The 232,257-nt window shown below is 41.7% G+C and overlaps 5 protein-coding genes across 8 annotated transcripts; 4 read left to right on the top strand and 1 right to left on the bottom strand.

Moving 5' to 3' along the window:
* Positions 1–2,325: 2,325 nt before the first annotated feature.
* On the top strand, positions 2,326–12,169 carry LOC125886766 (high choriolytic enzyme 1-like). Its single transcript, XM_049573074.1, has 8 exons — positions 2,326–2,449; positions 5,849–5,894; positions 6,293–6,445; positions 6,933–7,050; positions 8,954–9,132; positions 9,881–9,962; positions 11,828–11,957; positions 12,070–12,169. Exons 1-7 carry the CDS (start codon positions 2,375–2,377, stop codon positions 11,952–11,954), a joined length of 780 nt encoding a protein of 259 aa, XP_049429031.1. The 5' UTR covers positions 2,326–2,374; the 3' UTR covers positions 11,955–11,957; positions 12,070–12,169.
* A 4,650-nt stretch (positions 12,170–16,819) lies between these two features.
* On the top strand, positions 16,820–24,053 carry LOC125886767 (high choriolytic enzyme 1-like). Its single transcript, XM_049573075.1, has 9 exons — positions 16,820–16,838; positions 17,010–17,088; positions 17,888–17,933; positions 18,557–18,709; positions 20,542–20,659; positions 21,025–21,203; positions 23,003–23,084; positions 23,323–23,460; positions 23,924–24,053. Exons 2-8 carry the CDS (start codon positions 17,023–17,025, stop codon positions 23,447–23,449), a joined length of 771 nt encoding a protein of 256 aa, XP_049429032.1. The 5' UTR covers positions 16,820–16,838; positions 17,010–17,022; the 3' UTR covers positions 23,450–23,460; positions 23,924–24,053.
* Positions 24,054–24,910: 857 nt separating this feature from the next.
* LOC125886764 (high choriolytic enzyme 1-like) lies at positions 24,911–36,822 on the top strand. Its single transcript, XM_049573072.1, has 9 exons — positions 24,911–24,928; positions 27,056–27,132; positions 28,094–28,139; positions 28,398–28,550; positions 29,092–29,209; positions 30,918–31,096; positions 32,756–32,837; positions 32,966–33,104; positions 36,609–36,822. Exons 2-8 carry the CDS (start codon positions 27,061–27,063, stop codon positions 33,093–33,095), a joined length of 780 nt encoding a protein of 259 aa, XP_049429029.1. The 5' UTR covers positions 24,911–24,928; positions 27,056–27,060; the 3' UTR covers positions 33,096–33,104; positions 36,609–36,822.
* Positions 36,823–37,540: 718 nt separating this feature from the next.
* Positions 37,541–45,125, bottom strand: LOC125886758 (high choriolytic enzyme 1-like). 4 transcript variants are annotated; one of them, XM_049573064.1, is made up of 8 exons: positions 45,072–45,125; positions 44,902–44,990; positions 42,304–42,388; positions 41,997–42,152; positions 39,480–39,597; positions 39,175–39,353; positions 38,211–38,292; positions 37,542–37,953 (listed from the first exon to the last, which is right to left on the bottom strand). In XM_049573064.1, the coding sequence occupies exons 2-8, from the start codon at positions 44,968–44,970 to the stop codon at positions 37,821–37,823; spliced, it is 822 nt and encodes a 273-aa protein (XP_049429021.1). In that variant the 5' UTR covers positions 44,971–44,990; positions 45,072–45,125; the 3' UTR covers positions 37,542–37,820. The 4 variants fall into 4 exon arrangements, with proteins under 4 accessions (XP_049429020.1, XP_049429021.1, XP_049429023.1 ...); XM_049573063.1 differs by lacking the exons at positions 44,902–44,990; positions 45,072–45,125 and adding an exon at positions 43,875–44,072 and having other exon boundaries at positions 37,541–37,953; XM_049573066.1 differs by lacking the exons at positions 44,902–44,990; positions 45,072–45,125 and adding an exon at positions 43,478–43,968 and having other exon boundaries at positions 37,543–37,953.
* A 19,349-nt stretch (positions 45,126–64,474) lies between these two features.
* Positions 64,475–230,914, top strand: cttnbp2 (cortactin binding protein 2). The gene is made up of 23 exons (XM_049573026.1): positions 64,475–64,838; positions 76,150–76,257; positions 141,268–141,498; positions 153,553–154,981; positions 162,313–162,645; positions 173,686–173,785; positions 179,523–179,673; positions 183,127–183,327; positions 184,849–184,966; positions 186,335–186,625; positions 196,801–196,896; positions 203,376–203,455; positions 206,052–206,138; positions 208,801–208,900; positions 217,108–217,284; positions 218,731–218,903; positions 219,818–219,996; positions 222,084–222,331; positions 222,449–222,643; positions 224,087–224,138; positions 224,252–224,351; positions 227,779–227,886; positions 229,346–230,914. The coding sequence occupies exons 1-23, from the start codon at positions 64,710–64,712 to the stop codon at positions 229,709–229,711; spliced, it is 5,052 nt and encodes a 1,683-aa protein (XP_049428983.1). The 5' UTR covers positions 64,475–64,709; the 3' UTR covers positions 229,712–230,914.
* The last annotated feature ends 1,343 nt before the right edge of the window (positions 230,915–232,257 follow it).

The raw sequence follows: 232,257 nt of genomic DNA, 5'->3' as shown, positions 1-232,257 counted from the left end.
ACACTCATGAACATGATGCCCATGTCTCACGGTCTCACGCAAGCGCACACACGTGAGCGCTGTGTACACAGAGAGGCAGTCAGAGCTACAGGCTACAATGAGGCTAAAAACAGAGTTCAAATGACATTTTTCCAAACAACTTTTTATGTCGGGGCTTCAGGACACTTGGATCACTATGGACGAGCAGTATGGAGATATTTTGTGGTTTCAATTACGTGTTTTTGGATGTTTAAATCTGGGGCACCGTAAGCCTGAATTAGGTGGAGTTGTGTTGCTACCCCCTCTCCCCTTGGATCTCTGGAAGTGTTGCGAGGACTTTAAGGCCCCGTTTATACGACAACGATTTCAACTGAAAACGGTAAACTTTAGTTGCGTTTTGGCCGATCATTTACACAACAGCGGTGTTTTGGGTGCCTGAAAACGCAACGATTTGAAAACGGGTTCCAGAGTGCAACATTTTGGAAACGGCAGCGTCTCCGTTGGCATGTAAATGTGCAATATGCAGTTCCTCTGAAAACGGACTTTTCGCACATGTGCATACGGTTCCAGTCACTAGGCATGCTGACCGTCATAACAACAATGCCGAGCTCTGTTTGTGCTGCTCACCCTGTTGATCTGAAGTGAAGCGTAGATCTGTTACTGTAGCAACTCCACCTCATCGTCCATCCAGACAAAGTTATCTGTGCCTGCTTTCACCGTTGTGTCTTCTTTGTTTTCGTTTGTAATCACGGCGTTGTAGAGGAAGGTGCTTCAGAGCAGGTGCATGGCGTCATGCCATGGTGTTGCTTTGCAAATTTACACTGCCACCCATTGACCTGGCGTGCAACCTACAGCATTTCCAGTAGATTTTGTGGCTCCGTGTGAACAGGGATGGTTTTAATAACGTCGTCATATAAACGCAGAAGTTTTTTAAAACGCAAAGGACAGACTTTTCTGTGTTTTACTGAAATCGTTGTCGTATAAATGGCCCCTAAAACTTCACCTGAGCCTCCCTCGGCATATGGGTGAGTAGATAATGGCTGAATTTTCATTTTTGGGTGCACTATCCCTTTAAGTTAGCCATTAAAAGTCCAGTGTGTAAAATTAAGGGGCATTAGTCATATATAGAGGCCCCATGAATGAGTCCTAAAACCTGGAAATGAGTTAGCATTTTCTCCAGCTCCCTCGTCTCAAAGTCAGTGGGATTTTGGTTAGATGCCTGAAATAAGGTCAGTGGTTGACACAAACTGAAGAGACTTTCATGTTTTGTTCTATGATATAAATACATCAAATACCCAACTGTGAATTTCGAAGCTTCTATGTGTCTTTTAAAAAGGCAGTGGCTATCAAGTGGCTAAATGAGACTACAGAACGTCATCACGCCGAGCAGCGCCAAACACAGCTTGACAGTCTTGTTATGGTGGTGACAGCAGGTCATTCAACCGTAGTGTAGTTCGTCTATAAGTTAACGTTAGCTTTTTACTTCTGGCGATTGCATGTAGGCCTTAAAAATCCTAAAAGCGTTGTTCATGTGTGAAGATTATCTTGCTGAACAAAACATCTAAGTATCATAAACTTCTGTTTGCCCCAGAGCTTATTTTCTGCAATAAATCAAAAGCCAATGGAAAAGTCCCACGAGAACTGTCCTTGACCTGACTGTGATTGAACTGGTGATGACTCTCGACTGTGCATCTGTAAAAGTTGCCGAGGATGTTGGTTGGCATGCCAGATTTCCTCAGCTTCCTTAAGAAGTACAGTCGTTGCTGGGGTTTCTTAATGATCTGTTGTGTGTTGTGAGACCAGGTGAGCCACAGACAGACGACAGCATGACAGCTCGTTGGCAGATGTCAGAAGCCACAGTGACGGAGGACGACACATTCAAGTGACTGCGACCAATTTATGTCATTTTATATATTTAATTCTCTTCTAAGCTTTTCCATAATCAGTCATGTGTGGGCGGTAAAATGTTGATAAATTAGGAAAATGTGAACATTAATATAAAAATTCTAAAAAATCTGTCACGTTTTCATTTGTTTAGGAAATGTGCTTTTTTAGTTTGGTAACAGTTTATGGAGATTAAAAACAAAAGGAAACCCCTCAGACTGATGTGGTTTATCGATCCTGCAACAGGAGGCCCAGGATCATAAACATGAAGCAGGTGTCCTCAGGGTCGACCGTCTCACACGGTCGATTCAAGTTTTTTCCAAAACAATTTTTGCTTCCACAGGCAGATTTTATTTGGCTTAGTTAAGGTGGGAAGTGGCAGCATGTTTTCAAGGCAGTGTGCATCTTATCACTGATCGCAGCGGTGAGTTAACAGATACACTGACGGCTATAAACAGCAGCTGCAGCAGGATCCAGGTGTGTTAACACTGTTCACCTGCAGGCTGCTAACATGACTTTCTTCAAGTGCATGCTCGGTCTCCTCGTCCTGCTCGTGGCCTCTGACTGCTCCTGGGCTGAGGACAAGGTGAGCTCCTTTGTTATATCTGTGGGGAGAGATTTTATAGATAACACGACTCAACATGTAAGAAGGGTATTAAATATGGGGTTTACTGGTGAATGTGCTGTGTGACAGCTGGGTCATTTAAAGGAATACTTCACCCCCCACCTGACCTTTTGTATATCAAGTATTCATCTTGTGTTATAGTGAATTTGTGAAGAAAACATATTTTTTCTCGTACCCCTCCACAGTGACAAAAGAATCCAGAGTCTGAGAAAAATTCTTGATTAGTTGAAGTCATAGATGGCCACAACTAACAACAGCAAAATGACATCCATTTACAAACACTCACACAACTTGTGCTGTGTAATCCAAGTCTCATTCATCCAGTCGTATGTTTAGTACTTCCGAAACAGACAGACCTCTCCAGCGGGGAACTGAACTAAAGTGAAACTTAACTCTGCTCTCTTTAAAGACAGACTCTATTGACAAACAACAAAACAATGATTTTACCTCGCTGAACACAGAAGCTGCTGCTGGTCTACCACTGCCTCCATCAGTTAGTTATTTTGTGTTATTGTGTGATTTTGGTGTTTAAGGCAGAATTTATACTTCTGGGTCGAATCAACTCCGTAACCTACGTCTTAACCTGACGTGCACCTCCCCAGAAATATACCTATGCATTGTGGCGACACAGATCTCCTCTCTATGTTTTTAAGCTGAAACTATTTCCCTCAGTGGAAACAAAACTTTGATTTACTTTAATTTCACAGATAAGAAACAATAAAATGTGAAGACAATAAAGTCTTGATTTTATGTCTTGTGTGTGATTTATCCTGGCTTCATATGAGCAAAGAAAATCTCTGCTTGTCGCTAGGCTAATTTATACAATGTAAAATGCCATAGACTTGTGCTAATAACGTTAGCATGTTATATTTGTTTGGAAAATGTGTACATACATGATATGATTTAACACACCTGGTGTCAATTGGTATCAATCAGTTTAGAAAAATATTATGCAAATACATTTGAAAAATACATTTGAAAAATATTGCAAGGTACATTTGTGAAGTACATAGAAGGTACCTAAATATCAAAATATCGAGTGTGTGTGACACAGACACACCACTGCACAAGTATAAATCCCAGTTTACAAGATTAGTTTTGAGTCAACAAAGTCACAGTAACACAAAGAAACTACAGCTGGAGACCAGCAGCTCCCGTTTTATCAAGATAAAATGACTGTTGTTGTCAGTGGAGTCTGGCTTTAAAGAGAGCAGAGACAGGACATCAGACAGGTGTGTGTCTGTTTGGGCAGAACTGAGTCAGAACTGAGTGTATAGCTGGATAAATTAGACTTGGTTTACACTGCACGAGTTGTGTGAGAGCTTCTAAACAGAGGCTTTGATATAGTTTTGTGGTTGTTAATCTCGGACCCTTGTGATTTCAAATTATCTTCATATGTGTAAATAACTCGTGTCATACTTGCATGAAATCGCTGACTCGATGAATGAACGTCCACTGGCATGTCCTTGGCGTCATATGTCACTGGAGGATCTCAATGCTGATTGGCTATTGTGGCGCAAATTGGTGGCTGAAGTTCAGATTTTTCAGCTCTCACAAACAAGCGTATGACGCGACATCGCACTTTTCACTTCATTCGCACTGCTTAATTTGCATATTTCATGTTATCGAAGTTGCGTCCAGCAGGTATTCTAATGTTTATTCAACACACTCTCACGCCGACCTCGTCACATGTCCATGTTTGGTCATGGACTTTCCACGTCCACGGTACCCTGGGTGTGTTGGTTGTTGACGATCTGGGACGCCGTGTCAACTTCAGCCTGTTACATACACTTCTGTTTTCACAGGAAATGTACAGTTTGCATACAGTCTCTTTCAAAATAAAAGAACTACGTCAATAAAACACCACAAATTGATGTTTTTTTTTCCTTCAACAACAAACACACGTGGTTGGGTTTAGCGTTAAACAACAGGGTTTGGCTTTACAGTCTTACAGGACATGAACACTGCTCTCTCGGGTGAAAGTCGTTTATTGGACCCCTCCACCACCCTACTCAGACTTTCACCACGTTTTCCCCCGCCGCCGCCAAGCGCCATTAAAGTATAATGGCGACCGGCCGCGTATCATGCCGATGTTATAGGACGCCTTTTTTTGTTTGTGTCTGGTGTCACATGTCACCACCCAAGCATCAGATTGCGACAACTTCGGAGTGGGACCAGGTTGGTTTATTCACGGTTGAATTATGTTTTAATTTTGAAAGATGAATCAATGTTTCATAAACTGTAAACGTTGTTTCAAAATGGTTTCAACATTGAAGCAGACATTGAAATTTCAATGTTGATTTATGAGAATTTTTTTGACCTTTGAGTCAATGTTGGTTTAATGTTGACACAAGAACTGACATATTTTCAACCACATTTCAACGCTGACAGTCGGTCGTGCCAGCTGGGTTGCGTCTCTACATTGAATTTATAATTTATATGCTATACACTCACATGAATTGTTTTATCCGCGCTTGGTGTGAACACAACATAATACAGGATGAGTAACTGATACACAAATGATCATTTGGGGGTTGACATATTCCTTTAATCTCTCCTCTCAGTAGGATCAGTTTGAAAGACGCTGCAGCACATTTTAGATTATAAAGCTTTGGTATTTTATAAACTGTACGTTGACGACAGGTTTATATTTTGTTGTCCTGTGGAGTTTGTTTTGTAGTTTTCTGTTTGTGTTCCTTGTTTCATGTTTTTCATTAATGTTTAATCTGCTTCCTGTTTTAGTTTGTAGCTTCTCCTCTCATGTGTTGTGTCTGGTTTTACTTCCTGTCTTTGTGTGTTTTCAGCCTGTTTTCTGTCACACCTGTCTCGTTAGTCCGTCCCTGTTCCCGTAGTCTTCCCTTCACACCTGTTCTGTATTAGTCTTGTTTCCCTTCCACACCCTTGTTGTCAGCCAATCTCCATTTCCCTCCTTTTGCCTGTGTCCTCCTCCTCCAGCTGCGTCTTGTTCGTGCGATTAGTTTTCTGTGTATATACCTGTGTGTTTCACTTTGTTCCTCGTCAGTTCGTCCTGCGCTCGTCCCCGTGTTCTTGGTATCGTTCCCTGCTCTGTTTCCTGCCTGGTGTCTTGTGTTCTGTTTGGATTGTTTGCCTGAGTTCATCGTATCATCCCAGTTGGTTTTCAGTTACCTGCTTGTTCTGGATGTTTTTCATCAGCTGCATTAAAGTTCACAACCTGCCTGCTGCTCTGCATTTGGCTCCTCCCTGAACTGATTTCCCACAGTGTCAGAGAGTAAACTGTACAATCAGACAGCAGACGTGATTATTGCACCACTCTACATAAACACATATCACTTTTCAGTCGAGTCTTTCCTAATGAGTGATGTCATCTCTCTGATCCAGGAGCTGTCTGTCTCTGAGCTCCTGTGGAGGGCCAACAAGGATGTTGGTAAGACACCGTGCAAATGTATTCTTGTTTTTGCTAAATGCACCAAAATCCCTGGACAGATGTTACAAAGTCATCCTGAAAATGATCATAAGATTAACATACAAATATTTTGATTAAATTTAATTTAATTGAGGTTTCACTTGAGTCTTTCAGTTTATGTGACTGACACATCTCCACCATATGATTCAGAGCAAAACACTGTACTTGGGACTCAAATATATTTATTTGAGAGCTTTAGTTACTATTTTTAAAGAAATGTGTCAAATATGTAATATTAATCCCCAAAAATGCAGGACTTTTACTTTAGTGGAGCATTTTTTGCAGTACTTGTACTGAAATAAATGATCTGAATGATTCCTTCACCACTGGTTCAAGTCCTGATTGATCCTCTCCTACAGTGCACAGGGAGGACGAGCCCCTCGTCATAGATGACATCGCTTATGACAATGAAAATGAGAGAAACGCTGATCCCTGCACCTCCCATGGCTGCATGTGGGGAAAGTCCAGCGATGGGAAGGTCTACGTGCCGTACGTCATCGCATCACATTACTGTAAGGAGTTCAGTCATTCTTAACCTGCTATGGTACCTTGTTGCCTCGAGGTAACAGACGCTCACACAATACATCCTCAGTCAAGTTGCAAGTCGGGATGTTCGATAATCTCAGCATGTCATTGGTGTCGGATGGTATCGGCTTTAAAACGAACCTGCTTGTTCTTGTTTTGCACAATGAATGAATATTACATATGTTAGAAAGTGTCCAGCTCCCCTCCCACCCACCCAACTTGGAATTCTGACGCCTTAACTTTTGTTGGATGCTGTTAAACAATAACAGCGACCGGCCGTGTATCATGCCGACATGAATGGACGGCTTTTTTCAGTGGGGTCTGACGCCGGAAGTCACTGACCAAGCGCAGGTTTTCGACGACTTTGGAGTGAGACTGGGTCGTGGCATCATAAGTTTTATTAGAATAGTTGCACAAAAAGATTTGATGCAATGTGTGGACTGAACATTACAGTCTCCTCTTGTGTCTTCTCAGCCTCTCGTGAGCGCTCCATCATCGAACGCGGGCTGGTGTCCTTCCACGATGTCTCCTGCATTCGCTTCGTCAGACGCTCCAACCAGAGGGACTACCTGAACATCCAGTCAGACAGCGGGTAACAAAGTGTGTGTGTGTGTGTGCAGTGTGCATTATTGATTACAAGATGATGGGTATCAAACAATTGACCTATGGCTAAGCCACGCCCCCCTCCACTCACTCGGACAAACTATCAACATTCAGTGGCCGGCGCTATGGCAGGTGTCACAGTACACGACATTTCACAGGAGGCAATTGTTGATTTTTGGAGACATAACGATCAGATGTCATTGAGAAGTAACCAAAAGGGCCTAAACTACGCATTGGAGGGATATATTCATCATTTTATTGTTGAGAAGGTCGATGAAAAGCTTAAATTACAAGCCAAAATTTACAGGTCACAGTGTACGCTTGTGAACCGCATCTGGTTGCCGTCACCATCAAAGACAACAAGTTAAAGTGCCACTGAAGTTAAGGTTTTTGGCTCAGAATATGAGAAAAGGATAACGGCCTTTTTACCATCTTTACCAAGAGTGTCTCTCCGTTAGTTTGGTGCTACAGTATTTACACTGAATCATTCAGCATAACGTTTGCCAACCTTTGCTATCTCTGCCATTACAGATAAGTTAATGAAGCTAAGCTCCAGAAGTTAGCGTTGGCTTAACTAGAGCCCTTTGGACAACAGCTAACAATGATGTACCATCACCAAAGTACAAAACTAGAACAAAATAGGCTAATGAACTCCCAGCAAACAAGGTGACATGATGAACAACGCCGCTAGGAGCTAACGTTAGGCTAACTTTAGCTAACGTTAGCTAGAGATGTTAAAGATAACTTTATATTTCTTTCCAGCAAAGTGACAATATGTTGCCTCAAACACAATGTTGACTTACCTTAGAACAGATGTAGACATCATTGTTAATCTTATTCACGTTGAGTTGATGTTGTGGTCTAACGTTACCACACAACTTTATCCAAAGGAGACACTTTTCTCGGTTGAGATGTGGTTTAAAGTGTAAAAAATACACCTGGTCGCCCAGCCTCTCAGGATACCTTGTGTCAGAGTTGCATGTACCCCATGCACACCGTTTGACCATTTTTAAACTTCAAATCTCAGAAAAAGCTCATAAAACCGAACAAAACTGACTTTCTGTAATGCATTTCAATGGACGTCCAGGCAGAGAATGTCCCAGTGTATGGGAATGGCTATACGCACTGTGATTGGCTCATCGCGTCTGACGGCGGGGCTTAGCCATAGGTCAATATTGATAAAAATATATAATTAAAAGTGTCTTTAAACCTTCTTAGTTTTGCCTTTAAAGGGAAAGTAACGTTGCACAATGTATCACGTCACAGCGTGGGATTTTTTTTAAAGTCAGAATGTAAATATTCTGGATGTTTTGTGCATTGTTTTTCCTCCACATTCAGATTAATTTTGGATCTTTGAAAACTTGTCTGTCTTTTCTGTCTCAACAAGAATTTACAATGAAGTTTTGATTGATTGATTGTTTTAATTCCAGTCGTAGACCTGAAACTGAAGCTACAGTATTTAAACCTAAGACTGATTGTTAAGGGGCTGAATTCAGACCTAATTATTCATCACACAGAACTGTACATATCAGTCACATCTGTTTCACCCTCAAAACTATTTTGTAAGTGCAGATGTTGTTTCAGATATTTCCTTTATGAGTTTATGAGAATTGTCGGTATCATTTGAAATGATTGTGTGTCACACTTTACATTGAGATAAACACTCAGAACACTTCAGCTCACATTTTGTAAAATGTAAGATATTTCCTTAATATAATTGTCACTCATCATAAATACTAACATTCAACAATATCAGACATCATAAGAGGAGACTTGACACACTGAGATGAATAAAGTTTAAGACAAGGAAACCTTAAATTTTACAGTCCCTTAAAACTTAAATTAACTCCGCCATGATGGTTGTTATTTTATCTTTAATTGTATGAATGCAGCTGTTACTCCTACGTCGGCCGCCGTGGTTATTCCCAGACGCTGTCCCTGGACCGCCAAGGCTGCCTCTACCACAGCACCGTCCAGCACGAGCTGCTCCACGCCCTCGGCTTCAACCACGAACAGTGCCGCTCCGACAGGGATCAGCACATCCGCATCCTGTGGCAGAACATCCAGCGCGGTCTGTGCATTAACATCATCATAATTTCACACTAATACTCATTTTTGTTTCCCACAGCTGGAGGTGAGGTGTTCAAACACACTGCAACAGTCCAAAACCCAAAAATATTCAGTTTACTGTCACATGTGTGAAAGACATCATCAGATCCTGACGTCTGAGAGGCCTGAACTAATGTTTTAACATTTTATTAGAAAAATGAAAGTATCCAACTAAACAACTCATCGTTGCACTGATCCAGAGTTTGTTCCAAATCCTAAAGTCAAATCATAATCTGAATAATCTCTCTGAAAAAAAATTCACTCTCAATTATTTAAAATACGTTAAGCATGTTTTTATCCTGATGTGGAAGCATCTGTGTAAGAGCGAGATGTAATATCTCCTGAGACACTGGGCTCCAAACTTTGAATCAGTGTCACCACAACCTTAAAAAGACTAAACTTATGGATCACTAAGACACAAACCTGTGTTTATTGTTACATAACTGTGGTCATACGTCGTTAGACCAGAGGAACATCTTAACGAACTGGCTAACAACAATGCTAACTTTGTTCTCTGCTAGCTAACACCTGAAATAAAAGATATATATGACTGATATTTGATTTATTTCTAATAAAGAAACAAAATCAAAAAGGTTTATTATCTATCAACATTTCAATCATTGACCACTGAAACTTCTGTGTCCCTGAAAACAGAGAGAGAAATTAAATTAAACATTTTCTGACCCTTGCTGTGATGTTTGTCCTCTCAGGTTGGGAGTACGCCTTCGACAAGATCAACACTCTGAACCTGAACACCCCCTACGACTACAACTCTGTCATGCAGTACCACAGGTTGTCGAGGCTGTCAGCACTTTCATCTCACACCTGTTTCACTTTGTGCCTTAATTTCTCAAATAAGGGACTGTTTATTTATTGTTTTAAAATTATTGGAATAGGTCTCGATCACATAGAGAGCATTTTGGCAGCTAAAATGCTCTTTGAAAAGACTTAAAATGCTATTTCTGTGGAGGCTTTATTGTCTTCACAGTTTATTGTTTCTTATCTGAGAAATTAAAGTAAATCAAAGCTTTGTTTCCACTGAGGGAAATGGTTTCAGCTTACAGACATAGACAGGAGGTCTGCAACACAGCGACGTGTTGTTTCATTTCTGGGGAGGTGCACACTGTAGGTACGGTGTCAGTTCAACGCAGAAGTATGAATCCCACTTAACTCTTTATCTCGTTTCCGTCCCTCTCTCATGCACACTCGATGTCTCTCCTCTTGTTCTCCGCTATAGCACTCTGTTGCCTACAAGAGAGGGAGTTCAAATATCTCGGGGTCTTGTTGACAAGTGAGGGTAGAATGGAGCGTGAGATGGATCAGTGGTTTGGTGCGGCGTCCAGTGATGTGGGCGCTGCACCAATCCATCGTGGTGAAGAGGGAGCTGAGTGGGAAGGTGAAGCTGTAGAGAGTTTGAGGAGAGAAATAAAAATAATAAATCGAAAGTTTTCTCTTTAGCCGTATGCTGAATGAAGTATTAAAACATTAACCTGACGGGGCGTCGGTGGCTTAGTGGTAGAGCAGGCGCCCCATGTACAGGGCTGTTGCCGCAGCGGCTGGGGTTCGACTCCAGCCTGTTGCCCTTTGCTGCATGTCTCTCCCTCTCTCTCTCCCTTTCACACTTCACTATCCTATCAATAAAGGCAAAAAATGCCATAAAAATATCTTTAAAAACAAAACAAAAAACATTAACCTAACAAGCGGCAAACATTAACGAGATCTGCTCGGTTCGGATTAGCCTTCTTTTAAGTTAGCATTAAGCTAACGGCTAGCGGCTTATAATTAAACGGCTAAAAAGAAGAGAAATGCATAAGAAACATAAGAAATTACTGTTAGATCGGCTCGGGGTCGGAGGGCGTTTCACAAATCAATGTACAATGTTCCACAAATCCAGGGTTAGTGTATCATACACTATATGTATGTGTAGGCTATCTGTATACAGTATGAAAAATAAACATAACAGCATGTCATTGTAAGTTGGTGGTACATGTTATTTTCAATATAGTGTCTCAATTCAACATAGAAATTAAAATTTTCCTGATCTTTCTCCATCCTTTTCGACTCGTTCGCCATCCTGCCACTAACGTTGTTTTCCCTCTTGCATAACGCTGTTTCTCTCGCATTCAAATGCAGCCACTCAGCCAACGATAGCATGTCACGTCATCAGAAGTCACGGGACGCCGGACGAATCTGGCAGCCCGGACACAAGCCTGTTGAACTGGCAAGAACCCAGCTCGAGTCAAACACAGGGGAATAATGAAAAAATACAACCTGGGCTCAGGCAGAGAAATTAGAGTTCATCTTGTGCACGCAGTCAAAAATCAACACAAACTTAAACAATGAAATATTGTTAAAATAAATATCAAAAAGAAAAGAATAAGCTCTAAGAACTCTAAAAAGAAAATTCAGCAAAAAGAAAAAATACATAACCCTCCTCCTTCTCTGAGACGCTCTCCCCTTCTAGTAATACGCACAATAATAACAACATAATAACATCGATGCAGATTAACCGTCCACACATAACAAATGAAATCTATTCAGTCTGATTGTTTAGGAGTGAACCGACCCTTTAAAACATTTTCACAATAATTCTGAATCTTTTTTTCAAAACATACAAACCAATAATAATAACACGTATGTACTTTTTATAATCGCAGGTATGCCTTCTCTGGGAACAATCAGCCCACTATGGTTCCTATCCCCAACGCTAATGTTGAATTCGGCACGGCCACCCAGATGAGCAAGAACGACATCAGCAGGCTGAACAAGCTGTACAAATGTTAAACAGTAAGAAAACACACGTTAGGTTTGTACATACGCTCTGATCCTGCTGCTCCTGTGTGAATCTAATTCATGTGTCTGAGTTTGTCACCTTTAACGTGTTTCCTTTTTCCAACAGGTGATGAGAACAAACCTGACGACACAGTGCCAATCAGACGTCGACGCAGAGCTCTGTAACAAACTGAGACACTGAATCCACAATAAACCTTTAAACATGATCACTGGAGCTGTGTTTGTGGTCTGTGCACCTGGAGACACTTTTACCAAATGTTCCTGAACACACACTTTAATACTGAAGTTTGTATTTGTTGTTTAAAGCTGCAACATTTCCTGATATTAACAGAATGTAATCACCACATGTCAGTGTTTGTCACAGGTTAAAGATTCTGCAGTCAAATGTTTACTGGTACAAATGTAACAGCATCAAACTTTGTGTTGCAGCTGGTAAAAATGGAGCTCATTTTAACTGCTCAACGTCCTGCTGGGTGTCTTCATCTGTTATAATACACCATCATTCATTAGTTTACTAATATTTTCAATTAATCTGAATCTGCAAAGTAGCTAAAGCTGTCAGAACTAGAACCAGCACCTCGTGGTTGTATGTCTTGTGAGTCTTTTATTCCACTGAATTCCTTGGCATATTTTTTAAAGTTTTGATGTTCTGTTATCACACAGTCGTCATCAGGGCATGTAAGAACAAGTGGCAGCTCACAGATACACCGAGGCTGATGACAGGCCGTCAGAGTCGCACTAGATAACTGTCACAGGAGCAATCAGGGGCTTTTTTATCACAACCAATAATTTTACAGATATGGGACATAATCCAGCTGTCAGGCTCGTAGTGGCCCCCAACCAAAATGTTCCTCTTGTAACCATTTCCTGAGTTTATCTCCTCCCCTTTAGACATTTCTATTGTGAGCTGAAACCTGTGTGCGCTAAGCCCAAACATTAAAGGCTATTTAGGTTTTGCAAAGCAGTGTCCCTTGGAATATTTTGTGCTTATGACTTATTAACAAAGCAAAGACAGCGTTCAGTGTGTAGGATTTAGGGATACAACGACAGAAATGGATTGTAAAATTCATAACTCTGTTTTTATTAGTGTATGATCACCTGAAAATAAGAGTCATTATTTTAGATCTACATACGAGTCCCACATGTTGTTTCTACAGCCGCCCAGAACAAACAAACCAAACACTGGCTCAAAGGGCTCTTCATGTTTTGGAGTCTTAGGGCTCTAGTTTCGCAGACCGGGCGCAGCGGAGGCGCAGTGCACCTGCACTTCGCCAACTGGGTGTGGCCAGGCAGATTTTGTAAGTCTGGCACACCGTGCGCCTGGCGCAGCTACTCCTCTTTCCCACCTCCGTCCCTCCTACCTGCGCAAGTTGGAAAGAGGGAGGAGAGAAGGCGTGGAGTGGGTTTTACACACATCACACCAATCAAATGAGCCCCTCTCCTCGCCCTTAAATGCGCCGCGCGAAGGCGTAATGAGAGTTTACTCAATTCGCCATGGCAGAAGAGAGCAGCAGCATCAGACAGCCAAACTTCTCCCAGGAGGAAACTGATGTTTTGGTCCGGGAGGTCCAAGCTCGCAGTGTCCGAATATACGGAACTGTGAGCAGACCTCCACGGGCTGATGATGCAAAGGTAGCCTGGGAGGAGGTCACCACAATTGTAAATCAATGTTGCGTTTCTCTCGCGCGCTCTCTCTTTCTCTCTCGCAGTCTCACTCTGTTTCTTTTCTTTTGACTTTTCTAAGATGACAGATGCTGAATATATACTCCCTATCTGATGCTGTGGCTGTTTGTGGTTGGCTGAGAGGGATGTGAACTCATTAGTTTGCAGCTGTGTGTTGGGTTTCCATTACGCGTGCCACAAATGTCAGCGGTGCCAATCCCCTTTGATCTAACATCAGATGTGACAGGACAGTCGATATAGAGATACATTTATGTGCTGATTGCAGATAGTTGCATTGAATAGTGGTTTTGTGGGTATTTATTGCATCGTTAATGTGCCTGACATTCTGGAAACCTGCCTGTGAGGTTTTGGTGACGTGTGCGCACTGTCCGCTGGTCAGCCAAACTTCGGCTTACACCAGCTGTGCTCCCCCTGCGCTGACAGTAGACCTGGTTTCAGCTGGCGAGCTTTTAGCGCACCTTCGGCGAAGCCTTTTGGCACGAAACTGTCACTGCGCCAAGCTGGATCTGTCGACACCTCCCCCTGCTGCGCCGCCACACCCATCTCAACACACCTCGGTCTGCCAAATTACCAAACTGAGCGCGCCTTGGGTTGCACTGCCACAAAACTAGCTCTGTGCGGGGTTCGCCACCCTGTGCTGCGCCGGGAAACTAGAGCCCTTAGTGTTGGCCACTGTAGTTCTCCCATACACTTGCCCGCAGGAGAAGTTTCAGCTGGTTGCAAATCCTACACACTGGACATTTAATGGGACTAGTCCATACCCATTGGTAGCTTTGTCACCTTCTACCTATGCCAGTCCTCAATGCCTATGTGCAGTTTCACATAGATTGACCACGTCAGTGAGTAGAAAAACGTGGGACAGACAGAATGACTGACTGACAGAATGACACACTGACAGTTTCCATGATTATGTACAGCATACCATACCATGACTTAGTCATACCAAACATTAGAAACAACACCAACATTGGTCCACAGGGGGAGCCACAGCGATCGGTCGCATTTTAGCCATTTTGAAGCATTTTACTGTTGTTATAGCGCCACCCAGTTGCCAATTAGAGTTAAATTTCTCCAGTCACCTTGAGGTGTCCTGTTCTACATATCTACCAAGTTTAGTAAAAATCCATATGGCGGTTAGGCCTAGATAAGAAATGAGCTCTCTAGCGCCCCCATTTTGTTTGATGGGGTCAATAATGGAGGGGTCCCCTCAGATTATGTGTGGTCATATGCCTACAAAGTTGCGTGGTGATGGGTGAAACCCTTGAGATGTTATACACCTTTATGTGATGAGCCACGCCCTCCGCAATATTCATTGCCTTATAGAAGCTCAGTTTTAGGAAGTTTTCCAACTTTTGCCAAGAGGGAACTTTAGATATTGGTCCCTAGATTATGTTCACCCAGTTTCATGCAGATCGCTCAAACTTCCTAGGAAGAGATCCATTTGAAGTGTTTTTCAAACAATTCAAAATGGTGGAAAATCTATATAAGCGGAAGTTATGGGTTCTTGAGGCAAATGTGTTCCTCATGAGGAGAGGCATCTCTGTGCAAAGTTTCATGTCTCTACGACATACGGGGCATGAGATATGCCCATTCAAAGTTTGACATTTCAATGGGTTGCTATAGCGCCCCCCTTTGGCCAATTGATGTAATATTGCTTCATTGGCATCCTCCCATGACCCTCTACCACTGTGCCAAATTTCACATGGATTGACCAAGTCAGTGAGGAGAAAAACGTGGAACAGACACACACAGAGTTTTAATCATTATATAGTAAGATAAGATAAGATGATAATGTTGGATGTGTAACTTTGAGCTGTGACTCACAGCAGAACAACTTCTCTTAAGGCTGAAATCAATTAAAGCTGTTATTTGCTAAATTAAAGCACAGTGCAGAGTGTAAATAACACAACCATGGTAGTCAGAGGATTGGATGCAGTTTGGACTGAGCAGGTAGAGTCTGCACAGCTTTTGGCAGTTATCATAACATAAATTGTTAAAGTTCAGTGGCCAGAGCAGCACTGACATCCCCACGCCCCAACACCGACAGATCAAGAGAGACTGGTGGACAGAACTGATGAATGTCATTCACACTTACATAAATCATATTGTGAACATTACAGGTAACTCAGGCCGTTATTTGTCAATGACCTCAGTTACCAGTAATGTTCAGGCTCCCATGGCTTTTTCCCCGCAGGCCAACATCATTGTTTGTTTTCCCAGCTGAGAGTTGTGTGGCTGCTGCCACTGGCCGACAGATTACACACAGTTTTCCTGGCAGAGGCCATTACATGTTAAGCAGTGTGCACGGAGATGGAGTGGACCTGCTGTTTGTCCACCTCTATCATCATCATGAGCCAATCATGACTCGAGATTCTGGGGCTGTGTCTTGGCCAATCATATCTGCTGTGTTTCTCCCTGGCTGCCCCAAAATGTCTGATATCATGCCTCCCTGTGTGCCACGTGTTTTCAGTCCATTAGAGTTGTAAGCGTCCTCTAATCTCCCAACTTTAGTCTGTTTCATTGCAGCTTTAAACTTTCTTTGTCCATCGACGTCTTCAACATCTGCAGCCAATATAAAGACCCCAAATTATAATATTTATAAAAGAATACTTCTGACCTGCAGTTTTAACTCTCAGTATTATGCGTGTATTTGTTAGTTTACTCAACAGGAACATTCCTTCTCTGGTAAAGCTTTTTAATTTAGATTAAAACAGGTGAACTAAGACATGCATAAACAGATTCAGGATAAAGAGCTGATATAATAAGGCTGTGTGCTCGTTTATTTTCATGTGTTTTAATTGTCATTTAGATCACCTTAGTGAGATGATAAAATGTGCATTTAGGCTCATGTGCAGTGTGAGAAGTATATCAACAGTGATGAGCAGGTGTACAGTTAAATTCATAAAGTATTAAACTCTGTTATAACCTTCTGCCTCTGTTGAATGTGACAAACACACTCACTGCTGAGGCCAGGTATCTGCCCCAAATCAAACAAGACGAAAAAGGCTCTTATTATGGGAAAACACAACGTGGCGTCAAGGTGAAATATTCTTATCAGGCGCTGAATTCTGTTTCCATCCCACTTCTTCCCTCAGTGTCCAAAATATCCTTAAATGGAGAGCTCATCCGCTGCGGCTGATGCTTTATAATGAAGCTGCAGCGTCGCTCTGTGTTTGTCTCTCAGGGATCGCAGTAAGTATCATTTATACATTCATTATATTTATATTTTATATATTTATATTTATACCTTCTCATCAACCTGTTTTATGCTGCTTTATGACTGACCACAAGGACGTTAATTAGATTTTAGAATCACAGCAGATTAAATAATTACAGATGTTGGTTGTTTGTGTGTTGCTGCAGGTTATTTGTTGACATGGCAGTGAAGTGCATTCTGGGCCTTGTGGTCCTGGTGGCTGTCTCAGCTTGGGCTGAGGAGGAGGTGAGTTTTCTCCAAATATAAAACATCTACACTGTTTTCCAGTGGTAGAAGAAGTACTGAAATTTATTTTTTTTTCTTTGAAAGTACCAATGCATTCATATAAAAGTCCTATTTATTCATTTCTTTTATTTATCTGTTTATTTCATTTAATAGCGACGATGCAGTTTGACATAGTTCCAATGCAGAGTATGGGACTGATGTGTTTATAGCTATTGCTGATTTTCAGCTTTTGTCCCTCGTCTGGCTTTTACATGTGGAACTAAAATGTTATTATTATTATTTTATTATTATTTTTATTATTTTACGTGACATTACTGGCTGTGATTCAGACTGACACTGTGAGCAGCAGTATTTAATGTTGTAGCTGCTCGAGGTGAAGCTGTTAAATATATAGTTGGTTTATTCTGTAAGTTTAGTGAATCTGAATCTGAATCTGAATCTCACCCAGTGTCAGCTGGGATAGGCTCCAGTACCTGCGTGACCCCCAACAGGAAAAGTGGTTACGGAAAATGAATGAATGAATGAAATGAATAAAAGTCTTAAAAACAAGTACCTAAAAATACACGGTACAGAACTTGAATCTAAATTTGTTTCTCTGCCTCCTTTTTGTGTCTTTACATATATAATGGAAACCTCCTGATTCTGTAAGTGTGCTGTTTTTAAGTGTTATTAACTTATAATAAAATGCACTGCATGATTTTAAAGCTAAAAACACTGATTTAATTGTGAAGGTGGAATTCAGCTCAGTCACCAGATAATAAACTGAAGCCTAGCTCCATCTCTCACAGGTGTCTGTAAGGCTTTGACCACCTCAGAGCGGATCGAGAGAGCCAACAGGGATGTTGGTGAGCATTTTAATAAAGTCTTGTTTTTAGTTTTAGCTCTGCTTTCTCTTCCTCACCAGCCAAGGTCATTCCCCAAACGTAGCTCTCAAACGTTAAGTCTAAATTCTGATCCCAGGAATAAAAATCTGGTTGGAAAATATTAGTTGACCTGAACAGTCATAACTAATTACAATACAACACGACATGACCTCAGTGCTCTTAATCCTGCGACCAGCACGGACCCCAGACTCACTGAGTGAAGGATTATGAATTAATGAAAGAACATCATTATACTGATGCCAGAGGTGTAAATACAGACAGTGCAGGCAGTGTGATTGCACTGGGGCCCCTGGGGTGGAGGGGCCTGTAGAGAGTGTGGGCCCTTGCAAGTGATTCAGACTGCCACCTTGGATATAACCCTGTGTTCAAAGTTGCATGATAAAAAAAGAATATTATTAATTTAAAAACGGTGCCATTTGCTATATTTTCTTTTTATTGTTTTAAATATGCTTTTTCTGTATTCACTATAAAACCTATAAATATACTGTTCAGTTCAATGATTCATTTCTTACTTTCTTTGACATGTTTGTCAGATCTGCAGGGTCTCTATTTGTGTCACTGACTGATGCCCGTCTTTGCTGCAGTGCGTTCTCCTGATGAGCCGTATGTGGAGGACGATATTGCCTATGACTCTGAGGCCGAGAGGAACGCTGACCCCTGCGTGTCTTACGGCTGCATGTGGCCCAAGTCTGCTGATGGGAAGGTCTACGTGGCCTACACCATTTCCAGCGAGTTCTGTGAGTATAGCTCAAACTGTGGTTTGGCTCTTAAAAGGTCCAATCTCAAAAGTCAAAGTCAAAGTCAGCTTTATTGTCAATTCTACATTATGTACAGGACATACAGAGGATCGAAATTGCTTTTCTCTTCAGACCCTCGGTGCAGACAGTACACTTGACATAACATGCAAATATAAAATATAAGATATAAGATACAATAAGTAGAGGCATAAATAAGAATTGAGCTAAAAAGAGTTATACTCTAAAAAAGTAAAAAAGGCCCAGTGAGCGGGTGAGGCGGGTACAGTATGTGTCCTGAAGGGACGGGAGAGGGGCACCGACGATCTTCTCAGCTGCTCTCACGATGCACTGGAGGGTCTTACGGCAGGACGCGGGGCAGACACTGTACCACACCGTGATGGAGCTGGTCAGGATGCTCTCGACGGCGCCTCTGTAGAAGGTCTGCATGATGGGGACCGGGGCTCTGGCTCTTCTCAGCTTGCGGAGGAAGTAGAGGCGTTGGTGGGCTTTCTTGGCCAGTGATGTGACGTTGTTGGTCCAGGAGAGGTCCTCTGTGACGTGCACACCCAGGAACTTGGTGCTGTTCACCCTCTCCACAGCAGCCCCGTTGATGGTCAGAGGGGCATGTTGGGTGTGCACTCTCCTGAAGTCCACAACAATCTCCTTCGTCTTTTCGATGTTCAGAGAGAGGGATTGTTATGTCACCACAAGGCCAAACGGTTCACCTCACTTCTGTAATTTGTCTCATCATTGTTGCTGATGAGACCCACCACGGTCGTGTCATCCGCAAACTTGATGACAAGGTTTGAGCTGTGCGACGGTGTGCAGTCGTGGGTCAGCAGAGTGAAGAGGGGGGGGCTCAGCACACATCCTTGGGGGGCCCCCGTGTTCAGTATGATGGTGCTGGATGTGTTGTTGCCGACCCGTACCGCCTGTGGTCTCCCGGTCAGGAAGTCCAACAGCCAGTTGCACAGCGCGGTGTTCAGCCCCAGCCGGTCCAGTTTGGGAATGAGCTGTTGGGGGATGATGGTGTTGAACACTGAACTGCAATCAATGAACAGCATTCTGACATATGTGTTTTTTGAGTCCAGATGTGTGAGGGCTGTGTGGAGGGTAGTGGTAATCTGTGCTTTTATAAAAATATTTTGGGAATATCAATTATTTATTAATATTTATTTTATTTAACATATTATCACCATTTAGTTTACATCAATTATATGAACGAAGGTTACCACTCACTGCGACTCTGTGTTCTCATGTGAGGACGTAACATTATGGGTTTGCTGCACCTTAAACTTCATTCAGCTAAACTAAGACCTGTTGTGCTCTTTGTCGTCTTTGTGTAGCACTTCACATCGAGCACTTTGATTGGCTGTTAAACACTACAGGAAACAGTGATGTCAGCGCTAAATTAAGACAACAAACTACTCTCCCTGTCGCAGCTACACATAAAAATAAAACTCACACAGTAAAAACAGAATCAAAGTTTTTATGATAATCTGATTTTTGCAGTCCAGCCCTCGGCCATTCGAAATGATTTGGACACTCTTATGCTTTTATTGATATTCTAACATTTTTATTCTTTATATTTGCACGGCTGTGTCCTGCTGTGTTGAGCAGCAGCTGCAGTACAATTTCCCACGAGACAAATGAAGTTCTATCTTCTATTAAATCAACAAACTGTCGATCTGTTTAAAACCGATAGGAACTCCCAATCAGGTGTATTTAAACTTTATGTTTATTCATCACACTAAATATTTGCATGTCTATGTAATAACAGATCATCAGTTTTGTGTAGCGTCAGTTACAGTTACGTCATCTTTCTCCTCCAGCCCCTCGAGAGGTGTCCATCATCGAGCGTGGTCTTCAGTCCTTCCACGGCTTCTCTTGTCTCCGCTTTGTTAAACGCACCAACCACAGAGACTACCTGAACATCCAGTCCCTTAACGGGTGAGCGTCAGCGACAGAATGTAACAAAGTACCTTTACTTAAGTACTTTACTGAAGTACTTAATTGAGTATTTCAATCTCATGCCACATTATACTTCTACTCCACCTCTGGGGGAAATATTGTACTCTTAACTTCACTATTTGGAGCCTTAAGTTACTTAACAAATAAAGATTTTTGCACAGAAAACAGATGAAAATGAGCAAGTGCAACTTAAAAGATTTGTCGAGTGCTAAATGTGGCCTGTTTTCCAATAAAGGTAGCCTTTCGCTTTTGTCTTATTTATTTTATCTCTTGATGTATTCTCCTGTTTGCTAAAAAAACACAACAGCAGTAAATAATCTGAGGTCTGTCCTGAATCGTCCCAGGTGCTACTCCTACATCGGACGCCGTGGCAACGGGCAGAATCTGTCTCTGCAGCGTTCAGGCTGCGTTTACTATGACACCGTCCAGCACGAGGTGCTCCACGCGCTGGGCTTCCACCATGAGCAGAAACGCTCTGACCGTGACCAGTACATCCGCGTCGTGCTGGAGAACGTCATCCCTGGTTTGTACTTTATTTAACGGGTGTTGTAGGATGGAGTCACTTCCAGGGATAAACCTGTAAGATGTTAAAGGAGTAGTTCAACATGTTGGGAAATAAGCATATTCACTTTCTTGTTGCGAGTCAGTTAAGAATATTGATACTCTCATATCTGACCTTTAAAAATTAAGCTACAGCCAGCAGCTGTTAGTTGTTAGCTGTTAGCTTAGCACAAAGATTTTAACATTGAGAAACAGCTAGCTCACTTCTATGGAGGACAGATGCTGCCAAAATCAAAAAATAATCTACCAAAAATAGTATTAAAAATAAATGTAGGCATTGATTAATTGATAAAATGTGACATAAATATGTTTAGGGACATAAATTGGAGGAAAAATAAAACAAATTTGAAATAAATATGAAAATAATTGCAAATATAATTGAAAATTAATTTAAATATTATTATAAATAGATAAAAAAAAAAATGACTTAATAAATTAATTAATATACCGTTAAATGTACAAAACAATATGATTAAAAATAAACGCAGGCATTAATGAATCGATAAATTTGTCATGAGTAAGTTTGGGGCAATAAATCGGGGAAAAATGCATAAAATAATAGATACATACATAAATGCATATATACATTTCAAAATTAATTAATTTGCCATTAAATGTACAAAACATAATATTGAAATTAAATGTAGCCTTTAATCAAATGTTTAAAGTAGGAGAAATAAATTGGTAGGAAAATGCAAAGGTGAAATAACACATAAAGACCCAAAAAAATGAATGTAAATAAATAAAAAATAAATGTAAAAATAAAATCTGAAAAAAATAAATTTCACCCAATAAATAAATTAATATGCCATTGATTATACCAAAAAATATTTGAATTAGGTGTAAACAATGATTAACTGATAAAATGTGACACAGTGAATAAGACTAGTGGGAAAATACTACTTTTTTTTTTAATTTGATATAAATAAAAAACTAATAATTCATTAACTTAAAAAATCAATATAAATTTAAAAAGGGAAAATGATATAAAATATATATAATATAACATATCAGTTTATCCATTGAGTCATTTAATTATTAATTTATATTGGCAGTTTTCATCCTCCACATATTCCTGTCACAGTGTTCGCCTCAGTTGTGTGTGTTCCTGTCACATTCTGCCTCTACTTTCCATGCAGTCACATTCCTACAAATCTACTAGTGTTATTCTGAGTCACCTGTCCTCCAGGTGCCCTCAGACTTTTCTCCTTTAATCCCATCCTGCCCTGTAATCACCTCATGCTCCTCACCTGAGTGTCCCCACCTGCACCTCATTTCCTCGTCAGCCCTGCAGTACTCAGACCACTCCCTTTTCTCCAGTCAGCTGACAGATCACTGTAGTGCCTTTGTTTCTTTGCTTTCAAACCATCTGCCTCTACGCTCATTTGTATTTTTAACTGGTCGTTAAATCATTGAACTGTCGTTACCTCGACCATCTGCATTTGTGTCATTCTTCTGCTACCTGACTGCCTCAGACTGATGGTAACAAAATGTGTCTACAAGCACCTGTAAATCTCATAAACTAACATGTTACGTCTCACTTTAAATCCAAAGCTTTGAAGACTGTTTTATTGCTCCTATAAGAAGAAATAATGTGACACTTAACCTCCCTGTCAAACTGTCAAGAAAGCTTATAAGTATATTCTTCAAAATGTCAGATTATTCCTTTAACAATGTAACCACAGGTAGACATCTGCAGGATTTGGAAATACAGATGCTGCTGGATCTCTTGATAACTCTGTTTTCTTTTCAAATCTTCAGGAAAGGAGCACAACTTTGACAAAGTCAACACCCTGAACCAGGGAACCACCTACGACTACGGCTCTGTTATGCATTACAGCAAGTAGGTAAAACAAAAGCAGCTCAGTTACAACTGTGGCTGTCGTCTGGGTGATGGAGAATATGAACGGGCACTCAGACTGAAAACAGGCGGCTCAGATGATGAGGGAGTGTTGGTGTTTTAGGTACTGATGTCACAATGAAACATGATCCAGGAAGTCCTTCTCATCTTTCTTTTGCTTTGCCTTTCTTAAAAATCTCTCTGACAGCAGTGTGTTCAATAATGTTTGTTGTGTTTCCAGGTACGCTTTCTCTAAGAACAACCAGCCCACCTTGGTGGCCATCCCTGACGCCAACGTTCAGTTTGGCACGGCCACAGAGATGAGCCAGAAGGACATCATCAGGCTCAACAGGCTTTACAACTGCTGAACAGTCTGCAGGTAAAACACGTCATTTCAACACACAGTCATTCTGAAATATATATTCAGAAAGAAAAGTATGTTTATTCAACCTGGTCTCACCTCAACCCGTGGTTCTCACAGGACAGCCACGCTACAGACATATGATGATCTTCTAGACCATGATGCATTGCTGTAGATTAAACTCCCCAACAGGATATAAAGGAGTTCAAATGAGCTCAACCTGAAACATGTACAGCAGTAAAATGACACACACACATTAATGCAGCAGGAATATTAATCCAAAAACATCAGATAGAATAAAACACTGACAGCAGGGAACACTTTACTGCACTATCAGTACTTTTACTTTTCATACTTTAAGTACACTTGGCTGATAATACTTAACATACATTTACTTCAGTAAAGGATCTGAATGCTTCCGCCACTGTTTATAGTTGATTTAAAAAAAATTAATTTCCCTTTATGTTCTCTTGTTAAACAGGGGGATGATGCAGAAATACTTCAGGAAGAGAATCATCATCATCATCAGTGTCTTCATTTATTTCAATCACTGGCTCAACTATAAATTCTGTCTGCTCTAATCAACATCAATAAATCAGCATTTAAACACAGTTTCTTTGAGTTTGTTCATTTACTTGTGTTCTTACTGTCTTATTTTCTTGTACAGTTAACGCTGTAACTGTTCTGTATAATATGTGAATTATATAAAGGACCCTGTCTCTTAAGTTAAATATTAAAATGTGCTCAATTATTTTTATTTTTAAAGCTAGTAAAAATAAAATAAAGTAAACAAGCCCTTATTTTGTTTAACATGGTAAAATCAATTAAATCTTAAGAGAGAGAGCTGTGAATCTGACACCATTAAAGAAAAGAGGTTCTTGGTCATATCATCAATCAGCTGATAAAAATATTGTCTTGATCAATATCAATATCGTTCTGTTTCAAAATCTGATTATCTAAGTTCTGTGAATGTCAAAATTCCCTCCTCCTGCAAAGACTATCAAATATTGGATTTGATCCACAAGCCATTAGATGGTTCAATAATTACCTCCCGCAAGATTCAGTCTCAGGACCAGTGCTATTCACCATATATATATATAAATGATACAGCTTTGTCTTTGCACAACTGTAATGTCCACTTTTATGCAGATGACACTATCTTATATTGTTGGGCTGAATCTCAAACTTGTATCAAATGCTGACAAAACAAAATATATGCTGTTCTCCAGAGACAAAAGCATTAACCACAGTACTCTCCAAGTCTGCATCTGCAACACACACCGCCGCCGGCGCGGTGCTGTGGCCGTCAAGGGCCGCCCCCCAACACACACTGGCAGCGGCGCGCAGTGGCACCGTCAACATGTATTTCCCACCCCAGCCCTCTAGCTGGCTGTACCTACGCTAGTTGCCAACGGTTGCCAACTGCTAGTAACAGAAGAAGAAGAAGAGGAAAAACTTTGAGGCAGCAACAACTTGAATTTCACGGGTGAGTTTCTTATCAAAGTCGTCTTATTAAAAATTTGAAACAACCGGAGTTGATCCTACGAGACGAGACGTACATAAAAGGCTTTTCTCGCAGCGCCGCCATGAGCGCCGGCCGCGATGGAAATAGAGCAGTGGGCTGAAGCAGAGCGGCACGGTGCGTCGGCCGGCGCCAGTGTGGGTTGGTTCATAGAATATCATGGAGGCGGGCGTTTTGACGCGCGGCGTACGGCGGCGGTGTGTGTTGCACTTTAGATGGTACAATCACTGAATGAGTTCCACATTATAGATATTTAGGCATCTGGATTGATGACAAATTCACCTTCAAACCACACATCGATGCACTAACAAAACAATTAAGAATTAAGCTTGTTTCATATATATATATATATATATATATATACATATATATATGAAACAAGTCCTGTTTTCATTTATCTTGAAGAAGGAAGATTGTGGAAACAATCATTCTGTCAGTGCTAGACTATGGTGATGTAATCGTTGACCCTGCGGCAGCGTCCATTCTTAAGCCCCTAAATTCTGTCCACTGTTCAGTCCTTAGATTTTTTAAACTTGTTTTAACAGACCTGTTATTATATTATATTATATTATATTATATTATATTATAATTTTTATATTATTTTTTTAATATATCATTATTTATGTGCTCAGGTCTCTCTTGAAAATGAGATCTCAATCTCAACAAGACTTACCTGATTAAATAAAGGTTTATATGTGTATTTGTTTGTTATTTATCATGCATTCATTTTATTTGTGATTTTACGTATCACTTATCTTTATACATTCCGATTCATGCTGCTGCAATGACCAAATTTAGTCTTATTAATTGTTCCATTTTTAATTATTTCAGCTAAGGAAAATTTCCCATGTGATGCACAATCAGGAGAAACATCAGCTCAGACTACAATTTGAAATACAACAGATTAAAGAATATAAAGTTTGAGTCTGAGTTTAACATCAGCTAAAGTTTTACTAAAATAAGATTATGGTTTAACAACTTCTGCCAGAACACAAGAATCCATGTTAGATTGTTTTTATGGAAAATTATTGGTTCCAACAACAAGTTGTTGTGGGAATGTGCAAGGTGACGCCACGGTGAGTTTTCTTATCGAACTCTGTCAAAGATACACACAACTACACCACACTGGTTCTTTATCATTTGGGATTTATAAGCCAAGTAACTCAGGTTTGGTGTTAATGATTAGTTTATATGCAGCTCACCAACACCTTAAAAGCTCACAAACTAACATGTTATATCTCACTTTTTTAATCTTTACAAAACTGAACAATTTACCGTTTTACTGGGGTTATGTGCCGAGAATCTTTGTCCACTTGGAGTTTGTGGCAGGGTGGGTGGGGTTTAATCAGAAGTTGCTACTTTAAGCCTGAAATTTAACCCTAACACATTTTACTTGCGATACTTGCACTCATAAAAAGTACATTATCTGTACCAGTACTCCTTTCATCTGAGTATTCAGCTCAACACTACCAACAATGACATCATTAGCTTATGAAACTGTTACAGCTAACATGACACACAGCAGCTAATTTTCATTTAAATGACAAACACAACATTATGAAAACTGTGAAAGTGGAGAAAGAGATGAATGAGCTGAGGTAGGAGCAGCGAAAATAAGCAGATTCTGTGGTACTAAAAAAGTCTTTAAAGAAATTTTGCAATGTCTTTTAAAAATCTATTTAATAGTTCATAATCTGCAGACAGAATCAGATTACAGACTTGAATTTGAACATGTAGGATCATCAATAATCAAATGTATAAGCAGCAAGTATCAGAGTCTAAATGTAAATTCAATTAATTCATTTTTTAAAAAAGATTTATAATTATAAGCGAATAATAGTTAACTACAAAAAAACATCTAATTTCCACTGTGACATGCTCCAGACTCTTTCGGGAAACAGTGTTATGGGAATAAGCATCTGGTATCAAGGTGAAATATTCTTATCGGCTGCAACAGGTGTATTTATATCTCTAATCATTGTTTTTCCTGGTGTATATACAGAAGCAGCTCGTCTCCAAAGCTGCACTCAAACACTTTGTGTTGAGTATTTGTGGTGTGAGCATCTTTTAATACGTCTCTGTTGTCTTCAGGAGACATGAAAGGTCTGAGGTGCACTCTGGCTCTTCTGGCTCTGATGGTGGTTTCCATCAGAGCTGCTGAGAAGACGGTGAGTCTATTCAAAACATTTCACGTATCTGTTGGTATGGTTGTTGTTTTTTAAATTCAGTCATAAAAATACACCTATATTAAAAACTATAATCTCCTCCTTTATTAGATTTGATAACCAGGAAGTAATCAAGTCTTTTTCTTGGGGACCCGTCATGTCATAAAACTGCATGTGATAATAATTTTGGTGAATTAGTAATATGGTGAGTTTTAAACAAATCAAGGCAGAATAAAAGTTGGGAATTGCCTTAATTTTGCTATAACACACTGTTATTTTATTATGATTTATTTATTAGTAGTTTTTATTTCTGTTGTAATTTTTCATTTAAATACATTTTATAATTTAATATAATTCATTTATCCCCCCCCCCTTAATTTATTTTCTTCCACAGTTGATCGACTAAGGCTTAATAATAATTTACTGGGTTGCGGCTGGGGATGGGGGTGGGGCTTATTGTTGTGTATTATTGTGACTGTTGTTTGTTACCCATGTTAAAACAATGAAAGAGTTGCTAACTTTTTTTTGTCACATTATTTTACTAATTCTAATTTTGCAACTCTGGTCTGACTACTAGGCTAATTGGTCATATCATCTCTGGCACTGTAAAAAATTTTCTCACCTTTTTGATCATCTTCATTCTGTATATTTTGAGTGTTTGTGCTCTTTTACATTTTGTAGGTTTTATTTCAACATTGGGGGGGCACATATGAAACAAGGATGGTCTGGTTGATCTCCACCATAAAATTTTGACATTTAATTTCCTGCATTTTGTGAATTAAGCACCAGTTTATGTATTTTCTATTGATGGTGTGAATTGTTTTTTGTTTGTTTGTTTTTTTCAAGTTAAAATTCCTCTGCTACTCTCATGTTTTATTGCTCCAATTATTGAAGAGGATATTATTGTATATTGGCTCAATAATGACTTTATAACCTTAATGCTGTCCAACTCCTCTCATCACAGGCTAAATCTATGTCTGAGAGGATTGAGGAAGCCAACGTGAACATTGGTGAGATATTTAAAAAGTCTGTTAAGAACTTTAATTATTCAAACAGATGGATGCAGATTTATGTAAATAATAAATAAATAAAGTAAATAAGTAGATTCAAATATTTACAGCCAATAACAGCTTTATAACCAACAAGATCGTTAAGATCACAAAGTCATATTAACCTGATGCTGAGAAAACAACTTTTTAAAAACTACATATTGTGTCCTCTGTGGTTTTCTCTATCGCACTGACCTGTGCTCGATGTTGGGACACCAGTCAGAGCTCTTGATGGGCACTTTGTGGTGGATGACATGGTTTATGACTCTGAGAGCGAGAGGAATGCCGACCCCTGTACCTTCACCACGTGCAAGTGGGACCAGGCCAGTGATGGCATGGTCTACGTGCCCTACATCATCGCAGACCACTACAGTGAGTGTTCTACTTTTCAAGTATTCACATCCTTTCCTTGTCTGTCTTTCATCAGTAGTTGGGTTTTGCTTGCTGTAATCAGTCCTCTTGTTCATTTTGGTCATCAAGAGATGTTCTGATGACCTTCTTGTGTAAATGATATGGGAGTCCCCTTTCCATGCAAACATTTATTAATTCACTGAGCTTAAATGAGGCTTTAGCAGCCCGAATTAAACAAACCAAGTGTGTATCATTCAAATGTACTGTCTTTTTAGTGCAAAATGCCCACTGTGTGTTTCCGTGAATAGTGTTTACATGTTGTGCTACTTGTTTCAGTGTTCACATGGTCACCTAACTATTGTTTTAAGAGTTTAAACTGTTTATGCTAAGCTAAGCTAACTGGCTGCTAGCAGTAATGTCACATTAAGGGTAAACATGAGAGTGGTGTTGATCTTCTCATGTAACTCTTAACAAGAAAGAAAATAAGTGTAGGATTTGACTGGTGTCATTTTGTCTTGTTTTATCTTGTTATGTCTTTATTAACTGATTGTTTCACTTTCAGCCTCTAGAGAGCGTGCCATTATTGAACGTGGCCTTCAGTCCTTCCACAGTGTCTCTTGCATCCGATTCGTCCCTCGCACCAGTGAAAGAGACTTCATCCACATCCAGTCACTGGACGGGTTCGGCCTTATTTTATGTTTCAGTCACCAATAACAGAAACTGTAGACATAATTACACATAGTAGTTTTATGGTATTTGTTTTACCGCAGTTCTTCTACATGAGGTATTAATCTCGAAATATCAACATCCAGGAAAGCAGCTAAAACTTGTTTTGTGGCCTGGTATGTTATAGTTTAATCAAAATTAATCCCTATAACATATTTAAACTGGCTCACAATCATTTCCCACAGTAACATCAGTGAATTACTTTGCTAGACACAATGAATAATTAAAGCTCCATTTCGAAATACCGTAAATAAGTTTATTTAATTATAAACAATAGTGATTGAGTTACATTAAATAAAGGTATAAGAAATCGGCTCATCTTGAAAACTGATAATTTGATATCTTCAAACTGCTTAGCATGTAGTTCTTAAAACTGATATTAATTTGTCAGTGTACCACAGACTTTCTGTAGGGATAATCCACTTTAACTATAAGTGTAGTTTTATGACTCTCATAGTTTCCAGTGGTTCCAGATCAAGGGTTAAGATTGGCCTACTGTATGCAGAGGTGTCCCACAAGGGTCTATTCTTGGTCCTCTTTTACTTTCATCTTCATCCATAAACATAAACAATATTATATTACAAAATCCAAATGTACATTTCTATGCAGATGACACTCTGTTTGTCACATATCAGCACATGCTCAGTGAACTTTGGACATCTACATATGACACGCTAGGTAGCCTTGGTGTGTCTGTTGTTAACATTCTTGGATGATGTGTCAGTTTGTTCCTGTTGCACACATTGTGTCATTTCAAAATACACTTAACATGACAACGTTGGTAAAACACCTCATATTTCCGTTTATTTCCTTTGTGCAACACATGCACGTGGTGAGGGTTAGAAAAAAACATCATGGTTTGGCTCAACATTCATACAGGAAGCAAACACTGGGCTCCTGGGTGGAAATCCAGTGTTTGTTGGACCCATCCACCACTCTCCTGACCGCCCTATAAGGACTTTCCAGTTCACTTAAGTTACGTTTTTCTAGCGGTGTTTATAACTGATATTATCTGGAGGCATTATAAACTAACACTCCCTGGCGGCGAATCATACCACTGCAAAAGGATGTTTTTTTCTTGTCAGTGTCTGACACGGAAGTCACTGACCAAGCAGCGGTATTTGACAACTTCCGATTAAGAATTGGTTACTGTTGAAGAAGACTGATTATACACACAACACGTAGGTGCAAGGCTTTAAAAGAAACAGCATAATTAAAGAAAAGACAATGCCTGCACACTTACTCCATGTCACAAAGATTTATTAAACATTTGTGGCAAGTGTGCAGGTGTTGCTTCTTCCTCTCTTTATCTGGCCATTGTAAAATGAAAGTTATAAATAATAGATCTCTATGCTCTTTTGCTTATATCAATGTCACCGTAGAGGTTCTAGCCTATTGCCTCTATCCATACACCTCAGGGTTCTCAAATTGCAGCTGTTAAGTGTTATGAATACTTAGGAATCTGGTTAGACACAAGAGTCACTTCTAAGACCCATTTGGACACCTGACAAACAGACTTAAAGTCAAAATTTGATCTTTGAACATGAACAAATCAAGCTCCTTTTTATTGTCCGAGGATCATTGTACCTCTACAGTTGTGTCTGCTCTTGATTAAGTTTGAAATATGTACACACAATAATACACACTGTTTATCATCATCAGGTGCTTCTCCTCTGTGGGTCGGCGTTCCAATGAACAACGTCTGTCTCTGAAGCGTCAGGGCTGCCTGTACCACGACGTAGTGCAGCATGAGTTGCTGCACGCTCTGGGCTTTAACCACGAGCAGTGCCGCTCCGACCGAGACCAGCACCTCCTCATCCTGTGGGATAACATCATACCTCGTGAGTGACACTCTAAATGTTCCATCCCAGTATCCTAAAGTTTAAGTTCGTATTATAAAATGCTCCACTGCATGAATCATGTCCAGTGTTAGTGTGGGAGGTATTGTACCCTTTATGCAGTGAGAAGGAAAGTAAGGGTTTGGAGGTTGACTGACATTACAATTTCATGACAAGACATCTCATTTGTCTTTAAACTTTTTTAAATTTTCATAGTGCGTGACCACTGACCCTGATGAAGGCCACAAGTCAGACATTGTTTTGCTGGAGTTTTACCTCTTCTTATTTCTTCCCATCTCCACGCACCCTTGGAGGAAGGCAAAGTCGTGTCAGAAATCCTGACTCCACTGCCCACCAAAAGGATGAATCCATTGTTTTAGTGACCCCTTTATTTTTTGTGGTAGAAAAAGTCTCATATGAAACAAGCAGCAAGTCCTTAAACCCATACAACCACACAGGTCATATGTTCCTACTCTCTAATACAATCCACTGGGGCGTTTCCTAAATTAGCGCCCTCACCTGTGGTTAGGTTTAGGAATAGAGTGGTTGGGCATCGTCATGTTACATACTTAACGTGACACTGTGCACTAATGACCACATGACATGACAGCACAATGTGACGATAAGCACATCACGTGGTGTTTTGTTTTACGTGGGCCACCGTAACTTTCATCCTTGTCCCGCCGCGTTACCCCCTGACACCGCCGGTTGCCGTTAAACTGAAACGGCAATCAGCCAACGTGCCAACACATTATTTAGCGCCAGATTTCGATGACACTGGAGTGAGACTGAGCTCAATTAAGCCGTGAATAATGAAGCACGTAGCGAGATTTCATGTCATACACTTTTCCGTGAGAGTTGAAAAATTGGAACATCAACGACCGATTTGTGCTGCGATAGCCAATCAGCATTGAGATCCTCCGGGGAAGTATTAGGTTGAGTTATTCACATGTGTGAAGCAAGGCAAGACAAAATATTCCAGTGCTCAAACTTGCGCGAATACCACAGCGTAAAAAATTCGCATCTCATTTGGTGTGAACCCAACATTATGTTGAAGCATGCATTATTATAGATGCATCTATACATACGTCACTTTATTTAATACATACAATGATAACTTATGATACTGCATGGACTGTTATAACATACTATGACTCCTTACTACTGTTAATTGTTTAAATGTGTACAGGTGAGTACAGGCATTTATAATGCAGTATAAGCCTCATCAGTCAACCTCTAGTCAAGATCATTCATAAGACACTTATAATTTATTAGAAGTCACATCTATAATGTTTTATGACTGTTGATACAGTGCATCAGTAAGCACTATGTGAGTTTATGAGTGTAGTTATAGAGTATTATAAAGGCATTATAATTCACTATGAATGCCCTTATAATGCATTGCAGATGTGGTCTTCATAGAAAGTGTTACCCATTTTTTTTACTGTAAATTTGTCTATTCTATATTTAAGTTCTTCAGTGTTGCAGTACTTTGCCTCATTTTTATCCTTCTTAACAACTTTATTGTATGTTTTACATATGCAACAACAACCAGAGTAAATTACTTGTAAGTGAAAATCTACTTTGCAATAGCTCTTTTTCTGATTCTGATTCTGATTGTCACTACGAATATAATACTTAGCTGGACGGCTCTCTTCTCAGGCTGGCAGTACGCCTTCGACAGGATCAACACTCTGAACCAGGGAACACCCTACGACTACAACTCTGTCATGCAGTACAGCAAGTAAGCACTCAGACACCACCATGTCTTACCTTAACTGACTGACATTTCCTGTACACAAAGCACGACATAACTGCATCTTAAATTATCCAGCTACCCATCAGCTACTCTCTCAATGTCTTTAAATCCAGGTACTCCTTTTCCAAGAACGACCAGCCCACCATGGTGCCGATTCCTGACCGAAACGTTGAGTTCGGTACAGCCACTGAGATGAGCCAGAACGACATCACAAGGCTCAACCGGCTGTACAACTGCAGATAAACCACACCAGTAAATACACACAAACACACACATTAACACAATAATTGAGCTGCATGTAGAGCTGAGTGTCTGAATGTGTGTGTGGCTAAATCATCTTGAGGTGATCACCCAAGTAAAACCCCCTCATCATTATTTAAAGATATACTATGCAGCAGTGGTGTAGTCTAGTTTATTGTAGTGGGTGTACTGTGATGATTCCCTCCCAGCCTTGTAGGGAGGCCTGGCAGTGACCTATTCATGGGTACCAGTGACGTCACGTCGACGAGACCGCCGCCATATTTGTGTCCGATTTGACCGTACCCCTAAATTTCGCTATGGCAGTACACACCTCACACTTAAACGAGACAGAGAGACAACGATATTTGTTAAAAATTTCCATTATTGGTTGCGACCCATATTTAGTACTCTCAACAGTATTTTGTCCGCTAACCTCTGCAACACACTGTGTGTGTGTCTGTCCGTCCACCGGCCACTTCATTAGTACCACCCGTGCAATCTCCAAGAGCTCTGTCATATATTCTACTTTATGAAGCTTTTTACATTTTCAGTTTTTGTTGACATTGTCAGAAAGGTGATAATTAAACTTTATGTTTATTATTAAGGTTGTACTGGGTGGTGCTGGCGTACTGGAGTGTAATATATTAAAATGTTCCTAATATTTTCTCCCCCTCAATATATGTTAATGGATTGGGCAAAATTATGAGAACACCACACAAAATAATGCACTCCAGTACACCAGCACCATCCACTATGACCTCTATAATAAACATAATGTATAATTATCACCTTTTTGACAATGTCAACAAAAACCCAAAATGTATAAAGTTAAGCTTCGTAAAAATATTTATGATATAAGCATTGGATTGGATTGCATTAGACCGAACAAGTGTTACCTAATGAAGTGGCCGGTGAGTGTGTATTATATTTAAGGACCCACACCACGACAAGAGTAGGTAAGAATAATAGTTAATTAGTGACTGACATCAGCTCAAACCACAAGCTTTTGAGTGTACCGTAATCAGATAACGTTAGCTAACGTTAGCATAAGACAATGTGAATCTCCATTGAGGTAGCTAACATCACGTTAGGTAACGTAGTGTCGGGCTGTCGGCGTTAATCATATGGCATCTGAAGTTAATCATGTTTTGCGTGTTTTGTAAGGGGTTTTCAAAGACTAAAATAAAAATTAGACAGAGTTGAGGACTTACCGGACACGAAGTGTTAACGTTAGCTGTTGGCTGCCAGTGGTCTCTTCTTATCGCAGCCAACCATTTATTCCGCCGGTCTAATGTTACATCCTTTGGGATGGAATAAAACTGCAGTCCAAGGTTTCTTTGTCGACTGGTATCACAGCCAACAGCACAACATATTCCTGGCATCCTTCAAGTAACATACATTTTCAGTCTCTCGCTGATTTTCCTCCTACTCTGCTTGTTTTGGTAACGTGACAATGCTGTGACCTGTGACCTGACTGCTGTGAGCGGACACAAATATGGCAGCATGAAAACACTGTGACGTCATGTGGTCTTGATGGTCACTGCCAAACTCAAGCCACAGACAATAGATATAACAGTTATTTACCCGGTATTTGAGAAACAAAATAACTGAAGTTAAAGTTCTGTCACAAAAATATATTGTTACGGATCTTTACACATTTTTAAGTGGGTATACGGAAATCCTGGAGCTTTCTTAGTGGGTATACAGCGTATACCTACATATCACGTAGACTACACCACTGCTATGCAGGAATTTCTCCCAAAAAACAATGTATAGACTAGGACTCACTAACACAGTAAAAAACAACATAAAAATAGTCAGATGAAACATCAAACAAGATGGAATCTGGGGTTGGCTTTTACTTTCACTTTTGCCGGTGAGCGTGTTTGCAAACAGTAAGTGACAATCTTGCACAGAACACTTTTAATGAATAAGGCCTGGAAAACACTGAACTATTTGAGCCCATTTCTGATCCAGTTTTGGAGCTGCACAACTCATTTCAGAGTCGGACTAGATTTCAGCTTCATCTGGGGTTGTTTTCTGTGCAGTGTACAGGGGGAGTGAGGACCAATCATGGTCACAATCAACTGCTCCCATTGGACATTCGGATGAATTTCTGACATGTCAGAAACCTTGGTTCATCATTGTCATCACACTCGCACAATTATAGCAGAGCCACTCATTGATTCCACAAAGTGGTGCTGCTAACATGAGACAGAATCAAAACTCGTACTGACTCGGGGTGCCCAGTGGCTCACTTGGTAGAGCTGGTGTTCAAAGTACAAAGGCCAAGTCCTTGCCGCAGCAGCTGCACGTTCGATTCCAATCTGTGGCCCCTTGCTGCGTGTCATCCCCTCTCTATCCTCCTTTCACACCACCAGCTCTCCTATCAAGTAGGATGAAGTCACGTAATTTGGGACACTTTTTTATTGGATTATTTCCATAAAGAAAATATGTTGCCAAGCAAAACATTTCAGAAACTTTTGTCTTTCAGGCACATCAAGAAACTTTGCTTCACTTCGATGACATGCTCAGGTGAAATAGGACAACTGGCGAGGGACAGTTATGTTTGTTTGTTAAATGGTAAAATCAATTTGTCAGTTCAGTCATTGATTATTTCAGTCATTTATATACCTAAGTACTCATTAAAAAAATCATTCACCTTCTTTGCCATGTTGTCTCGGGTCCATGTCATTGGTCCAACAGCCCATTGGTCCGACATCCCATTAGTCCGAGAGTCCGTGGTGCTGAACGGCTCCCGGCGGGCGTATTTCTACTCTTTCTTTTTCATTTTAACCCACACCATGACCTTTTCCTGACCCTAACCAAGTGGTTTTTGTGCCTAAACCTAACCAGACCTTAACCACAGGGCATCATGATGATTTCGGAACAACGGGACTTCGGAACAATGGGTTTAATATGGTCGGAACAATGGGCTGTCGGACCAATGGGCAGTTCCCGTTGTCTCTGTTCTATTGTTGCCTGTTTCCTCGGTGCCATATTGTCTACAATGAACACGTATGTGTGTGTGTGTGTGTGTGTGTGTGTGTGTGAAAGTTCTGGACTTTTGTGGGTGACATGGACTCACTGCATCATCTTTAATATTATTTTTAAGTGACAAAAATATGATGTGACAGGGTGGCACACAACAGCATAACAACTCTGGTAAATTAAAAACATGCCTGTTCCACCTCAGAGAAATGTCCCATTACACCTGTATGGATTAAGTAATCACTCAAAACCTTATAACCTGATGTCCCAAATGACCTGACTTCATCCTAAAGCCAAAAATGCAAAAAAAACCACAAAAAAACATGGCCCATCAGAATCAGACAGACAGTGAAATAAAATGGCCTCTCAGTAAAATGATAATATATTTATGAAACATTGCAGATATCTGCTCTGAGGGTTCCAGGTGAGAGGTTTTTGATAAATACTAGTTTGAAATGTGTTTTCTTTTTCTTTGTAAAATTCAGGTGTGGATTTAAACTTGGTTTTATTTTTTTTCTGTCAAAGGCCCAACACAGAAGTTTGCTCCTCCTCCTGGGTTCAGCTACCAACAGACGTCCTTCTGTGAGAGTTCAAAAGCACGGAAGATACATATCTGTATGATGACTGAGCCTTCATTCAGTTTGGAATACAAATGGTTGAGATGGATTAAAAAAAATCAAATTATGCTCAAATTTCAGGTCAGCAGCTTCAATAAAATATCACATAAATCATGTTGCAATGGCCTCATTCAAAGGACTATTTTGTTTACTTACCTCACTCCAGTAAAGATATTATTATTCTTTTTTTGTTTGACTTGCTCGGTGACGCTTCTGCAGGGGACTCAAACTTACAACCACAGACTCTGGTTACAAGAAAAACTGACCACTAACCAGCATGTCAACTTGACTTAAAAGTTTATCCATAAACACCACTGAAGTTTAAATTTTTCACTGTTATGGCAGCATCAGGTATGGTTCAGCAGCGAGGTCCAGATTTCTCCTCAATCATTAGTTCAAGGTCCACACAGTTTAAAACACTCACCGTGTTTGTCCATGCCTTTGAGCTCGTTTGCCGTCTCTGTTAAGTAGCTGTCCAATATTCACTCACTCTACAGCAGGAAACAGCCCTTCAAAATAAAAGCTCTGTGTCAGAAATTCACTACACTTAAAATTAAAGTTTGTGGGGTTTTTTTATGTTTTGTTTTTTCCAAAGACACATTTGCAGGTCACCTGCGGTCCATTCAGAATGGATCCACGACCGACTTTTGGACCACGACCCACCAGTTGAGAACCACTGCACTGAATGACTAAAACCTAAATTAAAATTCTTTCATTGTTTCAATAAACGGTATAAATCATGAGCAAATAACCTTTTTAAATGATGAGAGAACAAACACAAATGTTTTACATTGATATTTATTGATTAGAGTAAATAAGAAAAAGTGATTCCCACCACCTTAAAGCAAACAGGAAAATCTTTCATTATAAATCCAGACTTTCTCTGTTCAGGAAGAAGACAGAATGTAATGGATACGAAAAAGACACCTGTCACAAGACTGCACTGACCTGACAATGAATAATTATCTGCCCCAGAGTCACGTTAGATGATTCATCCCAGTGTGATGGTGTGATGTCGACATTAGGAAATGATTTCACTGGGTTTGTGACTCAGAAGACAAATCAATTGATTGATTATCTGTCAGAGAGGCTGCAGGGTGACACATATTGGAGAGGAGGACTAGTTACTGCAGTACAGCAGGTTGATGCGGTTAATGTCGTTCTGGCTCATCTGCCTGGCTGTGCCAAAGACGGCGTTGGAGTTCGGGACAGCCACCATGGTGGGGTTGTAGTTGTCCTTAGAGAAGGCCAGCCTGAAAGGAGGAGACGAGTCATCACTTATCTTGAATCAACATTGTTTGCTCAAGTAGAGACCTTATAAACAATACAGAGTGTTGTTCCTGACAAATCTGGTGATATTCTATATTTTTCTTATTTTCATCAATTGATCTACTAACAAGCATCTTGTGTGTATCCAGAGCCTGATTTATCTTCTGTCTCTGTGCTATAGACCTTTATCATTGTCCAGTTAATCCATGATGGAATAACTGGATGTCAGAGTCAGACTGACCTGCCGTAGTGCATGACTGAACCGTAGTCGTACGGAGTCCCCTGGTTCAGAGTGTTGATCTTGTTGAAATTGTATTCCTGACCTGCAGTGATGGAAGAAGTATTAAGGCTCTCTACGTTTGGCAAAACAAAAGTTCTCTGCTACTGTCATGTTTTTGGGGGGAACAAATGCACGTGTTTTAAATACTGAGGGGGATGTGTCCCCTGTGACCCCCCTGAAATCAACACTCATGCTTCAAATAAGTAGAGCACTTCAGTACATGTATGTACCGTAAAGTTTAAATTATTAACTATATTTGGGACAGGTCTTTTATTCCTTTCACACAAAACTGTTGCTCAGCAAAGACAGGAAAGACAATCAAATTGTTGATTTAAACCAGTCTGAATATTACTTGTATAAAAATTTGGCTTTACATCAATACATCATTTATGAATCGCTCAGTTGGTCTAACTCCATCAGATGGCACCCGGCATACCGACACAACACCACTTTATCCTGTTAAAACAATCCTCACAACTTGGATTAATTTTTATGAGAAATCCTTTTAATCTCTTTGATGTGAGGACCCTTACGGATTAAAGGAATATGTATAATTTACAGAGTAATCGAGGAATGGACACATAATTTGAGACAGCCAACAACCTGGTTTTATACATCTGAATCAGCATTTCTGTTAAAAAAATAAACTGCTTGGCGACCAGACCAGGCCTCTAATTGAGACAGGCCTTCATTTGTCAAAAAGTACAGCCACACTGGGTTAGTAAAAGGGACTGGGCGTTTAATTGACGTTTTACAGTAGTTACTCTCCACTACCTTTGATCTGTTGCTGATTGGTCAGCAAACAAAAGTCACTTTTATATTTCATTATAGCACTGACAAACATCCTCATGTCTCCAAATCCGCTGTTCACTGTTGATGTTTTGAACGTTTGAACGCAGCACTGTGAGGAACCTGTTTCCTCTACCTTTGATGATGTTCTGCAGCAGGACCCGGATGTTCTGGTCCCTGTCAGAGCGGCACTGCTCGTGGTTGAAGCCCAGGGCGTGGAGCAGCTCGTGCTGCACCGTACCGTGGTAAATGCAGCCCCGACGGCTCAGAGACACGGTCTGGCTGTTGCCCTGGCGACCCACGAAGGAGTAGCATCTGCAGAGATGTTGGACAACACAGTCAGTGTGCTCAGTAAGACACTTCTTAACATGGCTGCTACCTTACTGTGTGTACACATGGAAATAAACCCCCTGATAAAGACTATGCTACATCTGTACACACCCCTCCAGAGACTGGATGTGGATGAAGTCCCTCTCATTCCTGCGGGGGTAGAAGCGGATGCAGGTGGAGTAGGAGAAAGAGTTGATGCCTCTCTTGATGACATCCAGCTCCGTAGAGGCTGCAGGGAAAATCACAAAGATGAAAAAAACCCACACTTTAAAAAATAAGCTTGTCTATATTTTTCTTACTCTCAATAAATCCCATGATCTGTAATGATGGTCATTAAGGCCTTCTTATTACTGTTTTTTCAAAACTTGTTCTTTTTGAAGTTTGGATTATTGTTTACGATATAAATTTGAAAAAAAATCTGACAGGATAAGGGCACAGTGACAATCCGGTCTCGCTCCGAAGTTGTTGAAACCCGGCACTTGGGCAGTAACTTGCAGTGTCAGACAGACAAACAGGTGGGCAGAATGGGTCCAACAAACACCGACTTTCACCCAGGAGAGCGGAGTTTGCATCCTGTAAGATTATAAAGCCAAACCCTCTTCTTTTTTCCTAAACCCAACCAGGGGAAAAAAATGTCAATTTGTGGTGTTGTACCGACGTAGTGCTTTTATTTTGAAAGAGACTGTAGAAACTGTACATTTCCTGTGAAAACAGAAGTGTATTTTGAAAACAGACAATGCATGTAACAAGCTGAAGTTGACACGGCGTCCCAGAACGTCAACAACCAACACACCCAGGTTACCTTGGACGACATATCTGTGATGAGGTCATTGACTGTGACGACCTGAGGTCTCACTTATAAAACAATGCGCAGGATTAATACTAAAAATGTATGTACAGAAAGAAGCCAAAAATATCATGGGTCAAAGTTTCTCCCATCAAGTCTGTTTTTATACATCACAACTTTTCCATGGGAGGTGGCGTACGCCTCTTTCAGGCCTTGTTTTGTATTTTGTATTTGTTTTCGATTTGTGTATGCCGCTATCTTGACATGTGTCAGTCATCAGTCTTCAATTCATGATGCTGTCATTGTGAACTGACTCTCTACAGTGACAGCATCATGAATAGCTGGATTGATGATGTTAGACAGTGGCCTCTGGTAACTGATGAAGGTATCTTAAATGAGTACCGATATTAATATAGAAATTAATCATTTGTTTGAGCGATAAGCAGGAAAGATTATAATAATAGGGAGATAACAGACTGTATCATTAAACACTGTGTAATATAACATTAGCATACGTTACGTGTGCTGACGTTAGCAAGCTAGCAGCGTGACATTTAATCATTATGGACAGGCTACGTGACCATCACGTCATATTGAAGGTGATCAATATTGATCGCTTTCAATATGATGTGATGGTCGTCTAAAAGGTGGTGTAAAATTTGCCCGACCCATCCGGAGCTCAGGTAATTTTGACTCTCAATCAGAGACCTGTAATTGCCATTTTTCTGGTCATCAGAGGCCAGGCGATCAATAAAATATTCTTGAATACCTAAAACAAAACACAAACATGTGTTGTTGCTGTTTTTAGTCACGTAGCCTGTCCATAATGATTAAATGTCACGCTGCTAGCTTGCTAACGTCAGTACACATAACGTATGCTAACGTTATATTACACAGTGTTTAATGATACAGTCTGTTATCTCCCTATTACTCTTATCTTTCCTGCTTATGGCTCAAACAAATGATTAATTTCTATATTAATATTGGTACTTATTTAAGATACCTTCATCAGTTACTGGAGGCCACTGTCTAACATCATCAATCCAGCTATACATAATGCTGTCATTGTAGAGAGTCAGTTCACAATGACAGCATCATGAATTGATGACTGACACATGTCACCGCAGCAATGGTGCCGCTGCAAGATGGCGGCATACACAAATCGCCAAATTCGTCTATATTCACAGAGCCAACAGTTTCATCCTGCAGCAGAGAAGTATAAAAAAAAAGCTGATAGAACAACAGCCAAGCAAGAGTCAAGAAGAAGAAACCTGAATTTGTTGAAAAAGAAGCTTAAAAAAAGTATTAAAATGTCTCTGAAAAAAATCAGATGCGATATTCACAAGAAATAATCTGCTCAAAATTCATCTTAAATTATTACGTTCTTGATTTGGGTTCATTGTACTGAGTATCAGTTGTTCTGTACAGTTGTTGTTGTGCATTGAATATAATGTGAAATATACATAAAATATGTGACTTAGTCAGGGCGGTCAGAGTATGCGTGTCAGTAGGATGGTGAACGTGGGATTGAGTCAAAGTAAACTACAGTGTGTGTTTATGGTGATGAAGAAGCGTCACCCAGTTGCAACACTGAGACTCACTGATGTGTGTTTTAAGATTCTGAACAACAGTGGAGCTCTAAGGCACCGAGGAGGAAGAGCTTTTACACAATATACTTGTGAGCAGGATCCATTCCTGTTGGTTTTTGCCTTCTTGTGGGATTTGTTGACAAAAGAAAATTATAGAATATCACCCGCCTGATCCTTTAAAGGACACTAAACCTTTTCAGTTATTTCTAAAGAACGTATCCGTGCAGCAGGGGAGCGTAGGGAGGCACTTACAGTAGTGGTTAGCGATGACGTAAGGAATGTAGACCTTGCCGTCGGTGGCTTTAGGCCACATGCAACCACGCAGGACGCAGGGGTCGGCGTTCCTCAGGGAGGGCAGACGGGACACAGCGATGTCACCGTGTACCTCGATGCCGTCACGCTCATTTCCTGCAGAGGATGTGAGGAGAAGTCAAGTCAAAACATCTGCTGTGAAAAATCTTCATCGTTAGTACATGGAACCAGAAATAAACAATGATCACGCTGAATTTTAATTTCTATTTATGTATCTACAGTGGATGTGACGGTCACTGCGTCTTACCAAAGTCTTTGTTGGCATTCTCCAGCTGCTCGGAGACGGTCAGGTCATCCTCATCGTTACTGTCCTCACTCGCTTTCATCACAACCTGCAGACAGGAAGTGTTACCAAGGTAGAAAATGTTACCAGGACATGTGATGGAAATGTGATGGAATATCAGAAATAAATGATCGAGGCTCATTTATAACCCAAACGAGTTTTCTTTTGGATCTGACTGTGTTATCTCAAGAGATGATTATTTCAGACAAACTACTGCAGTGAGAGAGGAAACAGAGCATTTTAAGATATGAAATTAGGATCAGGCCGAGACGAGAGGAAGGCTGCTTCTCCATTTCTCCTAATTTCAAAACTCATCGTGTACGACTATGCGTACAACCAGAAAAAGTTTTTGTATTTCAATATGTGGGGTGAAGTTATGGAACAGTTTGAATGTGGAGATTAAGCAATGTCAGACACACACTGATTTAAAATAAGGTGCAAAGACATGATATTCAGGAAGTGCAGGGTTGGAGAAGGGGTTTGACATTCACCAGCGATAACTTATATTTCTCTACTTTATATGTTTATCTATATGAGGAGGCTGTTCGTTTCATTTCACCTGCTGACTGATGGAGAAGAGGTGGGGTTTAATAAGTTTATACTTCCTCACACTTCTTTTGGACGTGTAAATCGAAGTAACCAGACACTAACAGTTGTTTTTCATTATTTGTAAATATTACTTTCTGTCTGCTTGTTTCCACGCATGAAATGACTATCAAATAATAATCAATATCAAGAGCTGAATTTTACAAATATGAGGAATTGACCTATGGCTAAGCCCCGCCCTCAGATGCAATGAGCCAATCACAGTGCGTATAGCCATTCCCATACACTCGGACATTCTCTCCCTGGATGTCCATTGAAATGCATTACAGAAAGTCAGTTTTGTTCATCTCAACCGAGAAAAGTGTCTCCTTTGGATAAAGTTGTGTGGTAACGTTAGACCACAACATCAACTCAACGTGAATAAGATTAACAATGATGTCTACATCTGTTCTAAGGTAAGTCAACATTGTGTTTGAGGCAACATATTGTCACTTTGCTGGAAAGAAATATAAAGTTATCTTTAACATCTCTAGCTAACGTTAGCTAAAGTTAGCCTAACGTTAGCTCCTAGCTGCGTTGTTCATCATGTCACCTTGTTTGCTGGGAGTTCATTAGCCTATTTTGTTCTAGTTTTGTACTTTGGTGATGGTACATCATTGTTAGCTGTTGTCCAAAGGGCTCTAGTTAAGCTAACGTTAACTTCTGGAGCTTAGCTTCATTAACTTATCTGTAATGGCAGAGATAACAAAGGTTGGCAAACGTTATGCTGAATGATTCAGTGTAAATACTGTAGCACCAAACTAACGGAGAGACACTCTTGGTAAAGATGGTAAAAAGGCCGTTATCCTTTTCTCATATTCTGAGCCAAAAACCTTAACTTCAGTGGCACTTTAACTTGTTGTCTTTGATGGCGACGGCAACCAGATGCGGTTCACAAGCGTACACTGTGACCTGTAAATTTTGGCTTGTAATTTAAGCTTTTCATCGACCTTCTCAACAATAAAATGATGAATATATCCCTCCAATGCGTAGTTTAGGCCCTTTTGGTTACTTCTCAATGACATCTGATCGTTATGTCTCCAAAAATCATCAGTTGCCTCCTGTGAAATGCCGTGTACTGTGACACCTGCCATAGCGCCGGGCACTGAATGTTGATAGTTTGTCCGAGTGAGTGGAGGGGGCGTGGCTTAGCCATAGGTCAATTGATTAAAATCTCATATTGATGTTATATTGAGCTCAGTTACGTCTTAATAAGAAATAGGAGAAGTTTTACCAAACTGACAGACATTTACTGTGTATTTTAATATATTATTTTTATTTTAGTTTCTTTACTAAGTACACATTTTTTCTGAAATCTAGATTTTATTTTTTTATTTCAGTACCTATTTTTTTCACACATAGTTTTATTTACTTACTGTCTTTTTTTAAATTTAGATTATTTAACTATGACAACCTTGGTAACCTACACGTGTAGATTTTTTTGGCTTTACTGTCCTAAATTAGAGTATTTTCTTGTTAATATTTGTTTGTTTGTTTGTTTGTTTGGGTTTTTTTGGCATCACAATGGCTGAATCTGTATTTTGTCTACAACATACAAAAAATTCACCTATGAGGGGGAGATTGGTTTGCCAACTGTCATTAAGAATAAAATTATCAGCTCAACTTTGAAGCTGACATGATGGACAAACGCCCCTAAACTGGTTATAAATAAGAAAAACTACAATCCCGGCACAGCGGAGCAAACTCCATCTGTGGAAGACCGTGTGGTACGATTGAAACCTTGAGAACTTTTTGCTCCGGCTGCAGATGTGTCTGCAGTCAAAAGATGCATGATAACATCAGTACATCATCGGTATCGGCCGATGCTGTTAATTCCACTACAGAAGAGACTTGATGATCACTAAAATTAGGTAGAATAAAGTGGATATATCGATATCAGTCAATATCATGCATTCCTACATTCAGAGACCTGAAGACCAGCTTCATGTCACAGAGCTCCAGCTGTGCAGGACTTACCCCGGCCTCGGTCCAGACTGAGACTGCAATCAGGGCCAGGAGGCTTAAGATGCACTTCATCGCTGCCATGATACCGAACAACCTGCAGGCTGAAACAAACCAGCGGTCAGACCAAAACACAGCAGCATCAGTATCAGAGGCATCAGGAGCACGAAGCATCTTTCACTTACCTTTACCTCTTTACTTCAGGGAGGAAAGTAAGAACTGTGATACTCTGTGGAGGCACAGCTCATCCTCTTATATAGCAAAACATGCCGTGTTCCACCTTCAGCAGAACGTACGCAGGGCATTACCCTCTTTATCCTGCTAATACAGGTTAATATTTACCTTGTTAAACCTCCATAAACGTGGACTTGATTTTTCCCACCCTTCGCAGACATACGGCCACCGCCACACTAATCCAGAAGACAAAGAAGGTGTTAGAGTGTTAGATGCTGATATTGATCTTGACTAAGCGTCCCATAACTGCTTTGAGATTAAGCGGTCACTCTGCAGGGAGTGTGTAGGAGTCATCTACAGATGGTTTGTGAGGCGGTCACAGAGGGTGACGGCAGGTCACTGAAACGCTGCCAGATCAATCCTGGGGGTTTAAATGTGTCCGTTCTGTGTGTTTGTCCTTAATGAACTTAATGAATGAACAATGGTGGCTTTATACAGAGCTGACCCTGACGGTGGAGGACGACCGGGCCGTTTAGTCGCACTACTCTAAAGACAAGGAGCATTTACCACAAATACTATTTATACCACTGTGTTTATATCTCTTGCTATTAAATTTTTACCAGTGTTAATACCACCACTACTTCTTCTCCCCGTAGTACCTCAAATGCCTAAAAATACTAGCTACTGCAATCCCTACAACGACTATTGTTACTACTGTTCTCTCACCAGCAAGGACCACACCATCAAAAAGATGCTATTAATGGTTTTATTGAAGAGAAACATGACCGATGTGCGAGGCTTGGACTGCTTGTCGCTCACCCGCTGAGCCAAATACATTGTGGGAAAGCTTCAACAGGGCATGACGAACCTCCTGTGTGGAGAAAGAGGCAGGAAGAGAGGAACAGGATGGGAAGAGGTTCGGTGGGTATTTATGCAGAGAGGGACACAGTTGAGGTATGGTCCTGCTCCTAATATTGCGTCAGTTGGTGGGGGAAGGTGGCCGTTGGGAAGTATTGTTGACATGAGGGGGGGTACTTGGTCTGCAGCAGTGTTTGAGTGGGTGGAACATGTCAGGTGGTATCCACATGAATGCCAGAACCAAAGGTCTCCCAGCAGAACAATGCATTGGAACAAAATAATCAAAGTTATTCACTTCACCTGTCAGTGGTTTGAATGTTCTGGCTGATCGGTGTAACACACTCATTTTCCTTTTAGAGCAGCATCAAATTATTCAGAATTTTCCCCTTTTTTTAGTGGGCCTTGATATGTGCAGGTTAATATGTCAGTTTATGCATTTGTTAAACCAAACTGTGTCTACGTTTGTTCGTCAAGACAAAATGAATAATCCGTTGAACTGAAATTGTAGACTTAATTGTGTTTCACCACCTTAGGTTTTGTCACTTCTGTAGATCGGCAGGGATCCCTTTTGCCCATTTTAGTTTCAACTGGAATTGCACAATTAACGCCACGTCCAAATAAAACCCACCTGGATCCTGTGCAAATGTCAAAATGTGACAAATTAACAGCTTATACGTTCTCGAGGCTTCGGCGCCTTGGCTCACGTCCAGCAGGATGTACCATGAACCCATAAGACAGACCCAATATTTGATCATCCTGTATTTACGTAGCGATCTTTTCTTTATGTTGAATAAACTGTGTTTACTCAGTGAGGTCATCTGTCAAACTGCTGAAGGAAGTTTTATTCACACGTTAAACAATTTAATGTGTTGTTTATTGGCTCCCTAAAAAATATCCACCCATCCATCCATCCATCCATCCATCCATTTTCATCCTCGTATCCAGGTCCAGGTCTCGGGGGCAGCAGGGATCATCATGATCAGGTTTTTCTGTGTGCAGCCTGTTGTCTTGTGGACTTTGTTTTGGGGAGTTTTCTGTTTGTGTTTTTCTTTGTTGCCTGTTTTATTTTGTCGGTTCACTCTTTGTGTCATGTCTGATTTTACTTCCTGTCTTCGTGTGTTTTCCCACCTTTTTGATTGTCTGCCTGATTAGCTTCACCTGTCCCCCACTAGTCCTGCAGTCCACTCACCTGTTGTCTCTCCCCCAGTGAGTGTCTTCTTCAGTACCTGCCCAAAAACTTCTTTATTCTTTATTAGATCATCTGTTCATGTGGTTTGCCTGCTGCCTGTTTGTCTACCTGCTCATCTCACCGACCTGTAAGCTGGTTTTCTACAATTAAAGCATCTTTTCTGAATCCACCCTGCTGTGCTCTTTTCTTTCATTTTCTTAATAAACATATACTTACTTTAAACCATACTTTAGCTCACCAGGTGTTACACAGATTCATTGTTTTAAAGCTTTTCTATTTGTAGAAGAATTGATGTATTGTCAGATCATTTTCAGAAAATAAAAAGGAAGGTTTATGATTGGAAAATGTTGCTTTATGAGTGAGATCTTGCAGGTAACAATCAAACTGATGGTGTAGTATTGATTTGCTTTGGTAGAAGGGTAAGAAAAATAACATATGATACATTTTCACAACAAAGGGAAAATTTCAAACTTAATAGCCTGGGATACAAAGGAACAGACAATCTGTTGAATATATGTTGTATTTTTAATCTGAATCTGCAAAGTATCTAAAGTTATCAATTAAAGTAGTGGAATATGTACAATATTTCTCTCTACATTTTACGAGAAATATAAAGTAACACAAAATGGGAATATTAAAGTAAAGTACAGTACTTGAGTAAAAGTTGCTGCTCTGTACTTCCCGTATTCTCCACCAGGAGGCGACACGTCCTCACAGTTCTAAGGTACTGTGCACATGTAGAGAACAAACTGGTTCAACTGTTCATTAAAAAAGCCAGTGTGACATTATTGTTTTAATAGCTGACTAAAGCCAAAGGCTGGTTTGGTTTGGTTCTTTCTGAATATTTGATGGAAAATCTTTTGCAGCGGCGTGTGATCCCTGAGAGAATCAAACATAAACCCAAATACAAAAATGCAAAAACACGGAAATTATACAAATATGCAAAGAAAGTATTGTTTTCTCTCAGGTTTTATAGGTTGTGTGTGCACTGCAGCTGTAGTGAGGGAGGAGCTGCCATTCATGACTCATCATTTATCTGCTATTTGATAAAAGGCCGACACCAACCCTTCTATCAGAAAAACAATGCATCTCTAATATTTGTCTACACTAACCAGTCACCAGTCAGCCCGAGGTCGGGACAAGTTAACCCAGTGAACACCAACTGGGATTTCATCGTTGATTTCTAGCTGAGAACTGGTTGATATTTAATCTGAATGTCTGAGACCTCTTTTCAATCAGCTAGCCTGAAATGTGACTCAATGTCAACATGTCACAAAAACAGATTTGTTTAATTATATAAACTCGTCCATACTCATTGAGTGCACAGTTGCCCACGTACAGTTTCACATGGTGTGTGTTTGGGATACAGGTCATAGGAAACTGCAGATTAAATAGTCAACTGAACCCATTAAGAAGAGCAATGTATTCAGACAGAGTGTTTGTGAATTTGATAGTACGATTGTTTTATTGAAAGTACAGTAGTACTATTGCCAATAGTGGGATAGTTAGTGAGCTAAAACTGTACATTAGTAGTTGAGGTAGCACGTTGAAAGGCAGATAGTTAAAGTGTTTATGTTGCGTTGACTTAAAAGTGGGGCGCACTGGTAGTTCACATGGGAAAGGTGCAGCTAGCCCTTGTTGCAGCAGCATACCATACCATGACTTAGTCATACCAAACATTAGAAACAACACCAACATTGGTCCACAGGGGGAGCCACAGCGATCGGTCCCATTTTAGCCATTTTGAAGCATTTTTCTGGTGTTATAGCGCCACCCAGTTGGCAATTAGAGTTAAATTTCTCCAGTCACCTTGAGGCGTCCTGTTCTACATATCTACCAAGTTTAGTAAAAATCCATATGGCGGTTAGGCCTAGATAAGAAGTGAGCTCTCTAGTGCCCCCATTTTGTTTGATGGGGTCAATAATGGAGGGGTCCCCTCAGATTATGTGTGGTCATATGCCTACAAAGTTGCGTGGTGATGGGTGAAACCCTTGAGATGTTCTACACCTTTATGTGATGAGCCACGCCCTCCGCAATATTCATTGCCTTATAGAAGCTCAGTTTTAGGAAGTTTTCCAACTTTTGCCAAGAGGGAACTTTAGATATTGCTCCCTAGATTATGTTCACCCAGTTTCATGCAGATCGCTCAAACTTCCTAGGAAGAGATCCATTTGAAGTGTTTTTCAAAAAATTCAAAATGGCGGAAAATCTATACACGCGAAAGTTATGGGTTCTTGAGGCAGATGTGTTCCTCATGAGGAGAGGCGTCTCTGTGCAAAGTTTCATGTCTCTACGACATACGGGGCATGAGATATGCCCATTCAAAGTTTGACATTTCAATGGGTTGCTATAGCGCCCCCCTTTGGCCAATTGATGTAATATTGCTTCATTGGCATCCTCCCATGACCCTCTACCACTGTGCCAAATTTCACATGGATTGACCAAGTCAGTGAGGAGAGAAACGTGGAACAGACACACACACACAGTTTTCATCATCATATAGTAAGATAATTTGTTAAGTTGCACAAGTTGTCATTACACCTTCAACTTCAAAAAAAGAATTGAATTTTTAGGTTGTTTCACATGAAAAACACTCCACAGAAAGTGAGTAGGAGGGCACATACAGGTTGGACAGGAGGATGTGAATAATGATAAAGCAGAGTGATGTGAAAACGAGGACCAGAACTTTTTGGCATACAGCTTTATCCCTAGACGAACATTTCATACTGCATTTACACAAGTTACAGTTATGCTCAAAATATAAATCAAACCCTTGATGGACATTCACACTTTCCTCAGTGAAAATATATTTCTTTTTAATACTTATTTTATTTCCAGGTTTCAACAATAGCAAACGTCTTCCTCCAACCAGAGGGACAAACCAGAGGGACTCTGCATGAGTTATGTATTTCTCTTCTTCATTGTAATTGCATTTAAAGAGCATTTTCCATGTTACATTTAAATTGTTGTTTAATAAATACAAATGTATTGTAACATGTGTCACATGGTCTTCTGTAAATGTGTTGGTTAAAGCCTGAAACACTTTTACAGTTAAATATTACTGTGAGCATTTTGAGGTTTAAAACAGCTTTTAAAATCTGTGAAGGTGAAAAGACCCTCGGAAAAGGTTTAAAAGTTAAAGTTTTTCAATAAGTAAGATTTTATATGCAGGACTTTTGCTTATTTGATTAAGTAATTTTCTTAAGTTAAGATTTTCCTTTAAGTCTGAGATAAGGTTTACTTGGAATTTTTTTTTTTTTTAAATGCTTGCCCAAACCACCCTCAAGTCTTCTCCTTAAGGTTCTCTTAAAATGTTAACTTAAGGATTTGAGTTTCTCTCCTTATCTTGGTCTTACACTTAAGGAATCACTTAAAGTTTGTTAAACCATTGCACAAAAAAAACACAAAATACCTCTGACTGCATCTTAACTGCGACATGGCTGAGTTTATGGAGGTAAATGAGAAAAATGAAGGCATCCCAAAAAGAGTGTTCCATGACCAGGAGAACCTGATGGACACGGTTAATGATGAGCAACTGATTTTTCACTTTAAATTTTACCAGAATCATTGTATGATTGTGACCGTCTGGAGTTGGATCACTCAACTTTCAAAGCTGCTCTCTTCCAGCCTCTTTACAATTAATGATTGATCTGTGGTTTCATGCAACAGGATCTTTCCAGTCAGTTATTGGTGAGGTTTTTCATGTAAGTGTTAAGTGTCATTATTTGTGCGGCTGGCCCCACAGTACACTTCGTAAATCTGCTGCCATGTTGATGATGGTGGATGTGATGTGTTTTAAAATACTCTCATTTCATTTAGGAAAAGTCTTGAAACCGTCAGACTGCACTGAAACGTGAGATTATCTCAGTTGTTTAGTTTTTTAAATCTCTCGTTTGAATATTAAAGTCATGTGTCACTTTTCTAACCAGCAGCTGAAGTGAAAGTCTTCTGATGTCACCTGAAGTCAGCCGTCTTAAACTGGATCTCCCACATTCTCCTGTGACTGGAGCTGTGATTGACGGGCCGCCTTAAATCAATGGCAGTCTGTTATCGCAGCAGAGCTGACGCTGCCCTGAGGCAGGAAGTGACACGTCAGGTCTTTAACTCTCAGAGAGAGTGCAAATTATTTGCAGAAGGAAAAATGTAAACATGTCAGAATTGTTGGCATTGTTTACTGGAGGGCACGGTGCTGGGCTGTGAGCACAGGTCCCACCAGAGGACGTGGGGCCCTCATGCCACCCTCATGGAGTCTGTTTCTGACAGTGTGGTCAGAAACATGCACACTCAGAGCCCCTCCACAAAATGGGTCTTAAAGATTAGGTAAAAATGAAGGTGTTGCTTCAAGGCTATCAAGGGTATTTTCAGTTTTTAATGTTTCTAATTGCTATTAATTAAACTAACAGCTTTTGCCTCTGCAGGTTTCAGGCCCCGGGGCTCTGGTTTTAGCTCAGTAACAACGTAAACAAAAGCAGTAATTAATTAAATATAACTGGCTAAAACATCAAAATAGTGTCTCTATGTATGAAGAGTTCTGAAAAGTTTTTTTGGCACGTCATTTAAAACGTTGTTGGTGTTTTTAAATCAGGGTGACATTTTGGCACACGCACACACTGTAACATTTGGGAAAGAGAATGTGCTAGAGGGGATGACAGCTCCACGCAGCGCTGAAGTCTTCGAGTTTCTGGATGACTCATCTTGGCATCTGAAGTCGGGGCAGGTTCTGAACAAGGGTGTCACTCTCCCTGACGCCGGGTGCCAAGTTTCAGGGCTGTGACCTCGGGCCACGTGTTTGTTGGACCGGGACAGTGAATCAGAGAGGGGCGAGGGGGCAACTTCATGTTCCCAGACCCAAAGTGCAGAGATGAGATTTACTAAAGTGTTGGTCTGCTTGGAGACAGAAGCATCTTCTTCTTCTTTTTCTCTTTATCTCACTTCCTCTCATGCATGTTTACCATCCTCTCTTCAGGTAAATAAAATGTCGAGGTGAGTGTTTGAAGAACTGCGTTCTGACATTTCTTCTAAAATGTGCAGAGACCAGATTTCTCAGTGCACCGTGCATTGTGGTGGGTATGTGATACTAATGCTTAGTAGAGCAGAGAGGTTTGGTGTAGAATAAAAGATAAATATCAGAGGCATCAGGTCGAGAACTTTAAACGCAAAACGTTCAGTACAATGTAGCTTTTTCTTGCACATTGAGGTAGAAGAAATGTATTTATTAAGACCTAAAAAAAAATCCCTCAAAGTAGAAAAGAAAAAATACAAAGTGCAAAGTAGGACATCTACAAGCAGAGTGTAGTTTCACCAGAGGTGGAGGAAGTGTCGCATAATGTGCAAGTTACAAAATAAAAGTCCTGCATTGCTAATTCTATTCATTTTTATTTTCTATTTTTTTGACAGCAAAAATGAGCATGAAATGTTTTCAGAAATATAAATTAGCTTATTGTTTGACTGTAATCCGTGATTGTTTGTTTACCTGCCAGCCGCCATTGTTTCACACAGAACAATCCACATTACATCACCACCAGCTGGAGCTTGGTGCTTTCTCTTTTCTCTGGTCATGTAGCACCAGTGTAGCAAAGTATTTGCATCTTTCTATAGGCTATTTCTCCTAGTTGAACCCTTCTTTATGTCAATGAAATCTTTAACATAACCCCTCCTCTACTAAACAAAAATACACAGCACACAGCATCCGTGTCATTTCGTTCATCCACTGTGTGTCGAGTTTGCTCCATCCCACACACTCTCTGAGCTCTTAAAGTCTAATAAATACATGACTAAAAATCTCTGTTAAATGGAGAAACATCCCCCTGCAGAGCCACCATTTTAGACGTGTGCATGCGTGACTATCTATCTGCACAGACAGAGATTGCTAAATACATATTTTAGATCATTGTTGTAGAAATAACGTTAGCCTTGGGTTCACAACTGCTTGATTAAAGCAGAAAAAGAAAACTTTTCTACTACCTAGTACAGTAGCTCGTTACTAGCTCGTCTACTTCCACTTTAAAATGTTTATTAAAAATGTTGCCATCTGTTGATGCTTTGACTTAAATTAGTGCTAAAATGGATGGTCCGGAGGAATAAGACCATCCGTCTTGAGGACAGGGGCACGAAACCCCTGGGAAAAATATGACAAGTGGCCGGGCTCTAAGCCTCTAAGGAGCCGCCAGTGAACCATGCTGACCCAAGCTGCTCCTCCACTAGAAGAAGTGGAGGGAGAGCAGGACGTCGGCGAGTTCTGTCTGCCGCCACTGGCATATTTTTTGTGATGTGACACACTCATTACACATATTTATTTTTGCTTTACGCTGACTTTAAAGGTCATTCTCTGCAGTGGAGGTTTTTAAAGTTTTCACATCGCATTTCCAAAAAATGCTCATTCGTACATGTGTTAAGGTGAGCTCAGAGAAACGTTCCCTCTTCAGCAGCTGAATGTGAAAACAGTCTTCTAGCATCAAACTCTGCACGCACATTAGTCTGCTCAGTGGAGCTAAAAACACCCAACTAACTATAAGAAAAACATATCTTTGAGCAGAAGGGGTCTTCAAGGTTATTACTTGTACAATAGCAGTCTTCACCGCTGTCATATAAACATTCAAAACCAAACCAAAGCATTTATACTTTTCCCCTGTGGTTGGTTTCACTGCACGGATCTTTGACACCAGGACAAAACACTGTGACTGCAGCCTTTCAGTGTTTAGAAGAAGCACCTGCTCCGTCCACTCCACAGTCATCAGATAATAGTGAGACAGAGTGAGGGAGAAAGTGAAGAGAAGACATCGACATAAACTGAGAGAGGGAGAGAAGAAGAAGAGAGAGCAGCGCTGGCTTCAGATCAGCAGGGATGGTGACTGAACAGAGGTCTGGTTCAGCTACTGGCAGCCCCTCAGGGACAATCAGACCGAAACATGGCCCAGATCCCAGCTCTCCTCCTCCTCCTTCCCTCCATTTCCTCTCTGTCTCTGTCAGTAGAGTCACTATCTAGACCTTCCATGTCCTCCCATTTGAAGCTCTGGCCAGGATATGGGATCCGGGGCTCGCTCTTTTTATTTCTTTCCTGCCGGCCTGCTGGCCGACTCGGCCTCAGAGCCACAGCACACAGGACCCAGTGATGGCCGCCCGGCTGCCCTCTCAGTCCACTATGCCCTCGTCCATAGAAAGGGAGTCATTGTGCCTGCTGTGTGTCCTAACAATGAGCAAGTTAACATGAGCCAAGTATTCCCACTGGACTGAGGCGAGGGGGGGGGGGGCTCTGGCGGAGGGACCCTGCTGCTGCTCCCTGAATCCGGCCCCATCCATCAGTGTCTGTCCCCTCATCTCCGGGTGCACTGCTCTCACCCAATCCTCCTCTGGTGGTCATCATTTCAGCTGGGACTGCTGTCCTGTCCTCATGTCCCTGCTCGCCCTTCCTGCAGTGGACACTGTGGACAGGGTCACTTCCAACACATGCAGAAAACACTGCACAATTTACTATCCCCAGTGATGTAACATACATGCGTACATTTACTAGAGGACTGTGCTTCAGTGTGATTTTAAGGTACTTGTAAAATATTTTATATTTCAGTTTATCCTTCTACTTCATCTCAGGGGGAAATATTTTACCTTTTACTCCACTACTACTATTTATTTGACAGCTATAGTTATTGGTCAGGTTGTTTTACATAAAAACATAATGAGTTTATGAAAATGCCAGAAACAAAAACGGCAGAATTTGAATATACAGAGATAGATATTTGGTTGGTGAATGTGATGGCTCAAATTCAGCCAGCGTAAGCCCCCCAGCACCGGGTGTCACAGCGGGCTGGTGGCCTTTGGCAGCACCAGGTCTAACCTGTGTAATGGCAGCAACAGAAAGTTTGCCAAGCTTGTGGGGAGTCAGGGCTTTTGATTCTCTCTCTGAGCTGCAGCCGTGAACCCGGCTGATATTGAACCGTTTCACTTTATTTATTGTCACACTCTCTTTTAGACTCTTTGTTTGATAAGTCTGTCTTCCTTCTTTGGGTTGCTTTGCAGTGTAGGACGCTGTTGCTAATGCTAGCATAATAACTTCCTCTGCAGGATGCTCCACCATTGAATCAGACTTTCAACAGAGTATGATAACTCTGACAATGGAAGGACGCTGTCAAGATGTGCTCTATAATCAAACTAGTTTGGCAGTGGTGTGACAGAAAGCTAAGAGGCTCCGTGTTAAAGGGAAAGGCGCTATCCCACATTTTTTAAAAGACTACATGAAAAGACAACAATGTGTTTGTCTATCTCTCAGTACCTTCTGACTTCCACAGCCTGACTGTGACTCTCAGCACAAAACTTACTGGTTCATGCTGAAGCCTTAAGAATTTTAAAAGTTAGCCCCTTTACACTTACTGTTCAAGGTGGAAAAATTGTGCCGTTACGCTGCGTTGCCGCTTTGCTGTTGTATACAAAAGGTGTGCTTGTTGAATGGGGGAACAGAGTTGTCTCGCCTCTGAGCGCTGAAACAGTCTGTATAAACAGGACAGCTGGCAGGATGAGATCATGGGCGACACGGGTGTGACGTTTTGACAACGTGTTTTGCATGCCACAGAAGATTTAAAAAGTAGCTGATAGCAGTTAGCAGCTAACTCAAAGAAGAACAGTGCTCAGTAATGTCGAAATTTGGAGACCAGTCAGGTCCAGGAATCAGCCGACATATAACAAGGACGATAAATAATTATTATTGACATGTTATGCCAGTGTTATTCTTTATGAAATGCTGACGACATGTATGTTATCTGTCACACGTTAACGCTGCTGTGTTACATGTTACGCCTGTCATGCCTCTTTTCATTCAGCGATGCTGGCATGCTGTCTAAACTCACACACAGGAGTGGGATGATGCTGCCGTCATTTGTTCTAAGTAAAAATGCAAAGAAGGGACTTCGTAGAGGCTCTATAGTGACATCTCCGTGTGAAAAGGCCTTCAGTCTGTTGTTAATCAAACAGGAGGAAATAGTGCATTTGTTGGGGACTATTTTCAGTGGTGGATTAATCCACATTTGGTGCTGTAGTGAGTATTTTTGGCAGCAGGACGGTGTATGTGGGGCTGAGTCATAAGAAACTACAGTGTGTGTGTTCATGGTGATGAGGAAACACTCGTCAGTGCGGCTCACTGGTGTGTTTTTAATAGTTATTGGACAACAATGGAGCTTTCATTGGACAATGGACATTTCTCTGGGTTTCCCCCTGAATACTCTTTCAGTTTCCTCAGTTAGTGCAAAGACAAGTAAGGTGGATTAGAGACTACAGAGTTTATCTGTATCTGTGATTATGAGCAACTTGTCCTGATTGTCACAGTTGGCTCCAGCCCACTGGCTGTGTGAACAGGATCAGGCAGGCAGAGAAAATAAAAGTGTCAATCAAGTGTCACCTCGTACTGGAGAATGGCTCAGGTGAGATTAGTTCAGCCTGGCTCAACGTACAGTAACTCAGCCAAATGCGTATATTTGCAGCTCTGTGTTCATAATCTAATGAGCAGTCACTGAGCTAAAGATATTGATACACACTAGTTTCAAAATTTTAAAAATGACCGTCCCCTCCTCACAATGGCACCTTTAAATACAACTAAAACCCTCAGCGGACTCTTTTACCTGATCAGAATGCAGGAAGTAACACAGCTGACACTTCGCCTTACCTTACTACTTTACCTTATTATGTTTCAGGTGTGTGAGACAATCAAACAATAGACAGCTGGCATACCTGCTTGTGTTTCTGGCCCAACTGCTCATTTAAGTTTCATGCTCAGTGTAGGATCGACTTCAGCAGCTGCCAAGAACTGCAGACTGAGAGCGCTTCTGTGTTGCACAAGGATTGACGATACGCACAACAGGCAGTGTGACTTTGACAAAATGTGTACTGTGATGAGTTGACTGTGTTGAGCCAGTTTCATGTCAGTGCATGTTTATCATTCATACTGCCTTACTCCACATCTGACAGGCCAACACATTCTCCCTCTGACCTCGTCACATATCGATGTTTGGTTATGGACCTTCCACGTCCAGATACAGTGTTCGAGGTACCCGTATCAAGTTATGCCTGTTAAATGAATTATCTTTCACAATACAATTATGTTTTATATAAAATTTAAAAAAAAAATTAAAAAAAAAAAAAATCACGGGAAATATACAGTTTGGATACAGTCTCTTTCAAAATAAAAGCACTACGAAGGTATAACAACGCAAATACATGTTTTTATTTCTCCAACAACTAACGCACATTGTTGGGTTTAGGAAAAAAAAGTACACGGGACGCAAACATCACTGTCCTGGGTGAAAGTTGGTGTTTGTTGGACCCATCCACCACTACTCCCGCCCACTCAACCCCGACTCTCACCACCTTAAAGAGGCAACAGATAGGATTCAGTTTTTTTAACATGACGCCACCTAGCATCAGTGGTGTTGCGTTGCACTGTTGCAACGACCAAATTTACCGTCGGGATCAGAGATAATCAATAATGACTCTATTAGACTGTCTAAATTAAATCAAATGTGGGCTGTAAAAGCCACCAGTATACCTCTATGTATATGTAGAATGAGAAGGTGTGTGGACACTCCACTAAATAAATGAGTAAAGAGACCGAGCAACAATTATCAGATTTATCTGAAGAAAAAACAAATAGTAATGCAAATAATTATAGCAGAATGTACAGTACCAGTACAAACAGCTCACAGTGAATGACACCAATATGTACAGTACCAGTACAAACAGCTCACAGTAAATGACACCAATATGTACAGTACCAGTACAAACAGCTCACAGTGAATGACACCAATATGTACAGTACCAGTACAAACAGCTCACAGTGAATGACACCAATATGTACAGTATCAGTACAAACAGCTCACAGTAAATGACACCAATATGTACAGTACCAGTACAAACAGCTCACAGTAAATGACACCAATATGTACAGTACCAGTACAAACAGCTCACAGTAAATGACACCAATATGTACAGTACCAGTACAAACAGCTCACAGTAAATGACACCAATATGTACAGTACCAGTACAAACAGCTCACAGTAAATGATACCAATATGTACAGTACCAGTACAAACAGCTCACAGTAAATGACACCAATATGTACAGTACCAGTACAAACAGCTCACAGTAAATGACACCAATATGTACAGTACCAGTACAAACAGCTCACAGTAAATGACACCAATATGTACAGTACCAGTACAAACAGCTCACAGTAAATGACACCAATATGTACAGTACCAGTACAAACAGCTCACAGTAAATGATTCAAATATGTACAGTACCAGTACAAACATCTCACAGTAAATGATACCAATATGTACAGTACCAGTACAAACAGCTCACAGTAAATGACACCAATATGTACAGTACCAGTACAAACAGCTCACAGTTAATGACACCAATATGCACAGTACCAGTACAAACAGCTCACAGTAAATGACACCAATATGTACAGTATCAGTACAAACAGCTCACAGTAAATGACACCAATATGTACAGTACCAGTACAAACAGCTCACAGTAAATGACACCAATATGTACAGTACCAGTACAAACAGCTCACAGTAAATGACACCAATATGTACAGTACCAGTACAAACAGCTCACAGTAAATGACACCAATATGTACAGTACCAGTACAAACAGCTCACAGTAAATGATACCAATATGTACAGTACCAGTACAAACAGCTCACAGTGAATGATACCAATATGTACAGTACCAGTACAAACAGCTCACAGTGAATGATACCAATATGTACAGTACCAGTACAAACAGCTCACAGTAAATGACACCAATATGCACAGTACCAGTACAAACAGCTCACAGTGAATGACACCAATATGTACAGTACCAGTACAAACAGCTCACAGTAAATGATACCAATATGTACAGTACCAGTACAAACAGCTCACAGTAAATGACACCAATATGTACAGTACCAGTACAAACAGCAGTAGACACAGTGGAATTATACCAATATGCACATGTAAACAGTCCCCATTCTAGAATAAACGCTACCGTATGGAAACCATGCGGCCAGTTGGAGCTCAAATTGAATGGCAAACAAAGTCCAGTGTTCACTTAGCTGGGCGTAACTTAGCTGGGCGATGTCCGTGGATAGCTGCCTCCGTGAGAAGAGAGCAGAAGGAAGGGAGGGGGGTATCACTGTCCGAGGGCTGCCGTAGAATGGCAACCAGGACGTCAGCCGACCAACACTCGCTACCCGCTCCCTGGTTGCGGCGATTTGCGATGCTGGCCAGCTAGGAATGAACTAGCAGCCAGTACAGTACAGTCCTCTCTGGTCTAGCTAACATTTAGCCGTGTTACTTACTGATCCATTAGAAAGAAAGCTAGCTGGACATGGGTTTTGAAGCCTCTTTGGTCACGGAGCTCCCTCCATCTCTTGAACGCCTGACTGAGGTTTACTCTTGTTTTTCCTCTTCTTTTATCACTCTCCTTTTTGCTCTTCTTTGCCTCCTCACACAGAGGAGCTCCTTTTCTTTTGCTAGGCCGTTTTTCACTTGTCTCCAAACTTTGTCCGTCTGCCATTGTGCTCGTGACTCAACTATCTCATGCCCAACTCCTCATAAGGACCAGCTCCAGTCCCTGATTGGCTGACCGACCAGTTTCACAATACATGACGCGTTTTCTGCTGTAAAGAATTTTTTTCCTGCAAAATTTCGGCACCGGTGGCAGAAGCTTATTACAAAGCCACTAAGTAACCTATGAAACACTGATTTTACTGCGGCCACCACCCTGTGCAACCCACATTATTTTCATAATGATATATTTAGGAAAAGATGCTATCTGTTGCCTCTTTAACTTTCGTTCTTGTCCCACCGCGTGTCCCCCTTACCAACATGGCAAGAGAGCACTACATATTCCAACTTAGGGGTACAGCAACTTCCCTTCATTGTTAAGCACGAGGCACTCACTCTCTCTTGTGTATCACTCATACCTGTCCCCACAAAACAAGGGGCAGGTAGGAACCAGTAAGCTCATCAGCAAGGGAACACGATGACTCCACTTAAACACTGCACATAAAAATACAAATGAAACAAGATTCAAAGTACTATACATGACAATGAAATAATTCACCAGTAACTCAATAATGCTGAATCTGTTACTACTTAAATATAAATAATGTACCCATTAATAAAAAACCCTTAAGTCATAAAAATAACCCAAAGTTATAGTGTGTGCAGTCATTGTCATGTCTCGCTATCAGTGCCTACAGTGTCAAACAGTGAACAGTTTTTTTTTTGAGTTGCACTTTTTATTTTTCTGCCAGTGTTCAGCAGTCACAGTGAGAAATCAGCTGCAGACGAGACACAGTTAGAGTCTAATTTCTACGTTCACGGCAGCAGGAAAACAGACCAGAAAACAGTGCGGCCACAAGACATGTAGTGTTTTCACTAAAGCGGTACAACTCTCACTTTGTATATACGAGGAGAATGTGTTCATACATTACAACAGATAAACAGAAAAGTAAGACTTTCAGGGGGGAAACTTCATCTGAGTAGAGCAGTAGGTGGAGGAGAAGGTGGGGGTCGTTGTTTCCAAGCCACGTCTCTGGAGTCCCCCATAATCACTGGCTAATGACGAGCTTCCTTTCAGAGGGGAGATTATCTCCACATGACATCTCCATCTCTGTTGATCCGTCTCAAATTTAGACACGGGATTGGGATTTGACACATGACAAGACAGTAAGAAAAAAACAGAAGATCTCTGTGGGAAAGACGGGAATTAGTCTGAGTGGGTGGACGTTTGCTGCATAGATCAGCCTCTCATTGGGCGGAACGAGCCACCCGCTGAAGTCCCGCCCTCCCACCTCCGGTTGCAGTTTTCAACACGTCCTTCACTAACTTTTGCTGTGTTTGATCTTGCGGGGATGTAGCCATTTTTCTGCCATGGTTCGCGTCCTGTAGGCGATATTTTTGTTGGCGTGTTACACCAAAACCTGTTTCGTCCCAGCAATATTTTTGCTAGCGCACTGTTGCTGTGGCACCGCCCAGAACGATTGTGATTGGTTGAAAGAAATACAAGCAGCCGGGGCGTTTTTTTCTCCAATCTTAAAGTGAGAGTCGGCCCAGCCAGACCTTTCTTTTCTTGAGAAAGGTCTGGTGAGCGAGACTATACGGGAATTGACATCTGAAATTCCCCCTGTGGATGACAGGAAACTGGGTGACAACTTCCTCCTTCTTCTGCTGGTATGACGTTCAGCAGAACATATAACACCATAAAAAGACCTTTAAAAGCACTGTGGGGTGAAAAATATCTAATTGCTAATGGTCTGAGTTGCTGTCAAGGTTTCAGCATCACCAAGTCATTAGTGTGGCGTTCACACTTTAAACAGATGTATTTCACACATTCATGGGTCTAATTTTATTTTATTTTATTCACTGCTGCCACAGCACAGCTGCAGCAGATCATAGAGATGAATCAGGAACTTAGAAAATACTAGATTTTCCTTATTCAAACAAATATGGATTTCCAAGTTTGTCCAACATGGTTTGAATCATTTTCCTGGCAATGCCGTCATGGTCTGAACATAACAGAAAATAAGACACTGAACTTTTGAATGGCTCCTTTGACTTTACAAAAGTCCCCGTTGACAAGTCAAAAGTAATCTGCACCTTGTGTCAAATGTAATTAAAATAGAACTACAGTGCTTTAGTTTGAGCTAACACCTATGAACTGAGCACACAGGTGCGGCTAATCAGACTGATGTCAGAGGGCAACTACATCACCAAAGCTGGCAAAGCATTATTTTGAAGTGAGCGCATCACCACAGACCTTCACTACAGTTCACTACAGTGCTGATAATGTGTGGAAACTGACTGCAGACCTGCATTTTAAGTCGTGTGTGACTTATCCTGGCTTCATGTCAGTAGAGAAAAACTCCTCTAGCTGCTAATTTATACCACATAAAATACCATAGGCTTGTGCTAATAACTTTAGCATGTTGTGTTTGTGAGGAAAACGTGTCTTGTATGAGAGAATGAATTTGGCGGTGAACCCTGTGAGTTGTAGTTGAGCCAAATTTTGTAACATTAGCTTTGTTAAATGTTGCTGTTGTTCCTAGCTGTATATGATTGGAGGAAAACTCTGCTAGCCATTAGGCTAATTTATATAATGTAAAATGCTGTGATGTTAGCATGCTGTATTTGTGGGGAAAATGTGTCCAGCAAAAGACAAATGTTTCATCTGTGAATCCTGGGAGTCATAATATAGATGATTTGTGTACTTGTCTCTATTAAGCCATGTATACTGCAGAGTGACGCAGACACATCACCACACAAGTATAAATGTATTAAGAGGATGTCTTTAGGTTGGCATGGTGTAAACAACTGCACTTTCTCATCTGGAACAGTGTAATCCTTTAAAAAATCAAACAAATAAACACTGATTTCACAGAAGAAGAACTCTGAAGTCTTCTCTGATCTCTAAGTCATGTTTCTAAGACCTCACTGTTGTGGCAGTGCAGCAATGATTTGAAATAAATAAATCTTAATGTCAAGATCATAAAATAAACTTATTTGCATTCATTTGATTCCCACTTAAGACACTCCAGTAAGAATTGCTTCATCTTGTTAAAATGGACATCAAAACTGTTTTGAAATGCAAAATAATGGAATTTTAAATGTGCGATTAAAAATGTTATTAATCTTGATTTTATAAATGATCATTTGACTGCCCTACATGTTCTTTATTTAAGCTAAAAACACTATAATGTGGTTTATTATTTATTTTCAGGTGTTGTAAGTCACATGTGGGGAAAACAACACATCCCTGAAGTCACCACACGGTTATACGCTCTCATTGTAACCAGTGAATGTCGATCGTGCAACATTTGACCCAAATAGGGACTTAATAACCTCATTCTGGATGACCAGGCTGGATCAGCGTCCGTTAATCCTGAACGCCACATCTGGGAGCTGAGAGGGCCCCATATCCTCGCTCTGCTTTTCTGGGATAAACAGACCGAGAGCTGAGAGATTTGAACTCTGAGCATCGACTCTGTGTAAGATTAACACGGGGCTTGGGTTTGAGTCCTCTGCTGTTTGAGTCCTGTTATTAAACATGTAACGTCGTCAAATTAAATGACCTGAAATATGAGTGTGTATATTGTCAGAGATTTTCAGAGCACCTCCACTGTCAGACTGTGAGGGTTCATTTTGTGCAGAGAGCAGAATGTGTAGCTTTAATGGGTTTTGACAGGGGGTGCCAAACTCCTTCATTTGAAGGAGCTCGACCACGTTAGACCTCATCTGATGAGACTCCTGTCAGAGTAAGATTATGTGATAGGTTTGAGTTTCTGTAAAAGCACAGAGGAAGAAAGGCTGTTAGCTCTTTGAATAAGACACTTATTGTCTCAGTGTGATGACTTACTGAGCTGGAATCAGTGAAACTACTCAAATCATAAGAAAAAATATGACACTTGTGTACACTTAAAGAAAACTGTGCAGGATTTTACTGAAACATAACGTATATATTATGACCCTCTCTCGTTCGTGGTGTTTATGGGCGTGTTCCCCCACAGTGCTCAGGTGAGGTCACGGCTTTATAAAAAGGTAGTGACCAGACGACAGACCATGAGCAGCAGCAGGCATCCATGAGTCACAACGCCAAAGAAACAAATATAGATGTGGTACAGACTGTGGGTAATACATGCTCCACACTACAGCTACTGCACACCTGCAGTGTTCTCTCATACAGACGTGTTGGCAACGCTGCGGGATGAGTAGCGCTCCAAAAAATGTCCCTATCTAGAGCAAGTGTTTGGTTTGTCTCTTCTGGGCTACTGTAGAAGCATGACTGTGCAACATGGCGGCCTCTTTAGAGGAGGACCCGCTCCCTATGTAAATATGAACGTCTCATTCTGATTCTCATTATCAGGTGATCAAACACTAAAGAAAACATACTTATTATATCCTACATATCCTGATAAACACTGGAGCTTTAAAATAAAAACTGGGTGAGACAAGTGCCCTCCAAATGCAGCTAGAGGCTCACTGGTGTTAACTGTGGGACTTGTAGTTTATTTGGAGACAGGAGACAGATTATTTATGGACATTTCACTGAGACATGAGTTAATTTTCTGGGGTCATGAAATAATACATAGAATTAGTGAGATGAGGTGATTTCTAAACTTCAGTAAAATGATCCAAAATGTGTTTTAAACGAACTTTTATTTACTTATTTTAAATATCTTCATTCACCTTTGTCATTTTATCAGTGCACGGGTCCCTGGAGGTCCCCGAGCCCCAGTTTGGGAACCACCCACTGGCTTATTTTATAGCTTCAGAGCCCGACAAATGCTGTTGTCAATCAACTGTGTCAGGACGCACCTCCTTTCCAGTTGGGAGCGCACCGGGGCTTCGCATCTGGATTTTTACGCGTCGGTCGGTCGGTCCACGCCCACTAGACTGCCCGCTCCCCCCGCTGCGGCCCGCACACACTCGGCTCAGGGCTTCTGACGGAGGAGACCTGTCGTCCTCTCCCCCACCTTTCACAGCTCCTTCACTTTGTCAAACCTCTCTCTTTTCCTTTCAATGGCCGTGCGTGGCGTGATTTGCACTCAGCAGCGCAATAGTTAATGAGTGCCGGATGCGCCCTCACTCCAGCAGACCGCTACAGTACGAAGATGGCGTCGGAGGGAGCCAGCGGAGAGCAGCCTCCTCCGGTACAAACACTGGCAACCGCCGTGCTGGGAAGTGTCGACACGGTAAGACGTGAATGTTGAACCGGGGAAAGTGAAGCAGCGCGGGGCTGTTTTCAGCGGGGTGGTTGTTGGAGGAGTCGCGGCTGGAGAGACGGAGAAAATGCGGTGCGCATCTATTTCGCACAGGCTCGCGAAGCAACAGCGGTGGGCAGCGGGAGCCTCGCGACAATGTCTGGAGAAAAACAAGGAGATCGTGCTCGGTGTGAGGAGATAAATGAGCCTGACGTGTTTTACAACAGGCGCAATGTGGTGTTTTCTTTACTGTGAACGTTACAGTGAATTCTTTTGTTCGCCTGTGCCGCTGCTCCAACATTCATCCCGCTGCTGTAACGTTATCCTGCGGCTCTGTCTGCTCAGGTTGTTGCTCAGATATCTCTCAGTAAATGGGTTAACACGCAGAGACTTACAGAGAGCTGTTTCTCTCATGTTAAATCTGACATTAGAGGCTTTTTTATCTGGATTGGTTTCCTGAAAACATTTTATTCCACCTTCTTTATTCCCTGGAGGAGGTGATATATATATTCACCTGGCTGTGGGCTGATTGTGGCAAGGAAATGGTTATTTGCTGAAGTGGTCCTCTATAAATCAGTCCTACATGGAGCCTCACAGGCTTCCATAGCTTGTACCAGCTCACCTTACAGAGCTGTGAGTCCCTCTGCACTCATCCCCAGACCAGATGACTCAAGGCATTTCTTTTAAAGTAGTCCTTTTGTTGTTGACACACACATAGTTGTGATTTGTCACAGGTTGCAGCAGCAGCATGTGAGCCGGGGCAGCGGCTCGCCATCCCTCTGTGCGCACTGATCAATCTGTTGCCCCTGCTGCCGGGATGTCATGAAACCTTTCCCTCCCCTCAGCTGGATCCATGATGCAACCCGTCAGACTGCTGCTATCGACCTGACAGCGGATGCAAAATGGGCAGCGACGCTTCTGCCACTTGTTTGTGTTTAATGAACTCTGAGCAGCACGTCCAGAAAAGTGAAATAAGCACCTCTGTGGACGTGAGATTGAAGAGGTAGGCCGGTGGAGATGAGTGGCGGTGCTGGAATAGAAAGCAGCCACAGTCCCTGAGGTGGGTGGGTGGTAGCGTGGGTGTTGAGGTGGGGGTGGGCTTGAGCGGTGAGCTGAGGAGATGGTTGAAGAAGAGCTGCAGGGGGTGGATGGAAGGCAGAGGCAGCACGGTGGTGTTAGTGGAGGAGGAGGAGGAGGGGGGTGGAGGCCCTGTTCACCAGACACCTTTCTAAATTGGTCTTAATTTCAGTGACTCAGCTGGCATAGCTGGGAGTACCGTGTCAGCCAGCCCCCCCCCCTCTCCTGAGCGCGCTCAGAACTGCCTCGAGGCTGCTTTACATTTAGCGTTGAGGTGAACAGGTGCTTCAGAGACATGGGAGCTGGGCAGCCTCCTCAGCTCACCCATCGCTCTGCCAGCACACTCTTCCTTCTCCAGGCTGCAGCCAACGAAAGAGGGCTTCCGCCTTCGCGCCCTCCCACTGTCACCCCCCACCCCCACCCCCCACCGCCGCCACCATCATGCCTGCCGTGGTTAAATAAAGCACTTTGCTCTTTGCTCACCCCGTCAGACTCTGTGTTGTTGGCCCAAAGTGGGGGGAAGTTTCTTGTTTGTGAGGACTGTGAAGGACCGGCCCTTATGGTCCACAGAGGGGTCAAAGGTCAGCGAAAGGCACTCGGCTGGTCACCTCCCACTCGTTTACCTCAGGACATGTTAGTGTGGCGCACGCTGAAGTTAAAGGGACACATTCTGTAGATAATGAGATAATGAGAGTGGCAGATGTGGCACGAGTCCAAGAAACACGAGCGGTCAGATGATGAAGACGTTTATTTGGTTGAACGTTCAATGTTTGCAAATAACTAACGGCTAAAATAGCTCCTGTAACTCAAAGCCGTCTAATCACCTGTTGTTGGCCGAGAGAAGGCCCAAACAGTTTGAGCCTAATTAAAGGGGTTGTTGGATATATTACAGTGGGGTTGTTTGAGGTACTTCATATAAAGTCAGTGTGTGACATACGGTAGATGTGAGTCAGCACATCCCCAGTTTGGAGAAGCAGGCCTGAGTACTGTCACTGAATCTAAGTAGTGTACTGCTCTGGACGGGGGCAGCGGGAAAACGTATTTTTGCCACCTAAAAAAATCAGTATCCATTTGTTTGTGTGCTATATTTAGAACATTTTCACTGCTTTACCTTAATGTCTGACAGTGATTTCTGTCGGGGAACTGAAGCTGCTTTATCGCTCTCTTCAAAATAGAAATAATACATTTTATTTATAAGTGCCTCTCAGGAGACTCACGGTCACCTTACAGGCAAAGATAGAAAATAACAGCTGATTGAAAAAAGTCAACGAGATGAGGAATAAAGTAACATAACAAATAAATAATCAGCAAAACAAATTCACAGTGAACAAAATTTGGTGTAGATAGCGTGTGTGTCTGTGTGGGTAGATGGACGGGAGTCAAACTGAATAGGCTGTTTGAAAGAGATGAGTTTTGAGGCAGGATTTAAAAGTGGAGAGAGTTGATGTTACGAATGTCCAGTGGGAGGAAGTTCCAGAGGCGGGGGCAGGGCGGCTGAATGCAGTAGACCCCATGGAGGTCAGGCGGGCCGGTGAAGACCTGACAGTGCGGGTGAGGGTGTGGATGAGCAAGAGTTCGGAGAGGTACAGAGGTGCCATGTTGAGGATGGCCTTGAAGGTGAGGAGTAAGATCTTAAAGTCATCGCTGTGTTGAACAGGGAGCCAGTGAAGCTGCTGAAGGACAGGAGTGATGTGAATTGACCTATGGCTAAGCCACGCCCCCTCCACTCACTCGGACAAACTTTCAACATTCAGTGCCCGGCGCTATGGCAGGTGTCACAGTACACGGCATTTCGCAGGAGGCAACTGATGATTTCGCCATCAAAGACAACAAGTTTAAGTGCCACTGAAGTTAAGGTTTTTGGCTCAGAATATGAGAAAAGGATAACGGCCTTTTTACCATCTTTACCAAGAGTGTCTCTCCGTTAGTTTGGTGCTACAGTATTTACACTGAATCATTCAGCATAACGTTTGCCAACCTTTGTTATCTCTGCCATTACAGATAAGTTAATGAAGCTAAGCTCCAGAAGTTAACGTTAGCTTAACTAGAGCCCTTTGGACAACAGCTAACAATGATGTACCATCACCAAAGTACAAAACTAGAACAAAATAGGCTAATGAACTCCCAGCAAACAAGGTGACATGATGAACAACGCAGCTAGGAGCTAACGTTAGGCTAACTTTAGCTAACGTTAGCTAGAGATGTTAAAGATAACTTTATATTTCTTTGCAGCAAAGTGACAATATGTTGCCTCAAACACAATGTTGACTTACCTTAGAACAGATGTAGACATCATTGTTAATCTTATTCACGTTGAGTTGATGTTGTGGTCTAACGTTACCACACAACTTTATCCAAAGGAGACACTTTTCTCGCTTGAGATGTGGTTTAAAGTGTAAAAATACACCTGGTCGCCCAGCCTCTCAGGATACCTTGTGTCAGAGTTGCATGTACCCCATGCACACCGTTTGACCATTTTTAAACTTCAAATCTCAGAAAAAGCTCGTAAAACCGAACAAAGCTGACTTTCTGTAATGCATTTCAATGGACGTCCAGGCAGAGAATGTCCCAGTGTATGGGAATGGCTATACGCACTGTGATTGGCTCATCACGTTTGAGGGCGGGACTTAGCCATAGGTCAATTGTGGAGGGAGTTCTGGTGGTGATGCGAGCAGCAGGGTTCTGGACCAGCGTGGTGGCGGCAGCGGACTCCGGGGTTTTTTCAGACCTAATTGTATTGCAGAGTTTTGCATAGCGGCGAAGTTGTAGGAAGCCTCTGCAAGTAATTGGTTGCTGGCAGACACTCTGTGCTGCAATAAAATGGTTAATCAGCAGTGCCGTGCACTGTAGAGCCGATGTGCTGCTGGTTCTGCCGGCCTGAATACAATATAATGTCTATAGCCTTACTGTTGTGTGTACAGCCTTTATAGACTGAGCTGAGTAGTGATGCACGGGTCGACCCGTAACCCGCGGGACCCACAAATGGACCTGTGGGTCGGGCAGCAGTGATCGTCTGTTAAATCGGTCTGTAAATGATAGTTTGACATTATTGGCTATTACTGTCATGGCATCCGAAGGTACTGATGCGTTGAGCAGGTGACAGTCCGCGGCCGTTTTCAAAACACACTTGTGTCACGCACTCCAAAAGAAACTTGTTGAAACTTTAAACAGTAATTTATTGTACAAAATGGGGGGAACAAACGTTGACAAAAATGGTTCTATAATTCATATTAAATTCAAAAGATAACGAAAAAACAGCTACAAGTTAGAGGGAATAGTGATAAAGTGGTAAAACTTGGCATTGATCCACAGCCTCAGACGGATGCGCTCAAGCGTGCCGTGCGCACAAGCTCAGTTGGTAGGCTGTACTATATTTTCACATTCTTAACAATGCAATTTAAAAGTTTTGATTTCTATTGATAACCTACATTTACCAACAACAAAAAGACTACATTTAGCACCAAAAAATATGTAAATAAATAAATAAGTAAATAAAAAAATGAATATCGAATACCAAATTTTCATAACGAATACCTACCCATAGAAACGAATATTCGAATATCCGAATATTTGGGTACAGCCCTACGGCTGCCGCAGCTTTTCATTTCTGTATTGTACTCCGCCGGCTTCTTCAAACTTGGGGCTTGCCGACCGCCATCTTCTTCATGTAATGCACTGTCTATGGAGTACAAAGAAGTGAAGTGATCAGCTGATGATTATTGCAACTCTCGGTTTGTCCCGGCTGAACTACAGAAACAGTCCATTCACAGCTGTGCATTGATGTGACGCATCTTTTCACTCACTAACAGTCTTTGAACACAGACACCAGCTGCAGAGAGCACATTAACCAGAGAGCAGACAAACTTTTCATTTTCAGCCATTACTGAATTAATGTTAATTATCTACAGCTGATCTAATCTGCTGCTGCTGATGTCTGTCATCTTACCCAGCGACAGCTACAAAGGAGAAGAAGCGTGCTACCTATATGTGACGAGAGATAAGATAAAACTTCATGCATCCCGAGGGAGACTGCAGCGCCGCAGCTGCAATCAAATGTGTAAATGTAAAAGGTCTAATGTAACAATAAGGTACAAATCTAAATAACAGCAGATGCCAAAATCAGGTTTGATGACAGATTTGTAGCTTTGAAGCTCAGTGAATTCATGTATGTTAGAGACTGAGAGTGAGCCAGTTATTAAACCCATCCCCAGTGTAAACAAATACTCAGACATTTTTGGTGAAGCTGAATGTGAGCTCCAGAACTCTTGGTTTAACATCTCATTGCATAGACAACCAAAATAAGTTCTTCTTTAAATGTCACCCAGCTACTCGTTCAGCCTCATCTTCAGTCCTCTGGCAGGACTATTGTGAAAGTGAAGCCTGAGACCGGTCACCAGTGGTTATGTGGGACATGCTGCCATGTTGGAGGAGTGCCACTAGCATGAGTGGCTGTAATGTCATCGCTTCTTCTTCCTGACAACAAAATTTCTGTGCTCTGACACAGGAGGGGGGTGGGGGTGGGGCGGGGGTTCAAATTTCCCTGTAAACAAGTTAGAGAGGTCATCAGAGAGGATTAAATATAATTGTAGAATCTATTTAAGGGTCAGTTCACCCAAATTACAGAAAAATCTAACCATGCAAAACAATCTTTGGTTTCAGGTTTTGAGAGATCAGTCTCTCAGATTGATGCTGCTGCTCCAATACAAGGAGGTTTTGTTTGTGGTGCTTCCGACTATCTGCTGACCTGATGGCTGGGTATCAGCGCTGATACTAACCTGATTAGTCAATCGGTCAACATCCAACACATGACCACATCATGAGCTTTAACACTATTCATTCAGTCACTCTGGGGTTCAGTTTTAATTCAATCCCTGATCTCATGTTAGTCCACATAAAAATTAATCTATTGAGTTCCAAACAGTTAATTATAATATTTTGTACATGTTTTCTGCAGGTGGAAATCACCAGAGGATCCACGATCAATACTTAAGGCATGATATGATATTATTGCAATTTTAAATATGTTGTGATATGCTGAGTATTGAGATGACAAATGTTAGATTTTATTACCTTTTTTTACAATAAATAATTATGTCCCAAAAGGAAAACTTTGTCAACATCTGTTTTATCCAATAACATAAAGTTTTCAGTCTCTTCATCTCACCACAGCCACTGATTATATCATGCTATCATGCTAGTAGGCTACCTAATTATTTATTTTAGACTTGCACCGATTGCAGTTTTTTGGGCCGATACCAATTTCCGATTTGCAGAGTGTTTTTTCAAACCACTTTACAGCACACAAGATATTTTCTCTTTCCTTTATTAGAACATTTTAACCAAGATACAACCAGCTTTTCAATAATCATCTCAGACAAACAACAAAAACAGTGACACAGGTTAAGAAACATTTTCCTTTTTGCTCAAATATACAGTATTAAAATAAATAAGTAAAAAAGGCATACTTAAATAAAAACATAGATAAATAAAATAATAATTCTTGGTGTATAGCATTTGTGGGTAGTTTCTTAAATAGACAAAAAAAGTAAAAATATCTTGTGTGGAAAATTCACACAGGTCTTCAGGATGCGCCCGCCAGTAAACGCGCGGACACATGCATCTTCAGCACGCGGACATGCGCCTCATCAGTTTCAAGCGGCACAGTGCAGCAGTGAGAGCTCCGCAGTTCAGTTTAACACGGACGATTACCAACTTTCTTCTTCACTCTTTTGATGTGTGTGCGTGAATGATTGAGGTAGCCCATGTTTCACTTTCTCACATCGCCCAAGCCGTGAGCTGCGCATGTGCGTGCGCTGCTGATGTTACACGATGTCAATCATGTGGCGTGCCGGGAATTTGTCCAGTGTTTTAAATCAGCATATTTTAGACTGACCGGCGGGTGTCAGATCACGGCCAATCACGTGAAAACCGGCCCGATTCCGAGCACTGCCGATAAATCGGTGCAAGTCTAATTTATTTGTATTTGTATAATAAGAATTTATATAATTCGGATTTATATAATAAAAAATCAATACTTGGCACTGTGTGACGATACAATAATGTATAATGGTGCAAAATTCCTGCCTTGAACAGGCAGTGTAAAAGGGGCTATTAACTAAGGGGGGTGGGACTCAGGAGGGGTCAATTGAAAAGGTCAGATTCCATAAGATTTGTGCTGTTCACATTGTTAAGAGCAAAGACTGACCCCCTCTGCCTTCAGTGTGAATGCAGCCAGTGAACACTTTTCCTCTGACCTTTATTAGAAGTATATAAAAACTGTGTGAGACAGGTATCTCAAAACTTGGACAAACTGAATAAAAACGGTCTGCATTCTTCAATACCACAAGAGAATGTAAAAAATAATATATTTTAATTTAACCTTTTTAATTCGCTGTGATTCCCCCAGTTTGATGGCATTTTCCTGCATTATTACCCCCTCACAGACGTCTGTTTACAGGCTGTCATATCACACAGTTTCGTGCTCGCAGTAAGAGGACATGAGTCTGTGAGAAACTTACAGGCCTAGGCGAGCTTTTTGCTTAGCAGAACACGAGCACAAAGCGAGCAGTTCTCATCCCTCGTGGCTCAGACTGAAATGACACAGGCCTTAATAAGTGGACCGGGGCTAACAGCGAGCCTCTGAGTGCCGGCCAGGCTGCTCGTGCCCTTGGCGCTCAGCACACGGCTCATGGAACAAATTAGTGTTCGCTTCCCTCACCTGCTCACTGTGCAGAAATGCCAGAGAGAAGCAGCCCTCCACCCTCACCTCACCACCCGAGGCCCCGTGACAGCACGGGGTGGCTCAGGGTTGCCATCCATCAAGCCCTCTCTGAGTCGTCCAATTCTCTGAGTGGTGAACGCTGCCGGGAAAAAGGGGGCTCGGGGATCGATTGGAAGGCTCGATGTGAATGAATCAATCCCTTTGGAATCTCTCCTGCTTTTATTTCCAGCTCTTGCCGTGATGGCATCAGGATAAAAACGTGGTTTGACTAAACTGAAACATGTGATTGACGCAACACTTTCCAGCTCCTTGTTCTGAGAAGAAAAAAGGTCCACGTTAGAGTGAGTAGCCACAGACCTCTCTCTGTTAGAAACCGATTGCTGTGATATTTTTCAGCACCTGTCTTGAAGACATCTCTGGCTTTTAAAGGAGAGAGCGTTGGCCTGTTTATTCATATGTATTTATTACCTCTGTTCCCGTTGTCTGAGCATGAACTTTTCCCCCTTACGGTGAAATAAACAACGTCACCGGAGCGTTTAAAGGACACATAGAAGGCAGCAGCTTGTTGAAATGTTACACCGGCCTGTTCAAAGTCATATTCTGTGTGAGGGACCTCTGGAGACGTGTCGGACGCCTTGATGAAATGGAATAATCTTGGCCGAGGTTTCGATGTAGGCTTGTAAATCAGGCCTAAATGGCCGGCTGACAACTGAGCGTCACCAGAATGAGCAGGTAGCAATCCGCCTGATGTGCACCAGAGGCCGAGACGCTCCTCGCCTCCTCCATTTGCCTCTCCCGCCTCTGTTTTATTGAGGTTTTATTGAACAAATAGCCCGGTGAAAAGCTTCCAGATATTGAGAATGCAGCTGGATGTGGCTCTGAGCAGACGGCTGCAGTAGTCGCCAACACGGTAACTGGAAATTCTTCTGTCACCGGCCTCCAGTGTTATCTTCTGGCCTCTCTTTGTGAAGTGACATCATTTTTTGGGACTCTCCAGCCAAGAATTTGACTCATTTTCCTCACTTAGGTTTTGCTTAGGGTGAGCTCAATCCCTTCCAAGGTCCCTTAACACAACAATTTGATGCTGTGCTTTGGAATGTGGACTAACCAGATGCCGCTGTGATGTTCAGGGTTGTGAGCAGGAAAAAAAAGCTGTCTCCCTCTGAGGAGTCAGAGATGAACAGGACTCAAAGTATTGTCCCGAAATTCACAATGTCTTTAGAACAATTGTCTCTTGGTTGTTGTTGAATTTAACAGCTTAACTCTAGGCTGTGTGGCATTTTGAGTTAGTCACTAAATCCTCACTTAAAGACTTTTCTTGGACATAATTTCTGTACAAACCCGAATTTTATTTGCGAAATCAACATCAGAACAAATATAAAGCAACCTAGTGTCGGGAAAAGTGCTCAGATGCAGACTTTAGCTCTCTTTCTGGAACCACCGCAGACGTGCTTGTTGTTGCCATGGGTAACAGTATGACGTCAATATGTCAACAAGTCGAAATATCGCGAGTATCACAATATGAAATTGTTCATATGATATTAAAAATTATACCAGTGTTATCGTGAATGAGATGATACGGCACACCTCTACTGGGAAATTCAGAAAAAGGTTTTCACTCTACTGTAATGCCGTCCTTGAAACCAGGAAAACACTTACTATATTACAATATCTAAAATCTACGACAATATATATCGTCCCATATCACAAATTCAATATCAACATTTTACCCAGCCCCACTTCACATGTTTTGTTCTTTCCAAATGAGTCCAAACCCCGAAATTAACAATTCAGTTTACAGAGAGATAAAACAGAGAAAGCAGAATTTCAGAAGCTGACACCAGAGTTTGGTATTTTTTCATAACAAATTTAATCAATTATCGTTGTTCAACTGATTGTTTCAAGTCCAGGATACACAAGTTATTATTTTATTTGATTGTCATTATGATTATTAGGGCTGCCCCCAACTTAGAATTTTCCTAGCTGACCAACAGTCATCATCAGTGGACTAGTCTCTAGGGCTGTATCCAAATATTCGGGTATTCGAATATTTGTTTCTATGGGTAGGTATTCATTATGAAAATTTGGTATTCGATATTCGTTTTTTTATTTACTTTTTTTCATATTTTTTTGGTGCTAAATGTAGTCTTTTTGTTGTTGGTAAATGTAGGTTATCAATAAAAATCAAAACTTTTAAATTGCATTGTTAAAAATGTGAAAATATAGTATAGCTAGTATAGTATAGCTGAAGTTTTACCACTTTATCACTATTCCCTCTAACTTGTAGCTGTTTTTTCGTTATCTTTTGAATTTAATATGAATTATGGAACCGTTTTTGTCAACGTTTGTTCCCCCCATTTTGTACAATAAATTATTGTTTAAAGTTTCAACAAGTTTCTTTTGGAGTGCGTGACACAAGTGTGTTTTGAAAACGACTGTGGACTGTCACCTGCTCAACGCATCAGTACCTTTGGATGCCATGACAGTAATAGCCAATAATGTCAAAATATCATTTACAAACCGATTTAACAGACGATCACTGCTGCCCGACCCGCAGGTCCATTTGTGGGTCCCGCGGGTTACGGGTCGACCCGCGCATCACTACTCAGCTCAGTCTATAAAGGCTGTACACACAACAGTAAGGCTATAGACATTATATTGTATTCAGGCCGGCAGAACCAGCAGCACGTCGGCTCTACAGTGCACGGCACTGCTGATTAACCATTTTATTGCAGCACAGAGTGTCTGCCAGCAACCAATTACTTGCAGAGGCTTCCTACAACTTGTTTCAGCAGTTCCGATTTAATCAGAAGACACATTAAACAGGATGACTAGCCAATGTGAAAATCCAAAGAAAGCACAGAATAATGTACTGAAGGAGACTGTTGTGCCATCACATTTTTTTGTGGTTTGAGAGCAAAGATCCGGTCGCCACTGTGCAAAACTCCACAATACAATTAGGTCTGAAAAAACCCCGGTAGCGACCAATGAAATCTTGCCGACTAATGACCTTTCTGGTCGACTTACGTTTTGTCACCTATCAGGGGCCAGCCCTAATCATTACTTATTAATTAAAATTTACAACCTTGTCTGGTTTTGTAAAAACAACATTTACTGTATCTTTACAGCAAAGAGTAGAAACTGACTTTAACCTCAGACGAGTCATCCCTTCGTAGAGTAGACGGAGGCAGCACACACAGCCGATTTGCTTTTCATAAGTAGACCGGAAAAAGCTTTTAATTGACATGAGGGGAAGCATGAAGTGTTTCTGGTCACTCCCAATTACAGTCATCTCCACCCGTTAGCCCCGCGGTCGCTGCTGACCAAATAGGGGCTTAATGACCTAACTAAATGTAATTAGACCTTAATAGCTGGGGGGTAGGACGGGACATCTAGCCTAATTTGAGGGCTGCACTTAATGAGACCAGGTGGAGAGAGCGGAGGGACTAAGTGGTGCATTTGTCATGTATGATTGTGACATGTTGTTTCTGGTCTGTGTTGCAGAAATGTGAGTTCAACATGGATAACCTGAGCAAGCCAGAGCTGCTCACCCTGCTGAGTATCATGGAGGGAGAGCTGGAGGCCCGCGACCTGGTCATAGAAGCCCTGAGGGTGAGTCCAGATAACACACCAACACACTCCTGTACTCATCAGCTAAGCCTCTGTCATCTCCGCCGTCGCTGGGTTGAATTAAAACACAACCTGTTTGAAGCAGACTGCCTTTGTGAGAGACTTGAGATGAGACGATAAGCTGTAATTGTGACCCAGAATTGTGTTGGTATCACTCGGTTTAATGAGCGCTGAATGGTCGTGAACGCTGCTGAATGAATGCGATATCACAAAATCTGAGTCGGTGGCTTTTCCCCCAGAAATGTGCACAGCACTTGTGTGATCGCGATGAAAGACTCGGCCCCGCTGTTTCTTTCTTTGCTTTGTAATTACGTGCTGATAAGAGGTCTCTCTAATTGCCTTTGTTGAATGGGAGCTGGCTGAGCGACTGGTTAGCACTTCCTGCCAGAAAGGCCGGTGTGATCAAATCCTCGTGTCCACCCAGCACCACCTGCTTAACTATCAGGAAGAAACAGATGGATAAAGTCACTGGTTCTGGCTCCTGTTGTTCCTCAGTGACTAGTGAAAACCAATCAGGCAGGTGCTGCTTGAGTAAAAGGTGAGGTTGATTTTATTTGCATATACAGTAGAAATTTGAGCCTGAAATACAAGAACAGTTCTGTCTCTGTCTGAACAGTGCTAAACGATATGTTAAGAGAAATTTGAGGATGGTAAGTTAATATTTGTGTTTTTCTGACAATCCTGGTTTTTGTTCTGAAGAGTTTTGAGTGTTTTGAGCCGTCTCAGTGGTTTGAAGAGCCTTGTATGTCCTCTATATCCTAAACACTTTCAACTACAGCAGATAACATTGATGTCATGTCTTCACATTTGGCAGTTTTCTGCACAATCACAAAATCTCACCAAGTGAAATTAATTGACATGCAGGAACTAAAAAGGAGGGAACTTGGGAAGGACAGACAACTTTTCTTCTTTTGATTAGTTTAAGTTGCAGAAATGCCCCGAGGACTCTAGATCCTAATTAAATCACTTATTCCTTGTTCCAAAGCTGATCTCCAAACTTTAGAAACTTCTTTGATGGGACACCAATCAGTCATCTTAAAGCAAACCTGAAGGACAAATAAGAAATAGACACAGATGGTGTCACGAGAGCTTCCAGTGGTCGTGTATTTTTTTCATACCAGTGAGTTGGCTACGTTTTGAAAGTTCTCTTAGCTTTTGCAGTTTAATAAATAAACAATTCAAACACACAAAATGTAGAGGTGGCCTAATATTCTTATTTTCCTCATTATACAAAAAAATACACAAGGTAAATGGACTGCACTTGTGTAGTGCCTTTCTGGTCGTGTATGTCACATTCACACGCACATTCACACACTGGGGCCGAGGCTACCATACGTGGTGCCACCTCCTACTCGGTAACCAATCACATGCACTAACACACAAATAAAACAGCCTTCAGGAGCAATTTGGGGTTCAGTATCTTGCCCAAGGATACTTTGACATGCAGACTGGAGAAGCTGGGGATCAAACTGCTGATTTTCTGATTAGCGGATGACCCACTCTACCTCTGAGCCACAGCCGTACACCTTCGAAATTCATATCTCTATCTTTCACTGACTGAAAGCAGCTTAATGGCCTTGTTAATTCGACGTAAAACACACTTCAGTAGAACTCCCCAAAACCATCATGGCTAGTTTTATTAGGTAGTTCACTGTTCAAACAATCACCAGTTCTGGTTTGGTTGAAATAAACTTTAATTCACAGAGAAATGTGAAAATATGCTGCTTTCCTTGTGGTCTCTCTGCTGTTGCTGGATGGCTGTTTACAGTCCTGGAACGTTTTCCCCACCACTCTCAGTCTCCATGGCCTCATCGTTAAAGTCGTGAACAGCCAACCTCTAGTTCCCAAATTTTTTTCTCCAAGGGTGGCGAAGGCATGATCTGCCCTGCTCTCCCTCTGATTGGTTAGCACTTTAATCGACCAGTGGCTGGGGTGGTTAGTTTCAGGCAAGAGGATTGGTTAGGGTTTGAGTAAGAATGTCAGGTATGCCAATCAGAGGCAGAGTGAGGCAGCAAAGGGCGGACATGCTCTTGCAATTCAGGGAGAGAAAAACTCACCTCTGCCCCCCCTCCGCCTGTGTTGCCCCGGTGACTGTGAGCTAACCTCTGTTAGCTCTGTTAGCACTGTTGCCATTGTTAGCACTGCTCGATGCCTCCATTTTGGTACAGCCACCTCCATGTTTTCTTGTAACGTCGGAGGTAAGAGCCAGTCTCAGCCCAGACTATGAATGTTGTGTATTGCAAAGTGAAAAATAATTTCTTTATCCGCCCTGATTCAGATCCGTTTCAAAATTTAATGGGTTCTTCATCGCCCTGTGCTTCACCCTTCCATGAAATTTCATGAAAATCACCCCAGCAGTTTTTCCTCAGTCCTGCTGACGAACACATGCACAGACCAAGCCGTGTGCATGACCTCCTTGGTAGAGGTAATCAAACAAAAGCTGCTTTTAGAACTGTCAAACTGTTAAGTCATGAGACATGTCTGAACTTTTACTGTCCTTGGTGATTGAAGTGACTCGTGTGTGTGTGTGTGTGTGTATATATATTATACTGCCAACGTAATGGCAGAGCAGTGAAGGTTGGGATGAGTTTAAATGGATAATGTATTGATCTGTGGTTACTGAATACTGATGCTGCCCAGATGATGACTCAGTGGCGTCCTGAAGAACCCGTCTTGCCCTTACGTTAGAGGTCGCTGGTCAGCAGGGGCAGGAATGCCAAGTTATTTCCGAACAAACACTTACATGCCCCCCCCCCCCCCCTCTGCAGTTCTGTATTTAGGTCAGGAGCGGCGCCTCAGTTTGTCCACGCTCCACTTTAACGCTGTCCGCTCAGGCTTTTTTTAATAAGCTGTTAATGTGCACCTCATTCAGTGTTGAGACTCCAGGGAGACAGAGATGCTCTGATCAGACGCTCACTTTTAAGGTTTGTGGGTGAATCTCTGAAACAACAAGCAGGGTCTCTGCGTCACAATCTGCTGCACTACAAACACGATACACATGTTGCAGGGATCAAACCAGTGACCCTTTGGTTGTTTAGTTGCTGTTGTGTGTTTTCGTTCTTGGCGAGCTGCCTTGCAGAAGTTTTGTTCAGATTTCCTGATATTGAGCTTATTGTGTGGCTTTACAATCATCGACCTTGCTGATATTGAGCAGCTCTTAAAAAGACTCTCTTTGTCGCTCGACATGGCAGCATCGGCTTCAAACAGTAATTTAAATCTTTCTGCTTTTCTTCCTGCTTGTTTGCGGCCCTCTTCATCTGTCCTGCTTCATCTATCGTTCTCGCTGCCTCCCTTTCTTTAAATTCAGGACGGTCTGTGCCCCAATGTCACCTCATCTCCGTCTCATTGTGTTTCTGGTATTGGTTGCTTTTGTGTTCCGCCCTCACCGCCACTTCACCCATGTTTTCTGCTGGCATTAAGAGTCCCCGCAGGCCCCCATCTCCCCTGTGGATGGATATCCTACCCAGGTTTCAGTGAAATAAGCCTCCTCTCTGCAGGCCTGACGGGTCTCACAAAACACAATGAGCTTGTTTGTTCTGTCGCTGATAAGCCCCATCTGAGAGGGAGAGAGGCAGGCAGGGGGAGGAACAGGGGATGAAGAGGAGGGAGAGGAATCAAAAAGAGGCAGAGTTAAGAAAGATATATGGAGAGTGAGAAGTCCGGATCGTCAGTTCGAATCAGAGCCAAAGCGACAGAGGGCGGATGAGATGCAAAGAGAGAGTGAAAAATGGAGGCCTGATATCGTCTCTGACAAAGCGGGACAGTGTGACAGAGAGGATTAGGCCGACTCCCCCATTCACTCGCTTTCCAGTTCCCTATCCAACCCCCCCCCCCCAGAACAGCCAGAAGAAAAGCATCATCTGGCCACCAGCTGCAGGGCTATCAATGTCACTGCACAATCAAACCACGAATCAAAGCACAAATCAAGCTAACCAGCCTTATTAATCAGCATTTCCAAAGCACCTTGCAGTGGCACAGTTACACAGAGCTGAACAGAACCCTCAGCCCTGGTAGTTACAGTGCAGGTTTCTCTTATCTACCAATTCGCCCCACTTCACTGCTCCCACACCAAAAGCTTGGACCAAACTTCCACAGCTTGGCACAACTACAACGATTGTTTGTGGCGTTTGGGTATTATTAAGAGGCTTTGGTGCTGCAGATTAATTAGCGTGTGGCTAAAGCTGGCTGAACTGCCGTATCAGGTTTCATCCTGGAGAAAAAGAAAAGAGGCTGTGGGCAGATTAGCCAAACGACAGCAATATCACATGATTACCGTGGCCGGCAGCTACACAAGTCACCCATTCTTCTGCGCCAAGAGCTTTTCAGAGGGCATTTGGAGACTGCATCTCTGACCGAATCCTTAGAGCAGGAAGTAAACTGTTGTGTCTGTATCGACAAGTCCCAGGTGTAAAGTTCATTTCCAAAATGATGGAGCTGCTTTCACTGTTTTACAAACTGTAGATTTTGGTTGAGTAATGGCTGAGCAGCTGCCAGAGTCAAAGTGGATAAACTCACAAGCCAGAACCGAGACTGAGCTAAGCTGATGGCCAGAGATTTCTCACTCGCACAAAGAGGTAGTTTTACAAAGCCACAATTTGTAAAGAGGCCTCTTCAGTGCTGATGGAAGTAGTCCTTGATATTTCACTGACCCTGTACCATTTCCATACCACCAAGAAGCAAATATTTGTAAGTAGGGATGCACAATAATATTGGCGTGTGATCTGTATCAGCTGATATCGGCTTTAAAATGAACTATCAGAATCGCCCAACATGCTTTTTCTTGATTTGCACAATGAATGAATGTTACATACATTTAAAAGTATCGTATTTCATGTCTCCATCGGCTGGTGGGCCGTAGTCTCGCCACCAGACAATCAGAGATCTCCGCCTTCTGATAATCTGGGGACACTCCTTTCTAAAGCGTGTTTAACACACCGGAGAAAACGGCCGGCAACAAAGCAACGCCTCTTGCATTTTTGAAAAGGACACGCCCTCCCGTAAATGTGCGCTCCCCCTTTTCTCGTCTGCAAGGAAACAAACACACAGAGAGCTTGAAAATGGATGCCGAGAGATTTACCTCCGTTTTATCAAACATGTGCTCAGTCCACAAGATTGTGGAAATGAAGGACTTAGAGCAACTTTGTTTAAAACTTTTAATGCAGTGGGACTATGTTTACGAGCACGAGAGTTCAGCGAGCCACCGAAGGACCACCCTGCAGATTTACTATTGGTTCTGCAACGTAGGGAGTTTTTTTAAACTCTGAAATTGTATCCGCCCATCTAAACACAAAATCAGGGAGAAAGACATCAGTCTTTAGTTAAGCAAAGCGTCTAAAGACTGACTTGTGAGTCTAGGTGGGCTGTAACGATAAGAGTATGCATGTATAATATGATGTTAATTCACTACAGGAGGGACTTGATAATCGCTAAATTAGGTTGGGAAAAAAAGTGGGGATATCGATATTGGAGTTAGTTAACTGTCAAATGAGTTGATAAATATCTTGGAAAAAATGGCCATCAGTTAGTGAACAAGTGGTTTATGAGCAGTAGATGATGTAAGTGCTCTCCTTTTGGCTGTTGCTGGGTCTCCACCAACTCCTTAGAAAAACTCTCCAGCTGATTATGTTCACATTTCTTTACCAATATGTGATTTACTTCCTCTTCCTGTCTTATCCTTGCGTTGTCTGGCCTGGCATGCTTGACATGACTGCCTATAATTCTATAGAGGAGGGTTGAGAACTTTGAGATTTAACTACATCGCCTGCGAGCAGCTGGAGGACCAAAACAACGAGCTAATAGAAGATAGTAGAGTATAAAAGATACTGAGGCTGCTTTCACACCTGCCCTATTTGGTCCGGTTCAATCAGACTCACCTTCGTTTGCCCCCTAAGTGCGGTTCGTTTGGGCAGGTGTGAACACAGCAATCACACTCGAGTTCGCACCAAAAACACCAAACCAAGACCTTCTGAAGAGGTTGGTTTGTGGTGAGAAGGTGTTGCGACCTGGATGTGAAGCAACTGCAGTCACATGACACATTGTTTGGGTTAAACATGAGCATGTTACAGTCCTGGAGGATTATTAATGTGCACCTCCTCCTGTACTGCCTTAATATGCACATTCAGCACATCCAATGCATCAAAACATTGTTTTCTAGTTGGAGCCGCGTTTGCCTCGTTTTCAAACTGTATGCTTTGACTAAAATGAACAATGACAGCAATATAGTCCACGATGAGCAGCGCTAAAATCAACCTGCGTAGTTGTCCCTCCATTGTGACATTAGAAAGTGTCACATTTATCTTGCAAGTGTACTCTTCTTCAACGTTTGCTTTACTTCCTGGATTTTTCCCACATGGAAATTCTGACCAATCAAGAGCAGCTTTCTCACACAAGGCATTTGATCTGGTCCTCTTGTAAATGCTGCCGTGAGAACACCAACCAACTCTAGGCAATTATACAACTTTGGAACAACATGAGTCCCTGATTCAGACCAGAGGAGACCACTCTAGGGCTGAGAGCAGGCTTAAAGTTGCACAGGGCTGCAAAGCTTTGGTGTTTATTCCCATTGGAGTTTGCATTACAAATTATTTAAGTTATTTACTCTAAGACATTTTGGACAGTTGGACAGTTTGTCAGACAGTTTCTAACTGTTGGGCAGTTTTGTTCTGTGAGTCTCGGTCTTGGTGGGAGAGAGGGATCGTACAGATGGAGACGTCCAGATTGGACAGTCTGTGCTTTTGTGAAAATGAGCTGTTGGGACGAATTCACTGGCGGAGAGTGATCAGTGGAAGGCCAATGAAATGATACCAGCCAGTGAAACTGCTGCAGCTGTGGATGAGTATAACAGTGTGCTCACGTACAGATGCAAAGAGGCAGCTTCTTTCCTCCCATCAGCTTCAAGTTTTGTGTCAAGCACATTATTTGTATACTCACCAGGGTTTCCCACACATTCATTTCTTTGTGGCAGCCTGCCTCGATTAAAACCTCTGCTGCCACCTTTTGATTTTCTATGTTTGGAGCTGGACAGTACCATTGGAATATATATATACTGTTCCGTTATTCATTGCACCTCTCTCTCTGGGTACAGACGGAGCAGCAGAACAACAAGCGCAGTAAAATTTAAATTAAACTTACCTTAAAGTTGGCCTCTGCAGCAGCTGCTCCTCCTATCCATCGATCTGATCTCATCAGCTCTGATCAGATCAACTTATCAATTATCCATCCTGTGAGTCAAAACTCCACAAACTGCTGTTGAGGAAAAAAGATCTCATGAAGAGTTCGACACGCGCTGCATTCAAGGACCCACAAAAACCTCTGAATTCACATAGAATGATACACAGGCAAGAAAAAAAGGGAAGTTAGCGACCCCAGAGATTCAGACAAAGTTTGCTGTTGTTAAATGTTGTCGCTAAGGATATTAAGTTTCAGTTAAGATGCCTTTCCTATTAGTCAGGCACTCCACTGACTCAGTGAGCTTTAGCACCACATTTCAAGACACTATCCATTTAGAAGTGGTAACATTTTAATGTTTTGCTACATAAATGTCTTGCTTTTTAGCTGTCTACTGTAGTCACATTAACGTGAAAACACTGTGCACGCTGCCCACCCTCCGGTCTCCACTGGTTTGCTAATGTTAGCCTTAACTGCTCTGCATGTTGCATCGGTGAAGTCAGGTGGGCTAGCTAGCAGCGGGACGCCGTTGCTGCTAAAACATGGTGGCCACCCTCTTGTCTCCCCCAAGGTAGCCCCTGTGAGTAAGTGGCTTCCAACACCCTTTAGCATTGCCTTGTGTGTTAGTACCACTAGCCACACTGACACTGCTAACAATGCTAACAGAGCCAACAGTGATAACAATGCTAAAGGGGTGGTTGTGTCTCAAAATTGAGGCACTTACACACCAGGTTGACCTCGGGGTGACCAGAGGGTTGGCACGTTGTTCCCACAGCAACACTGTTGGGTCGGGACGGTGTTGCTAGTCGTAGTTACCAAATGAGTGGTGCTGCTAGCTAAAGCCGGCTCCCAGCAGACCTGGTTGGAGGGCAGCACAGTAAACCGAAGAGTATAGAATTGAACCTCTGGGCAAACATGTAACCTGTCAAAAATATTTTTGGTGCTTAACCAATTAACAGTCAACCGTTGGCGTCCCGAGCGGTCGCCTAGGGCTTCAATTAAAGGATTTTTTTTGTTTTCCCGTTATTTGTTCAACGGAAGAAAAACTTTCTTCACCAGTTCAACACGTGGGCAGTAACTGATATATAGATGGTCATTCTGGGGTTGAAGTATTCCTTTAACCTCCCTACATCTTTGAGTAACGATGTGCAGGGCCACCGTGTTTTTGGAGGTGTGATTCACAGTGACTTTCTGCATCTTTGTGCAACAGGAATTCACATTAGTCGTCCAACTCAGCTTGATAAGTAGCAATTTCACCAAACGCTGTATTCGCTGTGAGTGTATTATCTCAGTGAAAAGACGTATTGACACCACTGCCAGGGTTGGTGGTTCTGTTCCTGAAGCAGCTGCGTGCGTCAAACATTACAACCATTCAGCGTTTCACTCCTGAATAAACTTTAAAAAAAGAGTGCTGCTCTTGAGGTGGATCGGGGTAACATCCCCACAGATGGCCGTGTTTGGGAATCCAGGTGAGCGGTCGGCGTTCCTGCCTACCAGCGACCAGTCAGGCTTCCTTGGAGGGGGGTCATGTGATCGGCCTTATGACTAAGACAGCCTATGGAGCTGCTGTCAGCACTGCGCTCCTACATGCTTAGCACAACACAACACATGCCCCAAGCCATCAGGCTTTCTCCAGCGTCATGTTATCTCCGACCATCTAGCTATTTAAGGCATGCCCTGTTGCTGGGCTTTTTCCAGCTCTCCCTCCTCCACACACACACACACACACACACACGCTCAGCAATGTCTGTCTTCTATATCTCTGTTCATCTCCTTTTTGTTCCTGTAAATCTTTGTGTTTTTTGGACGCCCTGTCCTCTCTCAGCGTGGCTTCCCTGTCGCTTCTTTGTTTCTGTCTCTCTTCTTATCTCGTAGGACAGACAGCGTGGCAGCTCATTACTCACCATTACTGTCTTTCTCGCAGTCTCTCTCTTCTTCCACATAAATCTTTGAATTTCTGTCCTCCTCCTCCTGCTGCATCACTCCCTCTCTTTGGGCTCGCACGGCTAATCCGAAATATATTAAAAAATCACAGTGCACTCCCCGAGCCACGAGATAGAGAGGGATGCTTTAGAAAGCTTCCCCCGATGACTTCAATCATGTGCTGTGCGAAATTTGTGACCCTACAAATCAGGGGAAATAATCTTTTCATTTTATTCAAGCCGAACAAAATACTGAGCAATATTATCATCATCCCCACCTGACCCATCTTTTTTTTTCTGTGTGTGAAGATGTCGGAAATGAAAGGGGTGAGACAACCCTTCAACCAAGGAAAGTATTTTTCAGCAGCCTGGCAGGGTGTGTGTCGGCATGACTGCCAATCACACCACTATTTCCCAAACAAATTTTTACTTTGAGACTATTTGAAACAACATTCTGGTTTGAAAGCTCCCCACAGAGAGCACACAATCATCAATATCTGCGATGCCTGAAAATGCAAATGAAACGCAAAATGTTTTAAATTCAGTCAGAGCGTGAAAGGCACCCCGTCTTTGTCTGTCCTCCTCTCTTTCCTCTCCTCTCCACGGTCCAAAATCAGGTTCCTGGGTTAACCCTCTCTCCAGAAACACACACATAAGCCAATCAGCATCCGGCTCTGATAGCTTGGTTGCCTAGCAACCAGACCCCCCAGCCCGGACCCTTCTTCACAGGCTCCCAGGCTCGTGTTTCACTGACATGACACTTAGGAATGAGAGTAAAAAGACTCAGTCAGTCTCACCACCAGCCTCCCCGTTTCAGGGGAAGTGGTACGTTCCTGTTTGCGGACGTCTCTGGAGAGCCTGTTTCTTATGACAGTCTGATTTTTTTTTTTTTTTTTTGGTGGGGTGTTTTTTTAAGTGCTGTCAGTCAATACAGAAGACGGGACCACTCCCATGGGGGGGCGGACTGTCTCAGAGTTGAAAGAGCATGTCTGAGTGTGTGTGTGTGTTTGTATGCATGTATAATACATGTAGGCTGCAACTAGGGCTTATTTTCATATCGATGAAACTGTCGGTTATTTTTTCTTTTGTGAATCGACTGAAGCACTTAGTCTATGAATTGTCAGAGGATTATTTTAAAAAGCTCTTCACATTGCATGTTCCATTCATATTAGATTGATTTGGCATTTTTACACGAGTAAGGATTTAAATGATTCACCAATTATCAAAATAGTTATTGAAACATTTTTGGTCTGTGTTGTCTCCGCACTGAGGTCGTGGTCTGACAATTAAAAACTGCTTGACAAAATGGATCCATCTCATTCATTTGAACGGGATCATTGCTTTGATGCAGTGTGTGTTGATGCACAGGGTTCCAGCAACAAAGCTAACCCTTGATCGTTCCATCTGAAGATATGAAGTTTCAGTATTTTGGTGTGTGTAAGCCTTCAGGACTCATGGATCTGGATCTACCTCCACTGATGGAGGCAACACACCTCCATCAGTGGAGTCTCTTTGGTCTTAATGCTCAGGATGTGTCTGTGGTTACAGAGAAGAATGATTCTCCAGGCTCTCATCGGCAGAACTGGGAGAAAAAGTTGATTTTAAAAGTCTTTATTCAGTCGGTTTCAGAGGGATTTTCAAATCTGATGCCTCAGTATATCCAGGTTTGGATTAAGAAATTGACCGTAAACTTGATTATTTGTAATTATAAACAGCATTATTAGTTGCACATGCTTATGGGGTTGCATCAAACTGTCCTACAATCACCAGAGAAAATGTTGGCATTGTACGTTTCTGCAATATGTTATATTTCTTAGGGATGCGCCAAATATTCGCTAACCGAATATATCTGGCCGAATATTGCAAAAAAACACACATTCGGTATTCGGTGGAATAAGTTAAAAGCAAGGCCGAATAATAGCGGCGTGTTTTGATAAGGCAATCAAACAGTGTGCCGTGACGGACGGAGTAAAATGTCGGCAGTGTGGCGATCCGCCCGTCACGGCACTCGCATTTGCAACTAAAAATAGTTTTGAGTGAGCAAAATAGGCTTAAATCAGCCTACAGATTTCAGCCAGCAGCAGAAATGAAAGGCGAATCCCACCGATTGTGGGTTGAACGGGGGTCACAGACACAGACAGTAACATTAATGCATTCCTGTCAAATATGGCGGCCATCGGCTTACCGGCGGTAGTTCCAATAAGTCGGTTCCAATAATATCCTCTTCTTGGCGTCATGACTGCCCAGAAGTACCTAAACAGCCGAGCCAGCCGAACACAGGTATGAGACGTGTCAGAGGAGAAACGAGCCGTTCACATTTCTCTCTTTCTGGCAGTAACGGCCCACAAACCTCACCGCACTTTAGGGACTGTTCGTTACTTATGAAGGGACTTGTCAGGGGAGGAGGGTGGCTGGTTGATTTTTATTTTATTTATTTATTTTATTTTGATCCCCCCTATGTTAATCACTTATTGATGCTGTTTTTGAAGTATGAATAAGTCAGTAAGTAATTTATTCCATTGAAATATCATTGATGTATTATAGAAAAGTGATTTATCTTTTTATAAATGACAAAAGGCACATCTGCCTCATTTTCGCTGTGGTATTGTGATACTACTCAGAACCATGATACTTTCATTGGTATCACACAGTGGGTCCCAATTTTGGTGCTGTGACAACACTAATCTGGAGGGGGTTCATCTGCAAAAACTAATGAAAAACTAAACAATGATATTCGGTACAAATTTTCATTTCGGTGCATCCCTAGTATTTCTACATTTTTATGTAGTGGATATGTTGAAACTTTATGGGGTTTTTTTATGTTTCTGGGAGGAAACTCAGAGATGTCTCTGTTAAAAAACAACTTATGCCAAGAAAAAACACGCAGCAATGTCTCCATGAAAAACCACAGATTACCATGGCACTATGCACAGGAGATACAAGGATTTCTCGATTAAGATCAATCAATTTTCGTGGAACTATGCAGGGAGGAAATGAAGCAACGTCTTTGTAAAAACAACCGTTTATTGGGGGGGGGCTATGCAAAGAAAAAACGCAGCATTGCCATAAAAAACAACTGATTTTCATGGCACTATCGAAGCAGGAAATGCAGCGATGTCTATGTAAAAAACAACCAATTTTTGTTGCACTTTTCCACCAGGAAACACACCAGTGCCTCGATGAAAAAATTTGCTTTCCGTGGCACTGTCACTGCTGTAAATACAGCGATATGTTGCTAAAAAAATGTTTGTCTGCAGCTTTGCTGGCGTCCCTCCTCTGTGTCATAGGTGTCACGCCATCCTCCCTTCCCTCCACCTTGTGATGACAAAGTCAGCTCATGTTCTATGTCACTCCTTTGACTGAGCTGATACAGGATACAGCTGTTTTTTTTTTTTTTTTTTATTCCACTCATTGTATTAATATGTCTGTCATAACGTACCAGGTGTAATCCATCTGTTTTTATTAGAGGAGCCCGTGCGGTCCAAACTGGCCAATGTTTGAAACCATTAACCAGACTGAATAAAGGCTTTTACATAATTTACCCTTCCTCCTCGCTCTGTGTAAAAGTGCCTGAAGAACATTTATTTTCTCTGATTCATTTTTTCACCTTTAATATTTCCTTAAGGTTCTTCAGTGGCCTTCTTTAGTGCTTGTTGGACCACTAAATGTGTGTGTGTGCAGTGTGTCTCCATCATGTGTTTGTTCCTCCTATTTTTGTGTATCTGTATATGTGTTCACTGTGTGTGTGTGTGTGTGTGTGTGTGTGTGTGTGTGTCCTGTGCGTGCAAAAATCGTCACTGTGAAACGAAGCGATTGGTGAAGTGCTCAGGAAGTAGGTCATAGCAACCATCCTCTCTTTCTCTCTTAATCCTCCCTCCCTCTCTGACTGTAACCCCCCCCTCCCTTTATATAGGCCTATATTTCACTCCCCGGCCTCCCTTCTCTCCTTCTCTCTCATTCTTCACATAATTATATAACACATAACGCTGGGTGGAGGCTTTTATCTTAAGTGCCTCACGGTCCTGCGAGTGCGTGTAACACGGGTGGCCCCAGTGGGAATCGAACCCCCAACCCCAGTCTGTCTCCTCACACAGGGGATGCGGGATGTTCTTGTGAAGTCGGACACCTGACTGTATGTTTTTGTGTTTCTGGGTCAAAGATAAAATCAGACATGAGGGGAATGAAGTGTCGGATCGTTCTGTTACTCACGGTGCTGTTAGATATTCACTATATGGTCATTATTAATTATCTATTTTGCAATCAGTTGATTAATTGCTCAGTCTGAGAAGTTCAAGAAAATACTTATTTTTTCAAGAAATATTTGATCTATCACCGTGAGGCACCGCTGAAGCAGATATTTGAATAATTTGTCCGACAGCTGATAATGATAAAGAGGTTTTTTGTCTTTTGATTCTGTTTTTGTTTTTATTTATTCACTTTCTTGCACCAGGGAAACAAAAAAATCTTCATAATCAAAAGAAGTAACTGAAATTTTAAAGCTAGTCAGCTGTTGATTACACTGCCTTTGAATGAGCAAAAACTCACTGATACACGTTTATGAAACTTTGATAAAGACTTCTTTCGCATGAAAAATATATTTTTTTTAATAACTGCTTCAAAAGCCTTTTTGGACTTCTACTCAATGAGAAGAATTCCTCAGTACTTACACAGCACAGAACATAAATTAAATGTGAAAGTCATTAGAAAAGCAATAAAATATATATATAATAAAATAAATATGTCTGTGATTTCTTGTGTTTTTCATACAGAATACAACATTTGTGTTTCCATTAAGCACAAACTCACAGTAGGCTGAACATGGGCTTCTTTACAAATCAAAAATTATTCTATCATAGCCCCCTCTTCTGCATAGGTAATAAGGATAAGGAAAGTAATAAACTGCAATATATTGGAATTCATGTTAGTATCACAAAACATTTGAATCACAATAGTTTTGTATTGTGACTTTGTATTGTGCGGCCTCTGCTGATTCCCACCCCAGCAGTCACAGGTATTTATCTCTCCAGCTTCAGTCAGCAGTGATGGAAACACAACACCAGAGCTGACGTGTGAATTTTGGCCCCTTCGCCGAGATGCAGTGACTAAATCCTGTCTGTCTTCACCTGGATGGGACACAGCCGCAGCAAGACAGAGAAGCAGGACGCAGAGAATCATTTTATAACTCAGATAGTTCACTTTTGTCACATCAGATAGTAATATTCAGGTGGATGATGATGAAGAGGAGGAGGAAGACAGGGAGGAAGTGATGTCAGTCAGACAGGTGACTCCAGTGGAGAGAGGCAAAAGAGAAAACGTGTCTTTTCATTTTGTCACGTATTGAACAAATGCAACAATAAAACACATCGGCATCAGTGCGCAAGGTTTCTGTGCACAACAGTTTATATCGGATGACGGATTAAGAAAAACGCATCCGAAAAAAATAGGCTCAGTGTGCAGAGGCAAAGAACCGACACATTTAACATTTAGCCTGCGCAGAAATCATGTGATACAACAGATAAACATCGGCCGCTGCAGTCCGTGAATTTACCTTTATTTTCAGTGAATATCTGCCGATGCTGATGCTGAGACAATAAATCAGTGCATCTCTACTTTATAAGGATATAAAACAGAGAAAAGAAAATGCTGGACGTGGAGGAGCTGCAGCCAGTGAATGTTTGACATTTCTGTTTGGGGGGAAAACCCATTAATATCACCAGCAAATGAGCGGTTATTGATTAATCATCTCCTGTTGATTCATCAACTAATTGTTTCCTTACAGATGAAGTTATAAAGCCGGTCTCAGCAGATTCCCTGTTTTTTCCTGCTCCATGTGGAAGAGAGGTTAAAATCCTGCAGCTTTATCGACCCTGCTGATTTGTGATGCTTTTAAGGCCACAGAGGAGACTGAGGAGGAAAATACCTCATGTTGGCAGGTTTTCTTTGGACGGTTAGTTTTCAGATCTGTGGCGTCTTAATTAGTGACGAGATGTTTCAGCCTCAGTTTGTCAGTGAGGCTGATTGAATATCTGGACGATAACAGCTGGACATGAGCAGTTTGTTAGTTTGGGTTTAGTTGTGTCAGCCATATGTTTGTCTCCCTGTACACGCAGGTGTTGGTAAAATAACATCAGCAGGACAACATATTGCAGGACAGCAACAAGTGCAGCACAGACACAAGCCTCAAAGATGACAACAAAATTAAAACAACACACAGGCTGAACAGAAATGTAACCTGACAGCTTCTCCTACAGGTGGTATCGACTGTAGAGTCACTGAGTTGTACTGAATTGAACATGACCGTGGTATTTTGTTCCAAATTCACATCCAGTATATTAATAGGGCTCAAAAGGGTGACGTAGTAGAGGTGGAAAAACCGTGATGCATTGTGGGCTTTTGGAAAGTTGTTTACGTTTTGCGACGCTTGTGTTCTGTTGTTGTTTAGCATTTTAAAAGTAAATGGTGCAGACTTGCTGTGTCATTAACTGCCGAAATAGAACTAGAGACAAATCTAACACAGCTGTGCAGTCAGGACTTTTAATCCTGTTTTTAAAAAAAGAAAAAAAAAAGGACACATCTTGATGTCACTAAAAACATTGTTTCTCAGGAGTAAATGTGTCCTAAATTGTGGTTAAGAAGTGAAAGTTAAAAATAAAGATAAACTCCATGTTGTGCCCACCCATGTATGACGATGGAGAGTTAGAGATTTATGGTGTGAAAATGCCCTAATTCTGAAATAAATAACCAAGACGCCCATACATATTTACCACATAAATGCAGAGTGGGTTTCAGGCTTCAAAATATTTTTGTTTGAAATAAATTGGTCCAGCAGACACCAAGATATGTTAGTCAAAACCTGAGCGAGCAAACAGGCAGCACCACATGGAGGTGGGACACAGTGAGGCTTGTGAAGTTTACCTACCTCTGAAATGACGACGGTCTTCTCTTTAAGGCGTAAAATTCGGAGGTCCTGCACCCACCCAAAGTTTGCTCGCCCATGAGCCCTTAAAGATTTAGCATTCCTAAATTCGTCGCCGGTGTAATAACTTATACCGTTGACGAGATAGAGGACAAGCTCAGCTTCAGTCAATGGCGGAGTCCAGTCTCATATGGATCCACTCCACCTATTTTCTGGATTTTGTCAAGGTACCGAGCCTTTGGAACAGGGTCCAGCTTGTCTCGGTACCGTCCGACACACTTTTCCTTTGCCCGGTCCATTTAAATCTCTCGCTTCACGTCTCTCTCCCGGCGCAACGCAATGTAAACAAAACAATTTGCCTGTAAAAATGGCGCTGGTTACACACAATGCATTGCGAAGTCACGTGCCCTTTGGAGCCCTATTATGACTCGGAAGTAACAAGGTTCAACCTAAAGCTGTACACCTGGAAATCCAGTGAGAATGTTAATGCTCAGTTGTAGGGATGCACAGTAATATCGGCACATCATCGGAATCGGTCAACGCGCCGATTTCTGCCGAAATGACAAACTGATTATTTAAATGACAAAGTGAACACATCAGGTAAATGATGCAGCACAGGTAACAAATCAATATATGTAAGAGATACACAAGTATGCACGAAGAATATAAGTGACAAAACAGACGGATAAAATAGAATAAATACGTGTAACGCTCTCACAGTCGCCCCGTATTGTGTTCATTGCCACCAGAGCAACAGAGCAGAAACGATAACGCTGCCATGCTCATAAAAGATGATGAAAGGAGCGATAACATGTCTCGAGAGCTCGTGATTCGGCTACTTTTGGTGCAAAAGAACTTATAATGTGGTACGAAATGCTGATACAGCTGTGTGAAGATAAGTTCCACTTCACCATAAAGTAACCAGACACACAAATAAGTTTTCACTGTATTAACAAACTGTAAGGAATACAATTTACTGAACAATAAAACAGTTGGGCCCACAGATGTGTACAAAGTCTTCGTAGTCTATGTTGTATGTACGCTGGAGCTCAGAGGAGTGAATCCGTGCATTCAGAGTTTAAGAGTCTGCGGCCTAATAACTGAACCCACCAACAGCGACTTGCTTCTCTGACTGCCTGTTCTTCAGAGGTGACAGTTTGTGTATTATCGTATATTAATTGATGTGTTGTTATTATTTCTGTCGCTCTGCTCAGCTCCTCATCCTCAAGTTTGTTCCTTCTTTTCGAGGTTTTTATTTTTCCTGTTCTGTGTGAGTGTTTCATGAAGCAGTCCAAATTCTCCCCGCTCCGCTCTTCCTTCTCGCCCTCCACCTCCCTCTGTGACTCTCTCTCTCAGGGTCTCTCGGTCTGTTGATTTGATGACATGGCTGCTGTTTGATGTGGGCTGAGAGCGAACACACACACACACACACACACACACACACACACACGTCAGCTCCATGTGATGAGGTGGGGGATGAAAGGAGAGACGGTGATACAAACACAGAAATAGTTAACTTGCCTTACCTGATCCCTTGTCAAGGAGTTATTGGAGCAAAACCTCTGAACACAAAGTGTGTGTGTGTGTGTGTGTGCGTTTACTAAGGACTCTCACAGTCTTGTGAGAGGCATGAAGCTGAATTGGGGAGATCTGACCTGAGTTATTTCTGGTGGTCTGTTGGTCTGTCAGTAGCTGAAGCAGAACAGTCGGTGTTAGCTGTAACCTACACAACACACACAGAGAGAGGACCACGTAAACTCTGATGGACACAGCCGTTCTGGTTAAAGATCTCAACTTCCCTGTGATGTTGCTCAGTGTGCAGTGAAAGGCAGTTAATAAACATTAGACAGACGTTAGAGATGTGGATTCAAATCTTCTCTCTCTTGATATGAATGAAGTCATGATAGTGATATAAGTTTGATTTGTGTTTCGTTAGTTAATGCAGGACACGGAAGTCATACACCCCAGCTGTTATCAGCTGATTGGATCATTGCTCCCGTTCTCACAACAAGGCGGTCCATTTAAATATGGCCGCCTACTCACTGATCCCGGTTACACCAATGCTGCCACACAGCGCTGCTGGCAAAGCTTGGCCTCCTCCACTGCAGCCTCCACCTTCCTCATTCAGAGTCCTAACATGGCTCAAAGGTTGAGGAAGTATTTTACGTCTTGCCTTGGGCCCACTCCTGTATACTCCGGGGGGATTCTGCATTGTGCGTCCTGTTCTGGGTTAGCATGCTGCCTGTCTGATCCTGGGAGCATGTTAAAGGTGGAGCCGTCAGTGGCAGGTATCACTGTTTTTCCATTTGTTGCAATAAATGGTTAAAAACTATGACGAGAGTGTTTCTCACTGAACCAGGCAGGAATGTCTGATTTAAAGGGCCAGTGTGTAAAAATGGTGAGTAACGGTGACATCAGCGGTCAAATTCTAGATTGCAGGGCTCACTCGCTCACCCCTCCCGTCGGGTAAATGACGGCGGCCTCGTAGGACAAAAAGCCTTGCGCAGACACAAGTTTTTCAGGAGTAGGCCTATCTAGCGACGAGGTGAATATTTATTTAGGAATCTAAACCATGTTACGATATTGTAGCGACCCTGCAGTAAATGTTCTGTTATAATGTCAGTGTTCTGTGAGTTAATGGCATGTTTGGGATTGAATGAGTATAGGTAGGGGGGCGGGGTGCGAGTGTGACGGGGACGAGGGCAGTGTGAGTGCGCGTGCTGGTGTATGAGCGAGCTGGAGGAGAGAGCAGGAGTGCACAGTTGGAGTTACAGCTAAGTTCTTGTTTGTTGGTTGTTTTGGCGTGGTTACGGCCAACAGTAACCTGTACTGTTCAGTAATAAACGCTGGTTTGCGTCATCCTTTCCAAACGTGTTCTCTGGCTGGCTGGATTGTCCGCTCGGGCTGCCATACATACATGGCGGCGTAAGATGGCGACCTCTCTAAAGCAAGGCCCTTGCTATATATATATATCTATATATATATATATGTGTGTGTGTGTGTGTGTGTATATATATATGTATGTATATATATATATATATATATATATATATATATATACATATATACATATATACAGTATATATGTATATATATACATATAAGCATAATTATAAGGCTACGAAAACCAAACAAATTTTATTTTATAGCGATTATACACTTGTATAAACATACAGATTCAGATTCAGATTTGACAATAAACCATGCCAAATATTACACACTGGCCCTTTAAGTTGATCCAGTGAACATCATTTAGTCCTACTCATTGATCGCAGCAGAGGAACAAATATATTTGCTGTGATTTCTTTTCTGACTGAACGTTATTATTTACCTAAGGCAGAATTTATGGTTGAACTGTGTTGGATTGTGCTAGATTTTGCAGGTGTACCTAATAAAGTGGCCACTGAGTGTAGTATATCCTCACGTTGCTTCACCCCTGCAGATGCTATTTCAGTTAACTGCCATTTTGTTTAGCTACTGTATACATGTCTCTGCTGTCGACATCACACCAGCGACAGGCTGCCGTGCAGCTGACCAGTGACACGACGCACGCTGTGTTATATTCTGTTTAATATGTTTAATATGTGGTGCAGGAATACATTCAGACTCAGACACACATTCTGTAAATACACATCTCTCTCTGTCACTCTCTCACATCCATTTACACTCTCAAACACACTCATGCACACACACACACACACACACACACACACACACACACACCATGTAATAGTGTGGGTGTTCAGCTGGAGCAGAATGAGAGCAGCAGCTGTGAGTGGCCGACTTCAGGTTACCATAGAGAGACGCAGGCGAGCACTAAAAATACGAGAGACCCTGTTGTTTAATTTTTTCCTCTTTTCAGCCACCGTTTTCTCGTCCTCCTCTTTATCGCTCTACCTGAAACAATATTTGTGGGTTTATGTGTTCGGCCTGTTAACCTGCTTCTCTCCTGCTGCCGTAGCCGGAGGCAGCGGAGAGGAGTGTGGGAGTTTTCCAGCTGCAGCAGGAGGACGAGAAGCTCAGAGAAAGAACAGATAATAAAACTATGAGAAAAGATGCAATTTAAAACATGATCACACATTATCACCTGAGATGACACCTTGTGTGTGGCGGCGTCACTAATGCCACTAAAAAGCAGAACGACTGTGTCCAATGAAATCTTTTCATGATTAGTTTTAGCTGTTGGACAGCTCAGCATCACACCTTCCTAATACACGTTTTTATGAACACCTCATCACGAAGAATTTGAATAATAAACTTTAAACTAAACGAGTGCTTCACATGAAAATAGACATAATGGACATAAAACAGGCTAAAAATCATAGAATTATAAAACCATAAATCAAAAAATCCACCAAGAGTTGCAGCAGCGTGAAGCGTGAAGATGAAAGAGTTTCAGACTCATATGAGGAAAGTCAGAGCGAGATAAAGTCTAAAGTGAAGAGATGCGACTTTAACTTTCTTTTAACATTATTTATTGAGCAGCTTCTCTGATATCTACAGGTCGTGTGTTCCATAGCTTTGGGGCATCACTGATGACGGCTGCATCCCCGATCATCTTCCAATAAACCAGCAGCAGATGATCACAGTGTTCTTGGAGGCAAATAGTTAACAAGGGAGTTAGTGATGCAGCTCGGTCCCAGCCCATGTAGGGCTTTGTATACAAGGAGGAGGAGCTTAAAATCAATTGTACATGTAACAGGAAGTCAGTGCAGAGCGGCTCAGACTGGCCTGATGTGCTCACTCCTCTTGGTCCTGGTTCATAGTCGAGCTGCAGAGTTTCAATAAGCTGAAGTCTCTCAGTGGTGTTTTTGGGAGGCCAGTTAAAGTGCGTTACAGTAGTCAAGGCGTCTTGAAATAAAGACACGGATCAATTTCTCTGCACCTTTTCATATGGAAATAGTCGTACCATTGAATTTGAAGGGTTAATTCTAACGAGGCATGTGACCAGGAATTTAGTAGTCGATACTAAGGGACTGTTCTTTATTAATGAGGGGGGAGGGAGTGGTGCAAAAAGAGAGAGGCATGTTAAATACATTTTTGCCAGACTGTACATTTATTCTTTAATCCTGATGTATTAGATTATTGCGTGATATATAAGTGTCTTTATTACAAATATTTAATGATTAAATTAAAGGAATTCTCTCCTAAAATGTGTATTTATGATTTAAAAAATGGAATGGAGCGAAAAATCATCCAATGTATGGTTATCAACCCTTTTTTAAACCCCAAATATATTTTTGGTATCGGCCTTAAAAAATTCCGTAATGGTCTGGATGTAATTGCCATAAATCGCCAATTTTGATTTGAAGGGAATCTCAGGATTGCTTTACGGCCCCAAACAGGAAGAGAAGGTCTTTCTTTCAAAGTAAAGTTCAGCTAAAGAAGCTGTAGTTTTGAGACCAGAAAGTTAATAAAAATATTACATGCTTATATTTCTGCAGTGAAAGCAAATGAGGGTGAAACATCCTCTGACAGGACTCAGCAGGGTTTATGTGAAATGTGGTCTTAATTTTGAGACGTTCAGTGTCACTCACATTTATTCATACCAGGATACCACAATAATCTGGAAATGATTTTCTGATGAAAAAAAAAGCAATTAGCTAGAAAATAAAGCAGCTTTTTATGCCTTCAGTAATGGCCTTTCATTTTGGAAACCTTGAATCTTAGTCTTCAGATTCACCGTCTTTGTGCTCGGAAATATTCCTCTGTTAATGATTTATAAATGTTTCTGTTGGCGGAGCCTTAAAATAGACGGGAAGAGGAAGAGGGTCCTGGTGAAGGTGCACTTCAGGGTCTCTCAGCCTGCAGCTGTTACTGAACAGGTTAAAACGTTGAGGCTCTTCACTGCTGGAGTGCCCTTGAGCAAAAAGATCTGAACCACCCACTCGCTCTCGGTGCGGTCTAACACCTCGGCTGAATGTACTGTATGTGTGTCACGGAGGGGTTTGCCAAGAAGCAGATACGTGGAGCTCGTGTGACAGGAAGATGGCGACTGAGTCTCAACTTGTGTGAAATGATGGGAGGAGGTGTGTGAGCGGCTGCGAGTGGAAGAGACGCTCTCATCTAAATGTCAAAGAACGCCTCTGAGTCATTTCAAAATGGAGGCCGAGATGTCAGCGGTGTGGGTTTGTGGGCCGGAGCCAAGTGATCACAGGATGTTAGAGAGACCGAACCAGGGAGTATTTTAGCCGTGCTAATGGCGTCGCTGTGGGGACGGCAGAACCAAAGTCTTGTTTAACGGCAAATGCAGATGTTGAACCATCCTTTATGTCGGTTTCGGCTAAATTTTGGATCGCCTGACACCCACTTTTGAATTTGTAAGTGAAAATGATAGTTAATGTGAAATACAAGAGGTGCTTTCCTTTTAGTCCGTTACTCTATTAACTTCTCATTTGCTGGTTACGCCGCCCAGCCCATGGCAGCAGGACGCCATTGCTGCAGAAACATGATTGCCACCCTCCAGGTAGCCTTGGTGAGTAAGGGCTCATTTATGCTCAACTTTAAATACGGATACGGACGGAGCCTTCTGTCCGTGCTCTGCGTTCATTTCGTCCGTATTTCTGCACGTTTCCATAAAGCTTACGGATACGGGCCAAACGGAGCAGTACCACCGGGAACCGTGGGGGCAGTGTTGCTGTCACTACCTGATACGTAGCTCTAGTGAGACATGAAGAAGAAATAACAATTCAGTTTCTCTCATCGGCAGTACTAGAGAAAAGAATTCTTCGTCCTCCAGTCACGATGTATTTAACAGCCTCACCGACCACCGCCTCCTACAACGCTGCCTCTGTTTTTGTCTTTTATGCAAGAGGTACATTATCAATATCTCCTCCACAGTCGCCATGTTTGTTTTTGAGTTTGTTGTTGTCATAAACTTTTGACGCTGGGCTGCCTCCTGGTGGATATATTGGTTAACATCCATGCCAACGTAAAGGACACATGGAAGTATGTGGGCAGTGACGGTAACATCGTTTGAAACGGACGTATACATTTTCGTACGTAAAGGGAGCATAAATGAGCCCTTAGTGACTTCATTTTTAGCTGCAAAACACCTTTTGCATTCTTAACAATGTTAGCGCCGCTAGCTGTGCCGACGCAGCTAATGGCGCTAACAGAGCTAACAGTGATAGTTTACAGTCCTAAAAAGGGTTTCTGGCAGCTCACACACCACGGCGCCTAGATGGGAGAACGTTTCACAATGTTTCTACAGCAGTGCCGTCGGGTCAGGGTGGCGTTACCAGCAGTAATTGCTGAATGAATGACGCTGCTAGCCAGCTTCCATCCGAGCCAGGTGGTGCACAACAAGTAACACTAAGTTGAAGCAGAGCAAAATTAACCTGTAGACTGATAAGTGGAACCTGTCAGAAATATTCTTGAGTTAACGGTTAACATTGATGTCCCCACGTTGGCTATTTGTGCAGCCTTTATGGACATCCTAACATGTGGACGGAGAACTCCTTAATTCCTTTAACTTTTTTTCACTTAATATTAGGGATGGGCATCAGTTTTCGATTATCGATGATTGATTGTTAAGGCTTTTGATCGATCGCAAATAATTTTGATCGATAGTCGCAGTGTTTCCCCTACAATGCCGGGCATAGGTCTGGCGAGTTGCCGTGCCAACGAGACCCCCCGCCCGGCGAGTTGCCGTGCCAATGAGACCCTTCCGCCCAGTGAGCACGGTGGCTCGACGGGCCTACGAGACCCCTGCCGGACCTATGCCAGGCAAAAAATCATTAACAGACGGAGGCTCTCATCGCTCTCCAAAGCCTCGGCGGCTTCTCTTGAGGCCTCTGAAAACACTACACCATTGAAGGATGGAGGTTTTGCTGAAAACTGAAGTCTGTAACTCTGGCTGGCAACGGTTGTAAACGCCCGGGGGTGAACTGCGCATGCGCGCCATTCTTCCTCTTTGGCCTGGGGGGTTGAAACTCAAAACGGGGGCAGCTGCGCTCTCTTGCGGCGACAGTCTGCACTGCACTCTTTTGTTTTCTCTTTTGAAATACTCGCTTATCAATTAATCGACAATTGATCGTTCATTTTTTTGATGATTGAATAATGAATTTTGATCGTTTGCCCACCCCTACTTAATATTATTATATATCACTAATTTGTTCCATTCTGCCATTATTTAAATTTCTTCGTCGCCTCCTACAGTCTTATCTTGCTTGAACTACACTACACTGCCTCCACGATCTCCGGTAGTACTGCTCTGTTTCTCCATATCCATAAGATTTCGGAAAACATGCAAAGATACAGACAAAATGAACAGAGTACAAACAGAAGGCTCCGTCCATTGAGCATAAATGCGGCGATATGATCCACTTCCCAAATGAGTTATACCAACATCAAATTAACCAAGTTTGGTATTTGACTCCCAATATTTGTCATTCATAACCCCCTGCATTTGATGCTGGGTAAAGCAGCCCCAAACGCCACAATCAACTAATTGATGCTCCACAATTTGTCATCCAAAATGTATTTGCTTCAATCCCAGCATTTGTTATAGGGACACCAAATCCCAAATCTGGTGTATCACGCCTAAAATGTATTTGTGATGATGCTAAAATTTACATGAAAAAAGGTTGAGATTATCTTATCTGTATAAAGGGACCCAAACTGTGGTGCAGCTCTTTGGTTATAATCCATAGACATGTTAAAGCAGCCCTCACATCCCACCCTCTGTTCTCCATTTGGTACACTACCCCCCATAGATAGTTATTTGTTTTAGTACCAGACTTTGATAGAGCGCCCACAGATACCAAATGACTGTGTCACCTGATAGACATCTGGTTATGTGAATTAATGAATCTGCAACTCTCAGTCAGAGTGAAACGACCAAAAAAATGAATGTTGAAGTTTGTAGCATCTTCACGTTGTTTGAAGCATCAGATCGTGATGTTCCTGAGTGCTGGAGGATTTTAGTTGAGTCAGTGTGGGAATAAGGGGCTCTACCTCCTTTTCCGTTTCAGCCATTAATCGATTACACCTCCCTCCAGCACGACTCGCCCTCCCTGTTGGCTTCAGAGTAATGCATTGTAGCGAAAGCAATTAAATTTACAAGCATTCAGCAGCTACTACAGCACTCCATATTCGCCTTCCCCTCTCCAAGGCAACGGCCATAACAAACACCCTGCCGCCCTCCCCCTCCCCCCGGCACGGCGTGATCTCCATGCTCTTGTGTTCAGGGTGAAGCAGAGTGCTCGGCCCTGGGAGGAGGGTGGGGGGGCTGGAGGTGGTGAATGATGAGGGTGAAGAAAGTGCTGTCGAGGGGGTCGTGAGTTCTGCTTCAACACAACTACTGCTTTGTCTAGACGTCGCGTTCCTGAGAGACACTGGCTGCTCTGTTCTCGCCCCTGACAGTGATTCTGGTCAAATCGACAGAAAACAAGGTTACTGTGTGCAGGAAATGGACTCTTACATGTTGCTGCTTTTCATCCTGAGGCGCTTTGTGCCTGACATTTGTGATGGGGGACAGCGGGTCACACACCTGCTGGACGATACAGACCTGGGTTTTGTTTTAGTATCCAGAACAAATGAAGTGAAAGAGATGCAAATGAATAAAGTGCTTTTACTCTTTTCTCTGTAGAAACAGGCACTGTTGGCGTGTGCGGCATAAGTGAGAATCAGACGTTTAAATTTGGTACTTTAATGCTTTTCTTTAACCATTCATCCAACACGTTCGCAGCCTTCGTTCCTCTGGAAGTTAACGCGGTAAAGTTGACCTTGGTGCTATGATGAGTTTGGGAAATCAAGCCGTGCTTTCACACACATGCTGCTGCAGAGAGACGCTCTTCACACACTCAATCACAAATTAAAAGGTGCATATAAGAGGGGACATCAGTCTCTGATGTCTCGTTAGGTCTGACCAAAAGTCCAAACCTCAAAAATCCTCAGTCTGATGTAAAGAAAAATGGGAATCGATACAGGAGAGTATCACGGTATTTTGTGTGGTGATATGGTATCGATGTCCCTCCATTGTGACTTTAGAAAGTGCCAATCAAGAGCAGGCATTTGATCTGGTCCTCTTGTAAATGCTGCCGTGAGAACACAAACCAACTCTAGGCAATTATACAGCTCTGAAACAACATGAGTCCCTGATTCAGACCAAAGGAGACCACTCTAGGGCTGAAAGCGGCCTCAGAGGGCGTTAAATCGGCCCTCAGTTCAGTCTGTCAGGTGCATGCAGCATTTCTGACAGGTGTTATGACGGTGCTGGTCAGTCTGTCTGCTCTGTGTCACATTTTGCTGCAATGAAAATGATTAAAGTTGATGAACACACTGAAAACTTTATCTGATGAATGAAAACTGATGTTGACAAAGTTTTCATTTTGGGAAATAATTTGCAGTTGGAACAACAGGGAATTAATCACAACATATCGTGATAACATCGTATCGTGGATCCTCTGGCGATTCTCACCTGTAATATTTGAGAAGCTTGAATCAATAAATAATGGATTGATTCATGACTTTAAAAACGGTTAATCAGTCAGGAAGGTGATTGATATTCTGTTGATCAGTGATTCTATATTTGAAACACAGCCACAGTTAGATCCGAGGCTGTGTCCTGATTATTGATAATTCAAAGACGTTCCTCTAAAGCTCCATATTTTAGGTCATATATAACATATTTTTGCATTTTGCTGTGAGGCACTGATTCTCATCGTGGTGCCATCGAGGCCTGACTGTGCTGTACGCAGGCTTTTATTCCACCCAGCTCATTCCACTAATTAGTTTGTCCTCCCTGGATGAAGACTCGCTAATCAGCGGAGTCAGCCACTGTGGTGATTTGTTGGAATGAAATCCTGCAGACTCCGGGGCCTTAATGGCAACAGGGGCTCAGAATAACTGTTTCACAGAGTGCCAGCTCTTGTCTGTGCGACAGACATAGATTAGAGGCCGTACCTGCTGCTTCGGCCCTGCCGGTGTGCCAGTGACCCTCTGGTTTCACACCAGAGCTGCTTCTCGCCTCGCCATCCGGCGGCGTGGCAGGACTCAACCGCATGCCAGAGCTGGTTTGAACGCCCAGGTCCTGGCAGTGCAGCGAGTACAGCTCCGTCCTGCAGAGATGATGATGGTAATACACCATTATGAGCTGACGACGTCTGCCCATAAACACTTCTGGTCAAACTGGGAAATGAGACGCGTTATATCCTCTCAGCTGAAGCTGCACTTTAAAAAATTTCAACAGTTTGATCCCAAAATGAGATAAACACTGACAGAAAAATGTATAAACACACCTTAAGATGCTTGTTGGCAGAAAGATGGGCACATTAAGGATCGCTGTTAAGAATCAGAAGTCACCTCAGAAGCTTTTGCTTACGTTACTGAGGATAAATCATCCGTGTTTTGATAATTCTGCTGGAATAAAAGCTGTCATTTTTAATGGAGCCGTTGGCATTAGTGAGTGAAGCAGCGATAAGGAGACGTCTGTGAAAATATGCTGTAAATATATACCGTAAATCACCAGGAATTAAAGAATGAAAAGCACCAGTTTGGCACTGAGATGATAAAAAATACAAAATGTTTTCATCCTGTGAGGATTAGCTGGTTTTCTCAGCTGTAAATTGAATATCTTTGGATTTCTGACTTTAAGTTGGAAAGAATTAGTGATTAACAGACGTCACTTTGGGCTTTGGGAAAATTTAAAGGCCATTTCTGCCTTTTTGTTAACATTTAACCGTTTGAACTCGACAGTAGAAATGGTCCTCCAGTGCCTCGAGGGTAGTATTGCTTATTGTGATGTCATTTTTTGGAGCATCATTAAATGTTTCATATCCCAAAGATCTGTACAACCTGAGCCTAGAGGTTACATAAGTCAATAAACCATAATTGATAAAAGTATTGAAAGTTGCTTCGTAAAGAAATAATGCAAAAATGGGATGTTTTTTTATCTGAGTTAGAAAATAAATAAATAAAACATTTTGATTCAAAAGATTTTTAAATGTAGAAACATAAAAAAAGAGGTGGCGATACGCACATCCCAAAGAAAATTTCAATTGGGTGCTGGATCAAAAAACTCAAGTGAAGAAATAATTATGACGCGATACTACGTTTGCACCACGTTAGTCAGCGTTAATTTTGTTGACGAAAACTATTACAAATTTTTTTGTCACCAACCTTTTCTCCATGATAAAAACGAGACGATGATGAGCTAAAAATATATCTTGATAATAAAAATTAAGATGAACTCCAGTAAATAGTCTGCACCAGGATGTTTGGGTTGGTGCGAGTTGTGAGCTGTAATTCAGCAGTAAATAATCAGCCGTGTTTGTCTGACTGTGGATGGTGGAGCTGCTGAATGGATTTGTGGAGTTTGTTAGTTGCAGCGGTAGTCTCGCCACCAGACAATCAGAGATCTCCGCCTTCTGATAGTCTGGGGACACTCCTTTCTAAAGTGTGTTTAACACACCGGCGAAAATGGCCGACAACAAAGCAACGCCTCTTGCATTTTTGAAAAGGACACGCCTTCTTGGAAATGTGCGCTCCCCCTTTCTCGTCCGCAAGGAAACAAACACACAGAGAGCTTGAAAATGGATGCCGAGAGATTTAACTCCGTTTTATCAAACGTGTGCTCATCCGTGAAGAAAATATTTTTTCCAGCAGATGTCTTAGTTACAACATGATTGAGCTAACTGGAGTAGTTTCATGTCGTATCCGACAACGGGAGGCTTTTAACAGATGACGTGATGTTAGCTTTGCTGCTAGTGTTAGCTGTCCCTGTCAGCTGATGCTTTCTAGACATCGTGATTTCCCAAAACTGAATAAATACCACACATAGCAACACAAAACTGCTTTGCTAGCTCAATCATGTTGTAACTAAGATATCTGCTGGACAAGATATTTTTTTCACGGACCATTTAATGAGTTATTACAGACACCGCTAACGGTTAACAGGGCTAACAGCTAACGGTTAGCCCAGCTAAACGTGCACACAGAAATAGTAATGTTTGTTCAATCATTGTGTTTATAGACTTTACAAACATCGGATTAGTCTGAACGGTGATACAGTGATGTGAAAAATGTGATACGTGGGATATATATAGCTAAAAGCTCTGCTGGTTTTCTACCCGGAAGTATTTGTAAACAACAAGCGATTGCCTCTATAGTCCGGCCGGACGGATGAGTCATGGCCTTGTAAAAGATTATGTTTGTTTCTTTTAGTTGGCGAGAATGTGTCGCCGCAAACACGACAAACATCCACTAACTTTGACGGAGTTTTCTGCGAGCACGGCTGAGCCATTTTGTACCGCTACACGTGTTTCTAGTCGGACTATGTTTACAAGCATAAGAGTTCAGCGAGCCACTGAAGGACCGCCCTGCAGATTTACTACTAGTTCTGCAACGTAGGGAGTTTTTTTAAACTCTGAAATTGTATCCGCCCATCTAAACACAAAATCAGGGAGAAAGACATCAGTCTTTAGTTAAGCAAAGCGTCTAAAGACTGACTTGTGAGTCTAGTTGCAGCGGTGGCTGTTAGCAGCTAGCTCCGCTCGCAGCCTTCACAGCTTCACCCCGCAGGACTCCACTCAGTCCGGACTGGAGAAGGTTTGTGGGTTGATGGTGTTTGACAGGCAGGTAGGAGGCTCAGTTATCTGTGAGTGTAGCTGTGCTGTAAGTAAACAGTCTGAACTCAGATCAGTTTTCTCTGACAGAGATGAAAGTTTAGTTTGAATCACCAACTCTGTGAGAGGACACCAGTTTAAACCTCCAGACTAACATGTTGCACATGAAGAAACAAGTTATGTTTCTGCTTCTTAACAGTCACATGGATAAGTCAGAGTTTGCAATGAACCTGGGGACAAATCCTAGTTGGCTCACATTAGTTATTTGTTGAGAGCATAAATAGAGAGATGTTGAGCTTTTCAGATGATGATCAGTAAGTGTGTGCTCGTAAATCAGCCCTTAAACCTGTCACACACTGCTGGAGACATGACACACACATTGTTTTATACAACCTGTCACCTTGATTCTAATCTATGAGACATGAATTAGCCTCACTGGATTAGAGATTAAAAAACAAATAGAAAACATCAGGACTAAAACATTTTGAATTTTCGTCGACTAAAACTATGAAGGATAAAATGACTTAAATGTGATTAAAACTAATCAGTATTTTCGTCTTAAGACCGAGACTAAATCTGAAACAGCTGTCAAAATTAACACTGATGTTAGGTAAGGTAACTTAAGGTCATGACGTGATGACAGGAAAGACATAAGCCTCAGCTTTCTGCTGCTGAAACACGGAACGCTCGAGCTGTTATTGTTCATATTTTAGATCTATTTAAACAGGACAATTCAGACGACGATCTCCCTCAACTGTCTCTTGGATGTTTGTTTGTAATGGGTAAAGATTAATTGCCTACTTGAAGAATAATCAACAGATGAATCAACGAGCAAAGTTAACATTTCTCTCACACACACACACACACACACACACACACACACACATGATTCCACAAACCCAGATTTAATAAAATTGTTTCCATTGTTTTCCACTGAGCTTGAATGCTGGAGAAGACGTTAAAACCAGTTTATGGTCAAAGCCAACGCCTTTTCACCGCTCCGTTTACACCGCAGGCTCTCATCGCTGGGGTTGGTTTCCTCCTGCCCTTCCCAGCCTGTTTTAATTCGGCTCTGTGAGATGTTGTTTTTAACAGTGCCAGGAGGCACCGCGTCATTACAGCGTGGTCTCTTTATGGGAAGCCCTGGTATGTACATTAGAGGTTTTTTTGGGAAGGGAGGAGGCATTAGAAAGGGATGAGGGGTGCTTGGAGCTGATGTTGAAGGGTTGCCTTCTGCGTGTGTGTGTGTGTGTTCCAGTATTTCTGTCTTTGTGAGGACCAGTTTGGGCCTCGACCTGCAGAGTGAAGAGATGTTTTTACAAAGTGCTGAAGTTGTGGCCGATCCAGGAAGTTGCCAGAGAATGAGTCCTGAGATGTTTTGGGCTGTGTGTTACAGAATGAATGAGTTTCTGGATGATGACGACTGTAGTGTGGTGGCAAAGAACACATTCATACAGCGTTTGTGTTTAACACACTCCTTTCTTCCACTAAATATGACCTTCTGTACTGAAAGCACTTAACCCCTCTTTGACTCCTTTATATGAGACTTCTGTTGCAGGTCGTCACTTTTTAAAGTGACGTTAGACTGTTTCATTTCCAGGTTAATTTCATTCTCTTTACCCTGGCTGTGCAAATGCTCAAATATCTCTCATTCATTTTTTTGTCTTATTTCAATTCATTTAGTTTGAATTATTGTGTGTGTTTGGTGTTTAAAAGGGTTTGTTTGGATTCACCAAAGTCGCACAATAACATAACCTAACCACCCTACTGAAGCAGCAGTAGACCAGCAGCTACGGAGCTCAGCGAGCTAAAATTGACTCTTTTTCTCAGTGGAGTCTGGTGGCTTTGACGAGAGCAAACACAGGGAACTGGAGCTGTTAAATATCTTCCCCGTTAGAAATCGTTGTCTGACAGAAAGGTGAAGCGATGGAAAAAGTCTAAATACTGTGTATACTGAAACTGATTTTTCAAGTGGCTAAAATATATTTTGCAGCAGCTCCGTCCACACCTGTACATTGCTTAGCCATCTGACATCTACTGTAGGTAATACACTGACCTGTGTGGTCCAGCTTTGGTGCGGCAGGTTAAAAACTGGTATTAGAGACGCATAACACTGCAGCGTGGATAGATTTGGCACAGGAAAGTCTCTATGATAGAGTGACACCACCTGAGGCTGAAATAATGTTCCCTTGTCCGCACTCTTTATCTCCCCTGCTTCCTCTCTCCGGACTCTAATAAGCACCTATCTGAGAGTAAAGAATCCCTTCTCCCTTTCTGCTCTGCTGTTCCGTGTCCTTCTTTATCTTACATGATCATTCAGTATTTCAGGAAGCAACACCGTGACTCTGACTATTATTCTCTTGTCTGTAATGTAGCAACTGAAGCATGTTCTGCTGCGGCGCTCATTAGCAGGTATTTTAAATTAACACATCTGTTAATTAGCTAAAATGTAACGGCTGCTCTTTAATGGAAAACTGGGACGTTTTGACCTTTTAATCTTTTTCTTCATAGATTGTACATGTTGTTAGAAAGCCTCTCCCTCCCTGCTCAGTGCCCTTTATATGCATCCTCAGGCCAATCAATAGTATTGGATGAATATTCCCAGTGTGTGTGTGACATTTTCTGAGCAGCTGGAGGGGAAGTTGTGATCTAACGAGCATGCAGTGGTGTGTAGAAGTCACTGTGCAGTTTCTTTTTTCATGACACAAAGCCAGAGAGAAAGCTGGTTGAGCATTAACCTTTTTAAGTGCACACACGCATCGGGAGTTCACGAATGGTCAACCGCCAGTGTTTGCCTCTTTACTGAGCTGCACTCACCTGTAGCACCGTGTGGTTACTGACTTCCATGGCTTCACTTAAAAGCCATACATGGTTTACAGATTTACAGGAAACTGAGCCACGGTGAGGAACGGTGAGGTGGATTCCTGCAAACATTTTTGTGTGTGTGATTTAGAATTAAAAATGTTCCTCCACAGTGATATGTCATGTGAGTGCCCACTCTTAATTTGTCTAAGTGGGCAGGCGGCTCTGGAGACACTCAGTTCAAAGATTTCAGTCATTATCTTCAGCCCACGACACGCCGCTGCTCTTTTCCCTGACTTGTAACTCACTGACTGTGTTTAACAGGCGGCCTAATGATCTGTCTGTAAGACTGATTTCATTCCTTAAGAGCTAGAAACTTCCCTCAGACACTAACCTGAGTTTCTTCCTTCCTCTTCCTTTGTGAGTCACTTTATATGAAAGTAGTGAAATGGCTGAAATCTGAAAGGCTGGTACATAATCCTGTCAGTCCACATGAGAGCCGTTGTGCAGGCGCAGGGTCTGTGGAGTTGTTGTTCCAGACGTATCATGGCTGATAGCTGTGAGGGACCCAGACACTGTCTCTTCCTCTCTTCCTCTTACTAGACACACAGTTCCTGATTAAGTCTGAATCCTCTCTTTGATTCCTACATTGAGTTTTCCTCTCTTTCCTCTTGGCCTTCACATCCCTCTGTTTGCACCTTTTCGTCTCTTTTCAGGCTCAACACAAACTTTTAAAAGTGGTTGCCCGGCTGGCAAACAGGCGTCGGCTTTAGTTGCATAAACTAGTAATATGGTTGCCATATTTAGTCCTCTTGTATATTTTGAGAGCTCCAGGGATGTTTCTCTGTAGGCCGATGCAGAAGTTGGCGACACAGGGTTCCCTCGTCAAAAAGCCTTTGGGATTTTTCCATTCGATTTTATAATTGCAGAAACTCAGGAAAAAAAGCTGTGTGGCAAACAGAAGTTCATGATACTTTTTTAGCAAGATCATCTTTACAAGTGAACACAACTTTTATGATTTTTGAAGCCTAAATGCAATCGGCAGAGTTAAAAAGCTGACGTTAGACTAGAAACAAGCTACAGCACGGTCACATGACTTCACTGTTGCCACCACAACGACTCCACCTTCCATCTTTTCCTGCCGACCTTTACTTACTGTATTGTGTCAAGCAGCGACTTAGTAAGCTTGTGTGCCGTGTGCCGAATAGTAACTTCGTACTGACCTGTTTGGTAGAAAAGAAGCTCTTACTTTTCCTTCATATGTTAGACATTCTCTCCACGTTCATGAGCTTCAGCATAGATTTGTATTTGTCCACTTCTGCTGGTTACGATGAATTATATCAGGAAATATCACATCAAATAATCAGTAAACAAAGACTGAGAATTAGTTTTGACTTAAAGGTCCAGTGTGTAGGATTTTGTGCCATCTAGTGGCGAGGTTGCAGATTGCAACCAACTGAAAAGTCTCCTGTGTGACGAGCATGTAGGAGAGCTATGATGGCCGATGTAAAGACGAAAATATGAATGGCCCTATCTAGAGCCAGTGTCTGGTTTGTCCATTCTGGGCTACTGTAGAAACAGCATGGCAGACTCCCTGTAAATCTTACACACTGGACCTTAAAATTAAGCTGTTAAATTTGCATCATTTTTGAAGCCAAAGTGCCACAATTTTTCAGTTTCCAGCTTCTGATAGAAATGTTTCTCTGTTTTATATCAAGATAAACTGAATATTTATTTTAAGCAACTGTAAACTGTGCTCATCACAGACTGCCATTATTGCAAAATTTTCTGAGTTTCCAAGTTCAGGGTTTCTCCAGAAAATTGGTTAGTGGAGGTTTAGGCATATAAACAATCACCTCTTTTATTAAACACAGGACAGGATCTCTGCTGTGTGATGTTTTTCTGAAGCTTCATAAACGTATTATATTTCACAAAAACATAGTAATTTCTTCTGACATTGGCGACTCTCTTAACTCCAGACAGAGCAGAGCACCTTTACTATGAAACACTGCTGGAGACTCTTTTAATTTAAAGACTAAATGAATAATAAACAAAACATGTAATCTGCAGATGACTCACAAGAATCTAACCCAACACTCTGGTGTTAAAGACACATTCTGATCAGTGTGTTTGTTTCCTGCCGTCCTGCTGCAGCTCAGGAATCTGCACGGTGAAAACACACTCGCTCCTCCAGCTGCTCTAAACACACAGCAGTGTTTCCCAGGGTGACAAGCGACCACCAGCCACAACCAAAATGTCCTATAAAAAGAGTTTGGTTTGTGCGGTGGCATTTTGTCTCCCCGACCAGCCACTTTGGCAGGTAACCCCTCATTCATACAGACGCTTTTCTAAAAGTGTCATTTCTGGTAAAATGGTGAAAACTTCAGCGTCTGACTGGCTGCTGCGGCCTTTTGACAAACAATCTGATTTCCTGCCTGGAGGAGCGTCGTGGTGTTGTTTTACCGTCTATATTTGTCTTTGTGTTTATATGTGTGTGTGTGTGTGTGTGTGTGTGTGTGTGTGGTCAGGTGTCCAGGGGTTGCTGAGCTCTGTGATTTTTAACTGATGTGTGATATCAGAGGAGCTGTTGGATGTGAGCCCTTTGGCTTGTACCTTGCCCTTTTTCATCTCACCTCTCCTGCCAAGCCGGTGGTAAAACACACATTCAGGTTCAGTGTTTGAGTGTTTACATGTGCTGAGGTGTGTGTGTGTGTGTGTGTGTGTGTGTGGCCATGGAGCTCTGGACTAGTTTCTTTTAAAAGTTAGTAGGGGTGAACTGATACAGAAAAATTAAAAATATTACAAATTAAAAAAAGAAAATAACAATTTGGCCGACAGCTTTTACTGATGTTTTTTGTTGTTTATTTTCTCTTAACAAAGAAATCCTCAATATAAGAAAATATGTTGATACTCCAGATTATCAAGAATAACTCAGTGGAGACGGCTTTCTGCGAGCGCTTCCCTGGACAACAGGACGCCATAGTCTGGAGTCCTGCGTTTTACAGCGCTCCCACAGTCATGGAAAACCTGGAGAAGTCATGCAATTTCACAATCACATTTTCCAGGCCTGTTAAAGTCGTGGAATTAGTCAAAATCCTTGAAAGTTTTTGGAAAACTAATGTAATTTTGTTGTGTGTAATGCAATAGTCTAACCTTCACATAATGTCAGATAACAGCAAATTTATTTTCCGTAGCTGTCGACGTAACTCGGCTCCAACATGCGTAGATGTTTAACATTTTGCTTACTGTCACTTTCTTCGTTTCCTCGCCACGTTCAGTCTTTCTCTTCACATCTGCCAGCCACCTGAAATTATATTTGAGTCTGATATATTTGTTTGAAAAACGCTGGGCAAGTGGGGCAAGCATTTCTTTTTTTACAGCATGGGGTTAAATCAGCCGGATATAAAGAGCTGACACACATCTAATCAGAAAAATAGATATGCACGCACATGACTGCACCACAGACTCTGAGACACACACACACACACACACACACACACTGACAGAGTATAAGTAATAAACACACTTGCAGCCCTATCAGATGTTGGGGGGCTTTTTGTGCCTCTGCCCACAGGGACTATGGGGTTTAATCAAGCAGCAGGCCTGTGTTGGTTTACTGTGGCATTAAGGATAAAAATAGGCTGCAAGGAGCTGACTCTACTGGGCAGCACAGCCCCTCCACACAGCTGCAAGTCATGCTGTGTGTGTGTGTGTGTGTGTGTGTGTGTGTGTGTTTGCCTCAGTTTGTTTTCGTTTGAAGTGTTCTTTCCTGCATTATGTTTTTAAAAACAACATTTGCATATAGCTAAGGGACTGAGAAGTTTATGGGCTGTAATTGTGTGTGTGTGTGTGTGTGTGTGTGTGTGTGGTTGGGTTGTTGTGGAGCCTGAGCAGCAGATATGGATAAAGAGATTTATCGGCCTTATTTGACTGTTATTAGTTCTGATTGCAGGTCAGAAGTCGTGTGTTTCTGTTTTAATTGCACTTTAATTTCCAGCGATGCTGTTTGGATGTGTATTTAATAAGCAGATCTGAGTGTTGCCACTGTGATTTTTCATTTAACAAAAACGGCACAGTGCTTCAGTGTTAAAGGATTAGTTCACCAGTCTGAGAAATACTCTTATTGGCTTTTGAGAGTGAGATGAGAAGACAAATATAAATACATATTCACCCTCTTACCTGTAGAGCTGTTTATCAGTATAGATTGTTTGGTGTGAGTTGCAGAGTGTTGGAGATATCGACCATAAAGATGTCTGCCTAGGGTCAAATATATGACGGAATCAGAGTCCTGCACGGGTCCAGTTTTCAAGATCTGCCCCGACCCAACCTGGGGACGTACAAACCTGCACCTGAACCACAAACCCGCGCATCAGGCCAATTAGTACCGCAACCCGGTCCAACCCGTTGAAACAACCCGCAGCCCGGATTTAAAGTAATCATTTTGGGTCATATTGGCTGAATATTGAACAGCGTATCGCCACAGTTAAGGTGCCAGTAAGTAAACAACGACCTGAATGAAGCAGCTCTCACAATAAAAACTTCAGCTCCATCATCAACCCTCTGTGTTCTTCTCCCATACGAGTGTAAAAGCACTCGTTTGTTACGTTTAATGCTTTTAAACTTTTAATCCATGTAAAGGAACTTTACATGTATAGCCTAATAACAGACTTACTGTTTGTCCAGAGTGACGTTCAGCAGTTACGAGCCGTCACACGTTTTTAGAATCCATCGAGGAGAGAAGTAATCCATCAGGGAAACACTTCAGAAACATTATAAAATGATAGTTGTACGTTTTATCCACTTATTTCTCAAATACCTAAATAATTATTTACTGTTTTGGAAGCGGCGCTTGTTAGACGGTGGCAGCCATGTTGATTCTGTCGTCCAGTCACAAATTGTGTTATTAGGTGGTGAAACACGTGTAAACAGCTGAACCAATGACCGTTGCGAAATAGCGGAGGCGATCCTCAGAGAGTAAATAATGACCAAGATAGTTATCTGTAGTTTACCGAACTAATGACTGATGTGTTTATCTAAACCCGCATGTTATTTTTTCCACCCAGATCCGAACCCGGGAAAAAGTTTTTAAAAAAAACAAAAACAAAACACCCTCTAATCAGCTGTTTTCGACCCAGTGCAGGACTCTGGACGGAATATAATGGATCTCGAGGAGCAGCTGGGGGGAGGAAGGGGTCCGGTTTGGGTACCTCAGAATTTTGTCTCCGATTTATGCAGATGATGCCGTCCTGTTGGCTTCATCACACCGTGACCTCCAGCATGACCTGGGGCGGTTTGCAGCCAAGTGTGAAGCGGCTGGGATGAGAGTCAGCACCTCCAATTTTGAGGAGGATTTTCTGCCGTTAAATGGTGGATTGTTCCTTCTGGGTTAGGGGAGAGTTACTGCCTCAAGCGAAGGAAGTCAAGTATCTCGGGGTCTTGTTCATGAGTGAGGGTAGAATGGAGCGTGAAATGGATTGACAGGTTGAGGGAGCTGAGCCGGAAGGCAAAGCTTTTGATTTACTGGTCCATCTACGTCCCAACCCTCACCTGTGGTCAGGAGCTCTGGGTAGTGACTGAAAGAATGAGATTGTGGATACAAGCAGCCGAAATGAGTTTTCTCTGGTGTCACGGAGCTCAGAGTAGAGCCACTGCTACTTTGCATTCAAAGGGGTCAGTTGAGGTGGTTCGGGCATCTGATCAGGATCCTCCTGGGCGCGTCCTGTCAGAGGTGTTCCGGGCACGTCCAACTGGTAGGAGGCCGCGGGGCAGACCCAGAACACACTGGAGAGGTTATATATCTCACCTGGCCTGGGAACACCTCGAGGTCCCCCAGGAGGAGCTGGAAAGTGTCACTGGGGGTCAGCTCCTGGTGGTGAAGCTAGTCATTTCATGGGACTTGTGATGCTAAAAACTGTATTATACTGGCTACAGCTCAGCCGAGGAGGATGCCCTCGTGCTGTCACAAGCATGAGCCTCTTGTCCATTAGTAGATGCATGAAGCTGTTTAGCCTAGCTTAGCATGAAGCCGGGAAGCAGGGGTAAACTGGCAGCCTGGATCTTTGCAAAATCAGTAAATATCACATGCTAATATGTTGTACAGGCTAGCTGAGCTAAGCTAAGCTCCTCCTGGCATTAGCTCCATACTTAAGGACAAGATTTGTGTCAGTCTTCTCATCTCACTCTCTGGAAGGTGAAACATAAGCATATTTCCCATGATGTTGAACATTTGCTTTAAATATGACCCTTTAGCTGAGTGTTAAGCTAACTGTGGCACCCATGCTTGCCGACAATTAGTGTTTTTGCCCAAATCTGATTTCACTTAAGTGGAAATCCCCTGAAACATCCCTCAGACCATCATGGGACACCCGAGCTCTCTTAAAAATACAGACAAATTAAATTTTCTCAAGGCTGGAGCCGTTTAAGGACCAAGGCCGTCAGAAAGAGAAGCCCTCAGAAAGTTAAATTCATTACAGGTTTTAAATTCCTCTGAAGCTGTGGCGGAGGAGGAACGTCCATCTGAGTCAGTGCGTGATTGGCTGATATCCAGAGTCTCTCAGGAGCCCCAAACTGTTGGGATCCATTGTGGCTGCTGTACGTTGTGTGTTGCATTGTTGTGTGAAGGAGAGATTTAGGATAGGAAGGTTAGGAAGTCCTGGGAATGTAGAATCATGATTTCCATCGGTTACTGTGTGTAGGAGAGAGTTCACATCACATGACGGCATAAAGTGAGTCTCTGTGCTCGTTCACATGAGGATTATTTATCATTAGATCTGCAGCTAGTCTTTCACACAGCAGATAATTCAGCCGCAAGCTGTGAGAGTTTGGGTACATTGTGTGTGTGTGTGTGTGTGTGTGTGTGTGTGTTTTCTGTCCCCTATGTGTCTTTGTATGGTGTTGTTTGTGTGTGTGTGTGTGTGTGCATACAGTATCTGAGGCTTCATCAAACTTTCATTGAGGATATCAGCTGAGCTCATTAAACATGAGTGGAGAGAGCCGTCACCGTGTTGGATTATGGGTAAAAATATCACAACGTAAGGCCTCCCTCAGCCTCCAGTCTGCATAGTAACACATTAACAGTAGAGGTGTATGAGTTTGTGTGTTTGTACGTCTGTCTTACACAGACGTCCTCACTTTAAAAAGGAGTCATATTCTTTAGATTTATAGTTTCACGTCCTCCAAGTGACCCAGTGTATGAAACCAGTGTATCTCAAATGGGCTACATGTAAGGTTGGGTACCGAAACTCGGTACTTTTTGTACTTGGTACCGATTCACGTCGGTACTACCGAGTACCGATTCACTTAAAATGAAACGGTGCCTAATTTCGGTACCTGAGGTGGAGGCAGAGCGAGAGCGCAAGACTCGCACCTCAGACTCAGCAACAATGGCGACAAAAACAATGTGCAGACAAAAGTTAACGTGCAGCACTGTTCCTAAATGTTCTCAATAAAATGTTGAAACTGAGAAGTTTAGACTATGGGCCCGAACGATGCATAGCGCGTCCAAATTCACACCCATTCTTCTCTGTGGATTTTCTCCGCGACCGTGCGTCAGAGCGAGAAGCCACGCATATCAGCAGAAACAGCAGAATTGTAGCTTTCCGACAAGGCCAAGCACTTGTCGGTAATCCAATGTTTTCACAGCAAAAAATTACAATAAAATGATGTATAACAGAGCTTTCATACAGCTCTGCACACACATTACTGTTGGATGGATTACTCGCAAACGCAGGCTCGCACAGAAATGCTACGCATATCACATGAAAGCGCAGGACCTCACACATCACTGTGCTGTCATCCCATCACGCTATAAATACAGATCAATTGTCTACAAAATAAAAACCTGATGAATTTCTTTACAATCCATTATACAGATCTTGTTATCAGTCACTTCATATAGTGAGGAATATCGTATCTTACCACGTCTTAGGCTTGCGTGTGTTTCTCCCTGTCTATCCACATTTGTAGTCCGGCTTTCAAGATGCAAATATCTCCATATTGTCCAGTTGACACTCCATCAAACTTTGTATGACAAGACCAGCCACTTCACTTTTGCGCACTCAGACAACTGTAGCCTAATTATGCATGCTGACAGGGCCGTAGTCACCATATACATTGAGGGGGACACGTGCCAAAATGTCCCCCCAGTATATAACTGAAACTGAAAAACAAATTTTTTCTGTGATCTTAGATGTAAATATTGCATGTTTCTTTCAGATAAATCACATTTTTGACTTGTGAATGAGTCAATGGAATTTCTTGCAAGAATGAAAAAATACTGGCAATCATGTCCGCCTGGCACAAACCACATGTTTTGGACAGCTGTGAAGTGACAGAATGTCCCACCATCATGGTTCTTATATTGCCAGATTCCAGAGAGTCTCCCCTCTATATGACAGAATATGTCTTCTTCCAACTTGCTATGGTGAGATACATGTAAAAATGTAAGAATTTAGTCACACAGATTTGTTTTTTTCATTGATATAAAAATCAATATAAAATACAGGCACATAGAAGAACATGGAATGATGGCAAATCTGGTTAGCCCAGACTGTCCTGAAAATAACAAGATATAGCATGTGTATGTAGCCTTTATAATGACTGTGATATGAGCTTGAAAGTAAAGGCAGTAAAAATACCCCAAAAAGGCCTAGGGCTCATAGGGTTAAAAAGTACCGAAATAAGGTACCGAATTCCAGATACCGGTACCGGTACCGTATCAGTTCAATTATGAACGGTACCCAACCCTAGCTACATGTTAGAAAAAATGTTTAAAAAATGTTACTCATGCATAGATCCTAAGTTTAGTAAGAACTGTAAATGTGAGAACCACAGTTTATATTCAGTATTCCCATTTCAGTGCAACCGTTAGCTGACGTACCGCCAAACACGCACTGTGTATATTGCTAGAAATGTCTTGCCCTGGTCAGGCGGTTCGTTGTTGAAATAAATATTGGAAATTATTGAACAAAATTGAGAACCACTGGGGAATCTGTAAATCTCACTGACCTATCAGTGCACTCGTCATTACAAACTAAATCTTTGCAGCCAAACACTGTTCAAACTGGGGATGTCAGTTGTGGTTAATTTTGCTTTCAGTAGGCCGACACCCATTAACAGGTGACGACCTGTTTGATTTTCACATGGACATAAATAATCGATTCATGAGGTTCATCCTGGTTATGGTCATATTCGGGATATGGTGTTTACATGAACACAGGGAAATTTGGTTATTCATATCCGCATCTGCATATCAAAGTGTTCTCGCTAACATATTTGGGTTTCTCATAAATGGAATTTGGTGTTTACATGCCTAAACACATAAACCAGATACTACGAAACCTGATCATAAACGGTGTGCACTCATTCGGCAAAGGATTGAATAGTCGACCAAATGTTAGTCGATGAGAAAGGTCATTAGTTGCCAAGATTTCATTGGTCGCAGAAAAGAAACAAAAAACAAACAAACATGAAACTCTATCAGGAGCTGCGCCTTGTCAAAATAAATCCAAACCTATATGACTGGGCCATGTGTGACTTTACTTTGAAAGGACAGATACAGGAAGTGTCCACGCTCAGCAGTCAGACAGGAGTCAGGTTAATTTCCAGGGCTGGTACCTGCGGTTATTCCACAGGCTAGTTAATAACATGTCGGGCAGGAAATCCAAAGTGTGGGATCATTTTGAGAAGGTGAAGGACGAACCCAAGGTGATATGTAAACTCATCTTCATTGGTCGACTACAAACATGACGTATCATGTGAAACATGGAAGTAGCTACATGTCCATTAGCCCACAGCGTCATTAACAGGCGGCTCGCTCAGTGTGTGACGTGCACTTGGAGATAAAATATAGGCCTATATTAGTCCACTAGTGGACCCTGATGAGGACTGTTGGTTGATGAGGAACATTCATAGTCGGAGGCAGCCTTAAAATCGAGGAATTGTATGAGCTCTTACATCCTCCACATTAAGGAGATGTTGTATCTCACTTTGAATCAATTTACATTTAGATTGTCACATTTTTTAAGTGGCAGCTTATAAGTGGAAAGAAATATGTAAATATCACAAATGAAGCAACAGAGCAGCAGCCGTCTGATAAAATGCTTCTGTCTTTGGGTGTATGTTTTATTTAAATCTGCGTCTGGTGAAAGTTCACATGACAACAGATATTTTTTTGTCTGAGTTGATGTTCTGTCTTTGTTGGCCTCCACAGCTGAGTTTGAGCTTTCAAACACCAGGAGCTAAACATTCCTGTCCTGTTGTTGGCTGGGTTATATAAGAGTGGCCTGGTTCCTCACTGATGTCAGAGTGATGCCAGCTCTGTGCTTCTGTGCTGACAGCGTCGATGCCCCGAGGGCAACACAAAGACCAACACCCCCCCCCCCGACTCAACCAACCACAGAGGCAGAGAGAGATAAATGAGTGATGGATTTTGAAATCACTTCCACTAGTCCGGCCGATCAAGTTAAATAGTTTTCAGACATGATGCCACAAGCATCCACTGAGGTTTCAGTTTATACAGTATGACTGCAGATATGAAGCAGGTATTTTTACTGTATTTAATTTTTTTTCCTTTTGGCTCCACTCCTCAGATTTCTAATCCATCTGTATCTGTGTCTTGAAACTGAATTCCTAATCTAGCCAGGAGTGGAAATCTGTTTCCCAAAAGGTCACACACTCATTCAGGATCCATCAATACCACATTTCCACTGCCGCTGAGAGCATGCTGGGTTTTACTACACATCGGTCTGATCCACTACATTCACCACAGGAATAGTTTAGTGAATATTATTTCTATTATTAATATTAATATATTATTTCTTATCCTCTTTGATCTAAGGTCAGGATAAGTTGATTTTTTTTATGCCTCCATGCCAGCGATAGCCGTAGGGCGTTATTCTGTTTTTGGGTTGTCCGTCCATCGGCCCCATGGTTGCTGGACAGCGGCATGCTGGAGACTGATTTGTTTGCCCATGGGCGGCTGCCGTGGCAGGGCCGCGCCGCCACGTCCTTGATCTTCAGTTTTCCAGCGGACTGTTCGAGCAAGTCCGGCTTCTCTGCTGCTAACGCTGCTGCCGGGATACAGCTGAGGAGGAGCCGGCTGCTAATGCTATGTACTGGGACACTGCTAATGCTGCTTGCTGTGCTGCTGTAGCTCAGTTGTAACTGTAACTGATGCTGAGACTCTACTGACTGCGTGACTGGTAGATGGCGGTGGGTGGCGCAACAGGCCAAAACACAAATTCAAAACATAAACATGATTTGCGGACCGTAATTTTATTTTTTTAAATGCAAATATTCTGGCTGTACTATTGTTGTCGGTGAGATCAGTATGTTATATGAACATTATTCCTCAGTCTCTGTGACATATTAGGAGGATTTTACGACTATTTGCTTTAGATTTCTTACATATAGCTCCTTTAAATCTGGCACAAACATATACTTGGACTTATTGATGATCTGATCAGATCTGGTGGTCAAAGGTCACTGTGACCTTGTGTATGTGTCATTTTATAAATGGGATGTCTCAAAAACACTTTGAGGGAATTTTTCCAGATTTGGCATAGCGTTCACTTGGACTCACAAATTAACTGATTAGATTTTAGTTGTCAAAGGTCAAGGTCACTGTGATCATGTCTGTCTCATTCTTGTTTACTCTGTATCTTAAGAACACCTTAAGGGAATTTCCTCAAATTAGGCACAATGTCCACTTGGTGTCAAGGATGAACTGATTTTTGGTCAAAGGTCAAGGTCACTATGACCTTGTGTCTGTCTCACTTCGTGAGTGTGATATCTCAATACACTTTGAATTAGGATGACCATATTTTGATTTCCAAAAAAGAGGACACTCGGCCGGCCACGATATGGCCTACTTAAATGATACTCGCAGTTTACTCAAAGATGCCTTATAATTTTAATATATTTAAAGTTTATATGTATGGATAGAAATTTCAGTTATATTACAAAATAATATCTCTCAAATACAGAAATTCAGATAGGCTCCTATAGATAGGGGACACATACACACACTAGAGTGTGGCGATCCGAGCCCGACGGTACCCGGGTTGGGACGGGCCGGGTTTGGTCAAAAATGTAGCTATAAATTGTATTCGGGCTCGGGTCGGATTCGGTCAGCTTTCAGTGAAAATCTAGTGTAAAAATAAATAAAATCCTATTGTCTGTCCTGTTTATTGCTTGGGCACTGTTATTTACGTGACAACACCTGAACATAACACACACAGACACACATTGGCTGTTTGTTTCTACCTCTCTCCTCGCTGGAAGCCTCGGACCTCCAGCCGCCCGCCTCCGCCTTGATTAAACGCTGAAAATAAAATAAAAGAGGGAGACAAGTTTTTCCTATTTTATCTTATTTTGTTTTATTTCTCCCTCTCCTCTCGCTGGAAGCGTCGGACCTCCCGCCGCCCGCTCCCGTCTCAAACACGGAGGTCTCCCTCTCTGCAGCTGAGCACCCGGCGCATGCCCGGCCTGTTAAATACCCTGTAACCACTGTGTGACACAAACTCAGTGCTTTAGTAATTAAATAATGTCGGGCTCGGTTCGGGTTCGGACAGAAATATGCTGCCCGTGCCGCACTCTAACACACACACACACACACACACACACACACACAAACACAAACACATGGAAAACCGGACACTATCATCAGTTTATAAAAACGCCCCGGATGGGACGTGAAAAGTGGACATGTCCGGGCAAAAGAGGACGTTTGGTCAGCCTACTTTGAAGGAATTTCCTCAAATTTGGCAAAACGTTCACTTGGACTCAAGAATTAACTGATAAGTTTTTGGTGGTGTGAAGTCAAGGTCACCATGACCTTGCGTCTGTCTCATTCTTGTGAATGCGATATCTTAAGTACACTTTGAGGGAATTGCCTCAAATTTGGCACAAACGTCCACTTAGACTCACAACTGAACTGATAAGAAGTTGGTGGTTGCGATTTAAAGGTAACTTTGAAACTATGCTGATTGATCTATGGATCTTCTGTGCTTTAGGGGGTAAAATGTGTGTGAGGCATCCACGTTTTAGAATTTGTAGCTTCTTTGCAGCAGCATCCATATGTGAAGCACCGTCTACTGTCATGGCCTCATATGAGTCTGGACAGATATGAATGTAAACTGTGTCTGCAATGTGACTTGTTGGCAGAGGCATACAACTGTGTGTTGATAATTCTTGATTTTTAAATCAGCACATCAGTTTGATGAGAAGCAGCTCCAGTGTTTTTAGTCTGATGCACACTGATGCTTTACAGCTGCAGGCACTGATTGAGGTTTTAGTGAATTGCTAAACCTCCATAGTTGTTGCGCAACAGACACATCTTCATTATGTTTTGTTTTTTGTCATGTAGCTCTGAAGTTAAGCGTTCATTATAGCAAATAAAAAAGGGTACTGTTATTAAAACAGAAAGGTTGCTCAGTGTTTTACTGCTCACTACTACAGGGGCTGAAAATAAATTCAGAGTGTCAGCATTCATACAGCTTCTCAGTGACAACTTACTTTGAGGTTATATAGTTATATTTTTACACAGTTCAACCTCTATTAATGAGGGTGACATACCTTGCTCCAGGGCGGAGTTACATGATGAGAGTCATTTATCAAGTAAAACTGCCACACATCCTCTGATTACAGCTTCTCAAAACTCCAGTGTCACATTGTGCTGATGGAAATTGGGTTTGGTTTATTTTCACTTTTCTGACTCACAGAGTGACTTTATTATAAAATAATCAGAAAAAATAACCAACTTGTGAAAAGATATAAGAATGATTTTTGCAGCCCTGTGTTGGAGCTGAGATAATGTCTCCAGCCATGAATTCCCATCTTTACTGTCTAGACTGCTGCCTCTCCCACAAGACGAGATGAAACACGATCACCGTGTTGGACGAGTTTTGGGGTGATAAAAACATGATGGCGTTCAGGCTCAGTGACACCTTGAACCGTCAACACATTGCGTAACAGTGAGGGGGTCGTTGCTGCGTGTGAACGCAGCCTATCAGAGGAGGCTGTAAATCGTCTGTTCTGCTGGTTCTGGCTTTTTCCCTCTTTCCCTTTCATCCTTTCTCTCTCTCAGTCTCTCCCAAGCTTTTCTCTTGCTGTTCCCCTCTTTTTTCCCTCTGAACCTCTATTCTTCTCTTTTATCTCAGTCTAATTTATACTGTACCTCCTCCTCCTCCTCCTCCTCCTCCTCCTCCCGTCCACGCTCACGCTCTGTTATCCATTTCTCTTTGTCAAATCAAATCCTTTTGCTGGTATCGATCCCTCCAGTAAAGTGAAATCCCACGTGATTTCAGGTCAGCGGGTGTCAGATGCTCCCTCCCTCTCTGCTGGGATGGATATCTGACTCAGTAGCCACCAACTGTCATCACTCTGCATACTGATTGAGATTTATGTGATGTGCATGTGCGTGTTTTTAAATATAAAGGATGCCTCTCAAAGGGCTTTGCACCTACATACATACACCTACAGCTGTCATCATACATGAACCAGATGTTAAATAACACCTTTTATACACTTCTCAACAACAACCCTGTTGAAAGGCTCAGTACTCCAGCAGCATATTTCACCTGCACAAAAAAAGCCTCTTGGAGCAGTACCCTAAACCCAACAGGAAGTCAGACATTTTGAATTAACTGTGCATTTTTGGTCATTTCCAGCAGTCACACTTTAACAAACTCATCCTCCAGATTTAATCTGATTGACTTCAGATTTGGTCTTTACTGTCTAAAGACCTTCAACATGAAAAATTACTTAAAGTTTGAGTTTTCAGCGAACTGTGCGACCGTGACGAGGCATCGAATTTCTATGTTTCGTCACCAAACAGGAAGTGGTTTGTAACTCAAATGTACATGGTTCAGTCTGCCCCAAACTTCACGTATGATGAAGGTCCCGCCCTGAACACATCTACATATACTGGCAACAGGAAATGACATGTTTTATACTGTGGTAAAAATAGGAAATAGGTCTTTCCAGCAGCCACACTACACTATGAAGGATGCCTCTCAAAGGGCTTTGCACTTACGTACATACACCTACCGCTGTCATCATACATTAACCAAATGTTAAATAACATCTTTTTTACTTTAACATACTAACAAAATCTGTAAGAAGACTATTAGAATTTCTGTCAACAAATGTCAAGTGGTGTGTTTTAGTAAATTCAGTTTATGTTTGTGACAGTTTGTAGCTGAGGTGTCTCTGTAACAGCCTGGCTGCTCCTTCCAGGGCCGAGGTTTCAAACTGTGAGGAGGCAAAGACACCGTGTGAGGTCGAAGAGACAGGTGCATGCCTTTGTCTTAAAAACAGCTTCAGTTATTGTAGTTTGACCTGTTTATTTAATTATTTAACCAACACAGTCAACAGTCGGAGCTGCAGCAGAAGCTGCGACAGCACAGGAAGGCAATTAAGAAGCTTAAAAACCCTCAGGGCCTGGTTACCGCAATTTGCGCCAAAATTTGTGCACTTATTTGCCGTCATAATTCAGCCAGATCTGAACATACAGACATGATGCAAATATTTTTAGACTCAGTGTGCCCTGATCTTTCAGAGGAAATTATTCTCTCCAATGACCATTGAGATTATACGTCCAGAAATCTGCGCAGAAAAAACGCTTCTTGAAACTGCAGAACTTGCCTGAGAAATATCGAGTTTTTAAGTTTTCTTCAGTGTCAAAGTAATGCAGTGATAGTTATCTGTACTTCCATGGATACATTGCAAATGGGAACTGCTAATAGCTAATGCGGCATACTTTTGATGTGCCTTTGTGCCAAATTGCGAGGGGGATGGGGCTTTAAAAGCCCCTGTTCATGGGGATCGGTCTAATTGCTGATGTTGGTGCAAAGGCTTAGAAGTGAACTGCTGCAGGTAAGATGGTGCTGTGTAGTGCCACCAGGACCTCATATGAAAGGTCTTTGTGTGTGTGTGTGTGTGTGTGTGTGTGTGTGTGTGTGTGTGTGTGTGTGTGTTGTAGCTGATGATCTTGAGCTTCAGTTTTCACCGTACGAGCTGGAGGTGCGTTTGTTTTATGTTCCACGGTTTATTGGGTTTAAACGCCTGCTGCCGCATTATCAGCTCAATGACTGATAATGTGGGAGGATGCGTGTTGAAGCTACGACGGGTTAATTGATGTGTGTGTGCATGTGTGTGAATGACAGATGGGCCTCAGGATTGTTGCCATCATCCCCGGGGTCAGTGCATCCCGAGGGACGATCCACCCCCCGCTGACACACACTGACTGAGAGAGTCCTCCAGTGTTTTGGAGGCGTCCATATCTCCAGAGACCAGAAATGGATCCAAAAAGATCCCCCCCTTATACACACACACACACACTCAGCCTATCCCAGCCCCTGATTCGCTCCTCACTCGATGCTGTTTGTCAGCTCATCGCCACTCTGACCTAGAAAACCAAATCGAGATTGGAGTCAATGAGGAGGCACCTCAGGAGTGCAACATAAATCAGGTCGTTATCACGCAGAGAAGCTGATAGAAGACAAGTCGTTAATGCTCTGAGGTGTAATTTCTCACATTTGTACCCTGAAATTTTCTCGCGGCCGTGGTGGCACAGATTCGTGTTTGCCAGTATGTGAGAGAAGGCTCCAGGCAGTCAAAGTCTGTAAATTCAGCACAAAAATAAAAGATAAACTGAATTTAACTGGAGAGGTTCCACTGTGCAGAAGCCACTTTCTCTTTTGGTGACTTTCAACTGAAGGAAGTTTCCCAGAAACTTTTTATCAACTCAGGAACTTAATGACATTTGGACCAGAGAAATGTTGAGTGGAAGTAGATGCTGTCCAACAGACCAAACTCACTTATTGACCAAGTATTAGTCAGTTTTTTTAGTCAAATACTCCGGATGTTTCCAGTGAAATCAAACTGTATTTAGCTTCTAAAATAATTCTACAAATCTCTGCTGTTCAGAGTGATTACATTTTTTGTTTGCTTTTTGTTTGACGCATCAGAATTTGGTCCGATTTAATGCTTAACAGTGGAACACAATTCACTTTGATTTTTGCAAACATTCTGCCACATCATGATGTATATTATGGTTTTGGGGTTTTTTAGGGCCGGAGCACCAAACACTCTGAGGACCCTATTGAAATGCAAGGATGGAGTATTTTTCCTTGAAATTAATTTTAGTTTTTGGGGGGCTGAAGGTGCTAAAAACTCACGAAACTTTGCACACAGAACAAAACTGGTGCAAATACTTGATATTTCATGGGTCTCATGCTCAGGTGTGAAAAAATGGCTCAGTAGCTCCTCCTAGAAAACTCCTATGATGTACATTTCACCTACATGTACAAAGTTTTGTGTGCACATGTATCGTCCAGATGTAGAAAAGGTCTCCGGAGCCGCACCTTAAACCCAACAGGAAGTCAGCCATGTTGAATCAACTGTGCAATCTTTGGCCATTTACAGGGGTCGCACTGTAACAAACTCCTCCTACAAATTTAATTTGATTGACTTCAGATTTGGTCTGAACCATGTAAAGACCTTCGACATGAAAAGTTACGTAAAGCTTGAGTTTTAATCGCCCCGGCCCCCAGCATCCATTCTTGAGCCGTCTTTTATTCTCAGTATAAAACAATTTGATAACATGAATCCAGTCTCATTAAGGCCACTTTGTACCTTAGACTGCACATTCACAATGAAATAGATTTTAAGTGAAGCAAAAATTTAAAATTTTCTTTTATTTGTCAGGCTCTAAGCGAGTAATTTAAATTATTTTTGAGTGACTCTGTCTCTTTCTCACACATGATATTCATACTTCAAATATGTTTGAGTCAAGTATTTATACACTCGCTGAGTCAAAGGGCGCCACACGGCCACGTTAAACAAAAAAACAACACCAGAGTAAAAAATAAAAACTCTCACAGAGCAAATGACACAGAACAAAGTGAATAAAAGCACTCGACATCCAAATGCCAAGTGTCCTTGAGCGAGGCGCTGAGCTCTGCTGTCACACACCTCATCCGTCACAACACATGTCAAAAAATGACAAATGTGAGCGCCGCTTCAGCTTGAAGGTGGATGTTGGACCGGACAGGATGCGGTTGACGACCACGCTGCACCGACCCGACCCCGTGTGACTGAAACGAGAGCCCGCGGAGGGAAAGGTCGATGTATTGATGCGACTGTCCTCCCAGCAAGCCTCGGCACAGGCGTTACCGGCAGCAGAGCGAGCGACTGACAGGAAGTGTTGATTAAAGCCCCCGGCGGCAGGAAACCGGCACCACTTATGACTATTTGCACGATAAAATGCTTCAGCAGCTGTGATTGTGCTCCTCCAGGCTCTTTGTTTGTTCCATACATCTCCATCATATCCAGTGCAGGTGCTGTCTGCACGGCAGGGCTGCTGCCTGCGCGGCAGGGCTGCTGCCTGCGCTGGTGTGTGACTGCAGAAAGAATTTTTAATGTAAAAGCACATTTTCAGGTTGTTAAACAAAATAAAAACAGGGTCAAACTGTGTCTTATTAAATACATTGAAATATTTCCCAGAGGACATTTTCCCCACTTGCAATTACATTCTAATTGTTTGATTAGTTTCTATATTAAAACAGAACAGAGTTGTTGCATCCTTTTGTGCTTCATAGAGTTTTTGTCTCTTTTAATATCATCACAGAGAGTCTGACCTGCAGTCCAGCGTTATGACATCAGTCAGCATCCAAAGATGTGACTGAGCAAGCAACATTCTCACAGAGGTCTCGATGTCTTTCAGGCGTTTATATTGACTTTTTTCTTTTTGTTTTGAGGCTCAGTTTGACTCCAGCTAATGATTCTTTGCATTATCATTGATCTTAGTTATTACTTCTTAATTAAAGTGTCTTAAAATGTCCAGATATGTCCTCAGTCATAAGTTCAAGGTCCACACAGTGTCATACTTGTGTTTGGTCATGTCAGCGAGGTTTGCTGTCTTCTGCAGCAGGAAACAGCACTTCAAAATAAAAGCTCTGTACCAGAAATTCACTGCACTTTGAAATAACAATCTTGACACATATGTGAGTCACTGCTGGTCCATTTGTAATTGATGCAGGACCCACTTTTGGACTGCAACCCACCAGCTGGGCACCACTGCTCTATATTATTGTTTGTAATCAGTTAACCATTTCAGCAGTAGTTTTAACGTGGCCTTAAACCTAACTGTCTTAAATTGGAATCATGCAGAGACTGTTGAGTGTGAGTATTTCTAGACACATATCTGTATTCCGAGCACTTCCATGTCCGTATTTAGAAGCGAGTCAAGTTACAGTAAAGGCAACTGAACTTGCTTAAGATTAGTTTGTCACCTTTGACTGAGCACTTCTAGATATATCATAACTTGTGAGACGTACCTCTGCATACACAACACCACATAGGCCTACATTCTTCTGTATCTTTCTTAAAGGAATTCTAATATGCAAAATGACCATTTGAATATTAGTTACTCACCGTTTTACCTTTAATGCATGAAGAAAACTGTTTTTCTTGCATGCCTGGGGCCGTGTTTGACAACAGGAAAACTCTGTCAAATCATCCCTTTACTGACTTCTGCAGTATAATCCAAGTCTCATTTATCCAGTTGTTTGTTCAGTGCCCAAAGCATTTTCTCTGAAACATTACTCTTTAAAACGCATGATGAGTAATTGATGTACAAATGGTCATTTTGCAGGTGAAGTATTTTTACAAGCCTTTACAAACCAAGGACAGTTTATGTTTTCAAACTTTTGCTTTTGTCATGAGTACGTCCACACAGAATGTAAATGTTATGCAGGGAGAAGGCGACATAGGTCAGTGTTTCTACTGAGCTTTCTAATAAAGGCATCAGCCAATCATGTTGCACCTTATGAGGATTATAAAACAACAACACAGAGGCTCTGTTGTCTGAAACAAAACGGCGAACTTTATTACTCCTTTCAGCCCTGTCTCACTCTGAAGTCGTGGAATACTGGCGCTTGGTCAGTGACCTCTGGTGTCAGACACCGATAAAAAAAGCCGTCCTTTCACGTTGGCATGATACGTGGGTGGTTGCTGTAATTGTTAAACAGCGCCCGGCGGCATCGAGGGAAACACAGCAGGACAACAATGTAAGTTATGGGGGCAGATGTCCAAGCAGGGCAGGTGGAAGTGAGGCTGGATGGGTCCATCAACCACTGACTTTCAGTCGCGAGGCCGGTTCTGTTCTTTTTCCTAAACCCAACCATGTGCGAGACTGAATGCAAACTGTACATTTCCTGTGAAAACAGAAGTGTATTTTGAAAACAGACAACGCATGTAACAGGCTGAAGTTGACACGGCGTCCCCGGATGCATCGAGGGTACTTTGCACGTCATATTTCAACTTGGAAAGTCCATGACCAAACGTCAGTATGTGACAAGGTCGGAGTGAATGTGTTGCAGCACATACCAGATCCATTTCTTCTGTTCTTACCTTTCAAAATAAAAGCCCTTACATATACACTGTTTACCAGAGGGAACTCAGATTCACTCAGAACATTTTACTGAGGGAAACTCGATAAAATACCTCAGACAGACGGTAAATTCACATCGCTGCTGGCGAATGTATTTGCATCAAAATGTTTTGATGTTGCGACTGTTGCAAATCCACATCACTACCTATATGAAAAGCTTTGATTAAAAAAAAATAAATTTGGGAACTGTTTAGCATTTTCATGTTGTTTATTCATCACCGGCTGGTGTGTAAAGACTTTAGACTCAGACTTAATGAATATAAAACCACTGCTGTGATGAACAAAGCAGCTGCTGGCAGAGAGAAGAGGGAGCTGATGAAGAGTGTCCGTTTGGAACGAGACACCTATTAGACTGAGTGCGTATCACATTACGACTGTCTTTATGCTTCCTGCGGGACATCACCAGGGACGTTTGAAACACAACGTTGAGAGGAAGTTTCTTTTTCTCATCCCATTTTTTTAATTAGGTGTCGGGTCAGGAACAGCAGCTCCAGAGAGAGGACAGTCTTTTTACATTCTCTCAGCCTCTCCTGGGTGTTACCGTCCCTGGTTTCAAGGTTTCTCCCCCCAAACATTTCCATCTCTCTCTGAACCCCTCTGCTGTTGAACCCAAGCAGCATCTCGAGCGTCAGACACTTGAATGGAGCACCCTCGAGCACTTCCTCCTCTTGTGATCTAATGTTTGCTTGTGTATTTTCTCCGGACATGAACGGCTCCTCTGTTTGACCCGATGATTTCTGCATCAGAGCTGGAGATTGGCAGACGGCCACCGACTCGTTATTCACACAGTCCTGAATGGAGTTAAAATGAGACACTTGAATTCACGCTGCTCTTTTCTCCGCCGTGTAAAGTTTGGAGGACTTTCTGCCGAGGGCTTTCTGGGGCCCAGTTGCTAGGCTTCACTGCTCTCTCTGTCTCTCTATCTGATTTTGTTTGTTGCTCCTGTCGTTCCCTCGCAGCGTTTGTCATTTCTCCACCTCCCTCATCTGTCTTCCACTTTTCCTCCACCTCCTCACTCAGCCATCCATCTCTGCTTCTCTGCAAAGACAAACTCTTTGTTTCTGGCTGCGCTCCCTGAACCCTCTCACCCACTGAGTGCAGCATGCCTGTAAAGGTTGATGCTAATAATATTGAGGTCTCACTCGGGGCCCTCCACCACTGCTGCACTTGTAAATACTATAGTATCACTGTTGCTCCTCCTGTAAATACAATACCCCCCCTCCAAACCAGTAGGTAAACATCTTATTTAAACCTTATTAACTGGGATTGCTGGAGGTCTCAGTTGGCTGCGCTTCACACAGTGAAACCGAAACGTGGACACGTTGAGTTTAAATCCCCTCGCCTTCAAATCTGACCTCATCTGCTCTCTGCCGGGGGACATGATGCGGCGTCTTTTACCACCTGGAAAATGCCTGGTCGGGTGCTGGGCGCTTCTCCTGTGCCTAGTCTGTGCCAGCTTTTGAGAGCGGAGGCACCTGAAGCTGCTAGACGACCGTAACCTGCATCGTATCGTAGCCGACTCACCAGAAATCCAGAGTTTGGAGCTGATCTTTATCTAGCTTCAGGTTGTCTGTCTGTCCACCCCATTCTTGTGAATGTGATATCTTAAGAATGCCTTCAGGGAATTTTTTTCAAATGTGGCACAAACGTCCACTTGGACTCAGTGCTGAAATAATTACAATTTGGTGGTCAAAGGCCAAGGTTACTGTGACCTCGTCAATCTCATTCTTGTGAGCGTGACATCTCGAGAAGGCCTCAAGAAAATTTCCTCAAATTTGGCACAAACATCCACTTGGACTCAAAGATGGACAAAAAGAATTAGGTGGTCAAAGGTCAAGGTCACTGTGACGTAGCATACATCTCATTTCATGAACACAATATCTCAAAAATGCCTTAAGGGTTTTTTTTTTTCAAATTTGGCACAAACATCTGCTAGGACTCAACACTGAACTTACTACAATTTGGTTGTCGTCGTTCAAAGGTCAAGGTAACTGTGACCTCATTCGTCTCATTCTAGTGAATGTGCTATCTCAAGACCTATAGGGAATATCCTCAAATTTGGCACAAACATCCACTTGGACTCAAAGATGGACAGAAAGAATTAGGTGGTCAAAGGTCAAGGTTGGGGCATCGGTAGCGTTGTGGATAGTGCCGGCGCCCCATATACAGAGGTGTTGCCTCGCTGCAGCGGTCGCGGGTTCGACTCCGGCTCGCAACCATTTGCTGCATGTCATCCCCCCGCTGTCTCTCACTCCCCCATTTCACTCTCTCCTGTCAATTAAAGGCAAAAAAAGCCCCCAAAAAATAATCTTTACAAAAAAAAAAAGGTCAAGGTCACTGTGACATAGCATACATCTCATTTCATGAACACAATATCTCAAAAATGCCTTAAGGGATTTTTTTCAAATTTGGCACAAATGTCTGCTAGGACTCAACACTGAACTTACTACAATTTGGTTGTCGTAGTTCAAAGGTCAAGGTGACTGTGACCTTGTTCGTCTCATTCTAGTGAATGTGCTATCTCAAGACCTATAGGGAATATCCTCAAATTTGGCACATACATCCACTTGGACTCAAGAATGAACTGATTAGAATTTGACGGTAAAAGGTCAAGGTTACTGTGACCTCACAAAACATGTTTTTGGCCATGATGAAGTGATGACATCTTATATCCAAAAGGTCAAAGCTCAGCTTGACTGTGACATCATCATGTTTTAACGTCATATCTCAGGAACAGAAGGGGAGACATTTGGTCAGATACTGAATTGGTGACTCTAATCTTGAAATTGTGCTGATTGTATAGATCTTCTGTGTGTGAAGCATCCATGTTTTCACTGACATGGATGGAGACTGTCAGAGACACTGGACTGGTGGGCGGAGTCATGTAATTCTGGTTTAAGCCTCAGTGACATTCTTCAGTTCTCTAAGTTATCAGTCTCCCTTGACTTGTAGTCGTGGTGATGTAAATCAGCGGACCTGGTGTCTCTGCCGACTATGATAACTGTCAAATGGTGTGTAGACGCCGCCATTTTGGTGCATCATATGTCTACGCCTGTGTGCTACTGATGCGGACCCTTTCAGGTAGATATGCTGGTCTGTAGAGATTGGTCAGGGAAAATTGAATCCCCCTCCCAGAGTGAAGGCACTGTCAGACTGTGGATGGACGCGTGACAAGTTTTCTATTCTGTCTGATATCAGGCAGGAAAAAGCTCATTATTGGGTCTGTATTTTTGTCATTAATAAAGATAGTATAATGAATTATTATAGTTCCCTTAGATGAAGGAGTTTTTGTTCCCGTGCACGTGTCAAATTATTGCAACAATATACAAAAACAACATACAAAATAAAATGTTTGTCTTGTGGAAGCGGTTATCTGCTCAGACTCCTGTGTGTTGTAGCGTTCCTCTGAAGCCGACCGATGGATCTATAGGATCAATAGAGCCTCAGGGGAGCTCAGCGTTGGACAGCTGATGAGATCTCAAAGGATTTAGCTGGAACCCGGGCGTTGTAATAGGATGACCCATGACCCTGAGTCTCACAACCAGGAAATATCGACAGACCTTTCCATAGCTTCAAACAGGCTTCAGTAACAGATGAGGAGGAGTTTGTCGTCACTGACAGCAGAGTTTAACGCCTTGGGTATGTAGGCTCAGGGACTGTGTTGTGTTGTACAAATGTTTGTGTTTTTGTATATAGTGCTCCTTAGGGTGCACGTAGATCCCAGGGAAACGCTCTCATTCTGCTTTGCACAGAGATGTGCGGTGAAATGACAATAAACTGGACTGATTGAGTTGATTTAAAACAGTGAAACACTGAATTGATTCAATAAACAGATGAGCGATTGGAGTTAATAATCAGAGTGTCACTGACAGCAGGATTTAAATGATGATGGTGAAATGAAGTCTTTAAACTTTAAAGATGTTTCACCTCAGAAAGAAAGAAAACAGCAGCAGCACATCAGGATGAGTTCAGGCCTGTAGGATACTGCAGCACTTTAAATATCTTTTTCTTCTTGTGTGTGAGCACAGACCCAGAAATACACTTAAACATGCCCAAACCTTCGGTGTGATAAGTGATGATGGTAACGTTGATGTGAAGCGCAGCAGCCGGCTGACTGAGAGCTGTAATGGTCTCTGGATCTGTGTAAATATTTACAGGAAGATCCCGCGAGTCAGAGGGCAGTTTAAAGATGCCACCGCATCGCTCTCGACTGTTTACTCTGGAGCTTTCCAGAGGATTCCCCTCAGGTGGTGCCTCCACTGCTGCTGGGTATTTCAGCTTTATCTGCTCAGCTTAGAGCTCAGTCAGTGACAGGTATTATTTAGTATTTGTGTTTGTCATGATCACCATGAGGTGACGCAGCTACTCTTCCTGAGGTCCACACACAAACGTAACAAAATAAGAAAAGACACAAATTTACCACATTTATATTCATGTTACTGTACTTTGCTGTGTGATTAACTCCTACAACAGAGCGTACATATTCACAGCATTTTAGTGCACAGTCAAGGCTCAATATAGGTCACTGATGCACATCAATATCTAGTGCCAATATTCACCTTTGTGGTTCCAGCTTCTCCATTTGGAGGATTTGCTGTGGGTTTTTTTTGGGTCATAGAATTTCACAATCATATTTTCCAGGCGAGGAAAAACCCTGGAAATAGTAAAAATCATTGAAAGTTTTTTATTTTCTGTAGCTGCTAGACTTGCAACGATTACAATTTTTTGGGCCGATACCGATTTCCAATTTGCAGAGTGTTTGGACGGCTGATTATGATTTCATTTTTTTCAAACCACTTTACAGCTCACAAGATATTGCAATATTTTCCCTCTTTCTTTTATTAGAACATTTTAACCAAGATACAACCAGCTTTTCAATAATCATCTCAGACAAACAATAAAAACAGTGACGCAGGTTAAGAAACATTTTCCTTTTTGCTCAAATATAACTTCAGCTACAGCATTAAAATAAATAAGTCAAAAAGGCATACATATATAAAAACATAGATAAATAAAATAATAATTCTTGTTGTATAGCATTTGTAGGTAATTTCTTTAAAAGACAAAAAAGTAAAAATATCTCCTGTTGAAAATTCACACAGGGCTTCAGGATGTGCCCGCCAGTAAGCGTGCAGACACATGCATCTTGGGCACACGGACATGCGCCTCGTCAGTTTCAAGCGGCACAGTGCAGCAGTGAGAGCTCCGCAGTTCAGTTTAACACGGACGATTAACAACTTTCTTCTTCTCTCTTTTGATGTGTGTGCGTGAATAATTAAGGTAGCCCATGTTTCACTTTCTCACATCGCCCAAGCCTGAGCTGCGCATGTGCGTGTGTGTGCGCTGCTGATGTTACACGATGTCAATCATGGGGCGCACCGGGAATTTGACCGGCGTTTTAAATTGGCATATTTTAGACTGACCGGCTGGTCACAGATCATGGCCGATCATGTGAAAACCGGCCCGATTCCGAGAACTGCCGATAAATCGGTGCGAGTCAAGTAGCTGCTGTCGTAACGTGTGTGACGTTTTGTTTGACATCATTTAAGTTTCTGAATTTTGTCCCCACACTCTGTCTCATGTTTGCCAGCTGGCTGAAATTATGTGTGAATAGAGTGTGAATCTGATATGTTTAGAATAAATAAATAATTAAATAAATATATTATGGGTTCTTGAAAAGTCACAGAAAAGTTTTGAAATTTTGTCCATCAAAATGTGCACAAGTTAAAAAAAATCAGTGTTTTTCTGACGCTCTCGTCACAGAGGGGCTGCTAATTATGGTGGCTGATGTGAAAACGTGAATGTCCCTATCTATCCAGTGTTTGGTTTGTCTCTTCTGGGCTACTGTAGAGACATGGCGGTGCAACATGGCGATCTCTATAAACGAGGACCTGCTTCCTGTGTAGTCATAAACAGCTCATTCTAAGGTCACAAAAACACAATGATTCTTATTTTCAGGTGATTATACACCAAAGAAAACATAAATTTCTGCCAGTATATCCCTCTAAATCCTGCACACTGGACCTTTTAAAGGTTGAGTGTAAGCTGAGGCGAAGAGACGAGGCTGACGCGAACACACCACAGAGACACGTGCGTGTTTATTAGATATTAGGAAACGAAATTTCAGCTCACAATTTTATCCCCATAATCTGTTGAAATCATTTTTAATTTCCTTTTTTCGTGACTATCTTCTGCTCTTCTTTATTTTGTCTCTCTCTCCCTGTCTCTCACTCTCACACACACACACACACACACACACACACACACACACACACACACACACACACACACCTTTCCTCTGTTTACTTTGGCCTGCTCACAGTCAGCCATCAGCATCGAGAGCTGCCTCAGTCTTCTCAGGATTCACCATCAATCTTCACGCTCTGTGCTCTTCTGTGTGAGTGTGTGTGTGTGTGTGTGTGTGTGTGTGTATTGTTTGACTCTCCGAACTCCATCTCCTTGTTTGGCAAAGCGTCTCGCAACACCTTCCCGTCGTCCGTGCGCTCTCCTCTTTGTCTCTGCTGTCTGTTCTTCAGTCTCTCACACTCTGAGCTCTTTGTCTTTTTCCTCGTCGCCTCCACGTTTCATTTAAACGTCTCTCGCCCTGTTATTAAATATTCCTCCCGCACCAACCTGCTGCTGCTGTTTGATATGAATCATGACTGTGTTTAAAGAAAACCTCCGAAATCTGCAGTTGACATTATGAAAGAGAAAACTGCTTAAAGGCAAGACAAGTTTATTTATGAGGCACATTTCAGCAACAGGTCAGTTCAAAGTGCCTCACATACAAAGGACAGAAAAAGATTATTGAAGGACATTTAAATGCAATTTTAAAAGGTTATCAAAGAGTCAAGAGAATAGAAAATAAAAAAGAATATAAGTTACAGTGCAAAGTAAGAAATGAATAATTGTTTGATTTATTAAAAAGCAACACAAACAGAAAAGATTTCAGCATCGATTTAACAAAACTGAGGGTTAAAGTGTTTTCTGCTGTTATGTGCTTTTATTTAACAGATAAGAAACAATAAATGATGAAGACAATAAAGCCTCCACAAAGTGTCTTTTGTAGTCTTGTGTGTGATTTATCCTGGCTTCATATGAGCGGAGGAAATCTCCGCTAGTTGCTAGGCTAATTTATACAATGTAAAATGCCATAGGCTTGTGCTAAAAACATTAGCATGTTATAATTGTGGGGAAAATGTGTCCAAATTGTCCGCAGGTGTGAATGTGAGTGTGAATGGTTGTCTGTCTCTATGTGTCAGCCCTGTGATAGTCTGGTGACCTGTCCAGGATGTACCCTCACGCAGTGTCAGCTGGGATAGGCTCCAGCTCCCCATGACTCCGAACAGGATAAGGCCCCGATCACACAGAAAGCGTTTTAGCAGCTGGAGGTGCATTTTCATAATTGTTTTTAATGAGAATGAAGCTTTTGGACATTTTTTTTTTGTGTTGAGACGCACCTCACATTTCTGCGCTCCAGGTGCCTGCTGTTTTTGACGGAGCGCTCTGAACTCCTCAAGTTGAAAAACTTCAACTCAGAGTGGAAAACGCCCCACGTCATCTCTTTTTTGGTCATCTTTTTCCCCATTGTCCAATCAGATGATTTGAGAGGCGGGCCTTCTGTGGTGGTCACAACAACAAATTAACAGTTGGTAAACAATGGAGGAGAAACTGGTGGTAGTGGTTGCTGGATACCCAGAGCTATACATCCTAAAAGTCATCCTAAAATCTGCCTGTAAACGTCCATGATGGAGGAGAAGCTCCTGGACCAACTGGTGGTACTCCCCATGATCCAGCCTCTTTTTTAGGGTCTCATGTACCCACACAGATCTCTGTTTATCTGCTGACAGCCTCTCACCCTCAACCAGAGCTACAGACAGCACCCTCTGCCTCAACATGGCAGCAGCTACACACTGAGGATAAATTAAATAAATAAATAAACGGTAGATTGATTATATGGGAAGTATAGTTTAAGGATGCAAAGTTTTTTTTTTTACCAGTGGCATTCAGTTTTCTTTTAAAAAAAGGCGGTGCGGTGCGCCTTGTGCTTTGCACCCTGCAAATCGCCTTTTGTGTGATTGGGGCTTAAACAGTTATGGAAAATGGATGAATTAATGTTACAAAACTCAGTAATTTATGCACTAATTATGACTAAATTTCACACAAACAGGATAAAATAATGAAGTGATGACATTTAATATCCAAAAGGTCAAAGGTCAGCTTCATTGTGACATCATAATGTTTTGCATCAAACACTCAGCGTCATATCTCAGGAACAGAAGGGGAGACATTTGGTCAGATACTGAATTGGTGACTCTAATCTTGAAGCTGTGCTGATTGTATAGATCTTCTGTGTGTGAAGCATCCATGTTTTCACTGACATGGATGGAGACTTTAACCGCAACTTGGGTGTGCATAGGCGTACAGCCACGGAGCCGTAATTCTAGTTACTCATTTATCTTCATAATAATTCTTCATCTCCATGTTGAAGTGTTTCCTGCAGGTTCCTGATTTATGACTGCAACAGAAATGATCCTCATCGCTCTCTCATACTCTAAAATCTGCAGCTATGTTTGTGTGAAACAGTTTCTGGTTGTTTCTGAGTCATTCCCTCTGTCACCACCTCTTATGGTCACAGGGTTTGGTCTCTGTGCAGCCGCTGTACGGCAGCCAAGTGGGTTTTGGTGTGGTATTATTTGACCGTGGGATTACTGCGAGTGGTCATCTGGTTGTGGTCAGAATGATTGGGAGCAGGTCTGACAAGGCTAATGTTACAGAAGGGTTAACCGATGCCAGCAGCTTCTGCTTGGAGCAGCAGTTTGGGTAACAGTGGACTTTACAGCAGCTTTATCCCATTTACTAACCTGCAGGATCTGATGGAGCACCTCTGCGGCTGTTCGGGGGCCAGCACCTATCTACAGAAACCTGGCGGGGACGCTGGGAGAGTGGGAGGCTGGCAGGGAGTGAATGTGTTACTGTGGTGTCAAACAAGTGTACAGAATTAACTCTGTGGAGAGCCGTCCAACAGCAGGCCTGAATAATAAACATATTTTAACATCTTTCACCACAAACTTTTATCCTGTAAAAAAGACTTTTAGAAGCGAGCCAGACAGTGTTGTTAGGGACTGTTCCTTATTTATGAGGTAGGAGGCCTCCACACCTGCAGCATGTTCCCTTTCACAAAGTGAAACATCATGTGAGACATTTGGTCAGAATTGGTGACTCTAATCGTGAAACTGTGCTGATTGTGAAGCATCCATGTTTTCACTGACATGGATGGAGGCTGTCAGAGACACTTTACTGGCGCGTGGAGGCGTACGGCCATGAGGCGGTAATCCCTAGTTATTTGTGTGTGTCACCACATGGGAATAGCGTACACTTTCACCCAAATGCCAGCATCTGAGAATCAGGAGGAAAAGTTTGTAAGATCCTTTGTACACAAACAGTTTATATCTCAGACACCTCACTGCCTGCTCACAGATCTGTTTATTTCTGCTGTAACATCATGACTTCATGGTGAGCAGCGTGCAGCTCTGTGAATGTGTAAAATCAATAAATATTGCCCAGTGTGTCTGATACCACTCAGTTAACGTTCATTTGGACTTTTTATTTTCCTCATATGTAGATTTGTCCGCAGCTCTCTGCCAAACAAGGAGTTCACTTATTTGCTTTGTTTTTGTTGTTTGGCTGTCACGGCTATGCTGCGTTCGTGTGCAATTTGGAAAGCTCGCCATCTTGAGCTTCCGATTCATCTGCTGAGCGTCATTCTGTTTACATTCTCCTGGAAGTCAAAGCTAGAAGATGAATGATAAACATTAGAGGCTGCAGCTTTGCAGCTCAAGAATGTTTCAGACATGGTGGCGGTTTGCACTTCGAGTGGAGTCGAGGCTCATTGAGCTGAATTATCCACAAAAGGTAATTTGTCTGAGCGTGTGGCAGGTGCTCGGTTGAGTCCTGGTATGATACCTGGTCTGTGATACACACTTTTAACATTTTCCTCGTGCTCTCACCTCTGATCAGCTCAGAGGACTCCAGCTCCCACCTCCATCTGTCGGTGTAACCTGAGAGCAGCCGTGTCTGCCGCAGCGCTGAGTGGTTGTGGAGTCAGGCAGGCGGGCTCACAGCGGTCAGGCGCGAGTGGTGGGGGGGTTCAGGGTCCACAGCTACGCTCTGATGGACCGGACTTCCTCCTGAACCACAACAGGGCAGGGGAGGGAGCTGAGGCCTGGGGCTGAGGGCGAGGCTGGGCCCGCTTGCTGATGCTGCTTAGACTTAATGAAGAGTTGAAGCACCGTTTATTTATGGTTAACTTTATTATAACCATGAATATCTGCTTTCTCTCTGGTTATCTTTTTTTCTGATGTCAGCAGAGGATTTCCTGCAGCCGTTTAGGACATGAACTTTCCCTTGGCTTGTTAAAGTGCAGAAACTGAAATGTATTTTGACTTTTTTCTGTTGGTATTCCCCATATTTGTGTGTATAAGTGTATTTTGGGTCTAATTCAATTGGCCAGCATTTTTTGGCGACTTAACTGTCCTGAAAACACATTTTTTTAATCGCCTTCTTCCCACAGATTTGTTTTCACAGTCTGCACAAATAAACACTCACATCAGGGCCCTGCTTCAGAATGCGGGTTTTGTAAAAACTCTGAGATCGTTCACCCTGAGAACTGTCTCAGTTTCAGACAGAGAAGTAACGTAGGCTGCTGTCAGCCCTAGAGTGGTCTCCTCTGGTCTGAATCAGGGACTCATGTTGTTCCAAAGTTGTATAATTGCCTAGAGTTGGTTCGTGTTCTCACGGCAGCATTTACAAGAGGACCAGATCAAATGCCTTGTGTGAGAAAGCTGCTCTTGATTGGTCAGAATTTCCATGTGGGAAAAATCCAGGAAGTAAAGCAAACGTTGAAGAAGAGTACACTTGCAAGATAAATGTGACACTTTCTAATGTCACAATGGAGGGACAACTACGCAGGTTGATTTTAGCGCTGCTCATCGTGGACTATATTGCTGTCATTGTTCATTTTAGTCAAAGCATACAGTTTGAAAACGAGGCAAACGCGGCTCCAACTAGAAAACAATGTTTTGATGCATTGGATGTGCTGAATGTGCATATTAAGGCAGTACAGGAGGAGGTGCACATTAATAATCCTCCAGGACTGTAACATGCTCATGTTTAACCCAAACAATGTGTCATGTGACTGCAGTTGCTTCACATCCAGGTTGCAACACCTTCTCACCACAAACCAGCTGCACCAGAGTTCCTTTGGAACCGGACTGAGACCACCTCTTCAAGAAGGTCTTGGTCTGATTGTTTTGGTGCACACCTGAGTGTGATTGCTGTGTTCACACCTGCCCAAACGAACCGCACTGAGGGGGCAAATGAACTTGAGCTTGATTGAAGTGAACCAAACAGGGCAGGTGTGAAAGTTCCAGAGACTGAAGAAACAATCCCAAAATGAAAGCTCTCATTTTACCTGTGACTCACACAACCGAGCACCATGTACACACTGCAGGTGCAACTGAAAAAGTACTCTCTGCGGCACATCCGCTCCATGAACAGTCTGCATCCATGACATCTTCAATGTAGCTCTGCTGTGAGGATGTTTTCACCCTGATTTTAACTTTATTGTTGCTTATATAGTCATTAATATCTGAATGGAGAAAAACAAGTTTTCAGAAGCTTTAAAATGCAGCAGAGTCTCCTCGTCACACGTCATCACAATCTGTGTCTTAATTAGCTGTGAGCGGTTTTTCCCTCTTTGATTGTCTCATTTGAATGATTTAAGAGTCCTGGAGGGATTAAAACAGCGAGGAAATAAGTTCAGAAAATAACACGATTTCTAGGAACAGAAATATGTTTTGTTTTTTTTGTTCCTTTAATCTTCTCACACTTGTTAAGATAATCTTAGTGGGTTTTCCAAATTCAGTCATATGACTAAGATATGAGAATAAGTGCTGTTTAAAATCAGCTGTCACAGTGCTTCTTTAGTACTGGTTGTTAATGCTGTATTATACAATGCGGCATATCACACTGGTATGTGGAGCGTGTACAGCTTTCCAGTTCACTGTGATTTATGATCTGAACGGAGTCAAAATCGATGTGTCTGATTCACATATTAAACAAGTTAAATCATGTTTTCTCCTCTCCTCTCTTTGTCCGCAGGCTCAGAGGAAGGAGGTGTTTCTCCAAGAGCGATACGGTCACTACAGTCTGACCGACCCCTTCCTGGCACTTCAGAGGGACTTTGAATGTGGGGTCCCCGGAGGAGACAAGGAGCGGCGGCCCCTAGGCTCCAGCCCCATCTCCGTCCTGGAGGCCGTCATGGCCCACTGTAGGAAGATGCAGGAACGCATGTCGGCCCAGCTGGCCGCCGCCGAGAGCCGCCAGAAGAGGGTAAGACACCCAGGAGGAGGAGGAGGAGGGGGGTTTCTATTAGTGGGTGTTATTTGAGTCGGGAACAAAAGACAAGTTCACACATTGAAAGGGAACGGTCATTAGCCTGGTGATTACGCTGTGCTTGAAATGTCTTTTACTCTTTGTGTCAGTTGAAACTCCATCTCTGTCTCTGTGACAGCACTCACACTGCAGGTTCAGACGGGGGCACACAGCAGCCAGAGTTTGGCCCGCTCAGTCTGACTAGTTGTGATGCTCAGAGTCCGATACGGGCTGGGCCGGTCAGCATAAAAAAATCATGTTGTGTGTGGTGTTTCTAAATCTAAATGTTTGCTTTCTGATCCAGTTACTGCATCACTCTCATCATGATTATTACAAACATACATTTAATAATCCATCATTTATTCCTAGTTGACCAACAGTCCTCATCACAAAACTGTACTAATGAACCTTCATTAATATAGGCCTATATTTTATCTCCAAGTGCACGTCACACACTGAGCGAGCCGCCTGTTAATGACGCTGTGGGCTAATGGGCATGTAGCTACTTCCATGTTTCAGATGATACGTCATGTTTGTAGTCGACCAATGAAGATGAGTTTACATATCACCTTGGGTTCGTCCTTCACCTTCTCAAAATGATCCCACACTTTGGATTTCCTGCCCGACATGTTATTAACTAGCCTGTGGAATAACCGCAGGAAATTAACCTGACTCCTGTCTGACTGCTGAGCATGGACACTTCCTGTGTCTGTCCTTTCAAATTAAGGTTTGGATTTATTTTGACAAGGTGCAGTTCATAATTTCATCAGTTTCACGTTTTGTTTTTTTATGTTTCAGTGCAGAGCCACAGCTCAGCTGAAGTTTTATCCCCTCCAGCTCTCTCTGCAGGCTTTATCCTTGTTGCTTCTTGTACCTTCGTCCACATCTCATCCATATGTAGCATTTTTTTCCTTCTTTGCCTTTTTTATGCAAATTTCATCATAAATAAACAAGACAAGAACTTGTGTTCTCACAGGATTCGGGGGTTTGCCTACCAACATGTCTCTCACCATAGCTTACCATCCACCTGCTTGTCTTCGTCATGTCCTCAGAGGGACAAAAACAAGGCAGTGACTTGTGCTTTTGTAGCATTTTGGAGGTTAGCCATCTGCCTGTTAAACTCTTAATAAGTTACACCCAACCCTGTGGCTACATTAAAGATGTGAGAGATGCAGACTGTTAGCGTAGTGGCTGCTGCAGCACCACGCCTCCACTATAATCAGTAAAACTGGCCTCAGCAGGCATGAGAGCAGTGTGTAAGTGTTGCACATGCGACACGAAGATCTGCTATACAAATGTAAAAACAGGCCTTGTCTTCTATTTATATTTTTTATGTGTGGTGTACACGGCCCTCTCTCACAGCAATGGGTCCTTAAAGGAGCAATAAGCGAAATTCATCATTTCTAGATTGAAGGAATTAAAAAATCGCTATGTGAAGAACTAGAGGTGTAATTTCATCTGGAGTATAGCATGACCTCACACACCCTCTCTGTGTGTTGATCTCCAGCCCATTGTTTACAAGCCGGACCGGCTGTGCGTTCATGTATGTTCATGTGAACTCGATATCTCAAAAACATATCAAAGGAATTTCTTTAATTTGGCACAAATGTCCACCTGGACTCAACGATGAACTGGTTTTTATGGTCACTGTGACCTTGTCTGTCTTATTGTCATGAACGCGATATCTCAAGAACACTGTGAGGGATTTTCTTCAAAGGTTGCCTCTCACAGACATGTCTCTCACCAGAGCTTACCTGTCCTCCTGCTTGTCCTCTTTATGACTTCAGATGGTCGATATGTGCTCCTTTGTGACTGTCCAAACTTAAGATGCAAATGTGTGCTCAGTCTTTGTAGGTTTAACTCCAGGTCCAGCCTATGTGAGTGAGCATGGTTGGAGCATGTTTAACAGTAACAGTAGCCCTTTTTAGATAGGAATTGTGCAAATTTGCAGGAAAGCCCAATCAGTCTTTTTTCAGCATTGGCAGTGTAAAAACAAAATCGGGGAGTGCAGCAAAATGCCGCCTGCCTACTTTTGTTTATACAGAATGTGCCTTTTTCGGGGCAATGGGGGGCGTGAGCAAGTAACAAAACGTGTAGCTCAGCGTGTGACGTAAACAGTGACGTGGGAGGGAAGCCGCAGCTGGTCAGTCCTTCGGCGATTCTCTCGTAAGTCGGCCCGTTCTTCACCGTCCCCGTCATCTGACGGTTAATGGCCTCTTCGTTTGCGAGGACAAGGAGGGCGCGCAATTCCTTGTCTCCCCAGTTGCTCATCTTTACAGTGTCTGTCAGGTTTGTGTTTCCCTCTTGCTACTAGCTGCTCGCTAATTCCTGCTATCAGCTGTTTCCTGTTTATCCACCGCCAGTGGCTCGCACGTGCGGCGTCATCAACAGCCCCTCCTGTTGCAGAAGGCCGCCTCGGTCTGTTTAAACTAAAAGGGTTCCACCAATATGTCTACCCTACGAGGCGGAAAATTGGGCACCATTCCAGCTCTGTGTGTCTAAATGCTCGCAGCTGTAAAAGGGGCTAGAGAAAAACGTTCTACTTAAAAGTTTGGTTTTGATTTTGAAAATTTAGCATTTAAAAACAAACCGCAGTCTGATGTAGGAAAACAAAAAGGGTCTTTGAAATAGACTTACACAATATTAGTTTATTCGAGGCCATAAAGAAGCAAATTTTCTCTGACTACCTTCAGTTGGTACCTAATTTACTGGTGAACATTAATCCCATACTGGCCAGTACTCATTGATCTCTTGGTGCAGAGAGGGCTGGCAGCAGTTTTGCAAACTGTTTCCAGGGGGAGGTGGCTAAAACCTGCAGGAAATGTCGCTAAATGTTGCTGGATGTCACATGCTTATTTGCATATCTATGACCTCTTGACGTAATATCATATATACATACATACATTCTACAAGATTTTGAAAAATATGAATAAACCAAACTGATTGTAACTTGCTTTATCATTAGTTATTTTTTACAAGCTGCTTCTCAATGTGCGTCACAGTCTACCTCTAATATTAAAAAACTTTTACATGAGGTGATGCAGCAGTCGGCCTTGAGCCACTTGTTCTTTGATGTGTTTGATTGGTGTGTGTGGGCCTTTAAGGGCCACCAAATCTAGCAAGACAGTTGGCAACGCTGGCTGGCAGGAATCTAGTCATTAGTTTTTGAGGTATCACGTTATGAACTGGAGTTAAATTAAAAAAACAACAACTTTAAAATCACCATATTAATAGGAACGTGCAGACCAGTTTCAGTGGGAGTCCATTTAACAGCTGTTGGGATTCTTCTCTCTGTGTCGGACCAACGTCACCGTCCTCAGAGCCGCACAGCTACAGCACACTTACACTCTACCAAATGCATCATTTATGACCTTGTGTTTATATACGTGGAGTTTAATTGCTGTGAGTCAGATTGAATGAAGGTAAATAAAAGAAGTGTGTTTACATCAGCATATGTGGAGGAGAGACTTCTTCTGTTTGACCACAGATTGTGTTTATTTACACACGACTCAAATATCTGCAGCTGAAATCCTCCAGAGGAAGAAAACTGTACGCCTGTCTGTGGGTATTCATGTAGTCGTGTATATTTGAATTTGGGAGATACGAGGGAAAACAGTGTGCGTATGCTGTGTGTGAACTTAATTCCTATTTTCTGGTGTGTCATTTCTATTTGTGATGGTTGACTGTGTTTGTTTACGAGTGTGTGTGTCAGTCCCAGGTCTCTTTAGGATTATGTGGCCCTGATTAACTGGGCAGCCAGATGTCTGCTGTGGGCCTGTCCCACTTCTCTCTGTCCCCCGCTCTGTGGTGAGGAGTATGGATGTGTGAAAGTGTTTGGATGATACGCTGGCAGAATGAATGTGGGTGAGTAATAAAGAAAATACTGTGTGAATGTGTGTGTGTGTTTGTGTGTCCTGTCCCTGAACTGTGTTATAATAACAGAGATGATATAGTTTAAATGGAACCTTTAACCACACAAACACACACACAGATGAAGAGGAGGAGGAGGAGGAGGAGGAGGAGGTATGAAAGAAGGAAGGGAGAGGTAGGAAGTGGTATGTTTTGACAGGAAAGCTGGTTAAATAGATTTCAGGGCTGTGGTTCAGTGTGTGTTTGGTTTCATCCATCAAGTGTGAATGTAAAATATCTCCGTTTTTATTTCAGTGAGTTTTGGCCTGGTTGTGACCACGTGCTTTCACTTCTGCTGGGCACTGATAATAAAATGTTTTTGTTATCGTAGTTTGGGCAATAAAAATTCGTCTAGTTTCTCAGAAAGCTATTTCCGTTCGCACAGTGCCAGGGCCTAGGGGTGAGTCCGTGTACACGTTTACACATTTACACGTGTTTGAGATCATAAACGGTTATGAAAAATTAGTACACGAAAAACGTTTTGTTTTTTTTTTAGGGGTGGTGTGATACTAATTGTTGACTAACTGTGATAGACTGTGAATATGACAAGAAATGGTGTGAGACCGGGTTTGGCAACAGGTCAGTAGCCTATGTGCTCCGTTCTATTAAAATGGCGCGTTCGTTAAGGGGGTTGTTTGCCAGTGGGCTACAATGAGTACTGGGCCATCAAATCACAGCGTCCGCAGTGAGAGGACACGGAATTGTTTGCGCTTTTACGCAAGGGTTGGTGGTGAAGTGGCGCACATGACTCTACGGACAGACAGACGTATCTCGGTGCCGCTTAAAAACAGGTAATACATCTGGCTAGATCTTTCCCACATCAAATATCCGTGATTGCCTTCACCCTCGTGCATAAAAGCGCACACAATTCCGTGTACTCTCACCGCGGATGCTGTGATTTGATGGCCCAGTACTCATTGTAGCCCACTCATATAAGAACCAATAATAATAATAATAATAATAAGTTACTGTGGACCTATATGCCATGCCTTTGAATAAAATTACCAGAGGAGTTTGCTGAAAAACAGGTCATGTCAGCCTGAATTACTTGCATGAGTCCCCGGTGAAAAACGCTGACATGCATGGGAAATAAGGCTTCTACAGGCTCGCCACAGCTTACTGTCAGGACTCAGGGACCAGAATTCGGGATGGCGGACCGTCGGAATGGCGATATTTCGGTATGGCGGCCTGTAAGTGTTGGTTAAATGGCCCGTTTGGTTGGTATTTGGATATGGCGCTTTACTGGTATAATGCAATAGCACCACCCAGCGGTGAAACCCGTGTACACATATACACGAAAAAAATGACCCACTCTAAACGTTTGGAGATTGTTGTACACAAACACACCACTACCAGGGCCTGAATGCAGCTATCATCGTTATTATTCATACACGCTCTCAGTGGATATCGGCCTCCGCCGGGTTGTCCCTTGTCACCGATTTTACTTGTCATATTCATGGACAGGATCTCAAGGTGCAGTCAGAGGGAGGAAGGGTCTGATTTGGGGACCTCAGAATTATCTGTGCTTTTTGCAGATGATGTGGTTCTGTTGGCTTCATCACACAGTGACCTCCAGCACACACTGGGGTGGTTTGTAGCTGAGTGTGAAGCGGCTGGGATGACAGTCAGCACCTCCAAACCTGAGGCCATGGTTCTCTGCCGGAGAACAGTGGATTGGGAGAGAGTTACTGCCCCAAGCAAAGGAGTTTAAGTATCCTGGGGTCTTGTTCATCACTGAGGGTAGAACGGAGCGTGAGATGGATCAGCAATTTGTGATGAGTATAGCGGCACTGTGAGGTGTAAGTGACAGGCGAAGACGATTGATAACCGAATCCCTGTGGTTTGGAGTTTAGTTTCTCTCCTGCGTCCTGTTTGGACTTTAACTATTGGCTTTAATTTAATGTTTCATGTTCGCTATCAGCCGTATTACAAGTTGTGTGAAGTTGCTCCTCAAAAACTCAACATTTCCTTATTTTGCTGCTTCACAATAAAAGTTTTTACATAACAAAATAAGGTGGGACTTTTATTGTGAAGAATGTACAGGAAATGAAATGTGTTTATCACTGAATTAGTGGAACTTTGTTAGTGGCTTTTCTACAATAAAGACGAGTCTAATAATACGGCAGGGAGGAAGAGGAAAAGCAGAAACAGCCACAGTGAGATGTTGATGGAGAGCTGCAGACAACAGGCTCTTACTGCACCTCTGCAAACAGCTCACCTCCAACAGGTGAACTTCTTTTACCTGCCCTGCTGTGGAAAAACACATGCAGCCAAAATAACAGGGGACTTATTCAGCCATTCATCCTCAAAATAACAAGATACGAATTTGTGTCCCTAACGCCCAGCCCTAATTTATATTAACAAACTTTATGCACCGTTTACGGTATCTTATTGTACAAATTACAGTAAGATACTGCTCAAAAATGGGTTTGTGTGTGTGAGTTACAGCTATAGTCAGTTTGAGCTTGTTCATAATGATAATAATAATAATAATACATTTTATTTATAGAGCGCTTTTCAAAAACTCAAAGACACTTTACAGGCTGAAAAAAAAGTGCAGGGAAATACAATCAAGAGTGCAAAACATCAGACAAAAGAGGAAAAATTACAGACAGGAGTGCGTTAGTTATAGACAAAGCTGTAGACAAATAAGGGTGCTGACATTACAAAGTTAGATGGGTGTAAGGGAAGAGCAAGAAAAAAGTAGGATGGATTAAATTTGCAAGTTAAATGCAGAACGGAACAGGTATGTTGTTTAAAAAGGTCCAGACTTCACCTGAAAATCTTCTTTTCTAGTTCCACTTCTTCTCTAACCGCTGTCATCAGTGAACAGAAACACAGCCACGCCGGACGACTCTGACCTTTAGAGGTTTTGCCTCATTTGACCCTGAAGATTCGCAGAAAAGGAGAAGCAGCCACCACAAAACAACGGTTTACCCTCTTTAGCGCAGAATGGATCCCCATGTCACCACTGATTGCACAGTTGTACCTAACTTGTCAACCTCAGGTCATGAACCCGTCAGGCAGGGATAAATGGTTGTGGTGGAACCTTTAAAATGACCAGTGACACGACAACAAACCGACGCAGCTAAAGGACACATGCTCCGTGCTCTCAGAGGGATCCTCTGGTTGCTGGGTAGAATGAATCTCACCCGGATTGTCCGTGCTATCTTTATCCCCTCCATCCGTTTCCACTCTTGTCGTTCTCCTGTGAGTAAGCTGTTGAATTATCCATGAGGTCTTAGGCAAGCCGAAGGCAGGCAGGCAGTTATACGTAACACACTGTGAATGGGTTTATGGGCATAATGAAGACACCCCCCACTCCTTCTTCTCCTCTATGAATCAGTCATGAAGTTAGAAGAAGCCCCCCCCCTCATCAAACAACACTCCCAACAGTGACGGAGACACACTGTATTTGTTAGGTTTTGTGGGTAAACATGCTGCCAGAGTGTTGGGAGGCTGAATTTGGAAGCAAGGTCATGGCCGCCGGTGCTGAAATTCCTTTTTCTTAAAATAGTCCTCAGGCCTCCTCCTTCACTTCCTCCTTCTCTCATCCTCCATCTCTCCACAGTGAGCTGCTGTATTCTGCCGCCATGTGACCTCATACCTCGGCGCCGCAGCTCCTCAGGTGTACGGATAAACCTTTAAGGGAAACATTTTACTTTGTAAGCGCTTTTCATTAAAGCAGTGGGGGATCTCAGGTCCAGGAAGCACCGCTGCTACCTGAGGTTCCTACAAGGTATCGCCACAAAAATGAGTTTAATATCATTATTATTTCATTCTGTAGATGATGGCAGAATGAGCCTGTGCATATGGATGACACACTGCTGTGGTTGTAAGTGCACACATGCACAGTAAAGAAGGTCAGCCTCCTCATTATGCTGCATTAAATCATGTCAAACAAAGAAAACCGTCTCTCAAGAAGTTTGTCTGAATACAAAGCAGGATTCTAACTCTGCAATGACGCCTTGTTGCTGCAGGTTTGCCACAGTAAAGGAGGATTAGGTTAGAATACCTTGTAGTGTTGTGCTCAGTTAACTGCTTACCCTGCAGGAGTCGGGGTTGTAAAATCCTGCCTCAAAGAAAATAAACAGCAGGGTGATGTCGTGCTGGCGGTCTGGATCGGGCCTAATAGAGAGCCTTAAATTACGTGAAGTCTAAAGCTTTTAAGTTTGCTATTTCAGATCTGTGTCCTGGGTTTAACAGAGAAGAAACATCCAGCAGACTGCAGTTAAAGGACAGCTGCTACTGTTTGAGGACATCTTGTTGTACCTGGAAGCTCCAAGTGTGAATGTGTCGAATTGTATGTGACGCAGATGCTGGAAAAAAAAAAAGTCTTGTGTACTTTCCTGATTTAAAAACCAGGGCACCTTGGTGACTTAAAGTGAGGTTATGCTTTAAAAGAGCCAGAGCAGCAATGATTAATCCATTAGCTGGAACTCTAAAATTGATTTGATCGGTTTGAGTAATTTTTACAGACACAAAAAAGTCCAAATTTTCTGATTCCAGCTTCTTAAATATGAATATTTTCTGGTTTCTTTCCTCCTCTGTGACAGTAAACTGAGTATCTTTGGCTTTGGACAAAACAAAACATTTGAAGGTGACATCTTGGACTTTGGGAAACACTGATCAACATTTTCCCCCATGTTCTTACATTGTATAGACCAAACAAATAATTGATTGATAGGGGAAATAATCAACAGATTAATCGATAATAAAATAGTTGGTTGCAGCCTGATAAAGAGGTTAGTTTGTACGAGGTGTTGTCCGACCACGTCAGCAGGTAAACGTGTGAGTAGCTGTTCTGAACGTCCACGCTCGTGAAGACTCTCATCTTTCTATTAACCTCAAACTGGAGAGGCAGTAATGAGGATGCGTTGCATGTAGTGCACATCATGCACCACCAGAGGTCAGTGTGGCGTGACAGGCAGCTGAGTTGATTGCCAGTGGTGGGGATAACATACCTGAGCACCGACTGTAAACAGCCGGCCTGTGTAGTGTCTGCTGAGAGCAGAGAGACAGCAGCTTGTTTTTACATCCAACTAAGGGATTATTTCGACCACAGCAGATTCAGGTTTTTATGAGTTTTATTTTGTTACTGTCGAGTTTGAATGAAGTGTGTTTTATGTGAGTTAACAGGGCAGTTAAGCTGATCTTAGTTCGGTAAAGGAAAGAAACATAAATTATTAAAAGTGCATGGGTTTATTACTCTGTTTAATAAGGTGTAAGAATATTACCTTTGTTGTAGGGATACATGATATTGGATTTTTGCCTGTATCCAATATGATATATTACAACTCATTTGGCTGATAACCGATACAGATATCAATATATCCACTTTTTTTCTCCACCTGATTTTAGTGATCATCAGGTCCCTTACACATGCATACTTTTATCATGACGGCCCACCAGCAGATGGAGACATGTAATATTCATTCATCGTGCAAAATAAGAAAAAGCATGTTGGCCGATACTGATGACGTTCTGATATTATTTTGTTTATTTTTTAGACTGAAAATGCCACGAGCCATGTGATGTAGTGATATATCGTATACCCCAGTGAAATTTCAGGAGGGTATGAGTAAACAGATCCTAAGCCCAGTAGGAACTATTTTCTTTCTACCAAACTACACTCGCCAACTGCATCACCGTGCAGAGGGAGGCGTGCATCTACTGCTAGCTCATCTGGCACCACTGAGGTAGCTAACAGGAGGACGCCACGAGCTTCTCGTCCATGAGTAGATGCACTCTTCCTCCTGTACGGTGATCCTGTTGGCAGATGTAGTTCAGAAAAAGGAAAATCGTTCCTCCATGAACCTGCTCACAACAAGGACTGTGGATTATCTTCAGTAACTGGGCCATGATTTCTGGAGTAAGACATTGGTATTGAGTTTTTCAAATGTATTATTATTTTTGGCGCTTTGAGCACCACAAGCCGAGTCCCCACTATTTCCATTATACTGGAGAGAAGGCAGACCTCTCTATGTCTGATATCTCCAGCACTCTGCAGCTCACACAAAACTATCTAGGTTGATGAATAGCACTACAGGTAAGAGGAAGAATATGTATTTTTGATTTTGGGGTGAACTGTCCCTTTAAGAGCTTGAAAGCTCTTCCAGCAGTGCATTTGGGTCATGGTGTCATGCAGTGGTGGCGTTTGCTGAACTTAATGATCATACATATTTTAAACTCGTCTTAATCCTGCCTGGTTTCAGCCTGCGCTGCGAGGACGTGTCACCGCCTTTACTGCATCCCTAAATTTGCTCTTTGGAGGCATTAGGCTGACTTACAACAGACGTAATCCTCACCCAATTAGCAGCTAGTCGTAGCACCTCCTTTTGAGTAACGAGTGGCGCTCCCTCGGCACTTCCACTTGCTTATGAACCCCTCGCTCCTCCTCAGCATCAGCTGGTGGTGATATCTGCTCCCTGATGGATTGTGGAGGAGTGGAGGAGGAGGACATGGAATGGACAGAGGAGGGGGGCTCGTTTTGAGGACAGGGGTGGCGGGGTGTCGACTCTTTTGTTTGAGGCTTGTTAGAGTGATGGGCTCTTGGCAATTGGGTGAGGAGCCCCGGTTAAGCCTTGTTACCCTCTGTGAAGCCAGCTCTGAGCTAACAATAGCAGCCACGCTCCAGATATAGAGGCCTGGGCTTTGACAAGTCATCGAAATTCAAGCGTATGTGAGAGACGCTGTGTCCCTCTGAATAGATAAATTAGACTCTTTCCCCAAGCCACCCTGTGGATTTATCGTGTGCGTCTATTTGTGTAAATATCTGCTCATCCATTTATTCTGCCCGTCTGTTTTGTGTGGCTCATTTGATTAATCTGGATCATCTACGCGCTTCTAGAGAAAATCGTTTCCAGCTCAATTTAGCTTTGTGTTTAACGAATGACTTCAAATTTGGGCGGTTGCATTAACACAGAATGTACGCAGATGCATTTTAGATCTAATCCTCAATTACAGATGAAACTGAAACACTGATTTTGTACCGAAAAAATGTTGGGTGTTATTCAGGTGATGGATGATATCGTCAGGATACACGTGATGTCGACAGGCAGTATGTCACAGATGGGTTGTCGGTGAGACAGCTGACATGATATATGTGTAACGTGTCGGTGGGAGATATTGGATGTTTGACATGCGTGTGAGGCTCGTGCAGCGTGTACAGTATGTGCAGTCTGAGTGGGAGATGGTCTGTCACTCGATGATGTCAGTGTGTCACATGCACATCACATTCATTTGGTAACTCTAACTGAAGACACCTGATAACTGACTTACACACTCCTGTATCTGCTCACATGTGACACTGAAGCTCAGCTGCAGCTAACAGTTAGTTTTATTATAAAGTGATGTTGTTCTTGTTTAAGTTGTTTTTTTTTCCAGTTAATTGTTTAGCATATGAAATATTAGGTGATAGTGATAGAAGAATCAGATTGCAGTGATATAAAACAGAAAAATTGCAAGTCTTCAAGTTTAAGAAGCTCAAACAGACAAGTGTTTTTACCTGTGAATGATTTTAATAATGATAAGACATTTTATTTTATTTTATTTTGATTAATTTTAATTGTGGAGAAAGCTCTGAGGCAGGACGGTGACGGAGGAGGGGGTCAGGTTATGAAGGGCTTTGTGAGTAAGGAGAGGTACTTTGAACTGGAATCACTGGGAGCCAGTGAAGGTTCTGGAGGACAGAGGTGATGTGATTACAGGAGCTCTGGATGTATTCGACCGTATTTAGGACTTTGGATGTTTTACCATGAAGAATGCTGTTGCACTAGTTTAATTCTGGATGTGATGAAGGCGTGAATCAAAGTTTTAGCAGAGGAGGGTGATGGGTGGAGATGAGCTCTGCTTTTTAGGTGGAAAAAGACAGATCTCATTAATTCAGTGAAGAAAATTGTTGACCTTTGTGTTGACCTTTAGTTGATTAATTGACTAATCATTTTAGCATTAGATAAATGCTGTGTCTTTTGTGTAGAGCTGCCAAGCCCAACTCAGATATGTAATCCCATGTTATAATCTCTTGGTAACTGTTTTTCTACGTCTCTGTGAAATGTTGCATTGATTCACTGTTCCCTGACTTTGTGTTTTTTTTCCTTCCAGCTGGAGATGGAGAAGCTGCAGCTGCAGAGTCTGGAGCAGGAGCACCGCAAGCTGACGGCGCAGCTGAAGGACGAGCGAGAGAAGAACAAGCACATCGTCATGATGTTGGTGCGTGAGTGCAAGCAGCTCGCCACGCGGGTGGTGGAGGAGTCGCAGCGCTTTGACGAGCTCCAGTCTCGCCTGGACGAGGAGAGTCGCACCTCTGGCCGGCTGCAGGACGAGCTGAGCAGCGAGCGGCAGCGTAGCCAACAGATGGAGGCCAAGATGGAGAAGCAGCTGTCGGAGTTTGACACAGAGCGGGAACAGCTGCGTGCCAGGCTGGGCCGCGAGGAGGTCGAGAGCCACAGTCTGCGGCAGCAGGTGGAGCAGCTCAGGACTGAACAGGGCGATGGGAAGGATGGTGCCACTGTCGCCCAGCCTGCTGCTGCCGGAGCAGAACCTGCTGCTGCCACCAGCACACCACCCAAACCTAAAGCTCTGACGTCTGTTTCCGTAGCCACAGAGCCCATCAGCTCTCGAACAGCGTCTTGCCAAACGGACCTGCCCCCCACTGAGGTGGAGGGTCCTAAGAAGAACCCCCTCACTATACCCGTCAAACCAACGCCCTCCAACTACGTGGGCCTGAGTCTGCCAAAGACGAGTGGACGAGGGATTGTCCACAGCAGCTCAGGAGGACTGGCACAGACAGAGAATGGCTCAGAGGGCCAAGGCCCCCATGGCTTACCCAGCGGAGTCAGCCCCCGTGTCCAGGCGGCCCGCTACAAGTTCCAGGAACAGGACCAAAACGGCACGGCGTCCCAGAGTCCTCCGGCCCGTGACCTCTCCCCTACCAACCGTGACAACTTTGCCGCCAAGCAGCAAGCACGCCACACCGTCACACAGGTCCTTTCACGCTTCACCAGTCCTCCAGCAGGTGGTGGACCCCTGCGTCCAGGCCTGCCCCACTCCGCCTCAGAGGGAGGCCCTTTTCCCGGCCGCCTGAGCCATCCCATCGGCATCAAGTCGCCCACGGTGGCCAGGATCGACCGGGGAAACCCTCCCCCTATCCCTCCCAAAAAGCCAGGGCTTTCTCAGACCCCCTCTCCTCCTCACCCACCCATCAAGGTGGTGGGGGACAGCAGCCGCTCCCCTGGGGCCGGGCTGAAACCGGCCACGCCCCAGCTGCCGCCCAAACCCGCCCTGGACCTGGTCCCAGCCCTGACGGCCTCTCAGGTGGGTGCCTGCCCCCCCTCCCGCTCCCCGGGGCCTGGCCGGGGCCCTCAGCGTCAGCCGGCAGCAGCATGTGCAGAGTGCCCCCCCGTCATCAGCCCTGCCACCACTGTCAGTAGCCCCTCCTCCATAAACCCCCCCTCCACCTCCTCCTCCATTAGTGCCTCATCCTCCCGTAGCCCCCGAGCCTCAGCAGGCAGCCCCCTGGCAACAGCATCAGGTAACGGGGCTCCTTCATGCTCCATCTCCCTCCAGTTCTCCCCACTGCCTCTTCTCTTCAACTGTCCTTCCACGGCACTAGCCTAGCATAGCTTAGCCTAGCTTAGCATAGCATAGCGATCAGGTCACAGTTAAACTGGTTTAACCACAGGAATGCAGAATAGCACACGAGTCAATTCAGTCTATGTCACTGACTCTATCCCTCAACCCTAAATTACCTCTCTGCATCCTCTCTCCACTCATCCCTCCTTCTCTGCCCTTAATACATCCTCCCTCTGGGCACCTTTCATCTCCCGTGTTGTCACGTTAGCCCTGACCGTGTCAGTATCAGCAGCGACAACATGTTTGCTAACATGTGTCTGACTCTTGCTCAGAGACTCAGACGTTAGCCGTCCTGCAGCAGAAGGAGCGTGTCAGGGTGAATTGAGGCGAAGCAGACGTTTCCCCCTCTCCTGTATTCAGATTGGTCTTCCCACCAGTAACCCCTGTCCTCTCTGAAGCTGATGCCAGAGGCTGCTCTCTCCTCCCCTTCCCTTTTCCATCCTCCAGTAGCATGCCATCCTCTACTTCCTGCACCACTTCCTGTTTCAGCTTCCATTAACCCGCCCCACCGGCCTCCTGTCGCTGACGACTCTGTGTAATGTTGATATAAATGTCAGCTTTCATTTTAACTTTGTGATGTGCTTGATTGTTTTGTTTATTACAACTTATTTCCACAGTTTTGGCTGTCATTTCTGACGCGTTAAACCAAGTGTTTTAAACTGTTTAGAAATCGCTCAACAGGTGGTGCTGCCTGTTTCAAATAAGTGAACTGGCCTGGTGTAAACGTTGGCCATAAGTCAATGACGGTTTGTTCAAACATCCCCAGACTCAGTGGATACTCTTAATGAAGCTGGTGAGGAATGTCCCCAAAATGTTTCCTCGGTTGATCAATAAAGGCTGATGGCACAAATCTGATCGTAAGTTAAGGAGCGTCCACCGATTGTTGTGAAACTTGTCAGTTATCTTTAATGCAGGTGGCGGAAACTGTCCAAGGTCTTAGGTTGTTTTCACACATTTCAGCCCTCTAAGCAGACTCAGAGCAGCGACTCAGCTCGATCACGTTGTTGACCTGGGTTGCACTATGTCAATATATCTTATATATAGTGTGAACAGAAAGAGGACTGAGGCCCCGTCAAAGCTGAAGTTGACCAGACAGTCCCTTTTCTGTTGGTACACTTTTTGGTGCACTTTAAGAGGACTGAGTTCGATTTGTTTAAAAGAACTGTATGTGAAAACACATGTATGTGTCATTGACTTTCAAAGTAAAAGGAACTGCGGATTGATAATAGTGATTTAGATGTTAAAATATTACACAAACAGCAAATCTTTTTCCCTTTGTTTGATTTTGAAAAACAAGAAATATATGTTTGTTCTCACCTGCTACCCGTTACATTTTACGGGTTACCCATCTGGTACCTGACCCGGTGCAGAACTCTGCCTCAGTCACTAAAATATGTTTCTGAAAACATTTTAGGAGGGAAATAGACGACGCATTAACAGCATCTTGGTCATATTTGATCGGCGCTACCTAGTTTGACATTTTGATCGCAGTTCATGAACAGTGATCGACAGCCGTGTTAGCGTCTCCTCAGCTCTGATTGGTTGTCTGTGAGTCGCTGTGGATTCTAGCAAATGCTATTAAAAGCACAAGGACGTAGTGATACGACAAAAAGTTGTATTTGTGAAAGTTACTTTGAACTTTAACTGTCGGCTTGTTAAAAACCTCTCCGATCGTCCGGCTGCTGAGGGTCGTTGCTCAGTGGTCTTCTTGTCAGTAACGCTGCTGAGTTTGCAGGTATCATATGTAAAAGACATGATGACAAAACCAAAGAGAACAAAAAGTTGTAATAAACTGGAATTATCCTGAGATGTTCCTGTCAAATGCAAAATACATTTGCATTGTTGATGTTCCTGTTCTTCTGCATGCAGTTGTGTCTTGATTGAAAAATATGAAACTGCTCTTTCATCACATCACCAAGTGCTTAACAGAAAACAAAAGATCCGAATTCACTTAGAAAACAAATCATTAAGGACGTGTCACTCCATTAGAACTTAAAAAATACTTAACAGTTATATCTTGTTTTTGTAGAATGCTTATTAATCCTCTGAAAAAGATCAGCTGATGTGGCCGTCAATGAAAACATCGACTGCCTGAGAGGAGAGCTGCCCTCCAGGTGTTTTCCACTGATATCTAAAGTTTAGATTAAATCCTCTGTGAGACTAAAATAATAATATGTTGGTGACCACACACTGATCTCAAGTAAGAATATTGCTAACACCAGTGTTGCCAACCTTTCGGTTTCACCTGATTGCAACATCTTCCTCTTATAAACCTGATAAAGCTCTGAAGGAGTTCTGGAGAATTCTGCTTCTTCCCAGTCTAATTCATCACAGTTTCGGAGCAGGTCCGCCGTCTCACCTGTCAGCAGACTGATATGTTTTATCTTTTTTTTTTTCCCCACACCGCTGCCATCCACTGACAGACAGGAAGTGCAACCATAACAGCTGCCATTATCTGTGTCCTTGACAATCTCTGCTGCACTTTTTCTTCCGTCTCTTTTGTGTCTGTCTTTGGTCTGTGAGACGAATTTCTGCACTGAAATTGTCAATTTTTCTTTTATTCTAACTCATTTTTCACCCTCCCAGGTCAGAACAGACATATAAAACCATGGTTTAATGTAGCATCTTTAGCTTTTAGCATGTTTAGTTTGTAGTTTTAGCAAAGCTGTTTGGTTTAGTAATGATGTCTTTATTTCTGTTCTTCACCGCATCTGTTTGTCGTGTTTAATCATTTGAAATAATGCTGTTTAACTGCAACAGTCTCCAGCTAAATAATGTGTGTTTCTGTTCGTCCTGTGTGAACGCTGCGGGTGACTGACTGTACTGAAAGATGAATGCTATCCATCATGTCGCCGTTAATCTGATGCGATGACAGACTCTTCTGTCCAGGCTGCAGCGTGCATCACATGTTGATTAAATCAGACACTTTATTAGAGGGTTTCTGCGTCATGAGAAACGCCTGGAAACTCTGCATAATCCTAAGTTAACAAATATATAAATAACAAATATGATCTGTTATGACAGTACAGAATGTATATAAAGAATAATAAAATATAGGGATGCACCGTTTAAAATAACAAAATGGCTGATAGCCAATACAGATTTTTTTAGTTTTTATCTTGTGTTATGTTATTTACTCCCCCTTAAGTGACAGTAAACAAAGAACTCTTCAGTTTAACCCTTTGCATCCTGGAGTGGCATCACTTTCTTGTGCTGCTTTCAGATGCCTTTTTCAAGTATTTAAACCTCTGAACCCTGAGCTAGTTGGTGTGATTCCCTTCAGAAACATGGGGAAACAGGCAGTGAGCAACAAAACAAAATAAAACAGGGAAAAAAATTATTAAATTCATGTTACGATACTATGTATTATTATAATTTTTTAGCACCATTTGCGGGTCATTTTCTTGTTTGTTTTTAACCTGCTTTTTTAAACTAATTTTCTTGTTTTTAATTTTCTGTTTTTAACAATGTCTTGCTAAATTTTTTTAGGTAATTTCTTCTTTCTTTACTCATTGACATCCTCCCTCTTTCACATGGAAAAACATCTTTGAAAAAAACTGCTTCAGAAGTCTTTTTAATATGTATAATATATTATAATACTCTAATATTTTTTATATTGCAGCAAAAACATTAACATTCCTGATTAAAACTGGATGCTGGATTTATTCAAGTGTCTTAACAAAAATTACATTTTACAAGACTACATTTGAACACATCATGATGATGTTATAATGTACCTTCGCCCCATTACTCATTTTTACTGAATAAAGCTTGAACGCGTCATATTTTAACTCAGTGCGACCTCTGTGAGTTGTTAGTTCTGGCAAAGCGACAAAATGCAGGGCTGAAGTGCCAAAAACTGCAGTTCCGCTAATGTCCACTAGAGGCTGCCTCCAAGAGTGAGTCAGTCCCCATAGACCCCCCATGTTAAAACTTTACAGCAGAAATAAACATGTTTACAGCCTGGTGCAAAAACAGTTTGGTCTCTAGAGCTAAATTCAACATTCATGACAACTGTACAAGGGGTGAGCTTTTATACAACTCATCTGTTACATTTTATTAAGGCCAAAAGTTACGCAGAAATAAGGACAGGCCGCTTTGAGTAGCACGCTGTCTGTGAGGCGTGTGGGATCCACCCCTCGCTCTTCCTCAGCTCCACGGTCGTGCCCAAATATGGTCGCTTCAACAAACAAAATGGTGACAGCTGAACTCAAGGCTTCAAAACCGGAGCTCACAAACCAGTGGTTGATGTCATGGTAACTACGTCCATTGTTATAGACAGTCTGTGGTTCTGGCCACCCCCTGCTAACAGCTAACAGCTAACATTAACTAGTTCTCCTCCTGCTGATGTCGATGTTTTTTATTCACAATGAGGCACCTTAAAGGAAAGTGCGTCCCATGGCACATTGAGAGTGAGTTTGCTCTGAAGGCATTCCAGAGAAGATCTCTGACTTCTGTTGTCCCTGGGATGACGGGACACTGTTAGTCCTGAGCCCTGCTTTTTAGCCTGCTCAAAACAAATGTGACACCACAGACAGACATCGGCCACTGCCATCGGTGAATGTCATCTTATTTGCAGATAGGCCGATGGCAGTCACCAAGGAGAATATCGGCCGAATCCGATTGGTGCATCCCTAATAAAATAATCTAAAAATCCTGGCTTTTATGAAACGCAGCGTGACAGTGAACATCTTGCTTCTGTTTGGGATGTTTTGTTCTGTTCTAAAACTCCAGACCGTTCTTATTCACTTAAAGCAGATTTAACACTGTCGCAGTAAAGAGCAGTTAAGAGGAAATTACCATTAACATTTAAAATCTGTCAGACCCCCCAGTGGGTTAATTTTTGGAAGCTTTTGTTGTGCTGCAAAGAATTATTCAGACAGAGGTTTTTGATTTTTTTTTTTTTTATACCAGTGGTGATCCCAGAGTGTCCAACGATGCCAAATCTGTCAGGCTGCATTTCACGGAAATGTGTATAAAATAATAAACAAGATACATGAAATATTTCTGTTGAATAGTCGCCATAAAAACATGGCTCTACGAGTGTGAATCGTAAATGCAATATAAGTAGCATTTTTCTGTATGATTAAAAAAAGGTTAGTCTTTTGAATCCGTAAAAACTAAACATTTAAAAGATATTTAAGGAGGTTAAATAAAAAGGTAATGAGTTGTAGTTCAGGTATTTTTCCAGGCTTCACTTGACATTGTGCCAGAGTTTTGGTTAAAGAGGATATTTCCAGCAGCAGCAGATCTGAATGGAGAGATAATCTCCCCCCTGGCTGAATGAAGGGAGAGGAGCTTTAACCGCACACTGTTTGCTGGATGAGTTCCAGCTCAGGCTGAAACAACACCTCAGTATGTCACTTTACCTGTCTACCTGTTTTCCCCCATAATCCTCCCATAATCCTGCTGATGTGTTTATAACACAACTAACCACCACATGGGATTTAGCCCAGGATCGCTTTAGGCTGCAGCAGCAGAAACCAGCTGTGTGGCTTCTTTTAGAGGTCCAATATTTGATCTCTGGTGATGAGCTGAAATAAGTGTACCCACCTTTACAAACATAGCAGTTCACATGTTCTTGGATGTTTTGTCCGGTCAGTGTCCTGCTGAAAGTAAAGTACGTAAAGTTAGTCAGTTAGTTTAATCTTTGCTAGTTATCTTAGGGTGCTTTCACACCTTACCTGTTTGGGTCGGTAAAAACAAACTCAGGTCCGTTTGTTGGTACGGTTCGTTTGGACTGGTGTGAAAGCCATCAGTTGAACCCTGGTGCGGACCAAACAACCAAACGAAGGCCACTTGAAAAGTAGGTCTCAGGGTGCTTTCAGACCTAGAGTTGTCTCCTTTGGTCTGAATCAGGGACTCATTTTCAACACGTTCTCACCACAAACAAACAGCACCAGGGTTTGTTTGTAACCGGACTGAGACCACCTCTTCAAGGAGGTCTAGGTCCAGTTGTTTTGGTGCGCACCTGAGTGTGATTGCTGTGTTCACAGCTGCCCAAATGAACCACACTGAGGGGGCAAACGTACTTGAGTTTGATTGAACTGAACCAAACAGGGCAGGTGTGAAAGCATCCTCAGTCCGCTTCCAAACAGACTCTGGTGCGGTTCGCTTGTAGTGTGAAAAAAAACAAACCAACATAGGCCTGTTGATTTCAGCGAAATAATAGCCCGGGCTACTAATTGAAGTTTTACGCTAATAGTGTTTAATTTGTCACATATCTGATCCACCAACCACCAAGCACTTATTTTAAAGAGAAATCCTAATTTTTGAAACCTCCTTCTTGTCTCACTCCGCTGGTCTCCAACCTTTAAAATAGCACAGCTAACCAACAGAGGCTGGTGGTGTGTTGATGCATCAAAATCCAAAATGTAAATTTTGTACGCAAATACAGTTCATCTTCATGGATTATATTGATGCTGAATTGACATGACTACTGCCAACATATGACGGCTTTTGTCTTGTGTTACTAGAGTTATGTGTTTTTGCAGACATGTAAGGAATTCTTAAAATGTCATATTTCTTAAATGGAGTTTGGTGTAATATTTTCCACCTGGAGCAAGAGCAGTCTAGTTGTAGTCTTGCAGATATTGACCCTGCAAGATCCCCAAGTCTCTATAAAATTTTAGTGTGTAAATAAAAATGAACATTGTCTTTAGACAATTCGCAAACATTTTTGAGACTTTACTTCTTTTGTTTTTTTTTTCTTAATATATTATACTGTGTGTAGTAAATTCTGTATCATCTATTTCTAGCTCTTTATCACAGCTATATGCTGTTTAAGTTTAAGATCAAACCCAGAACTCATTCTTTTTTAGGGCTGCTCCATTCAGTCATGTGTAAATATTGTAGATATCCTTTGTCTCATTTTATAAAACACTCTCCCCAAATTCAGTGTCACATATCTGGTGTCTTTGGAACTGTGGGATCTCCACTAGAGTTTGACAAAAGATTTTGGCGTTTGAACAGTGTTTGGCTGCACAACATGAGCTTGTACTCACTGGGAGTGTTTAACTACGTCTCTTATCTCCTGCCTGCCGCTCAGACAAAAGAGACTGTACTACAGTATGTGTGGAACTGAAGTGTGCTCTCCCCCCCTCCCAAACCGTCCACCTTCTTACACCCTTGCTCTCCCACACTCAGCACTTCTAGAAGCTTCCTCTTCCTCCTGCTCTTCCTCCTCCTAGTTTAACCTGTGCTGCTCCTGCTCCTCCTTCCCCCCTGCAGGCTGGTGTCCCTCCGTAGTCTCCTCTCTAAGCGGCGGAGGGCCTGCTGCCCTGGACGGCGGGCGCCCCCTGCTCCCCCAAGCTGCTTCCCAGGGAAATGTCACTTTATTGTCAATGCTGCTTAACCAACCAGACCCGACCACCATCACCACCACCACCACCACTACTACCACCACTACCACCTCCACGTCCACCAAAACCACCTCTACCGCCAACTCCACCTCTACATCCGCCATGGAAGACAAGCCCAATCATCTTGACCAAGACCACCACCTCTACCACAACCACCACCAAACCTCTGCCTTGTTTGCTGCTGCTCAGAACGGACACACAGGTAACTGACGTTTGATTCATCAATACTGGTTTTACTGGTTTACATTTAAGTGATTAAATTAAAGGTTCTGCAGGTATTGATGAAGCAGGAGGAGGACAAAGGATTGCTGCCATCCCATTGTCTTATAGGGATAGTACAGATTTGTTGAAGTGGGGTTCTATGGAGTACTTATCCATAGTCAGTGTATTACATACAGTAGATGTCAGTCGGCACCATCCCAGTTTGGAGAAGCGGGCATGAGTCCAACATAGAAACTAAGCAATGTGCTGCTGTGGACGAGTCAGCAACAAAACATATTTAAGCCAGCTAAAAAAATTAATATCAGTGTATGCTGTATTAAGAATATTGTCACTGCTTTACCTTAATGGCACTCTGTTACGTCACTCCCTTCAAAGCCAGACTCCATTGAGAAAATCAGTGATTTAACTTTGCTGAACACAGGAGCTGCTGGTCTACTGCTGCCTCGACCAGTTATTGTGTTTGTGTTATTGTGTGGCTTTGGTGTTTAAAAGGGTTCGTTCGGATTCACCAAAGTCCCACAGTAACGCAAACTAACTAACTGATGGAAGCAGCAGTAGATCAGCAGCTCCTGTTTTCAGCAAGCTTAGATTATTGTTTTTCTCGTTGGGGTTTGGTGGCTATGAAAAGAACAAAGACAGGGAACTGTAGAAACAGGCTGTCTGATGGAATGGTAAGGCGGTGAAAATACTCCCAGTGTAGCGTACACTTAGGCTGTTATTGATTTTTTTTAGGTGTTGGGAGAAGTCTGCTGTCAGGGCTTTCTGCCAGAAAAACTTTTCTTGGTGAGGTTTAAGAAAAGAGATCATGGTTTGGGTTCAAATGAAAGGAGTATTTTAGACTGGCACCAATTACAATTTTTTGGGCTGATACCGATTTCCAATTTGCAGAGTGTTTGGATGGCCGAGGCCGATTTCATTTTTTTCAAACCACTTTACAGCTCACAAGATATTGCAATATTTTCTATCTTTGCTTTATTAGAAACATTTTAACCAAGATACAGCCAGCTTTTCAATAATCATCTCAGACAAACAAACAAAAACAGTGACACGTTTCTTTACCTGTTAAGAAACATTTTCCTTTTTGCTCAAATATAACTTCAGCTACAGTATTAAAATAAATAAGTAAAAAAGGCATACATAAATAAAAACATTGATAAATAAAATAATAATTCTTGGTGTATAGCATTTGTGGATAATTTCTTGAATAGACAAAAAGTAAAAATATCTCCTGTGGAAAATTCACACAGGTTTTTTAGGACGCGCCCGCCAGTAAGCGTGCGGACACATCTTCTGCACGCGAGCACGTGCCTCGTCAGTTTCTCCTTCTGTCTTTTGATGTGTGTGCGTGAATGATTAAGGTCAGAAGCCGCCCATGTTTCACTTCCTCACATCGCTCAAGTTGTGAGTTGCAGATGTGCGTGTGTGCGCTGCTGATGTTACACGATGTCAATCATGCGACGTGCCGGGAATTGGACCAGCGTTTTAAATCGGCATATTTTAGACTGACCAGCCGGTCGCAGGTCATGGCTGATCACGTGAAAACTGGCCCGATTCTGAGCACTGCCGATAAATCGGTGCAAGTCTAGAGTATTTCCTAGGAAATGCAGTTGTGGTTGAACTACTCTGATCTTTAACTTATATAAAGGTATCAATATCACAGTGTAGAACAGTGTTTCCCACATAATTTGAGTGTATGTGTTTTTGTTTTTTAAATGCATGTTTGTCCCTTTGTATCATTCTGTGTCTCGTTTCTAAATTCCGTAAATGCAGCCCAGGTGGAGCTTTCCATGAGTTCATTTTTTTCTCAGCAGCAGTTTCTGACTCACGGGGTGAATAATTGATCGATCTATACATTCAGATCAGATCGGGTCGATGGATCAGAGGAGCAGCTGCTGCAAGTGAATGCAAACTTTTAGACCCAGCAGAGTGAATGTTTAAATCTCACTTTCAATGCGCCTGACATTCTGCTGCTCTGTCTGTGCCCTGAGGGCCCTCTGTGCTCCGACAGTGAGGTGCTATAAATAACCAAACAGCTTATATGTGTTCCTATAGTGCTCCTAATAAGCACTCCGGCTCCTTCAATACAAAATCTATGTGGTGGCAGATGTTTTAATCGTGGCAGGCCGCAAGTCAATCAGTGTGTGAAGACACTCTGTGTCCTTAAGTGAAAATTCTCAGGTATCAGCATCAAAATAAACTTTAAGTACCAAAGTAAATGTAGGTTACTCATTATGGAGAACTTCACAGTATTATGTATTATTAGCTCATAATTGTTGATGCATCCATAGGGGAAATTAAAACCAATAACAAAAACATCATCATTTCTTTGTTGATTATATTTGGTATTATTAATCACAATCCACAAAGTGAATAAAGTTATCAAACAAATGTAGTGGATTAGAAGTATAGAGTAGCAAAAAATGGAAATTCTGACTCCAGGGATTTCTAGCAGATGATCTTGAAGGCAAACCTCTTCCATGTGCACGTACAGAAATATTAGCCGCTGCTTGTACTGCATGTACAGTACATTTTAAAATGTAGGTGAGCCCAGTGGGAACTGAAACCCTGTCTGTGGTTTTTTGGTCAGCGGTTGGCTGCATGATTGATTGATTGATTTCTAAAGAGTAGTCTTAAAGGAACACCCCGAGGCTTTTATTGATTCATATTGATTGATGGAGAGAGAGTGATACACCAGAACACAAACACAAAGGATTCACACAGGATTGATTGTTCTGTGAGCGTGGCAGATATAAATGAAATACTGTATATGATGCATTCCTTTAGAGAACCTGTGAGATTAAGATTATAAAGTCAGTCCATAAATAATAAATAAGATATGCAGCATGTTGTACACACAAACGATTGCATATGAGATGAAAACAGAGAAAGGAACAAATGTGCTCTGCAGAAGGGTTGTAACGGTGTAAGATCTTACAGCAGAATTATGATTATTATTATCATTCAGAATGATAGTTAAAGGATGAAGACAGAGAGGTTATTTTTGGTTGAACAAATGTGTTTTTACTATAATTAAAACTTAAAACAGTATGTGAAAAAGTTTCTCTTTTGAAAATTACTTAAGTCAAGGTAAGATTCTCCATCCAATTGTGTTTTATTTTACATAGATAACTGTCAATTTTCATACCACTCTATATCTTGAATCCGGCACTCCTCTGCAGCCCTCCTCTGCATTCAGTAAGTTTACTCTTGTTTGCCTTTGTCAAGCTTTACTGAAGGTACAGTGTGTAAAATTTACTGGGATTTTTTGGAATCGAGTGGTGAGGATTGCAGATTGCAACCAGCTAAACTTCTCCTGGTCAAAATTCTCTCAGTGTTTGTTGTTTGGGAGGTTTTTACCGGAAGCCGAATAGTCCACAGAGGCCTCTTTGCAATTAAAACCACTAAAAACACTGAATAAAGCAGTTTCAGGTTAAAAAAAGCGGTGCTTATCTGATGCTCTCGTCACAGAAGGTCTGCTAATTATGGTGGCTGATGTGAAAACTTGAATGTTCCTTTTGAGAGCCAGTGTTTGGTTTGTCTTTTCTGGGCTACTGTAGAAACACGGCGGTGCAACGGACCTGCTCCCTGTGTAGATATAGACGTCTCATTCTAAGACAACGAAAACACAATGATTCTTATTTTCAGGTGATTAAACACCAAAGGAAACATACTTATAGATTATATTGCATTTCTGCCAATATATCCCCCCTAAATCCTTCACACTGGACTGTCAGTGAATATCTGCTAGAGAAACTACTGTTGAATAAGAAGTTGTTTTCCTCTGTTAGATTCTAAAAAGTGATGAGTTTCCTTAAACAGTTATTTTTGCAATGTGAAGACGGCATCCATCTGCTTTACGTGTTCAACCTTTCTGGTGTCATTCGCTTAATTCAGTGCGATGTGTGTTTCCACAAACCCTCAGTTCTCTTAGGTGCTATATGAGATTAATGTTTACTTCTCTAAGCTGCACAAACAGTTTAAAGGCTCCAGAGTTTGAATTAGCAGCTGTAAACATACCTGAGATAATGCATTTCCCCTCAGCCATCAGAGTGGCTTTTGAAAAGGCCGTATAGATGGTTCTTTTCTCAGGTTTGACTTTATATAACTGTATAAATATAAAGCAGATCATTGCTGAGGAAGAGGAAGTTGCTCAGTTGACTTTAAATGAAGGTTTAGTTTGATAAGAGACTGGACACAATGTGCCTTTCAGTTCAGTTGTTGCCCTTTTTCACTCACAGTGAGTTACAGCGTCGATTATCCTGCAGAAGAAACCCTCAGAGGGAACATGACTTAAATGTTCCAGACATCAAACCTGTGACATTTTCTGCTTTTAAGAAAGATTCGAACCACAAAACCTCCCTGCCACCTGCTTTCTTACCGCAGCTCACAGCGTCTGCAGAAGCACGATGTGATTTCAGCTAAATGAAACACGACTTTGTGCTTTTGTTGGCCTTTAGCGAGAAGAAAATGAGATGCTAATGTTCAGTTTGTTGTCACTTTGAATAAAATATCTCCTGCGTGCAGCTTGACTGGTAGCACAGGCTTTGGCTTGGGTGAAGGGAATTCAAGATGAGGGTCTGTGAAGGTTCAGCATCAGATATAGTACATGCATTAAGTATGGAAAGTAGTATGGAAAAGTCACAACTTGGTTCAGTGGCAAGATATAATACAACAGATTATTACTAAAGATTTAGCATTCAGTAGCACTGCCAGTCAGTTACTTTGTAGGATTGATGCAGTAGTTGCTGTCACTGGTTTTAGGCAGTTTTTGAGACATTGATTATATTGTTTGCCCACCGCTGTTTTCCTTTTCTTATCAACACATATGAAAATGAGAAAGCACAGTGTGTAGTTCCAGCAACAGCATTAGAGCCAGTCAGGTGTGGGCGGTATCTAATTTTTCATACCTTCATATATTCCTGAAATGTCGCAGGGGTGTATGGTATATGACGGTATTAGTGTGATGTGTAAATATGCTGGTTTTTCCCTGCAGTCTCCACCTGTTGCTGCTGTTTACGTTATTCCCCCCCCACCACCACTTGGGACGGTATTGAAAATCAGTAGTAGGTTTGCATCAGCAGACCTGGGAGCGTGGGAGGGAGTGTGCCGGTGGAGGAGCTCAGACAGGTTGTGGAGAGCTTTGTAAGTGATGGTGAGGATTTTGAAGTGGATACGCTGAGGGACGGGGAGCTGGAGGTTATGAAGGACGGGGGTAATGTGGGCCCAATCCCAATACCCCTCCTTGTCCACTACCCCTTAGCCCTTGAAATGAAGCAACGAGGGGTAAGGGTTGAAATCTTTCCCTACGTCACTGCGTCAGTTACATTCACGCATACGGAACTATTTTAAACAGGAAGCCGCGAGCCATCTACATTTCTGGCATCTACAATGGAGTCTCCAGTTGAGTTCATCCTACCAATCATGTTTGCTGTATTCATTATGCTTCGTTTGATGAACGACAGACAGTGAAATGATACGTACGACAGGGGACTTCTGCTAGCTAGCTAACCAGCTAACATTACGAGGCAGCATAGTTATACTAGCTGGCGTGTTATCATAATGTGAAAAATCCGACAATTTTGCAGAACAGGACAGATGACAGATGCCACATAGTGCGAGCTAGCTAGCTAGCTAGCTAACAAGCAACCTGACAACAGTAACGTTAGCTAGCTGGCTAGCTTTCTGTCAGCTCCAATCTAGACATTGTGAAAAGCAATAAAAAATTGTTATACCATTCTCTACATGAATACACAGTTATTCAAAAACATTTTTACAAAAGTTCCATGTTTATTTGCGAAATTAATGTTATATGTACATGTATGAACTTTTTCCCCCGTCTCTTGCTCGGTGGTAGCCATGGCGACGTCTACCCCTCGCTGGCAAGTCAGCATCTGAAATCCCTCGCTCCGAAGGGCTAGTTTCATACCCACTACCCCTCGTTATGCCCCCTACCCCTACGCGCAAAAAGGAATTGGGACACCCAGTGGTCGAATTGAGGGGGATGCCATCTCCTTTGTTAGAAAATTGACCAAAAAGCATCCCCCTTGTTAATCTAGAATCTGTGTGTGCAGGCACGGACGTAATTTGAAGGGGGGACACAGGGGACATGTCCACCGCACTTCCCGTATCTGTGCCCTCCCTCCCCCGCACTTTTTACAGCCGTTACCACCGTCCGATTTGTTTTTAATGTGTGGTAACATGTTTTTCCGAACCGTCTTTAAACACACCATGAGAAGGCACATACACATGCTGTCATGTTGCGATCAGAGTCAATCCACACAGACAAGACGTGTGCTGCTGGGCAGTGCTGATGAGTGTTAACTATGTTCAGCAAACCAGCCAGCAAGAAGCAAAAAACCTTGCACAGTTTGTTCCAAACAACCCGTGTAAGTTGAGTAATGCTGTTGCATGTAGATAATGTTAGCTAAATGATGACTAATTAATAGATGCCAGTATATCAAGTTAAGCTAGTTAACAAGAACACTAATGTTATTGTTACCTATGTTAAATCACTTGCTAGCTAGTTTCATGCTAGGAATAAACCCACTCCTCCTTAAAAAGAACTTGTGCTCACTATTGCTTTGCACATATTTGTATAATCTTTATTGCCACAATAGAAAGAGCAGGGTCAGGGAGGAGACAGTGGACCAGAGGCCAGCAAGGATGATCATGCAGGGTCTTCACAGGTGAGGAGAGTTTATAACTGGCTGAGAGAAAATATCTATAGCATAAAAGTGACTGTGGGATTAATTTCTACAGCTATGTCATTCTTAATTCTATTTCTAAATTTTGCTTTGCACATTTATTATCTATATTATTGCAATAGATAGAAGAGGGACAGGGAGAAACCAGGCTGGTATCAGGACAGGGACCTGACAGCAGCACCGATTATCAGCCCAAGGCTTCACAGATTAGGAGAAATTATAACTGGTTTAGGAAATGTCTATAGGATAAGAGTGACTCTAAGATTAATTTTCACAGCTATTTCAGAGCTACTCTTATGAATACTCTAAAATGTTTTTTGTCTGTATTGCAATACTACTGCATTATTTGTGTTTTAAAGGCAGCAGGTATAGGTCATGCCATTTTTCTTTATCTTGATTAATTTTGCACATCTGTGGTGTCATATTTGATTATGTGTGCATGCAAAAAAAAAAATAAAAGCTACACTGCATCCCCCTTGTTAAAAATTAACAATTCGACCACTGGGGACACCCCTACCCCTCGCGCACATCTAGCGGTAGGGCCAAGGTGTAGGGCTAAGGGGGGGTATTGGGATGGGCCCGTGGCCACTGGTGTAGGAGTGTCACCCCCCAGTGTTGAAATGAAACCTAGGTCCTTGGTAATCATTTAGTATGTTTACATGCGTAGTTAAGTCTAGCTATGGTTATAGCTCGACTAGGCCATCTAACTGGACTGCTGTCCTTGTCCCAGTATACAAGCACGGGAGGGGAATCCATTTATTGAGCCAAGTATGTGCGACTCCTCTACGATAGGTGGAGATATGCCCCCTTTCAGCTTGTTAGTATTGGACCTTTTTCCTGTTGACCTATTACGTCACAGACCAAACAATGGACAAACAAGTTAGCTACGGTTAGTTACCATGGTGGACAACTTTACAGCTCTGTACATTTGGTCTGTCCAAAAAGTCACGGCTCTGGATGTAGATTTCTCCATGTTGTTACCGGCTTCTGTTACTTGGGGTGGACGCTGGAACATGCTCGGAGCGCCTCGGCCAGCTTGGGTCCCATTGACTGTATACATGCAGGAGGAATTCGACTCCCAATCACATTATCTGGGTGTGTTAGTCCGACTTTGAGCAATTTGATTTAGTACGATTTCAGTCAGACAAACATGTCGAAATGGATTTTAAAGGTCCAGTTTTAGTTGGACTGACACAATAAATCGATTTTCTCTGATGTCATGTAAACGTACTGACTGAGGTAGACCAACAGTATTAAGACTGCCAAAGTAACGTTTCCTCTGTGGTAGACGTAACGTGCTAGAATAATCCTGACATGCTGTGATCTAATGTTTTCAGCTAGCTACAGCCATTTTGTTAGCGTTTCAGCCCTTAGTTGCATATTGCGGTGCTGATCGTTTTCCCCTCTGGTGGGTGGGGTTTTCAGAGTATGACGCGCTGTCTCTTTGAAACAGTTTGCTAATCGATCCATCGATTTTCTCTGATGTCATGTAAACATACAGACTAACATCAGTGTTGTCACAAGCTGGAAAATCTCCTCACCGTGGCCTCCCTGTTACCTGGCCAGCTCAATGACGATGCAGTGAGAAGACAAAGACGCAATGCTGCTGATAAACACTCTCCACATGATGCTGTAAAGTCAGTAACTGTGCGAGCGGCGGCTGATCCCATTGTGTTGGCTGCCATTAGAGACGGACCGTCATGTCAGGGCTGTAACATCAGCATGAATGCAGACTACATGCTTCGTTCAGCTGACACACACCGGCGGTGCCGTACATAGAGGAGCACACACAGAATAATTCATGCATGTAGACCCGTTTACACACACACACACACACCGCAGGTCTATCAGGATCTTCCCTCCTGCTGAGATGTTTAGTAACAGTCTGTCAGCCGCGGAGCGTTGATCCATGAACACGACTAATGCAGCTGAAGGACAGCTGTGCTGAGGGATTATAGATGGACCTACACAGAGAGGACACGCACACACATACACACACAGACGTCTTCCTCCCATCAATATTTCATTGTCCTCTGCTTTTCCCAAGAGTTTTTCTTCTCCGCTGATCCCCTCTTTCTTCAGATTTGTCAGCGTTTAAACCACACACAGATGTTTGAGTGCCTGATGTGAGAATATGTGCAAAATGTTGACAGTAAAGCACCAACGAGAACACACACACATATATCGAGTAACATGCAGTAGATAAAGAAAGAAGTAAAGAAAGTACCAAGTTCACTCTGTATTAATTCTGTAGTGTTGATCCGGTGGCTCCTGCCGTGCCGTGCAGTGACACATGATGTGTATGAAACTATTTTTGTGTAGGCTGATGTCACGTTAACTACAGAGCGCTGACGTCCTCCTGCCCCACTTCTGTTTTGTTCCACTGGCTTTTAATGTTCAGTGTTATTCCTCACAATGTTTCTTTCATCAGTGTCTCTGAAAAACTGGAACATTTTTTCGGGGGAATTCTGTCTGTATTCTAAGATAAATGGATACTGTACTGTTGTAGTGGAGAGTAAAACGACAGCTTGTCATTTCAACAAAGATTAAAGACTGTGGCTAAAACGCATGGGAAATGTAGCAGTGGAAAGCCAAGACAATTATTGTTGATGTGTCTTTGTTGTTTTAAAAGGAGGAGGGGCTGAAATTCAGAACAATCAGTGAGAGGAACCTCTTAGTCTGGCTGAAGTCAGTGGAACAGAAGCGATCTTGATAATAAAGCTGCTGGACGGTGACTCTATAAAACTCTGAAGTTCATTAATGACAGCTTGCACCAAATGATTCATAAAAATCTCTCATACTGTCGTACTGTAAACTAACTGACTTTGAAGTAATTTTCCAACAGTACCATGCTTACTACACTAACTACAGTATCCATGGCAACAAGATGATCTGGTTGCTATGCTCTGCTCTGTACAGTGTAGGTCTGTGGTCATTTACTCTGAGATATTTTAGGAGTTTTTATGCCTCCTCACCGGCGACAGCTGTGGCCCGAGGTTTTTTGTTTTCAGGTTGTCCCTCTGTACGTCCCGTTCTTGTAAGTGCGATCTCTCAAGAAAACCGTGAGGGAATTCTCTTGAAATTTGGCACAAATGTCCACTTGGACTTAATGATGAAGTCATTAGATTTTTTTGGTCATAGCTTAAAGGTCAAAGCCAGTGCGACCTTGAATCTGTCTTATTCTTGTGAGCTTGATATCTTGAGAAACATCTTGAGAGGATTTTTGTGAATTTGGCACAAAAACATCCACTTTGAGTCAATGATGGATTGATAATATTTAGGTGGTCAAAGGACAAGGTCACTGTGACCTTGTCCGTAGCATTCTTCTGTGTCTCAAACATGAATTGATAGAATTTGGTGGTTGAAGGTCACTTTGACCTTGCCGACATCTCATTTAGTGAATGTGATATCTCAAGAATACCTTGAGGGTATTTTGCCAAATTTGGCACAAACATCCACTTGGACTCAAAGATACACTGAATTTGGTGGTCAAAGGTCAAGGTCACTGTGACCTGATATGTCTCATTCTCATATCTCAAGAACACCTTGAGGGATTTTTTTCCGAATTTAGCACAAACATTGACTTTGACATAACAATGAACTGAATAGAATTTGGCAACAAAGGTCAAGGTCACTGTGACCTGATATGTCTCGTTCTCGTAAACGTGATATCTCAAGAACACCTTGAGAGAACTTCTTCGATTTGGCACAAACTTTGACTTAGACTCAAAGATGGACTGATAGAATTTGGTGGTCAGAAGTCAAGGTCACTGCCAGTCAGGATCACACTCATTTTGTGAATGCGATGTCTTAAGGATGCCTTGGGGAATGTCATCCAAATTGACACAAACATTCACTTGGACTCAAAAATGACCAGATAAGAATTTGGTGGTCAAAGGTCAAGGTCACAGTGACACTAACAGTGGCATTCTGATTAACACGGTATCTCAAGAACACCTTCAGGGAATTTCTTAAAATTTGGCACAAACATCCACTCAAAAATAAGCTGAATTTGGTAGTTGAAGGTCAAAGTTACTGTGATCTCATGTACATCTCATTTTGTGAGTGTAATATCTCAACCATGCCTCGAGGGATTTTTTATTTAAATTTGGCACAAACATCCACTTTGACTCAAGGATGACCTGATTAGATTAAGTGGTCAAAGGTCAAGGTTACTTGGCAGAGGTCTGCGCTCTCCGAGTGCTCTAGTTATATTTGAATTCTTTCTGCTCACAGCTACTTCCTGTCTGTCACTGTGTACAACAGCACGCTATGACATCATCATGCTTCTTTCTCTGTCATTCTCTCTCTGTCAGAGTGTGTGAAGCTGCTGCTGTCATCCGGATCGCCTGCTGATGTCTCGGATGAAAATGGATTCACACCTTTACACTTTGCTGCCGCCCACGGCCACAGCAGGTCAGTTCATAAGGGTCTTCCTTTTGTACTGTAACTCCTCCGTCCCAGAGGCTCACGTAACTTTAACATTAACAACTGAAGGTTCGGTGATCAGGTCACTGGCCCCTGCAGTCTACATGTCAAAGTGTCCTTTGGCAAGATACTGAACTCCATATTGCTCCCGATGACTGTGTGTATGTGTTTTCCTGAAGAGCAGGTGGCAGCTTGCCTGTGCTGCTGTGTGTGTGTGTGTGTGTGTGTGTGTGTGTGTGTGTGTGTGTGTGTGTGTGTGTGTGTATGAATGGTGCTTGAGTTGTAAAGCGCTTTGAGTGTTTTAAGACTAGACAAGTGCTGTACGAATGCAGTGCATGCAAACTTAAATAAAAGCAGAATGCAATGATTTCTTTTTGACCTATATTCAACTGAATACAGTACAAAGACAAGATGTTTAATGTTCAAGCTGATGAACTGTTGCCACAATTGTTTCAATTTTTAAATATTATTTAACTGTTTATTCTAGAATGAATGATGAATTGTCAGAATAGCAAAAAAAATGCCAACCATAAGCTCCCAAAATGCCAGACTGAAACTGACATCTGCAGACTGCTTTTTTTTCTGACCAACAGTCCAAAACCCACAGAGATTTAATCCACAACGCTATAAAACAGAGAATATCATCACATCGCCACATTTGAGAAGCTTAAACTGCGAAGTGTTTGGTATTTTACCTCAATAAAAGTGGAGTCCTGCGGGGATCAACAGATGTGAAGTCCGGCGGCCGCTGGCGGCGAGCGGAGCTAGCTGCTAACAGCCACCGCTGCAACTATCAAACCCCACAAATCCATTCAGCAGCTCCACCACCCACAGTCAGACACACACGGCTGATGCTGCTCCGCTCTGACTGTTTCTGCTGGCTACTGAAACATCCTGGTGCAGACTATTTACTGGAGTTTACCAGCCTGTTGCTCATGCTACATTTGAAGACAGTTATCAGCACGGCTGTTCTCAGCTTTCAATGACCGATAGTCCACCACTAACATTTTCCTTACGTCTCATCAACGAAAATAACATTGATATTATTTTTGTTTTATCATCAAGATCTATTTTTAACTCATCATTGTCTCGTTTTTATCATGTTAAAAAGGTCATTGATGAAAAATATTTGGCAGCGAAACACTGCCTTGTGGGGACAAGTGTCAACTGTCATCTAATACTGTTCTTAACGCTCAGTTTGGGGACTTGACCTCTCTCCTCTCGTGTGTCATTGGCGCTTGAGATCACAGAACATGTTAGTGAGTCTGATATCATCTCAGTTTTTTATGTCTTTCTAATCAATGACTCATGACACATATTTCTGCTGCGAGACGAGCACAGCTGGAACCTCCCATGTGTGAAATTCGACCGTGAGCCCAGTGCCGGTAACCATGCTCAACGTGCCTGCTGTCTCTGTACTGTCACCGCACCGGGATCAGCTGGCATGTTTGTGACACACAGTATAGACTGTCAGGTTGAGATCAGCTCTGCATCACTGCTGAAGCTTTATGGGGTGATTTCCCACAGCTACAGTCACCTCACCTCAACTGGTCAGCTGTCACCACGGCCTCATTTCACTCTGCTGATTGGGAGTTTATCATTGAGCTCTCATCATTAATTATTAACGACATCTGCTCCAGCAGTCAGTTCTGATCACTCGTATTGATCCTGAGGCTTACAGCAGGAGAGGCTGTAAACTTTAGTGAAATGTGTGTGTGCGCATGTGTGAGTATGTGTGATTGTGCGGGAGCCAAAAACACGATGCCCGGGACCAGCTGGGGAATGTGCAGTGTTGTAATATCTGATCACAGTGTTATTTATAGAGCGGGAATATCCAAAAGGCATGCTCACACACACACACACACACACACACACACACACGTACACACACACGCACTGAGTTTATTTTATGGGGTTCACTGTTTTTTCGGTGGTCGTGACTCAGACTCGCGTCAGGAGACGGGCTCAGTTTTCCTCAGATGATCTGCTCTCTGGTTGGAGGGCTGATGTCTTCTCTTGTCTCTGAACAGGTGGTGCTCCCACTCACAACTGTAGTGTGTGCGTGAGTGTGTAGTTACTGTATTGTGTGATATCAGGTATTTGTTTTGGAACATGACCTTTTACTTATTTTTCTTTATAATGCTTAAAATGGGGGTCGGCAACCTGCGGCTCATCAGACCGTCTCCAGTGGCTCCCTGTGGCTTTGACATAAAATTAACTGGGAATAATAAGTTATTTTTTAATATTCAGATTTTAATTTGTCATTGTTGTAGGTCTAAAGTTGATTATTGCATTCTACAGCTGTAAAAATGTGTAGTCTATGCATCGGATTAAAAAATGTTCTAACATTTCATTCACTAAAATGTGCGTCATTCATCTGCGTCCTGGAGCCTTTTCCCCTAAATTCTGCCGAACTTCAGTAGCTGTGTCTGCCTGGTGTCTGCCTGGCAAGGTTAGCTCTGGATTTCAAATCCAAAAAAGTAAAAGTCTTGGAGGAAAATAGAGGATTTAATAATGTGTGGACAGATTCATTTGCTGCAAAGTACTAAATAATTATCAACAGCCCACTGCAGAGGAGCCACCTCGTCTTAAATCATATTAATGAATGTTCATTTAGACTTAACAGTAAAATCAGTGACATCAGATCCAGTCTTTTATCGCAACAGATTTTAACTGTCGACACACCTGGATCATTGCATTTACCAGAGGAAAACACTGGAGAGTTTTGCCCTGGTTGATGCGAGGACACTTGGTCGAGTTTTCTCCCAAGTAAAGCCCACAACCTGCCTTTTAGACCCAGTTCCCACACCATTTTTTAAAACATTTTATGGATTCTTTGAGGAACAGCTACTGTACATGCTGAATTGCTCTCTTCAGACAGGTGTCTTCCCGGCCTCCTTGAAAACGGCGGTGGTGAGGCCCCTTCTGAAGAAGAGCAATTTAGACCCCAACATTTTTAATAATTATCGACCTGTATCCAACTTACCATTTTTAAGCAAAATTTTAGAAAAACTGGTTTTTAACCAAGTAAATAATTTTTTAAATACATATAACACTTTAGAGAAGTATCAGTCTGGTTTTAGGATGAACCACAGTACTGAGACAGCCCTTTTAAAGATTTTAAACGACATCAGGTGTAATTTAGATAACCATAAACTCACAGTCTTGGTACTGCTGGATCTAACCGCCGCCTTCGATACAGTAGACCACACATTTTATTAAATAGACTGAGGCACCTGGTCGGCCTCTCTGGTACTGTTTTTAACTGGTTTGTCTCTTACCTTACTGATCGACACTTCTTTGTAAGTATGGATACGTGTTCCTCAGGAACCCATGAGATAAAGTGTGGGGTCCCCCAGGGGTCAATTTTAGGTCCAACTCTTTTTAATCTCTACATGCTTCCTCTGGGGGACGTCATCAGGAGGCACGGCATCAGCTTTCATAGTTATGCTGATGATACGCAACTGTACATCGCCGTGTCTCCTGATGACACAGGGCCAGTTGATGGCCTTTTTAACTGCGTTTTAGATTTCAAGTCATGGATGGCAGTGAATTTCCTGCAGCTCAACCAGGACAAAACAGAGGTTTTAGTCATTGGTCCTGAAGGCCAGAGAGAGAAACTTTTACCAAAACTACAGGATTTTAAACCAACACAATCTGTAAAAAATCTGGGTGTGATTTTTGACTCTGAGCTCTGTTTTATTCCACATATTAAAAACATAACAAAGGCAGGTTTCTCCCACCTTAAGAATATAGCCAGAGTCCGCCTGCTTTCTCTCTCCAGCACGGAGGTGCTGATGCATGCTTTTATGTCCTGTAGGTTAGATTATTGTAACGCCCTGCTCTCTGGTCTTCCCAAAAAGAGTATCTCAAATCTACAATTATTACAGAATTCAGCTGCACGAGTGCTGACGAGGACCAGAGGGCGGGAGCACATTACACCAGTTTTAAAATTGCTGCATTGGCTCCCCGTGCGCTTCAGGATCGATTTTAAGGTTCTTTTATTAGTTTTTAAATGTCTTAACGGTCTTGGGCCTTCTTATTTATCTGACCTGGTTTTACCATATCAACCCTCGCGGACCCTGAGGTCCTCTGGCACCGGCCTTTTAACCATACCACAAGTTAGGACGAAAACACACCATGAGGCGGCGTTTAATTATTATGGCCCCCGATTGTGGAACAGCCTGCTGGAGAACCTCAAAGCTGCAGAGACTGTTGATGTTTTTAAAAAGAGGCTCAAGACTCATCTTTTTAATCAGGCTTTTAACTGATCTCTTTATTTGTCTATTTTAAATTCCTCTTATAACCGATTTATCCATCTATTATCTATTTTTTATTTATTTTTTATATTCTTACCCTTCCTCTTTTTACGTTCTTATCTCATTTAACCTTTATCTTTTGTTATTTTAGTTAGCCTATAGGTTTTAGTTTTGATGCATTGTATGTCTCTGTTTTAGATCATTCCTACCTAGCTACTAACTCAATTTTATGAGCTAAATAGCTTTTTGTTGGGTGGGAGGGTTGGGTTTTCTCTTTTCTTTTTGTTTTCTGTTTGGATCTTTGTTGTTTTTAACCTCTGTGAGGCACTTTGTGTTACTGTTGTATGAAAAGTGCCATACAAATAAAGTTGATTTGGCTTGATTTGATTTGATTTAATAGGCTGTTACCTTTATTTAAATATTTATTACTGGCTCTGTTAATAGTCAAGGTTACCGACCCCTGACCCAAATCAATAACAATATTTAGGAAATATATTAACCTGGTAACATTACTGTGCATGAGCTGGTAAAACAAACATTTTTCGTAATATTCCTGGTTATGAAAGTATTGAACTAAAAAATGTGAACCGTATTATCAAAGATGACAGTTACAGTACATACAAGATGACTGCAAATACTGCAGTGTTAGATTTCACTGGAAATTAAAGGGGAACTAATGTTTTTTTCAACCTGGGCCCTATTTTCTGATCTACTTTTGTCTAAATGAGTGATAGGATGTTCAATATGTGACATTTCTCCAGTATGAAGCTAGGGCTGACCTGCCTGCAGCCCGTGAGTGCACGCTATATTAAATAATAGGGCACTCAGACAGCGTCAAACAACGTCAAAATACATCCACTTGAAGTGCATTGTTTTCACACAGATAGGCTCGGATTGTTAGTATAATTATCTGACAACATAACGGAAAGGAGGAATGAATGTCTGTGTTTACCTTTAGCTGGATTCAGACATGTTCCTCTGCCTGTTGCTGCTCCCTCTCTCTCCTCGACCGCTCTTCAGTTTCAATGAGCTCTGCGTCCGTGTACTCCGTGTTCAAATAAATACTGGTGATCATCAAATTCAAATGGCTCATCCAAATCCAGTTGGTCAAAATCGGGTAAAAATTCGGACATGTTTGTTGTGGCAAGTCAAAACACTCACTCAGAGAGTGAAAGTCTGGCTCTGAAATCTCACGTCTCGCAAGATTTGAGTTGTTGCAGGAAGTTACAGCTGAAGCTTACAGACGTGAGGAGTTACTTTGTCTGGAGTAGTCATGGCTGAATTTTTACCTGATGTTGACCAGCTGGATCTGGATGAGCCATTTGAATTTAATTATCGACCAGTAATAGATATATATTCTCCTCCTTCATATTTGAGCTAATGTAACATGTAACTGTATGTGTATAGTATGTATGTATTTATATGTATGTTGGTACACGTGTTTCTAACGTTGCTCCTCCCTCCAGCTGTGTGGAGGTGCTGCTGTCTGCAGGAGCTGCTGTGGACTCGGCGGCGGCGGGGGGACAGACTTCCCTCTTCCTGGCCTGTGAGGCTGGACAGCTGAACTGCGTCCGTGTCCTGCTGAGCGCCGGAGCCGATCGCTCGCGCACCACAACGGTAAGTCTGTGCTGCCAGGCTGGGCCATTGGCCGTGCATGTACCACATCAGGAAGTCAACTTTGAGGACTTGTAGGGGTGTAATGATCCATCAGTGTGGATTGATATATTGATTCAGTGATCAGCGATCCAGTATCATTGATGCAAAGCGAAAACACTGATCCATATCATCATCTTTATATTACGCCTTTATTTTGAAATTCTGTGTCACCATCACACAGCAGCAGGCGAGAGAAAACGTTACTTACTGGGGAATAAATCAGCAGTGTGGTACTAATTTTGATTTCGAGAGAGCTTTCTGACAGAAAGTCGTGAAGGTCAACTTATCCCATGTTCTGTTTCATGTTATTGGAGTCAATAATAATTTATATTATTTATGTGTTGTTTTATCATTTATGGCAAAGTTAAAAGAAGAACAAGGTGGCAGCTTCTTCTGTAACAGACTGTGATAAATGATCATGTGATATCGTCTCATATTGATCACAGGCCCCTGAATCGGATCGAATGGAAATCGTATCATCACAGACTTCGTGATATCGGCAAATATCGTATCATTGTCCAAAGAATCGCTATGATATTGTTTCATGATGAAACTGGTGATTTACACCCTGACTGACTTGGTACAGTAAGAAAACCCCATGAAGAAGGCAGCTCTACATTTTACCTGGATTCTTGTCTCTAGATTAGATTTATATTTTGAGGTATGGCACAAATGTGTTTAGTTAAGGTTTTACTGAAAAAAATAGTCCTAGGTGGGTTTATAGTTTTAAATTTTAACTTAAATTTCAGGTCCTTGATCTGACTAAAAACTGTGTCTGTAAATGGAAATTTTCCCTATTTTTTGTGTGTAACTTGTTCAGTTTAAATCCATTTGACACACTCAGAGCTCAGAGCAAATGTGAGGTCAAAATCCCTTCATATAAGCGAACAGACTCATCCCCTGGTTTCCTCACTCACGCTGGAATATCTCACACTTTCTCACTCGTTACTAACACTCCACATAGTTTCACACTCATCCTGCTTCACAAGTGCTCTCAGGGGGTTTGTTCATCCGATTGGTGCAAGCTAATTAATGTATGGGCTTCCTGGGTCTCCATGGTAACCATAGGGGTCTGTTGGTTGCCGTGGAAGCATGTGATGAGACCCTATATTTAGTTAGTGTACCTGCTTTTGTTCCACATTTAGCCTGGCTCCCCTGCTGAACCAGAGGAGCTGCCAAAAGTCTCTGTAGCATATCTGACCTCTTCAGCACAGATGTATTTTTAGACAGCAGAAAATGTTGGCCAGTGTGTGTCGGGTCAGACGTAATGATTTACCATGGAGGAGGAGCTCTGAGCAGGGTGAAGAGAAAACATGCAGTATTTTTTACCCTGGTGCTCATTTTGGATATTTAAAGCTGATTAAAATTATTTTAAACAACAATATAAAAATTAGGGTAAAAAGTGGGCTGCTCAGGTTTTTAATTACTCAGCTGCATAATTAGCAGCTGATTCGCATTTTCCCATTTTGTCTTTTCCACCTCTGTTACCAGAACCAGTTTTGGTGCTTTCTGACCACAAGAGGAACTTTTTTATCGTGAACAGCAGCAGAAAATACAACATTTGTAGGAGTGGAGGAATAAAACAGTCCGGGGTCGGCATTGTCGTATTTTGGGCGGCACGGTGGCGCAGTGGTTAGCACTGTCGCCTCACAGCAAGAGGGTTCCTGGTTCAAGCCCACGGTGGGGGAGTCCTTCTGTCTCCCTGTGTCAGTGTGGGTTTCCTCCAGGTGCTCCAGCTTCCTCCCACAATCCAAAGACATGCAGGTTAACTGGTGACTCTAAATTGTCCGTAGGTGTGAATGTGAGTGTGAATGGTTGTCTGTCTCTATGTGTCAGCCCTGTGATAGTCTGGTGACCTGTCCTGGGTGAACCCAGCCTCTCACCCAGTGTCAGCTGGGATAGGCTCCAGCCCCTGTGACCCCTAACAGGATAAGTGGTTAGAGAAAATGAATGAGTGAATTGTCAGACTCCTGTGATCAATAATGAAAATAAACGTAAGCTGCGGCCCTGATATGAACCTGTGTGTGACATGAGTGGACGTCTCCCAATGTTTCTTGACTTGTAATCAAATTATTGCGTGACGTTCCTCCCTGAAACGTAGCGTGAGAAGCAAATCACATTCGTTCTACTTGGTACAAACATTAAAGGGCCAGTGTGTAATATTTGGCATGGTTTATTGTCAATCTGAATCTGAATCTGAATCTTCTACCCATTAATATGTTTATACAAGTGTATAATCACTATAAAGTAAAATTCGTTTGGTTTTCGTAGCCTTATAATTATGCTTTTATATATATATAGCAAGGGCCTTGCTTTAGAGAGGTCGCCATCTTGCGCTGCCATGTATGTATGACAGCCCGAGCGGACAATCCAGCCAGCCAGAGAACACGTTTCGCGTGTATAAATAAACCAACGAAGACAGAGGAAGGAAGGAAGAAGGAGGAGGAAACAGCAGAGAGTGTTAGTAGTTCGTCGATAGAGAGTAGTGAAAAGTTTTTTTAGTTCTAAAGTTTGCGAATGCACCACACTTACCACGCAACAGGAGAGAATGAACCCGAACCGTCATCTGTGAGGAAAAGAAGACGCAACTTCACTCCTTGTGATGCACTCTCTGCGGCGCTTTTCCTCCTGGTGATATATCTCCCCAACGATGGCAGCAGTAGCACCGAATCCCATTCTGTGCATTCAGCCTCTCTTCTCGCCCGCTCAGCATCAAACACATGGAGTTCCTCATCTGTGTGCTCTGGCTCAAACAGGTATGGCTCTGGGTCTGTGTCCGCTACAAGAAACTCTTCAAAATCGCGTTCAAAGTCGTCCATTGCAGCTACTATAGTCCAGAGATATTGCCAGGCTAAATAAACAGCTGAGCTCTGTTTACAGGCTACGCTGTCAGTCAGTGTGCGGGCTGGAGATTGGTGGAGCAGAGAGGGGAGGGGGTACCTGCTTGGTATTGTAAACGAGTATGTGTGTATGGAGTGTGTGTGTTACGCTAGAAGAGTCAGAGTTACCCCCTGGAGTGTTACCGGAGTTTTTGGAGTGCTCAAATAAACGGGCCTTTTTCCCAAACGCTCCTCTGGTCTCCTGCTCGTGAGGGATTCATTACAATATCGTAACATGGTTTAGATTTCTAAATAAATATTCACCTCGTCGCTAGATAGACCTACTCCTGAAAAATTCGTGTCTGAGCAAGGCTTTTTGTCCCTACGAGGCCACTGTCATTTACCCGACGGGAGGGGTGAGCGAGTGAGCCCTGCAACCTAGAATTTGACCGCTGATGTCACTGTTTTCAAACCATTTTACACACTGGCCCTTTCATGATACTAAAGACTCTCTCATTTCATATGAATGAACGTCAGTCTGAGAGTTTTGTATTTACTGAGCAGTAACACATAAATCACCTTTACCTCTCTGCAGGACGGCTTCACGGCTCTCCACGCAGCGGTGCGCTCCGGACACGTGGACACGCTGCGTCTACTCCTCTGCCACCCAATTCAGGGTGACCCCACTGTGACCCCTGACCCCCCCGCCACCCTGGCGCTGCCTGCTGCCCTGCTGAACCACGCCAACAGTGACGGCTGGACGGCTGCACACATGGCTGCCGCCCTGGGCCTCAAGGTGAGAATGAGCCTCCACAAAATGTGATGATGAATCATCTGCCTGTGTGTGATGTAACATGGGTCGCTCACAGGGCCGTGACCTCAGTGACACACCGTCACAAACTGCAGAGCTTTTCAGCCTCTTTCAGCTCATTGTTTTGGCTTCATTTACTATGTAGGTTAAGATCTGATCATACCTAACAAGAGGCTGCCAGAATATTGGCTTCACATTCAGCAGATGGAGAATAACACGAGGCTGAAGCCCAGTTCAGATCAGAGACTCGTGACAAGAGGAGTTGAAACAACTGCTACAATGTTCCAAAAACCAGTGAGTTCACACTAATAGGACAAGACAAGACGGTGTATCGTCTCCAAAGCAACGACCCATTTACCTACATTCTAGCTTCAAACATTTCAGGCTGATTTTGTGGCTGAATATAATTTGTAGCTTCTTAAAATATGAATGAGGGTAGTGATAGTGAGATACTGGCTGCAGCTGCATTTGTAGTAGTGATACAATGGTGAAAACATATGAGCTGTGTTTATATAAATACACCATAATAAATCCCGTGACCCGACCTGCACCTGTGATCAAACCCCCCCGGGCTCCAGTCCCTCACATGAAGCTGGTTCTCCGTTCTTGAATTGGACGTCTCTTTGACTGGATGGTGAAAACATTCAGTCACTGCCAGGTTAGGAAACATGTTAGCATGCTCCTTCCACCACCATCAAACCTCGGCTTAATAATAGAGATTAGTTAAAATAAAAAATAGATTTTTGTTCTCACCCACTGCCCGCCCGTGTGTGGGCCAGTTACACAGCTTTTTGTGGGTTACCTGTTGGCTACCTGACCCGGGACCCAGGACTCTGTCACAGGCAGCACCATCAGCTGGCTTGAGATGGACCACTTCACACCACTGCAACTTTTCTCTGGAACGTTCTAAAACATTTTCATCTTGTCCCAAATCTTTGGTCTGAACTGGGCTTAAATGAATGCTAATGTAGCTTTGTGGCTGCTGGGTGTGTAAATAGGCAACTGCTCGCTAATATGTCAGCATTTACTTTGCAAACTGAGAACGTATCAGTGATGTGTGTCTTCTGTCTCCCACTGGCCAAAAAACTAATTCTCAGCGATGCCACATGGAGTCAACCTCCTGATCTGCTGCTGTTCTGCAGTCTGTAAGATAATGTTGAAATGTTTCCTCTCTCCTGTGTCCTCGTGTCCACTACGCTGACTCTGTCCAGTCCCTGCGCTTCCACTAATGTGCAGCCCTGCCATCAGTCTCCTCAGCAGCAGGGTAATGGGACAGCTGACCTTGCTGGCTGAAACGTCCAGGAGACAGAGACACCAGACTAGACTGCTCCACACTGAGTGTCTGACTTGAATATAAATGAAGACCACCACTCACTCATTGATCCGTGCTTTCATAAAACACAAGAGCCTGTGCTGCACAAATACTCGTGTATGTGGTCACACACCCTGAACTGTGCACATGCTCATTACTGATCGTAATCTGTGTGTGTGTGTGTGTGTGTGTAGGACTGTCTGGAGGTGCTGTGCAGCCACAGTGAACAGGACATCGAGAGGAGGGATAAGTGTAATCGCACCATTCATGACGTGGCGACTGATGACTGCAAAGATCTACTTGAAAACCTCCGTGAGTGTGTGTGTGTGTGTGTGTTTGCACATGGGTTTTATGCCTTAAAGATGAATTCTGCTACTCATTATTGCATCATAACAAAAAACATTGAGCAGTGAGACGATCAGACAGGTTGTAAAATACAGATGGAGGGCCACAGTATAAACCAGGGAAGCAGAAGATGTCACAGTGGTTTGTAAGATGTGTCTGTTTTAGTTCCTCTCTCAACTTTTTACCGACTGATCAATGAGAAATTTACAAAGCTTGTACTGTAATGTAATTGCTTTATTGTCAGTGGTATTATATTTACTTAAAGCTCCAGTGTGTAGGATTCAGGGGGATATATTGGAAGAAATTGAACATAGGGAGCAGATCCTTGTCTAAGTAGATCGCCATGTTTCTATAGTAGCCCAGAAAGGACAAACCAAACACTTGCTCTAGATAGGGCCATTCATGTTTTCACGTTGGCCACTCCAACATGAGAGCATGGAAAACATTGTCTTTAAATGTGAAACTGCTTCATTTGGTGTTTTCACCGTTTTTAATCAGCTGGTCTGTTTGTTCTGGAGAGGAAGAGGTAAACCTTCTTCATGTCTAGATCTTAAATTATCAGAGGAAAACGATGAACACGTGTGTGCCATGCCAGCAGCCTGTCTTGAACATGGCAAACAGAATTGGAGAAACACTGAATTGTAACTTGGTAACTTGGAGAGACCTCTGTGGATAATTCAGCTCCCAGTAAAAACCTTTTGAACATCTGGATTTTAAGTTATCAGAGAAAACAGGTGAGCACATATTTAATAATTTGGCTTCCAGTTAAAACTTCCTGGTTGCAATCTGCAGTCCTCACAGATTACATAAAATCCCTCTAAATCTCACACACTGGACCTTTAAACAAAATTTACAAGTACTAAGAAATAAGCAAGATATATAGGGCTGGTTGGACGGATGAAATCAGTATTACAATATCATTTTTATGTGCATACACATATAAGACACATCATTTATTTGGCTGAAATCATTGATTTAAACATTTAAACCACATAATTCTGTGGAATCCTGTAACAAGACTTTTCATACTTTTCGTTAATATATATGATAATTGGCACCACATTTAACTTTTAGAGGATGTTTTTTACATTTGAATTTAATGTTGCTTTTTGAGTGTTGTAACAGAATCAGTTGCATTATATTATATTTAACATTATATTACATTTAACATGATACAGTCAGTATTCACCGCATCACTGTCTAAAATAATCCATAAAAGCAAAGCCTCATTTGGCTCCAGGCAGTTAATAAGTTCAACATTAAATCATTGAACCTACTGTGACACTATTTTCTCCTCTCCTCTCCTCTCCTCTCCTCTCCTCTCCTCTCCTCCAGACTCGTACCGGGTCCTGGTGCGTCTCCACTGTTCAGGTGGAGGAGGAGCGGGATCCATGTGTCCCGTGGAGGCCCTGGAGGAGGAGGCGAAGGGCGTCACCAGCAGCCAGTTGGTGCTGGGGAGGGTCTCTGTGGACCGGTCGATGCGTTGGTGTCAGCTGGGCTCCACCCTCAGACACGCCTTCACCTCCTACCTCCAGACTGTCTGTGGGGAATCTCTGATGGCCAGGGAGGAGGCGCAACGCCCACCGCTAGGCCTCAGTCCCGCCAGTATCGCCTCCATCCTTATTGGTGAGGAGACACGTGTTTATGTTTATTTAACTCCTCCTTTCTTTCCTTGACCCTTTCTTTCTCTTCTCCATCCTTTACCTCCCCCTTATCAGTCCCCACAGACCTCCATGTTAAATGTCCAACTTTACAGCAGAAATAAACATGTTTACAGCCTGGTACAAAAAACAGTTTTGGCCTCTGTAGCTAATTTAAACATTCATATCAACTGTACAGTGGCTGATGTTTTATATAACTCACCTGTTCACTTTTTATTAAGGCTTAAATTTACACATAGTTAAGGCAGTGGCTGCTTTAGTGACAGGCTGTCTGCAAAGCGTCGCCGCAGTCTGAGCCAGATCCACCTCTTGCTCAGTATGGTCGCCTCAGGCTCCAAAAAAACAAGATAGCAACAATCGAAATGCCGAACCTGAGGCCTCAAAATGGGAGCTGATAATCCAGTAGGTGACGTCACGGTAGCTACACCGTTATTTAATACAGTCTATGGTGTGGACCCAGAGGATGGAGAGGGATGGCAGGTTAACAAGGGACAGCGCCCCCCCTCGTCCCTCCTCACATTGCTTACTGCACATAAGGAGAGACAAAGAAAACAATGCGACACTCAGAACATATTTTTTAAGAAATTAACATCTTGCAGTACCTGAGACTAATATTAGTATATAGTGGATTCTTTTAGGGAAAATCTCTTAAATACGAAATGCATCATAAAAAATAAAAAAAATGATTTATTTATCATTAAAAATGAAATAATGATAATGAAATAAGAATTATAATAATAGTATAATAAATAAAATAATTAAAAAAAGATAATTAAATAATAATATGATAATAGTTTAATGAATAAAATGGTGAAAAAATAAAATAATAATAATGAAATAATAATAGTATAATAATTAATGATAATAAAATTATAGAAATAGTATAATAAATAGAATAATAGAAATAATAATAATAATAATGAAATATTAAGAATAGTATAGTAAATAAAATACTAAAAATTAAATACAAATTAAATAATAACAGTTTTAAAAAAATGAAATAAGATACCAATGAAACAATAGTAAAATAATAATTGTATAATAAATAAAGTAAAAATGTAGTAATAATAATAATAACACATATTTTATACAATATGTAATACATATGTAATAATAATAAGGGAGCGACAAATAAATAAATAAATAGTTTAATATTTAGAAAAGTCAGCTGGCAGGACCCGAGAGCTGTCTGTTCCATAGGTGAGGTGTATGTTTTTTTTTGTTTTATTTTTTGCATCTAATGCCTCCTCTTCCTCATATGGCACTCTTATTCCCGTCCTGATAAACCTCTCTCCTGCCTTTGCTTTTCCTTTTTTCTTTGTCTCCCTCCTCGTCCATCTTGATGACCTGAGGGGACAGAAAGGACAGATGGAGACAGAGACATGTTTTCTGTCTGCTGATGTCTGAGCTGCTGCTCTCAGTGTGCTGTGAGCCTTTTCATGTCCCTATTGGATTACAGCGTCTGATGCAGCTGGTTGTGATAAAGAGCAGGATAAGGTGTATCTTGTTGGCAGAGGTCCGCTCACTCTTGTTGTCTCTCACTCTGTTTGACTGTAGGTTGATGTCGCTGCCGCCTGTTCGTGTCCTGTAAACCTGACACTCCTCTTAGATTAATGAACTGTAGCGTAAAGACGTCTTCTTAAGGTCATGTAAGGTAGCCTGAAGCGGCCATATTGGGGCTCCAACAGCGTCTGTGAACAGCTGATTGTGTTAAAGAAATAAATAACTCATCTTCTGTGTCTCTGTTAACAGTTAATATTGATATTTGGTTTATTTTGTGTTCACATGAGAGCTGCTCGTGTCTGTTCTGGAGAGTTGATCTTCCATTAGCAGCACTGAAACTGTTGAGTCTGTAGTCAGTTATTTGGCCTTTAAGTTGCAGGACAAATAGCAAGCAGAAAAACAGTTCTTTGTTTAAAGGGATAGTTCAGATCTTTTAAAGTGGGGTCGTATGAGGTACTTATCCATAGTCACTGTGTTACATACAGTAGATGTCAGATTGGAGAAGCAGGCTGGAGTCCAACACGAAAGCTAAGCAATGTACTGCTGTGGAGGAGTCAGCAACAAAACATATTTTAGCCACCTGAAAAATGTCCCACAAGTTTAAGCTATTTTCTTACCTTTCTGTCAGACAGCCAGTTTCATCAGGGAAGCCGTTAATGTCCTCAGTTCCCATTTATGTGCTCGCCAAATCCACCAGACTCCACTGAGAATAACTTCGCTCGCTGAACCTGTGAGCTGCTGCTCTATGGCTGCTTTGATCAGTTAGTGAAGTTGTTGTGAGAAAAAGAAGAAGACGATATACTTCATCAATCCCTGAGGGGAAAGTCAATTTTTTTCCACTCTGTTGTCATACACACACAGGCCCGAAATACACACACATGCACAAACAGGACGTATACATGCATTAAATGGAGAGTTGTCAGAGTGAAGGGGCTGTAGTATCTTACCCAAGGGCACCTCAGCAGTGCTCAGGAGGCAAACTGGCAGAGATGGGACCAAGTCACACATGTGCAAGTCTCAAGTAAGTCTCAAGTCTTAACCTTCAAGTCTCAAGTAAATCCCAAGTCATTTTTTCTTGGGCAAGTCAAGTCAAGTCACAGGTTATGTCAAGTCAACTCCTGTAATAGGTCAAGTCAAGTCCAAGTCAAGTCACCTTATTATTTTAATTTTACCTGCAGAATCTGATCTTAATAAAGTGAAAAGACAAGATATAAGTAACTGTCAGTAAACACTGACTTCATCGCTGCATTGTTTACTTTTCAGGGACGACCCCCATGCGCGCACACACACACACACACACACACACACACACACACACTAACCAAGGCAGCGGCCAAAATCATCCATTTAGCTCATTTAACCCTGTGTTGCTCGTTCATAAAACGTACAGCCGGTCTTGTGATGAACCGGTCGGAATGTTCGCTCACGTTTTCTGGGGTTAATGTTAGCAAATAAATTAAAAAACAAGTTCCACCAAACTGACACATTATTGTAATAAAGCTGGGAATACATATCCAGTGCATACAAACTGTATCACTTACTTGAGATGACTACACTCCACCAGTCTCCACCGGCCCATCCTCCTCATCCACAAATCTCAACGAGACTGTCCTGTCCCTCGTCGACCTCCTCGACATTTCTCCTCTAGTATTTACAAAACTATAACTGACTATAACTATCTATGAGCTATAAAAACACGAACTATTGCAAAAAAGACGAATGATGGCAAAACTACGAACTATGGTGAAAACACTCAAAAACACAGCATAAAAAAAACTCAACAGCTCTCAAAAAAACACAAATACTATTATTTACAACACTAAATATTATTTACAAATAAAACGCCACCCAAATTCCACTAAAACTCACACAAAACACTTGCACTCTCCTCCTGCTGTGCTCAATTCCCTCCCCTCCTCCACAGGTAATGACGTCACTACCGTAATGTACCGTGTATCACTAGCTTTCAGAATCTGTTGGAATTACGTTGATAGCGTGAACGGTCGAGGAGTTACTGTAATTTGAAAAATAAATATAAAAATAAAATTAAAATCAGTTATGAGTTTTCCACATCGATGCTCGCATCGGTCAAGACAGAATCTCGATGCATCTAAAAATCGACTTTTTTCCCTCACCCCTACTCCATACTTGGACCGTACCTGGACTTGAACTGGCAACCCTTCGGTTCCCAGCCCAAGTCCCTATGGACTGAGCTACTGCCGCTTTTGTTGCATCATTGTGTGACTTGTGTGAATCTAAACTGACCCTTTAAAACACCAAACTCACACAATGACATCACTGTTTTTCTCAACGGAGTCCAGCTCTGAAGAGAGCGATATAAAGCTTCATTTTCCTGTTGGAAATCTGTCTGACGTTAAGGTGAAGTGATGAAAATACCTTCAATATAACGTTCACTAAAACTGAAATTGATTTTTTTTAGGAGGGTGAAACCCATTTTGTTGCAGCCTCCGACCACAGCAGTAGATTTTTCAGCTTCTGTGTTGGACGTCAGCCTGCTTCTCCAAACTTGAGACATAGGAAACCCCACCTCAGAAGATCTGAACTGTCCCTTTAAGTGTTTGAGTGTGTCTCTTATATGTGTATCTTATCTGTTGGGCTGGTGTGAGATGTGCCCTGTCAGAGAGAGAAGTTTGGCTGATGGTCGAAGCTTCACACACGTGATACTGTTTTTCTTCTTTTGTTGAATGGATAGGTAATTGGTGTTGGAACATATGTGTGTATGTGTGTGTTGTTTCTGTGTCTTTCTGGTGATCAGATATCATCAGTGTGTGGTTGGTTCTCTAACTAGAGGCTTGGTTAGGGTTAGAGTTACGTGTGTGTGAGTGTGTGTGTGTGTGATGCAGTGCAGGTGTGTCTGAGTCCCAGACTGATCGATGTCCTCTGCCTCAAACAGCGAGGACTACCTCTCTCCGTCTCTCTGCCTCAGTCTCTCGTGTTTGTCTCTCGTTACACCTCCGTGTCACATGTTTACCGACTCTGCCACTGTCACTGTGTTTTACACACAACATGGAAAGACACCGGTGTGTTTATGTGTGTTTTTGGGATGACGATCAAAGAAAGCAGGAGCAGAGGAGGGATGCATAATGGATGAGATGGAGGGAGGGGAGGAAGATTCCAATTTGGGAGAAGATGTCTGTCTTCTGTGTCAAAAGGGATCAAACTGCAGACATCCAGACACGCTTTGGTGTCTGGCTTTGTGTCTCATTTGCCTCAACATGTCTGCATATATTTCCCTTTTCCCCCGGTGTGTGTGTGTATGTGTGTGTGTTCACATTTGATTCGTGAGGTTTCGTGGCAGCCTTTTGACAGCACTACAGCTTCTGACATGTTTCAAATCCTGCCCGAAACTCCATCGTCAGATCGTTTTAAATTAGACGATCAGCAGAAAGTCTGAGCAGCGATTTTCATATGTAGCTTTATTTCATCAGGAAAGTCCCTCATTAAGATTTAAAATGTTGTTTAAAGGGATGCCCTGACAAAGACAGCAGCACAGAGGACAGAGGTTACAGAACATATTCAATCAAATTTGATCATCAGCTCATAATGTGAGTCAATGTTAAGCCAAAATAACAAACTTAAGAACATAAATTAATCTGCATTATTCTGATAATTCATTAACTGATGGTTGATTAATGTCGGCTGTTGGTGAGCGTCTGTCGCTCTTGTCTTTGTGGTGTGTCTCTCACCGTTGGCACTAATCGGCCTTTGTCTGCTTCTTTATGCCTCTAGGTTGGTGATAGCTGTGGGTGTGCGTGTGTCAGCGTATGTACATGGAAGTATACAGAGATAAGTTATTGTATTTCACGTAGAGAAATGTACACAGCAGCAGGGGTGTCAAAGGCTGCCTTTACACTACCATGTCTTGATGCCCAATTCCGATTTGTTGCCTATATCCGATTTTTCCTGACTGCTGTTTACATGTTCTATTCACCTTATTTTTCACGGAGACACGGAGGCAAAGCAGAACGCAGCCAGCTCTCTGCTGGTACACTGGAGACGGGGATCAAGCAGTTTGTCTCACTCGGGATAGATTGTGCTTTTTTGGTTCATAGTTTTTGATTAACGTGCGATTTATTCGGCTTTCCTTCCTTTCCCTCGCTCATGAGCACGTCATCAAAATGCACTGTCGTCGCATTATTCATGACGTATGAGGTGGATTGCCAGGAAATATCCAATCTGTCTGTTTAGATTACAGTCCTATTGGCAGATTGGTTCATATCCGATATATTTCCACATATGAAGGAGGCCTGAATCTGATCTGACAATATCCGATATCATTCGTTTTTTTTCCTGTTTACACGTTCATGTTACAGATCCAATCTGTGCCACTTCAGAGGAAAAAATCGGAATTGGGTCACTTGAACCATGTAGCGTAAAGTAGGCTAAACTCATTTTAGTTAATGGGCCACATTCAGCTCAATTTGATCAACTGGGCCGGACCAGTAAAATCACAGCCCAATAACCTGTAAACAACACCAAATGTTTCTCTTTCTTTTCGTGTCAAGACGTAAAGACATTATGAACATACTCGTCCATTTACAGAACAGATGATGAACAACCTGAGATGTCTCAGTTTTTCCACATTCAGTCAGTCGACCACTCACAGTCAATACATGAGCATTTTTCAATACATTTCTACTCCTGTGTTGTAAAGCTGGCATCACCACACCAAACTAAAGTGGAAGCTACTGATGAACTAGGTGAAGTTATCGCGTACCCTACAAACATTTACAGATCTAAACTCTGGCAGTGGCTTAGCAATAGGGTTCCATCGATATGGTTTTAGGATAGAAGTCTGATGCAGCTGCTGATTGACAATATTTTGCACTGTGTGGACCTTGAACTAATGACTGAGGACAAATCAGGACCCCGTGGCTGCACCAGTTGGGAACCACTGATGTAAACTGAGTAACTTTGAGTTTGGGACTGATGGTTAAAACAAACAGATTAAAGATGTCAGCTCGGCCTCTGGATAAAATCATGATAGGGATTTTTTTCAATATTTTATTCCATTTCAAAGGCAAAAGTATGAGTTGATTATTCTGAAAGATAACCGTTATATTGATAATTAAGATAATTATTTGGAGCCTGACTTTCTACACAGCTGGTTCCAGTGTTCCTCCTGTTTTACTTTCACTCTGCAGTTACTTATTACAGGACAGCAGCGTTAGTTCTTTGTAAAAATGGAATTTCATTTTTCATAAAGTTGGATCTGCAGTGAGAGAGAAAAACCTCCAACTTCTTCCTGCACAGTTTCTCTGGGGGATGAAACCAAAGTGCAGCAGTAGTTTGGTGAGTTTTCCGTATAAATGGAGACTTGTATTGTATTTCAGCACAGGAGAATTAAACCACCACTTCTGGAAGTTTTATGAGTTTACTGTGGAGTGGAGAGTTGGAGTCGTCTGTCACTGAGCCTCAGGCTGAGTCGTCAGCCCCTCTGTGGCCTTTCTGTAAGTCCACAATGTTTCTGTCCACAGAGCAATGTTGGAAAAGCTCAAAGTTTAACAGTATGTGGAGACTATTAACTTTTACTTGTTTTTTTACTTCTCTGATCATGTGAATATGATCCAGGTGAGTCAGAGGGAAGCACAGCTAGAATACAAATGAGGAAACTCCTGCATGCTGTCACACTGATGGTAGATTTATTAATTTATGACATTTCAGTCAGTTTGACTTTCATCAGGTCGATCAGAAACTTGTTTCCATTTACATCCAGCCAGTGTTTTAGTTGTAACATCCTCCATATCAGTTAGATCTGCCTAAACCTTTCAGTGTTTCCTGTTCTGATTGAAGGTGCATTCGAAGGTTCTCCAGGTTATGAACAGAATCCATATCAACAGTGTTTCTTATCAGCATCAGGCAGGTATTTCTGCTTAAGAGCTTGATGATTAAAGAAAAATAATCTTAATTTGTGTAACAAGATTGTTATGCCTCCGCACCACCTCAGGCACTATGTTTTCAGGTTGTCCTTCTGTCTGTCCCATCCATGTGAACACAGTATTTCAAGAAAACCCCCATTGAATTTCTTCAAATTTGGCCCGAATGTCCACTTGGATTCAGTGAGGCACTGATTAGTTTTTGGTGGACATAGGTCAAGGTCACCTTGACTTAATCTGTCTCATTCTCATGAACGTGATCTTTCTAGAGCTCCTTGAGGGAATTTCTCTAAATTTGGCACAAACATTCACTTGGAAATGACGATTTACTGTTTCGGATTTTATGGTCGAAAGTCAGAGGTCAGTGTGACCTTGCATCTGTCTCATTCTTATAGACCTTAGATCTTCGGGAACACCTTATGGGAATTTTTTTAAATAATTTTTACACACACCCCCACTTGGACTGAAAAATAAACTTATTAAAATTTTGTCATGGAAGTCAAGGTCAGTGTGACCTCACAAAAAGTTCTTGGCCATAACTCGAGAATTCATAAACTAATTATGACAAAATCTCACAAATATGATTAAGTGATGAAATTTTATATCCAAAAGGTCAAAGGTCAGCTTGACTGTGACATCATCATGTTTTAACGTCACATCTCAGGAACAGAAGGGGAGACATTTCATCAGATACTGAATTGACCTATGGCTAAGCCACGCCCCCCTCCACTCACTCGGACAAAATATCAACATTCAGTGCCCGGCGCTATGGCAGGTGTCACAGTACACGACATTTCACAGGAGGCAATTGTTGATTTTTGGGGACATAACGATCAGATGTCATTGAGAAGTAACCAAAAGGGCCTAAACTACGCATTGGAGGGATATATTCATCATTTTATTGTTGAGAAGGTCGATGAAAAGCTTAAATTACAAGCCAAAATTTACAGGTCACAGTGTACGCTTGTGAACCGCATCTGGTTGCCGTCACCATCAAAGACAACAAGTTAAAGTGCCACTGAAGTTAAGGTTTTTGGCTCAGAATATGAGAAAAGGATAACGGCCTTTTTACCATCTTTACCAAGAGTGTCTCTCCGTTAGTTTGGTGCTACAGTATTTACACTGAATCATTCAGCATAACGTTTGCCAACCTTTGTTATCTCTGCCATTACAGATAAGTTAATGAAGCTAAGCTCCAGAAGTTAACGTTAGCTTAACTAGAGCCCTTTGGACAACAGCTAACAATGATGTACCATCACCAAAGTACAAAACTAGAACAAAATAGGCTAATGAACTCCCAGCAAACAAGGTGACATGATGAACAACGCAGCTAGGAGCTAACGTTAGGCTAACTTTAGCTAACGTTAGCTAGAGATGTTAAAGATAACTTTATATTTCTTTCCAGCAAAGTGACAATATGTTGCCTCAAACACAATGTTGACTTACCTTAGAACAGATGTAGACATCATTGTTAATCTTATTCACGTTGAGTTGATGTTGTGGTCTAACGTTACCACACAACTTTATCCAAAGGAGACACTTTTCTCGGTTGAGATGTGGTTTAAAGTGTAAAAATACACCTGGTCGCCCAGCCTCTCAGGATACCTTGTGTCAGAGTTGCATGTACCCCATGCACACCGTTTGACCATTTTTAGACTCCAAATCTCAGAAAAAGCTCATAAAACCCAACAAAACTGACTTTCTGTAATGCATTTCAATGGACGTCCAGGCAGAGAATGTCCCAGTGTATGGGAATGGCTATACGCACTGTGATTGGCTCATTGTGTTTGAGGGCGGGGCTTAGCCATAGGTCAATTGGTGACTCTAATCTTGACACTGTGCTGATTGTATAGATCTTCTGTGTGTGAAGCGTCCATGTTTTCACTGACATGGATGGAGACTGTCAGCGAAAAGCCCACGGGGGCCATCGGGGGCCGTCAGTGTGGGACACCTTATGCTGACTAGGGCAGCAGACGCTCACCGACGGCCCAACATGACTGAGTGCTGACTGTCAGCTTGGTGTGTCAGGGCCTTAAGAAAACACCTTTGTTATGAAGATATACATGCAGAAATCACAGCATAATCACTTCAATGTGTTTGTCAATGAAAATGAGAATAATGTTGTAAAAATCAACATCCCCTCTAAAAACATAAACGATATTGCAATTACAGTTTCAGTCAATAAATTACAGTATATTCAAAATCAGTCTCAGTGCCACAGTGAATACTATTCAAACACTAGAACAAAAAGACCTGATTCATTTTCCAGTAAAGACATTTTACATTTTAAATGCTAAATCTCCTCTTCAGATGCATCATGTCCTGATGTGATGTGTGTTTGCTCTAATTAGACCCTGTGAGAGCAGCAGCCCTGCTGTGTCTCTGCTTCATATGTCAGAGGAGGAGAACATTCTGTGTATTAATGTTGCATCTCTGTAGCATTTCCCTCAGAAAAGTACATTCTGTACTTCACATAATGGAGCAAGGCAGCAGAAAAGCCTTTATGCTACATTATATGGGACATCCAGATAAATTATACATTGTGGTCCTTATAATTTATGCATATTCCATATTTAATGCAGATACTGCATCTATAATATTTTGTGTTTGTGTAAGTCAGTGGCATTCTCTTGTGTTTCATAGTGTTTGATATTGTAATCTTTGAGCTCATTTGAACGAGTGTGTGTCCAGTTATTTGCGTGAGTGTGTCTCACAGTGTGTCTCTGCTCGTCTCTTCCAGGTGACACCGAGTGGTTGCCAGATCAGGAGCTGCCTCTATCCCCCTGGGACCTGGTCAGAAAGCCCCTCAGCCAGCGCATCACCATCCGCCTCAAAGGTACAAACCTGGCAACTTAGAGTCTGAGTTCATTCAGCAGCACTGAGCCAAAACCACAGAATCAAAGCGACCATTGCTGATAACAGATACCATTTGGTGGATGAAAGGGCCTTACAAATCAGTTTGGATGCGTTTGCAGTGTGGGCAGCGATGTACCAGGATCTGCCTGCTGAGTCACACCACATGAGGGAACATTAAAGCCACAACAGTTTTCAAGAATAAGTCATTTGACTCATTAATAATCATTCTGAATCAGGAGGAATAAATGATTGTAATTGATCAAGTTTATTATTTTTGATTGTCCGACACTGACAGAGCAGGGGTCTCCTTTGTAAACGTAAACATTTGTGGCGTATTGATTATGAATACAGTCCATCTGATGCTGGTTTTGTTTCATCACTGTAGCCAGTATCTCACTATCACTATCCTCATTCAGATTTTAAGAAGCTACAAATTATATTCAGACACAAAATAAGTCTGAAAAGCTGCAAAACAGAACGAAGCACAGAGAGTTGTTGACTAGAGATGATACGCCGTCTCATGGCGGTCGCTTCCTGTCGACGTTACAGATCAGAAGCACAGAGAGTTGTTGACTAGAGATGATACGCCGTCTCATGGCGGTCGCTTCCTGTCGACGTTACAGATCAGAAGCACAGAGAGTTGTTGACTAGAGATGATACGCCGTCTCATGGCGGTCGCTTCCTGTCGACGTTACAGATCAGAAGTACAGAGAGTTGTTGACTAGAGATGATACGCCGTCTCATGGCGGTCGCTTCCTGTCGACGTTACAGATCAGAAGTACAGAGAGTTGTTGACTAGAGATGATACGCCGTCTCATGGCGGTCGCTTCCTGTCGACGTTACAGATCAGAAGCACAGAGAGTTGTTGACTAGAGATGATACGCCGTCTCATGGCGGTCGCTTCCTGTCAACGTTACAGATCAGAAACACAGAGAGTCGTTGACTAGAGATGATACACCGTCTCATCGTGGTCACTTCCTGTGAATTGGCATCTTATTAGAACGTTGCAGAGCGGAGCGTTGTAAGTAGTTGCCTGTTTCAACATCGCTGCAGTGAGCACAATTGTGCAGCCACAGAGCACACTGGAAACGTTGAGGTGGCTGCCGCACACTTCTCCCTCTCCAGTCGAATTACGTCCATTTTCACCACCTTCATATATGTTCTGTGTAAATTAGTTAAGTCTGGAAATGAAGCAGGTGACAGCTCTCAGACAATTATTAAACTACATTCTCACTATGAGTCGTAATCATAGAGATCAGACCAACATCACCATAAAAAACTTATATAAATAAATTGTGTTTGGGTATCAAAGTTTAATCTTCAGATGATATCCCAGGGTCGGGGATACACTGATTGTCACGATCATTTTTGCGAGGTGTGACGCACTGATGGTGTAAACATATAGATACTGCGGTGACACTCTGTAGGAGCTCTGCATCGACCATTTATAGTGAAGCATGGGTGTGTAGAGGGTGGGATATTGAGGCTGAACCACGTGCTGACAATACCAAGTTGATTTTGGATTTAACAAGGGAAATTGCAGGCACACACATGGTTTTATAAATCAGAATATTTTTTGGCACACGCTGCTTTCTGCTTCTGTCCGCACGTACACTGTTAGTATGGATCCTACGCACTGTTTTAATAATGCAACCCCTGGTCTGTCTGGCCAGGATCCACTTTTCTTCAGCTACAGTCCACACACAGACTGACTTTAAGGGAAACTTTGCTGATTTTCATCCAGCTTTGTGTCACTGCAGTGTGGGAGGTGTGTGCAGATGAATGGTGTTTGGCTTCCCGCCGTGTTGCCAGCGCCCGGAGCTCCTCCGCTCTTTGTCGGCAGTGGTGCAGATGATGTGAAATCTTGCTGGCGGATGAGCATAGAGCTGGCAACATGAAGGAAGGTTGAGTGCTGTTCATTTGCATGTACTGCCCACGTTGTAAGGATACAAAGCTATTTGAGGATCGACAAAGTTTCACTTTGACAGACAATATTACAACAAAAATGGATCTTAAAATGTTTACGTGCTGCATCCAGAGTAATATTTTAACATTAAAGTGCTGCACGTGGTAAACGGACTGAACTTGTAAAGCACCTTTCTCCGACCACACAAAGCACTTTAACACTACATGTCACATTCACCTATTCACACGCTGATGGAACGGCCATCGGGAGCAGATTGGGGTTCAGTGTCTTGTCCGAGGATACTTTGACATGCGGACTGGAGGAGCTGGGGATTGATCCACCGGTCTTCCAATTAGTGGAAGACCGGTGGATCAACATAACGACTCATGATGTGGTGGCACATTTTGGACATTTTTGTGGCCACGCGGCACACCCAGCGAACAGGACAAGACTGACAGGAAATGATGCCAATCAACCGTGTTTGTCACGAGTGAGACTGACACTTAAAGTCAGACCGATGTCGCTACATCCTGGTTTACACGTGTCAGATTCACTGTGGTTCCTCTGATTTGTGGTTTTACCAGGCTGCTGAAAAATAACAGGTTAGTCCAGCTACTGCCGGATTCTTCTTCTTTCTTCTTGCCTCACATATTTAATCACTTCAGATGGACCTGTGACTGCCCAAATAACAATGTGGAAGAGCAGAATCATCCTTTGCAGCAGCCGGGGTTTGATTCCAACCCAAGGCCCTTTTAAAATAAAATCTACCACAAATTACACATTTAAACAGCTCCCAAATACAAAAAATGTCCCCTGGGATCTATATATATAAATCAACAGGTGATTTCCTTCTTTTAGTAAAATCCTAAATGATTGTTTTTTTCCCACCTGGACCTTTATGCTCTGCCATTTCTCCTCTAATCATCAGGCTGTAACCTGTGACAGGCTGTTATGATACCACAACTATCACACACTCACATATATGGAGTTTATTCACGTAGGTTTACATCACCAAAGGTTTATGAGAAAATCACTTGATGACACTGACGCTGTGCTGCTGCCAGAGGAGCCGCTGAATGAGTTCCCTCTGAGCAGTAAGTCACTAAAAGAGTCTGAGAAGTAAAACATTCAGGACGCCACAGTTTATTCCACACTACTGAATCTGTTCCTCTTTTTGGAACCACCGCACAGCCGGTAATAATTCACTTTCAGCCATGCTTGTTGTTGCCATGGGTAACAGTATGACGTCAATATGTCAACAAGTCGAAATATGGCGAGTATCACAACATCAGTTTTTCGTATGATATTAAAAATGTTCCCATGTTATAATGAACGAGATGATATGGCACACCCCTGGTGTTTAGTAATAATGGTCCTGGTCCTGCACCTAAATGAAAATAATCTCTGTTTGACGCCATGTTAAAGACACAACTGGGACCAGAGCAGGACTGGACACAGAACCAGAACAGTTCCTCGGACATCAGTGTTAATGATTGTATATGAGTCGCAGCAGCAGCTCAGAGCAGCAGACAGTTTCACTCCACAGTTATTGGAATAATCTTTCTTACTGTCTGCTGCCTCTGTTCCTTAAAATGCTTTATCTAGTCTCAGTGAGTCAGGAAAAAGAAGAGGAGAACAATAGTCTGGCACCATGAAAATCAGAGTGAGCAGCAGCCAAGCTCTCCACCTCTCTCTCCCTCTGCCTCCTCTTCACTCGTTCATCAGTGCATTTTCTCTTTTTCTGCTTCTCTCGGCGTCTTTCTCCGTTTCCGCCTTTGTCTCTGTTGTATTCATTTTCTCCCCGTCTTTCTGAGCGTCTACCTCCAGAAGACGTCTCATTAAGTGAGGGGGGGTGGGGTTGGGTGGGTGAAGTCCTGACTCAGAGGTCCGTATCGATCTGCCTGTCCGTCCGCCCACCGTCACTGTGATGGCGCCGAGCCAGGAAACGTCCAGCTCTTCAGTTTTCGCCCTCAGCTTGTTTGTTGGTCTCACACTCCCAGGCGTCAGTGGAGAGAAATCTATTCCTGAAACAGCTGTCAGAAATTAATCAAATATTTATAGAAATTTGGTCAAGAGACAGCGTGTATGAAATGTTTAACAGTTATGTCTCATACCCATAAAATCCAAACATGTTACATCCCTTAAGTTTCTTCTTTGTTATTGTCTTCTTTTTAGAACAATTTGAGGAAACTATGGGTGCATTTCACTAAAACGTTTATGCTTGTGGGAGGTGGGAAAATTGGTGTTTTAATAAAAGGCAAGTAAATTTATATAGCAGCATTCAGACACAAGGCAATTCAAAGTGTTTTACAGGGACATCAAAATACATTAAATGTAATACTTAATACACTAATAATACATTAAAACTGTATTTAAAAGACAATAAATAAATAAATTGGGGGAAAATGAGGAAAAGGAAAAAGGAGGAGAAAAGTTTTCAATATGGAGAATAATGTCTCCATTTTGTTCATAATCGATGAAAAAAGCTCGACTCTTCTAGAAAACCAGCAAATTACAGACCTGTAAAATAAAACATCACTGTAAAATAAGATGGATCTGTAGTCAGGGTACAGCAGGGGGGATGTGCCAAAGTTGGGGAGACAAATGACTGATAATATGGAGAGCTGACACGTGTCGATGATGGGCGGCGTATTCTGACAGATTGACGTACATCAAACATTTAATGACACACTTCAAGGCGCTGTAGATGTGTCGTCTCACATAGGAAACAATGGATGTTTTGACACATATGAGACATGTCCCCCTGTACTGTGTGGAAAAAGTTCTTAAACTTTAAAGTTTTAAGTGTTTCCGGAATCATTTGGAAATTATTGTTCAGCATCTGTACAGAAGCAATGAGGCATTAAAGGACAATCTGAAGTAAAGTCCTTCTGTTAGTGCCACTGATGAGAGTAAAGTTAAGACGAGCCAGGGAAGTCCTGCTCTACCAAGACTGTTGATATCAAGGACGCAGTCAGCCGAGCTGAGGCAAGGCGCTCCGACAAATAGACCAGGCACCTAGATGGCAGAAACATGAGGCGCGTAGCAACAACAGCGAGCAAAAAGCTTCATTGTCATTTTAAAAAATTACTAAAAGCTGCCCCCAGCTGCTGAAACGCCTTCTGTGTGATCGGGGCTTTAACTTCTGTCCTTGACTAAGGAAACCTTTTAAGAGATTCTGTGCAACACCCTTAAGTAATTTCCTCAGCTAAGGAAACCTTAAGAAACCTTAAGAAAGCAAACATAGGCTGCTGTCAGCCCTAGAGTGGTCTCCTCTGGTCTGATTCAGGGACTCATGTTGTTCCAAAGTTGTATAATTGCCTAGAGTTGGTTGGTGTTCTCACGGCAGCATTTACAAGCGGACCAGATCAAATGCCTTGTGTGAGAAAGCTGCTCTTGATTGGTCAGAATTTCCATGTGGGAAAAATCCAGGAAGTAAAGCAAACGTTGAAGAAGAGTACACTTGCAAGATAAATGTGACACTTTCTAATGTCACAATGGAGGGACAACTACGCAGGTTGATTTTAGCGCTGCTCATCGTGGACTATATTGCTGTCATTGTTCATTTTAGTCAAAGCATACAGTTTGAAAACGAGGCAAATGCGGCTCCAACTAGAAAACAATGTTTTGATGCATTGGATGTGCTGAATGTGCATATTAAGGCAGTACAGGAGGAGGTGCACATTAATAATCCTAAAACCAACCGCACCAGAGTTCCTTTGTTCCAGAGTTCCAACCGGACCGAGACCTTCTTGAAGAGGTGGTCTCAGTCCGGTTGTTTTGGTGCACACCTGAGTGTGATTGCTGTGTTCACACATGCCCAAACGAACCGCACTGAGGGGGCAAATGAACTTGAGTTTGATTGAACTGAACCAAACAGGGTGCTCTGTACGACCGGCCACAGACCCTCTGGCATCAGGAAAATGATACTTGACTCTTGTAAAAAACGTTATTTGCATTTAAAGCAGATGAACACATCATATTGTTATATTTAATTACATGGAGGGTTTGAAATGAGATTTTTAGCAGCAGTAGATTAATCAACATCACGCAGGTGTTTACTGGTGTATGGAGCGAACATAATTAATAAAGCTTTTAAAACATGTTCAAAAATGATTCTGTGACCATTTGAAAAAAAAAACATTAAATGAGAATGTTTGAGGAAGGATGAGTGAGTGTTTTTGATTTCCTCAGGAAGCAGATTAAAACCTCTCTCAGCTGTAATTCATCCCCCTCACTGATAAAAAGCATTAAGAGCTATTAAGTGAGTGAATGACCACACTGACCGCCGCTCTGTTCTAATTAACTGACAGCAGCGTTCACGATTATTACATCGCAGGTTGAAAAGCACCTGAGGATGAACAGCTGTTGAATATTGTGGGCGCTGCACCTGTGGCGTCCTAAGTTTCAGGACAAGGGCACCTTGAGATTTGCAGCTGTGTGATGTAACCGTGGAGCCGCTGGTTGTCGGCTGTCGACACTGAGTGTGTAAACCGCAGCGGATCTGAGGATTTATTGTGTGAATTTTGCGTGTGTGTGTGTGTTTTTGACAGGTCTGTCTGAGTCGTGTCTCGATGAGCTGGCTCTGGAATACCTCTTCCCTCTGCCGCTGCTGCACAACTACGTCCGCCTGGTACGCAAACACACACACACACACACACACGCTCATGCAAACACACACAAAGGACTGCAAGGGATTGTGGGATTAAATGAGTAAGACGTCGAAAAATAGGGAGGAAGCTGGAAGACTGCAGCAGGAGAGTGGTAGTGAAAGGCAGAGGAGAGAAGAGGTGATGGACGGATGAAAGGAGACAGAGAAAGAGAGGATTAAAGTGCAGCTGCAGCTACAGCGCCCTCTGCTGGCTGTGTGGAGGCAAAGACGCGGAGCTGAAGGGAGTCAGGATCATCAATTTACATTTTACGAGAGCAATAAAACACATGATGGAACCTGCAGATGAAAGAAACATCAGTGACGTCACACACTGTGAAACTGAAGCTTCTCCAGGCTCAGATTTTATCCAGCTGCGTCTGTTAATGCTTTTAATCCCACTTTTCATGTCTGATTTATAGATGTTGTGACGGTCAGCCGAAGCTTTGAACCACAGTGACTCCAGTCTGACAGTGACACATGCTGCACAGCTCAGATCAGTACTGCAGCATGCAGCTGAGTTAAACAGGTTTAGACTGCAACTGATTTATTATTAATGAAGCAGGTTATTATTTTCTATATAGTCAATTAATCATTTTAATATTTTATTAATATGAATATAATAAGAAGGAGGGATAGCAGCAATTTATAGTGGTGAAGCTGTAACCAACATGTTTTTATTCTGACCACTGATTTCTATTTATCAGCTTATCAGTTATTAAATAAGAGGGAGTTAATAAAGTAACAGTGTGATAGCTGAGTGGTTGTAGTGATAATAGAGTAATGACAGTGTAATGGCAGTAGTATATTAGAAACAGATGTGTAGTAGTAGTAATAGTTTAGTAGTAGTGTAGTGAGGGTAGACAAGTGATAGTACTGTTAATATACTGATGATGTAGTAGTCATTTTTCCACATTTGTGATGCTGAGCTTGAGAAATAAAATTGAATTTAATAGAAAAGTAGAAGTATTACAAATGTGTAGTGGTGATGATAGTGTACTAGCAATGTGTAGTATTAGTAATAGTGTTGTAGTCGTAGTAGCACTAGTACGAGTGTAGTAGTGACAGAAGAGAGGTAGTAGTGATAATGTAGAGATAGTGATAGATAGGGGTGTAACGGTACACAAAAATCACGGTTCGGTACGTACCTCGGTACACAAGTCATGGTTCCGTTTTTTTTTTTTTTTCGGTACAGTAATGAAAAAAATAGACAACTATTAAATATCTTTTACTTATTGGTAACCTTATTAAAACATACCACCACAGCAGTTAACTCTTTTTACACAATTTCTGAATGAAACAAATATATATAAAATCCTGCTTTTTCACATTGTTTGAATGAAAATAGAAATATAAAAGTGAAAAATAAAATCCTGCTGTTTTGTTAACACATTTTTTGAATGAAAAATATAAATATACATTTCTGCTTTAACAGTTTTACTCAATTAAAATAAAAAGTATAGTGCAGCTGGTCAGCTTTAAAGCCTGCTCAGATTCAGTTTTACTAGGAACTTACTTAGCTTTCCCACTTTGTTAAAGTGCAGTAAACAAAACATGCTTATATCTAAAGTGCAGCGTAAACAATTTTACTCAACTCCAATGGCGTTGGTTATTTCTTTAGCGCGATGGTCAGGGAAACGCTCTTTCTTTTTAAACGACGACGATATCGTAGTTTGCACCAGATTGCTTTTTCTAGTCGTGCCGGTTAACGTTCAAACTCGGGTGGTGTGGCTTTAGATGCGTTAGCATGTTAGACGTGTTTCCAAGTACATACCCGACCGCTGTGTCGGCACACTGCTTTTGTCTTGTCCACTTGTTTATTTCCATCTTCGTATTTTACCCTGAAACCAAAGTGTTCCCAAAAGGAGGACTTAAGATTTGCGGGTGGGTCTTCAGGTTCATCAGGCTCACTTGCCATGTTGTCAAAATGCGAGAATGCGCTGCACAAAGTGAAGGCGGAGATTTACGGTTGGACTCGGTCCGTCGCTCAATTATGTCCGTCGGGGAACTAGATATTTTAAATGGTTCGGCTCGCAAAAATGGAATTAAAATAAAACAAAATAAAATACAATAATATCCTACGCCCAATAATTCGGTACAGGGTCATGCCGAACCGAAAGTTGCGTACCGAACGGTTCGACACAAATACATGTACCGTTACGGCCCTGGTGATAGAAATTGTATTTAACCAGGATAGGTCATAGTAATGGTGGTAGTAGTCGTCGTCATCGGTGTAGTAGTAGCACCAGTACTAGTGTAGTACTGGTAATGATAGTAGTAGACGTAGGAGTGATAGTGGTGAAATAGTGAGAGTATTTATAGTGATCGTGTAGTGGTGGTAGTGGTTACAGAGTGGCTGTAGTTATAGATAAGAAGTAATAGTAGTGACAGAGTAAGTACTGGTGGTGTAGATGGAGTACCACTGACAGAGAACCAGTAGTAAAAGTGTTGTAGGGATAAAGTAGTAACAGTTCTAAAGAAGTTATCTGAAGTCTGATCGTTTCATTATTACCTCATCATGAACTCTTCTGTTGATCAGTTTATCGATGAGTCATCCACCTGTTTCTGTCTGTGTGTTCAGGTGGAACAGTACGGGAACCTCATCTTTCACGGGCTGGAGGGCAGCTGTCAGGAGTACATCGCCAGTCTGGTCGCTCACTGCATCAAGGTTGGTCCACCAGTTCACCAACACTGATCCAGGAAGCTTCAAGCTTCATAATGGAACATGATATTAAATGTTTAAAACTTATTCATCTCAAATACAAATGAGAGAAACACCCATGTCAGGTAAATCTTTATTGATGAAGCTGCTAATACAGTTCTATTACAGCTCCAATAGAGGAATAAAAACACATCAAAGATTTTTTATATATCAATTTGTTTTACAGTAACAATACATATATAGGTATTGTTTTAAAATGCCACTGATGTGATGTATGTAGAACTTCTCAAGCAAATTTGCAGTTCTTGTCCGTGTTTCGACTTTTAGTGGATGAAAAACATCATAAAACACTTTAATACAGCCAAAGAGACAAACAATAAAACAGAGACAGCTCATGTCTCATTAAACACGTACAGTATATTTAGAAACAGTATTTTCAGTAGAGATGTTGTCAGTGTTCCCTGAGCAGATATCATGGGCTTCCAATTTTAAAATCTGACACAAATACAGATGACATACTGAGGTGTGTGCAGTCGTCCAGTCAGGTGAGGAGCAGGCTCATGTTGCTGTCTCAGTGAAGCAGAGACCTGTCGTACAGCTGCCTTAAAGTGGTTTCTCTTCAAAGGAAAATCATTCACAGTCCAAGTGGACCATGAGAGGTGAAAGTGTGTGAGGCGTTTTTCATCTCCGAGGATTCTGAGATTAAAAAGTTTGGGAAACCTCCCCCTCCCCCGTTTTTGCAGAGAAGTTAATTTTGGCTCTGTTGCACAGTGTGATGCAATGAAACAGAAATTGGATGCAAACACCAAACCACTAAAATATCTCAGGACAGTATGATGAAAGTTATAGTCCAGTCCTGCTGCTGCTGGACATCTACAGGTCAGGATGACATCTACAGTAACAGCCAGCAGCAGCTGTGGCTGGAGGCGTAATGTTTAAGGTTGTCCAGCCGTCACATCATTGGGAATGCGATATCTCAAAACCAGCTTGAAGGAATTATTTTCAGATTTGGCACAAATGTCCACTTGGACTCAACAATGAACAGATTAGATTTTGTGGTCATAGGACAAAGGTCAAGGACACTGAGACAGTGTCTGTCTTATTCTTATGAATATGATATCTCAAGTACAGCTTGAGGGAAATTCTCAAAATTTGGCACAAACATCCAGTGTATTTTTTTTGGCACTTTGAGCACAAAAAGCCAAGCATCATCCAGCTCCACTATATGAGAAAGGCAGACATCTGATGAACTGATCAGAATATGGTGGCCGCAGTTAAGGGTCACTTTGACCTTGCATCCATCTCATTCTCATGAATGGAATATCTCAAGAACACCCTTAGGGATTCTTTTCATTTTTGGCATAAACGTCCACCTAGTTTCAATGATAAACTAATTCGATTTTGATGGTCTTAGGTCAAAGTCCAGATCACAATGACCCCGTCTGTCTCATTCTTGTGAATGTGATGCTTTAGGGAAATTCTTGAATCTGGCACAAACATCCACTTTCCACTCAACGGTGAACTGATTAGAATCTGATGGTCAAAGGTCAAGGTCACCATGACCTTGTTTACTTCTTATTCTCTTGGGTGTGATATCTCAGGAACACCTTGATAGATTTTTTCCCCCACAAATTTGGCACAAACATCCACTTCGACTCAGCAATGAACTGATTAGATTTTGATGGTCATAGGTCAAGGTCACTGTGACTTTGCATCTATCTCATTCTCGTGAATGCAATATCTCAAGAAGGACTTGAGAGAATTTCTTTAAATTTGTCACAAATGTCCACATGGACCTGACGATGAACTAATAAGATTTTGGTGGTCTTAGGTCAAAGGTCAAGGTCACTGTGACCTCATCTGTCTAATTCTTGTGAACATGATATCTCAATATCACCTTGAGGAATTTTCTTTTTAATACAAATTTGGCACAAACGTCCACTTGACCTCAAGAATGAACTGATTCGAATTTGGTGATTAAAGGTCAAGGTCAGTGTGACCTCAAAAACTAGTTTTTGGCAATACCTCAATAATTCATACACTAATTATGACAGAATTTCACTCAAATGTCTAACAGGATAAAATAATGAAGTGATGGCATTTTATATCCAAAAGGTCAAAGGTCAACATCACTATGACATCATCATGTTTTAGTGTCATATCTCAGGAGCAGAAGGGGAGACATTTGGTCAGATACTGAATTGGTGACTCTAATCTTGAAACTGTGCTGATTGTATAGATCTTCTGTGTGTGAAGCATCCATGTTTGATACAGACGTGAGGCTGCGTCACACTGCTGTAACTGTCAGAGCACATTTGTTAATGTGTTCATGTAATGCTGTTTGAATCACTGCAGTGTTCAGTCTGGGGGAGGGGTGGCAGTTTTCCCATGGTTTAGAGCTCTATACATTTACCTTACAAATTTAAAAATGAAATGAATGAAGGACGGAGGAAAAATGTCTTCATGCCGACTGTACTCTCTTTGATCGCAGCGATGTGCCTGGAAAAGCCCTCTCTGCTCATTCACATTCTCCTCTTGCTGCATTTCTCTGGGCACATAGTAGTAGTAGTAGATTTCCTTTGTTTCCATGGCAACGTGCTCCCTCTTTACCTCTCTTGTGTCTCACTCGTCCCACCCTCCCCTCCCCTCCTCTGTTTCTCTCCACCAGTCGAAGCAGGAGGCAGGGGGGCTCGGCTGTGACGTGGTGAGGGTAGAGGTGGAGGACAGCCTGACCAAAGAGCAGCTGCTGGAGACTTTCATCAGCTGTGGTAGGGACACACACACACACACACACACACACACACACACACACACACACGCTGTATTGTGATTTTTGACAACATACTATACTGTGATGTTTTTTATGATTTTTGATAACATGCTATTCTAGGACTTTTTTTTATGATTTTTGACGACATACTATACTATGGTGTTTTTTTATGATTGTGGACAACAGACTATACTGTGACGTTTGTTTATGATTTTTGACGACATACTATAGTATGATGTTTTTTATGATTTTTGACGACATGCTATACTGTGACATTTTTTATGTTTTTTGACGACATACTATACTATGACTTTTTTATGATTTTTGACGACATACTATACTATGACGTTTTTTATGATTTTTGACGACATACTATACTATGACATTTTTTATGATTTTTGACGACATGCTATACTATGACGTTTTTTCTATGATTTTTGACAACATGCTATACTATGACGTTTTTTATGATTTTTGACAACATGCTATACTATGACGTTTTTTCTATGATTTTTGACGACATGCTATACTATGACGTTTTTTTATAATTTTTGACGACATGCTATACTATGATGTTTTTTCTATGATTTTTGACGACATGCTATACTATGACATTTTTTATGATTTTTGACGACATGCTATACTATGATGTTTTTTTATAATTTTTGACGACATGCTATACTATGACGTTTTTTCTATGATTTTTGACGACATGCTATACTATGACATTTTTTATGATTTTTGACGACATGCTATACTGTGACGTTCTTTATAATTTTTGACGACATGCTATACTATGACGTTTTTTCTATGATATTTGACGACATATATTAACATGACTTTTTTTTCATGGTTTTGGACGACATGCTATACTCTGACCATTTTTGATGATTTCTATGACAAATGTTAACATGACATTTTTTCATGGTCTTCAATGACATGCTATACTATGACGTTTTTTCACGATTTTGGATAACATCCTATTCTATGATGTTTTTTTTTATGATTTTTGATAACATGCTATTCTAGGACTTTTTTTTATGATTTTTGACGACATACTATACTATGGTGTTTTTTTATGATTGTGGACAACAGACTATACTGTGACGTTTGTTTATGATTTTTGACGACATACTATAGTATGACGTTTTTTATGATTTTTGACGACATGCTATACTGTGACATTTTTTATGATTTTTGACGACATACTATACTATGACTTTTTTATGATTTTTGACGACATACTATACTATGACGTTTTTTATGATTTTTGACGACATGCTATACTATGACGTTTTTTATGATTTTTGACGACATACTGTTTTTTTTATAATTTTTGACGACATGCTATACTATGACGTTTTTTTATAATTTTTGACGACATGCTATACTATGACGTTTTTTCTATGATTTTTGACAACATGCTATACTATGACGTTTTTTATGATTTTTGACAACATGCTATACTATGACGTTTTTTCTATGATTTTTGACGACATGCTATACTATGATGTTTTTTCTATGATTTTTGACGACATGCTATACTATGACATTTTTTATGATTTTTGACGACATGCTATACTATGATGTTTTTTTATAATTTTTGACGACATGCTATACTATGACGTTTTTTCTATTATTTTTGACGACATGCTATACTATGACATTTTTTATGATTTTTGACGACATGCTATACTGTGACGTTCTTTATAATTTTTGACGACATGCTATACTATGACGTTTTTTCTATGATATTTGACGACATATATTAACATGACTTTTTTTTCATGGTTTTGGACGACATGCTATACTATGACATTTTTTGATGATTTTTATGACAAATGTTAACATGACATTTTTTCATGGTCTTCAATGACATGCTATACTATGACGTTTTTTCACGATTTTGGATAACATCCTATTCTATGATGTTTTTTTATGATTTTTGATAACATGCTATTCTAGGACTTTTTTTTATGATTTTTGACGACATACTATACTATGGTGTTTTTTTATGATTGTGGACAACAGACTATACTGTGACGTTTGTTTATGATTTTTGACGACATACTATAGTATGACGTTTTTTATGATTTTTGACGACATGCTATACTGTGACATTTTTTATGATTTTTTAAGACACACTTTACTATCACTTTTTTATGATTTTTGACGATATACTATACTATGACGTTTTTTATGATTTTTGACGACATGCTATACTGTGACGTTTTTTCTATATTTGACGACATGCTATACTATGACGTTTTTTTATCATTTTTGACGACATACTATACTATGACATTTTTTATGATTTTTGACGACGTGCTATACTATGATGTTTTTTCTATATTTGACATGCTATACTATCACATTTTTATGATTTTTGACGACATACTATACTGTTTTTTTATAATTTTTGACGACATGCTATACTATGATGTTTTTTATAATTTTTGACGACATGCTATACTATGACGTTTTTTATGATTTTTGACAACATACTGTTTTTTTTTTATAATTTTTGACGACATGCTATACTATGACGTTTTTTTATAATTTTTGACGACATGCTATACTATGACGTTTTTTCTATGATATTTGACGACATATATTAACATGACTTTTTTTTCATGGTTTTGGACGACATGCTATACTATGACATTTTTTGATGATTTTTATGACAAATGTTAACATGACATTTTTTCATGGTCTTCAATGACATGCTATACTATGACGTTTTTTCACGAGTGTGGATAACATCCTATTCTATGAGGTGTTTTTCTGATTTTTGATAACATGCTATTCTAGGACTTTTTTATGATTTTTGTGACATACTATACTATGGTGTTTTTTTATGATTGTGGACAACAGACTATACTGTGACGTTTGTTTATGATTTTTGACGACATACTATAGTATGACGTTTTTTATGATTTTTGACGACATGCTATACTGTGACATTTTTTATGATTTTTGACGACATACTATACTATGACTTTTTTATGATTTTTGACGATATACTATACTATGACGTTTTTTATGATTTTTGACGACATGCTATACTGTGACGTTTTTTCTATATTTGACGACATGCTATACTATGACGTTTTTTTATCATTTTTGACGACATACTATACTATGACATTTTTTATGATTTTTGACGACGTGCTATACTATGATGTTTTTTCTATATTTGACGACATGCTATACTATCACATTTTTTATGATTTTTGACGACATACTATACTGTTTTTTTATAATTTTTGACGACATGCTATACTATGATGTTTTTTATAATTTTTGACGACATGCTATACTATGACGTTTTTTATAATTTTTGACGACATGCTATACTATGATGTTTTTTATAATTTTTGACGACATGCTATACTATGACGTTTTTTCTTTTTGATACTATATTTTTGACGACATGCTATACTATGATGTTTTTTTCTATGATTTTTGACGACATGCTATACTATGACATTTTTTATGATTTTTGACGACATGCTATACTATGACATTTTTTATGATTTTTGACGACATGCTATACTATGACATTTTTCATGGTTTTGGACGACATGCTATACTATGACATTTTTTGATGATTTTTATGACAAATGTTAACATGACATTTTTTCATGGTCTTCAATGACATGCTATACTATGACGTTTTTTCACGATTTTGGATAACATCCTATTCTATGATGTTTTTTTATGATTTTTGATAACATGCTATTCTAGGACTTTTTTTTTATGATTTTTGACGACATACTATACTATGGTGTTTTTATGATGGTGGACAACAGACTATACTGTGACGTTTGTTTATGATTTTTGACGACATACTATAGTATGACGTTTTTTATGATTTTTGACGACATGCTATACTGTGACATTTTTTATGATTTTTGACGACATACTATACTATGACTTTTTTATGATTTTTGACGACATACTATACTATGACGTTTTTTATGATTTTTGACGACATGCTATACTGTGACGTTTTTTCTATATTTGACGACATGCTATACTATGACGTTTTTTATCATTTTTGACGACATACTATACTATGACATTTTTTATGATTTTTGACGACGTGCTATACTATGATGTTTTTTCTATATTTGACGACATGCTATACTATCACATTTTTTATGATTTTTGACGACATACTATACTATGACATTTTTTATGATTTTTGACGACGTGCTATACTATGATGTTTTTTCTATATTTGACGACATGCTATACTATCACATTTTTTATGATTTTTGACGACATACTATACTGTTTTTTTATAATTTTTGACGACATGCTATACTATGATGTTTTTTATAATTTTTGACGACATGCTATACTATGACGTTTTTTATGATTTTTGACAACATACTGTTTTTTTTTATAATTTTTGACGACATGCTATACTATGACGTTTTTTTATAATTTTTGACGACATGCTATACTATGACGTTTTTTCTATGATTTTTGACAACATGCTATACTATGACGTTTTTTATGATTTTTGACGACATGCTATACTATGACGTTTTTTCTATGATTTTTGACGACATGCTATACTATGACGTTTTTTATAATTTTTGACGACATGCTATACTATGATGTTTTTTCTATGATTTTTGACGACATGCTATACTATGACATTTTTTATGATTTTTGACGACATGCTATACTATGACATTTTTTATGATTTTTGACGGCATGCTATACTATGATGTTTTTTTATAATTTTTGACGACATGCTATACTATGACGTTTTTTCTATGATTTTTGACGACATGCTATACTGTGACGTTCTTTATAATTTTTGACGACATGCTATACTATGACATTTTTTATGATTTTTGACGACATGCTATACTGTGACGTTCTTTATAATTTTTGACGACATGCTATACTATGACATTTTTTATGATTTTTGATGACATGCTATACTGTGACGTTCTTTATAATTTTTGACGACATGCTATACTATGACGTTTTTTCTATGATATTTGACGACATATATTAACATGACTTTTTTTTCATGGTTTTGGACGACATGCTATACTATGACATTTTTTGATGATTTTTAACAACATGCTATACAATGACTTTTTTTCATGATTTTTATGACAAATGTTAACATGACATTTTTTCATGGTCTTCAATGACATGCTATACTATGACGTTTTTTCACGATTTTGGATAACATCCTATTCTATGATGTTTTTTTATGATTTTTGATAACATGCTATTCTAGGACTTTTTTTTATGATTTTTGACGACATACTATACTATGGTGTTTTTTTATGATTGTGGACAACAGACTATACTGTGACGTTTGTTTATGATTTTTGACGACATACTATAGTATGACGTTTTTTATGATTTTTGACGACATGCTATACTGTGACATTTTTTATGATTTTTGACGACATACTATACTATGACTTTTTTATGATTTTTGACGACATACTATACTATGATGTTTTTTATGATTTTTGACGACATACTATACTGTTTTTTTTATAATTTTTGACGACATGCTATACTATGATGTTTTTTATAATTTTTGACGACATGCTATACTATGACGTTTTTTATGATTTTTGACGACATACTGTTTTTTTTATAATTTTTGACGACATGCTATACTATGACGTTTTTTCTATGATTTTTGACAACATGCTATACTATGACGTTTTTTCTATGATTTTTGACGACATGCTATACTATGACGTTTTTTATAATTTTTGACGACATGCTATACTATGATGTTTTTTCTATGATTTTTGACGACATGCTATAGTATGACATTTTTTATGATTTTTGACGACATGCTATACTGTGACGTTCTTTATAATTTTTGACGACATGCTATACTATGACATTTTTTATGATTTTTGACGACATGCTATACTGTGACGTTCTTTATAATTTTTGATGACATGCTATACTATGACGTTTTTTCTATATTTGACGACATGCTATACTATGACGTTTTTTCTATGATATTTGACGACATATATTAACATGACTTTTTTTTCATGGTTTTGGACGACATGCTATACTATGACATTTTTTGATGATTTTTAACAACATGCTATACAATGACTTTTTTTCATGATTTTTATGACAAATGTTAACATGACATTTTTTCATGGTCTTCAATGACATGCTATACTATGACGTTTTTTCACGATTTTGGATAACATCCTATTCTATGAAGTTTTTATGATTTTGAGACATACTACACAAGGGCGTTTTTCACGAATTTTAACGACATGCTATACTATGACATTTTTTCATGATTTTCAATGACATGTTATACTATAACATTTTTTTCATGATTTTGGACGACATGCTATACTATGACATTTTTTCATGATTTTCAATGACATGTTATACTATAACGTTTTTTTCATGATTTTGGACGACATGCTATACTATGACATTTTTTCATGATTTTCAATGACATGCTATACTATAACGTTTTTTTCATGATTTTGGACAACATGCTATACTATGACGTTTTTTATGATTTTTGACGACATGCTATACTATGACGTTTTTTTTATAATTTTTGACGACATGCTATACTATGATGTTTTTTCTATGATTTTTGACGACATACTATACTATGACTTTTTTTATGATTTTTGACGACATACTTTACTATGACTTTTTTTCATAATTTTGGACGACATACTTTACTATGACTTTTTTTCATAATTTTGGACGACATGCTATACTATGACATTTTTTATGATTTTTGACGACATGCTATACTGTGACGTTCTTTATAATTTTTGACGACATGCTATACTATGACATTTTTTATGATTTTTGACGACATGCTATACTGTGACGTTCTTTATAATTTTTGATGACATGCTATACTATGACGTTTTTTCTATATTTGACGACATGCTATACTATGACGTTTTTTCTATGATATTTGACGACATATATTAACATGACTTTTTTTTCATGGTTTTGGACGACATGCTATACTATGACATTTTTTGATGATTTTTAACAACATGCTATACAATGACTTTTTTTCATGATTTTTATGACAAATGTTAACATGACATTTTTTCATGGTCTTCAATGACATGCTATACTATGACGTTTTTTCACGATTTTGGATAACATCCTATTCTATGATGTTTTTTTATGATTTTTGACGACATACTACACAAGGACGTTTTTTCACGAATTTTAACGACATGCTATACTATGACATTTTTTCATGATTTTCAATGACATGTTATACTATAACGTTTTTTTCATGATTTTGGACGACATGCTATACTATGACATTTTTTCATGATTTTCAATGACATGTTATACTATAACGTTTTTTTCATGATTTTGGACGACATGCTATACTATGACATTTTTTCATGATTTTCAATGACATGCTATACTATAACGTTTTTTTCATGATTTTGGACAACATGCTATACTATGACGTTTTTTATGATTTTTGACGACATGCTATACTATGACGTTTTTTTTATAATTTTTGACGACATGCTATACTATGATGTTTTTTCTATGATTTTTGACGACATACTATACTATGACTTTTTTTATGATTTTTGACGACATACTTTACTATGACTTTTTTTCATAATTTTGGACGACATACTTTACTATGACTTTTTTTCATAATTTTGGACGACATACTATACTATGACTGTTTTTTGTGATTTTGGACCCCATACTATACTGTGACGGGTTTTTTTTAATTATTTTTGACGACATATTATCCTGTGACATTTTTTTACTATGGTTTTTGACGCCATACTATATTATGACGTAATTTCATGATTTTTGACGACATACTATTCTATGACGTTTTCAAACATTTTTATGACATAGTATACCTCCACCTTTCCTGGAGCATAAACTCAGGTCTTTACGCCAAGTGTCAGTCAGGTGTGGGACGTCTGCAGTATTTGTGTTCATACATGTAGAAGTTGATGTTCAAGTCAAATCACATTTATTTGTCACACATACAATCATACACATTTTACTTTTTATGTTCAAAAAGAACTTAACCATCACTGTCGGAAAATGATATTCAGTACGTACACTTTGTCAACAACCACGACTGAAACAGTTAAGTTTAGTGTTGTAGCTGTTATTACAAATCTCACTGTTGGCTCATGTCTCTTCCTGCCTCAGGTTTCCTGGTGCCAGCGGTGGGGTCAGGGGTCGGGGTTCCAGGTGGTCGCACCGCTCACTGTGTGGTGGTGCTGCTGGAGGGACTCGAGAAGGCTTCATCCTTAACAGGCCTGCTGGGCGACCTCTGCCATAGTCTGGACAACAGGGGCTCTGCCTCACCCCTGGTCCTAAACACTGGTATGACTCACTGCAGCTGTGCTTTGACTTAAATCATAACCAAACACTAAGATTAAAGTCTGTATATGCTGTAATTAAGTGAATATGACATTATAGCGTTTACAACCTTTATTTGATCCCCAAACTTCAGTTGTCACAGCAGAAATGAATACAGAAAATAAAGTAAAGAAATAAATAACAAGAGCTGTATAAAACTAAAGTGATTTACAAAATACAAACTATACAAGAGCATACAAAGAAAAAAACTGCAAATCAAAGTGACAGTAGTGTGATTAACAGCAGCAGTCACCAAGTCTATCTTCACAGCCACAAGACTAAAATATGATTTCAGTCGATTTAAAGCGTAGAATATAATGCAAAAATTATAACATATTAACACAATATAGTGCAAAATGGTGAATTATGAAATAGCATGAATTATGAGTTAAAGTCTGGAGTTAAAGATAGTATAATACTGTAATATGCATCAACACTAACTATGACACTGACATGACTTTCTTTTTACATTTTCATGAAATATTATACAATGACCTTTTTTTCCCCCCAATTTTATGACATACTATACTATGACCTTTTTTCCAACATTTTTCACGACATAATATACTATGACCTTTTTTCCCCAACAATTTTATGACACACTATACTATGACCTTTTTTCCCCCCAAAATTTTATGACATACTATACTATGACCTTTTCCCCCAATTTTATGACATACTATACTATGACCTTTTTTCCCCAACAATTTTATGACATACTATACTGTGACCTTTTTCCCAACATTTTTATGACACACTATACTATGACCTTTTTCCCCCCCAATTTTATGACATACTATACTATGGCCTTTTTTCCCCAACAATTTTATGACATACTATACTGTGACCTTTTTCCCCAACATTTTTATGACACACTATACTATGACCTTTTTTTCCCCCAAAATTTTATTACATACTATACTATGGCCTTTTTTCCAACATTTTTCATGACATACTATACTATGACCTTTTTTTCAACATTTTTCATGACATACTATACTATGACCTTTTTTTCAACATTTTTCATGACATACTATACTGTAACCTTTTTTTTTTTTCAACATTTGGTTATCCAAACATAAATCAAGAGAACCTTTATTTTTCTGTAAATACCATTCATGTTACCATAATCTACAAAAAGATAGAATTCAGTATTATGTCTGGGTTATCTGTTAATGCAGTATCTATATTTACTTTTTCTAAAAACAATATAATGCAAATGTAGCAGAATCAGAATTACTCAACAAGTGTATTATATATACAAATATTGGGTGCAGTGGTTTGGTATGACTGTCCCTTTTAAACACATGTAACTATGTGTGATCGTCATGTCCTAAAACTCAAACCACCAAATGAATGGTTGAATATTGTCAAATGAACCCATGTCCCTCCTGTTAATTCCTCCTTCAGGTCCCCACCACTTCCACGAAGGCAGCTTCCTGATTGCGACGCTGTCGAAGCCCCGCCTGCAGGGATCGGAGCTCCGCCTGCAGCAGCATTTCCGCTGGGTAACGCTGCGCTGGGATCAGGAGCCCCTGCAAGGCCTGCTGGGAAGACACCTCCGCAGGAAGCTGCTTCATAAGGTCAGTTGGAGGTTCAGCTGCACCTGAGAGAGATGGAGACGTTGTGTTCACTTTGTGTCTTTGTTTCAATTGTTAGCAAACAGTAAATTAAAAAATCACGTCTGGAAGTCCTGCTGTGGTTCATATCTATGAGGATAAGGAGTCTGGCGTCATCCAGAAACATTAATATATGAAATAAGAACGTGTCTATGCCTCCGCACTGGTGTCAGCCGTGTCTGTACGTCTGTCCCATCCTTTTGAACTTATCTCAAGAATGCTTCAAGAGAATTTCTTGACACAAATGTCCACTTGGACTCAGCAATGATTTCATTAGTTTTTGGTGGTCATAGGTCAAAGGTCAAGGTCGCTGTGACCTTGTCTGTCTTATTGTCATGAACATGATATCTCAAGAATGCCTTAAGGCAATTACTTCCAATTTAGCACAAACGTTGACTTAGACTTGAGGATGAACTGATTAGATATTGATGGTCAAAGGTCAGAGGTCATAGATCACTGTGACCTTAAATTCATTCCCATGAACGTGATATCTCAAGAACAGCTCAAGGGAATTTCTTCATGGATCAAGTCTCCTCAAATTTCCCACAGTCTTACACTGTGACCAAAACAAATGCAAAAAAAAAACAAGTTTAAAACTTAATATGGTTAATTTTAAAATCAGTTAAATATGAGATGGTTTGTTGTGAAGATAATTCCAAAGACTTTGTTTTAGTCAGAGTATTGACAGTATTACATTAATGTGAGTTTGAAACAGAGCAGTATAACGAATAATTAACTGTCTACAGGAGCTGTTTTGTTGTGAAGCAGATTGTTCTAACTGATCAGTAATAAACCTCCTCTTTGTTCCATCGCTCTCTCAGTTAAAGTTCAGCAGTGTATATAAAAACAAAACATCCCTTCCCCCGTCACTCCTCCAGGTGGGGACGGCAGTTTGGTCACCTGATGGCGTCATGGAGCGGTCGGTGTTGTGGGTGAGTCAGGTTTGGCAGCAGCTCAACGCCTGTCTGTCCCGTCTGGGGACCCATGAGGCTTTGCTGGGCCCGCAGCTCTTCCTGTCCTGCCCTGTGGTCCCAAACAACACACAGGCAGTCGTCAGGTGTGTATGTGTGTGTGTTAGTGCTGATGTGTGTGTGTGTTCATGATATATGTTAGCACAGGATAAATTCAGATTGTTTCAGGTTTAGTTGATGAAGCAGACACAGGGAGACAACTTGCCTCTGCTGGTTGGTTCACATAAGATCTCATCATGACCTAATTATTTTCCTCGTGTTCTCACGCTGAATATTCACCTGTTTCTTTGTTGTAAAAAGACTAAAGTGAGTATTTGATTGAGGGTAAAAGCAGGAGTAACAACTCTTAAAAACTTACTGATAGTGAGGAGAAAATTGGGAGTGCTGCACGGGGTGAAGGCTCTGTGTAGTTAGTTGTAAAAAAAAAAAAAATCAGGTGCTCTTCAAGGGCGGGACAAAGAGTCACTTAAAGATAAAAAACAGCGACTGGCAGCTCACTCAGAGTTGAGTACAGGCAGACAGTCCAAAAATGCATCCGAGGCTCTCTGACTGTAGTTAAAAATCCTTTACACCCTGATGAAGACTCTCTAGTTGAAGCGCGTTGGTTTATCCATGTGTTGATAAAGGATTTTGATAGTTGTGGCATCATAACAGCCTGTCACAGGTTACAGCTGATGATTAGAGGAGAAATGGCAGAGCATAAAGGTCCAGGTGGGAAAAACAATCATTTAGGATTTTACTAAAAGAAGGAAATCAGCTGTTGATTTATATATATAGATCCCAGGGGACATTTTTTGTATTTGGGAGCTGTTTAAATGTGTAATTAGTGGCAGATTTTATTTAGTTGAACTATTAATATTGTAACAGAATCTGAATCTCACTCTGAGTTACTGTTGATGTAGGCTCGCTCACGGGCCGACTCTCACTTTAAGATTGGAGAAAAAAAATGCCCCGGCTTTTTTAAATTTCTTTCAACCAATCACAATCGTTCTGGGTGGTGCGACAGCAACGGTGCGCTAGCAAAAATATTGCCGAGGGGAACAGGTTTTGGTGTAACACGCCCACAAAAATACCACCTACAGGACGCGAACCATGGCAGAAAAATGGCTTCATCCCCGCAAGACCAAACACCGCAAAAGATAGTGAAGGACGTTTGTCGACTATGACAACCGGAGGTGGAAGGGCGGGACTTCAGCGGGTGGCTCGTTCCGCCCAATGAGAGGCTGATCTCTGCAGCGAACTTCCACCCACTCAGACTACTGTTGTTGTTCACAAACTAAAGAAATGAGACATCATTTTAATTTTTACTGAATATTTTAGGGTAAACTTTAAAACTAGATCACTGATTCTGTTGCAATTCTGTCTTCTTATAATAATAAAATGTTTTTTTTACTAATGTGTCGTATCGTCATGAATATCAGTACTGCAAAAATAAGATAATAATTTAGGGTCATATGGCCCAGCCCTGCCTAATACTCATTTTTACTGAACAGAGCTTGAATGCATCATAATGTAACTCAATGCAGCCACTGACTGCTAACAGCTAAGGTTGACTCGCTCTCCTGCCGACTTTACAGAGGTTTGTTGTTCACAGTGTGGCGTCATCAAGGAAACAACTGAGTACTTCCTCTGATGTGATGACCATGAGTTTACTGCGTCACTGTGTCCTGAAGGCGTCCCATGCAAGATCTCCGTTTGTCCCAGAAATGTGTTCTATTGGGGACAACAGGACGATGTTAGTATTGAGCCCTGTGTTTTAGCCTGCACAAAACTGATGTGACACAACAGAGAAACATCGGCCACTGCCATCAGTGAATGTTCTTATATGCTGATAGGCTGATGGCAGTCAGTGAGGCAAATATCGTCCGACGCTGATGTACGATAAATCGGTGCATCCCGATGTTACTATGATACTAAAGAGCAAAGCAGGAGCTGGAGCCAGGGAAAGTTTGTGATTTTAACTTAACAAAATGTGTATTATTTAATAATTTATTTGTTATTAATTCCTTTTTCTAAAGTTAGTAATCAATAATTGTTTCAGCACTAAGAAAACAGCCCTGTGTTCTCCTGAGTCTCTGGCAGCTGTGTGTCCATGTTTCAGAGCCTCTGAGGTTAAACCAGGAAATAGTTTTATAAACCGTGTGTGTGTGTGTGTGTTCATGTGTGTGTTCAGGTGGCTGGCTCGCCTCTGGAACGCCGTGGTGGTCCCCCGTGTGGAAGAGGCCATCATCTTACGGGTAACAGCCAGGCACCCCACCACCACCTCCTCCTCTTCCTCCTCCTCCTCCTCGCCGTCGTTGTCGCAGCGACCGTCTCCTAGCAACTGTGGGCTGAGTGCCGGGCAGCAGGCTGTGGTGAAAGCCGCCCTCAGCATCCTGGTCAACAAGGCTGTTCTCCAGGGCTGCCCTCTGCCGCGGCACGGTGTGTGTGGGCGTCACAGATGATGAAGAGGCCTCATTCACGTTTCACCAGCTGCAGGAACACAGAGGAGAGATACAAAGACACTGATGTGTGTTTTGTTCTTTTTGTTTCCTGCAGAGATCGACAGGTACCTGCTGGAGTTCAGGGGCGGGACCTTCCCCCTGTCCGCCATCGGCTCCTATAAAGGAAGTGGCGGTGGAGGAGGAGGGCGGAAGGGACGGGACAGCGGCAAGTTGAGACGATCCAACACCAGCCCTCGGAAGAAGGGAGGCCCCGCCTTGAGCTGGAGCTCTGGCGGATCCTTCAGAGAGGGTAAGATGGCCGCTCCGCTCTGCCAGCAGTGACACAAGCTGTGTCCCCGTCCATGACGCTCTGACCTTAATGTAAATGGTCGCGTCAAAGGGACAAAGGCTGAATCCAAACGTCCACCCTCTGGACCTGCAGACCTCAGTTATACGTAGTGTGACGTATTTACTGTCATCACGTAAAAGTCTGCGAGGGCAGAGACTGCAAGCAGCTGACAGACAGCCCTGGAGACTGTTTTACTCGTTGCCGTGGAAACATTCAACTATCGCTGCTGTCATATTCATATATGTGTCATATAAGTTGATGAACAGTGCTGAACTCATCTGTTCCTGCAGTTAACAAGATATAAATCACATGTTGAACGTTTTGTTGTGGCTAAACAAATATGTATTAATACATGTCTATATAACAGGCTGCACACGTTCCAAAACAGAAATGTATATTGAGTGTTACTCACATTAGAAACCTTTTGTTTTTCGGACAATTTTTTAGCCTATTTCAGAGCGCCGCAATAATAGAATGTATTTTCAGTCCCTCTACAGCCTGTACTTAAACATATCTCTGTATCATGATGTGGTTGAATATTATTTCTAGCCTACACACTTCAAGTAACATTTTAATAGACCTAACTATCAATAACTATTTTATACATTCACACATTTTTTTTCTTGTGGACTGGAGCAGTTGTGGATTTGGAAAGCGCTTAGCACTCCCAAACCTCCCAGGACAAAGTCAGCAAGTCTGCAAGTGGTGAAGTCATTTGGATTCAGCCACTCCTCGTCAATTTGTAAAGTAAAACAACACAACACAACACAAAGTGTATTGACAGGAAGTTTTCCTCAAAAGTGCAAAAATAAAAAAAAATGGCAGTAAATTTGACAGGTCCCAAAGTCAAGAAACATAAACATACAGAGGGAAAAATCCAATAAAATAGAAGAAAATTTTATTAAAAAAAAAAAAATCTAGATGTCTAAACTATAAAGGATACACCAGTGGTGTCTCCATGCATTGCAGCTGCATTTGAATTCCTTAAAATGGGACAGACTTTGTTGACTTGTCATGAAGTTTGGGGTCAACAGATGTGAATCTGATCTGAGGAGCTGGCTTTGTGGCAGCAGCCTCCACAAGGGGGCGTCGTTTAGTAGACTTCACACTGTTCCTGTTCCTCTGGATGATCCACAGACCTCAGCATGGAGAGTTTAACACCATGTTTAACCTTCGTTCATGAGTTGTTTCAAATTAAAACTGCTGATGGAAAATGTTTAGATCATCCTGAGTAACTGAGACAATGTTTGTGTGAAGACACAGAACTGTTTTTCTTGTACTAGACGAATAATGTGAGAACAACTAAAAACACTGGGTGGAGGTAGAACTCTCTCTCTCTCTTTGTCCTGACCTGTTTGAGTCGTGTTTATTAACCAGTTTGTTCACTTACGTTTGCGACTGCAGGTTCACTGTCGAGCACTGATGTGAGCTTCATCTCCAACGGCAGAGTCCAGAGGTTTGTGTTCTGTCTCATGATGATTATAAGTTGAGTTAGTGTTTTTGTGATGCTCCACCTCCTGTATGAAGAGCTCAGGTATGACACTAACTTTAATGTCATTGTGTGTGCAGGGAGCCTGTGGGTCTGTCTGTGTTCTCTGATGACGAGACTGATTTAATCAGAGAGCTGCAGACCATGTGCTCCAGCAAGTCAGAGCCAGACATCAGCAAGGTACTGACACACACACACACACACACACACACACACACACACACACACACACAGATTCAGAATAAGTGATCTCCTCACTCTTTAAGGAAAATACATGTAGATGGCTCTCTATCACCATGTGTCTCCATCACCTGACAAAATGCTGAATAAGCCACCCTGTTCTTAATTCTGTCGCCTTTCTAAACACTTTACTTTCAGTTCACGTTTTGACTCGTTCTTGACTCTGTAATTCTTCGCTGTCATCCTTTCAAATACAGACATGAAAGTGTGTGTTGGAGTTTCACTGGCATGGTGATGATCTTTACCTTTGACCAGCTCCTGTGCTGTTTGAGATGAGGCATAGAAACATTCATCAGGACAGTTTAGCGTTTCTTGAAATTCAAAAATGTCTGAACAGGAAACTGTTTCAGTCTGACCACTCAGCAGCTTCACTGGTGTGAGTCTTTAAAACATGAGATCAAATCTGATCATTTCTCTGAAAATGTTTGTTCAGTCTGACATTCAGTCAGCGTGATCTAGATCATCTATATACTTTTTAATTTTTTTTTTTTTTTAAAGTCATTGCATTGTATCTGATACAAAAATGTCATGAAATAAAAGTCACAGTATAGTACATAAAAAATTAATTAAAAAGTCATAGTATATTATGTGATAAAAATATCAAGAAAGTCATAGTGTGCCAAAAACAAATATTAAAAAATGTCACAGTGTGTGATAAAATGTCAAATAAAGTCATAGAATAGTATGATAAAAAAAAAAAAATTATTAAAAAAAAGTCATAGTATAGTTTGTGATAGAAAAAAAATATATTGAAAAAGTCATGGCATAGTATGCAAAAAAAAAAAAACATTAAAAAGATTCATAGCACCTTATGTGATTAAAAAAAATTCTAATAGAAGTAATTTATTAAAGTCTTTATTAAAAAGTCATAGTGTAGTGTGTGATTAAAAAATGTAATTTCAAAAGTTCTAGTTAGGTATGGGATAAACAATGTCCTTATGTAAAAGTCACATAGTATGTGAAAAAAATTACATTAAAAAAGTCATGGTATAGTATTGGTTTTAAAAAGAATAATTTGAAAGAGTCATGATATAGTAAGTCATAAAAATGTTTAAAGAAAAAAAGTCATATTATAATGTGATAAAATGTCATTAAAGGGCCAGTGTGTAATATTTGGCATGGTTTATTGTCAATCTGAATCTGAATCTGAATCTTCTACCCATTAATATGTTTATACAAGTGTATGATCGCCATAAAATAAAATTCGTTTGGTTTTCGTAGCCTTATAATTATGCTTTTATATATATATAGCAAGGGCCTTGCTTTAGAGAGGTCGCCATCTTGCGCCGCCATGTATGTACGGCAGCCCGAGCGGACAATCCAGCCAGCCAGAGAACACGTTTCGCGTGTGTAAATGAACCAACGAAGACAGCGGAAGGAAGGAAGAAGGAGGAGGAAACAGCAGAGAGTGTTAGTAGTTCATCGATAGAGAGTAGTGAAAAGTTTTTTTAGTTCTAAAGTTTGCGAATGGACCACACTTACCACGCAACAGGAGAGAATGAACCCGAACCGTCATCTGCGAGGAAAAGAAGACGCAACTTCACTCCTTGTGATGCACTCTCTGCGGCGCTTTTCCTCCTGATGATATATCTCCCCAACGATGGTAGCAGTAGCACCGAATCCCATTCTGTGCATTCAGCCTCTCTTCTCGCCCGCTCAGCATCAAACACATGGAGTTCCTCATCTGTGTGCTCCGGCTCAAACAGGTATGGCTCTGGATCTGTGTCCGCTACAAGAAACTCTTCAAAATTGCGTTCAAAGTCGTCCATTGCAGCTACTATAGTCCGGAGATACTGCTAGGCTAAATAAACAGCTGAGCTCTGTTTACAGGCTACGCTGTCAGTCAGTGTGCGGGCTGGAGATTGGTGGAGCAGAGAGGGGAGGGGGGTACCCACTCGGTATTGTAAACGGGAATGTGTGTATGGAGTGTGTGTGTTACGCTAGAAGAGTCAGAGTTTGGGACGGAGTCTTTTACCCCCTGGAGTGTTACCAGAGTTTTTGGAGTGCTCAAATAAACGGGCCTTTTTCCCGAACGCTCCTCTGGTCTCCTGCTCGTGAGGGATTCATTACAATATCGTAACATGGCTTAGATTTCTAAATAAACATTCACCTGGTCGCTAGATAGACCTACTCCTGAAAAAGTCATGTCTGAGCAAGGCTTTTTGTCCCTACGAGGCCACTGTCATTTACCTGACGGGAGGGGTGAGCGAGTGAGCCCTGCAATCTAGAATTTGACCACTGATGTCACGGTTTTCAACCCATTTTACACACTGGCCCTTTAAAAAAAAAAGTTCAAAATATAGTATGTGATTAAAAAAATAAATTGAAAAAGTCATGGCAGAGTATGTAATTTATTATTTTTTAAAAAGTCATAGTGTAGTATTAGTATGTGATAAAAATTTCATTTAAAAAGTCATAGTTAGAAATTATAAAAAAAGGTCACATCAATGTCAATCAAAATGTCATCGTGTAGTATATGATAAATAAAGGTCCAAAAAAGTCACAGCATAGTATACAAAACAAAATCATTAAAAAGATTCATAGTACATTATGTGATAAAAAAAATTCTAATGGAAGTCATTGTGTAGTTTATTAAAAAGTCATAGTGTAGTGTGTGATAAAAAAATTAATTTCAAAAGTTCTAGTCAGGTATGGGATAAACAGTGTTCTAAAAAAAAGTCATGGTATAGTATTGGTTTAAAAAAGAATAATTTGAAAGAGTCATGATATAGTAAGTCATAAAAATGTTTAAAAAAAAAGTCTAACTATAGTGTGATAAGATGTTATTAAAAAAAGTTCAAAAAGTTAGTCACAGTGTAGTATGTGCTTAAAAAAGTCATACTTCAGTATGTCAAAACTACTTAAAAGTCTCAGTATAGTGTGTCATTAAAACTTCATTTTAAATGTCGTTAACACGTCATAGTGAGCCATACAGAGTCATAACAGAAGATAATTGTTTCCTGTGAAGCCCTCAGTCATGTGCTGACTCCCTACACTGGCCTCAGTTATCAATACTCTGACACCCTGACTTTAATGCTGCTTAAATATATTTCCACCCACATTCTGCTGAACAACACTGATCTGTTTGAGGTGTTTAAAATGATTAAGAAATAAAAAATCCCTTACTTTGTTTCTAAATTACTGGTGTCAGAATCAGCCTTTAAAAACTAATCCCCTAATCTCAGACCTTCATCTGTGTGACCCTGACGCTGGCGACGACTCATCACCAACATCCCGCCCTGTCATTTACCTTTAAATAATGACTCACCTGTCCAACAGTCACCTGTTTAAATCTGTGTCATTGCTCACATCCAATCAGGGTTTGTCTTCCTGCTGCTTAACGCTCACTCCCGCTCATCGCCCGCAGATCTCTCAGGCCAAAGACGACTTGATCCTGTTCTCCAGCTCACCCAGCGAAGCGACGCCGCCCCACAAGGCCGAGCAGGAAACCGCAGTCCAGCAGCGACCGCAGACGGTGAGAGGGAGGAAAAAGATACTTGTTTTTTTTTTTTTTATCATAAGTGTGTTTAATGTGTGTGGAGAAATGTGTGTTCTCCAGCAGCAAAGAGGAACAGGACACAGCAGATGAGACTGGAAACAAGAATATAGTGAAAGTCTATTTAGACATGCACAAATATTTAAAGGAACAGTCCACTGAAAACAAGTGCACCCTCCGTTTGGCTGCACAGCCTGATATTAGACATCTTTATTTTTTATTTTTTGTTCTCTGTAGAAAAACAAACACCCTGAACTTTATGTTTTTCACTCCACTCAGCGGCGTGACTGAGCCACAAACCAGTGACTCAAATTGAAAATGAACGTGTGTGATTGTTTTGTCCAGGTGTTAATCATGTGTCTGGTGTTTGTTTGCTGTGACCTCACACATAATTGAGCTGTGCAGCAGGTGTAGGCCTGACCTGCTGTACGCTGTGACATCACTGCAGGTGTAGCTGAAACATTTTCACTCATTGTTTTGGTGTTACAGCAAACTGGTGGTGTGATGTACCTCCATCGAGGAGGTCAGGTTTTTGGTTCAGTGTGGACAGAAGCTCCCGCTTGTCTCCATATGTGATGTTGAGCAGTGATCCACAGTAACATAACCTGTTCTCACTCGTTATTCATCTTATCAGCTTTTCAAATTTGGCTCTTCTGGTTGATTTGAGCTGCTTTGTCTGCGAGCAGGTCTCCATGCTGTGGAGTGAGATGATCCTCCAGCACCTCCAAAATGCTGTCAGAAATGGCTTTTATAAGTGTCAGTGCAGCCTCCATAATCCTCAGGAACAAGGTGCGGAGAAAACAGAAAGCTAAATATGACACCAAAGCACAGAGATGCTGATTTGCACAGGACTGATGTCACACGATCAGTGTGTTTGGTGAAATCTGGCAGGTAATTTGCAGTGGAATTTTTACTTGCCAAATGATGGACATGGCAGTCGGGGATTAAGATCACAGACCTGCACAATTAATACCAATTACCAGAGGTCCTGAGATATGCTGTAAAGCCATCTGAGGCTAATTGTGATAATCGGCCTTAAAGATCAAATTTAAACTTAATTAAAAATGAGTTTGAGGCATTCTCTGTGACTGGGCTGTGAGTACTCTGAGTATTAAATGTGCCACATGAATAAATGTGACTTGCAGGTAAAACTTGTCCCGTGTGAGCAGGTGTCAGTGTTGCATTGTGGAAATGACAGTAGTTGTGTAAACTGGAGAAAAGAGGAAAAGTCTCACCTGTGGACAGCGGGTCAGTCACTGCAGGAAGTGTGTCCTTCATGTCAACCTGAAAAAACAGTTACACTCAGGTTAGGATGTTCCAACAGCTGCAGGTGTGAACGTCACTCCTCTGTTGCGTTCACACCTGCAGTCAGATATCTGTGGATCAGCAGGTGGTTAAAATGTCTCCAGCTCACCGACCTCTCTGTGTCTTTGCTCAGACCGTCGTCCGTCAGTCCAGCCGCAGCTCCAGCCAGGCAGCCGTCCAGAGCAGCGACCGACGCTCAGGGCCCCGCGCCAAATCGCAGCTCCCCGTCCCCAGCAGCAGGGGGCAGCAGCAGACACGAGCCTCCACTGCTGCCTCCAGCAGCAACTATAACGGCAGCAGCAGCAGCCCCAGCCGAACCCAGACGCCCCCCAGCCGCAGCAGAACCTCCAACAGCAGCAGCAGCAGAACAAAGCAGGCTCCTCCCAGCAGCAACAACAACTACTACCGCAACAGCATCAACGACAGCAACCAATCACACGAGGACATCTGGATCCTCCACAGAGACCTGCATGAAAACAACAACAACAACAGCAAGTAGACATCTCCCCCCCTCCTCCCCTCCTCCCCTCCGCCCTCCCTGATTCCGCTGTGAAAACCTCCCTCCATGATGTAAAGACTAGGTACCTGACGACCTTTGACTTTTAGTATTTGTACTTGTTATCTGTACTTGTTACACTGTACTACAGTTGTGTACTTGGGGACCATAGTTTTATTCTATCACAGTATTTGAAGTATTTGTTTGGTTTGACTTTAAGTGGGGAGAAAACAGCCGAAGGTAACGCAGCAGCAGGTTACTTTTACTATTGCCTTATTCCAGTGTTTCAACCTGCGTATTCTGGGACAGCGTTCAGTCGACGACATGCGGTGGAAGAATTTACTGAAATAAGTTGAGACATAAAGTATTTGACAGGTGGAAACTGCCTCAAAACAGAAGTGACACAGTGTTTTTGTGTTCTTAAAGTGGTATACTGAACTGGTGCGACTGGTATAAGGCCATCGAAGAGTAACTGGAGGTTCTTACAGGTTGTTACCTTTTAGTGAAACGTGTTTTTTGGATCAAAGAAAGAAACAAGCAGGTTTTTATTTTTCTTTTTTTGTTGTTTTTGCTATTAAGTATTTTGAGATATTCAAGTGTTTTATCTTTAAATAGTTGCAAGGTTGGTTTAAATACTGTTGAAATTAATCAGGGTTTTACCAAATATATTTGTAAATAAGAATTAGTAAGTTTAAATGCTCTATAGATTGGTGTATGTGGTACAGTATGACGCTTGTACAGTGACGAAACCTTAAAGCAAAACTGCTGAAAAAAACAAACTTGTACATAGTGTTTGTAAAACGAGTTTGGTTCTGAACCCTTCACTTGTTTCAGAGTGACGGGCCGTGGCAATAAGTAATAGAACTGTATAAACACAGGATGTCCTATCAACTGTAAGCCATAATAAATATTTTAAATGCCCATCATTTTTCCCTGAGTCATGTTTCACCCCAGCTGAGCCCGACTGTGTAATTCATACTTCTTTGTTTTGTTGCTTTCCATTACCACTGTGTTCTTTGTATGTTTTTACTTTCAAGGACAAGGTTTCTGTTCAGCGGACATTGTTTATATATATAAATATATCTATACATATGTACAGGAGAGATTTTAGTCAACCTATGATTTGGATCTGTACGATAGCTGTTTGAAGTTTAAAGAATTGTCTTTCAAGCACAAACATTAAAATGGCACTGTTAAAAATCCCCATCGGACTTTTTTGATTCTTTTTATTCTTGATTTTTTTTCATACTTAAGAAAAGGAAGGACCTCACAGGGCATCAGAAGGACTTGAGCACCCAGTTAAAGTTAATGAATCAAATACATCTGTGCTGCTGACTTTTTTGGTTTTAAATTTATTGCAATCAGAGTTTTCATCCACCTGTTTTTTTTCTGTTAAATTAAGTTTAAACTAGAGACGCACAATATAAATTGGGCGATAAATTATTGGCCAATAATGGGACATTTTCCTAATCATGCATTGATTTTTTTCATTTTCCGTAACCACTTATTTAGAGTCGGACAATTTAGAGTCACCAATTAACCTGCATGGACTGTGGGAGGAAGCCGGAGCACCTGGAGGAAACCCACGCTGACATGGGGAGAACATGTCAGAGCACCTGGAGGAAACCCTCTTGCTGTCAGGCGACAATGCTAACCACTGCGCCACCGTGCCGCATTTTTCCCATAATTAAAATTAACGCCGACAAATAACGCCAACGATACGAAGCCAGACTGCTTCTACTGACTTAACATGGGCAGCAGCTACACACCTGACACAGTGGGCGGCGGCACATGTACCTTTAAACTTGGTTTGCGAGCTGCTTATTAACACAGAGAAGAAGAAGGACTGCAGCACGCTGTCTAGAGGGCCGAACATGTCGCAGTGTGGACGTCTTTCACAGTTTCACAGTTCCATAAGAAAACAACAGGACTGCACTGAGGGTCTGATCTTTGACCAGCTCACTGGATGACTTTACACACCTGATATTAATATATCTGTGAAGGCTGAGAGGTGTCAGGTTTGAGGTATGAACAGTGAGTCGATGCCTCAGAAGCTTTTCACCTGACCAGAATACAGCTCTCCGAAATAATGAGTATGTACGGTGGTTAGATTTAAAGATATTAAACATTAGGGGTGAATCAATCCATTGATCTGGATCAGTCAATGATCCAAAGTCAGCGATGCAGAGTGAAAACATCAATCCATATCATCATCTTTAGCATAGGCTTTTATTTTGAAAGTCTGTCACTGTCAAACAGCAGCAGGCAGATGGGAAGCAGTTAAGAGAAAGACGATGAGGGTAATGTTAGTTATTTGGGAATAAATGAGCAGTGTGGAAATATTCTGCATTTCAGAGAAAATAAGGATCAACAGACGGAGCACATGGCGTATGTAAACAATGACATTACAAGATAAAACAGGACGTACCTGCCTGGAGGAGCGTCTCACTCTGCTAATTTCTTGCTGCACCGACATCAGAGTAAAGTAATGGAAATTATTGAAGTGACGCTGGATTAGTTACACGATATTATTATAAGTGTATTCCTAT

The sequence above is a fragment of the Epinephelus fuscoguttatus genome, linkage group LG4, assembly GCF_011397635.1.
Source record: "Epinephelus fuscoguttatus linkage group LG4, E.fuscoguttatus.final_Chr_v1".
NCBI classification, from domain to species: Eukaryota; Metazoa; Chordata; class Actinopteri; order Perciformes; family Serranidae; genus Epinephelus; species Epinephelus fuscoguttatus.
The sequence above is the reverse complement of the archived record's forward strand: the minus strand, read 5'-3'. Positions and strand labels throughout refer to the sequence as shown.

Bases quoted from the DNA above. Each gene is read 5' to 3' on its own strand.
- LOC125886766 (XM_049573074.1), top strand. From the start codon at position 2,375: ATGACTTTCTTCAAGTGCATGCTCGGTCTCCTCGTCCTGCTCGTGGCC. The intron at 5,895-6,292 runs GTAAGACACCGT...CCTCTCCTACAG, and splicing joins GAGGGCCAACAAGGATGTTG to TGCACAGGGAGGACGAGCCC. The intron at 9,963-11,827 runs GTTGTCGAGGCT...TTATAATCGCAG, and splicing joins TCTGTCATGCAGTACCACAG to GTATGCCTTCTCTGGGAACA.
- LOC125886767 (XM_049573075.1), top strand. From the start codon at position 17,023: ATGGCAGTGAAGTGCATTCTGGGCCTTGTGGTCCTGGTGGCTGTCTCA. The intron at 18,710-20,541 runs GTGAGTATAGCT...TTTCTCCTCCAG, and splicing joins CACCATTTCCAGCGAGTTCT to CCCCTCGAGAGGTGTCCATC. The intron at 23,085-23,322 runs GTAGGTAAAACA...TTGTGTTTCCAG, and splicing joins TCTGTTATGCATTACAGCAA to GTACGCTTTCTCTAAGAACA.
- LOC125886764 (XM_049573072.1), top strand. From the start codon at position 27,061: ATGAAAGGTCTGAGGTGCACTCTGGCTCTTCTGGCTCTGATGGTGGTT. The intron at 28,551-29,091 runs GTGAGTGTTCTA...TTTCACTTTCAG, and splicing joins CATCATCGCAGACCACTACA to CCTCTAGAGAGCGTGCCATT. The intron at 32,838-32,965 runs GTAAGCACTCAG...CTTTAAATCCAG, and splicing joins TCTGTCATGCAGTACAGCAA to GTACTCCTTTTCCAAGAACG.
- LOC125886758 (XM_049573063.1), bottom strand. From the start codon at position 44,018: ATGGCAGGTGTCACAGTACACGGCATTTCACAGGAGGCAACTGATGAT. The intron at 42,153-42,303 runs GTAAGACGCAGT...CATCCTCTGCAG, and splicing joins GAATGCCAACAAAGACTTTG to GAAATGAGCGTGACGGCATC. The intron at 39,354-39,479 runs GTGTGTACAGAT...ACATCTCTGCAG, and splicing joins CACATCCAGTCTCTGGAGGG to ATGCTACTCCTTCGTGGGTC.
- cttnbp2 (XM_049573026.1), top strand. From the start codon at position 64,710: ATGAGTGCCGGATGCGCCCTCACTCCAGCAGACCGCTACAGTACGAAG. The intron at 64,839-76,149 runs GTAAGACGTGAA...TCTGTGTTGCAG, and splicing joins TGCTGGGAAGTGTCGACACG to AAATGTGAGTTCAACATGGA. The intron at 141,499-153,552 runs GTAAGACACCCA...TTTTCCTTCCAG, and splicing joins CCGAGAGCCGCCAGAAGAGG to CTGGAGATGGAGAAGCTGCA.